General features: G+C 42.0%; 5 protein-coding genes across 5 annotated transcripts; 3 read left to right on the top strand and 2 right to left on the bottom strand.

The window, feature by feature from the left end:
* Positions 1–15,317: 15,317 nt before the first annotated feature.
* On the bottom strand, positions 15,318–117,308 carry HOOK3 (hook microtubule tethering protein 3). The gene is made up of 22 exons (XM_065899914.1): positions 117,252–117,308; positions 108,515–108,600; positions 80,857–80,929; positions 77,912–77,962; positions 76,208–76,340; positions 72,851–72,918; positions 65,700–65,762; positions 64,339–64,422; positions 57,409–57,572; positions 53,022–53,162; positions 51,233–51,434; positions 46,772–46,882; positions 45,929–46,016; positions 39,268–39,337; positions 35,520–35,660; positions 31,072–31,159; positions 26,357–26,391; positions 22,027–22,109; positions 20,843–20,943; positions 19,492–19,596; positions 18,582–18,653; positions 15,318–15,949 (listed from the first exon to the last, which is right to left on the bottom strand). The coding sequence occupies exons 1-22, from the start codon at positions 117,306–117,308 to the stop codon at positions 15,809–15,811; spliced, it is 2,157 nt and encodes a 718-aa protein (XP_065755986.1). The 3' UTR covers positions 15,318–15,808.
* A 387-nt stretch (positions 117,309–117,695) lies between these two features.
* On the top strand, positions 117,696–145,729 carry RNF170 (ring finger protein 170). The gene is made up of 7 exons (XM_065899960.1): positions 117,696–117,825; positions 123,248–123,391; positions 132,406–132,481; positions 134,131–134,239; positions 137,791–137,864; positions 140,913–141,023; positions 145,020–145,729. Exons 2-7 carry the CDS (start codon positions 123,255–123,257, stop codon positions 145,287–145,289), a joined length of 777 nt encoding a protein of 258 aa, XP_065756032.1. The 5' UTR covers positions 117,696–117,825; positions 123,248–123,254; the 3' UTR covers positions 145,290–145,729.
* Positions 145,730–152,148: 6,419 nt separating this feature from the next.
* Positions 152,149–156,976, top strand: THAP1 (THAP domain containing 1). The gene is made up of 3 exons (XM_065899983.1): positions 152,149–152,456; positions 155,714–155,909; positions 156,451–156,976. Exons 1-3 carry the CDS (start codon positions 152,386–152,388, stop codon positions 156,823–156,825), a joined length of 642 nt encoding a protein of 213 aa, XP_065756055.1. The 5' UTR covers positions 152,149–152,385; the 3' UTR covers positions 156,826–156,976.
* A 37,140-nt stretch (positions 156,977–194,116) lies between these two features.
* CHRNA6 (cholinergic receptor nicotinic alpha 6 subunit) lies at positions 194,117–208,868 on the top strand. Its single transcript, XM_065900069.1, has 6 exons — positions 194,117–194,195; positions 195,843–195,982; positions 204,724–204,768; positions 205,490–205,599; positions 205,701–206,679; positions 208,737–208,868. Exons 1-6 carry the CDS (start codon positions 194,117–194,119, stop codon positions 208,866–208,868), a joined length of 1,485 nt encoding a protein of 494 aa, XP_065756141.1.
* A 12,648-nt stretch (positions 208,869–221,516) lies between these two features.
* CHRNB3 (cholinergic receptor nicotinic beta 3 subunit) lies at positions 221,517–247,036 on the bottom strand. The gene is made up of 6 exons (XM_065899821.1): positions 246,985–247,036; positions 237,233–237,384; positions 235,110–235,154; positions 225,517–225,626; positions 224,084–224,966; positions 221,517–221,651 (listed from the first exon to the last, which is right to left on the bottom strand). Exons 1-6 carry the CDS (start codon positions 247,034–247,036, stop codon positions 221,517–221,519), a joined length of 1,377 nt encoding a protein of 458 aa, XP_065755893.1.
* Positions 247,037–288,358: the final 41,322 nt, after the last annotated feature.

Here is a 288,358-nt window from a genome sequence, read left to right on the forward strand (position 1 = left end):
TTGATATTAAAAGTCTATTAATTAAAAATTACAAATTTAATATACTGTCATACTCAAAGTGTCTAAAACTTATGTGCCTTTTTTTCACTCAACAATTATTTCTGCGATCTGTCTCTGTTATAACAGATCTAGACCCTCTTATTGGTTATATAGCATACAATTGTATGACAATGACACATTTATCTATTCTCCAAAACATGAATATATAGCTGGTTTCCAATATTTTGTTCTTCCAAAAAATGCTGTGAATTGTGATAGCTATCACACACAGTGCTTACTATGAGTCAGCCACTGTTCTCTTATTTCACGTGTATAACCCTCTCACCCTATAAAGTGGTTACTACTATCATCCTCATTTTACACAGGAGACAGAGACAATGAGAGGTTAAATAACTTGTCCAAGGTTACAGAGTCAGTAAAGTGGTGCAGTTAGAATCTGAACCAGGTGGTCTGGCTCTGAAGTGTGTGCTCTCAGCCTTCTAGTACATGTCTTCTGATGCCATAAGCCAGAGTGAACCCAGAATGTATCATGAGAAGCAGCAAAAGGATGGGATGTCATGTCAGATTACAAGGCTGTGACTTCCAACATGTTTCGCCCCTCCCCCCACCTTTATGTCTCTCAGAGTCCCCACTCTGAGGGAAGCAAACTGCCATGTTGTGAGCTGTGCTATAGAGAGGTCCACATGGCAAGGGACTGATGTCTCTGGCCACCAGTAAGGACCTGAAGCCTTCTAACAGCTATGTGAGTAAACTTGGAAGTATATCCTCCCCCAGTGCAGCTTCAAGATAACTACAGCCCTGGCAGGCACCTGGACTGCAGCCTTGTGAGAGACCTTAGCCAGAAGCACCAGCTAGGCTGCACCTGCATTCTTAAACAAAAGAAAACTGTTTTTCTATGCAGCCAACTTTGGGTTAATTGTTATGTAGCTACAGACAACTAATATAGAAAAAATATAAGGTAAAGGAAAATGGAACAACCTTTTAAACAACTGAAAGAAAACACCCAGTGAAAATTTCTTTCAAAAATGGTGGCAAAGTAGACATTTTCAGATATATAAAAGTTGAAAGAATTCATTATCAGTAGATTTTCAGTACAAGAAATACTGAAGGGCATCCAGAAGGAAATTATACAAAATAGAATTCTGGATCTACACAAAAGAAAAAAGGCACCATAAATGATAACTGTAATGGAAAATACAAAAGGCCATTTTTTTCGTATTATACAATTCTCTTTAAAAGATAATTCACTGCTTAAAGTAAAAACAAGAATGTATTGTGGGCTTATAGCAAATGTAGAATTAAAGTGTACTAGCATAAAGTCTAGAAGGATGAAATGGAAGTACACTACTGAAGGTTCTTATGCTATTATACTTGAAGGAGTATAATATCACTTGAAATTAAAGTGTGATAAATTAAAGAAGTATACGATAAACCCTAAAGCAACAACTAACATTATAACAAATAAGTCAACAAAGGAGATAAAATGGAATCATAAAAAATACCCAATTGTTCCAAAAGAAGGCAGAAAATAAAAGGAATGAAGAATAGAGAGGACCAATAGAAAATAAATAGCAAGAAGGTAAATTTTAAACCCAATCAGATCAATAATTATACTAAATGTAAATGGCTTAAAGACAGAATTAAAAGGCAGAGACTGTCAGGTTGGATAAAAAGGAAGACCCAATATGTGCTCCCTACAAGAAATCCACTTTAAAGACACAAGTAAGTTAAAAATAAGAAGATGAAAGAAAAAGTACAAAGATGTAAAAAGACATATTAACATTAATTAAGAGAAAGGGTGAAGTGTCTATAACAATAACAAAGTAGATTTTAGATTAGAGAAAATTAGCAGAGATAAAGAGGATCATTTCATGACAAAAGGTGAATCAATTCATCAAAAAGACATATTGAGTATAAAAATTTATGCACCTAATAATAGTTTCAAAATGGATAAGGCAAAAACTACAAGCAGAAATAGACAAGTCCATAATTATAGTCAGATTTCAACATCTTTCTCTCAATAACTGATAGGAAAAGTAGATAGAACAATCAGTAATGCTCTAGGAGACTTAAAGTGCACCCTCAACTAACTTCATCTAATCAACATTTATAGAACACTCCAGCTAACATCGGTGGAATTCTTGAAAGTTCTTTTCAAGTGCACACAAAATATTTACCAAGATAGACATTATCCTAGGCCATAAAAGAAATCTCAATAAATTCAAAAGGATCCCTGCCATACAAAATGTGTTCTCTAACTATGATGGAATTAAATTAGAAATCACTAACAGAAAAATTCTTGGAAAATCCTCAAATCTTAAAAAGTAAATCACACACTTTTAAATAACCCATGAGTCAAAGATGAAGTGAAAATGAAAATCAGAAAGTATTCTGAACTGGATGAGAAGAGAAACATAGCATATAAAAATCTGTACAATGCAGCTAAGGTAGTAATGAGAAGGAAATTTTTAGCACTAAAGGCCTATAGTAGAAAATAAGAAAGGTTTTAAACTAGTAACCTCAGTTTTTACCTTGAGAAACTAGAAAAAGAGCAAATGAAAACTAAAGTAAGTTGAAGAAAGGAAATAATAAAGATCAGAATGGATACAATTGAAATAGAAATCAAAACAAACAAACAAAAAAAGAGAAAATTAAGTAAACCAAAAGATAGTTCAAATGTATCTCTATGTGCTAGCATGAAACTGGAAATTAAAATTTAAAAAATACCATTTACAACAGCATCAAAAATAAAGAAATACTTAGGATAAATCTGACAATAGATATGAAAAACATGTACACTGAAAACTATAAAACACTGATGAGAGAAATTAAAGAAAACCTAAATAAATGGATGGAAAACTCAATATTAAGTTATTAATTCTCTCAGTTGATCTATAGATTTAATGCAATCCCAGTCAAAATCCCAGCAGGTTTTGTTTTGTAGAAACTGATGAGCTGCTTCTAAAATTCATATGGTAGGTAATGCAAAGGATCTAAACAGTTAAAACAACTTTGAAATAGAAAAAAGATGGAGGGTTTACATTACGTGGCTTCAACACTTCTTTAAAGCTGCAATAATCAAGATGGGGTATTACTGGTGTCCAGATACAGATCAGTGTAAGAGCCGACATCCAGAAATAAGACTCATAAAGAGAACTGATTTTCAACGAAGTTGTAAAATGCATTTCAGTGGAGAAAAGATAATTTCAACAAATGGTGCTGGATCATTCTATATGCCTACCCCAATAAACAAAAAAACCCTACAATCCATACCTTGCACTGCACCATATACAAAAATTAAGCCAAAATCGGTAATAAGCATAAATGTATTGAACAGTATCTAAACCTACCATGGGACCCAGCCATTCCACTCCAGGTGTTCACCCAAGCACATGCCCATACAAAGCTTCATTTGTGACAGCCCCAAACTGGAAGCACTCAAATGCTAATGAGCAGGCAAATGAATCAACAAACCGTGGCATATCCACACAGTGAAATACCACTCAGCAATAAAAAGGGATGAACTATGGACACACATAATATGGATAAACCTTAAATAATGCTGAGTAAAAGTAGCCAGACAAAAATGAGTACATACTGCAGGATTCCACTTACACAAAATTGTACAATAACTACACAAAGTAGTCTACAGTGTCAGAAAGCAGATGTGGTTGTCCAGGGATACGGGTGGGCGTAGGGGAACTGGGAGGGCCTGGGGCAATTACCAGGGGGCCTGAGAGAACTTTCTGGGGTGATGGATATGCACATTATTTTGATCGTCGTGATGGTTCATCACGAGTATATACATCTCAAAAATTATTAAACTGCATGCTTAAAAGAATGCAGTTTAGGCCCTCCCTGGTGGTGCGGTGGTTAAGAATCTGCCTGCCAATGCAGGGGACACATGTTCAAGCCCTGGTCTGGGAAGATCCCACATGCCGCAGAGCAACTAAACCCATGTGCCACAACTACTGAAGCCCGTGTGCTTAGAGCCTGTGCTCTGCACCGAGAAGCCACCGCAATGAGAAGCCCACGTACCACAATGAAGAGTAGCCCCTGCTCGCCACAACTAGAAAAGTCCACGTGCAGCAACAAAGACCCAATGCAGCCAAAAATAAATAAACTTTAAAAGGATATGCAGTTTAAAAATTGACAATAAGTCATTAATAAAGACAGGTCGAAGATATGAGAAATAACAGCATGTTTGTATGTTAATAGGAATGATTCAGTAGGGCAGAAAAACCTGAAAATGCCAGACCGGGAAGTGGGAGAAATCTCTGGAAACAAGTCCTTTAGGAGAAGCCATCGTACAAATGGGGGGCTTTGGCTAGGAACACGGAGAGTTCATCTCACTACACAGAGACGCTCATATTTTGGACAATTCCCTTAAAATACAGTCTCAGAAATTAACTGCCAAAGTAGGGAGTAGAAACATTTTAGAGCTCATGTTACAATACAATTAGATACCTGTTAAAAGAAGTGCGTGTTTTTGCGGCTTCAAACTTTTCAGCTTTTGTTCACAGTGCAGTTACGTACTTGGTGGTTCTGTACCCCTGTGGGTGTGCTTGGCACAGGGATTAGAAGACGGGGAAATATCCTGATTTCAGGAGTATGATCTACATGGCAGAAGTGTTACTTCTCTCTGAATCCAGACAATGCAGCTGTGGTAAGTGGGTCATTCCTCCACTGGGAGGTGGAGGGTCAGCCCCTTGGATCTGGTCTTACCTGTGACAACCCTGACAAATAAAAGAGAACTGATGCTGTGCAGTTTCCAAGGCTGGGTGCTGACGAGATTTGGAGCTTTCCGCAGGGTTTCTCAGCACTCCTGCTTGGGGGAAGCCAGCTGCATCTAGGAAGTCCCTCTCCCCCGTGACTCCACTGTGTGTGTCCAGCTGGCCACGTCGGGAGTCTGTGTGGGGAGCGGCCTGATCTCTCTTGGGCACTCTGTCCACGCCAGTCTGGGTACCACATGTGAGAACAGTCTTCGGATGACTCTAGTCTCAGCCATCACCTAGCTGGGAGCGAATGAGGGGCCCGACAGAGAGCAGCTGGGGCCGTGCCCAGCCCCGGGAGAGCACATCATCGTTAAACCCACGACACTGTGCAGTAGTCTGCACTGCAGGAATGACCGGAATGGCGCTCGAGGCCGACCAGGGGCTTCCGGCTGGGACACACTCTAGGTGGGAACTTTCCTGTGTTGTGCCCCATTTGATCACACAGCTATTTCAAGGCAGCTGCTTTAATTTTTGTGATTTACCTACCTTCTCATCCCCTTCTCCTTTGCTTCAACATTCAATACCCAGGGCAGACACTCAATAAAGGCTAAACTTAGTACGGTTACCTCCATACTAATGAGTGAAGAACACTTATATTTCTCTTTCTGACATTAAACTGTCATATTAAATGCAAATTAAAGTGGGCACTATTTTGGTTACGTGCATACTAGGTTTATTTGTTTTTAAATATTGGTACTAACTTCACTCTGGAATTATTTTAATGTGAGTATAATCGATTTCTCCACTGCTGCTGCCACTTTACGTGACACTGAAGATGCCATACTTCAATCATGTCTAGGGTGGAGGTGGGGGAGAAGGGTGAATTTTAAGGGTCGACAGGCAGGAAAAGGGGCATCTATGGCTTAAACAGGATGCTTCAACAATAATGCCTTATATTGTGAAAGAATGTAAGTACCTACCATTGGTTCTTGCTGGATTGTCTGTGGGAAGAGGGGAGAAGCCATGTTTACCTTTTATCCCCCAGAACTTTGGACAGTCAGCTCACACACATTGTGAACCAGCCTGAATCAAAACAAAACTTATCCTAGGTACTGGGAAGAGACTCAAAGACTATTCCTGATTTACAGCCAGTCAGCGGCATAATATCTAAATTGACAGGACAGTATGGCAAGCGGATGGATACTATTAGACATTATTAAACATGCGTTTGTACGGCCTAAGAGCAGAAAAAATCTAAGCTGAATTTTTATACAAGTCTTTATTTACAACTTGTATGACAACTGTACACTTTCTGCAGCCTTGAAAACATTTTTGTACTTGAATGGGAAAATATAGTTTGACCAAATCTTAACTTTATTCTTCATATACATATACTATATGCATACATATAAACATATACATATAATTAATACCATAACAAGTTGGCAGTCATAAAATTAAAATGAATAAGTGATATCAAAAGGAAATACAATATAAGATTTCAAAAAATTAAAAATCTGTCTTCTGGTGATTTCTTGGACTTTATGTTTTTGCGATTTTGGTGAAAATTTCTCACAAGTCATTTACCTCAGAAAAACAGTGAGAAAACCCACAAGTCTAACACAGAGTAAATGATTGGTAAACTTGGTAAACAGGTGGAAAACTGCTTGGATGCCATTTATGTACAGTGTTGTTAAAACTGTATTGATTCCATTTGTGAGGTGAGAGAGAAATTTAGAGTTCCACGTGGATTTCCTTTTTGGATTATGACTAAAAATGAAATCATGAAATTACGAATTCAATAGTCAACCAGAAATAAGAACATACCTAGCAATATCCTTTTTGCAAAGGCTAAACTGCAAGGTGGATAACTACAATGTCAAATATCAAACTAACAATTCACAGAACAATCAGTAATACTTAAGACATGAGTATAAGGCTTTAGAGCTGGGATTGTAACCAGTACAACTCCAACTCCAATGTACTAAGGTGTTTTCCAGCTCATCTGAAAAGTTTAAAAAATACTATAGGAAAAAGAAGCCTCTTTCTATCCCCAAATCTTTGATAGAATTTGTTAATCAAAATAAGGCAAATTATTAAATTAGATATGTTTGAATTTTACCATTCATTACACAACCAGAAATTGAGTGTTATAAATGGTGGGGCAATTGTCAAAACATGAAAACTGCAAAACAAGAGTAAACCTGGAAATTATTCTTCTGAGTACAAAGCTTTATGAATTACACATAATCTGTAAACAGCTAGTGACAGCAATGGCATTTCAGTGCATCTGAATTTTAAATAACTAAGGCTATTAAAAAACCAAAAGCTTACTATTAAAAAATTTAAAAGCCCCCAAATGATTGATTGGCATTTGTGTACAGTCATTTCCTGTATTTATACTAGCAGGTTCTTTCTTATTTCAAGCACATTGAAAATCTCCCTTAACTAGTAAAATGAGTCTCTGTAGAACACACATTAAATTAGACCACCATGAAAATAATAAAACAAACTCAAATCACACCATTTACTCATCTGTACTTGAATAACAGTAAGAATTTCATTATATTTGCTTGGAATTTGACACTACTGGATCAAGTCTGCTGCTTGATTAAAAAATTTAAAAACGAAGAGGAAAGCATCTGACTTCCTAACGGGATAGTTTTCACTAAGTACCAAGCTGACTCCAAAAAGTATGATTAGTCTCTTACATTCATTAAAAAATTCAAAGATGCATTTGCGTAGATCCTTTTAGTTATGGTAAGCACTTTAGTAATAGGCCAAGTCAATTAAGAAATCTTAAAAAAATGTTTCATTAAGTTGCTGGAATAAAATCTTTGCTTCATACATGAAACTGAATTTGATTCATAATCTAAGTAATTAAGAGCAAGACACTATGAAGAAAATCAAAGAAACTATTTGGATCTTGATAAACCTTTAAGGTAGAAGATGATCAAATGTGATTTTAGGGGCAGAAACAAAAAAAACTGTTGGCAACTCTCCTTAGATCTATACAGATTTAAAAGTAACAGAATAGGGCTTCCCTGGTGGCGCAGTGGTTGAGAGTCCGCCTGCCGATGCAGGGGACACGGGTTCGTGCCCCGTTCTGGGAAGATTCCCACATGCCGCGGAGCGGCTGGGCCCGTGAGCCATGGCCGCTGAGCCTGCGCGTCCGGAGACTGTGCTCCGCAACGGGAGAGGCCACAGTAGTGAGAGGCCCGCGTACCGCAAAAAAAAAAAAAAAAAAGTAACAGAATAGAAAGATTTAAAGGTAACAAAACATAGGAATATGATGTTTATCAACTTTTACTTGTAAGTAAGTTAAGCATTCATCAGTTTCTGCTGGATAAATGTTAGAAACTATGTATCATCAATTTTAAAAGACTACTTAAAAAAGGAAAAAACCTGAAGATAGTAAGTTATGATTTATGAAGTTATTTAATAATATCACTTAAAAAGTAAAGTGCTAAGAATCTGTTTTAAAAATACATTGAAAACTAGTTTCCAAGAATGGGGTTTTGATTTTTCCAGGGTCTTTAAAAAGGGCTGGTATTAATTTTTATAAGAAAAGTAGCTTTCTTTAACGATGCCGGTAAAATCCAAGAGTATCATAAGTCAACTGAATATCTTTATTTTGTCCTTATTCTCTCTTTGGGCACCACAGCACCGTCAAAAGCATTTTCTGCAAAGATGGAAATGTTCTATATCTGTGCTGTCCAAAATGGTAACACACTTTCCACGGGTGGCTTCTGAGCACTTGAAATGTGGCTGGGGGATTGGGGAACTGAATTCTTCACTTTACTTAATTTAAATTAGCTGTGAACTGGCTAGTGAATTGGACAACGCAGGTCTAGAATCTACTCTTAACTAGATTAACAAGCAGCCAACGGATGCTAAAGACATTTAGAAGGTGACTTACCCACTTACCATTTCATCCTTGTGTGTGTGAGTGTGTGTGTGTGTGTACAGGTGTGTTTCATTTTTATTTTTTTACTCGGGGAGGATGAAAGTGGCTCTTCCCTCAAAGGTCAGAGTCTAGCCTTCTCTATTTGTGCTTCTCTCTTCTAGGTGACCTGCCCACACCAAGCATACCAGCAGAGCAGAGGGTAATGCAGAAGAAAGCACTACAGAAACTCTTCACACCATAAAAGCATTTCTCTCATCCAGAAACGCAAAATAAAAAACTTTAAGAGAAAGTTCTTATGAGCAAATCTCCCTATTCTTTGGCAGCAATCATCTGTGTCAGTGTTTATGTAACAACAAATATCTCACTCTCTTTTGACTAGGGTTGGAATACAGATATACTCAAGTACAAGCGGAAGAGTCCTGACTCCTCAAAGCATCTCTTAAAAGAATCAGCTGAAAACTCTGCTATATTTGAACTTAAGAAAACGGCCAAGTTCATAAAGCATACGTTATAGTAGAACTCAGACTATTTTTGTAGCATCCTGCCCTTGTTAGTGTCTGCCTTTTCCCATCACCTCACCCCCACCATTTTCCAGATTCTTGGACTTCACAGCTCCTGGAACCTGGCTTTGTTTCTCCTGTGTTTGAGTACATGCAATGTTGAAGAAACTATGAAAGTGAAGGACAGTTTGCAGATTTGTATTTTAGGAGACAGGTAAATGGCAGGTAAGAGCATCTTCTGATTAACCAGAAGACTGTTTACTTTGTATTAATGCAACTTCTGTTTTCAACAAAAAGTTTTAAGTGTGTCTGCATTTGAGAGAACTTGGCTTCATGAGTACTAACTTATGAGTCTTATTAATGTGAAATATAAAATGTAATTCATGCCTAGCAGCCCCAACCCAGCTTCAAAGAGAGTTCTAGACTTAGAACTTCAGATCTGACTTTAAACATTTCAGGAACAGTACATAGCCTATTTATTTGGGCAATCTTTTACATTTTTCTTAGTGAGTGTTCCAAAATAAGGAGAAGAACCCCAGTGGAAAAGATGTAAGTAGAAAATGCCACAGAAAGGTAGAAAGAAAATAATTATCTAATATTAGTAAAGTGCTGTGAATCTTGCAGTAAAGTATAAATAATACATAAGTGACTAGAAGTAGTAAATAATATTAAGACATTCATCTCTAATAGTGACATCTATAAAATAAACACACTATAGATTGTATATACAGTAATCACTGTCCATAGGTTGACAAATACACCGAGAATAAACATGAGTTCCTTTTATAACTTTTACAATATCAATGCTAATCAAATTATTTTCCTTTGTCAATTTAGAGATCTCTAAGGCAACGATGCCTGCGCAGAAGTCTCCCACGCACATTAAAGACTCAGCATGCTTTGGTAATTTTCTTTTTCTCACTTTGAGATTGCTCTTCTCGTGATATTTAATTATTCTTTTAAGCTCTGAGTCAATATAATTTAGGATATTTGATAGCCCCATTGTCCTTAAATTTTGAGGGTATGGACACCTTCTCTGATGATTTCATCTGCAGACCCTAAACATCTAATTCAGAGCCTGGCAGTAATGTATTAGGGATATAAAGGCTCTCCTTGAATATACACACACACACACATAAAGTCTACTCTTGTCTTCATTTTTTTTTTTTTAAAGAAGATGTTGGGGGTAGGAGTTTATTAATTAATTAATTTATTTTTGCTGTGTTGGGTCTTGGTTTCTGTGCGAGGGCTATCTCTAGTTGTGGCAAGCGGGGGCCACTCTTCATCGCGGTGCACGGGCCTCTATCGTGGCCTCTCTTGTTGCGGAGCACAGGCTCCAGACGCGCAGGCTCAGTAGTTGTGACTCACGGACCCAGGTGCTCCGCGGCATGTGGGATCCTCCCAGACCAGGGCTCGAACCCGTGTCCCCTGCATTAGCAGGCAGATTCTCAACCACTGCGCCACCAGGGAAGCCCTTGTCTTCATTTTAAACAAAATTTTCTGTGGGGCTACTACGTATAATTAAGGGAGACATGGTTTGCAAACCAGACACAGCAGCGGACCTAGATAGCTGCTAGGAAGTTGGTAGTGAGTTTCAGCCACCACAGATTTCTTCCCATCTCATCAGATCATCCTATCCTCATGGCTTTAAATCACTATCTTAGATTTAGTAATGGGTTAACAGTTTCAAAATGAAAATAGATGCTTTCCCCTCCACTCATAAACATGTACAGTTAATACTGTGTGCCCAGTTAATGTCCACTGAAGGGAAGGACAATTAGAATATAAATTATTTTTTGTCTGCTCTTTTTTATTGAATGATCATGTAATAAAATCAGGAGATTTTATGTAAACTATTACCTTAGGAACATTTGTTAAGACAAGTATAGGTTTAATAGTGTTAGCACTTCTATCTGCCTGGATATTTGTTCAAAATTAGGCCTCTTCTTTTTCCGATAATCGATTCTACTCACTAGGAATGGATCTGCCTTGACAGCCTTCGGTTACTTTCCGATTTCTATGTTCACTTATATACAGCATACAAACCTATCTCACAGAATATTATTGGAAAATGTTAGAAAGCAGAAAAATACTGAAGAGAGACGTTAATTGCTGAAATAGAATTGTTAGGAAACATCCATAGACCACAACTACTAAAACTCACATACTTGCCATAATTAGCTTCGGGTCTCTTATTTCTCAAATAAACTAATGTCCCTTTCTCTATCATTTTAAGTGCAGTGTGAAGAATTCAAGCATACTTCAAGATAACATTAAATATAAGTTTTAAAGTTTTTATATTTATAAATACATGGGAATTGGATTGATAAAAGGCTGTTTAAAAACAAAATTATGAGTACGTATTTTCCAAGAACATAATCAGTGATTTAAAAGAGATGGATGTCATCATATTTGTGCTGTCCTTCATTTTATAAAAAGGGAGATAAATATTGATACTTCTGTGATTTAGGGGGATGGGGAGGGGCAGAAATCAGCTGTTTCGGTAGCAAATTATTTTATGTTTTTTAGGCTTCTGAGAAAGAAACAGTATTTATTGCACAACTTTAGAACAATAAAATTATCTTGCTTAAATTGGACACTAAAATATTTTCAAATTTTTCCATAAAATAAACATATACCAATTATTATTTAAATATGCTTTATACAAAGTAAAAAACTGGATGACAGATACATTGAGAATGGCCTCCCTCATATAAAAACTTCATGATACAAAATATTCGAATCATTATAGTTACAAAGAATTAACTCTGAAATTGCTTTCTAAATGTAGTGAAACTGGGTTGCACATCTACTAAAATAAGCTGCCATTTTGACAGTTGGGACTATAGGAAAAGAGATTATCATTATTGAACGGAAAAACCCTTTTAACATATAAAAAGGGAAAAATTTTAAAACATGCTAAAGTAATTTTCAAAGATTCTGAGATCCCATCTTATTTTGTTCTGTTCAGTCCTTCCTACCCTGTAAGGGTAGGACTCCTACTCACTGTTAAGGAGTACAATCCTGCATCAGTTCGACAGCCATTTCTAGGCCAAGAGTCACTTTGTAATATAAGGATAAAAAGTCAAAACATGCTCCCATAGTTTAATGAACAGACAACAAGAAGCATGTTGTTATTCTGCCCCTAGCAAAAAGCAAGATGCCAAGCACCTTCCTCTCCCTTTAGGATCACAGGTTCTTATCCCAGTAGCTGTAAACTAACTAGGTTTACACTATCTGTGGGTTGTGGATGCTTTTTCAGATAAACCTCATGTGTTCCAACTGGGGAAAAGTGTAACACTTCTGGAGTCTGAGATCTGGACCACTGGAGATTAAATGCAGGGAGCTAGGATAAATTCAAAAATTTAGAATTTTATTTCAAGTAGATTCTTATATCAGAATAAAGATTTTCAAGTTTTCAACACGGTGTTATCTTTAAAAGATGAATGCTTGTCGGAGCACAAGAGACGCTACAAAATATTTCATATCATTAGATATGAATAAATAAAACTGCAGTTGAAAAGGAAGTGTGAGTAAAATAGCTCAAAAATAAAATGTACCTTTTCTTCAACCTAAATCCTCCTTCCCCTCACAATCGCTTACTGCTGGTTTGTTTGCACAGCACCGGTTTTCATGCCTTGCTGAAGACTGCTGATATATATGGGCTGATGTTTCTGACTGGAAACATTTAGCTCAAGTTTGTACAATTGAGCTTTTATCATACAGACAAACCAGTAAGACCGCAACAAAATAACAGTGGACAGTATTATCCTTATTATAATGAATCATCTCGTTAGCCAATTTTACCAGGCTGGGCCATCAAACAGAAATAATTCAATGCTGATCAATTTTAGAAAATGGAGCCTTTGTTTTGGTACTTCTTTTTCTTGGTTATTATTAAATAATCAGACAAATACTAAAAAAGGTATGATCGGGTTTCTGCAAGTTTTTTAAAGATACGTACAGCTGTATTATTTACTCTCTTTTTAAGATGCGGTAAGCATATTTGCTGGATTTTTTTTTCCCCTTTACAAACTTCTTAAATACACACTGCAGAATATAAATTTCATGCTTTTGTAGTCTTTAGTTATTAACTCTGTATTTTCTCACCCTGGTTAGAGGGAAAACAGAAAATAAGCTTTTTGTTCACAAGAACTCAGACAGGGGGTGATGGCTCAACCCCAACCTTAGCGCACTAACTCTGTGCTGACTCCACAGTGTGCCCAGCGTCATCGCCAGAGAAAGAGAAATGTAAAAATCCTGTCCAAAGCTGAGCAAAGGAAATGGGGTCCTCACTGGGACAGCAAAGTTCTATTCCTGACTTTTAAGAAAACATCACAGAATGTTTAGAAATAAAGTTTCTGCTATGGAACGAAAGCAATATACTAAAATTTAAACATACTGTAAAGGTGAGTGAAACTTACGAACATAAGCACCAAAATAATGGCATGCTGAAGAAAAATAAGACGGAAAACTTCCTTCTAAAAGCTTGGCACTTTCCTCTCCCATTTAGAGAAACATATCTGAGCAGGGGGGTGGGTAGGAGACCAGGACTGGGACAGTAAATAGAGAACTAAAATTAAAACCTCTCCTCTCATGGGATATAATCCATTTAACAAACAGCTCATGGACTCTGATTTTCATCTATCTTATTTTGCAGCTATATTTCCCAATAATTTTAATTTTACCAAGGTGAGTGTTCATGCCCTGTTTTAAAACTGTTGGATCCTTACTCTGATTTGTGAAATAAAGGGACGGGGAAGGGTGGAGGTGGGGGAGGGTTACCCATCTTAAATCATTTTTAATCTTTCATTGTCAAAACTTTCTATGTTGATTAGGTCTGCTTGCCCTCCTGAAACCCCACGATGCATTCCACTCGCTGGTTCTCTCCATTACTACTAAGTCTTCCTGCTTTTCTTCTTACCAGGCAGAAGCACTCACACTGAGCTCAGACTTCTGTACTTAATGTAAAAAATTAGCACAATGCATGGAGTCATTTCTGTGTATATTCTAATACCTTTCTTCAAGTACAGTTTCTGAGGACAAATGAAAACACCTAAAATAGTCTTTAGGTCAATTTCTTATAAAAAAAAAGGAAATAAGGATTTAAAATCAAACACTGGAATATAGTTTCTGAAAATTCTTGATTATGTTTAGCTTGATTTAAAGTTGCTCATTTGTATTTAATACACAAAACTAAATGAAACCTGAACTTCTAAATAGCAAGTATATGAAATAAAATCTTCTTAATAGGTGACCTATCCAAAACCGAAAACAAATAATCGACCTAGTTTCAGTAAATTTTTGCTTTACTGGGCTATGGGCTATGGTGCAAGAAAAAGGCTGGAGGGGAACTGAAATATAATTTGGGGCCAATATGGAAAGTTAGGCAGAGACATTTCATGTTCAAATGAATGACATTTTGCATTTATATAGCACCTTATATAGTCAAAGTGCTTTACAATCATTATTACTTGACAGCCATTCATCAATGTAAAAAAACATAGTTTATAATCTGTCAACAAATGTAAGCACTTTGGGGCAACCAAATACCCAAGAGAATCTACTCAGTAGCAAACCCTTAGACTAGTACATAGAATTAAGAAAAAATATGACAGCCACCTGTCATAACATCAGACACAAAAAGTCACTTATTGATCCTAACGACTGATACTAAGATGTTAAGTATTAGGAATTATTGAGAAATAGCAGGTTTTATGTTAAGGAATAAGTAAGACAAATGAGGTGCAAGTCAACAAGGAAATTACCCCAAAGGTAAGGCCACCTATGACTCATAAGTATATAAAAAATACATCTTTTATATACTTTTATATGTGGAGGGCAGTTGCAACGAAATGTCAGCCCATTGCTAGAATCTGATCCTCAGTTACTGTGATATTCCAAAAAAAGAAGAAAAATGAACAAACTTCCTGATTTTTTTTCTTCTGTAACTTCTCCCCAAATAACCTAACCAGTGCATTCACTTCTGCCAGCAAATAAGATAGTAGGAAATAATGAAATTCTATTTATGTTTTAAAAATAGTTTCCAAATCTTTGGACAAATTTAATTTCCTATAAAACAATGTGAAAACTCAGTTTTTCCCTCTAAATAGTTCTATCAGGTGCCTTAGGTAAGATCTGATTAGCACCTCTGCCAATGTATTTATGTCTTTGCAAAAAGTGCACTTGCCAACCATTTTACATAGTAAGTATGCAAGTTATTTGAAGTGCATTTGAAAAACAATTGAAAACACAGATTAATACATCATAAAAAGATTAATTCCCTTTAAACAAAGACATTCTTAGAAAGCATGGTAACACAGAGGCACAATAAAGAATATAAATTGTATATCAATTATTGGCAGAAAATCTAATTCATTACAAAGCCTACACCATTGGGGAAAGGACATTTTCATACAAAGAAAAGTACTACACTAATATACAACACTTTTAATTGGGCATTAAAAAATTTTTTGGCACATTAAAAGGAACCAAAAGGACTACAAAATAAAGGACCAAGAAACTAAAACATTATAGATACAGAAGAGAGAAAGTCCTCAAATAAGAAACAATTAAATACATGAAATACAGACAAAATATAAGCTGGCTGAATTTTCTGAAATGTTATATGTAACAGAAGTATGCTTTGAATGCGGGGTGTTTTTTATTCTAATGGCAGGACTTGTCTACCTTGCTGTGGCTGGCTGGACGTGGCCCGGGTAAGACCTTCTCGTGCTGGTGGCTTGTCTCTGCCTCGCCAGGAATGACTGCCCCGAACCTGTACTAGCAAGTCTGTCTTCTGCCGCCTTTTTATGCAGAGTCATTCCCTACGTAACACGGAAAAAAAGTAATCAGTGAAAAGATAATGGAACACACTCTCACAAAAGAAAATTTCATCGCGCAGAATTTGTTACCTGACGACATAAGGCACAATTAGGAACATTAACTCTGCTCGTGATAGATTAAAATCTTAGAGACATTTAAGTTCCAACAATTAGGTACAAATCTTTTGTTAAAATTAAGGCTTAATTTTCTGAATTTACAATAACCCAAACAATAGATTATAATAGAGATGGATCTTTGGAATGCATCATCCATACTCAATCATACATACGTCCCTTTCGAATCAAATGCATAAAGTGATTTTCCAAGAAAAAAAGGGCAATTGATTGGTAGCAGTTGATTCACGTGGGGATATGGAAATCAGAGGGTTTAGTTAGAATAGAAAACCACAAAAGCACTTGTTCTTTCTTAGGGTGGAAAGTCACACCAGGTATAATACATACCACCACGCTGCTTTTCTTCACAGGCACACTTGTTAAGGGAAGTTCCTGACGGCTGGCCCACACAGCGGGCCCAAGGAGCGCAGGGGTCCTTCCCGAGGATTGGAGAAGGAGGCCTACCCGCTTAGAAGGGGGACGAGCCCACCTGCCGGGCCCAGGGCACCTGAACGGGAGGGAGAACCTGCGGCGCTCTCTAAACGCGGAGGAGTAAACAGTGAGGACCCCGAGTAGATCCGGAAAAAAGGGTTTCGGTTCTCATTTAATAAGCTAGCGAAGAACCCTGGCCAGAGAAGCAGGAAGAACTGGGAGCGGCAGCTTTGTCTCACCGGTGATTGGAAGCGAGATGACGGGAGGAAGCGGACGCCGGCAACAGGGAAGGAGGAGAAACAGAGCCGGGAGAGAGGCGGGGCAGGCGCCAGAGGCGCTGGGCAAACCCGCGCAGAAGGCAGAAGGCAAGACAAACCTCCCAACTCCCGTCACCTCCAGGGAAACTGGGGTCATGGCTCTGCGTTTCAAACAGACCCCAATGCACAACATTCTCCACTCTCCCCATGAGAAAACCCAGGATGTGCTTTTTACTCAGTTTGGAATTAAAGCATTTAAGGATCTGAATAAAATGGACAAATATCTATTGGTAATATCTGTTAATTTGGCTACATAAATTAACAATTATATTTTATTTCAAATATACCTTTTTAACTTTCACATTCTAAACAACTTATTCAAATTCTAGACTCCCCTTCAAGATCTCAGTATCCATCATGCGGCCATTCCCTGAGATACTTAATACCTTTTCCCAGCACTCACCATCCTCACTTCCAGTTCGGTTGTCTGGGATGCAGAACTTTCTGAATGTATGTATGAAGCTGTTACCGGTTACCCTATCTGAACATAACTTGTGTGATCCTACTGGGAGTTATTCCTTCACTCTCCGCAGAGCTGAAAACTAAGATTCTTCTTTAATACCATGTCACAGAATAAATCAGTTTTGTTCCATACGAAACACAATATGTGAAGTCATAAAAATCAATCAGGTATATGAAATCACTAATACGGACTGAGGGGCAGAGCTCCCAGATTGCTAACATTAACCTTGAAGGAGGACGAAGAGAAAACAATGTGGGTGAAGTCAGGACTAGTTCCCAGAGACCTTCCTTAAACACAGGTTTTTCTTATTTTTTACATTTTAATTTTCAATTAATCTATATTTGTTAACAGTAATGGTAATGTAAACCCAGTATGATTTCCTTTTTTGTTTTTTAAAATTGTGATAAAAATCTTAAATATGTAGTACCAGGGCAAATATAAATGTGGACATGTCATAAAACTGTATGAAATTTTGACAAAGTTCAAATCACATTATTAGGAGACCTGGGACATGAACCCTTCAGACACAGTATCAATTATAACGGTAAAATGGTACAATTTACAATTGTAATTGTAAAACGGTACTGTGCCAGTAACACAACTACAGGGTCAGAGGGGTATGATGAAAGGAATCTGGTCCAACTTCCTATCTCAGGCAGCTAACGCTTAGAAAAGGCGGAGTGGTCTTATTGGGAAGAAGAACAAAGCAGAAAAAGAAGAAAAGGTCTAAGAAAAAAAATATTGAAAAAGTACAGCATTCTTCAAAATCCATAGCTCTCCATATCCAGAAAAGTCTTACTGAAGCCCAAAATGCTGATAAGCATTTATTTTCCCCTGCAATACGTTTAAGATTTTTTGTTGTAAAATTCAATTTCAAAACCTTCAGCTGTTCAGGGTCTAAGACTGTGAACATTTACCAAAACCTGAGAGACAGTTAAACTATTTTCATTACAAGTACCGCTCCTGCAAAGGCACTGAAATAGTACCACAAAACAAAAGCTACTGTATCTGTGTTTAGATATTATTAAAGTCCCTACCACCCGAGAATAAAATGGTCCTGAGAGACAGAAATCTTTCTATCCTCTAGGACAGGGATAATGATGTATCCACAATGTTCTAGTCCCGTTTACGGTGGTTCCTGTATCTGTTGTTTGGCCCTACGATCAGCATTAGGGTTTTGTTAGTGTGTGTTAGGACAGTAATTACTTTCAGATTCATTTGGTAGAATTAATTCTACAGTAAAGGGAGTATAATAAATGATACATATTCACTGAATTTTGTAATATGTTTTGACGTGTTATTTTCTTACCATATTGTACCAGGCACTAACAATATATTTCTCCTCCATCTCTCTTTGACTCTTTGTTTTTTCATATTCTTTCTAAAAAGCAAGCACATGTAAGCATGTTAAGATGAAAAACAATTCAACATAAATAAAATACTCACAATAAACTATCTAAGTTCACGGGCACAACTCTATAGTCAGCTCTCTATATCCATGGGTTTCACATCCATGGATTCAACCAACCCCAGATCGAAAATGGTTAAAAAAAAAAAAAAAACAACCAAACAAACAAAACAACCAGGAAGTTCCAAAAACCAAAACTTGAATTTGCCATGCATAGGCAACTGTTTTTTTTTTAAAGTATGGATATCTTTTTTTTTTTAATTAATTAATTAATTATTTTTGGTTGCGTTGGGTTTTCGTTGCTATGCGTGGGCTTTCTCTAGTTGCGGTGAGCCGGGGCTACTCTTCATTGCGGAGCGTTGGCTTCTCATTGCGGTGGCTTCTCTTGTTGTGCAGCACGGGCTCTAGGCGTGCGGGCTCTAGAGCGCAGGTTCAGTAGTTGTGGTGCACAGGCTTAGTTGCTCTGCAACATGTGGGAATCTTCCCGGACCAGGGCTCGAACCCATGTCCCCTGAATTGGCAGGCGGATTCTTAACCACTGCGCCACCAGGGAAATCCCCATAGGCAACTATTTACATAGCATTTACATTGCATTAGGTATTATAAGTAATCTAGAGATGGTTTAAAGCACATGGATGGTGGGCTTAGATTTTATGCAAATAACCACATTCACTACTTTCTACGAGGGACTTGCGCATCCATGGATTTTGGTAACTGTGACTCGTGGATGTTGAGGGACCACTGTGCATAGCAAGGCTTCTAGAATCGAAAATTAAAAAATCAAATGTCTTATCATATTACAGTAAACTACCTCCAATGAATGGAATTGCCGATCCCGTTCGTGGAGCTGATTTTTAAGAGCTTGTATTTCTGGTGCTGCTCCTTGATTTTGTTTAGGATCTAAAGTACGGATAACCTGCAAAAAGTAATAAAAGAAAAACTTTAAAAGTCTCAAACCCAAGGAGTGTAATATCTAAGGAAGCAGTCATTAAAAAAAAAGATAAACCTTATGAGACTCAAAAGTTATCTTACATGGACACTTTAAAATCTGAATGTATAAAATGATATCCAGTTGTTACAATTTTTAATTATATAAAAATTTAAAATTATGTGAAAGAGTCAGTGATAAGAAGTAATTCTGGCTTGAAATTAATCACCCTACAGCAGACACTACTGACAGCAAGCTTCCCTTTTCCGTTCCTCTGACTTGGTTCAGGGGCCTCTGCCTCTGACCAGATGTGTGAGGATGGAGCGGGTCCCAGTGGTCCACAAGGCTGCCTCTGTGGTCCTTCTCCTTTGCCAGACGCTGGGTTTACACACAGCCTGGTGACACAATTCTAGCTGGCCCACCAGAGGGCTTCTGGGAAGGGTCTTTGCTTTTTGGCTCAGCAGTTTTACTATCAAAAATGATCAACCCCACAGAAAACTTGAAAGAGCAGAACAATAAAAACCCATTTCCTTTAACCCGGATTGACCAACTGCAGCACTGCCACCTTTCTCTCATGTCACGTGACCCTCAAGCACTTCAACACGCATCTCCTTAGACTAAGGACATCCTCCCACAACATCTGTAAGAAAGTGAACCTCTCTATAAGTCATCACGATTCAGCCCAAATCCACATTTCCACAGGTGTCCCCAATCCAGGATCGCTGCATTTGGCAGGGAGGTCCCTTTGGGCTCCTTTACAGGAGAACAGCTTCTGGTGTTCCATGATGCTCCAGTGCCTATTTCTGCTTTCATAATGTGGATTCTCATCCCAAAGTCTGGATTTATCTGATGCCTTCCTGAAGGTGTTACTTAACTTGCTCCAGTAACCTCCTTTTCCCTGGGAACTGGAGCTAGGCCAGAAGCCCTGAGCACTGCCGACAGCAAGGCTCATCTGGAGACAGAGGCGGGCCCTCCCGCCGGGCACAGCCGATTTTGATAATTAGGCAAGGTGGGGCTGCCACTCATTTCCTACATAGAAAGGTGATTCCCTCTTGGTAACGAGTAAGTAACCTGGGGCTGGGGCGACCTGTTTTGATCACGGCCTCTTGCTCTTTTTGTCGAAAGACTCCTCGTGTCCTTCTGTGTGAGGGGTCACCGTTCAGGTACTGTATTTTGAAACATCAGCGAAACACAATGAGAAAGTGCAGTGAGAGGCCCACAGACTCACACTTACACTTTTGGCTTTCTCTAAGTATTTTTTATATCTTTCTTCCATTTGCTTCATTTCCTCTTCTTTCTTCCGTAAAGCTTCTTGTAATTCTTCAATTTTTAAGGCTATCGGTGAGACAGTAAAAAATTAAAAAATTTTTAGACCTAACAACTTGAAAATATTTCAACTGACAAAATAGTAAACAGCTTTGAGAGACTGTTTTGTCTATACTTATATATAATTTTATTTTTTTAAATTCACAATTTTTTTAAACAAAAAGCTCTTCTTAGAAATAAACAAAAACTACACTACGGAAGTGCACAAATTAAAAAGTATTCATGGATGGCTGAAGGGATAAACAAAATGTGGTCTATTTACACAAACAGTTGATTATTCAGCCTCCATTCTGATACACGCTACAATATGGAGACATTATACTAAGTGAAAATGAAAGCCATTATGTGAAGTGAAAGAAGCCGGACACAAAAGGACAAATATTGTATGATTCCACTTATATGAACTACCTAGAAGAGTCAAGTGCATAGGGACAGAAAGCAGAACAGAGGCTACCAGGGGCTGGGAAGAGGGGAGGAGGGGAGTGGTTAACAGGTAGAGAGTTTCAGTTTGGGAAGATGAAAACGTTCGGGAGATGGACAGTGGCTGTACAACAGTGTGAAAGTACTTAATATGTCACTGAACTATATACAATGGACTGGCCAAAAAATTTGTTAGGGATTTTCATCCCAACTCACGGAAAAACCCGAACGAACTTTTTGGCCAACCCAATACTTAAAAATGGTTAAAATGGTCATTTTTATATTATGTGTATTTCACCACAATACTAAAAAAGTAAAAGTCTGTGTCCTGCTCCCACATCCACAGAGAAGAATTAATAAAGTCAAGCTACAAACGGGTGTAAATATCAACCAAAGGAAAAGTCAGGCTGACTTAATGACACTGTGAAAAAAATTTCATAAAATATGCATTAGCGTCCATAGTTAAGGAAAAACTCACAACTAAATTAGAAATTTAAGAAATACTGTAAAGATGATCATGTGTGTGTGTGTGTGTATACTCTTTCTGTGAACAGGGCAAATTCCTTAATTGCTAGAAAATATAATAGGGCCTATTTCTTAAAAAAACAAATTTTATTTAAACTCATCACTAGCGCTAACCGACTGAAAACTACGCTAATTGGGAAAACTCACAGCTGTTGTTAAATCTCGGCTCAAGGTCCTCGATGATGGCTCTCTTCTTCTGCAGCTCATTATTGGCCTCATGCAGCTTCTCTCTGTAACAAAAGATGTTAACACTCTTACCTACTACTGTTTTGCATTTTTTCACTTGAAATGAAAGATATAAATTCTTTCTTTATGGGATACACTAGCATAGCACACAAGTGCTATGAAACAAAGATGAAAAGACTAATCCAACATAAACATATTTTCTAAATGACTAAAAAATAGAGACAAAGTTTGAAATAGTAGTCATTCTTTTATATAAACCTGCACAAGAGGTTAGAAATAACTTAGTGATCTTTATTGTTTCTAGGAATAAGGATATTGTAAAAATTAAATTTAAAACTTTGCTGAGGTTTTATAATGCAAAACTCTTGTTGCAAAAAAATTGAAGCTCCTAAAATAAGAACAGAAAGAACAGTACCCGCCAATAAAAAAGAATAAATTAATGGTACATGCGCCCATGTGGAGAAATATCATAGAATAATGTTGAATAAAGTCAGACACAAAAGGATAATACTATATGATTTTTTTTATATGAAGTTCAGAAAGTGGCAAAACTAACAAAGGGTGATAAGAGATCAGCAGTGGCTAGTCTGGGGATGTAATCAATTAATTAAAAGAGAGAATAAAGAATCCTGGGGTGTTGCTGGAAACATGCTATATATTGATCTGGGCTACCTGCCTATGTAGGAAAACATTCATCAAGCTGTAGACCTAGGAACTCAGGATTTGTATACTTTATTGTAAGGTATATTCCAATATAAAAGTAAAAGGATGAATGAACAGAAGTTTTTTCCTAGTATTTACATAATGTGTAATTCTCTATACTATTTAGTGCAGCACTCTGTAATATGAGAGAGAAAAAAGGCTGCAAAAATTGAAAGATACAGAAAAACACGAAGAAAAAAATAGAGTACGTTGTTATGTCTATTTCTGGTCTTTTCTATGCATAATACTTTAATAAATCTTTGTTGAGGGTATACACACACACACACACACACGCGCGCAGACATATGTTACACAAAATAAATATATACAGTTTAAATAAGAAAAACGAAGCCCAGTGAAGAAAAAGGTTAAGAAATAAAAATTATCCCAGAACCTTAAAAATCCCATGTGTTCCTATCTCTTTCCCAGTGGTAACCAAAATCAAGAATTTTAACCATTCTCATGATTTTTGTGATGGGCCTCTGTGTATATTCCTGAACACTACATTGCTTAATTTTGCCCTATTTTTACTTTACACATTAATCATACTGTATGTACTGTTCTGTGACCTCCACTTTTTACCTAACACTCTGTTCTTGAGATTCATTTATGTTCATGTGTTAGCCCTGGTTTATACCTTTTTATTGCTGTACAGTGTTCTATTGTTTGAATATATCTCAATCTATTTATCATTCTACAGTTGGTGATATTTGTATTGTTTCTGCTTTTCTGTGATTAAAAACAATGTTCTTTCTTGTTAAATACACAACTTGTGAGGAGAGGAGTGTGTCCAGACATTACCCAGTGTTCTTGAGCTCCTATGTTGTTTCTACTTCTGGCCATGAAGGGATGGATAACTGTTACTGGACTTGCTCTCCTGCTAGTAACAAGTAGGAAGCTGGGCAAACTATGTAAAACAACTGTTTCAGAAAGTGGACAGTAGGCAGTACAAGATTCTGATTCTCAGAGAAAGAAAACAAGAGTGGGAACCCCAGTGGGAACCCCTATGATCTCTCTGGCTTTCTGTCTGCAGTCAGGAGGAGATCACAGGAAGGGTGTGCCCATCCCCCTGAGCTGAGGACAAAGAGACAAGAACATGGGGAGGCAGATGCGGCTAGAATTTTTGGAGCACAGAGTAAGAGATGAAAGAGCTATGTAAGAAAAGCTCACCATAAATTGGCATATGGGTGCGCTTAAGTGTTTGGATTAATACTAACTTGCACGTTTCTAGGAATGGACACCATGAGGTGTGTCAAGGGACAACTACAGAAGAATGAAAAATTACTGGGGCGCTGAGAGGGAAAAATCCCGAAAGTCCACACATTAGAGTTCCAACTAGTCAGAGTTGTGCTCTCACTGAAACCGAGACATTTGGTAGGGACCTCGAAGTACAGAGCTTTTCAACTGGGGACAATTTTGCCCTCTTGGGGCTGTCTAGAGATAATTTTGATTGTCACAACTTAGGAGGGTGTTACTGGCTTCTAGTGGGGAGAGGAAAGAGACACTGCTGAATATCCTACAATGCACACAACCACCGCCTACGACAACAACAAAAAGTCATCGGAGGGAAATGAATAATAACTAAATAAACCACCTTATAGTCACTTTTTAAAAACAAATGTTTGAAACTGACCAAAAAAACCCCCAAAACCCCAATGTTCTTCCACACTTTCTTCTAAATGTCTCCTGGTAAACATGGACCACAGCATCTCTAGGAATCTAGGGTATACACAGAAACGTAGAATCAATGTGTCACAGAATATATGCATGTTGCAGTTTACTGAATAAACTGATGTATATCCCTACCAGCAGTGGATGAGAGTTACCAGCACTCAACATCTCTGGCAATACTTGGTATGTCTGATTCTTAAATTTTACCAATTTGTTGTGTGTAAAATAGTCTTGTTGTAGTGTTAAATCTGCACGGTCATTCATCTTTTGAGATGTCTGTGGGCTCTGTGGCAGGCTGAACTGTGTCTCTGAAAAAGATATGGTGAGGTCCTAAATCCCAGAACCTGTGAATGTGACACTATCTGGAAATAGGGTCTTTGCAGATGTACTTAGTTAAGATGAGGTCATACTGGATCAGGGTGGGCCCTAATCCAATTACTGGTGTCCTTATAAGAAGGCCATGTGAAGATGGAGAGAGAGGTTGCATCTATACACCAAGGAACACCAAGGGTTGCTGGCAGCCACCAGAAGCTAGTAGAGGGGTACATGGAACAGATTCTCCATTAGAACTTCTAGAAAGAACCAATCCTGCTGATACCCTGATTTCAGACTTCTAGCCTCAAGAACTGTTAGAGAATAAATTTCTGTTGTTTTTAGCCTTGCAGTTTGTGGTAATTTTTTATGGCAACCACAGGAAACTAATACAGGCCTCATCTTCACTAATAAATTCTTTTTGATGAAGATTTTTACCATGTAAATGAACACAGAATAATGGTCAGACAGTAGTTTTATGAAACCACAGGTATTCTATTTTCTGCAATTAAGGGATGGGAAATGAAAAAAGGACAGAATTCAACACTAAATTCTCACTGCAGGTAGCCTCACAGTGGATGGAAGGTGACAGGTGCTGTTCTAGTATTTTAAGAACCTGCCCAGTGATAGACTTGCCCTAGGAGCGTCTCACTTTCCCATATAAGAAAGGAAAGAAAGAAAGAAAGGAAGGAAGGAGGAAAGAGAAAGAAAGAAATTAGGATAGCACACAGCAAACTGCCCGACTACAGAATTCTTCCCAGTGGCCACTATGGTACCCAGGATGTCTGTTTACCACAGTCTAACCCTGTAACGCTCCACCAGGCTGGCAATCCATGGGCACCCACACTCAATGTCTGCAAGGACAGAGTTTTGCCAGAAAGTGATAGGAAGGGTTACAGCAGTTACTGGGTGCAAGAAAAATTACAAAACACTCCTAACATTGTCAACCTCAGATATGGAAGAAGGTTTCTTCTTCATGAGAAAACAACTGTAATATTTAAAAATTTAATCTTTTAGATCAAAAAGTCATGTTCAGGTATGTTTGCAATTCAAGGAAATGTTTGAAAACCTGCTACTGATAAGCTTAATAATACTTTAAAACATTTACATAAAAAGGAAGCTTCAGCTGGCCAGACGCTAGAGCTGGAAAATTCAGCCCGCGGCCCGTTCTTGCATAGAAAGCTTGGTTGGGACAGTCACAGCTCTGGTTTACATACTGCCTGTGGCCACTCTCGAACCTCAGAGCTAAGTGGTTGTGACACAGACCACTGTCTGTAAAGCCGAAAGCAACTATTCTCTGTTCCTTATAGAAAACATTTCTGACTGCTGATCCAGAGGGTCCCACACTCCTAACTGGGATCATTAAATACTATCGTGAAGATAAAACCCTGGAATCTCACTTGAGAAAACAGTTCTAACATAGTAATTGTTTTGATTTGAGGACCTGGGGTGATGATGACCCTTTAGATACTATTAATGCCCCTTATAATCTTCTATACCTTCAGGGCCACCCATGCCACTGCCTAGATACTCTGTAACCCCAACACAAAACACTGATGTTTCACTGGACAATGTAACAGTGAGCCTCAATAGCTTTTATACTTACAGATGTTCTTCAAGCTTCTTTTTTAGAAGAACTGACTGAAAATGGAAAATAAAAAAATAGTTTATTACTTAACATTTTAACTAATAAACTAATTAAAAAATTAAGAATACAGTAGTAAATAACTGAGTGAGCCCTCTGTAAGTTCTCTGGTCAAAGAACTGAAAATACACAATATACCCAAGTTTACTTCTCTTTGATAAGGGAGACAGCAGCCTATAAGTGATAAAAACGATCAGTATAAAATACCCATAAACTGTATGTCTGAATTCTCTATTTATAGTCAGGGAAAGGAATTAAAAAGCCACTTACGTACAGACCTAATATTCCTGGATGCAATAGGCAAGTAGAACTCTAATAATAATAGACTGTCCCTAAGACACTTTTTATCTGCTATATTTTCCTTGCATCATGGGATCAACTTCTGTAAACACTTACTGAATTAATCAGAAGTTTCTGATATGCACAGGTTGCAAATAGTTTATGTGACAGGATAGGAACGTTAAAGATGGGATATGCACAGCATTTAATATGCTGGAGAATGCAGCTTTGACTGGGTATTTAAAAAAAGAGTCTCCTGAGAAACAGGAGATCAGAACTGACCTAAAATAAACAAAGAATAACAGCATTCCATACAGGACCACCAGGTTTCATAATTAAACTCAACGCTTGTAGGGTACACATTACTAATGAATTCTGTGAAACAGTTTACGTTGAGATAAACAGTTACATAATTAATTCAGCCAAACTCAAATAATACGGACTTAGGAAACAAACTGTCCAATCAGTCAAGAGCAGCACGGAGGGGAACATACCCGTCACACCGGGCTCTTCCATTTTCAGTCCCCTGACTTGATAGTGATTACTGTCATCGCTTATTCGAGCCCATTCTGACACAGCTCTGGAATATTCAAATGCACTTTTTTGCTGAGTATGTCAACTACAGCTAGGTTAGTGGACCATAATGTCCTCTACCACTGCTTCCCCCAAACATAGAGAAAGATGATAACCCTGTTGACTTTTTATTTTTTAATAAATTTATTTATTTTATTTATTTATTTTTGGCTGCATTGGGTCTTCGTTGCTGCACGCAGGCTTCTCATCGCGGTGGTTTCTCTTGTTGCAGAGCATGGGCTCTAGGTGTGTGGGCTTCAGTAGTTGTGGCTCGCGGGCTCTAGAGCGCAGGCTCAGTAGCTGTGGCGCATGGGCTTAGTTGCTCCGCGGCCTGTGGGATCTTCCCGGACCAGGGCTTGAACCCGTGTCCCCGGCATTGGCAGGTGGACTCTCAACCACTGTGCCACCAGGGAAGTCTCAACCCTGTTGAATTTTGATTACTGCTCGTTCCTTCTCCAGTACAGAGGGTAAAATGAAAATACTTTAAAAACACCTTAGCTTTAATTGTGCACTTCTGTCTTGATTAGGCTCTAAGCAAAATTAATCTTAAAATCTCAGATAATATATAATAAAATGATTATGTAATGAGCAGTTAATATGCCAGGCACTCACTCAAGTTTATCACGTGCACTGTCTCATGTCAACCTCACAACCGTGAGTGACACCAGTCCCATCTCATGGTTGAGGGAGGTGAGGCTGGGGAGACATTCAGGGGCTTTCCAGAGGCAGATCCCAAATTAAAACCCAGGCCTGCCAGACCCCGGAGTCTATGCACGGTCTTCACCTCCAGTGAAGCCTCTCCAGTAGAAGACTGTTACTCATAAAATGTGGCATCAGGAGGCCAGACTGTGACAGCAAGCTAGTTTCAAAATACTTTATAAAAACAAACTAGTTATAACAATGGGGGTAGGAGCGGGATGGGAAAAAAAAGGAGCAGAGTTCCTTTTAGCCTGACCGGTTAGGTTTTTGATATCCTTTAAGTATCTTAATTGTAAAGGGCATAAACCTATAAGTAATATTGGTATATTCCTTTTGCATAAAACTCCTGTTAATTTAAAATTTCAACCACATCAACTATGATGGCAGATAATGTATAAATCAAAACATTCTTCAATATATAGAAATGAATAGGAAGCCATACTTACAATAGCCTTGAGCAGAAACCATGCCAAGAGACAGAGAGGACATATTAGTATGAAGCAAACACAGCAGCCAATAGAAGGAACGATTTAGTAATTCATGAACAGAAGTAAAAGACACGCATTTTTTTTCAAAAATGTACATTTTTCTTTCTTCTATGGTCTCCTCATCCTGTCTTGTTCTCTGGAGTTTTATACACTGTGGCTAGCTCAAATTATCCATATGCCTGGATATAACAATGCTTTTCTGCTTCCATGCTAAAAATAAATGACATAAAAATAATAATAAAAATGTGCAAACCACGCTACTGTGACTTAAGGTCACATGAAAGGACTGTGCTTTTGGTAACAGAAATGGGCAGAAACTACGTTGTTCTTTAGAGAGGATCAATTCCATTTGGCAGGCTGCTCTGTGCATTACATATTCCTGAGAAGCAACACTGCAGGTTGGGTGAAAAGAGAGGAGACAACAACATTGAACACCTGCCGTGGGAAGAACCACACGTCGTGGATCACACTTTTCTCCACATTATGCTGAGCCCGCCTTCAGAATGAGGCAAGTTTCTATCTGAATCTTTACAGAGAACACAGCTCTGAGAGAATTTTCAAGGATTTAGAGCAACAAATCTCAGCATCTGAGCAGTCAAATAAATTGACTAATTTATGCAAATAGCACTTTTAGGCCTGGGAACTCACTTCTGAAATATGGCCTCTTAAAGCAATGACACAGCATATTTAATTAGATTTGATAGCCACAGTGATATCTAACCAGGTTATGTAAAAAATGTTTTACAGAATAAATACCTTTCTTTATGTTTAAATATAAGTAAGAACAGCAAGTATATTGGTTATTAGAGTCTAACACTAAGGTTGAGTGGATACTGATGTTTCGCCATTTTTACTTCCTAGGATCTGCACACCCTTCCCCCCTCTACCATAACAAATCAACAGAAAGTCTCCTCAAAGTTTTTAAGACCAAAACGAAGTCTACATTTACCTCAGTTTAAGGGACCTAGTGATTTCACTGAACTAAGAAATGTTACCCGCTTTGGTTCACTGCTAAGACCCTCTTAGTTTTACTAGTATTTTCATACACGAATGGTGGTTTTGCTTGTGATTTAGCATTCTGGATAAAGGCATGCTTGAAAGTAAACCATGGTATTTGAAACTAGTCCCATTTTAATAAGGGGATGATGTGGTTTAAACGTTGGGTGAGAATTTTAGGAACTGGGAATCAATGTGGGGATCTAAGAAGAACTACCACCACATCAGAGGATAAATTACAGCCCATCATCTCAGAGAGCACGCTGCCAACATAAGCCTGATGGGTGCATAAGAAACTCATAAAATTAGGTCACCAGTGAGCTTTTTATACCTCACACTCTCAGGTTTTAAGTAATATGCTGTTTTGTTTTTACACCCTCTTACGTTACTAAGGCTGGACGGAACTAGATGTGTCTACAGTTTTGACGCTGAGTGCCGCAAATGACTCTAACCATGAAAACAACAAAATAGGTTTATACTCAAAAGCCAGAGTTACTCTGGCAAAAGGAAAAAAGTTATCAACTGACTGAAGCAAAGATTAAACTTCAGTTGTTATCCCCTCTTCACACTGGTTTTGAGCCCTTTTACAGGAGCAGCTCTAATGTATAAAGCTCATTAAATGTAAGGGATTTGCAAAACATGATTGATTTACGCCTGCATCAGAGCCTGACTACTATGAGCTGCCCCAGCTCACTGTGTGGGGCGGTGAGCATGGTGAGGTGGGGAGGACCCTGTTCCCGCCTCGGCACACTTACTCTTTTCTAGGTGAGTGCCCGCCAAGCAGGCAGGGCTAGGGCAGAGGGGCAGAGTGCTAAGGGAATATTAAAATAGGGCAGTGAGCTTATATTTGAGAGAGAGAGAGAGAGAGAGAGAGAGAGAGAGAGAGAGAGCGTGCGCACAAGCGGGGGCAGGGGTGTGTGTGTGTGTGTGTGTGTGTAACAATGTGCGTGTGTGTGTGTGTATCTGTGTGGCGGGAGGGGCAGGGGGAGAAAGCGGGATTCATAAACCTAGAGATGGTAGTATTTTAGAAATGGCATTATTTTCTTTTTTTTTTTGCGGTACGCGGGCCTGTCACTGTTGTGGCCTGTCACTGTTGTGGCCTCTCCTGTTGCAGACGGGCCTCCGGACGCACAGGCTCAGTGGCCATGGCTCACAGGCCCAGCCGCTCCGTGACATGTGGGATCTTTCCGGACTGGGGCACGAACCTGTGTCCCCTGCATCGGCAGGCGGACTCTCAACCACTGCGCCACCAGGGAAGCCAGGCATTATTTTCTTAAAATCAATTTTACAACAAACATTGCTACTTGAACATGCTAAGTTTCTATCAGCATTTTTTTTTTTTTGACCAGAGGGAAAAACCTATACTCTGAATACTGAGGTGAGCACATGTAAAACCATAAAACCCCAATTAATTCTTCAGCTGATAACTACAAGTGAACTTCTAATTCCCAGCAGGATGAATCTGAAAGAGACAATAAAGTACTGTCTGGTCCTTTTTATAAGGAATGTTAGTAAAACACTGTTTCTTTTCTATAACCACTATAATTACAATTATTTTGATATAGACCATCAAATAAAAGTTATAGCTTTTCTTAACGTTATGAAACTGTTGGACCATCACTGGTACATATTAAGACTTACATCTTCTGCCTTTGAGCCTTGATCCTGTAAAGATTTTTGCAATTCTTCGACTTGTGACTGTACTTCTAGAAGTCTTTGATTCACCAGCCTAGAAATCAAAGGTACATTAATTTTCCAAGTTCTGACTAAACTTATGCCTTTTGCCTTAGGTTTTCACATTGGTTAGAGAAACAGTATAATGAGAAAAACAAAGTCTCATGTTATAGTCGTAGTAGCTCACTTTTCTGGATGTTTTCTGTATTGCTTAAAATGTCTATGATGATATCCAATGCAGTGTTTTGGTGGACACGTTTTGTTGAGCTGGTATGTTTATACATATACATTTATCTGAGATTCACTTCACTATAGGTTTGTTCAAACTGAGTGTCAGGCACCACACTCAGCATAGTCCTAGCAGACCCTTGCACTCGCATTTAGTGGGGAGACAAAATGTAAAGAAATAAAATACGAGCTAAATACTTCAACACAGCACACAGAGGTACACACAGGAGTGACGGCTGCTCAGAGAAGCTAGGACTGCACCTAACTGCGTGGAGGAGTTGGGCTTCACTTCAATGGAGATCAGACAGTAAATAAAACGCTTATGTGGTTAAGGGTGGAAAGGGGATTCAAGACCGAGAATTCAGCATGTCCAAAGCACACAGAAAGGGAGCGGGTACGAAGAGTTCAGGAACTGTAAGGCTGAAGACCAAGTTATGAGGCAAAGGAAGGCTGGAGATGAAACCAGAGGAGAAAAGGAGAGGCTGGGACACCCCTCTGAGAAATGCAAATGTATTTTTATTTATCCTATAATCGGGCCTAAAATTTTGTTGGGATGGGAATAGCCCAGCCAGCCTTTAAAAATGCTGATTCTGGAGCTCAATCCCCATAAATTCTCTAGATCATTAGGATGCAACATTCAGGGGACCAGTAGGCCTTGGACGATGTGGAAGGATCAGACAGTGTTTCAGAAAGATCATGCTGGTGTGAAAGTGGAGGAGACCATCTGGGAAGCCCCACCGGGGCCGGCACAGTGATCACGCCTCCCCCTAAAACAGAAGGGGGCAGAGGCGGGGTGCACGGAAAATGCAAAGGAATACAAGGAGCAAAAAGTAACTTAGGAGTCCGGTCTGAGCTACCAAGGACCATTTACTGAGAAAGGGAATACAGGAAGAGCAGGCTGAGAAAGAAGCACAAAGGACTTCATTCGGTATTTGTCGAAAATGAAGTGATTAGAGATGCCTGTCGAACAGCTGGACACCTGCACCTGAAACCCAGCAGGAGGGCTAAGCCGACCCTCCAGACCCAAGAGCCGTTCGGCAGTGACTGAAGCCAGGAGCATGAGTAACAGTGGCCAGAGACAACGTGAACCAGCTCGGAGGAGGAACAAGAGGGGCCACGGCAGACCACCAAGCAAAGGGCTGAAAGAGGAGCCTCGCCCTGGACAGCAACCCAAGGACTGGGAGAGACACAAGCGAGGGCTGTTCCTGAAACTGAAAACAAGTCTGTGGAAGGGGAAACGATCCACAATGAAAACAGTAAAGAGGCGAGGAGAGATAAAGTCCTAACTGCTCCCACTGGACTGGCTAGTAAGTACTTGAGTAAAAGCCAGATTGCTCCCAATTAAGGACAAAACAGGGCAATGAATATTTAGAATCCAAATAGCCAAGAAGTTCAGTAAGAAATTCTTTTACTCAACAAGTGACAAGAAATTCTTACTGTAAACCTCTAGGTTCTATAATTTAGTGAGAATCACAGTAAAAAGGCAATAAATCTATAATAATAACTGATGTTTTTCACACAAAGGAATCTGTTTTTTCACTCAGTGAAACAATTATCTGAAAACTCATATTCAATATGGAACAGAGGTACATAAGTACGTTGCTAACTGTAACTTTGTTTAATCTTCTCAGGAAGCAATATGAAAAATATATCAAACTATAAGGCTATTTCAACTATCCATCTTAGACACTTTTGAAATTAATCAGTCAAAAAATATTGTTACTAGGTGGAGGCCATCAGAAATGTCATAAAACATAGTCTAACATATCGATTAAAGCATGGAGCATACATGTACACACACATGTATGAACCTATAAAAATATATGTAAATATATACGAAAAAATTTCAACTACAAAATAAATAAGGATTATAATGTTGACCTCATGGGGTTGTTTAGAAAACTAAGTAAGATAATATATAAAGGGTGTGCACATAGCAGGTACTCTATAAATACCTCTACTTTCTTTCTCCCCCTTCAAGGGTTTAGTTAATCAACATTTTAATCCAAGTCTAATTACATATAGTTGTCAAGGGGGTGTAGGGAGAGGGTGAGCTTGAGATCACAACCTACTCTGAGAGGGAAGGGAAGGAGATCACACGTGCTTCCAGAGAGCTCCCCAAGCCGTTCCAGTACGGCTCCACCCTCGACCCTTCATGCCTCTCCTTACATTGCTTGAGGGTCAACAGGTGTTACAGATTTTAACAAATACCAACTTGTTGGGAAAACTAACTGGAAAGGACTTTGGAGGTTTACTACAAACCTCTCCTTCTAAGGTGACATATGGCGGTGAGCAAATAGTATTTAAGGTCGTACAGTTATGAGACTAAGTAGAACTGAAACCCTGCTTTCTTGGTGCTAACCCAGTGCTGTCAAAGAGTAAGAGGTTAAGGTACAGACCAGGTAATGTAAACACTTACTAAACTCAGTAAGAACAAACTTATGATAACTCACTTAAGAGTAAAGCATCCTGTGAGGAGAAGACAGGGAAAAAAAACGTTTTATAAATGTGGCAGAAGATAAACTGGCAAGAAAGAGGTTAAGTAGAGGCTTTGGAGTCTCGTAGCCTGGGTCTCAGCCCAAATTCCTACATGTATAAAATTTTAATAAAGTAAGACCACATGTTTAAAACACTTAGCACAATGTTTGGAACAACACTGGAACATGTTTGGAACAGCAGTTTAATAAATGTTAGCTGCTCGTATTACTAGTATTACTGTTACAGATCATAATACCCACAGATGGCTATAATCTAAAGGTAAGTTATCATCAGTGTTGTAATTTAATAAACAAACACAGCTGTGAATAACAGGGATTTAGGCGGTAACCAGTCATCTACGTGCACGAGTCCTCTACGAATGACAGCTAGCTGTTCTATTTTGAAGGAGAAAGAGTAATAGCTGTAATGTCTGTGACAAACAAGGCAAAGTGTTACAGAAAACGTTGTAGGTGTTGATTCACTGATAAGAAATTAGTGTTGGGAGAAGGCTCTCCCCACTAAGATGCTAAAAGACAGTGGAGGCCAAGGATGAAGGGGATAACTCAAGGTGCCCTCACCATGGGCTCTGCATGACTGACTGCTGTTTTCTACAATTCCCACTCCTCCTCCTTCTCTTTTTCCACTTTTTCTAAGTATTTTAAAAAAGTATTCATTATCTATGCTCCTAAGAAATGATATAAAAATGTCTCCTTACGTTTACGCTTAATTATGCTCTAATAATCACCCTGGTATTTACAGTTTGCTGATTCTCCCTCAACAGCTTTAAAAATTAAAGTTACAGGAAGAAGGGTAGGATATGTAAAACTATCGTAACAATTTTGACTCTCAAGACTGACTCACACCTGGGAAGTGCCAAATCAATCAGGCAGAATAAGCAAGGAATCTGTAATATCACATAAACTGTGAAACTATTTATAAAATTGTCAAATCCCTCACAAATGACAGAATATCACAGCTCTAAGAAAAAGAAAAGACATCATATGTCTGGTATTTAAGAAACATTTCCAAAAAGGAAAAGAATGAGAGGACTGTCATAATAAAATATAAAAGTAGCCCTTGCCAGAGCAAGCTACTGGTTTAAAAGTAGTTTGGACAAACTGCCTACTGCAATACTCTTAAAACTTACAAGCAGAAAAATGATGTTTTGTTAAATTTGCAGATTCTAAATTCTCAAAACAATTGAATTGTTCATAAAATGGATGACTTCCTATCAGAGTCACAAGAAATAACAGATTAAAAAAAAAAAGCCCTATCAATTGAATCATGATGGATCCTACTGTTTTCCTCACACCAGTCAATTCTTTGAAACATTAGCTTGTAAAAACAGGGTAAATTCTACTAATATAAGCATGACTATGAAGTAAAATTGTCTCGAAAGACTGTGAATAAATCGTGACTTTTTTTAATCCTCTAGTTTTAATTAGTGATTAAAAAGGGAAAATGGTAGGACTTTGGTATCATTTTGCCAGAAGAGAAGAAAGAGCTAAAGACGGGAATGCTATTACAGAGAGACTGTACTTTTGGGCAAATTTGCCTGTAAGTGGAAAAGTGGAAAAAAGTACTCTTGAAATGAAATGGAATAACACACTTTCACTTTTCAAACCACAGCTCAAACCTTTGTTTAAGGGAATCAAAATCAAGGTAAATAGAGAAAACCGGTGTCCAAGCTGCTGCCACGTGCCTCCTACCTGTTCTCTGTCTCCAGTTCATTCTTGCGTAGGCTGGCATCATCTAGAAGGCTCTGCAATAAGGCGATTTTTTCATTGTCTGAACCCTCTTGGTTAATTTTTAACATCTTATTCTCATGCTGAAGACGAATAAGTTTCTCCCTGAGAGCAGAAGAAAAACGGATTAACGTAGTTATCAAAATCCAGCTATGCACTGTTACAGATTTAATACATAGAACAGAAATGAAAAACAAAGTACCTGGAAAAAATTTAGCTCCTGTTGTAACTGGCTGAGACATTACATTTCAGGTCTTAAGCACTTTCGTTTTAGAATGGACAATCGGAAGATAACAGAATCCCCATGCAGCATGACTTGTAATGAATGAGGTTTTAAAATCCTATTTCCTTTCTGATTTAAGTATTTAAGCTGTGAATGATTTAAGCACTTACGCTGTGAATGCACCTATGGTATTTGTTCTTTGGTTCTCGTCAACAAAACATCATCTCTAATGCTATGCTCTTACATTACCAATAATTTGGTGGCAAGATGTAACATTCAACGAAGAATGCCTTCAAGACATGCAGTCCATCCATTCCTGTAGATACGGTAAACCTGTAGTCTTGTAACAAGACAGATTATCAGAGCCAGGTTACTGGACTGCATTGTTTTGGGCTCTTTGCGTGATGCCAAATGCTTACACTGAGGGAGGCTAAAAGCAACAGCCACACAAAAATTGCCACTGTGAATACTGCAGGGATGATATAATTGAACATTAATTCACATGACGGTATCATTGAAGATATACGTCTTGAAGATAGAATTCGTCCTTTATGTTAGAGAGGGTCATCTCTAGAGGGCCGCATGAAGAAGATATTACTATCCATACCAGATGCTATGAAAAACTGTGCTTCTCATGGAAAAAGAAAAAACAAAAGTGAAATATCAAACACAAAAAAAACATTCTGCTCTTATTTTGTAAACACTGTAAACCTTATAAAGTACTTTAACTTTTTCTATTGAAAAGATGAGAGTCAAATCTGTAACCCAACTCAAGCAGTTACATAGAACTTGATATATTTTGTAAATTGAAAAAAATGACTTCATCATATTTATCAATTACAAAGTAAAACAAGCTCATTGTAGGGTGAAAAAAAGATAAATGAGAAGAAAATACAAACCCTCCATAACCCTGCAGTGCAAAATAATTACTGTTGAAATGCAGCCTTCTAACTTTATGCATACGTACAAACACGCAAACACTTGTAAAAATGAATCTCACAGTACCTGTTACACTGGTATCTGCTATTTACACTTAACTTTTCACAATCTTTTCATAACATTAAATTTTATACTTTAATATTTTAAATGACATGTTAAAGTATATAGACGATCATTATTTAATTCATGCCCAATTATTGGGCATTTAGATTATTACCAATTTTGAACTTTAACATGTTATTAATGATTAGCTTTATAAATATCCTTTTGTGTATATCCTTGGGTATTTCCTCAGAATTAATTCTCAGGCAAGTAATTTTTCTGTCAAAAGATAGGCACATTTTTTAGACAACATACACATTCTGCCAAACTGCTCAAAAGAAAAGTTGTACAACCACAAGAAAAAAATTTTTTTGGTAATTATGTGTGGTGATGTATATTAACTAGGCTTAATACGGTAATCATTTCACAACATACACACATAGCAAATCATTATGTTGTATACCTAAAGTTGTTACACAGTTATATGTCAATTATATCTCACTTGAAAAAGATTGTATCACTTTAATCTTTTACTCCTAGTTTATGAGGTTTCCAATTTCTCCACACCCTTAACATCAGTGAAAATCATCACTTTTAACAGATTTTTGCAAACTGGAAGAGCAAATTTCATTATGCATCAAGAATACTGACCCATTGTCTATGATATACATTGAGAAATTTCATCCTTTGTACTATTTCATTTTCTTGATAGCTCTTCTAGACATATTCTAGACACAGAGAATTTTTTTTTTTTTTTTTTTTTTTTTTGCGGTACGCGGGCCTCTCATTGTTGTGGCCTCTCCCGTTGCAGAGCACAGGCTCCGGATGCGCAGGCTCAGTGGCCATGGCTCATGGGCCCAGCCGCTCCACGGCATGTGGGATCTTCCCGGACTGGGGCACGAACCCTTGTCCCCTGCATCGGCAGGCGGACTCTCAACCACTGCGCCACCAGGGAAGCCCCACAGAGAATATTTTAATTTGTATTGAGTAATACTCAATAAAAACCATTTTATTTGTTGAATTTTTATCATTGTTCTTTTGTCTCAGAACTTAAAAATCTAACTGCATTACCTATAAGCTTCCTTAAAATTTGTTTTTTGGACATAACCATTTATTTATAAATATTCATAAAAATAAGTATTTATTCATTCAACAAACTTTATTGGTCCAATAATAAAGTACCATGTCAGATGGCAGAAAAGTAAAAGGTATACAAGATGCTTCCAGAATTGGTGTTCCATTATACACCTTTTGTCTGTCCTTCTTAAACAAGTGCCAACAACAAAAAACTTTGTCTTCATTATTCAATAAGTATTTCAATGCCTATTGCAACTTTCACAGTTTATAAAACTTTTACACAACCATTATTTTAGTTAATACCTCCAAGGATGTTACGAAGAATCAAGGCTAGTGTCAATTTAAAAAGTGGGCAAATTAGCCCAAACAAGGTAAAAGCAATATTCAGGATTACTCATTCACCTTCTGATGGACAGCTGGTGCCTTCCTATTAATTTTTCATTCTTAAACATAAAGCCAGGCATATATTGAAATAAATGGAATATTTAAAATGCTATGACTAAATACAAATGTAAGGTACTACTGAGGGAAGAGTACTGTAGAGATGAGGAGATGCTTCCTCCTGTCTGTGCGTTCTGTCTTTCCCAGACCATTCCCTGTACTTGAGTAATAAATCTTACAGACTAATTTTTTTTTTTTTTTTTTTTTTTTGCCGTACGCGGGCCTCTCACTGTTGTGGCTCCGGACGCACAGGCTCAGCGGCCATGGCTCACGGGCCCAGCCGCTCCGCAGCATGTGGGATCCTCCCGGACCGGGGCACGAACCCGTGTCCCCTGCCATCGGCAGGCGGACTCTCAACCACTGCGCCACCAGGGAAGCCCGAGACTAATTATTTTGCAGGCTGATGGCTAAGCATAACCTTTGTCTCTGGGCCATGTGGTTTCACTGCTAAATGTCTGCTGAGGATGCCCAAGCACAGATATATTAGTTTACTGAGTGTGTGTGAGACGCTGTCCTCCCAAAGAGAGAAATCAAGTCTCTGTGGGGACAGCTGAAGAAAGCCCCTAACACGCTGAAATCATGGACATCTAACCTCAAGTTCGTGTTGAAAGTTTTATAAAGGACCAGTTCCTTTTCTTTATTGCTAACATGTACTCCTCTGTAATACAGAGGACCAGTTCCTTTTCTTTTTTTTTTTTTTTTTTTTTTTGGCGGTACGCGGTGCTCTCACTGTTGTGGCCCCTCCCGTTGCGGAGCACAGGCTCCGGACGCGCAGGCTCAGTGGCCATGGCTCACGGGCCCAGCCGCTCCGCGGCACGTGGGATCTTCCCAGACCGGGGCACAAACCCGTGTCCCCAGCATCGGCAGGCGGACCCTCAACCACTGCACCACCAGGGAAGCCCAGTTCCTTTTCTTTATCGCTATTACAGAGGAGTACATTTTCTCCAAGAATATTGTGCAGTGTGGCTGTGACCTTCAGCATCTCCTTACCTGATTTCAGGTGTGACGATCTCTGCTGCCAGACTATCTGAAGATTCCTGACTTCCCAGAGGCATTAACCCTGTAAACAAACAATCATGGGTGCAAGGTTAAGAGAGGGCACAGCTACCTCCTTTAGTTCCTATATGAACTCCTACTTTGAGCATTAATTTTAACAGCTAAAATCTTTAATTCAAGTAAAAAACCGTGTCACAGTTGCCTTACACGATTGCCTTACAACATTATTATTATATCATTTTAACACTTTTTAAGGGTACAACTGAGTGGCACTAAGTCCCATGTTGGCGCTAAGGCACTATGTTGTGGAACCATCACTACTATCTATTCCCAAACTCTTTCATCACTCAAAACGTAAATTCTGGAACCATTAAGCAGTAACTCCCCATTACTTTCTCCCTCAGCTCCTCGTAACTTTAATTCCAATTTCTGTCTGGCTAAATGAATTTGCCCATTCTAGACACCTCACACCAATATTTGTCCTTTTGTGTCTGGCTCACTTCACCTAACATAATGTTTTCAATATTCATCTATGTTGCACCATTTATCACAACTTCATCTCTTTATATGGCCAAATAATATCCCATTATACATACATACCACATTTTCTTTATCCACGTATCTGTCTATGGACACATGGGTTGTTCCCACCTTTTGGCTATTGTGAATAATGCTGCTATGAACATTGGTATACCAGGATGTGGTTGAGTCCTTGCTTTGATTCTTTTGTATATACACTTAGGAATGGAATTTCTGGATCATATGGTAACTTTTTAAAGAACCACCGAACTCTTCCGCAGTGGCTGACCCATTTTACGTTCCCACCAGCAAGGCAGGAGGGCTCCGACTTCTCCACACCCTCACCAACACTTGTCACTTTCCTTTCTTTCTTCTTTTTTGATAGTAGCCACCCTAATGGGTGTGAAGTGGTATCTCACTGTGGTTTTGCTTTGCATTTCTCTAATGACTAATGATGTTGAGCACTGTTTCATGTGCTTACTGGCCATTTGTATATCTTCTTTGGAGAAATGTCTGTTCAAGTCCTTTGCTTGTCTGTGAACTGCAAAGGACTTTTGCAGTTTCTTTTTGTTGTTGAATTGTAGAAGTTCTTTATACACTCTTGACATCAATCATCTATCAGATAAATGAGTTGCAGATATTTTCTCCCATCTTGTGGGTTGCCTTTTCACTATGTTGATAAGTGTTCTTTGAAACACAAAAGTTTTAAATTTTGTTGAAGTCCAATTTACCCATTATTTTTGTTGCCTGTGCTTTTGGTATCAATTCCAAGGAATCACTGCCAACTCCAACATCATGATGATTTTCCTCTATGTTTTTTAAAAATTTTATAGCTTTAGCTCTTACATTTAGGTCTCTGATCCATTTTGAGTTCCTTTTTTGTATATGGTGTAAGGGTCCAACTTCATGCTTTTGGATGTGGACATACAGTTTTCCCAGCACAATCTGAAAGACTATCCTTTCCCCCACTAAGTGGTCTTGACACTCTCGTTGAAAATCAATTTATTGCATATGTGAGGGTTTATTTCTAGGCTCTCTATTCTACTCCATTGGTCTATATATCTGTCCTTATACCTATACATACTGTTTTGATTACTCTAACTTTATACTAAGTTTTGAAATCAGGAAGTATGAGTGCTCAAGCTATTTTTTTTTTCTTTTTCAAGATTGTTTTGGCTATTCGGGATCCCTTGAGTTTCCATATAAATTTTAGTCTGGGTTTTTCTATTTCTGCAAAAAATGCTGTTGGTATTTTGATAAGGACTGCACTGAATCTGTAGGGTTTTTTTAATATAAATTTATTTATGTTATTTATTTTTGGCTGCATTGGGTCTTCATTGCTGCGCTCGGGCCTTCTCTAGTTGCGGTGAGCGGGGGCTACTCTTGGTTGCGGTGCGTGGGCTTCTCATTTCGGTAGCTTTTCTTGTTGCAGAGCATGGGCTCTAGACGCACAGGCTTCAGTAGTTGTGGCTCACAGGCTCTAGAGCGCAGGCTCAGTAGTTGTGGCTCACAGGCTTACTTGCTCCGCGGAACATGGGATCTTCCCAGACCAGGGCTCGAACCCGTGTCCCCTGCATTGGCAGGCGGATTCTTAACCACTGTGCCACCAGGGAAGCCGCCTGTAGATTGTTTTTGGTAGTACTGTCATCTTAACAATATTAAGCCTTAAATGAACATGCGATATCTTCCCATTTAGGTTTTCTTTAATTTCTTTCAGCAGTGCTTTGTAGTTTTCAAGGTACAAGTGTCTCCCTGGTTAGATTTATTCCCAAGTATTTTATTCTTTTTAATCCTATTGTAAATGGAATTGTTTTCTTAATTTACTTTTCATATTGTTCATTGTTAGTGTATAGAAACGTAACTCATTTTGGTGGGTTGATTTTATATCCTGTAAATTTGCTGAATTCATTTTATTAGTTCTCAGAGCTTTTTGTGTGTGTGTGTGTGTGTGTGTGTGTGTGTAATTTTTAAAGGGTTTCAACAGATAAGATCACGTCATCTGCAAACAGAGATGATTTTAGTACTTCCTTTCCAATTTAGATTTTTTTTTTCTTTGTCTAATTGCTCTGGCTAGAAGATCCTATACTACATTGAACAGAAGTATAGAAGTGCTGGTCGCAGGCATCATTGTCTTATTCCTGATCTTAGAGGAAAAGCTTTCGGTCTTTCACCACTGTGTATGAAGTTAGCTGTGGGTTTTTCATATGGCCTTTATCAAGTTGTAGAAATTTCCTTTCTAGTTCTCCTCCTAGTTTATTGAGTTTTTTATGATGAAAGGTGTTGGATTTTGTCAGTTGCCTTTTCTGCATCAGTTGAGATGATCATGTGGTTTTTGCCCCTTCATTCTATTAATGTGGTATATACTACACTGATCTCTATGTCTTTCCATATGTGAGTTTCACGCTGTTCAATTACAGTCGTTTTATAGTAACTTTTGAAATCAGAATGTGTAAGTTCTCCAACTTTTTATTTTTTAAGATTATTGTTTTGGTTATATAGTGGCTCCTTCGTTTTTTTATATAAAGTGTAGAATCAGCTTGTCAATTTCTACAAAAAAGTCTGCTGAGAATTTGATTGGGATTGCATTGAATCTTTAGACCAATATGAAGAGAACTGTAGTTTTAACTACAGTGCTTTTTCCAACATCTGAATGTGGAATGTCTTTACGTTTATTTAGATCTTTAATTTATCTTAGTAATGATTCATAGTTTTCAGCGTAGAAATCTTGCATTTCTTTGTTAAACCTATCTCTAAGCAGTTTATTCTTTATCATACTATTATAATTTCATTTTCAGATTGTATACTAGTAGTACATAGAAATATAATTGGAATTTTATACTGATCTTGTATATTGAGACCTTGCTGAACTCATTTATCAGATCTATGATTTTTTACATCCTCTTTTCCTTTCTGGATGCCCTTTATTTCTTTTTCTTGCCTGACTGTACTGGCTAGAACCTCCATGTTGAATAGAAGTGGCAAGACTGAACAGCCTTGCCTTGTTCTTGATCTTAGGGAAAAGCATTTAGTCTTTCATCATTAAGTATGAGGTCAGCTGTAGGGTTTTCATAGATGTCCTTTACTAGGCTGTAGAAGTTTCCTTCTATTCCTAGATTGCTAAGAGTGTTTATCATGACATTTACAAAACAGAAACAGACTCACAGACTTAGAGAATGAACTTATGGTTAACAAAGGGGAGAGTGGGGGGCGGTGATAAATTAGGAGTTTGGGATTGGCAGATGCAAGCTACTGTGTATAAAACAGATAAACAACAAGGTCCTGCTGTATAGCACAGGGAAGTACATTCAATATCTTGTAATAAACCATAATGGAAAAGAATACAAAAGAGAATGTACATAAATGTATAAATGAATCACTTTGCTGTCCACCAGAAACTAACACAACATTGTAAATTAACCATACTTCAATTAAAAAAAATTTTTGAAAAAAGAATGTTTATCATGAATGGTGCCACCTACTTTTTCAACTTAATGATATAACATACGCAGCCCTCCACGGCAGGCATATATAAGATATACTTCATTCTTTTTAATGGCTCTAAAGTATACAGTTGAATGAGAATGCCATTCCTGTACTGCTGAACTTTTATGTTGGTTCTAAGTTTCACTATTATAAATGATGTTTTAGTTCATAGGGTAAATTTTCAGAGCAAAAGTGCTAGCTCAAGGATATATACATGAGGGACTTCCCTGGTGGCACAGTGGTTAAGACTCTGTGCTCCCAATGCAGGGGGCCCGCGTTTGATCCCTGGCCAAGGAATTAGATCCCACATGCATGCCACAACTAAGAATTTGCATGCCACAATTAAGGAGCCTGCCTGCTGCCACTAAGACCTGGTGCAACCAAATAAATAAATATTAAAAGAAAAAAAGGATATATACATGAATAAGGTTTAAAGGTAATAAAGAAACATGTGAACGCTTACATAAGATGGCCTCCCTTTTCTTGATGATACAGGACCTAAGAATTAAAGCATTAAGGTTCAAGGCTAGATTCTCAAAATTTTGGGAAAACTCATGTAGAATTGACTAGAGATACATGAAAGGACTACCAAGCAGCAACAAGAATCCAATTATGATCAGAAATAGTTTGTCTTTTGGTGAGGACAGTCAAGAAAGATGTATAATTTTCTCAAAAGCAAAAATAAACAAGTGGGGGCTTCCCTGGTGGCGCAGTGGTTGAGAATCTGCCTGCTAATGCAGGGGACACGGGTTCGAGCCCTGGTCTGGGAGGATCCCACATGCCGTGGAGCAGCTAGGCCCGTGAGCCACAACTACTGAGCTTGCGTGTCTGGACCCTGTGCTCCTCAACAAGAGAGGCCGCGATAGTGAGAGGCCCGCGCACCGCGATGAAGAGTGGCCCCCACTTGCCACAACTAGAGAAAGCCCTCGCACAGAAACGAAGACCCAACACAGCAAAAATAAATAAATTAAAAAAAAAAAAAAATAGTTCAACCCAATTTAAAATAAAATAAAATAAAATAAAATAAACAAGTGGAACTACATCAAACTAAAAAGCTTCTGCACAGCACAGGAAACCATGAAAAAAATGAAAAGGCAACTTACCAAATGGAAGAAAATATTTGCAAGTCAGTTATCTGATCAGGGGTTAATATCCAAAATATATAAAGAACTCATATATCTCAACAGCAAAAATACCCAAACAATCCAATTAAAAAATGGGCAAAGGATCTGAATAGACATTTTCCCAAAGAAGACATAAAAATAGCCAACAGGTACATGAAAAAGGCTCAATATCACTAATCACCAGGGAAACACAAATCAAAACCACAATGAGCTATCACCTCACACTTGTTAGAACAGCTATTATTAAAGAGACCAGAAATAACAAGTGTTGGTGGGTATGTGGAGAAAAGGGAGCCCTTGCGCCCAGCTGATGAGAACGTAAATCAGTGCAGCCGCTGTGGAGAAGAGAGCTGGGGTGTGGGGCTGGGCTAAATGGGTGAAGGGGGTCAAAAGGTCCGAACTTCCAGGTATAAAATAAATAAGTCACGTGGATGTAATGTATAGCATGGTGTACATAATAATACAGTATTGTATATTTGAAAGTCACTAAGAGAGTAGATCTTAAAAGTTATCACAAGAAAAAAATGTTTTTCAACTATGTATGGGGACAGATGTTAGCTAACTAGACTTACTATAGTGATCATTTTGCAATACATACAAATATCGAATCATATTGTACATGTGAAACTAAGAGTATAATATTATATGTCAATTACACCTCAGTAAACAAAAAAGAAAAGGAAAAAACCAGAAAGATACATAATTTTTTTTTAGCTGGCCTTGGTAATCTGGAGTACAGAAAAAAACTAATTAGGGCTTGAAATAAGTCAAGAGGATAAGGAAAGACAGTGGTGATGAGAACACAGCTGAAATGGCTGGTATGCAGGCTGGGTGAGCTGGAAAAGGTGGTGATCAGTAGACCATCAGCAGAGACTACAGAGGGGGCTGAAGGTGGATGGAGCAGATGAGCAGGTTTGGTAGAAGGAGTGAGATGGGGAAAAGGAGGCTGTAGTCAGAGGAAAAGAAGAATTCTAGTCTCAGGTAACTGAAAAGCCAAGGGTTGGTAGTCGGAGTGGGAGTGAACAGAGGGTGAGGCTCTGTAAGTCAGAAACCAGGTCCTGCATCCCTCGAGTGGTAGAAGCTAAACCCTCACCTAAGTGCTGCTCCTTTCCTGTGAGAAGGAGAAGGTTTCTACTTTGGATGTTAAATCCCTTAGTGAATTGATACCCACCTCACATCTCAGCCGAGAAAACTCACTGATGTATAAAGTCTGATACACTTCTAAAGAGGTCACTAAAAACTTTTCAGACGTATTATTAACAGAGATGATTTAACAACTGTTTACGCTTTTGATTTAATAAAACCCAAACATTTAAATTTAATTAAAATTAAAAAGTAGGCAAGTAAATCCAGTCCCGTAACTACAGTCATAAAATCTGGGTAACAGTTCAAAATCTGTATCAATCTCATGGCCTCTTTACCAAATTCAAGTTCTCGTCTTTGGCGCAATCATCTTAAAATGAATCTAGTATTTTTCCTGATACTATCAGAAATAAGTAACCTTCCTTGGGCTACTGAAATGTTGTTACCTTGGGTTGTGAGTTGCCCTTCCTGAGCCTGAACACAACGAAGCTCTTCGATGGTTTCCTTCAGAGAATCCCTTTCTGTTCTTAACCTCTGGAGGGACATTAAGAATGAGGAAAGTTAGCTTCAACCTTTATGAGTTTACTCATCAGTGGTCTTTGCCTTACCTAACAGAATGATAAATAGTGGTGAACATGGACATGTTACACCTTTTGACCTTCTACAGAAAGATCACAGAAGGAAACGATTACATGATTCTTTTCCCGTTTAACAATATTGAGTATCTACTACATGCAAGGCAGGATCCTATCCAGTTAATCATAAGAAACAAAACCACCCACTCCGTGTTTAACAATGAGTACCTTATTATGTAAATAACTTTCTTTTCATGAAACATAAAAGATCAAACAACGTAAGTCACGACAAAGTAAAAGTATTTTAAAAAGCTTCAAAATATGCTGAAATATTCATAAATCACGTATATTCATAAATCACGACAAAGTCAAAATATTTTAAAAAGCTTCAAAATATCCTGAACAATAACAAAAAGAATTGTGTCTTCATACAGAAAACAGAAAAGCTACATAAATTTCTAGAAAGTCACAAGCAAGATGAAGGAAAAGAAGCAACAGTGATAGAAAAGTTAAATATATAAAAAAGAAATCAGAATAGCAATCTTTTATTTTAGATCTAGTTCTGAAACACAAATGTAAATCTTCTATAATTTAAAAAAAAATCTCAAATTTATAAATAGAAGAAGAAATTAATGTAGGCAAAAACATGAATTAAATATCATTTTCTTAATCTCAGCACTGCTCAAAACCAAAATACCTAATATATATACTCACATCCTTTTCTTTTTGAAGACTGTCAACTTTTTCTTTTAGCCGCTTATATTCAAAATCTAATTTATCTGCTTTCTTCGATTCTTCAGATAATCTATTTTGCAGTTCTACTACCTGTATAGAAAGGTACCATTAATTTTTATAATTTGAAACATTAGAAATTATTATTATTTTCTTCTACAGATCTATGAAAATTCTCTCCCCCAAAAATACTCAAAAAAATACACATGATACAGGAGCCTAACCCAATGGAGAGAACCAGGTACAAAAATCTGCCCAGATACTATGGGTTCTAAAATCAGATCATCCAGAGGAACAAACGTTCAAAACTATGAAAACCTACAGGACTTCCACTTCCTGTAACACAGGAAACTGCAGTCTGGAAACCCTTTTAGCATGAAGCAAAAGAAATGCTAGGGGAAAAGAATACAACTGCCTCGCTAGGCTTATAACAAAGTAAAGGAAATCCTCAGGGGTTAAAAGTGGAGCAGGAAGTTTGTGAGGATGCTATGGGTAGTGTGAGATGCCACCTGGCAATACCAGGAACCCAGGCCTTTAAAACTATCGGGAGACAGGCTGCTGTTAAACTACCTTGGACTCTAATAAAAGGTGGTGAGTCAGTAAACAGGTAGGTTAGGGAAAAAAATCCATCAGCTGGCAAAATCAATAAGGAAACTTGCCCATCTTAAAGTGAGTGTTCTGGGCTTTAAAAAGTGTAACTTGAAAATGTGTAACCACAGCCTGCAAATGCATGGATTTATGCTTGAATTTTTACCACATGCCTTGTCTGGCAAATCCTAAGCCAAGCAATTAATTTAAAGTCGTCCTGATTGGTAATGCTGTGGAAAATCTGGCATAAGAAAAACATACATTGTCTGGAGGAACACAACCTCAACCAGGTCCCCAGTATTCCCATAGGTAAAGATGAGCCAAATGACAGAGCAAAATCTAAAATTACGAAAGTCTTAAAGAAATAATACACTACGAACAACAGTCAGCAGAAAAACATTAACAGCACTAACAACAATAAAATAGTAGAATAAGACCTCTAAGGATTTCAAATTGGAGTTACCAGACATAAAAAGGATTTCAAATTGGAGTTACCAGACATAAAATACTAGGTTTAATACATAAAGAAATCTAAATTATAAAAGGAATAAAAGACCACCAAATATGATCAAGCAGGTTTGAAAGAGCACCCAAAGAGAAACTGCAGAAAGAAAAATATTATACTGAAAAATAAAATATATTAAGCTCCAGATCAGAAACAGAGAATTAGTGTATTACACAATTTCACTACAATTATTGTAAGTGCAGATTTCTTTTTTATTTATTCTGTTAGTAATTCACTGTTAATACTAAATCTGATGCCCTTCATCAATTCTGAAAAATATTCAGCCATTCTTTCCTTCAAATAATGTCCTACAATTCTTTCCATTCTTTCCTCTGGAACGCTAATTAAATCATTTCTTATTTTAATTTTATACCCTTTAATCACATTTATAGTTTCTTTGGGCTACATTTATTTTTGGTAATTTCTCAGTCCAACTTTGTTATATGTTGAAAATTTTCATAATGAAATGTTGGGAAAAAATGTATTCACCAAAAAAAACTTGCCAGACATTCATGGTGTACAGGGTTGCTCTACTAAAATTTCTCTAATTTATTATATTAAGCTAGTACAATTTTTTTTTTTTTTTTTTTTTTTTTTTGCGGTACACGGGCCTCTCACTGTTGTGGCCTCTCCCGTTGCGGAGCACAGGCTCTGGACGTGCAGGCTCAGTGGCCATGGCTCACGGGCCTAGCCGCTCTGCGGCATGTGGGCTCTTCCCGGACCAGGGCACGAACCCGTGTCCCCTGCATCGGCAGGTGGACTCTCAACCATTGCGCCACCAGGGAAGCCCGTAAGCTAGTACAATTGTGATGCCAAAATCAGAAGACAAGGAAAGCACGAGATAGAAAACTTTAAGTAGACAAATCATAGAGGCAAAATATTCCAAGTAAAATGAACAATGCAAATTTAACTATGTGAAACCACAAATAAATCTGCTATGACTGAACTAAGTTTATCTCAGGAATGCAAGGATGGTTTAAACATAGAAATCCATTAATATGATTCATCAGATTAATAGAAAGAAGCAGCAGCATAGGAGTCTCTCAATAGGTGTAGCTGATTAAATTCAACATCCATTTAAGATAAACACCTGTGCAAATTAGGAATACAATGAAATTTTGTTATCCTAATGAAAGGTGGCTACAAAACCTATAGCAATCCTTACAATATACTGGTAAAACATTTAAAGCACTGTGTATGAAATCAACAAGAAATGGCTGCCTATTATTATTGCTTCTATTAAAGGCTGTACTAAAGGTCAGCCATGTTGATTAAGAAGAAAAAAAGGGTATGCCATAGAAAGAAACAAAATGGCTTTTATTTGTACAAAATATGACTTCTGCCAAAAGAACTAATAGACATTATTAGAAATAATATGGGAATTTGGCAAGATTGTAAAATCAACATATAAAAACCAATTTAATCACATAAATGAGCAACACATTGAAGATGGTATCTTTTCTTTTTCTAACTGCATTTACAAAAGCAACCAAATACATAAAGTACTAAGAGTAACTATAATATAATATGTGCATGATATTTATAAGAAAATTATAAAACTTAATTGAGAGACACTGAAGATCTAAATAAATGGAAAGATACTATATTCATTGATAGGAACATTTACTGTCATAAAGATGTCAATTCTCCCTAAACGGATCAACAGATTCAATGTAATTCCAATTTCCAAAGATTTGGGGTTTAAAGGGAACGGAAAGGTCCAAGAATAGACAAACAATTTTGAAAAAGAACAGGGTGCGGGTATCTGTACTACCCAAATATCAAAATTACTAAAGATCTATAGATGATAAGAGAGTGTTTTGGTGTTAGAGTAGACAAACAGACCAATGAAACAGAAGAGATCGCCAAAAACAAACCCACATATAACATGGTAACTTTAGATATATGATAAGATAGAATTGTAGGGCACCGCAGAAGAGACTGATTATTAAATAAAAGCTGCTAGGTTGACTGGTTGTCCACAAAGACGAAAAATATCAAATGGATCCCTACCTCACACCCTATATGAAAATCAATTTCTTGTGGATTAAAGACCTAAATGTACAAAACAAACTTTAAACCTCTGTAAAGAAAACAGAGATTAGTGTTACATCTTTATATAGGAAATGACTTCTTAACTGAGACATAAAAAGCACAAATCATACACCTGAAACTAACAAAACACTGTAAATCAACTATACTCCAATAAAATTTTTTTATAAAAAGCACAAATCATAAAGAAAACGGTATTTAAAGTTCATCATGTTAAAATTATCAATCTCAAAAAAAGTAAAAGGACAGGTCACAGAGTGCTAGGAAATAAAGGCAACATGTGACAAAAGATTAATACCAGGAACAAATAAAGAACTTTTAGAATCAATAAAAGAAATAATCCAACTTTAAAAATGAATATAAGATAAAAATAGGCAATTCACAAAAGAAATGTGATCAGTAAATATATTTGCAGTTAGGGTAACGCAAAGTATAATCATAAGGAGACATCATTTCAAATCCATCCTTCAACTGGCAAAATTTCAAGTCTGATAATACTATGTGTTGGTGATGATGTGGAGCAACAAGAATTCATACAAACTGCCTGCTGGTAATAAAATCACAGTGGAGGACATTTGGCAATATCTAATTAAATGAAGGCTCTCTAAGGAAGATATTCCACATAGTTGTAAAACTTCCACACATGTATCCAAGAGGACATGTTCAGTACTATTCACAGTGGCCTTTCTTGCAATATTAAAGAAAAAGACAAAACATCCTATATGTCCTTCTCCAGAAAAACGGATACATGTGGTATTGTCACTCAACAGGATACTACAGATCGGTACAAGTGAATGGGATAAAGCTACAACTATCAACAAAACAAATCTCACAAATACCACTGAGCAAAAGCAAATCGCAGAAGAGAACTTTCACTATATCATTATATAAAGTTTTGAAATGTCAAAAGTGTTATAAGTTTTTAGGGATACACACACACATATATGTATGTGTGTGTGTATGTACAGGGAAGGATAAAGAGATGCGTAGGCACAAAACCCACAAAATAGGCTAGTGGTTACTGCAATGAGGAGGGGGAGAGTGTTTTGTTTATTAAGCATGGATACTTATTGTATTTTTACTTTTGTGTATTTCTCAAGTATTACACAATACATTAAAAATAACAAATAATAAAAGGATCTGCTATAGAGACCAACCAGTAAGCCCTGGATAAGAACTAAGTTTCATAGGTGAAAAACCGAATACCATGAAAACAAGTCAGTGGACTCTGATAAGCCAGCGTTACACTGGAGAGCTCAGCTGGAAATGGCGTTAAGAAATTGTGCTGCTCTCCTTACCTGTCTCTTATACGTCTCGAGTTGACTTCGAGCCGCGTTGGCTTTTCTCAGCTCCTCCTCTAGGCTAACTGTGTTCTGCATATACATAGTATTCTTCTCTTCTAAGAGTTTAACCTGACGCCTCAAATCACCAAGATCTTCTAGCTTCTTTTTATATGATTCCACTTGGCCTTCTAGTTTAGACACTTTATCAGAAGAATGTCTAGAATGAGATGGGAAACCAGAAATCACACACACATCCGCAATGGTAAAGCTGCTGTAGGCAGTGCTAAACCAAGCGGATTGCCGGGAAGTAACACGTTCTAAAGAAATTATAAGACCAAAGGTGAGTCCAGCTTAGTTTTTCGTGCAGGTTCAAAAGTATGACCAAAATTACAGCAAAATTTATAATAGACAACATTATAAAATTTAAGGAATGCAAGTAGGAGGGGGTAGCCAACAGAGTCACATGTAGCACAAAAGCAAAATAAATTGTACACTGTCCAAATAATTTGTCAATTAGGCTGTTATTAGTGACCAGAGGAACAGCTGTTTTGGTGGAGCAGTGGGGCAGGCGGTGGTGAATTTTAGTGGGTTAAGGAAAGAATGTAAACTTTACCTTGTGTAATCTAAATTTGTTCTGGGGGGAAGGAGAGAATAATAGGTCTTTCACTTTTTCTAAGATAAGAGGGACAGAAACATATAAATGTATGCTAAGGAGGCAGATTCAAATGTGAAGGGAAATGATAACTGATGTAGCACAGTCCCTGCAGAAGCAAGAAGGGTTGAGACCCAGAGCATTGAAGAAATTAGCACTGGACAGGAGGACGAGTAACAGGTCTGCACTCTAGAAGCAAAAGAGAAAAGATGGGCGCGAATGCAGGAGACACAGCACATGGAGGGTCCGTAGGTTATGGCCTCATTCCTCAATGCAGGAGGCAGTGTCATCTACTGAGACTGAAGCACAGGAGAGGTGTGGTGGGGTCGGTCAGGTGAGAAGAGTTATGAAAATACATAGCAGCTATGAGAGAAACAGGAGACAGAGCAATCTATGGATGGGCGGTAGAGTGGTGGACCAGTGGGAGGAGCCCATACGGATGGGCAGTAGAATGGTGGACCAGTGGGAGGGGCCCACACAGATGGGCGGTAGAGTGGTGGACCAGTGGGAGGGGCCCAGTGGAGAGTAAGATCACTAATCTGCAGTAGGACAGAACTACTTCACTATGTGATTTTCCCTGTTTGTTCTCAGCATTCAAAGAGCAAACGCATAAAACATAGATGGTTGGAATGATCCAACAGAGGATAGATTACACAAGCAGAATAGTGCAGAAACGAGGTGGCAGGGAGTGAGGTGCCCAGCGAGAGAACAGTTGAGTCCAGCAAGGAAATGAGCCATGTGTGTGGGTGTGACGGTATCCGAGAAAGAGGAAGACCAAGTGACTGAAGGACGCAAAATGAAAGAACAGGAGTAGTAATGAGAAAAGCTCAGAGCTACGCAAGTATGAAGTGGTGGCCAGAGGTTAATTTCTATTTAACAAACATTTATATACAGCACTTATCTGCCAGATACTGTTCCAAGTGCTTACAAATATCACCTCACTTAATTCCACATGTCAGTCTGAGGTAGGTATGTGTGTTATTTCCACCTTACAGATGAGAAAATGGTTCCATAGAGGTTGACTAAATGGCAGCACTGGGATCTGAACCCATCTTCCTGTGCTCAAAGACCCTAGAGTTTGTAAAATCGGTGGCAGAACTGTTCTGGGGGATCACAGGTGTGAGATTCTACAGAGATGGGAAGGTTGTCTACCTAAGAACGTCTATTTCATCTTTTAGAGACTGAGCGTCATCTGCCAAAGTGGTCAGTTCATCGTTCTGTTGCCGAAGTTCAGACATCTCCTTTTGTAACTCTTCACAGCGTATTCGATAGTCATCTTTGGCTGCTTCAAGTCTGTAACCGAAACAAAACAGACCAAGAAAGCACTATTTACTGTCTAATAATTCTCCTTAGAACAGGAAAAGTAAGTAAAAAACATGAAAATAAATTCTTCTTGGATTTGTCTCCTACTTTTGTGACCATACACTGTATTTCCAAGTTTTAACTATCCTGGAAACGGATTCTACTGCTCCAAGACTTGCAGAAAGGTAACAACGGATCGCCATTCCTCTACTCAGAAAGTTAGACGCCAAAATATAGCAGCTATAATTATTTAAAGTTTTATTTTCAATGATGAAATTAACACATATTCCTTTTGAAAATTCACAAGATGCAAAAAAGCAAAGAAGATAAAAATTATGCATTGCTCTAGACAGATACCTCCTGTTAACATTTTTGGAGTATAACCTCCACTGATTTCTATTCATAGATCTTTTCCCTCCAAAATATGGATAATATTGTTCCTAATTTATATTAATTTGTTTTGTTTAACATACATCCTTCCTTTGGATTTAAAAGATTCTTTCTCATGTCACAAATATTTATCATTGATTATTTACTTTTTTTTTTTTTTTTTTTTTTTCGGTACGCGGGCCTCTCATTGTTGTGGCCTCTCCCGTTGTGGAGCACAGGCTCCGGACACGCAGGCTCAGCGGCCATGGCTCACGGGCCCAGCTGCTCCACGGCATGTGGGATCTTCCCGGACCGGGGCACGAACCCGTGTCCCCTGCATTGGCAGGCGGACTCTCAACCACTGCGCCACCAGGGAAGCCCTATTTACTTTTAATTTTATTTATGTAAGTATTTAATGTACAGAAATTCTTAATTTTTATGTAATTCAATTGATGAATCTTACACTTCATAATTTCTACTTCTTTTAATTTTTTTTAACTTTTTATTTTAGGTTGGGGTATAGCCAGTTATCAATGTTGTGATGGTTCCAGGTGCCCGGCAAATGACTCAGCCATACATATACAGGTATTCATTCTCCCCCAAACTGCCCTCTCATCCAGGCTGCTACACAATATTGAGCAGAGTTACCTGTGCTCTAAAGTAGGTCCTTGTTGGTTATCCATTTTAAATATGACAGTGTGTGAACATGTTGATCCAAACTCCCTAACTATCCCTTCCCCCCACCCTTTCCCCCTGGTAACCATAAGTTCTCTAAGTCTTTGAGTCTGTTTCTGGTTTGTAAATGAGTTCATTTGTATCATTTCTTTTTAGATTCCCCATATAAGTATAGTTTCTACTTCTAATGTGCAATTAGAACTTTTTCTTCCTTCTAATTCTTTGTTTTCTGTTAGTATTTATACAGTTTCATTTGTAACATTAACGTTTTCAATTTCCCTGGAATTCATTTGGGTATATGATGTAGTACAGGAATCTAACTTTTCCTGCCAAAATATCTACCAACCATTCCAAAACTGTTTAACAAATAATTTAACCTTTCCCTATTGATTAGAAAATGCCATCTTTATCACATTTATGTATTTTTATATATACTTGGACTGGTTTCTGGATCTTCATTTGTGTCATTGGTGTCTATTTTGCTGAACTGGTACCAAGCTATTTTCGTTAGTATATTAGTACTTGGGTGTGGCCAGTATTCCCTCATTATACTTTGTTCTCAAAACATTTTGGGAATCTCTTGTTCATTAATACTTCTAGATGAACATAAAATGTGAATTGGAATCAAGTTCAAATTATATAAGTTAAGGAAAAAATGGCATTCTTACAATGTTCCATTAAAAACACCTAAAAATATGTTCTCTCTCTCCACACAGTATTATGTTTTATGTATAACTTAGAAGTTTTTGTCATCTAACTCCTTCATATTACTTAAATTTTTTTTTTTTTTTTTTGTGGTATGCGGGCCTCTCACTGTTGTGGCCTCCCCCGTTGCGGAGCACAGGCTCTGGATGCACAGGCTCAGCGGCCATGGCTCACGGGCCCAGCCGCTCCGCGGCATGTGGGATCTTCCCGGACCGGGGCACGAACCCATGTCCCCTGCATTGGCAGGCGGACTCTCAACCACTGTGCCACCAGGGAAGCCTGTACTTAATTTTTTTTTTATTCTTCACTTAAATACTTATAAATGGAAGTTTTTCCTGATGATACTAACTAGTTATTGGTAAAAAAACTTATGACCTATGCAGCAGTCTCACATTACCCTCTCCCTGTTAAATGTTTATTGGTTCTAAGAACTTCTGAGTTAATTCTCTTATATTTTCTGGGTGGACACACATATTATCTACAAATAATCATCGTTTATTGATACTTTTTGTCTTTCCAATATTTTCATCTCATTTCTTTTTCTTATTTCATTTTCTAGAAAAGTAATAACAGTGAAATCTTATATAGCATCTATGTGCCAGGCAATATTCTCAAAATACTTTATATATATTAACTCATTTAATGCTCACAAAAATTCTAGAAGGTAGATAATACTATTATACCATCTTATAGTAGAGAAAATGGAGGCATGCCCAAGGTTACACAGCTAGTAAGTGGCAAAGCCAGGATTTTTAGAATGTCTAGAAAAATGTCAAATAATAGATTAATACTCATCCTCATTTCATTCTTAACTTTACTGAGAATTTCATGTACCAAGCTTATTTTATATTTTTCTTTCTCCTTTACCTTATGGATTGGAGGAGTTATAATACATTTAATAGTTACTGTAATAGACTTAATAATACGCAACAGGTTAACAATCCTGGGATAAAGCTTACTTCAGTACTGGATTGAATTTGCTACTATTTTATTCAGGAATTATTTAAAGAATACTCATAAATGAGATGTCAGTCATTTGAAAATAATAGTAATAAACCCATTATGTTAATATAGACAACATACTGTTTATGAAAAATAACTATTTTCTAAAACCAAAAAATGGTGAGGAGAGTGGCAATATTTTTTATATTCTGTGACTCAAATCATCTGGTTTAGTAGAAGACAGCTGGGTTCCCATAGGTGTTTCTACACTGGTCTGCTGTGATGGTTTTTTGGCTGCGGTATAGGAAGGAGATCCAGCCAAGCACAGAAATGCAGTTGGAAAAGAGAGGGCCCTGAAGACTCTCTGAGAGGGTCCTCGGATGACACTCTGAACCACAGATGTAGACCATAGGGGATGGATTGTTTGTCTAAGGTTTCTGAGAAGACTAAGAAAATTTGTTTATTTTTTCCCGTCAAGGCCAAAAAAAAAAAAAATGCAGAAACATTTCATGGGGAAACAAAGGACTGAGTCACTGCACAAGTTAAAAAAACTTAATTTCTCCCAGTTTTGACACTGAAAATCTATGGTTGGGTAAGAAACAGGCCAGGATATGTTTTCTAGTAAATCACAACACAGTATTTTATCATACTGCCAAGTCCTTCAACTTTGGGGTTCTAGTTTGTCTTGCAGGACACCAAATTTTTCCTTTTCTTCTTTTCCCTTTCACCATCCAATCGCCAATGGGCCCTCTTCCTTCTTTTTGGCCTTTTCCTCTCCCAGAAGATGTGTCTGGAAGACTGTCCCTTTACATCAGCTCGCCCTTTAAATAGGCTTGTCTCTATAACCCACGCACCTGGCCTTTATTTTGCGTTTCTTTAAACTGTGCTCTGGAAAGGGCACCAATCTCTAAATTCTGTGCCTGTGTATTTTTTTGGCATTTGGTCCTTTAAGAAGATACACTTACTTTGAATTCCTATCCCTGCAGTTTGTGATCTAATTTCCTTTTTTGTTTTAAAGTAATTTCCGATTTTGAGCGAATTTAATCTTTGCAGCGACTGCTCCAACTCACCCTCAGGCCCCTTCGCTAGTTCTTCCTCTGTCTCTGATTTTTTTCTCTGTCTGCCTTTACTTGCCTCAGAGTGCCTGGCAGGATGGAGGTGGGCTGGTGTTTGCTTCCTTCCTTTCACTCACAGTTATTGTTCAGTTGGGGCATTCTGTCTGCAAGTCATATTGAGGGTGAGCATTCATAGATTTTCCTAAATGAGCAGTTACTTCATGTCGTGTGGGAAGACTTTTGGGAAGTGGCTAATTGCACAGCCTCCCTGGTCTGCAGTTACCCGAAAGTCCTAACGCTATAGTCTTAACTTTAAAAGACATTACCCTGTGCACCGCAACAAAGAGTAGCCCCCGCTCGCCGCAACTAGAGAAAGCCCGCACGCAGCAACGAAGACCCAACCCAGCCAAAAATAAATAAAATAAATTTATATATTAAAAAAAGACATTACCAAATCTAAAAAAATGAGCTCTGAGTGAGTTGTCCCTTACCTGAATGTTTCTTCTTGGAGCTGTTCTAACTGAGTCTGGAGCTGCAGATGCCTTCTTCCTGCTGGACTGTTAGGATCTTCTATAGAATCAGACTGATTCAGCCTTTCCATTAATACCTGATTCTCTGCCAACAGACTACTTTTCTCCTCTTGCAATGCTGCAACCTGTTAGAATATAGGAAGACAGTGGTTATTTTCTCCAATTACACTGGAATCCGCATAATCACTTGTGAATTACCATTACGAATTAAAGCCTGTTTTTAAAGAAGTACAAGCAACCTCCACTTAAAACACTGACATTATTTTGGAATATTGCACAGGCAGAGCAGTACGTAAGAGTAAGCAAGAATTCATTCTTTATTTTACATTTGAAAAGGTAATTCACCAAAGAAGACATGTAATGGCAACTAAGCACACAAAAAGATATTCATGATTAGTCATTAAGGAAATGCAAATTGAATCCACAATGTTATATCCATACACTTACTCCCACTAGAATGCGGAAAATCAGAGAGACTGGCTGTACCAAGTGTTGGTAAAGATGAAAACAGATGGGAGCTTCACACACCTGTTCAGCACGTGAAATGTTCCACAGGCTGTGAAAAACCGGTTCGCATTTTCCTAAAAAATTAAACATGCAACTACCACATAACCCAGACATTTTACACTTAGGTATTTATTTACCAAAGAGAACTAAAAGCATATGTCCACACAGAGATGTAGAATGTTTATAGCAGCTTCATTTGTAATACAGAAAAGCAAATGTTGACCAGTAGGTGAATGGATAAATAAAGTGCAGCACATCCATACAACAGAATACTATTTGACAATACAAAAGAATTAACTATTAATACCGATAACATGAATGAATCTCAAAATAATGAAAGAAGCCAGGCAGAAAAAGAGTACACTGTGTATGACTCCTTTCATATGCAATTCTAGAAGACACAAGCTAATCTACAGTGACAGAAAGCGAAGCCGGGACTGGAAGAGGATTCCAGAGTCATGAGAGCTCACTATCCTGATTGTGGTGGTGGTTTCGCACGTTTATACGTGTCAACAAGCATCAGAACCGTACACTTCAAAGATGAGCAGTCTGTTGTATGTCGACTACATCTCAAAACACGTAAAACAGGAGTCTCCTGCCATTTCTGATTCTCCCTCTGCACACCCATTTTCTCTGGAACTTGTTCCAGTTGGGCCGTTGCCCCACCATCCTCAGGATCAGCCGACCTTGGCTTCTGTGGCTCCCAGGACACCTCCCTCTCCTGGTCTGTGTGCCACCTCTTTACTCCAGTCAAGCCCTCTTCACCTCCCTGCCTCTGGCACATGCATGGCTTTTCCTTTCTAAATACATTGATGGCTTCCAGCTTCTGGGCTGTCAACATCATTTATCCACTGACAGCTCGCATGTTTCTATTTCCAGCCTGGAACCCCGTACTGGGTATCACGTCCACCTGGATGTCCACCAGGCCTCTGAATTTAACCTGTCCAGGTGGGACTCTCATTCCCCCACACCCCGCCCTGCCCTCCCACTGTCTTCCCCATCTCAGCGATGCTAACTCTGTCCTTCCACTTGCTCTGGCAGGATCTGTCCCATCTCGTCCTCACACCCACGCCCACTCTTTCAGCAAACATCAGCAGCTCTGCCTTCAGACAGATTTCAACCACTTCTAACTGCCCCTCAATTCTGATTTAAGCCAACCTAATTTCTTGCCTGATTATTGCGAAGGCCTCTGAATTAGTCTCCTTGAGTTGGCCCTCACCACCCAGCAGCCACCATAATCCATTAAAATAAAACTCGGATCACAGGACGTCTTTGCTCACAAGCCTCCCACGGCTTCCCATTTATTTACTCAGCCTGTACCAAGGCCTGTCAGGCCTCTGCAGACGGACTCCTCTCCCCAGGCTTCACTCCTGCTGCCCTCACCTTCATGCTCCCGGAGACACCAGCTGCCCCGCATCAGGCCTGTGCGCTGAGCCTAGATGAGCCTCGCAGGAAGCCTGGGAGGCCGCTTATCCACCCTCTAGGATTTACTAACTTGCTGCCTCCCCGGCGGCCTGTGCTGACAACCCAGTCAGAACTAGTTCCTCCCACCCCGTGCCCCCGTCCCCCCGAGTCCCCCGTTCTCTAAAATACTTATCAGCAGCACACAACAGACCGTATTCTTATCCTGTTCACTGTCTGTCTTCTTTATCGCATGCAAGCACCTTGGAGGCAGGGATGTTTTATCCGTTTCTGTGTTTTCCCCTATCTTCACTGTATCGACAGCAGCTAGAACAGTGGATGGTCTGGAGTGGGTGCTCAATGTCTGCTGAATAAATGAATGAGTCTGAAATGCCAGCTCTCTAACTTGTCAGATTTCCATAAACGCACGAGTCTTTTCTCAGAGTAGAGTAGTAGCTCAATTCCGTGCCACTGGTCTATTTCATTCATTTCTGCTCTTTTGTTTTTTTTTTTTTTTTTTTTTTTTTTTGCGGTACGCGGGCCTCTCACTGTTGTGGCCTCTCCCGCTGCGGAGCATAGGCTCCGGATGCGCAGGCTCAGCGACCATGGCTCACAGGCCCAGCCGCTCCGCGGCATGTGGGATCTTCCCAGACCGGGGCACGAACCCATGTCCCCTGCATCGGCAGGCGGACTCTAAACCACTGCGCCACCAGGGAAGCCCTTTTGTTCTTTTTAAAATAAATATTTAAGGCTTTAAAATTTAAAAGCTCGTTTCTTTGTTAATAATTTCTATCTTAAATTGCACTTTGGTCAGAAAGCATGATCTAAAGACACAGATTCTTTGAATTTTATTGGGAATTGCTTTATAGCCTGGTATGTGGTCAGTTTATATGAAGGCTGAGTGCATAATGCAACACCTTAATACCAGACTCATCAGACTAGCAAATGTTGCTAAAGTAATTTAATTCAATATATTTGGCAGAAATCCTTTTCACATACACAGAAAAAGGTGTCAACTACAAATTGGTACTTGCCATCTGCCTCGACAAGGATTAAATCATGAGCTGCTGCAGCCACTGACCTGTAATGCCCCCTGAAAGGAGTTCAGGAAGAGATCAGGAACGAGGCCCCCCGTGCTCTGGGAAAACTGGCAGAACAGGCCTTCAGATAGTTAGATATTTTCAGGAGAAGATTTTATGAGCCCAATTCTTGCATCTCCTCATATCTAGAAAAGCACTAAAATCATCAACGGTGACAACTGCTCCTCGTGACTGGCAGCCACCTTCTACCAGAACGTGTGCTTCACTGCACGCGCCCTCTTCTCCTAAATCACATACATACTGACCTCCATCCCACCACTTTGGAGCAGTTCCTCAGAGCTGAGATGCTGTCTCCTGGGCTATTGTCCTCATTTTGCCCCAAAGAAACCTTAACTCACAACTCTCACGTTGTGCATTTTTTTTAGTCAACAAGGAGAATAATTTAAAATAATACATAAACACAATTTAAGGAAAAAAAGCAAATAAAGCAAAGGGGCTTATAATGGAAAGCTACAGTTTCCCATTGAGTTTTTCTACTTCCAAGAGACAACTAGGTTTTTTTTTTTTTTTTTTTGCGGTACGCGGGCCTCTCACTGCTGTGGCCTCTCCCGTTGCGGAGCACAGGCTCCGGACGCGTAGGCTCAGTGGCTGGCTCAAGGGCCCAGCCGCTCCGCAGCATGTGGGATCCTCCCGGACCGGGGCACGAACCCGTGTCCCCTGCATCGGCAGGCGGACTCTCAACCACTGCGCCACCAGGGAAGCCTGACAACTAGTTTTAATGTTCCTAATTTTATTGTTTTTGGCTGTGACTTGACATCTCTCAATAACATGTTATACCCACTATTTCTTGATTTATCAACCTTACACATTATCTAGTGACTTGTCTCCTCTGACATGTGAAATTAGAGCCACTTGCAGCATCCCCCGTTTCCACGAATAGTTATGGCACTATTCCTGCTCCTTTCACTGGCCACCTCTGCAATTTTGAACAACTACTCATTGACTTGTTTCACTCCATCACGTGCCCACTCATTAGCTCACTCAGATACTCATCGTGGGTCTACCATGTGCTAGGCACTGCTGCAATTTTCCAGGTGCAAGGGATACCACAATGAAAAACGCAGAGACAGTACTTATTCTTATGTGTTACATATTCTAAACAAATCATCATAGTAAATATATAAACAAGGACAAATCATATTAAGCAAGAAAGTAAACTAATAAATACATGCAAGACCTAGAGTGAAAGTGCTCTGCAGAGGGTTAAAGCAAAACTAAGAGGAGGGGCTTCCCTGGTGGCACAGTGGTTGGGAATCTGCCTGCCAATGCAGGGTACACGGGTTCGACCCCTGGTCTGGGAAGATCCCACATGCCGTGGAGCAACTAAGCCCATGAGCCACAACTACTGAGCCTGCACTCCGCAACGGGAGAGGCTGCGACAGTGAGAGGCCCGCGCACCACGATGAAGAGGGGCCCCCGCTCGCTGCAACCGAAGAAAGCCCTTGCACAGAAATGAAGACCCAACACAGCTAAAAATAAATAAATAAATAAATTTATTTTTTAAAAAAAGACTAAGAGGAGAGGCTGGAGGACGACTGTAGGCTGGTGACCGAGGAACTTCCCAGGGAGGCTGAGGTTAGTACTGGGCACACCTAAGTGCCCAGTGAATATTTCATGACAGATAAACCACGTGATTTGGAGCTGAGACTGGATGGTGAGAAGCGGCCGGCCGTGTACTGCCTGTGCTCCCTCGTGGTGAGACGAGAACACGGGGGGCCCCACCGGGCCCTCACTGCCCTGCCTCACCCTGCTTCTCCTGCTCACCTCCAGCACCCGCATCTTTACTTTCATAACACTGCTTCTCCACAGGCAGGGCTAGATGCTGAAGACCAGTGACGTTCACATCGCTACCTCAGAGGTCACATCAGCACGCCTGTGTTACGACTGCTTTCTGCAGGGCTGAGTGTGTCACGGCGCTGCCACCAATCTCCTCATAACCTCTCTGCAGCCCCGCCACTCGCTCTGCGATCTGTTCACACCAGGGACTGGTAAACTCTTCTGTAAGGAATAGGGCAGTGAACAGCTGAGCCTTTCAGAGCCACAGGTCTCGTGGCGAGTCCTCAACCCTGTCTCTGCAGCGTGAAAGCACCAGAGACAGCACATCAAGGAACAAGCCTGCCTGCGCTACCACTTTACTCATGAGACAGAGGGCCGGCTGCAGTCTGCCAATCCCAGTGTACAACTTGAATGTTACACTGTCAAAGAGACTATTTATATCCTGCTCATAAAAACAACCAACTCTTATTTATCATTATTGTAAAATACTGCATTTGTGTATAGCTGAATTTTAGAACCTGAAAAGCAATTAACAGCACTTAACCTTAAGACTAGGTAAATATTATTTACTACATAACCCAGAAAGTGTGCTCTGATCACATCTCTTCCTATCTGCATCCAAAGCAATGACCAACTCTTACGCCTTTCAAGGTAAAATGTTTCTAGTATAAAATATCACGAACCCTGTGTACCTACTACCCAGCTTTAACAAGTATCAAAACATGGCCAATTATGCACCTATCTGGACTTCCATCCACTCCCCCCTCCTCCCTGATTTTGAGGTAAATCCCAGACAAACTATTTTATTTCTTAATTTTCTGTCTTTTAATTTAGGAGAGATTTCAACTTTATTTTTAACTATTCTATTGAATTTTTTTATTTTGACAATTCTATTTTTAGTGTTTCTTGATCTCTGATTTTTTCTTTTTAAAATAGCATCTTGTCCTTTTTTTTTTTTTTTGCGGTATAAGGGCCCCTCACCGCCGCGGCCTCTCCCGTTGCGGAGCACAGGCTCTGGACGTGCAGGCTCAGTGCCCCGGTCCGGGAGGATCCCACATGCCGTGGAGCGCTGGGCCCGTGAGCCACGGCCGCTGAGCCTGCATGTCTGGAGCCTGTGCTCCGCAACGGGAGAGGCCACAACGGTGAGAGGTCCGCGTACCGCAAAAAAAAAACCAAAAACAAAATAAAAAGAAAAATCTCTTCTACTACCCCAATTTCTCCACTTCCTCTAGGGCTAGTTTCCTGTTTATCTTGACCCTTCTCTTTTTTGTTACACAGATTTTCCTCACATGTAAGAATCGGTTTTCTGTAAATTAGGGAATCCAGAAAGGTCAAAATGAAAAGGGCCTTACCCTGCAATACTAATACTCGGCCTAACCTCCTGTACTTCTGTTTGCTTAACTTCTTTAGAAGAGAACCCTCCGATTGGGAAACCAGCTACAGGTCAGGGTATCTGCAGTGGGTGACGGGCAATGGGGCTGAGCTCTCCTACAGAAGACCCCGTTACACCTCGCTGCAGCCTTCCACCAAGCATGGGGGCTTCTCTGGGGTTCAGCTACAGCAGCTCCCTCCCCCTTTATAGGTGTTTTTGGCGCTGCATTCTTTACTCCTTTTAAGGCCGTTTCGCACTTTACCCAGCTGCCTTTTGGCCTTCTGAGGTTGATGATGAGCAGTGGTGTGCTGCTGCTGGCTATAACCAAGCCGCTTGCTAAATATTCGGGAGTCTGGTGAGACGACTGTTAAACCATTAACAACCTGGAATTGGTCGCTGTGACAGTGTTTATACCGTGGAAATTGGAAAACGCTACAAATCAGGGCTTTTAAAAATCTCCCTCAGTCCTCCTGAGAGCCGATCTCTCTCCTCTTTCTCTTCTTTTCTCGTGGGCTTATCCCATTTTAAATTCATTTATTATGAATTTGATGGGGCTGTGAGAAGGAAGGAAAACTCTGACCTTTGTTCAGTCTGCACTCTTTTTCCAGGCTGTTTCCTTTTTCTTCTCAAACTAGGGCTGTGTTACAGCCAAACTGTACCGCACGTGGGACCCAGGGCACATGGTGGGACGCAGAGCCGTGCTGCAAACAGGTGGTGTAAAACCAGATCTCTTACCTGCAGATCCAACTCATGGCACCTTTGAGCAATTTCTTCCTTGGCCGACAAAGCTTCATTCAGTTCCTCTGAAGTTTTCTTCAGCTGCGTAGAAGCAAAGAGCTACAGTGAACATCGCAATATGACGTGGCAACAACAACTAATGATCGCACATGTACAATAGAAAACTAAAGCGCTTCCCCCTGTTCTTTCTGTGGGGCAGGGAGAAATCAAGAACCCTTCTGCACGAGTCAAAAGGAGGGTTTCTTCCAACTGCAGACATCTTTTAGTCCTGAGTCTTGTCTCTTCTGTACTTGGAAATTGGTTCTTTCCTCATATCAAGTTTTCTTATACATCTCCTAGGGCTACTTGGTTCTTGGTAATGTTGATTCTGTAATAACTAAGAAATCTCACCTTGGTAAAATATATATGTGCTAGAGGAACAGGGGTTCAATTGTTAAAATAAATAGCTAATGTATTTCAACACAATTGTTGTATGGTTTAAAAAATATTTATTCTCTCAGTACTTAGCAGCCAGGATATACGGCCAGAGATAGGCAGCTGGATTGGTCTTGGATTGAGATTTTGCCCGGGAGAAGGTATTAAGGTAAGAGAATCGATTATATTGACAAAATCATCACAATAATAGACCATGAAGTCTAGGCCAGAAAGAGAAGGTAACTGATTAAACAGATGATGAACTGCTTAAGCTAAAGTATGAAGTGGGGAGATTTCCAAAAATAAGATGACGATGTTGGGAGAAGAAAGAGGAGTAGGCTTTAGGCAGGCAGAACAGTAATGTTCACCGTAGAGTCTAAGCAAAGTGAGGAAGAACGAACGTAAGATGATGGGCTGTCAGTGAAAACCAGACAGTTCACTTCTTCACAAAGATGAAGGGTAGAGGAGACTTCTTCAATTGAAGAATAACATGAAATAAAAGGTAAGATATCTTTTGAATTATAAATAAATCACAGGATTAAATGCATGCCATTTTCCAGGACTGCATCTATTGTGTTAAACGTGGCATACAGAAAGATATCACTAATGGAAAAAGAAAACATGACTAGAAAACATGAATTATAGTAAATTAAAGAGGTTAATTTACTTTAACCATTCATTAAAACATGAATTATCGTAAATTAAAGAGGTTAATTTATTTTAAAGTGGGTTGTACAATAATATGTTAATTACAAATTACAAATTTAATTACGAGTGTGTAATATCCATTAGTAAAGTGGCTTACGTTCTTGAATTTTAGGTAAAAAATAAAGCATTATACCAATATATTTCATAAGCAATTTCAACTGAAACACCCTTTTCATTAATATGTAAAGTTCACCCTTTCATCTCTGCACGGATAAAAACAATGCAAGATCAGGTACCTGGCGATCGAGGTCAACATAGGCATCGTTCCCAGCAGAGACAGGAGACTCTTTACTCATCAGCTGAAATTAAGATTTGAATGATTACAACCACCAGAAAAAAGTGACAGTCTGTATAATACACTTACAACAACAAACATGAACACCCAGCTGCCATAGAATTATAAAAATTACAATGAAATCACAAATGTAAAAGGAACATTTTCCTATACATTGAAGCTCTTCAGCCTGGAGCTTTGTTTTGCTGCAGGATTAGCCTTCACTTAAAATCACACGTGTAATTCTGGTATGCATTTTCACAGCAGGGCCAGTCATGAGACTCAAGTATTACTTATTCTTACCACTAAAAAGACAAGTCTTTAAGTTAAAATGTGGCTAAATATTTAAAATATTGACTTTTCAGTAAGAAAAATAGTAACACTAAGTAACTATTTCTGAAGAATAAACGTGGGTCACATCAATATCAGCCCAAATTAACCGCTAATGTTCAGTGATGACACGCACATACACACGAATCTAGGTCTCAGCCTCTCTCACCCTTGTGTTGCACACAGAGAAGATCCAGAGGGTGTGTGAGGGTTTGGGGAGAAGGGATAAAATTCTGACTGTGACAAATGTCAGGGGCAGACTCAAATGTCCCAATTTTCTCCTGTTTCCTTCTTATGCTCTGTCTGAAGGACAAAAGAGAGGGACAATTAGAAACGTGGGGACAGACTATTGAGAGATCTTGTAATTTCAGCCTTCATCCCACTCTCTAAAGAACTGAAATGTTATGCTCAGCTGTACCTTCTTCTCTGCATCAGTGGTTCTCAACACTGATTGAGAAGTCCCCAAACCAACAACACCAAACCAACAACACCAGCATTGCCTAGGAACTTGTCAGAAATGCAAATTCTTGGGTCCCTGCCCAGATTTACTGAATCAGAGACTCTGGGGTTAGGGCCCAGCACCACACACTGAAGTTTGAGAACCACTGCTCTATATTAATGTCATGAGAAGAGTGAAGGTCCCTTAGCATAACTAGGAGGGAAAAAAATCTCAGAAAGAGTAAAAGAATACAGGCTTCAATTTTTATGCTTTTATTGTAAGAATGTTACTAAAAAGATGTTCAAAAGATTTTTCTTCCAATTAAAAAAATAACACCCAATGTAGGGAAGATAAAATTCAGAAAAAGTACAAAGAGAGAACACCCATTATTCTACCATCCAGAAATAACCACGTCTATAATTTTGAACTATTCAAGAAGCTACCTGTGCCATGGGTTTCACACAGCTCAAGTAAAAAAGACAAATACAGTGTCATGTGATGAGGGCTGTTGACAGACACTCAGAGAGGAAGGATCTAATTTGGGGGGTGTGGTGGGGGGGTAGAAGGGAGTACAAGTATTTTCTTCCAGTCCCCATTGTTACATGTTAGTCCTTATCATAACACAGTAGCACCTGTGAAGAAAACCCCCTGAACACAGCCTCCTCCCAGTCAATCCCAGCTAGGATGTCCACCTCGATGAGGTTTCCAGGTCCTATACCTCCCGACTTCCTCCCTGGTTTTCACTGACAGCCCATCATCTTACGTTCATTCTTCTTCACTTTGCTTAGACTCCACCGTGAACATTACTGTTCTGCCTGCCTAAAGCCTACTCCTCTTTCTTCTGCCAACATTGTCATCTTATTTTTGGAAATCTCCCCACTCCGTACTTTAAGTTACGCAGTTCATCATCTGTTTAATCAGTTACCTTCTCTTTCTGGCCTAGACTTCATGGTCTATTATTGTGATGACTTTGTCAATATAATCGATTCCCTTACCTTAATACCTTCTCCTGGGCAAAATCTCAATCCAAGACCAAGCCAGCTGCCTATCTCTTCTGGCCATATATCCTGACTGCTAAGTACTGAGAGAACAAATATTTTTTAAACCATAAAACATAATATATAGTTTCCAGTCTCAGCTGGGCCTTCAAGGTTGCCCCCAAAGTACAGCTATGCTTCCCCAATCAGCAGTCTCTTTGTTCCCTTTAGAGATTATTCCAAACCTTTCCTACTTCTCAAACCTCACCAACTCCCCACTATTCTTATCAGAAAACCTTGCCTCCAGATAAGAAATTCCCCAATTTCCTGCACCTTAACCTACAAAATTGGCAGCATTCATACCCATCCTTTCCTTCTTCAATCTTGTCGTAATACACTCTCAACCCTGTCTCTTCCCAGCTTCTCAGAGACCCTGTACTAGTTATCATCCTCTCTCTTGTTATCTCAACCTCTATCTTGCTCTTTCCTGTGGCTTCTTCCTATTAGCATTTAAAAAATTAAAAGACTATCATTTACTTGATTACCAATCACATTTCTCCAAAGAAGATAATATACAAATGCCCAACAAACATATGAAAAGATGCTCAACATCATTAGTCTTTAGGGAAATACAAATAAGCCACAATTAGAAAACACTTCACATCCACTAGGATGGCTAATATCAAGAAGATGGACAATAACAAGGGTTGACAATGAGGGAGAGAAATTGGAATTCTTAGCACATTGCTGGTGGGAATGTAAAATGGTGCAGCACCGGTGGAAAACACACCTGTGCTGGCACTTCCTCAAAAAGTTAAACACAGAATTATCATGTGACCCAGAAATTCAATTTCTGGGTATATACCCAAAAGAATTAAAAACAGGTGCTCGGACTTCCCTGGTGGTGCAGTGGTTAAGAATCCACCTGCCAATGCAGGGGACATGGGTTCGAGCCCTGGTCCGGGAAGATCCCACGTGCCGCAGAGCAACTAAACCCATGTACCACAACTACTGAGCCCACGTGCCACAACTACGGAAGCTGCTCACCTAGAGCCTGTGCTCTGCAACAAGAGAAGCCACCGCAATGAGAAGCTGGAGCACCACAACGAAGAGTAACCCCTGCTCACCGCAACTAGAGAAAGCCCACATGCAGCAACGAAGACCCAACACAGCCAAAAATATATAAATAAACAAATAAATAAATTTATTAAAAAAATAAAATAAAAACAGGTGTTCAAAACAACCCCGTACACTCAGGTTCACAGCAGCACTACTCGCAATACCGAAAAGGTGGAAACAACTCAAACGTCCATCAAATGATGAATGGATAAACAAAATGTGGCACCCCCACACCATGGGATATCATTCAGCCACGAAAAGGAACTAAATATTGATACATGCTACAAAATAATCTTGAAAATGGTAAATTTTATGTTATGTGTATTTTACCACAACAGAAAAAAAAATCAAAGTCAGCTGCACCTGAATAGAGACATACAGACAGTCATCTTACAAAAGCCCTTCTTCAATTCCATAGTTTTATCCAGCCACCCTGTCCTCCTCCACAGCCCAATCAGTCACCAAGCCTGTTAAATAAAGCTCGGACAAAGTTCAAATCTGTCCACTTCTCTCCACCCAGCCGCCATAACCTAGTTCAGGCTTCCATCGTTCCTCACCAGATAATTACTAAGGTCTCAACTGCTCTCCTTTTTTCTAGCCTTGTTTTCCTCCGATCCATTCTTCTCACTGCCTGGATTTTCTCAAATACAGACTTCAGTGTATTTTCTCCTTAAAAAGCAATTCACTGGTTTCCAAAATTCCAGCTCTTTCCACAAAGCTGCTCGGCATCCTACTGGCCTTACGGTTCTTGCCTTGCCTCCAGCACCCACACCTCCCGCGCCTGCTGAGGCTTCTTCCGACACCTCCCCGCGCCACGCGGCTGCCTCCTGGACCGCAAGTGCCCTTCCTGACCTCTTCTCCTCCTCCAGTGCTTAGACGAGACGCCGCATTCTCTGAGAACCCTTCCCCAACATCCCCACGCTGAGGGACACACTCCTTTGAGGTCCTACTATCTTTTCCCCATCACGGCACTTTTCATTCTGAATGCTTTGGATGTATTCGAATTGCTCGTTTGGCCATTCTTCCCTTTAGATCACACTTTGTGAGACAAGAGGCCATGTCTATCTTTTCCATAGTTGTATCCTGAAGGCCTCCTATAGCTCCCACTGCATTCTAGGTGCTCGATAAGTATTTACTAAATAAACAAAATGAATATGCACGTAAAATGCACTGCGTTAGTGAGTACCGGCACCATCCGCACAGAGTAGGTGTAGATAAACGCTTGCCAGTACGATTATCACCATCCATCTCTCTATTTCAGATTTCCTCAGAATAAATTCCTAAAAGTGAAATTACAGGATCAATGACAGTAAGGCAGAACAGTTAGTGGCCCCCTTATTGCTTTTCCTGTCTTTGCTTAGTAAAAGAATCCTCAAATTTTGGCTGGGTCCCTGACCACCTGGAAAAAAGACCACATTCCCCAGCTTCCCTGTGTGGCAATGTGAGTAACAGCTGGATAACAGGAGTGAGAATTCCTGGAAGTTTACTAAGAGGAAGTGGAGAGCCTTCCTTCAGCCCTGCCTGCTGGCCGGAATGTGAATGTGAGGGCTGGAAGCCAAAGAGCCACGGCTGACCACAGGGTGGGAATCACATATTAGGGATGGCAGACAACAAGATGCAAGAAAGCCGTGTCCCTGATGCCTACAGAGCCAACCCATGACCACTTGAGAGCAAATTAAAGTCATATCTTGCTTGGCTGACCATCATTTTGTTAGTTTACGCTGCTACCATCAGCACTGACAAACGGATCCTCTCCTAAAAGCTCTGCTTTGTTGAAATGTCCTGTATGATAGAGAATTTGGCCGATCCTTTGCCCCCAGTGACTGGGAGCAGCTGCTAAATCTCTGGGATTTCTCTGCTGAGTGTCTTTGTTATTCATGGTGGGTCCCTAGATAGTTTAAGCTAGGAGATGACTCTGCTTGGGGGCTGGTGACGCCAAGAAAACCAATCGCATATGGGAGGGTTGGGGCTTTGAGCCACTTGATACCAGCCTGGCCTCTGGGGAGGAGACAGGGGCTGGAAATTTAGTTCAACCTTGTGGCCAATGATCCAACCAATCACACCTATAAAATGAAACCCCAACAAAATGCTGGACATGAAAGCTCGGGTGAGCTTCCCCGGTTGGCTGCTCCCTCTGTGTCTTGTCACACAGTAATGTGCTGGGAGGGTGACATGTCTTGATTCCACGGGGAGGGGACAACAGAGACTGAGTTTGGGACCCTCCCAGACCTCCATTTCGGGGGGTGGGGGGTTGGTTCTGATTCGTATCCTTTTGCTGTAATAAACCGTCACTGTTACTGAGTTCTATGAGTCATTCCAGCAAATAATCAAATCTGAGGAGGTAGTGGGAACTGCTGGATTCATAGTCAGTTGGTCGGATTTAAAAGGAAATGCTTCATAGCACAGGGAGATCAACTCGGTGCTTTGTGACCACCTGCGGGGGGGGATAGGAAGCGGGGGTGGGAGGGAGACAAGAGGGAGGAGATATGGGGATACATGTATACATAGAGCTGATTCACTTTGTTATACAGCAGAAACTAACACAGCAATGTAAAGCAATTATATTCCAATAAAGATGTTTAAAAAATTTTTTTAAATAAAAAATTAAAAAAAGTAAAATAGGGCTTCCCTGGTGGCGCAGTGGTTGAGAGTCCACCTGCTGATGCAGGGGACACAGGTTCGTGTCCCGGTCCAGGAAGATCCCACATGTCGCGGAGCGGCTAGGCCCGTGAGCCATGGCCACTGAGCCTGCGCTCCGCAACGGGAGAGGCCACAGCGGTGAGAGGCCCGCGTACCGCAAAAAAAAAAAAAAAAAGAAAGTAAAATAAAAAAGGAAACACTTTATCTTAATTTGCATTTAGCATTTTTCATGTTTGTCTGCTGCATTTTTTTTCTGTTAGTTACTTACATTCTATACTATTTTAGTTCCCTTAAAGGTTTCTTCCATTACTTCTTTGATTAAAAAATTCTCCCATCTTAAGATCACTTTCACTCTTATAGTTCTATGTCTGACACCTGATGGAGTTCAGGACATGCTACCCCCAAATATGGCAGCTTGGCATGTTGAATGTTTCAAGCTGAAGGAATTTGAGAAACAGCAGGGACAGGAAAGATTTTCTGACCTTCCTCTGAAGCAGGTCTTAAGTCCCTCACGTGAGAGGCGCCCTCCCTATGCTCAGAGGAAAGGAGTATCCGTATCTTCAAAGTCAGAGGGATGCAGAGGGAATCTGAACAAACAGGACTTGCCGTTTTTCGCCCTATCACATTTTTCCACGAGACTTTCCACTCTTCACCAAATCCAGCATCAAAACACTCAGGTTGAAACACCTCTTTGGGCTTCCCTGGTGGCGCAGTGGTTGAGAATCCGCCTGCCAATGCAGGGTACACGGGTTTGATTCCTGGTCCAGGAAGATCCCACATGCCGCGGAGCAACTAAGCCCATGTGCCACAACTACCGACCCTGCGCTCTAGAGCCCATGAGCCACAACTACTGAGCCCGCGTGCCGCAACTACTGAAGCCCACGCACCTAGACCCCGTGCTCTGCAACAAGAGAAGCCACCGCAATAAGAAGCCCGCGCACTTCAAGGAAGAGTAGCCCCCGCTCGCCGCAACTAGAGAAAGCCCACACGCAGCAACAAGGACCCAACACGGCCAAAAATAAATAAATAAAATAATTTTTTAAAAAAGAAACACTTCTTTGATCTTCATTTCTTTATGAAGCCTCCTGTGTTGTGTAAAACTTAAATACATTTGTATGCTCTTCTATTGTTAATCTGTCTTTTGTTTGTTTGTTTTTAACAGAGGCTCCAGCTAAAAACTTGAAAGGGTAGAGGAACAAAACAGTTTTCCCCTCCTACAGTTTCAAATAAATATTCATCTAGAAACTGCCTTGAGTCTGGCTGGAGTTGAAGACCCATTTCCTTCCAAATAAGAAACCAATACTTAAGTGTGAGGCAGACTGCTGGTTTAAGATAGATATTATTCATAATGGCTTTAGGAATTAGTCTACTATTCCTAATTCATTAGAGCATTAAAAAAAATTAGGAATTGTTACGGAATATCTATAATTCCAAGACAAACATTTAACGTTTAAATAAAAATGAGACAAGCTATAGCATAAGTGCGAAGAAAAAAATTCTCAAAAAATGAGTAGGAGAATCTCTTTTTAAAATTTCTACTTCAATTATTTAAACTCATGTTTGCTCCTTTAACTTCTCACAAACTGTAAGCACAAAGGTCCAACATACCTCCTGGATGGCTGTCATGACAACGTGTTGCACTGATTCCTCCATCATCATGATGGCTTGGATGTACTCTGAAAGTAAGAACAACCTGGAATGTCAGTGTTCAAGTTATAGACGATCAAGGGAGTAAAGGCTAACACTTCATGAATTCTGAAAAGAAGTTTCCTGTGTTTTGATTCTTCCTCGGAATTCCTCGTATATGGTTAAATACATGTGTCATAGGTAAAGTAAAGGCTGAAAATCACATTATTTATCCGTCCTTAAAAATAACTGCCCCCCCATAAAGTTGAGGCTACAGCTAAAGGTCACAGGAATGGAGGATCTCGGGAATGTAAAACAATGAAACGGTACAGCCTAAGGCCAGAATGGAAAGGACTCTGTATTACTGTTCCTAAAATCTAAAAATCTTTCACATTATTCTTTGCTACATGTTATAAAACTTTGATGTCTGTGTTTTATTCTTATGTGACATCAAAGTATTGAATTGTGTATAATTTCTACCTTAATATTTTCTACAATTAAAAAAAAAAACTTAGGGATACTGAGACCTGCTCAGGACAAAGAATTAAGGTGAATTTAAGATAGAGACTGACGCTATAGTTAAACACTGTGTAACCCGGGGCTTTAAAATAATGACCCAAATCTCTAATAAGCTAAAGCATCAATTTCATCAACCTTACCCTCACCAATGCCGAAAAAGAGAAGGCTCCCTTAGCCGTTCATAGTGACAAAGTTGAAAAAAAAAAAATTCTGCCTTCTAAATAAAGCCCTGGAAGTAGTTTTCATTATTTTCAAATCCAATAATAGATGAAAAAACAGGTATTAAGCATAAACAATCAATAGGCCAGCTGGATTTCAACAAATACGTAAATATATTTTAACAAGAAACATTTTTTTTTAATTTTTTAATTTTATTTTTTTTTATACAGCAGGTTCTTATTAGTCATCCATTTTATACACATTAGTGTATACATGTCAATCCCAATCTCCCAATTCATCACTCCCCCGTCCCCACCCAATAAGAAACATTTTAAAACATAAAGTCATTAGGAAATTATAGCCTCAACCTGCCTCTCTCCACTCTATACCCAAAAAAACACCAAAAAAAATTGTCTCAGCACTCTAATATTATATGAAAGAGTCTTACTGTGCAATCGTTACAGTGACCTACTGGCAAGAAACTCATGGATTTGGAATGCCAAAACTGTAGTCCTTTGCTTGACAGGTAACTTGTTTAAAAAAAAAAAAAGAATTTTGACAGCACTATTAAATTACGACATTCTGGTTGTTAAAGCCAAAGCTTTTAGTTAAACAAAGCATGTTTTTAAGGAAGTACTGTCGTAAGGATGCTTGTACCCAATCAGTGATGCGTATGCAAGTATACACAATACACTCAAACCACAGGCATCGTTCTTAGGCCCAAAGTAGGAATACTGTGCATCATAACTTAACCACTTTCCGGTTTTAAAAAAAAAAGAATCCCTTTAGTCTGAGCTGAACTTTTTGTTTGTTTGGTTTGTTAGTGAGGAGCGTCCTACGAGCGTTGGGTACAAGGCACCAAGCACAGAATTCCCAGGCTACAGAGCAGCTGGCACAGCCGGGATCGGAATGAAAGACTGTGAACATGGTGGGGAGAGGCAGTGGCCCAGTCATGGGAGAAAGACGGACGACAGCCCCGTGGGTGTGAAGGGTGTGACGGGGGACAGGGGGCGGAGGTTAGTCAGGTGTGAGAGGGGAAGCGTTAGTTAAGAAGCGGTGTTGCCACGTCAAGGCCCTTCCCCGCGAACACCGTAAAATGCTGGATGATAAAATGATGATGAGAACCACGTTAATGTACTAGTTTTGAAAAGTTAAAAAAAAAAAAGTTAAATCTTAAAAGTCCAAAATCCAAGTACGTATGATTACTGGCAGATCCAGGAGGCAGTGGAGAATGAGCTAGGCTACGCCAGGGAGTCTGTCCTGCAAAGTGAGCGTCTAGGTCCAAAGCCTACAGCTCAGCTCAGTACAAAGAGCATTTAGTTCTAATGTGGGAGACACGTGTTTTTGTCCTCGCTAGCCTCTCACGAGCAAGAGATCTTGGGCAAGTCAAACAATACTCAGGAGTCTCAGTTTCCCAATTTGTAAAAAGTGCCGTTTGTTCTGTTAACCAGGCAGGAGGGAGAACTCGGTAAATATTATTTTTAGTGCGTTTTTACTGCTAATCTCTGCTTTTTCAAATACACCACCACTTACGTGCCCCAATTTAACAAGTCAGATAGCCAAGAGAAAGGCACGCTGAGCCAACGCCTCACTTCTAGGAACTGAGAAACAGCCTCTAAACACAGAGCCCTTGTGTCTGCGGTGCGCTACGGGTTGCGAAGCAAACACACACACCGTTTCACCGACTCCTCACGACGACCAGCTGTCGTGCCCCGCCTCTGCAGACGAGGAAACAGGCCGGGCCCCCAGGGCAGTGACAGGTAACACTCGGCAACTCAGAAGTGCATTTGATCCAAGCTCTCTGCTGTGTTCCTGAGACCAGAGCATGCCCTCTGGACAGTGAGAGGTTAAAATCCTGTTCAAAGTTTTCATCATTTATGTAATTTTTAGGGAAAACCTCAAGCCAGGTGTTACAGAGAACACTTGGTCTGTGTGAGAAGCTCAACAAATATTTTGATTGTCTTCCCATAGAACGATGGATATAGGTAACATCCTTGCCTTCTCCTATTCACACCCTGTAATAAATAATTAGCCAACTCTTAACAGCTAGACATCTCCAAAAGCTGATGAATCTCCTAACAGAATAAATACATAAGAAATTCTTATCTGAATTCAATGAACTACATTAAATAATTTTTCACCTGCCTTTTAAAGTCAAGCGTTCTACTTAGAAATGCCCACCCCACTCAACTGCAAGTTCCGTGAGGGCAGGTACTATCTTGGTTTTGTCTGACACTGTGTTCCAAGCCCCGGCAGGGTGCATGACTTCGGTGAATGTTTATGAATAACCCCTTCGCACTTGCAATCTAAAGTATCGAACTTTACACTCCTATAGCTGAATTGACTATTATTAATTAATTAGTTTGGCTGGACCTTGTCCAAGTAACAGTAAATTTCATTACATTCAGTGTAGTTAAAAATAATCTGCTCAAAGAATTATGCAGTCTTGCAGAAAGGGGAAGAACATCATAATCAAATTTATTCTAACCTGTAAAACCCTTTTCAGCTTGAAAACAGATTACTAGCAAAATCACAGAAAATGGCATACTTGGTGGGTGGCCTTAAGATGTTGTTTGTACATGTGATTTATATATAAAATACACAACGTGTATTACTTTACTTAACTATTTTACATGCATACACTAACATCAAATAAATTACCTTGCTTCTGTTCACAGTTCACAGCACAGCCTAAAATGAGTTGGAGCATCCTTCCCAGCTCTGCGGCATCAGAATGCTCCCCAATAAGGTTCACGTCAGGGAGAGTAAAGTCATTAATTTGCTGCCCTAAAATCTGGACAGAGATAAAAACATGAGAATTGCATTTACATCTATATGACCAAATAAAATACTTGATAGAGATTAGTTTGTCAGAAACTCACTGTTAAGAGCAGAGCAGTTAAGCCAATCTCACTCCCAATTTCTACTTATACCTCCCATACATAAATTATAACTATCCTGAGTCACAACAACTTAGTCCCTCATCTGGTATGTGGTATGCACGCCGAGCAAAGAAACTGAGTACTACTGACCCCTCCACCTCCCCCAGAAAGACTGCATGTGCACTCTCCAGAGAAGGAGAGCCTGAGAGCTTCTGAACCAGGGGGCACCAGAAAGAGCAGAAGTTAAATATAGGTTCATGCCCACAACAGGAAGACTCCCCTGGCCACCTTCACTCCATTTGACTCTAAAATACTGATAACAAGACACCCACATAAGGAAAGAGAATGGAGGCTTCCTTCATGGGGAAACTGGCCCCAAATGAAATGACACATTTAGACAAACGGGTAGGTTTCTGTCTGATAACCCTACAGTGAAAAAAGAAGATCCTAAAAGCGCAGAAGCAGGATGAATGTGGCTGTAGTGTGACGGGTAAGGAAGGAGCAGGGAAAGAAGAGGTGAGAAGGGTCATGTGGCATCCGGTGGCTCCTGGTAAGAAGTATGGATCTGATTCTCGATGCCACAGGAAACCATGGAAGATGACTTGGAGGATGAGAGTGACATACATTCTCCTTTTTAAACTCATCCTGGCTTGAGAGTGGAGAACAGATTGTAGTGGGGCAGAAGTGAAATCAGGGCACACTCCGCGAGTTATCTAAGCAAAAGCTGGTGATGGCTCGGTACAGGGTGGTGGCAGCAGAAACAGAGAAAACTGTATTTTGGAGATTTAACTATACGTCTTGCTGATGATATCAAATGAAGGAAGGACTGCAGGATGATCTGTAGGCTCTGGACTTGAATAGTAGGGCGGACGGCAGAGTCACATACTGAGGTGAAGACAGATAACGTAAGTACAGATGTAGGTTTAAATGCACGTAAGCTTGTCGGGAAAAACAGTAAGGAAATAACACAGGTGTTTCTAGGCTATGTTGTGTCCACTTGGTATCTGTGATCATGAAATTTAAAGTAAACTAGCTCCACTGCCTGATTTTTTTCCCCAGCGATATCCTGACCGTTCTGATGCAGACTCAGAGGATAAACTGAGTTAATCTAGGGGTACGGGTTTGCCAAGGAATAAAATGGAAGTAGGCACAGGACTTGTTAGTAACTGTGCATGGACTCTAAACCACCTTCACGAGTAAGGGAAGAAAGGAGAGAGTTAATGGACAGCAGAAGGGAAAGTTTAACATAAATGAGTAACCACTCACAAACTATCCATAGTATAGTGAAAAAGATTATCTAGTAAACATCTAATAGCTGGTGAACCAGCTTTTTGAACCAACATCTTAGAGACCATACAATGGAACATAAAGCTGATTATTAATATTAAGGCAATATTTCCTTTACTTGAAACTACTGTAAAATATTGTAAGATTAAACTATCCTACAGTAATACTTCCAAGCAGAATGATAAAAACTCCTTACCTCATGATTGTAATCCAGGATTCCTTTCAAAATTTTCTTTAAATTGCTGATCTGTTTAAAGAGAGAGAAAACAACTGGGTAAAAGGCAATCACAGATGAAAATATAGTTTAACCTAAAAAATTTCTGAACCAACTAATCATTCTTGTTAATCATAAAGTAAACATAAAAAATAAAATTCAACAGTACATTTGAATTACTATCATAAAAAAGACTATCAGTGGCTTAATTTATTTGATCTAAGAGATCTATAAAGCAAATTAAGTATCCAATTATGTTAAATTTTCAATGTTCTAACCACATCGACAAAAATTCGAAGGTAACTGAACAAGACCTAACAGTAAGATTAAATTATGTAGATCTTCTGCATAGAAAAAAAAACGTATCATCCTTAGTGAAGACTTGAGCTCAGTGCTGTTTTACCCAGAAAAGTAGAGTTGCATCTTACATAGAGGGTAAGTTCTAAATTTAGAGCATTAAACAAAAATTACAGTCAAAATTACCCTTGGATATCTCCTAACACAACCTACAAATCAGGTAGTCACCTATGAAGGAATGTCTCCAAATTCCTCCATGGTCAGAAAAGTGTTTTCCTTCAGCTGAGGCCAAGTAAATATTTAGGAGCCATAAGGTTAAAAAAACACTACTACATCTTTAAATGTTAGTATAACGCTCAGCATTGCCAAGATACTTGTGCTATAAAAAGCACCCCAGTAACACGACAGGATGAGGGACCAACACTCACTCAACTCCAGAGCGCAGGCTCCTGGTCATGTTACCTGGGTGAAATCACGGGCAGAATTACCTGCACTATTTACTGTAAACTTATTTTCTTCCCTCTTCTTTTTTGACCCAACTTATCTGGCTGAATTTGCGTTAAGTCATATGCACACACGATATGATGCTGTTGATCATCTACCTGGCTGTCCCCAGGTAGATGCTCATAGTTGAAGATGTCCTAGGACAGAAGACTGTAGGAGTGATAGCTATCAAATAAAAGATTCCACAGCAGGGGATCCAGTGGTTAATCAAAGACATACTTATTTTTAAGGGAGAAAATAAACTGAAAACTTCATATTAAAAAAAAAAAAGAATCTCATAAATAAAACTAACATGTTTTGTATGCCTAAAAATTTGGAGACACGGAAAATATATAATATACTTTCTCTGGTTCTAGGGTGTTCAATTTTTCGTATTATAACATTTTAAATTAGAAAGTCTTAAAAATCAATGTTTTCACTTAAAATGGTAGTTTATTCTCCACTGAAAAAAGCTACAAATCTTATAATTAATCAATGGTATCTTAAAATCAATCTTAAAATTGAAGAAATATAATTGAAGAAACATAATATAGGATAAAATATAGAGAATAGGAATGCAAATCGGAATGGTTACTTTCAGTTCAGAATATTAAGAGTACAATAAACATTTCGCTTTCTCTCTGTTACTGCCTTTGCCACCCCGGTGACACTGAAGACCGTGTGGATTTACGTGCACACTGTGTGCACGGGCGTGGGACACGCAACTCCCTCTTGTGAAGCAGCAGCAAACATAAGCTGATTTAGCAGCAAGACTTTAAACAGGTTATAACGTTAAAAAGCCATCACTTTAATTGCCTATTCTTGAAAGGTTATTTAGAAATTAAATAGCATCCATTCACTCTAGCTTAGTGAAAAGGAGGAATTAGATTTTGGCAGACCCAATATCTAGTCAGTGAATAAATATTTTCCTCAAACATGTGTTTTATGGGGAAATATAAAGACAAACCACGCTTAGCTCATCTTAAGTCCAGGGGCTTCACACGCTCACTCACTTGCACTTCGGAGTCCCTACCAATGTGTATTAAAAATAAATGGCTCCAGAGTTTTCCAAGCTGCCAGTCATGACCACAGATCAAGGTGGTGTAAGGAAACTATAGAGATGGAGAACAAGTCAGCGGTGGCCAGGGGTTCGGGTGAGGGTGGTGTGGTTGATGGGATAGAGGCACCACCGGACACCTGGCAGGGATGGGGCAGCCTGCATCGCCGTTATGTGAGTCTACACGCTGACAGGGCCACACAGAGCGGCGCACACACACAGAAGAGTGTGTGCAGAACGAATGAACTGTGAACACGCTGTGGATCGTATCCACGTCAGTTCCCCAGGTTTGCTACTGCATTACAGTCACACAAGATGTTAGCCCTGGAGAAACTAGGGGAAAGGTATGTGGAACTTCTCTGTACATTTCTTTTCCCAACTCCTGTGAATCTATAATCGTTTCAAACTATAAAGTTAAAAAAATAATTTAGAGATGGGTTGCAATCTATATTTCAAAAACTGAACTAAAAACATTACTGCATTAAGTAAGGTTAAAAACGTATTCAACTATTCAGGAACATGCAGTTAGGTGGGTGGGAGGCTGCAGTGTAAACTGTGTTTCTCACTGTGGGTTTCCATCAAAGATGCTTGAGGAATACCGAAAAATAAGGCTACTAGGAAGGAAATAAAAATAATCCATTCTCTGAGTGTTCTGGACACAGTTAATAATGATCAGTATTTTCTCATTATTAATAACAACATTACTGTCCTAAGTACATTATATGTATTAATTCATTTATCTCTGTGAGGTAGATCCTATCACAATCCCCATTTTACAAACGGGAAAACTCACGCACTGAAAGGTTAAAGACTTTCCCAGCAGCTGTGAGCGGCTGTGAGTGGCTGGGCTGGGATGTGGACACAGGCAGTCCGGCTCTGAAGCCCGAGCCCTCAGTCACTATGCTTTACCGACTCAGACTATACCTTGGTGAGCAATTCCAGGTTACCCCAATCTTCAATTCTAGATTATTTCACCAAAGGCTATCTAAGTTTCTAAAGCTCACTAGACGCATCAGAGCAAAAGTCAACAAGTAGTATATACACCCAAGTAAAAGGTTAATTAACGAATAGGAAAATAAAAAGAAAATACCTTTAGCCTCCAATTATCTCCCACTTCAGTTTTAATTCTGTTTAGCCAATTTTCATCAAAATATGCAGGATCTCTGCAAATAAGAAAAAGCTAGCATGTTAATATCATGTAGCTTTCAAGCTAAAACAAAACCAAACACACACACACAATTGAAACCCATCCTGTATTATCACTTAACTGCAACAAAAAAAGGTATTTGACACACGAGCCACAAAATAATACATGTACATGAGATCGAATGCAATTACAGTAGAAATCTCTAAAATCAACTGTTATCACTCATTAAAAAACATAATTTTATCAAAAGCAAGCTAAAAGGTGAAAAGTGATAACATACAATTAATACATGTTTTTCAAATTATACACTAATCTGGAATTAACATAATTAGTAGATACCATGCTAATATCTAAAAACAGTCCAAATCAATGACAATTGTTTTATAAAGGCAAAAGATGTGTATTAGGAAGAAGGTTAAAATAAGCTTTTCAGTTAATATTTCAATGACTTCCATCACCTACTACTTCAAAGGTCACCAATAATGTTATTAAAATTTCAGTTTCTTTAAATAATATAAACAGAGAACCTGTTTATGTAATACTAGACATTAGACAAAGTTGGATACCATTTCTGTTTGCAGAAGCCCTAAATCTAAGATAACACTGGTGTGGACAAACAAACTGAAACAAGGATAGACGCTGAATATACTTATGCTTATTTTTCTTAGGAAAACCTCCAAAACTTCTATAAACACGAGAAAGAAAAAAAAAAAAGGTTTTATCCTGGTATGATAGTCGCTTTAAAGTTCCTGAAATCGATGCTCTAAAAAATTAAATTATTTGTTCAAGACCACAGACTGAACACCTCTGTCCTGCTCCAGCAAGTGCCAAATCCAAAGATCTTTTCATTACACAACAATCTCCGTTCACTCAGAAAACATAATGGCAACAAGGGAAATATGTTAGGGGAAAAAAAATCTACATTTCAACTTACACTGTCACTCAGACTGATAAATACAACCGCTACTAAATTTTGGTCAAATTATCTTTAAATAAAGTAACCTGCTATGTAGAATTTCAAAAATTTATTATTAAGAAAAATATACATATTTAGGCATAAGAATTTTTTGGTAGAATTTTTTAAATTAATTGCTTGATTGATTAATTAATTAATGGCTGTGTTGGGTCCTCGTTGCTGTGCGCAGGCTTTCTCTAGTTGCAGCGAGAGGGGCTACTCTTCGTTGCAGTGCACAGGCTTCTCGTTGCAGTGTCTTCTCTTGTTGCAGAGCACGGGATCTAGGTGTGTGGGCTTCAGTAGTTGTGGCTCGCGGGCTCAGTAGTTGTGGCTTGCGGGCTTTAGAGCACAGGCTCAGTGATTATGGTGCACGGGCTTAGTTGCTCTGTGGCATGTGGGATCCTCCCGGGCCAGGGATTGAACCCGTGTCCCCTGCATTGGCTGGTGGATTCTTAACCACTGCGCCAACAGGGAAGTCCCAAGGCATAAGTATTTACGAAAAACGTTACAGCTAAGTTTTCTCTGTAGAAATCTATTAGGATTATTTTTGAAGCCTGTATCCAAGTTAACATGTTAACTTTATTGTCTATTTCTCTACTCTTAAATTTTTAAAAATTGAGATATAATTCACATACCATACAACTCACCCATTTGAAATACACAATGCAATGGATTTTAGTACATTCACATCACCACAATCTAATTTTAGAACCTTTCCACCTTCCCCAAAGAAATCCTGTATCCACTGGCTGTCACTCCCATTTCCCTCTCTCCAGCCCCTAGAAATTACTAATCTACTTTGTTTTCATGGGCTTGCCTATTTTGTACATTTCATATAAATGAAATTATACACTGTGTGGGGTCTTTTGTGTCTGGCTTCTTTCACTCAGCATGCTTTTAAGGTTCATCCATGTTGTAGGACGTGTCACCACTTCATTCCTTTTTATGGCTCAAAAACATTCCATTTATGGATACACTACATTTTGTTTATCTATTCATCAGCTGATATACATGCTTCATGTGGGTATGTTCCTAGGAGTGGAATTGCTCGGTCCCATAATAACTCTGTTTAACATCTGAAGTGTGACCAAACTGTTTTCCAAAGCAGCTGTACCATTTTACATTCCTGCTAGCAACACGTCAGTTCCAATTTTTCCACAGCCTGTCAACATTTGTTATTATCTCTCTAAAAAGTTATGCTCATCCTAGTGGGTGTGAAGTATTATATTATCTCACTGTGTTTTTTTTTTTAAATTCTTATAATTCATTTATTTTTATTATTTTTTTAATTTTTGGCTGTGTTGGGTCTTTGTTGCTGTGTGCGGGCTTTCTCTAGTTGCGGCGAGTGGGCCTCTCATTGCAGTGGCTGCTCTTGTTGCGGAGCACAGGCTCTAGGCGTGCGGGCTTCAGCAGTTGTGGCGTACGGGCTCAGCAGTTGTGGTGCACGGGCTTAGTTGCTCCGTGGCATGTGGGATCTTCCCAGACCAGGGCTCGAACCCGTGTCCCCAGGTGGATTCTTAACCACTGTGCCACCAGGGAAGTCCCTCTCACGGTGGTTTTGATTTGCACTTCCTTAATGACTAACAACGTTGAGTATCTTTTCATGTGCTTATTGGCCACCTGTATATCCTCTATGGACAAGTCTATTCAGAGTCTTTCCTGTTAAACAACTGAATTGTCTTTTTATTATTGAGTTGTGAGAGGTTTATTTTTTTTGGTTTTTTTTTTTTTGTTTTTAGTATTCAGGGTAAAAGCCCCTTATCAGATATAAGATGTGTAAATAATTTCGCACATTCTGTGAGTTATCTTTTCACTTTCTTGATGGCATAATTTGCAGCACAATGGTTTTTAATTTTTGATAACGTTCAATTTATCTATCTTTTGATGTTGGTATTATATCTAAGAAGGTTTTGCCTGATCCAAGGTCAGGAAGATTTACTTCTATGTTTTCTTCTAAGATTCTCACAGCTTTAGTTTTAAATTGAAGTTATGATCCATGTGCATAGTGTACGTAAAGGGTCTAACTTCCTCCTTCTGAATGTAGATATTCATACCCATCCATTTTTGTTTTAAGCTTCATCTAGCTTCTTTAGTCAAGGTTCTTTTGTTGTTAAGTCAGAGAAACTAATTTGAGCAAAATTGTGCAAAAAAAGGGAACTTACTGGAAGACCACTGATGTATGTTATGGTACATAAAGATAGCTGGGCCTCCTTGAGTAGTGAAATAAGGATCTGGAAAGCTGTTAAGAATCCAGACAGTACTCCCCTTCTGACTTTCACCTTTGCTTCTGCCCATCTATTTGTTTTCTCTCTGAAGACCAACTTTTTCTGTTTCTCCACACAACGCTGAAGAGAGCCACACACACACTCTAAGTCTTCACCATGCCAGTTCAAGAAGATAGTTTTGAAGACCAGCCATCACTCAATCCCAATACTAAATTCCCAGGAAACTCCAAATAATACAGCTAGAGACTGTTTTTCATCCCTAGTCCGATTGTATGTGACCAAAAGGATGGAGAGCCACAAGTAGGACACCCACAACTTCAGGTTTCAGAGAAAGGGACTCCTGTAAACTGGGCAGAGAACCTCCCAAAAGTGTCCTCTTTGCTTAAAACCTCTTGTGAAAATAGATAATGCAAAGAAAAACAACTTAAGTGAATTCTACTGAGATATTAAAGAATTGTTATAAAAATAGCTCAGAAAGTAGAAAATATTCCATATTTTTAATAATCAAAAAAACTGTAATCTAAAAATCATAATCATTGCCTATCAAGTAATAGTCTTTCCAATCAAAAATGACAATCATAAGTAGGGCAATCTGTGAGTCTGGTGCTAAATGGGTGATGATTACCCAAAGCCAAAGGCACTGAACTTACTAGCTAAGTGGAAATTCAGGGCCACACAGCTAAAAGATACTTATATTTCAACAGGAAACCCCTTAACTTATAAAAAAGAATGCTTTAAAATGTCTAAGAGGGCTTCCCTGGTGGTGCAGTGGTTAAGAATCTGCCTGCCAATGCAGGGGACATGGGTTCAAGCCCTGGTCCGGGAAGATTCCACATGCCACGGAGCAACTAAGCAACCCTGTGCGTCACAACTACTGAGCCTGTGCTCTACAACCCGCGAGCTACAACTACTGAGCCCACATGCCACAACTACTGAAGCCTGCACGCCTACAGCCTGTGCTCCGCAGTAACAGAAGCCACCGCAATGAGAAGCCCGTGCACCACAATGAAGAGTAGCCCCCCGCTTGCTGCAACTAGAGAAAGCCTGTGCGCAGCAACGAAGACCCAATGCAGCCAAAAATAAAAAAATAAATTTATTTTTTAAAAAAATTAAAATGTCTAAAATTATATACTCTGAGAACTCCAAGATTATGGGATACTTCATTTACAACTTAGAGCAACACTTCTTATGAATCAAAGAACTCAGAAAAATCTGAATCAAGTATTTCAAACCAATCACTATGATACAGTTTGCTTCTTGCCTAAAAGATGACCACATCAAAGCCTCAGAATGTGCCTGAGCTGGATGGGAAGACGACAAAAGACAGCCATTACCACCATGTACTCAGCACCAGTAACCTGCCAACCATGGAGCCAGGCACTCTGCGTTCACAGTGACACTGCCAGGAAGGTATCACTGTCCCCATGGTACGCTGAGCAATATCAGACTCAGAAGTTAAGTAATTTCCCCAAGTTCAATCACACCGTTAAGTGGCAGAGTTGATGGTACTGTCGCTTTTGTCACAAGAGATCAGCAGAGTTCAACACGAAACTGGTCCTAGCAAACACCACCAAGGTCCTGTGGCTAATTCTCTCCTTCCTGCTCAGCCGTCTAGTCACAGAGAACAAAGACCCACATCGTTCAAGATGTTCTATGGTCAACAGGGGCAGGTGTCTGTCTCATTCACCACTGTCTGCCCAGCACTTCACGTCTGACGCACAGCAGTTCTCATTGATATCTGTGCACTGAAATACATTTGGAAGGTGATAGCACTTTTATTTAATAAGCTTCCAATCTGCTACTTGGGCGGAACACAGCAAGAATAGTAGTCCACAAATCTAAACTATGACACAAATTAACCTATCTATGAAACAGAACAGACTCACAGACATAGAGAACAGACTGGTGGTTGCCAAGGGGGAGGCGGTTGGGGGAGGGATGGAGTGGGAGGTTGGGATTAGCAGATGTAAGCTTTTATACATAGAATGGATCGACAACAAGGTGCTACTGTATAGCATAGTGAACTATATTCAATATCACCTAATGAACCATAATGGTAAAGAATATCTTAAAAAAAGTATATATATATATATATATATATGTGTATAACTGGATCACTTTGCTGTACAGCAGTAATTAACACAACACTGTAAATCAACTATACTTCAATTAAAAAAAGAATAGTAGTCCACAGCATTCTTCCATTCAATACTTTTCCTAGTCATGAACTTGACTCAAATATGCAGGCATCTAGCCATAACTCTGTTTCACTAAGTAGTTTACAATTTCAGCAATGTTTTCTAAGCACCCCTCAATAAACGTTCTCAGGCTAGGATCAAACAGCATAAAGGTGATTTTCTCCAAAATATTAACAGATTATAGTTCTGCACAGATACGTAAATGACAAGGGATAATCTTACTGGGAATGTTCTTCATGAGCCAGAAACCATCTTTAGCGTCTTACTATGTCCTGACTCCTGTTAAGGAAATGACACAAACCAGCCACAAAACATATGAAGCCATTTCCTCGACTTTCCCAGTAACACATCTATTCGGCTGTAACTTATGCACCAGTCATAGCTTAAGCTAAAGGAAAGGCCCATTAATTTTAATCCGTAACATAATTCCAGGAATACACTGTCATCCTGCAGTCAACTGCTTCCACAGAAACCAAAAAATTAAATTTTATTTCTACTGCTTAAATTATTTAAGTACCATAGTATTCTTATTGAAGTCCCCCAAATTAAGATGGGGTCCGAAACAAACACTGTATTTTGACTCAACTTCTTAATATGACATTTTTATTAGCAAATGTTACTATTTTTTAAAATAGATATGTTAATTCTTAGGTCTATTTTCCTTTTTCTTTTGGTCGCGCTGTGCAGCATGCGGGATCTTAGTTCCCTGACCAGGGATCAAACCCGTGCCCCCTGCAATGGAAGCTCAGAGTCTTAACCACCGGAATGCCAGGGAAGTCCCTCTTAGGTTTATTTTCTAATCATCTTTTCATTACCTAAAACAATCATTTTGGTCCCCTGCCACTAAATGGATATTGAAGAGTTGGCTATGACATTTATATTTCGCATCCTTGATGACAACAAAAATAAAGCAAATTATGCTTTAGCCCCTGCAGTGTTAGAAAGAGCAACAGAGGCGCAGAGGCACAGGCTCTAAACCAAGGGCAGGCAATCAGGTCCCATAAATAAAAAGAGGCATTCCACCACTGTCCGCAGCTTGGCCTTCATTTTACCTCTTTTGGTTTCATCTACTTTCTTTTTCCCTCTTTCTTGAACTCTGAAAATAAAACTTAATGGCACTTAGAGGCACAACTTACTACTTCTGATCTTGCTCTTTCAATCAATATGCAGTTGCGGCAGAATAAAAAATATATTTGCCCTCTGTCCCTGGATCCTGGCGCTGAGCTCCTAAAACCCTGAGAATTTCCTGAGTGATGGGGTGTCTTTTATAACTCATCATGAGCTCTTTCCAGCCACACCGGAGCTTATGCTAACAGGGTGATTCACTGTGGGACCCGCAGACCGCTTCAGGACGAGGGCTGGTCCCAGAGGAATTTTCAGCCCCACCCCCTGACCTCCAGGAAGGGACTGGCAGCAGAGTTCAAACACATGGCTAACGACTTCACTCATGTCTCTTTAGTGAAACCCCCCAATAAAACCCTAAACAACAGGGTTCAGAACTTCGGGGTGGGTGAGCACATCACTGTGCTGGGAAGGCAGTGGGCTTGCGGGGTCCCAGAGCTCTGCGCTGCCTCTACCCCACACATCCCTGTGCATCTCCTTCATTTGGCTGTTCCTGAGTTGGATCCTGTACAATAAAAATGTAATCACAAGTATAGAGCTTCCCTGAGTTTCAAACCTGAGGGGCTTCATGGGAACTCCTGCATTTGCAGTTGGCTAGGCAGAAGTGTGGGTGCCCCAAGGACCCCATCCATATCTACCTGGCGTCTGCAGCGGGGACAGTCTTGTGGGACTGGGGCCTTAACTGCCGAGTCTGCCCCGAGTGTCAGAATAAAACGACTGTGACCTTAACTTGTGGGGTCTGAGCTACCTCAGGAAGCTGGTGTCAGAACATCGAGTTGGTATCAGGGAAACTGTTGATGGAAAATGACAGAGTGGTGAACTCTTCTTGGAGATAAAGGATAAAAGAAGATAAAAGTTGCTTTCTTTTCATTTCCAAGTTCATAATTCCATATTCATTCATTTAGCTAGCATTTACAGAACACCTACTCTAGAGCAGGACAAGGGGCTCTGGGAGGTAAGGGCGGCGGCGATACTGAACAGGTGGTCAGGGTGGGCTAGGTGGAGAGGCAGACAGCTCTCAGTGGGGACTGGCAGCTGGTGAGGAAGGGCAGCATGTGGACATCTGACTGATAAACATCCGAGGCAGAGGGACGGGTCACGCACGATGCCCCCAGCAGAAGGCGTGTGAGGACGAGCAGGGCGCTGCTGTGGGAAAGAACGCCAGCAAATGAGGTCAGAGTTCAAGAGGAAAGAGATACGGGAACATACGTATGTGTATAACTGATTCACTTTGTTACAAAGCAGAAACTGACACACCATTGTAAAGCAATTATACTCCAATAAAGATGTTAAAAAAAAAAATGGAATGCAGTCTGAGTGGTACCAAGGGCTCAGGTCACTTGGGCTCTGATATATCACTGTGAGTCCTTTGGCTTTTACCCTGAGTGAAATGGGGCACCAGTGCAGGGCTCTAAGCAGAAAACCTCACTGCGGCTGCTGGGTTCACATGAGACTCTGGGGCAGGCAACTACAGAAACACCGACACTAGTCAGGAAGTTACCAACATGATATGGGCAAGAGATGATGGCAGCCAGACCAATATGGTAGCAGTAAAGGTAATAATTTTTATCATAAAACTTTTTTACTCCTAAAAATTCCACTATACATCTGTAACAAGTAAGGTGCTTTCCTGTGCCTTACTAACCATGGTTCTGATACTACACCTAACATAACAAAGAAACACTCCCAGAATACCACCTAATACTCAATCTATATTCAAACTTCCTCCATTACATCCTTGAAATGTCTTTGTTCACACAAGATCCAAGCTTCATGCATTGCATTTGGTTTGGTTTTGGAACTGTGGTAGGAACACTTAACATGACCTCTGCCCTCTCAAGAGACATTCAAGATCAGAGTACAGTGCTACTAACCCCAAGCACAGCGCCGCACAGCAGGCCTGAAGGGCTTACGCATCTCATGCACCTGAAACTTCATACCTGTTGAACAGCAGCTCCCGTTTCCCCCATATCCCAGTCCCCGGCAGCCACCACTTCACTCTGCTTCCATGAGTCTGACCACTTCAGACACCTCCCAGAAGCGGAGTGGAGCAGTCTGCCCCCTGGGACTGGCTTTCTCACGTAGCATGACGTCCTCCGGGGCATCCACGCTCTGCACGCGGCAGGTCTTCCAGAAGAACCACGTGATGCGTTTGGTCAGTGTCTTTCTCTCTGGACTCTGTGATCTAGAAGAGTCCACCCCGTTCCTTTCTTCTCTTGACATTCACTTGCTGAAGAGACCAGGTCAACTGTCCTGTGAAATATCCCACTTTCTGGATTTTCCTGATCCTCTCCTTGTGATTCAGTCTAACCTATTCCTCTGTCCTCTGTATTTCTCTGTTACCTGGAAGTTAGATCTAAAGGCTGGATTTAGCTATATTTTAAAAGTGTAGCCTTCAGTGTTTGCTGATGGGTTGGATGCAGGATGTGGAGAAAAAGAAAGAGAGGTTTCACGGTCTGAGCAGCTCAAGGCCAGAAATGCCAACAACTGAAATGAGAAGACTTTGACTGAGTGGGTCTGAGCAGAAGACAGGGTTTAGTTCTAGATGCGATGACTCTGAGATATCTTTTAGACCCACCTGGAGACGCTAAGTAGACAATCAGACAAGTCTGGACGTCAGAGGAGAGGTTCTCGCTGGAGATAAAAATCTGAGCGTCCTTAGGATAGGGATGCTATTTAAGGCTAAGAGACTAGACGAAATCACTGAGGGGGTGAACGCAAACAAAAGAGAAGAGGGGCCAGGCCTGAGTCCTTAAGCTCTGCGTCCTTAGGCGGGAGCACAGGAGAGCGAAACCAGCGCAGGAAATGCAGATCATCCAATGAGACAGGAGAGAAACCTGGAAGGTCACAGTATCCTGGAGGTCAAATCTTATTAAGTGTCAGATGGAAGTAATAAGCAGATGAGCATCTGTCCTTTGAACGCCACTGCCAGTCCAGACGAGGACTGAGAACGGGCATTAGCATCAGCAACAAGTGCAGTTCTAACATGATGGTGGGGAAACCGTGACGGAATTAAGGGGGGCGGGGGTGGGGGAGAACTCTGAGACAGATGCTGCACAGGCAGGAGAACGGGAGCAGTGGCTGACAGGAGTGGGATCCTGAGAAGTCTGTTTAAAGACAAATAAGCCTGCTTCCCTGCTAGTGGATATGACCCTGCAGAGCAGGCAAAGCCGTGGGTGCTGCAAAGAGGGGAGAACTGGTAAAGCAAAGATCCTGAGTAGGTGAGAGGCAAAAGGACCCAACAGACAACGTGCAGCCGCTGACTTTACGACAGGACTGCCCCAGCACAGCTCGAAGGCGGTAACGGGCAGCGAGGTGGCCACATTGATGCCGGTGGGGGCAAACGTAGTCGGGGAGTCAACAGAGATTCTCTTGTATGTGTTTCAACTTTCTCAGAAATAGGCGGTCCCTTACCTTGGAAGGTAATCAGAGGAGAGAGTGGGGAAGTGGTGCTGAAGGTCTGCAGAAAGGACAGTGGGAGACGGTCACCCGGAAGAGGGGTAGTGAGAGGGCTGGGGAAGTACCAGATGACCAGGGGTTCACACTGGGAAATGTAAAATGAGACGCACCAGCAAGTCTGTGTCTTTTCCAGTTCGGTTCAGCCGCATAGGTGAGACACAGAACTGGTGGGATATTAGATTTAACCAAGTTGTGGTTTAGCTAAAAATGTACAAAGAAATAAAAAAGGGGCAGAGAAGCTAAAAATGTACACAGGGAGTAATTATGACTGACCACGGAATTTCAGCTGAATAAGAGGAAAGAAAGAGGGGAAGGTGAAGGACAGTGTTGAGACCCCACCTGCCCTCAAGAACTGAAGGATGGCTGGAGATGTGCGGCCAGAGAGAGAGGGAAAGACGGGAGGCAGTGGTCAGACGGCGGGAGAGAGCAAATCGAGACCACAGAGGGTCACAGATTACTGGTGATGATAAGCCATGGGTTATGACCTCGAGATTGAGTGGCTGAAACTGGGTAGAGGATGAGACCAAAGCAGATGAGTCAAGGAGTTGACAGGCAACGGTCTGAAGGACCATATCCAAGTCCCCAGGAATTTCAGCAAGGGTGGTACTGGAAAGAGCAGCAGGATGCCTGGATCCAAAGCTGCTGAGAAACGAGAGGGATGATGTCATAAGACTCAAAATTGGGGGGTGTTAGGGAAGATGTGAGGGGAACGGCCTGGAAGCAGCACTGACGAGGCACCATGCTAAGCCAAGTGGTACATGAAGAAGAAACAGCCTTACTTAGAAGCCTGCAGAGGCAGTGCTGTTACGGGAGAAGAGGATTCTTTCAGGCCCGAAATTGATCAGTGCAAAGCAGTGATTGTTCTCTGGCAGGTGTACCATAGGTTCACCAAGAATCACAGGTTTTACAGCATAAACAGTCAGCTCAAGTTCTTGTTGTCTCACATAGAACATGCTGTGCTCTCCAAAGTGGGTGCTGCTTTGTAAAAATCTTTACAAAGGCTAATGTTAATTTTCTTCAAACCAAGAAGTAGAAAATAGGAAAGAAAATTCTATAAATTTGAGTTTTGATAATATTAAGAGTCACAGGTCCCTAAAAACTTAAGGGCCCCCTCAAGAAAATGTTTTCATTTTGTATTTGTTGGTATATAGATGTAAAAGGATAAACTACATCTTAAGTGTTTTCAGTGCCTGATCTATTATTAAAAATTACTTCAATGAACAAGAATCTAATCATCCATGGATGTTGTCTGTCCAGTCATTAGACAGTTCAACATAATCAAAATCCTGAAAATATGGGAAAGGAATCTTTGCAATAAATAGTGCAAAAAAAAGAGAGACCCTTATATCATACACAAAAAGTAGTAACTGAGAATGCGTCATAGACCTAAATATAAGCATTAAAACTATAATACTTCTGGACGAAAACAGAGGAGAAAATCTTAGAGACCCTGAGTTTGGTAAAGGTTTCTTAATACAATTAAAAAAAAAAAGTGAACTTAAAAAAATATATTAAATAATAAGTATTTAATAATTAAAACTTTAAAAATATTTGCTCTGCAAAGACACTATTAAGAAAAAAAAAGGGAAGCCACAGGCTGGGAGAAAATATTTTAAAACATACATCTGAGAAAGAACTTGTATTTAGAATATATAAAGAACTCTAAATTTAATAAGATGAAAACAATTCAATTAAAAAATAGGAAAAACCCACAAAACACAACAAAGGACACTACATAATGATCAAGGGATCAATCCAAGAAGAAGATATAACAATTGTAAACATTTATACACCCAACAGAGGAGCACCTCAATACATAAGGCAAATGCTAATAGCCATAAAAGGGGAAATCGACAGTAACACAGTAATAGTGGGGGACTTTAACACCCCACTTACACCAACAGATAGATCATCCAGACAGAAAATTAATAAGGAAACACGACCCTTAAACGACACATTAGACCAATAGACTTAATTAATATCTACAGGACATTCCAGCCGAAACCAGCAGAATACACTTTCTTCTCAACTGCACACAGAACATTCTCCAGGATAGATCACATCTTGGGTCACAAACCAAGCCTCGGTAAATTTAAGAAAACTGAAATCGTATCAAGCATTTTTTCCGACAACATTATGAAATTAGAAATCAATTACAGGAAAAAAACTGTACAAAACACAAACACATGGAGGCTAAACAATATGCTACTAAATAACCAAGAAATCACTGAAGAAATCAAAGAAGAAATAAGAAACTAACTAGAAACAAATGACAATGAAAACACAATGACCCAAAACCTATGGGATGCAACAAAAGCAGTTCTAAGAGGGAAGTTTATAGTAATTCAATCTCACCTCAAGAAACAAGAAAAATCTCAAAAAAACAATCTAATCTTACACCTAAAGGAACCAGAGAAAGAAGAACAAACAAAACCCAAAGTCAGTAGAAGGAAAGAAATCATAAAGATCAGAGCAGAAATAAATGAAAGAGAAACAAAAAAACACTAGCAAGGCTCAATAAAACTAAAAGCTGGTTCTTTGAGAAGATAAACAAAATTGATAAACCTTTAGCCAGACTCATCAAGAAAAAAAGGTAGAGGACTCAAATCAATAAAATTAGAAGTGAAAAAGGAGAAGTTATAACTGACACCGCAGAAATACAAAGGATCATGAGACTACTACAAGCAACTATATGCCAATAAAATGGACAACCTGGAAGAAATGGACAAATTCTTAGAAAAGTACAAGCTTCCAAGACTGAACCAGGAAGAATTAGAAAATATGAACAGACCAACCACAAGTAATGAAATTGAAACTGTGATTAAAAATTTTCCAACAAGCAAAATTCCAGGACCAGATGGCTTCACAGGTGAATTCTATCAAATATTTACAGAACACCTAACACAGACCCTTCTCAAACTCTTCCAAAAAATTACAAAGGGAGGAACATTCCCAAACTCATTCTACGAGGCCACCATCACCCTGATACCAAAACCAAAGATATCACAAAAAAAGAAAATTACAGGCCAATATCACTGATGAACATAGGTGCAAAAATCCTCAACAAAATACTAGCAAACAGAATCCAACAACACATTAAAAAGATCATACACCATGATCAAGTGGGATTTACCCCAGGGATGCACGGATTCTTCAATATACGCAAATCAATCAATGTGATACACCATATTAACAAGTTGAAGAATAAAAACCATACAATCATGCAGAAAAAGCTTTTGACAAAATTCAGCACCCATTTATGATAAAAACTCTCCAGAAAGTGTACATAGAGGGAACCTACCTCAACATAATAAAGTCCATATACAACAAACCCACAGCCAATATTGTCCTCAATGGTGAAAAACTGAAACCATTTCCACTAAGATCAGGAATAAGACAAGGGTGCCCACGCTTGCCACTATTATTTAACATAGCTTTGGAAGTCTTAGCCATGGCAATCAGAGAAGAAAAAGAAATAAAAGGAATCCAAATTGGCAAAGAAGTAAAACTGTCACTGTTTGCGGATCACATGATACTATACATAGAAAATCCTAAAGATGCCACCAGAAAACTACTAGAACTAATCAATGAATTTAGTAAAGTTGCAGGATACAAAATTAATATACGCCTTGAAGATGGCGGAAGAGTAAGACGCGGAGATCGCCTTCCTCCCCACGGATACACCAGAAATACATCTACACGTGGAACAACTCCTACAGAACACCTACTGAAGGCTGGCAGAAGACCTCAGACCTCCCAAAAGGCAAGAAACTCCCCACGTACCTGGGTAGGGCAAAAGAAAAAAAGAAAAAACAGAGACAAAAGAATAAGGACGGCACCTGCACCAGTGGGAGGGAGCTGTGAAGGAGGAAAAGTTTCCACACACTAGGAAGCCCCTCCGCGGGCGGAGACTGCGGGAGGCAGAGGGGGGAGCTTCGGGACCGCGGAGTAGTGCACAGCGACGGGTGCGGAGGGCAAAGCGGGGAGATTCCTGCACAGACGATCGGTGCCGACCGGCACTCACCAACCTGAGAGGCTTGTCTGCTCACCCGCCGGGGCGGGCGGGGCTGCGAGCGGAGGCTCGGGTTTCAGTTTTGGACGGAGCGCAGGGAGAAGACTGGGATTGGTGGCTTGAACATAGCCTGAAGGGGTTAGTGCACCACGACTAGCCGGGAGGGAGCTCGGGGAAAAGCCTGCACCTGCCGAAGAGGGAAGAGACTTTTTCTTCCCTCTTTGTTTCCTGGTGCGCGAGGAGAGGGGTTTAAGAGCGCTGCTTAAAGGAGCTCCAGAGACTGGCGCGAGCCGCGGCTAGAAGCGCGGACCCCAGAGACGGGCGCGAGCCGCGGCTAAAAGCGCGAACCCCAGAGACGGGCGCGAGCCGCGGCTAAAACCGCGGACCCCAGAGACGGGCGGGAGACGCTAAGGCTGCTGCTGCCGCCACCAAGGGGCCTGTGTGCGAGCCTCTCCACACCTCTCTTCCGCGGAGCCTGTGTAGCCCGCCACTGCCAGGTTCCCGGGATCCAGGGACAACTTCCCCGGGAGTACGCACAGCGGGCCTCAGGCTGGTGCAACATCACGCCGGCCTCTGCCGCAACGTCACGCCGCCTCTGCTGCCGCAGGCCCGCCCCGCACGCAGTGCCCCTCCTTCCCCCATCCCCCAACCCCCGGCCTGAGTGAGCCGGAGCCCCCGAATCAGCGGCTCCTTTAACCCCGTCCTGTCTGAGCAAAAAACAGACGCCCTCCAGCGACCTACACGCAGAGGCAGGGCCAAATCCAAAGCTGAGCTCCTGTGAGCTGTGAGAACAAAGAAGAGAAAGGGAAATCTCTCCCAGCAGCCACAGAAGCAGCGGATTAAAGCTCCACAATCAACTTGATATACCCTGCATCTGTGGAATACCTGAATAGACAAGGAATGATCCCAAATTGAAGAGGGGGAATTTAGGAGCGAGATCTATGATTTTTTTCCCTTTTCCTCTTTTTGTGAATGTGTACGTATATGCTTCTGTGTGAGATCTTGTCTGTATACTCTTGCTTCCACCATTTGTCCTAGGGCTCTATCTGTCCATGGTTTTTTTAAAAAAAATTTTTTCTTAATAATTAATTTTAATTGTAAAAACTTTATTATACTTTACCTTCGTTCTTTCTTTCTTTCCTTCCTTCCTTCCCTCCTTTAGACAACGAATCACCCCAAATTGAGGAGGTGGTCTCTGAGAGCAAGATTTATGATTTTTCCCCCTTTACCTCTTTTTGTGAACGTGTATGTGTACGCTTCTGTGTAAGATTTTCTCTGTATAGCTTTGCTTCCAACATTTGTCCTAAGGTTCTATCCGTCCCTTTTTTTTTTTCTAAATATTTTTTTAATTCAATAACTATATTATACTTTATTTTATTTTTACTGTATCTTCTTTCTTTGTCTTTTTTCCTTCTTTCCCTCCTTCCTTCCTTCCTTCCTTCCTCCCTCCCTCCCTCCTTTGTTTCCTTCTTTGCTTCTTTCTTCCTTCCTTCCTTCCTTTCCTCCTTTCCTTCTTTCTTTCCTCATACTTCTACTAATTCTCTCTACTTTTTCTCCCTTTTATTCTGAGCCGTGTGGATGAAAGGCTCTTGGTGCTCCAGCCCAGGAGTCAGGGCTCTGCCTCTGAGGTAGGAGAGCCAACTTCAGGACACTGGTCAACAAGAGACCTCCCAGCTCCACATAATATTAAACGGTGGAAATCTCCCAGAGACCTCCATCTTAACACCAGCACCCAGCTTCACTCAACGACCAGCAAGCCACAGTGCTGGACAACCTATGCCAAACAACTAGCAAAACAGGAACACAACCCCACCCGTTAGCAGAGAGGCTGCCTAAAATCATAATAAGGCCACAGACACCCCAAAACACACCACCAGACGTGAACCTGCCCACTAGAGAGACAAGATCCAGCCTCATCCAGCACAACACAGGCACTAGTCCCCTCCACCAGGAAGCCTACACAACCCACTGAAACAACCTTAGCCACTGGAGACAGACATCAAAAACAACGGGAACTACGAACCTGCAGCCTGCAAAAAGGAGACCCCAAACACAGTAAGATAAGCAAAATGAGAAGACAGAAAAACACACAGCAGATGAAGGAGCAAGATAAAAACCCACCAGACCTAACAAATGAAGAGGAAATAGGCAATCTACCTGAAAAAGAATTCAGAATAATGATAGTAAGGATGATCCGAAATCTTGGAAGTAGAATGGACAAAATGCAAGAAACAGTTAACAAGGACCTACAAGAACTAAAGATGAAACAAGCAATGATGAACAACGCAATAAATGAAATTAAAAGCACTCTAGATAGGATCAATAGCAGAATAACTGAGGCAGAAGAACAGATAAGTGACCTGGAAGATAAAGTAGTGGAAATAACTACTGCAGAGCAGAATAAAGAAAAAAGAATGAAAAGAACTGAGGACAGTCTCAGAGACCTCTGGGACAACATTAAACGCACCAACATTCGAATTATAGGGGTTCCAGAAGAAGAAGAAAAAAAGAAAGGGACTGAGAAAATATTTGAAGAGACTATAGTTGAAAACTTCCCTAATATGGGAAAGGAAATAGTTAATCAAGTCCAGGAAGCACAGAGAGTCCCATACAGGATAAATCCAAGGAGAAATACTCCAAGACACATATTAATCAAACTGTCAGAAACTAAATACAAAGAAAGCATATTAAAAGCAGCAAGGGAAAAACAACAAATAACACACAAGGGAATCCCCATAAGGTTAACAGCTGATCTCTCAGCAGAAACCCTACAAGCCAGAAGGGAGTGGCAGGACATACTGAAAGTGATGAAGGAGAAAAACCTGCAACCAAGACTACTCTACCCAGCAAGGATCTCATTCAGATTTGATGGAGAAATTAAAACCTTTACAGACAAGCAAAAGCTGAGAGAGTTCAGCACCACCAAACCAGCTTTACAACAAATGCTAAAGGAACTTCTCTAGACAAGAAACACAAGAGAAGGAAACGACCTATAATAACGAACCCAAAACAATATAGAAAATGGGAATAGGAACATACATATCGATAATTACCTTAAATGTAAATGGACTAAATGCTCCCACCAAAAGTCACAGATTGGCTGAATGGATACAAAAACAAGACCCTTATATATGCTGTCTACAAGAGACCCACTTCAGACCTAGAGACACATACAGACTGAAAGTAAGGGGATGGAAAAAGATATTCCATGCAAATGGAAACCAAAAGAAAGCTGGAGTAGCAATTCTCATATCAGACAAAATAGACTTTAAAATAAGGACTATTAAAAAGGACAAAGAAGGACACTACATAATGATCAAGGGATCGATCCAAGAAGATATAACAATTGTAAATATTTATGCACGCAACATAGGAGCACCTCAGTACATAAGGCAAATACTAACAGCAATAAAAGGGGAGATCGACAGTAACACATTCAGAGTAGGGGACTTTAACACCCCACCTTCACCCATGGACAGATCATCCAAAATGAAAATAAACATGGAAACACAAGCTTTAATTGATACATTAAACAAGATGGACTTAATATTTATAGGACACTCCATCCAAAAACAACAGAATACACGTTTTTCTCAAGTGCTCATGGAACATTCTCCAGGATAGATCATATCTTGGGTCACAAATCAAGCCTTGGTAAATTTAAGAAAACTGAAATTGTATCAAGTATCTTTTCTGACCACAACACCATGAGACTAGATATCAATTACAGGAAAAGATCTGTAAAAAATACAAACACATGGAGGCTAAACAATACACTACTTAATAATGAAGTGATCACTGAAGAAATCAAAGAGGAAATAAAAAAATACCTAGAAACAAATGACAATGGAGACACAATGACCCAAAACCTATGGGATGCAGCAAAAGCAGTTCTAAGGGGGAAGTTTAGAGCAATACAAGCCCACCTTAAGAAGCAGGAAACATCTCGAATAAACAACCTAACCTTGCACCTCAAGCAATTAGAGAAAGAAGAACAAAAAAAACCCCAAAGCTAGCAGAAGGAAAGAAATCATAAAAATCAGATCAGAAATAAATGAAAAAGAAATGAAGGAAACGATAGCAAAGATCAATAAAACTAAAAGCTGGTTCTTTAAGAAGATAAACAAAATAGATAAACCACTAGCCAGACTCATCAAGAAAAAAAGGGAGAAGACTCAAATCAATAGAATTAGAAATGAAAAAGGAGAAGTAACAACTGACACTGCACAAATAAAAAAAATCATGAGAGATTACTACAAGCAACTCTACGCCAATAAAATGGACAATCTGGAAGAAATGGACAAATTCTTAGAAATGCACAACCTGCCAAGACTGAATCAGGAAGAAATAGAAAATATGAACAGACCAATCACAAGCACTGAAATTGAAACTGTGATTAAAAATCTTCCAACAAACAAAAGCCCAGGACCAGATGGCTTCACAGGTGAATTCTATCAAACGTTTAGAGAAGAACTAACACCTATCCTCCTTGAACTCTTCCAAAATATAGCAGAGGGAGGAACACTCCCAAATTCCTTCTACGAGGCCACCATCACCTTGATACCAAAACCAGACAAGGATGTCACAAAGAAAGAAAACTACAGGCCAATATCACTGATGAACATAGATGCAAAAATCCTCAACAAAATACTAGCAAACAGAATCCAACAGCACATTAAAAGGATCATACACCATGATCAAGTGGGGTTTATCCCAGGAATGCAAGGATTCCTCAATATACGCAAATCTATCAATGTGATAAACCATATTAACAAATTGAAGGAGAAAAACCATATGATCATCTCAATAGATGCAGAGAAAGCTTTCAACAAAATTCAACACCGATTTATGATAAAAACCCTCCAGAAAGTAGGCATAGAGGGAACTTTCCTCAACATAATAAAGGCCATATATGACAAGCCCACAGCAAACATCATCCTCAATGGTGAAAAACTGAAAGCATTTCCACTAAGATCAGGAACAAGACAAGGTTGCCCACTCTCACCACTCTTATTCAACATAGTTTTGGAAGTTTTAGCCACAGCAATCAGAGAAGAAAAGGAAATAAAAGGAATCCAAATCGGAAAAGAAGAAGTAAAGCTGTCACTGTTTGCAGATGACATGATACTATACATAGAGAATCCTAAAGATGCTACCAGAAAGCTACTAGAGCTAATCAATGAATTTGGTAAAGTAGCAGGATACAAAATTAATGCACAGAAATCTCTGGCATTCCTATATACTAATGATGAAAAATCTGAAAGTGAAATCAAGAAAACACTCCCATTTACCATTGCAACAAAAAGAATAAAATATCTAGGAATAAACCTACCTAAGGAGATGAAAGACCTGTATGCAGAAAATTATAAGACATTGATGAAAGAAATTAAAATGATATAAATAGATGGAGAGATATACCATGTTCTTGGATGGGAAGAATCAACATTGTGAAAATGACTCTACTACCCAAAGCAATCTACAGATTCAATGCAATCCCTCTCAAACTACCACTGGCATTTTTCACAGAACTAGAACAAAAAATTTCGCAATTTGTATGGAAACACAAAAGACCCCGAATAGCCAAAGCACTCTTGAGAACGAAAAACGGAGCTGGAGGAATCAGGCTCCCTGACTTCAGACTATATTACAAAGCAACAGTAATCAAGACAGTATGGTACTGGCACAAAAACAGAAAGATCAGTGGAGCAGGATAGAAAGCCCAGAGATAAACCCACGCACATATGGACACCTTATCTTTGATAAAGGAGGCAGGAATGTACAGTGGAGAAAGGACAGCCTCTTCAATAAATGGTGCTGGGAAAACTGGACAGGTACATGTAAAAGTATGAGATTAGATCACTCCCTAACACCATACACAAAAATAAGCTCAAAATGGATTAAAGACCTAAATGTAAGGCCAGAAACTATCAAACTTTTAGAGGAAAACATAGGCAGAACACTCTATGACATAAATCACAGCAAGATCCTTTCTGACCCACCTCCTAGAGTAATGGAAATAAAAACAAAAATAAACAAATGGGACCTAATGAAACTTCAAAGCTTTTGCACAGCAAAGGAAACCATAATCAAGACCAAAAGACAACCCTCAGAATGGGAGAAAACATTTGCAAATGAAGCAACTGACAAAGGATTAATCTCCAAAATTTACAAGCAGCTCATGCAGCTCAATAACAAAAAAACAAACAACCCCATCCAAAAATGGGCAGAAGACCTAAATAGACATTTCTCCAAAGAAGATATACAGAATGCCAACAAACACATGAAAGAATGCTCAACATCATTAATCATTAGAGAAATGCAAATTAAAACTACAATGAGATATCATCCCACACCAGTCAGAATGGCCAGCATCAAAAAATCTAGAAACAAAAAATGCTGGAGAGGGTGTGGAGAAAAGGGGACACTCTTGCACTGCTGGTGGGAATGTGAATTGTTTCAGCCACTATGGAGAACAGTATGGAGGTTCCTTAAAAAACTACAAATAGAATTACCATATGACCCAGCAATCCCACTACTGGGCATATACCCTGAGAAAACTGAAATTCAAAAAGAGTCATGTACCAAAATGTTCATTGCAGCTCTATTTACAATAGCCCGGAGATGGAAACAACCTAAGTGCCCATCATCGGATGAATGGATAAAGAAGATGTGGCACATATACACAATGGAATATTACTCAGCCTTAAAAAGAAATGAAATTGAGCTATTTGTAATGAGATGGATAGACCTAGAGTCTGTCATACAGAGTGAAGTAAGTCAGAAAGAAAAAGACAAATACCGTATGCTAACACATATATATGGAATTTAAGGGAAAAAAAATGTCATGAAGAACCTAGGGGTAAGACAGGAATAAAGACGCAGACCTACTGGAGAACGGACTTGAGGATATGGGGAGGGGGAAGGGTGAGTTTTGACAGGGCGAGAGAGAGTCATGGACATATACACACTAACAAACGTAGTAAGGTAGATAGCTAGGGGGAAGCAGCTGCAAGGCTCAGGGATATTAGCTCTGTGCTTTGTGACAGCCTGGAGGGGTGGGATGGGGAGAGTGGGAGGGAGGGAGACGCAAGAGGGAAGACATATGGGAACATATGTATATGTATAGCTGATTCACTTTGTTATAAAGCAGAAACTAACACACCATTGTAAAGCAATTATACCCCAATAAAGATGTTTAAAAAAAAATTAATATACGGTAATCTCTTGTATTCCTATACACTAACAATGAAAGATGAGAAAAAGAAATTAAGGAAACAATCCCATTTACCACTGCAACAAAAAGAATAAAATACCTAGGAATAAACCTATCTAACGAGGCAAAAGACCTGTACGCAGAAAACTATAAGATACTGATGAAAGAAATCAGAGATGACACAAACAGATGGAGAGATATACCATGTTCTTGGATTGGAAGAATCAATATTGTGAAAATGACTATACTACCCAAAGCAATCTACATATTCAATGCAATCCCTATCAAATTACCAATGGCATTTTTCACAGAACTAGAACAAAAAGTTTTACAATTCGTATGGAAACACAAAAGACCTCGAATAGCAAAAGCAATCTTGAGAAACAAAAATGGAGCTGGAAGAACCTGGCTCCCTGACTTCAGACTATACTACAAAGCTAGAGTAATCAAGATAGTATGGTACTGGCACAAAAACAAAATATAGATCAATGGAACTGGATAGAAAGCCCAGAGAAAAACCCACACACGTATGGTCACCTAATCTATGGCAAAGGAGGCCAGAATATACAACGGAGCAAAGACAGCCTCTTCAATAAGTGGTGCTGGGAAAACTGGACAGCTACATGTAAAAGAATGAAATTAGAACACCCCCTAACAGCATACACAAAAATAAACTCAAAATGGATTAAAGACCTAAATGTAAGGCCAGACACTATAAAACTCTTAGAGGAAAACATAAGCAGAACACTCTTTGACACATATCACAGCAAGATGTTTTTTGACCCACCTCCTAGAGTAATGAGAATAAAAACAGAAATAAAAAAATGGGACCTAATTAAACTTAAAATGTTTTGCACAGCAAAGGAAACCATAAACAAGACGAAAAGACACACTCAGAATGGGAGAAAATATTTGCATCTGAAGCAACTGACAAAGGATTAATCTCCAAAATATACAAACAGCTCATGCAGCTAAATATCAAAAAAACAAACAACCCAATCAAAAAATGGGCGGAAAGCCTAAATAGACATTTCTCCAAAGAAGACATACAGATGGCCAACAAACACATGAGAAGTTGCTCAACATCACTAATTATTAGAGAAATGCAAAATCAGAACTACAATGAGGTATCACCTCACACCACAGAATGGCCATCATCAAAAAATCTACAAACAGTAAACGATGGAGAGGTTGTGGACAAAAGGGAACCCTCATGCATTGTTGGTGGGAATGTAAATTGATACAGACACTGTGGAGAACAGTATGGAGATTCCTTAAAAAACTAAGAATAGAACTACCATGTGACCCAGCAATCCCACTACTGGGCATATATCCGAAGAAAACCATAATTCAAAAAGACACATGCACTCAATGTTCACTGCAGCACTGTTTACAACAGCCAGGACATGGAAACAACCTAAATGTCCATCAACAGAGGAATGGATAAAGAAGATGTGATATATAAATATAATAGAATATTACTCAGCCATAAAAAGGAACAAAATTGGGTCATTTGTAGAGACATGGATGGACCTAGAGACTGTCATACAGAGTGAAGTAAGTCAGAAAGAGAAAAACAAATATCATATATCAAAACATATATGTGGAATCTGAAAAAATTGGTATAGAGGATCTTATTTACAAAGCAGAAATAGAGACACAGATGTATGTTTGGATACCAAGGGGGAAGGGGGGCGGTCGGATGAATTGGTAGACTGGGATTGACATATATACACTACTGATACTATGTATAAAACAGATAACTAATGAGAACCTACTGTATAGCACAGGGAACTCTATTCAATGCTCTGTGGTGACCTAAATGAGAAGGAAATCCAAAAAAGAGGGGATATATGTATACATATAGATACATATAGCTGATTTACTTTGCTGTACAGTATAAACTAACATAATATTGTAAAGCAACTATATTCTAATAAAAATAAATAAATAATAGGCAAAAGATTACAGCAAACAGGAGAGGTTGTGGAGAAAGGGAACTCTCCTACACTGTTGGTATAAGCTGGGGCAGCCACCATAGAGAACAGTATTCTAAAAATATCAATAGAACTACCATACGATCCAGCAATCCTACTCCTGGGCATGTATCTGTAGAAAACTCTAATTGGAAAAGATACATGCACTCCAATGCTCACAGCAGCACTATTCACAATAGCCAAGACATGAAAGCAACCTAAGTGTCCATCAACAGATGAATGGATAAAGATGATGTGGTACATACATACAATGGGATATTATTCAGCCATAAGAAAGAATGAAATAATGTCATTTGCAGTAACACGGATGGACATAGAGACTGTCATACTAAGTGAATTAAGTCAGACAGAGAAAGACAAATACCATATGATGTCACTTATAAGTGGAATCTAAAACATGATACAAATGAACTTATTTACAAAAAAGAAACAGACTCATAGACGTAGAAAACAAATTTATGGTTACCAAAGGGGAAAGGAGGTGGGGGGGGGGATAAATTAGGAGACTGATATTAGCAGAGACAAACTACTATGTATATAAACAACAAGGGCCTACTGTATAGCACAAGGAATGATATTCAATATCCTGTGATAAACCATAATGGAAAAGAATATGAAAAAGAATATATATGTATAACTGAATCACTTTGCTGTACAGCAGAAATTAACACATTGTAAATCAAGTATACTTCAATAAAATGTAAGTAAACATAAACATTTTCAAAATTCCTATATTGATAAATGAAAGAATACACTGTTAACAGTGTTTAATGATGCCTTTAGCTAACTGAAATAATACCAACAGCTAAAATTTCTTGTAAGCTCACTATGCTCCAGGTACTCTAAACATATAGGTAGTTTCCCCAACTTACAGATAAGAGAACTGAGGTACAGGAAGGTTATGGGCCCAAGGTCAAGCATCTATTAAGGGACAGCCAAGATTCAAAGGCAGGTGTGGCCACAAACTCCTAACCCCACCTGTGCCTCATTGGCTTGACCCAGTGCCCGTGGGTGGGGAAGTGTGCGGACGTGAGCGTGTGGCCACCAGCGTGTGGACACGGTCTGGCCAGCCGCCCCTCAGAGGGTCCCACAGTCCCAGGGATGTCCCAGATCCCAGAGTCATGGTGGGGCACTGGGCTTGCACACCCAGAAATTAAAAACAAACAAAAAAAGATTACAGCAAACAATTCACCAAAGAAGATCTATATATGTATGCATATATATATATATATATATACAGTAAATGTATATAAATACAAGAAATACAAGAAAAGATTCCCGACATCACTAGTCATTATAGAAATACAAATAAAATCTACAATGAGCACCACTAGACGGCCACTAGAATGGTTATAATTAAAAAGAGCAACCCCAGCAAGTGCTGGTGAGGCCATGGTGCAATTGGAACACTGACAAGCTGCTTGTAAAAACATAAATGGTACATCCGCTTTGGAAGCAGTTTGGTAGTTTCTTAAATATTAAACTTACACCTGCCACATGTTGCAGCCATTTCACCCCTAGCTGGAACTTCACCCCAGAGAAATGGCAGCATGTGCCCACACAAAGATGTAGACACTGATGTTCACAGCAGCTCTATTTCTAACAGCCCCAAACTACAATAACCCAGGAGTTCCTCAGCAGCCGACGGATGGATGGATTGTGGTATATCCATACAATGGAATATGCATGGACTATATTAAGACAGGCAACAACATGAATAAATCTCAAAATTTTATGTTGCATGAAAGAAGCCACACCCTCTCCTTCAAAAAATAAAACATACTGTAAGCCCATTTATGGGCTTAAATGAAGAGATCTGCTATTTCTCTCAGCATCCACACTCTACTGGCTTTCCCTGTGCCTCTCTGGTCCCTCTGCTGGTAGATGTTCTAACCAACAACTAAACGTCAGAGTTCTTCAAGGCTCAGGCTACACAGTTTTCTTCTTACCCTATACTCTTCCCTGAGTGATTTAATCCACACTCATGGCTTCAATTAAGAAACACCCAAATTGATATATCTGGTTTGGACTCTTCTGAATGCTAGACCTGGGGAGACAACTGCTAACTTAGAAATTTTCACAATTTCTCTGTAGCACTTGTTATACTAGCAGTTTTGTTTCCTTGGTCATTTAACATCTGTTTTTCCCCAGGTTATAAACTCTCTGAACACAATTACCCTGTGGACTGTGGCTCAGCCTTGCATCACCAGTGCTGGATGCAGAGTAGCCGTTCAATAAACATCAAACTGACAAAGGAGGAAGCTTCTGTGAAGCTGTTATACAATTATTTAAATAGACAATATAAAACAACATGAATGAATCACACAGACATTATGTTGAGTGAAAGAAGTCAAACACAAAAGAGTATAAACTGCATGATTCCACTTATAAGAATGATGGTGTAGAAATCAGAACCATGGCTATCTTTGAGGCAAGGGGTATGGATTAGGGAGGGGCATGAGGGGGACTATTTGGGGGCTCAAAATGTTATGTAGTTCAGTCTGGGTGGTGGTTACATGGACGTGTGTATACATGTGTGCATATACATACGATATATACATACTACACACAAAGTAATCACTTCTTTTAGGATGCTTTTTGGTCTACATTATACCACAACAAAAGGAAAAAAGGAATGCGTTTTGGGAAAAAAATGTAAAAAACTAAATATTGATGAGAAATATGCCCACAAGACTTTCGTAAATGAGAAATAACCACTCTGCAGAACATAATGCATGTTATGATCCTGATCTGGTAAAATAATATATTCATACAGTCTTTCTTCTGGTTTCTACAATAGAAATCCTACCCAAACTAACAAGCAAAAAATTCATTTAATGACACACACCTGGAAAGCTCACGTAGCTAGGCCCACTTGCCCACAAATAATTTTTATTAAGAACTGCACTGAAACTCTCTAGACCAGGGGTCCCCAACCCCCAGGCCGTGGACCACTACCAGCAGGAGGTGAGTGGCAAGCGAGTAAGCGAAGCTGCATCTGCCGCTCCCCATCACTCCCCATCACCCGCATTACCGCCTGAACCATCAGCCCCATCGCTCGCATTACCGCCGGAACCAACCTCCCCATCACCCGCGTTACGGCCAGAACCAACCTCCCCATCACTCGCATTACCGCCTGAACCATCCCCCACATCGCTCACGTTACCGCCTGAATCACCACTCCCCCACCATCCATGGTAAAACTGTCTTCCACGAAACTGGTCCCTGGTGCCAAAACGGCTAGGGACCGCTGCTCTAGACGATTCAAAAGCTAAGCGTTATTAGGGCACCACTCAAAAGTGTCCACGAAAATCACAGGACCGCTCTTCTCTGTGCTAGAACCCGGGCTGGTCAGTTTCAAGCGAGCCTTCTTGAGCTCTGCCAGAAAGTCTGCATGCCTATATGTCTGGAGAGATGTAAGGTGCAGAAGAAAGGTACAGCAAGCTATAGTTTTCAAACATGAACTGCCAGTGTGAAAGGCAGGTAGATTCTCTGAAATGCAGGCATTTGAGAAGCTTCCAGACGGGCAGCTCTACACAGCTCACTGCAAGGGGAGCAACGGCAAGAATCCTTTAGCGATGATACGGATTCTCAACAGAGCTGCAGGAAATCTCAGCAAGTCCCATGTAAATTCTTTAGTGTCTCAGGCTGACAAGGGCTCAGGGCTTCAAAAGACAGAAGTATCCCCCAAATCACATCAAACTTACTGACATCTTAAATTCACAGGTAATCCTCTATTTGAAAAATTCCTAGGTCAAAAGTTGAAGACAGCCATACAATATCAATTTTACAACTATTATGTTTTCACCCTGCCTCTAGGTGGAGCTTACACTGTGTGTGTGTGTGTGTGTGTGTGTGTGTGTGTGTCTGTCTGTCTGTCTGTCTGTCTGTCTGCAGACGGGTGTGGGGGGAAGCAGCAGGTAACAAATAAGCAAGCAAAATACATGGTATACGATGTGGTGTTACCTACTTCTGAGAAGCGTACGGAAGGTTAAAAGGGAAACGGAGCACAGGGCATGGCTATCGCTTATTTTCTAGGGGTGGGCAGGGAGGGCCTCGCTGGTAAGACAACGTCTGAGCAGAGCCCTAAAGACAGAGTAAACCTCTCAGATCCTTCTATGATGGCAAAATCTGGACGCTAACAGGAAAATGTCTGCCAAGCTTACACTGAAAACCACAGGAAGAAAGAATTCTGCTGAAACCGTTGGAGTACTGCAGCAATTGCAGCCCTAACTACCCCTGCAGCCGGTCCATCTGTGCCTAAACAAGCACAGGCTGCCGGAACCACCTGTGCTGCTCAGTTCTCGGTCTCCATGCAACACGTGTTTCATGCGAGCACTTTATTTTTTTGCCCATATTTTCAATCTAATAAATAGCCAGGTATAATAAGATACAAAAAGATAAAGCAATTTATTCTTACATCTTTTGGAGAACCTGGGCCATCACAACCCCATTCGTTAAATCTTCCACGGTCTGGCATGGTGCATCCACATTAAATGTCTGGATCTGGAAAAAGGAAATTAAAAAAAAGGAAAAAAGATTCCATGGTTAACCATATAGAAGAATTCTTAGACTTCTTCTACCTCATCTTGGGAGTTGAATACGTTTTAAAAAGCAGAACACTGTGAAATGTTTTCCCTCACGGGAAGTTTCCTGCAGCTTGCTATTGCAATTTTTTCCTTTTGGTAAAAGAGAGAAGGTGGTGGACACTGGGTGGCTTCCCCGCATTCACCCTCCTCACAGATAACCATCTAAGAAAGTCACGGTACCGTCATCCCCTCTGCCAGTGACTGGCTCATGGGTGCACAGGCAAAGACAATTTGGACCAAACAGATGCAAACAGAGGCTTACTTGGGCTTCCGGGAAAGAAAAGCCAACCTCCCCTTGGTGTGAATAAGCATGCTGGTTGCTTCAATTGCCACAAGCAGTCATCTTGTTGACCGTTAGGATGAGGCCAATGCAGTGGATGGCAGAGAAGAGGAACAGAAAGAACGGGGTCCTTGAGGCCAAAAGTGAGCCACTAAACTAAAAACCTTGAGGCCTCCTATTATGTGAGATACATTTCTTCTTTGTGCCCGGCCAAGCTGAGATTTCTTTTACTCAGAACCAAAATATCTTTATACAGATGTAGAAATCACACAGTTAGGTTAGATATTCAGTTCATTTTGATTTTCAATGTATTATGAATCAGAACTAACGTAACATAGCTGAGAATTAGTAGAAATTATTTCTGAGCAAGATAATAATACAGCTGAACCAGCAATGATTCTACTCAGTAGCACAACCAGGACTTAGAAGGCAATAAATCACTGAGAATAGATAGACACAAGCCATGCTCTGCAGTTTATAGGTTGTAAAATGGAGGAGTATGGGAATCAGAAGAAGAGATAAAACAGGGAAGAGAGTAGAACAGGGAAAGACAGGGTTAAAGAAGGAAGCATCGTTGTGCAAAACCTCTCAAGTCACGTTAGGACTTCATCCTCAGAGCAAGGAGAGAAAGCAAAGGATTCTAAGCAGGAGGGTGAGGCCATGAGATCTGCATCGTATAAGGATCACAGCAGCTGCAGTATGAAGAAAGGCTTGCAGGGAATAGGCAGGGAGACCTATGTTAATAGGTTTGTATGCTAACACATGAGGTCAAACTAGGTAATGACAATGGAAACCCGGCAAATAATGGTTAGGGGACCATCTGCCTTCAATACATTTTTACTTACAGGGTTATATTCCTAGAGGTAAATTTGCTGGATCAAAGTGTATGAGCGTTTTAAGGTTTTTGATAAATATTGCCAAACTGCCCTGAACAAGTGCTGTAGCAATTTACTAACAGCTGGTGAGCGTCCACTTCTCTGTGCCGTGTCATCTATCAAATCTTTAAAAAAAGAACTATTAACAAGTGCTGTCAGCAGCTTCTTCATATTTTTGACAGTCTTGTGGGTTGAGATGGTTATGGCGGCGGAAACTAAGGAAATGGCCTTAAAGATCACATAGCAGGTGATTTCTACTTAGGTGTCTACTTGGGAGAGGTAATGAAAAGAGGGCCCTTGCAGGCTAGCCCCTGACACTAACCTTATACATGCAGAGGTTCAATATATCGTTAGTAACTGAATAAATGGACCAAATAAACATCATCTGTAGGAAATGATACTGAATTTCACTCCACACTCTCTCCAGTCGCCTCGTCAATAACAATGTAGTTTGAAAAGAAATAAGCACCCACTTTCGTTTTACAGTTGCTGAATTCATCTCTTTCTTGTAGGCTTAGAATGAAAAAGACCACAGGTGAGGGCCACACCTCACTCATCTCTTGATCACCAACCTGGCCCAGAACAGCCCCCACTGAACACGCTCTGCATGTAAACTAACTCCATCCCCAGCTTTGCTCCTAACCTGCTGGCTGCGTGACCTTGGATACGCCACTTTACCTCATTTCATGTCAGTTTTTCAATCTAGAAATTGGGAAAAATACCTTATGGAGGGGTGTGTTGCTTAAAGAGAAAATAAATGGACATTATGTATTTGTAAAAGTCTTAAGCAGTAGTTCCCGGACCTGGGTGTACACCCGAATCATGTGGGAAGTTGAAGAAGACTGGGAGTCTATTTTTAACAAGTTCATCAAATAATGCTATGTGGCGGGGCACTGGTTTGGCATTTGGAACCCTCTGATCCAAAGGGTTCTGATCCAAACCCACTACCAAATGTAAAGGATGAAAGATCAGAAAACTGCCTCTGGCCAAGCATAAGGAAAAGCTCAATAAAGCAGGTAATTCAATAATGCAAGTAATTTACTTGTAAGACTCCATCTGTTTCTCTCTTGGGACTTAAAACTATTTTCATTTTGATTTTTTAAATGTGGCTTCCAAACAATTATTTTCTCTGAATTGGCTCTTGAGGTAAATAGTCGCTCATGAAGGCTAGAGGATGTCCACCTCTGCTTTGAGATAAAGGTAAAGCAGATCCCAGAGAAACTCTCTCTATGGAGTTTCCTTTTGAGGCGATAAAAATGTTCTTGGAATTAGACAGTGGTGATGGCTGCACAACCTGCGATCATACTACAAAGCACTGAATTGTGCACTTTAAAAAGAACTTTATGGTATGTGTATTTTAATTTTTAAAAAAATCTCTCACCTACCAGTTCTCATAAATTCTGAGTTAAAATTACGGGGTGTTTCAGGACAGCAGTAAAAAAAATTTTTTTTTAAATGTACTTATTTTATTTATTTATTTTTGGCTGTGTTTGGGTCTTCGCTGCTGCACGCAGGGGCTACTCTGTTGCGGTGCGCGGGCTTCTCATTGCAGTGGCTTCTCTTGTTGCGGAGCACGGACTCTAGGCGTGCAGGCTTCAGTAGTTGTAGCATGCGGGCTCCAGAGTGCAGGCTCAGTAGTTGTGGCTCATGGGCTCTATAGCACAGGCTCAGTAGTTGTGGCTCACAGGCTCTAGAGCGTGGGCTCAGGAGTTGTGTGGCGCGTGGGCTTAGCTGCTCCACGGCATGTGGGATCTTTCCGGACCAGGGCTCGAACCCGTGTCCCCTGCATTGGCAGGCGGATTCTCAACCACTGCGCCACCAGGGAAGCCCAATAAGTAGAGTAAAATTTAAAGATAATTGCACTTAACCACATTAGGGCGTGACACGCTGCTGGAAGGGTCATAACCTCTCTTTTAATTCCAAGGAGCTCTATTAACACCATCCAACTTCCACCTCACCTTCCCCCACAAAAGCATGAGAAGGGTAATGCATGAGATCATCTGGAATTACTATCTCTAGAGTAGTGATTGTCAACCAGGGGCAATTTTGCTCCCTATGAGACATTTTTAGTTGTAACAACTAAGTGGGTGCTATTGGCATCTAGTAGGTAGAGACCAGGATGACAGAGCAGTGCCCAGAACAAAAATGATCCAGCCCAGAATGTCAGTAATGATAAGGTTAACAAACCTTGCTCTGGAGCAGTGGTTCTCAAAGTGTAGGCCTCAGGCCACTAATAGCACCACCTAGAAACCTGTTAGAAATGAAGACTATCAGGCCCTAGCTCAGCCCTACTGAATTACAGACTCAGGAACTGGGGCCTAGCAGTCAGCATTTTAACGAGCCCTCCAATTATGCTGATCAATACTAATGCATAGGAAACATTTCTTAGTGTTAAATTGAATGCAATCAAAACATAGGTGAAGTTTCTTGTCCAAAGCTACCCACAGTTAGTAGGAAGCAAAGCCAGGATTTGAACCCAGGTGGTCAAATTTCAGAACCTATACTCTTAACATGTCATATTGGCCCTCAGTTGAAAAAAAAAATTAAAGCTTTAAAAAATATACATGCTTTTGTATATCTGATTCCTTTATTCCTCCATTAGAGGACCTAAGAGTTAGGAAGGACAGAGAGAATGGAATGGGAGAGATACCACCTCAAAAATTATACTCTCCCTAATTGTAAATGCCAACATGCCATTTTACAGGCTGCTAAATATGAAAGTTACAAGGATATGTTAATGTTGCTGGGTTTCCCAGAAGAAATGTACTGAACCTGTGTGGTCATGATTCTGGCTCCACTTAGCTTCTTGCCATTAGTTGGCGGCATTCCAGATTCTTTCTGGTTTTTCAGTCTCTTAAACCTAGGAAAGAGCAATCTTTCCACGTACCATTCAAGAAATTAGGCTTGACAGGTGTAATAGGTAGGGCAGATTTTTGCGTCCGGAGGCTCAGCGGCCATGGCTCACAGGCCCAGCCGCTCTGCGGCACGTGGGATCTTCCCGGACCGGGGCACGAACCTGTGTCCCCTGCATCGGCAGGCTGACTCTCGACCACTGCGCCACCAGGGAAGCCCTAGGGCAGATTTTTCCTAACAGGTAAGAGTACATTTTGACTCAGAGGGTGGGGAGAGGTTAAGAGTGGAAACTTTCCAGCACATCCTGCTGAACTGTCTTACTGCATAAACTTTGATTCGGAATTTAAGCTTAAACCATTTTCCCTTGGTAGGATGATACTTTGTCTCTTAACAAGCATTCCTCTTTCAACAAAAATGGGGAACATTTGGTTCTTGGGCTAGTAACCTTTCTGATACAATAGCAATTTATCCTGCATTTGGGACACTGAGATGTTCCACAGAAATGAATTCTGCATAGGTGGCTAATAGGCATCCCTCTAAGCGCCTGAGTTGTTATTTTAACCATTTCTGGTGGAAGAACTTCTTATATGTACTATATACCTCTGATCTCAAACTAAATGCTGTGTAGTGAAAATAAACTTTTATTTGATATTCAGGACCATAATTATGATCTTCAGTAACTGAATGTGGAGGCTCTTGATGTATACAAGGCTGTCAGCTCAAAGACTGCCCAAGTTGAACCTTCACCTCTCCGGTCTTCTCTGTCACTGACAGCTGCCTGCATTTTGCTGAATGTGGCAGTTACCTTCTCACCGGCTGTGTGCAAAGAAACTGCACAACCAAGTTGGCTAGAACTTTATTATTGGCTAGAACAAATTATTCTAAATGGGGGTCCTTTCTTAGGAAGGTATAGGATGCATTTTCCCCCCTTACTTTTGGTTTTGGAATTGTGTTCAGCATTCATCTGGCCTTCAGCTATGAGGAGAGCTACTAGAGTGAATGCACATTTTCAGCTACCACAGACACGTTCCACATGAACATTTATTCTGCTTTTCTTTTTTAAGTATTAAAAAACATGTATTCTTGAACAGTGATTTGGATGGAAGTAGTATTCTGAGAAATTTTCTTTTTTTTAGGATAATGAAGCTATTTTAGTATTATTTAAAATAAGAACAACCTTTAAAGCGTATGAAGTGGGCAATAGGGGAGAAGCACGCCTTCCTGAGAAGGGTCCTCCGAGAAGGGTCTTCTCAGGGGCAAAGGCAGCAAGGGTGGGCGGGCAGGAGAGAGTGCAGGCCTGGACATCAGCGGTGCTTCCTCGGGGCGGGCTCTGCAGGTAGGAGAGGTGGCTCTGCCGCTTGGCAGCTCCTGGCTGGAGTGGAGGGAGCTGGCCTGGCGGTCCGTGCCAGTGACTCAGGCAGGGGTAGGGCAGGGGTCAACTGGGTAAAAGAAATGTGGGTTTGAGTGTCAGGAGGAGGTGGCCTTGGCTCTCAGGACTCAAGGGGGATGTCAGGCTGCAGGAGGCCCAGGCCCGGGAGTGCTGATCCGCCCCCATCTCTCCAGCGAGGCTCTGTGACTGGGCCCTGGGCGGGTGGGGGGTGGGGGGGGCCTCACAGCAGGGTGGGCGGCAGGCAGGGCTGCTGTCAGGCCGGGGCTCAGTGTCCTCTTCTCGGAGGCGCTTGCACCCGGCGCAGATGCTTCTTCTCAGAGGCCCCGGCCTGGGCACAAAGACAGGGACCACTCCATTCCTCACCACGGGCCGGAAGACCAACAGCCTGGGCTCGGGGCTCTCAGACCTGAGAGGCCCGTCGAGCCGCCTTTGTCCTTCCTCTCATCGGCTGAGGGCCCTCAGCGCGGTCTCCTTGGCACAGGGGTCCAGGGACTCCTGGCTGGGCGGACACGGGGACAAGTTGCTTAGGCTTTCAACGGGGGCGGTATGGAGGTCCACCAGACTCTGTCTCCTGTGTGGCAGGAGAGGCGGGCGTTCCACTGGGACCTCATCGTGAAACCGTTGCCATGGCCAGAAAACCCCAGCCCCGAGGAGGTGCGGAGGGGCAGCCCGCTGGGAAGGCGCCTCCAGCCCTGGGGCACCGAGGACCCGCAGACCGGGTAGAACTTCCAGTTGCGCAGGGCGGCGGGGAGCCGCCGCCTGCTGCGGAACCAGAGCCCGTGATCCTGGCGGCGGCAGCGGTAGCACAGGATTGGGCGCCCGGCCAGGCCCATCGGGAGGCAGGTGCCGCGGGCGGGCCTGGTCCATGGGAACCATGGGGACCGGCGCTTCCGGGCGTGGGCTGGCTGCGTGGCCTTGGCCGTGCCCAGGTACATGCTCAGGTAGCTGCCCATGCTCGCGGGTCAGCGGGGTCAGACCTTCGACGGGCTTTGGCTTCTGGGCGGCCCCGAAGTCTGTAGATGCGAAGCTTACGGCGCTGAGGCGACCGTTGGCATCGGGGCGTCGGACGATTCGTGGGGCGTCGGAACCTCTGGGCACGAGGTCCTGCGTGCGCCAGGCCGGGGCCTCACGGATTCACTCGGGGCCTCGCGGACTCACTCGGGGCCTCGCGGACCCACCCGGGGGCTCGCGGACCCGGGGCCTCGCGGGGCGCCCCTGTGTTCTGAGCACAGGGGATATTCTGCTTTTTATAACTAAAAGAACAAACCCAGCATTTAACCTCAACTTTATTTTGAAACATTTCAATGTACAACGTTTTAAAATGTTTCCAAATTTTAGGATTGTACACCTTTGTTTGGACTCTGCCCTCCAGTTTTGTCATTGATAATCTCTTCCCCAGAAATTTTCCTGGATGAGCCTTCCAGTGAAATTTCAAAAACCCTTTTCTTCTACAAAACCAGACTCCTTGACCTCTGTCTATAGCTGATAACCTGGATTATCTCTATTTTCTTAACATTTTACCAGATTTTAAATAGATGTGGCCATAGTGTGCTTCTGTTAGTACCCCTTCAAACTTCTCTCTGTGATTCTTCCTCTGTATTTTTATCAGCATTTCTCACCCAAATAACTGCACTGACCACCACCTTCTGGCAGATGCCCTTCAAACACACCTCTTTGTTTCCGTGACTTGTCTTTCTAGACTTTAAACAATGTAACCCTACTTCAGATTCAATGTTTCCTCATCTTTGCCCTCTTGCCTTTTTTTTCTAGCACTGAAGGAGGTACAGACTCAAAACTGCATATCTTCAGATCCTCAATCTTCTGTTTACAACCTCTGCCAAATCCATTCCTTCCACAGTATCAAAGAATGTGGTAATTCTTTCCTTTATCTCTCCCCTACCTAGTCAAACTTTGGCCACATTATGCAGCGTATCTGTTTCTTCTCTTCTCTAAAATGCAGCAGGGGAACCCATTTCCCCACTTAAGTCGGAACCCATTACAGTTGTAAGCTGTATGTTAACTATGTATTATTGCAAACGATTTGAAATGCCAATAATGTCCTAATACAAAAGTTACTGAATAGATCAAGCTCTATCTACCCTTGTACATATTCTGTTTCAGAAAACATAATTTGATTTGTGACATAAGGCAAATTGTGAAAATCTCAGACTATTTTCATTATGTTTGTTCCAACCAGCCTAGGACACTGGCCCTCTAAGCATTCCACCCAAATGTCCCCACACAGGGCAGTGATGTCTGTACTCCAGGGATCTAAGCTTATCGCCCAAGGCACCGCTAAACTGAATCTGTTTGGCATCTGTGTCTTACCTTGCACATTAATACAAATGCTGTAGTCACCTCCCTAAATAGATTAGTGCTGCATTCTAAAAGTGGTATTTAACGTTTTAGCAATGAGTAAAACGAAAGCTCCCCAAAGAAGCACCAGGTTCATCCCGTAGATACACACACAGGCACAACCCTGGAACTGACACCGCACTTAGGGAAACACACAAGCTTGGGTTTTACGTCCACCTGTACAAGAGGCTGCTAAAGGCACGTCTGTTGGCATTAGAACGGAACATATATTTACATGCACATGTGAGAATCTTAATAAGCATTTGGTAATTTAAAATTAGAATGGCATAACGTTGCCCCCCAAATGTCGAGTCCCACTACACCTTCCAGACTTATTTTCACCTCGAACACCTTCCCTAGGCACCTCCACGCCGCTCACTTTCTCCTCTCCTATCGCGGAGGCCGGGCTGCGGGTCCTTCTCCTACCCTCCGCCCTCCCGGCAAGCCCTCTCCCCCCGCGCCCCGCGCCGCTCGCCCTCCAGGGCTGCGCTGTCCCGGCGAGCGGGACAACAAAGGCGGCAGCGTCGGCCCGGGGTCTCGGGTGCCCCCCCCCGCCCCCCGGAGGCGCGGGGTGCCGCCTGGTGACAGCGCCGCCCGCACCCGTCCTCGGCCTCCGCCCGGCCCCGCGGGCCCCCCGAGTTTCCCTCGGACCCGGCCGGGCCTCCCGCCGTGGACTCAGCCCGCACCGGCGTCCCGGCCCCCGCCCCGGGGCCCGGATGTGACGGCACCGGCGCCCTCGGCGCCCGCCCGGGGCGCGGGGAGATCCCAGGACGGCGGCCTGGGGGAGGGGGCCTCCGGACCGCGTCGCCACCTACCCAAGTGAGGAGGCTCTCGCACAGCTCCACCCGCTCCAGGGACTCCACGTTGAACATCTTCCCGCCCGGGCTCGCGGCCGCCCTGCCTCGCCAGGAAGCCCGCGGCTCGGCCCGGGGCTGCGTCCGAGGGTCGGCCTGCCCGTCCTCCGCCCGGCCGCCGACTCCGTCCGGAGCTGGCAGCGGCACCCGCAGCGTCACCGGCGCCCCTCCTCCTCCGGCCCGTCGGGACCGCGCGGCACCGCGCGCGCGCGCGCGCGCCCGCCCCGCCCGCGGACCTGCAGTCCCGCAGCCCCGCAGCCCCGCTCCCGCCGAGACCCCAGCCCGGCCCGAGCCGCAGTAGCCCAGCACTGCGCACGGCCGCGCCCGCCGCCCGCTGCGTGTCGCCCCCGCGCGCTCCCCGCCGGCTGGTCACCGCCGCGCCCTCACGGAAGCGCGGCAGTGCGCGTGCGCCGTGCCCGCGCACCCGGCCCGGAGGAGGCAGCCAGTGGTCGCCCGCGAGGGTGGCGGGCAGCCCCGGAAACAATCTGTGCCCTCGGTCACCGGGAGCTGGCGAGGTGTCCTCCACGGTGCAGAGGTACGCGCGGCCGAGCGCCGGCGGGGCCCCGGCCTGGGCGGGACGGCGGGGCGCCTTCCGCGGGGAGCCGGGCGGCCCCGGGCGCCGGCGCTGTGAGGCCGACGTGGCGGGCTTGGGTCGCCGAGGGCAGCCCGCCGCTCCTGCTCGGGCCGCGCGGACCTCGCAGCCCCGGGAGGCGGGGGTGGGTGTGCGTCGCCGGTCAGCCCGGGGGACCGCGACGGTTCCCGGGGCCTGTCCTTCCTTCCGCAGTGGCCAGGGGGACCGGCCTCGAGCTGCCCCCGTTCCAGTGGGTGAACCTCTGCAGGGTTACCGATGAATCGTTAGGCGATACAGCATGTGCAGAAAAGTGCACACAACGGACATGCCTAGAGAGTAATTAGTAATAAAACAGGCAGGTAAAAACAAAGAGAACTGCCCATACCTTAGGAGTTCCTCCAGCACCTCACGTTCCTTTCTGAGCATCGTTCCCTCCCTAGACTGACTTTTATGATGTTCACTTTCTTGCTTTTCCTTATCTCTTTACCACCTACGTATGCATGCCTAAACAACACAGTTTTTCTTTGCCTGTTGTTGAGCTTCTGTCAGTGGAATCATTGTGTTATTTTATAGCTTTGCATTCATAGTAAGTTTGTGTAGATCCATAGGTAATTTTCAGTGCTGTCTAGTACTCCACTGTATGAATATAACAGTATATCCATGCTACTGTTGATGGGCATTTTGCTGTTCCAGTTTGGGGCTAACTAAGAACAATGCTATAATATTCATACCCCTAGAGACTAGTACCAACGTGTAAGTTTCTTTAGCTATATGCCTTGGAGTCCTGGGATTGTTGAGTTATAGGTTGTGTGTCACTTTACCAGATGATGCCAAACTTTTATGTGGGGTGCAACAAAGTTAACTTACCGGGACACACCTTTCTGTGGTTTGCAGTTCCTGGAGCCCCCTTTCCCTGTTAAGACTAGGTTTTGTCATTGAGCTATCAGAACTGCCAAGACAGCATTGAGTTTTTCATGATGCTTTTCAGAGTCCCAGTTAACAGATTTTTCATTGTGTGAATGTACAAGATCTTACCAGAAGTCTTCTCAGTGGTCTTTTAAACATTATTCCCTACACCAAGGGCAGAGAAACCTTTAGAAGTGATAAAATGTACCTCACCTGCCTTTGTTTGGTGCCTCTGGACCTTTGTCAAACCAGAGTTTCTACATTCCAAGCTAGGTTATCTCTGTAAGGATCCCTGGCACTTTAAGTGAACATTACCCTTGTTAGGCATGTAAAGTCATCAAGTCAGCCTGATGCCCGTGTAACCTGTCTTTGGGTGTGGAGCCTTGTTGGAAGGCCTGTAATGGGTGAGCACCTTCACGCCAGCTGCTCTGGTTTTTAGGACTTTGACACAGTTGACCTCAGCCTCCCTTCTCAGGTTTGATGGCTCACCCACAATGCATTTGTGCATGATGTGCAGTGTTCTTGAGATTTCATTCCGTAGCTCCAGTTACCCTCCATGAAGGAAATTATATTAAAAACTTCTTGAACGTGTGTAATTGTCTGCAGAAGCCATGCGGCCATCATGTTTTTACATGAGTTTGGGTAAAAAGACATGGAGTTTCTCCTTTGAAGTTACGGAATTTCCTATATTTCCCTTATTTGTCTCTGTTGTTTTGATTCATTTTTCCTGAAAGCTTTGGAAAAGACCAAAGAGAGGTGAGTGGCACTTGTCTTAGCTGTCTCCTTACTCCAGTTAGTTGGAGGCTAATTCTCATCTACAGCTGTTTATCACATTCAAGTAAACGGGGGAGTGTCCTTCACCGTAGTGTGCCAAGTTTATCCAGTTTCCCGGGGAATACATACTTAGAGCTTAGATCAAAGCGAGCTTGAGATGCTACTTAGTGTAGCTGTAAGGAAGGCATGGCCACGTCTTATCATGGTTCTGCAGATTCCTTGAGGGTTGTTAATAATAGTAATCAAAATATTATAGCTTCCGTTAATTGAGAGCCTGTATGATGTACCAAGCAACATGTAAGTGCTCTACCTTTGTCATATCATGAACTCCACAAAACTAGAGCGGTTTTGTGTTTTTTTTGCCAAAAAAAGTGGTTGCTTGATATAGTTCAAGTTAATTTTATGTATTTTACACATGAGGAAGCTGAGACCCAGATTTTGCACAAGTACACAGTTGTCTGACTGCAAAGCTTATGCTTCTTCAATGTATTAAGCTACTCAGTAAGACTTAGCCAGCTAAGCAATAACAAAACCAGTACTGGAAATCACTCCCCCATCTCTCAATTATCAATTTTTCTATCAATTATCAACACCGTTTCCAAGATCTATGGTGTTTTGTTTCTGTAAATCTCAAATAGTTAACAGAGTACTACTAACTTGTTTTCATTTGATAGGACCCTATGAAATAGATTAGACGCCATGTTTTATAAATTTAATAACCTTGCTTTGGGATTTCAAGCGAGCAGCATTTAGTGCAAGGCCCCTGCAACATGTAAAATCCCCTGTGCGCTGCTCAGCGGGGTAAGAGGTAGCCAGCGCAGGCGCCTCCCTGTGCCAGTCACTGAGGTCTTCAGAGGGCACCATCAGGAAACTGGGAGGGTCTAGGGTGCTCTGTAAGAATGGTACTGGGGAGAGACGTCTTAAATCTTTGAGCACTGAAGTCTAATTTTCATCTCTGAAGGAAGGAAGCAGACACTGGCTTCTATTTTTATTGCTAAAGTAATACGTTCTTGAAAAGAATTCAGACTATAGAACTGTATCCTGGGAAAGGTGAGGATCTGGCTCTCCCAGGCCTGCTCCCCACTTGTAATCATTTTAACCTTTGGTTATTTAGCTTTCCTGCCTTTTTTTTTTTTCAATTCCAGAAAGCTCTGAATCAGAGAAATGTAGTGGTGGAGGGAACTTAAGAAATCTTCAGATCCAGCTTTCATATTTTGCAGAAAATGAGGGGTCCTAAGAGATTAAGCGGGGTCCCAGTTGTGGTAGCAGAATTGGAGGTAAACTCCGGGGCCTGCATGCCATGCCGCGGGGCTTGGGCTTGCGCTGAGAGCCTGTGCCCTTGGTCCAAATCAGCAGCATTGATTTGTTCCAGATGAGCAGAGGTTGGAGGACTGAAGTTCAGGTTGACATTGGAATTCATTTTCAAGATTGGGGTATAAGGTCAACTCCTCAAGTAGAAAATTTTATTTCTTTTTATTGTTTATCCCCTGTATTCTTAGATTGGCTTCTTTCCAAACTGAGGTGGTGGCATAATACCTCATTTTTGAGCCAGCAGCGCCTGCAGTTCCTTTTTGGACTCCTGTGATAAGAAAAACTACTGGCGGAAGTTAACTACTGAAGCCCCGACAGGTTGGTCAGACACCATTAGTAGTTATCCATGTGAGGGCTGGGATTTCCACATGGCAGGGAAGTGCAGCTGACCTTTCTGTTCCTCTCTGAGACTTACCAGCAGTCTCCTCCCTTCCTACCCTCTCTCAGCCCAAGCACCTCCTTCAGTGACACTAGAATTTGTGGCAATAAAAAGTAACTCTTCATTTCAACAACATTGGGAACTTTTGCTATAAAATGATGCAAATAACATTACATGGTCCTGCAATACTTAAAGTATCCTGGATCTCTGAGCTCTTGGATATGTGAATGAAGCAGCGTCTGAAGGGTATAATTGGTAGAAGTATGTCTTTATACAGTAGAATATATATACATATAATTTTGATTATTTTTTTTATTGAACTATAGTTGATTTACAATATTATGTTTCAGGTGTACAGCAAAGTGATTCAGTGATATAAGAATATATATATATATATATATATATATATAAAATGTATAGAGTAGAATTTAGTCACATGATCACTGATTACACTTGGAAGGACATAGAAACAAATGTAACCCATTAAAAAAAGAAATAGTACAAAGTAGTGAAACAAATGTAACCCATTAAAAAAAGAAATAGTACAAAGTAGTGAACTCCCTAAATGTACAGCTAGGAGAAAATCCCCCGAACTGGATTCAGTAATTGGAGGCTGGGACTCTCCACACAGGATAACATTTTGCTGATCTCTGAGCAGATGCAAGTAGTTCTCACTGACAGGACTTCTGACAGCCACAGCATCTTCAATTTAAAAAGAGGAAACCTGACAACATAAAAATCTAGATTGACTACATGGCCCACCCCAAGATTACTTGAGGCTTTTTTCTTCAGTTTCATTTGGCAGTTCATTTGACTCTTCTTTTGAATAAAATACTGAGGTTAGAGCTCCTTCTCTGAGTTTCTGGTGTGTGCTTTCATGAGGGATACTTGAAACCTGTCATTAGAAAGTTCCTGATACATCAGGCCATTACCATGTGTAAAGCTGATGAAAGCCACCTTTGATCTGTTTGTTTGCTTAAGTTTCTTCCATGAGAGGTAATTTTCTTACTAGCAGCCAGTTCAGGTTCTTTTCAAAGGTGTTAGACTCTCACACTCAAAGTTTCCTTTTAACAGAAACTCACCTGATTAATGATGATATTGAATAAAACTGTTTTCAGTGCAGGACATTACATAAATACAGGTTAATTATGATTAGTCATGTATATTTAATTGAATTTTATTGCCTTTATTTCCCTTTAGGTGTCTTACAAGATTTTAAGTAACTTTAGTGTTTGCCATCAGAAAAAAGTAGGAATAACCTGTGATATTTGGACTCTGATGTGGTTGGACCATCTCCCCTCATATCTATAGAAATTGGGTATTACCATTTTCCTCTAGTTTAGTGTATGGGAGGGAGAGTTTCATATCCTCCCTTTTCTCTTCATAAGGAAATGCAGCCTCAGGGTGATTCCATATTCCAGGCAGTTCCCAGAATTCTGAACCATAAACTGAGCTTAGTTCCAAGTGAGGCTAACCATTTTCCAAGCAATAGAATTTTCATTAATTCAAGTAGTCTCAGTATAGCTATAAATGTTCTATAGCCTCCATGTCTTTTACTTTTCAAATTACTTACACCATAAGTAAGGTAAGTCACTCCTATTTAAACATATATTTATTAGGTCCTTCTGTGTACAGGGCAGTATGCCAGGTAATACAGGAATATTTACAGAAGTAGACGATATATTTCCTTCCGTATCTGTACATGGTACATTCCATGACGCACATTCAGTGCCATGAGGGAGAAGAGGGATGTGATCTATGTGGAGAATTTATTTGGTATTCAGGAATAAGAAAAGAGCAACTGGGCATGAGAAATGTCTTTTCTTCTTTAATGATTTTAAAGAACTCATTAATGGGGCATTCCCCACTGGAGATGTACTTAATGCAACCTACCTCAAGTGGGTGCTACAAAAAAATACATATATCAGAAGTCAGCTACGTTTATATCGTTTTTATTAATATATTTCATTTTCACTGTGTCGTTTTTAATTTTCATCTTATCTCTTTTTCTTTTAGACCTGGAATGGCCAAATATCAAGGTGAAGTTCACAGTTTGAAACTGGATGATGATTCAGTCATAGAAGGAGTAAGTGACCAAGTACTTGTGGCAGTTGTGGTCAGTTTCGCTTTGATTGCTACCCTGGTATATGCACTTTTCAGGTGAGACTAAAGGACAAAAGAATTTAAATAATACGTATTTCCAAGGGCCACTGACTTTCTGACTGCTTCTAGTAATGTTTAATACTTAATATTAAAAGCAAGTAATAAAGCTGATTCACTTTGTTATAAAGCAGAAACTAACCAAAAAAAAAAAAAAAAGCAAATAATGAGTTCAGTGATTGTATGTATTTACTAAGGTATTTTATTTTCCACTAGGCTCTAAATGCTACTGTGTATTTTTCCCGGCATCAACTGTCTAGTCAAAAAAATTTAGATTTATCACCCATATTTTGAACAAAATGTTAATATTTTCTGTTGGAGGATCACAGTTTTAAAATGTAATTTTCATAATTGAATTCATCAACTTATAGGTGATATAATAGGTGCAAATATATTTTCAGTGTTTAAATGAAAAAAACTGGGACAAAAAAATCTTGGACAGTATGGAGGGATTAAGATTAGAATTAAAATTGCTGTTATGTAGGATTAAGTGAATTAATAAATATGAAACACTTAGAACATAGGGTTGTTGAGAGGATTAAAGGAATTAAAATATTTTTTTAAAATTACTGTTATAGAATTAGGAATACTATTTAAAGGTCTTAGATGTCTGTGTACCAATAAACAGAGATAAACTAGAAATTTAAGTATTAACACATGGAGATAAATAAAATTTTGTATATATTGTTGAAAACAGAAATGACAAAAGTATAAAGTAGAAAAGAGATTACAGTAATTCCAAAAAGTACAGATCTGTTAGTTTCTTATAAAAATTATAGAAAGGATTATTAAACAGAATATGAGCATTCTCTTTTACCTCTGCATGGTTAGTTTCTTATTAGGGTGACATTATCTTGATTTCAGTAGAGTATTTTACATGGTACCTGGTGATGCCCTTGTGGACATAGTGGGGAAATGATGACCAGATGATAGCAGATTTAAGTGAGTTTATAACTGGTTGACAGATCATTCCCAGGAGTGCTGACTAATGTTTTAGTGTAAGCCAAAAAAGAAGGACACTGAATTGTTGCAGGGCTCTGCTTCTGAGCCTGTTCTTCTCATTTCTGTTAGCAACTGGGATGAAGAAGACAAAAGAAGCACGTTTGTTAAATTATCAGTTGGGATGGATAGCTAATGTATTGGTACAACAGAATCAAGATTTAAAAATGGGTCATCCCATACATCTGTGGTCAGCTGGTTTTTGACAATGGTGCCAAGACCTTTCAGTGGGGAAAGATTTCAACAAATGATGTTGGGACAACTGGATAGCCACATGCAAAAGAATAAAGTTGGACCCATACTACATCATATGCAAAATTTAACTCAAAATGGATCAAAGATTTAAATGTAAGGGCAAAATTATAAAACTCTTACAAGAAAACATAGGAGTAAATCATGAAGATTCTTAGATATGATGCCAAAAACATGATCAACAAAAGAAAGAATAGACAAATTGGAATTCATCAAAAGTAACAACTTTTTCTGCTTCAAAGAACTTCATCAAGACAGTGAAAAGTCATTTCACTGAATGGGAGAAAACATTTCAAGTCATATATCTGATCAGGCCCTTATATCTGAATACGTAGAGAACCCAAAACTCAATAATAAAAAGATGAGTAACCCAATTAATAAATGGGCGAAGGACCAGAATAGACATTCCTCCAGAGATATACAAATGGCCCATAAGTACGTGAATAGATGCCTTAGTCATGACATTCTTAGTCATTCAGGGGAATGCAAATCAAAACCACAATGAGATACAGCTTCACACCCACTGGGATGGCTAGGTCCAAAAAGTCAAATAATAACAATTGTTGAGGATATGGAGAAATTAGAACCCTCATACACTACTGGTAGGGGAGTTAAAATGGTGCAGCCACTTTGGAAAACTATCGGTTCCTCAAATGAGTAAACATAGTGTTACCATATATGCTAGCAATTTTATTCCTAAGTATATATACCCATGAGAAATGAAAGCATATCTCCACATAAGAACTTGTACAGGAATGTTTACAGCAGGATTATTCATAATAGCCAAAAGGTGGAAACAGATGAATGGATCCATCAATAGATGAATGGGTAAACAAAAGGTGGTATATCCATGCAATGGAATATTATTCAGCTTTAAAAAGGAATGACATACTGATGCACACATGCTACCTTATGGAGGAAACTTGAAAACATTGTGCTAAGTGAAATAAGCCAGACACAAAAGGCCATATATTTGAGTCTGTTCTTATGTTCACAATCGGAAAATCCATAGAGATAGAAAGTAGATTAGTGGTTGTATAGAACTGGAGTTGGAGATATGGGGGCAATAACTAAAGGGTACAGGGTTCTTTTTGAGGTGATGAAAATGTTCTAAAATTGACGGTGGTGATTAATTACACCTCAATCAAGCTGTTTTAAAAATGGGTCATGACTAGGCAAATACCAAAAAAAAAAATCTGCTCTTTACCTATTAAGAATGGGATGCAGATATGAATTTATTGTCATTTGAAAGTATCCATGATAAATTGTTGAGTGAGAATTAAGTAAAAGGCACATGACAAAACCATAGGTCAAGTAGCCCATTTTGTTTAAAATATTTTTATAAAATTAATTTTATTTAAAAATATTTTTCTTTTCCTTTATTTGTTTTTCTAATTTCTCTACTATGGATAATTATTACTTGTAAATAAAATATTTTTCCTGACAGACTGTAGTGATGTGAAGCCCAAAATAGAAGTTTCTATTAATAAGGCAATTGTATGTTGTAGATGCCAAAAACTTAACAGTATCAAGGTGTATTAATCAGAATAATCAGATAAAGGTCACATATAGATTATATTCAGTTTGGGTCAAGAATTTTAAATTGGAAAACATTCAGGGGAGGTTATCAAAATGGGTAAAGCTATGGAAACAAATCATATAAAAATGCCTGAAAGAACTGGGGCTATCCAGCTTAGGGGAAAAGACTGTAGGATGCAAAAGCTTTAAATACGATGAGAGCTTGTTTTGTTGAAGAAGAATTAGGTTAATTCTGTGTAGCTTCATGGAGAGAACTAGGGTGTAAAGGACAAAACCTACAGATTTTTCCTTCTTATGTAGTGAAGGACCCAGTTCTTCCCTACCGTTTCTCTCCTGTGTCTCCTTTGTATTTACACAGAACCCTTCACTTCACCAAATGTGTGTGGGCTTTCCCCTCCAGGCAATTCTCCATGACACCAGCTGGGTGTCCCACAATTTAACTCAGTTCTGATACTGTCTGCCTGGAGATGGTGTCAGCTCCACAGGTTAAGGGCTCGGTCCCACAAGCCTGCTCGCCACCACACTTCATATGCCAACGGCACGTAGTCGGTCCCCAAGTCACCCCCAGCTTCTGTCTGATTTCTGTCCCCAGGTCATCCACAAGAAATCGGAGGTTCTTGTGACCCCCTCCTCAGGTTTGATTAATTTGCTAGAGCAGGTCATAGAACTCAGGGAAGCAGTTAGGTTTACCAGTTTATTAAAGGGTGTGATAAGGGATACAGATGCACAGCCAGATGAAGAGATGCATAGGGCGAGGTCCGGGGGGTCCTGAGCGCAAGAGCCTCTGTCCCCGTGGAGTTGGGGTGCATCACCTTCCTGGTGTGGACGTGTTCACCCACCTGAAGCTCTCCGGACCGCACTGCTGGGATCTCATGGAGGCTCCCTCATGTAGGCGTCATCGATTATTCACTCTGTTTCTGGCCCCTCCTCTCTCTGGAGAATGGGGGTAGGGGTGGCGGATGCTGAACATTCCAAACTTCTAATCAGGACTTTGTCCTTCCGGGGAGCAGCCCTCATCCAGGAGTCCACCCAGAGTCACCTCATTAGAGCAAAAGACACTCCTGTCACCCAGGAATTTACAAGGCCTTCAGGAACCCTGTGTGAGGGGCCAGGTCAAAGACCAAATCTTAGAATACAAGGTACTCCTAGTACTCTTATCACTTAGGAATTTGCAAGTGTTTCTGGAGCTCTGTGCCAGGAACCAGGAGCAGAGACCAATATCTATTAATATATATTTTCTATTATCTCATACCGGGCCAATAGGTGGAGCTAAATGATGAGATTTTGGCTTAACCTAAGATATAACTTTTCAAATGATATAAGGTGCTCCCCATTACGTGGATGTTGTCTTGAATCTGTCATATGATTGGATGGGAGGTCAGTTTAAGTTGCTGTCCAGCTGTTCAGATTCAAATTCAGTCGGCAATTGTCATCCTGCTACTTTAACTGAAGTATTCAATTAATGAGTTAGGGGAGGGGTAGCATGCGTACTAGAAGATTCAAACAAAGGAACTTTTTGTCTCTTTTCTGTAATTTCTTTGATGTCTGTAGTCATTATAATTCATCCTTTGTTTCTATTGTGGTAACATATCCATAACATAAAAGTTATCACTTTAAGTGTACAATTCATTGGCATTAAGTACATTCACAGTGTTATGTAACCATCACCACTGTTTATTTCCAGAACTTTCTCATCATCCGAAACAGAAACTCTACCAGTTAAATAATAACTCCTTATTTCTCCTCCTCCTGCTCCTGGTAACCTTTATTCCACCTTCTGCCTCGAGAAATTAGGCTATTCTAGGTACCTCATAAAGTGGAATTAGACTGTGTTTGTCCATTTGTGTCTGGCTTATTTCATTTAGCATTCTGGCATTTCCATTTAGTAACACATGCAAGGTTCATCCATGCTGTATCATCTACCAGAATTTCATTCCTTTTTATGGCTGAATAATATTCCATTGTATGGCGAAATTGAGCTATTTGAAATGAGGTGGATAGACCTAGAGTCTGTCATACAGAGTGAAGTAAGTCAGAAAGAGAAAGACAAATACCGTATGCTAACACATATATATGGAATTTAAGAAAAAAAAAATGTCATGAAGAACCTAGGGGTAAGGCAGGAATAAAGACACAGACCTACTAGAGAATGGACTTGAGGATATAGGGAGGGGGAAGGGTAAGCTGTGACAAAGCGAGAGAGAGGCATGGACATATATACACTACCAAACGTAGCTAGTGGGAAGCAGCCGCATAGCACAGGGAGATCAGCTCGGTGCTCTGTGACCGCCTGGAGGGGTGGGATAGGGAGGGTGGGAGGGAGGGAGACACAAGAAGGAAGAGATATGGGAACATATGTATATGTATAACTGATTCACTTTGTTATAAAGCAGAAACTAACACACCATTGTAAAGCAATTATACTCCAATAAAGATGTAAAAATATGTATATATTCCATTGTATGTATATACCACATTTTGTTTATTCATCTGTTGATGGATATTTAGGTTGTTCCCACCTTTTGTCTATTTTGAATGGTACTCTGTGAACGTTGGGGTACAAGAATCTGAGTCCTTGCTTTCAACTGGAATTGCATGATCATGTGGTAATTCTGTGTGTAACTTTTTGAGGAACCTTCAGTCTGTTTTTCACAGCAGCTGCTCTGTTTTACAATCCCACCGGCAATGCACAATGGTTCTAATTTCTCTACATCCTGGCCAACAGTTGCTACTTCGTGTTTTTTTGATAGTCATCCTACTGGGTGTGAAGGGGTATCTCACTGGTTTTCATTTGCATTTCACTGATGACTAATGATGTTGAACATCATTTCATGTGCCTATTGGCCATCTGTATGACTTCTTTAGAGAAATGTCTATTCAAGTCCTTCGTGCATATTCGAATTAGGTTGTTTGCTTTTTTGTGTTTGAGTTATTTCTATATTCTATCTTAATCACCTATCAAATATATGATTTATAAATATTTTATTTCATTCTGTTGTCTTTTTATACTCTTGATAGTGTCCTTTGATGCACAGAATTTTTAAATTTTGATGAAGTCCAATTTATCTATTTTTTCATTTGTTGCCTGTGTTTTGGTGTCATGGTTAAGAAATCATTGCCAAATCCAAGGTCACAGAGATTTCCCTCTGTGTTTTTTTCTAAGATTTTTATAGTTGTAGCTCTTAAGTTTAGGTCTTCTATCCACTTTAAGTTAATTTTTGTATATGGTATGAGGTAAGGGTCTGACTTCATTATATTTGCATATGGATATCCAGTTTTTCCCGCACCATTTGTTGAAAAGACTGTCCTTACTCCACGGAAGGGTCTTGGCATCCTTGTCAAAAACCAATTGACCAGGGACTTCCCTGGTGCGCAGTGGTTGGGACTCTGTGCTCCCGATGCAGGGGGCCTGGGTTCGCTCCCTGGTCAGGGAACTAGATCCCACATGCATGCCGCTACTGGGAGTTTGCATGCCATAACTAAGGACCCTGCCTGCCGCAACCAAGACCTGGTGCAGCCAAATAAATAAGTAAATAAATATTTTAAAAAAAACAATTGACCATATATGTGAAAGTTTATTTCTGGTCTCTGGGGTCTATTCCATTGGTTTATACGTTTGTCCTTATTACCAGTACCACATTGTTTTTACTATAACTTTGTGGCAAGTTTTGAAATCAGGAAGTGTCTTACAACTTTGTTCTTCTCTTTCAAGATTATCTTGGCTATTTGGAGTCCCTTGAGATACCATATAAATTTTAGGATGGGTTTTTCTATTTCTGCAAAGAATGCTGTTGGGATTTTGAGAGGGGTTGCACTGAATCTGAAGATAGATCACTTTGGATAGTATTGACATCCTAACAATGTTGTCTTCCAATCTATGAACATGGGATGTCTTTCCATTTATTTGTGTCTTTAATATCTTTCAGCAATGTTTTGTAGTTATAATTAATTTCTTTTTAAATCTTTTCTATTTGGTCTTCCTTCTTAAGCCATTAATAATAGCTGCCATGTGTTGACATACCAGAAGCCAGTCAGAAGGGTCTGGTAGGCAGGTTAACCTGTGAACCACATGCTTGCGTATTTGTAAACTTTGATTCAAACTTCCTTGCCTGACCCACGCTTTGGGTATCATTGCTTTCCTCATATCAGAGGTTCCTGGCTCTTTTCCAGGGCTACATATAACTTAACTGGTTTGACAGTTTTGGTTTCTCTTTTCAGAGAACTTAGAAGGACCATAAATCGTTGATAAATACATTAACAACACATGTACTTCTGTTTCATAGCAGAGCCACTGTTTTCCTTGGCATCTCACTTTAGACCCGCTTAGTGTCAAATGCCATCATTTTCTCATAGCTAAGGTGATCATATTGATAAAGAACAAAAATTAAACCAAGTATATTTGAAGATCTAATTGGCTTTACTAAGCTATTCATGAATCAGGCAGCACCCCATCCAGCAAGTAGAGAGATATTTCCGGGAGTTGTATGAAATAGAAGGTTTTTATAGGCAGAAGGAGGGTGGGGCAAGGAAGTTATTAGCAAAAGAAAAGTTAGGATTATTTCAGGCCAAGACTTCTTCTTCTGGGGGAAGGAAATGGCAGGGGTCTTATCATGCAGGCTACCTCCTTGGTACTGACCAGGAAACCCCAGATTGACCAATTCAGATCCCATTCCTGGGGAAGGTGGGAGCTGCAGTTGGGCCAGGTGTGAAGTCTCGATTTGGTGGCATAGGCTTTAGCACAGGTGATGCCATTTGAGGCCTGAGGTTTTCTCTATAACAGTATGTTCCTGATCTTCTAATCTAGCTTGCAATCTATCTTGATTCGATTTCTAGATTCTTGGTTCTGTACTCAAAGTTGCCAGTCACAATTAGCTACCTGAGCTACAGGCCATGTTTAGCATCTTGGGCTGTTTGTTCTTGTTCTTTGGCTATACTTTGACTTTTCTAATATTCTACTATCAGATTTAAGAATTTTATATCTTCTCTTTTATGGAGAGAGACCAAAAGAAACCAAAAGAGACCAAAAGAAAGACCTTCCAGTCACATGGTTTACATCAATCCTCAGAAAACCATGACTGTTTTTTTCCAATGAAAAGGGAATGGTTTTTCATTGTCAAAGAGCTGAGAATTTCCAGTTAGCTGGGTGTTTCCTGGTGTGTAAATAGGCTGGTTCCTGGGCTGTTCCTTGATAGATTGTTTTTCCCGTAGAGTAGCTTTCTTTCACTGATTCATTTATTCAGTCATAAGAACGTAACATTTTAAAATAAATAATCCACCAAAATTTAAGGTGTTAAACAGAATTCAAGTAGTTTCATTACATTTATGTTGAGCTTCTGATTAGATATTTGACTTTAAATTGTTTTTATGTTGTCTCTGAACTAATGGTTATATTTTTTCGGCTTTCTTTTCTAAAATTTAAATTTTTTACTAAAAATTAAATAACCCTGGGATGGATTTCTTTAATTTTCCTTATCCCATTAGAATATTGATTTAGAATTCTTATTGCTATGCTATATTGGGTCAGCTAGAGAGTAAAGGCTCTTCTATAGATTAATAACACCGACACTGAGTAGACTTAAAATATTGCTGTTAAAGAGATTTAGGTTTAGAAAAAACTTCTATAGCCAAATGAAACTAAACTGATTCAGATGTAAATCTTCACCCCTGACCCTACCAACCTAACCACTGCTTCTAGTTTTCAGTCCTCACTTCACGCATCCCATCCTTTTATATGGACCTCTAACTTCCTGCCTTTGATTCTTCATTTTAATTGTTAATGTTAAGAGAATAGTGGTATCATAGGTTTGGGCTTTTCTACATTATACATTTTAGGTTTTGTTTTTCTCTGTCCCTCTCACCTCATAGGTGAAAAGTTGGGAGAAGGACCTAATTAGATGTAGAAAAGTGTTCAAATACATAATAATACAAGAAATCTTACAAAAGAAATAAACGTGTTATATTATATGTAAGTCTGAAATTACATTCAATCCCCAAGGTACTAGGCCTCTGGATTTCATCATTTGCCAGTTAAACCTGAAATGAGCCGATAATCAGTGATCTCAGAATAGCCTAGAATGTTCAGTCCTACAGTTGGAGTACAGTTGTAGGCCATCATTTACATTTCTTATGTTGCTAGTAGTCTAGGTCAAAAATTAGACCCATAAGGAAAATGGATTCATCTAACAATATTTTATATTAAAACCGTATTATAATTTATTCAGCAGAAATGCACATCAAAACATTCACCCAGAAAACCAAGAGCTAGTACGAGTGCTTCGGGAACAACTTCAAACAGAACAGGTACTGTTGTGATATAAATCTGTGCATTTGTATGAGGAGTAGATGTTATCACTCCCCTTGCATAAGAAATTGTGATGATATATCAATAAATTCCTTTTTGGAAGCATGTGCTTCTTTCCTGCTTGGAGTTACCTTTATTATTCTATTGATTGTACATTTTTAGATTAAGCAAATGACTAGTCTTAATCTAATTAAGATGTTTTCATGAATTTAGTTTTAACTTGCTTTAAAAGACAACAGTTTTCCTATTATTTACTTGTTAGGAAATAATTACTGTCTAATTGGCTTTAATGAAATGTAGTGGAAAAACTACTCTTTCTAAAATATATTCCCGGGCTTCCCTGGTGGTGCAGTGGTTAGAAATCCGCCTGCCAATGCGGGGGACACGGGTTCGAGCCCTTGTCCAGGAGGATCCCACATGCCGCGGAGCAACTAAGCCCACGTGCCACAACTACTGAGCCTGCGCTCTAGAGCCTGCGAGCCACAACTACTGAAGCCTGCGCACCTAGAGCCCGTGCTCCGCAACAAGAGAAGCCACCGCAATGAGAAGCCCGTGCACCACAATGAAGAGTAGCCCCCGCTCGCAGCAACTGAAGAAAGCCCATGTGCAGCAACGAAGACCCAATGCAGCCAAAAATAAATAAATAAATTTAAAAAATAAATAAATAAAGGTATATTCCCCTAAGACCTTCAAAGAAATGACTATAAGGGATGGCTTTTTTTCCTTTTCTTTTTCTTCAGTGATCAAAGTTGTTAAAACTACTTAGGCAAAGAAGAAAACTTTTCTCCTCTGCCTCTTCTTTGCTTTTAACCATGTGGATTCCCTAAGAGCCAGAAATGTAATATATTTTATGAAAGCTGGATTAAGTAGGACATTGTATACCTTCATGCTGAGATACCTAATATCAAAAAAAAATTAAAAATTGTCTACCCACCAGTCAAATTTTAATTCCAAAGAGGGTTTTTATGATTTATCCATTCACCAAATATTTATTGAACATCTACCATATGTCAGACATTGTTCTGGGCATTGAGAATTCATTTGTGAACTAAACAGACAAGAATTCTTGCTTCATAGAACTTAAACTCACTGATTCAAAAATAGTTTAAGCATATTAGTGGTACTGTGTTCCAGAGCTCTTGTTATCAATAATTCATGCTGGCCTGGTGTTCTATAATTTACAAAGGGATTTCACATACAACTATCTCATAATCTTCAGACACGTAAGGACTATCAGGAATGTATGAATGAAACAGATGTTAAAAATAGAAGAAAGTTAACACCTGGGGAGTAGTTTGACATTTCTTATTTTCAGCTAATGAATGCATGAGCTCAGCCTGTATTACCCAGAATAACTTACTCTTTCTAATAGAGTAACTCCTGAGTTAATTGGCTTTTTATCTTTAGATATATCTTTTTATCTTTATCTTTAGACTGTGTTCAGGAAGGAAGGTAGAGACCATGCAGTTTAGGCAGAACAACACTGGAGCCTCATAAGTTTCTCAAACTTGTAAGACCTTAACTAGTGCACATCTAAATTTGAGGATTACACAGTCCTGACTGTATTGTTAAGTACCTTTTAGCATGAAGATGAATTTTGAAAAGACTGTGTGTGTTGTGTCTCAATATGCACTTGTCTTCTCACCAGGATGCACCTGCTGCTGCCCGACAGCAGTTCTACACTGACATGTACTGTCCGATCTGTTTACATCAAGCTTCCCTCCCTGTTGAAACAAACTGTGGACATCTCTTTTGTGGTAAGCAAACAATGCTGTTCTTGGTAAAAGTGACTATTCAGACCAAGACCCGTGTGTGTGCACAAGCCGGATTCCTAATTTTCTCTCTGTCACGTTTTGTATTTTGTGAGTGGGGCAGATTGCTTCTGCGATCCTGCTCTTGCTGTCAGCCACTTTTATTTAGTGTCCGTAGTTCAAAGATTAAAAAGACTAGTTATTCAACCCCCCAATAAACAGAAACGTGTTTCTTTGAATAGTGAGTTAAGGATATCTGTACCATGAGGGAGTCACTGAATTCCTCATTTTCATTGCTTTCTGGTGGTTTCATTTATTACTCCTCCTTCCCAAGGCAGCAGGGTTCTTCTCCCAAGGACCTTGCCCGAGACCTTCCCTTGGCTCTGCCACCTCTTTTTCACTCTGAGTCGGTGCAGAAGTTCTTACCTCTCTTCCTCTGGGACTTCCAGAGGCTTGGGAACCCTAGAACACGTAGAGGGACGAGAAGGGACGTTGATGTCGCACTTAGTGTCAGGAAGGGGTGCTGTCCACCCCTGGGCATCTCCTGACCTTCCAGGAGGAGTCACAGAGAGTGATGGGACATACCGCATAGCCACTGCTGGCTGTGGTCACGTGAGATTGGCAGGAGTCAGTTATTATGGGCCTGCTGTGTGCTGGACGCAACATACTCCATCTCATCCCAGCTCACAGGTGAGGAACCCTGAGGCTCAGCAGTGCTAAGAAATTTTACAAAGGGCAGCCCAGCTGCAGACGGACAGAGCTAGGTTTTAAACCCGGGTCTGACTTCACAGCCTGTGCGCAGTTCTGTTGAGCTGGCCAAAAAGTTCGTTCGGGGTTTCCCGTAAGATGTTACCAAAAACCCAAACGAATTTTTTGGCCAACCCAATACTATGTGAACGGTGGTTTATACAACTACTCTCTCCTTAAGGTTTATCTCATCATGAGACCTATTTTTTATTGGTAGTATTTCTTTCCCTTCGAACAGCTGTATGCAAGATAGGGTGCTAATTGCTCCCAAACTGTACTGATTTAACATGTAGCATACAGTGATTTGTACTTTGCTTTCTCCCCTTTGTATCTTTTGTCTAAGAGTCAGAATTCCAAGGTATACAGTGTTACTGTTCATGCTGTTGGGGGTGAAATAAAGTATCTGGAATCCATTCCATGCTATGCAGGGTTTTCTATACCTTGTGCCCATTTAGTCAGCACTGACCAATCCCATCATTGCCTCATCCATGAATTTCAACCTCTTCCTTCTGGTTTTTGTCTAAGTAACTAACAAATTACAAAGCACTATTTCAGTGTCTATCCTTAATTATCTGTTGGAAGTGCTAGTGAGCAGCCAAATAATGAAAGATCAGGTGCTGGGGTAGGGGATTAAATGGCCATCAGAGAAAGCAGACGTTCCCCCTCAAACCTCTGGCCGACGTTCCTTATCGATTGTGGACTTGCTCTGGGTCTGGCTGTACCTTGGCCGTCCCCTAGCACAGCACCCGAGGCAGGGGTTGGGAATCAGTGAGGTCTGGCAGGCTGGGCGAAGTCTATTTGCCAGCCCAGGCTTAGGTGATGCACTGTGTGGATAACCCGGTCAGTTGAAAGATGGCTGTGCTGTGCTCTTGGTTTTACCTCTGGGTCTGGGGTAATAGGGTAGATTCCTTCCGATATCCTGCTCTTCTTGTCGGGACACTTTTATTTACTGTCTGTAGCTTCAAAGGTTAAAAAAAAAACAAACTAGTTATTCAGCTTCTTAATAAATAGAAATGTGTTTCTTTGAACAGTAGTTCAAGGATACTGATACCATGTATATGGAGAGCATTTCAGCTTAGCTCCATGTGTGGAACTACAGTTCTGTTCCTTTACAGCAAGTCAAGAATGACAGCAGCAACAGACTTCACCTAACTTGCATTTGTAACCCACATTACTTTATTTAATTCCCCGGCAGTCTTATGAGGCCTTATTCTCATTTTACAAATAGACAGATCTAGAGAGATTGTGCCCCGGATTCAAGTCATTGAGCCATCTCTCCCGCCATCCTAGTTAAGGGAAAGCATCAGGCACATCACAGCAGATGTGTATGAACTGAAGTGTTTGATTTGCTGGACCATAGTTTTCCAGTGCAGGCAAGTGGCCACTACATAATTTGCAAACCAAGGACACCTATACTCCAATCTGTGGAAAAAGTTACGGAATTAAATAAATTAACGTATGTCAAAACACAGTGGACTTTTGGGTGAAAAGGTAGTAGGTAAATCTAAGGCATCATTACAGATGGTAATAATACTAACATATTTATGCTCAGTTTTGCTTTCATATGGTTTCTATATGAAATTAAGACTGCTCAAAGTATTTAGTAAATATTATCGAATTAACACAGCACCCTGAGAGCAGGAAAAGATATCAGATACAGATGGTTTAGCTTTTTAAACTTGTCTTTAAATCATCGAACCAGTTTTTCCCCACAGTCACTAATGGTCAGGTTGGGCGGCCTTGGCTTCAGCCAGTGGCCTGCTCACCAGTGGCCTCGTGTACCATTATTTCTGCCTCTGGGATTTGTTCCTGCCATCGCGAAACCCATAGTGTCCTCGCTCCTGTCTTCTGCCTGTCTAATCTTACCATCCCTACAAAGTTGGGTTCAAATTCTGTACACCTTTTGTACTGAAATTTAATATTACACACTTCAAGATGTAATTACCTTCTGAGTCATGTAAGTATGTTACCTTGGTCCCCTCAATTTGATCGAAGGAGCCAGGAAGCAGTTAGTTCAGATTCACAGTGGAAACTGGATGATCCGAGAAATGGGGGCCTGCAGAGAAGAAACTGAATTGGCTCCTTAAACATCAGCCAGTATTTAAAAATACTCCTTCTTCATTTGTTACTGGTCTGAACTTTAGTGCCTATACACTTAGTGCACCTACCACCACTTTTTAAGGTCTGTAAATCCTCTCCCTAGGCTGTGTTTACCTGTTTCACTGCTCATCAGTGCCTTCAAGAAGAAAAATCAAATCCGTCCAGTACAAAAGTTGATTCAGTTACTTAACTGGATTATGAACTTTGTTAGGGCAGGAAGCGTGAAATCTTTGTATCCTTTGGCTCCTTTGTGCATACTACCTAATTACTATTATTGACACTTAAGTGACTTGGTTTTTCTAAACTTTTAAAAAAATGGAAGTTGTGTTTCTGTAACATATATATCAAATTTGCAACAGAAAATTTATAGTGTGATTTGTTGGTTGTCATATGTACAGTAATGTTCAATTACTGTTTTATTTATTCACATAGGAAATGCAGTATTTTCTGTTAAGCCTCATAGCATTGAAGCAGTTAATGCATGCTTGCTTTTGATTGTAAAAATGCTTGTATCTTAACGGGTAGTTTAAATCAAAATATTTTTCAGTGGCTTGGAATTGTTATTAGATTTGAATTTGCCTTAAGATTTGGTTGGATAAAGTAAAGAACATTTTAAAATAGGTGATGCTGTTAAAATATTTCAAATATATGAAACTTTCCCAGGATATATGGACTTAACATCATCAATATTAATGTTTTCTTCCCATTAGGTACCTGCATTGTGGCGTACTGGAGATACGGTTCATGGCTTGGGGCAATCAGTTGTCCAATCTGTAGACAAACGGTAATGTTTGTGCCCAGAAAACATCATTTATACTAGCTCATTTTGTAAATTTTTATAGTTTCTGTATCTAACTCTTGAATTATTTTTATGTTTTTAGCAGAACTTCATTTATCCAAAGCTTCTCTGATGTTTCTCCATTATTTTAATGTCTTTAAGACACCTCAAAAAAAAGGGAATTCCCTTTGATATCCCTTCAGTCATAGTGAAAAACAACTGGTACATGAACCCTTCCCCAAATCCTAATAAGTCTTTGTTGTAACACCAGCAAGGGAACAACTGAACTGGCAATCAGGCTTAAGCAAATATGCTCTGCATAGACTTCTTTTGAAAAAAATAGTTTTTCAGTTGTACTTTCTTTCTAACCTGCCCATCTGTGGTGAGGGTCCAGACAGCTTTAAATGACGAACAATGCCTTTGAGAAATGTCTCTTGTGGAGCCGTGGCCACGTCGCATCACCCAGAGCAGATTAGCCTGTTACATCAGTACAGATGCTGCCTCCGAGGGACGCAGTGAGGTTTTACACACGCGTGTCGGAGACTGAAGTGTCAGTACGCTACCAAACGGCTCAATTTCTTTGACAAAATGGAGAAACAAAATTTTGTTTCATTTGAAAAATCTGAGAAACTGATATTTGTAGTTTTTAAGTTAATAAATATAGCCAAATGGGATGTTCTATTCACTTTTCAGAATTTCCTTTATATTTATATTATTCTTTTCATTTAAAATATATGCCTGTCTGATAATGACTCATGATCAGGTACACAGACAGCCTCTCCTTGGGAAGTCTTCCAATGCAAACGGACGTCCCGACCAGGATGGAGAGCTTCCAAGTCAGGATGCTGAATTGAGTGCACGCATTTACTTTTGCTCCCTCTGGCAACCCCACCGAAACAGGAAAGGCGTAAACCCACAGGGACCACAAAGTAAAATAAGATTAGAGAAGGCACAACAGTTGTTCAAAAATTCTTTGTAAAATATAACTGATGTACAGAAAAGCACACAAAAATAAAGAGGTACAGCTCGCTGACTTGTCACAAAGCAACACCTGAGTAGCCACCACTCAGATGAAGAAACAGAAACTGGCCACAGCCCCAGAAGCCTCCTCGGGACCCCTTCCAAATCTCCCCCCACTTCCTTCCTCTCCTAGAGGTAGCTACTATTTGACTGTTATGATAAGCATTTCCTTGATTTTCTTTACAGTTTTATTACCTTAGCATGCTCCTCTAAAGATTACTGATCAGTTTTGCCTAATTTGGGGACTGTATATAAATAAAACCATATAGTGTGCACTGTTAAATACATATACACATACACAGAAATGCACACACGTGTGTGTACCTTTCAGCCATTGTTCTCGCTTATCCACTTCCCCCACTGCTGCCTCTTTTGGTTGGAGAGAGGAAGGTTCAAGGCTTTCTCTTCTTTCCTTCTTGCTTCTATCGATACATCCCCAGATTCTGCCTCTTTCACACTTTTTACCACATGGTTAGGAGAAAGATCATTTTTTGGTACCACCTCTCCGGCTGATTTGATGTGTGACACGAGGCAGTTGGCCCTGAAGCTTATTTGCCAGTGCCACCTCTCATCTTTAGCTCTCTGCCAGCAACACGGAGACCAGGCCGAAGGTCTTGCCGTTAACAGTTAGCTCCACCACCTGCCCCTCTTTCTGGCACTGCCTGTGGCTTTTCATAGGGCATATGCGTATTAGCAGGTGGTATCCCTTGGACCACACATAAATTGGCTAGAGGCGAGAAAGGTGGAGATAAACTTGTGGGTTCCCTAACTGCAGTGCGTTCCCACTGCAGTTCATCTACCTGCCCCCCCACCGCCTGCTTCACTGGGAACAGTGTGCAGGCTGCTGCCTGTGGCTGGGACATGGTCACCACGTCTCCCGGGGGCGCGCACACTGACACGCCAGCGGTCCTACCACGTCCCTAGGGTGAGTGCAAGTGTCAAGCTTTCTGGACACCCCAGACAGAGGAAGTCCTTCTTCTCCAGCATCACTATAACGCCTACCCCAGTGCCTTATAACGGGCTGTTGAACACGTCTCCCTCCCTTTCTATCCTGGGGATTGTGATCACCAAGGCGCAAGGCCACGTCCTTTTCTTGTACGTCTAGCACTTAGCGCAGTGCCTGGCCCACGTACGTGGTCAGTTAACATTTAGTGAAAGAATTCATCTTTATTAACAAATTTGTGAAGAGATGGCTGTACCTGCCGTTCCTACCACTGCTGCTCTTAGGCACTCCTGTGTTTGGCTGTTTGGGAAGCACCTGAACAGTGGGGTCCTGGTTTTACAGCTGAGCTGAGGGTCAAAACAACAGCGAGATGATTTAAACCCAAATCTATCACGGCTCCTTCCCATATTTGTCTCTTTGTACAGTGGCCATTTCTATAGGAGGTGTTATATTTTTAAATATACTTGTTTTTCGAGGTACCGTCATCTTCAGATTACCCGAGTATAGACCAGGAACATTTGTGTATCCTCCTTAGCTCCACCATGGAGGAATCAGGGTTAAATGTATTATGTTATATAACAGTATCAAGATTACCTTTTTGATTGTAGTAGAGATGGGTGCTTGAGAGCTGGTTCCTGCAATAACTTCATCTCTGTGTGATGCTGGTAGCATTCAAAGATCATTCAGATACCAGAGAGGATAAGGAATCATGATTTTAATCAAAAAAGAAAGCCCTAATTTTCCTCTCTCAAAGTGATATGTCACTTTGCTCCTGAATATTTTCTCATCATTCTTATATCCTCAAATGTCTGTTAGCCCAAACAGAGAACTACTAACTTGATCCCTGGTGTGGATTGAAAAGTACTTAAACCAGTGCCCATTTTATTTTACAGGAGTTCAAATAACATTTTGAATGGATTTTATTGTAAGGAAGCAGTAGCTTACTTTTCTCTCCTGTGTCGCCTTTGTTAAAAGAAATGAGCGAAATCTAAATTCAGAAGCTTTTCTCATTCTATTGAATAATAACACAAAATGAAAAAAATTAATGCTGCAGAAAGATGTAACAATTCTTTTTTTCTGTAAATCTACAGGTAACTTTACTGCTAACAGTATTTGGTGAAAATGACCAGTCTCAGGATGCTGTATCATTGCATCAAGATATTAATGATTATAACCGGAGATTCTCAGGGCAGCCCAGATCTGTAAGTAATGTTGTAGCGGGTGCAAAGTTAGAGTGTGATGGTACTTCTCTTTTGTAAAGTGAGATTTACCAACAAATAGTCAATGTGAAAAGTCTGTGTGTGTTACGTGAAGTCTTTACTTTTCATTGTTGCTGTCATTCACTGAGTTACAGCTTTCCCAAGGACTACAGTTTTCTATCTTTTAAAAAATGGCATTATTAAACTCTTTATGAAAGTGATACCAGCAAAAAAAAGCAATAGAAAAACATTGGAGGGAAAGGTAAAATTATTGACTCCTACGTGATTCTAAAATAGGGTTTGTCTTACGGGAAACTTACAACTGAGAACTTCTGGAGGGAGTTTTACCATTGTGTTTTACTCTATTTTACCCTGACCCCATTTGAATTTGTTCCCTTAAGTAACCCTAAGTGTTGGGGGTTTTGTATGTCAGGTATTCAAAAGCATTCTATTTTTAAAGAGCACATTAATTCTACAGTTGCCCCTCCTCTCCAAAAAGGCATTTGATAGATTAAAAACCCACACTTTACTGACTCATCCCAGTTTTCTCAAAATTTCTCAAAATTTAACAAAGAATTCTAGAAGTGTATGACTAAATATGTACTTGAAAACCCAGAACACACTCAGTACAAATTTGTACTGGAAGCCCAGACTCTGCTCCACGCTCTAGGCTCTGACGTCCACTTGCTCAGGGTACATCCCACTGGCGCGTTCCTGGCGTCTCGGACACGAGATGTAACAGGCACAACACTGACCCGATCCCTCCTTACCTCAGCCTTACTCAGCTCAGGGCTGATGTCCTCTTCTCCCTCATTCCCCTTCTCTGATCTGTAAAGAAGTCCTAACGTGTCTTTTCTCTCTTTCTGGGGATGCTGTCATTTCTGCCTCATAACAAGTCCTGTGTCTGTAGCCATCAGACTAGGCCAGGCCACCACCATCTCTTGCTTAGGACAACTGCAGTGGCCTCTTCACTCGGACCTTTTCCTCTGCACAGCAGCCCGAGTAATATTTTGAAAACATAAGTAAGACCACGATGCTCTTGTGTTTTGAAACGTCTGAATTTCTGGAATAATGTCCCAACTCCTGGCTGTGGCTTTCAAGGCCCTGCATGGCCTGGTCCCCCCTCCCCTTCCTCGGGATGCGGCTCTCAGAACACGCTCCTGGCCTTCCCACCTTCGTGCCTCACTCGTGCCATTTCCTCTGCTCGGAATGCTTGTCCCGCTGCTCGCCTCCTGGCTGACTTCCTCATCCTTCAGGTCGGTCCTAGTATATCTCCCTCGGAGAGGGTGTCCCCAATCAACCAGGGCAGTCTCTCTCATTGCCCTCCGACCTTGTTCATTACCGTTCTCTCAGGAGACGGAAAGCTTCATGAGGGCGAGGACCGTGTATATTTAGTCACTACTATGGTCTCAGTGTCTGGAATACAGTAGGCCTTAATGCTTGTAGAATTTATGGTTATCCTTAAGATAGAAATGATACTCCTCCTCCCAGCCAAGAATATAAGCTGTTAAAATGCTTCTGTGGGGCTTCCCTGGTGGCGCAGTGGTTGGGAGTCCGCCTGCCGGTGCGGGGGGCGCGGGTTCGTGCCCCGGTCCGGGAGGATCCCGCGTGCCGCGGAGCGGCTGGGCCCGTGGGCCGTGGCCGCTGGGCCTGCGCGTCCGGAGCCTGTGCTCCGCAGCGGGAGAGGCCGCGACAGTGGGAGGCCCGCGTACCGCAAAAAAAAAAAAAAAAAAAAAAAAAAATGCTTCTGTGTTACACAACTGCGTAGACTTGGGCTCCCTCGTACATGCTGTTCCTCATTCTGGGACGTCAGGTACATTTAAAGGCATACAGTTTCGCCTGCTGTGGATGGTGACAGGCAAAACTTTTAGTGACAAGAAAAGCTTGACCTGGTCCCTGTTGCCCTCCGTGGTTCTTTGGGAGCCTCTTCTGCTGTTTCTGATCCGGCAGTTTTCTTATGTATCCTCCAGGGGCATCTTAGGACGATTCTTTGAAAATCAGTTTCAAACTCAAGAACTCCCACTGAACTTAAAAAAATCATTTTAAGATGTTCATTCGTATTTTAAGGTGTGAAGCATACCATTGCTCAGTTATTTTGTGTGCATCAGATATATACTTAATGAATAAGAAAGCTTGGTACGTGATGAAATTACAATATAATAAAGACATTTAGGTTTTACTTTGATATTCTACCCCAGAGTTAGAGTCAGACTGTGATTAGTACACAAACATTTCTCAATAACCCATTCCATGTTTCTTGTCTAATCACTACAGATTTGTATAAACAGCACCATATGAGAACTGAACAAAATAGCCCTGATAAAGGACAGAACAGTATTCAAAAGACATACTGGCTGGTCATTAGAATATCTTAAGTAATTTACCATAGACCCTGTGAAAGCTGTATAGCTGTTTTGCTTTAAGTATTAGTTTCTTCCACAGAGAACAGAAAATCAGCATGAGGAGTGATTCTAAAAAGACCATTTTTGTTCTTTTGTGATCCGTTTTCCAAAAGGAGTTACAAGATTCTCTTTGTCTGGTGGGGTTTTTAAAACCGTTTTCTCATTGCTTGCTCAGTTCTTCCCATCTTCGTCTCCCTCTCAACTTATTCGGCATTTGCTGGACAAAATACATACTTAGAGTTGGATTTGTGATATTTATACAGATTGTTAAAAACAGCTGAACTGGCACTGGAATGACCACAGGAAGTGATTTACTTCCTCTGGCCAGTTTCTCTTGCATCTCCCAACCCCTGAGAAGTAAGACCTCAAAGAAGTTAGGTTCAGGAGTCGTCACGGTGCCTCATTACTGCACGCGGCCTTATGGTCATGCAGTCAGCTAAGAGCTATGCAGAGGAAGTGAGAAGTTTCCAGTCAGAAACGAAACTGACTTGCTCAAGGTCATACAAATAGGTACTGGTACTGTCTTTTTTTAAAAAAAAGACTTTATTTAGATGTAATTTACACACCATATAGTACCCCTGTTTAAAGTATACAATTCAGTGGGTTTTAGTATATATTTACAAAGTAAATATAATCTAATTATTAGTCTGTATATATTCAGAAACCATAATCATTTCCAGAAAGGGTAGGGCCTGGCATTTCAAAAATTTTTGTGGCAATTAATAATTCACTTAGGGCTTCCCTGGTGGCGCAGTGGTTGAGAGTCTGCCTGCCGATGCAGGGGACACGGGTTCGTGCCCCGGTCCGGGAAGATCCCACATGCCGCAGAGCAGCTGGGCCCGTGAGCCATGGCCGCTGAGCCTGCGCATCCGGAGCCTGTGCTCTGCAACGGAAGAGGCCACAGCGGTGAGAGGCCTGCGTACCGAAGGAAAAAAAAAAATTGACTTAAACTCAAGCTAAGCAGAATAAACATCCTAAGAAGGAAATCAGTTTCGTTGCTATTCTTAGATGGTCAAAGCCGTCAAAGTTGATGTGTCTGTATATACTTACTTATATATTCTATATATGTATATACTTATATATTGTCTGGCAATTTATCAAGGTCTTTTATAACAATATCTCTTCTAGTTCTTAATAGTCCTTATGGCACATACTCAATTAGTTGTTGACTTATCTCTAGTAGGTTAAACAACTTTCCCCAAGATCACTTGGCTAATAAGTGGTGTGTCCAACTTTAAAGCTGAGACTTGAGCTCAAGCCTCAGTCTAGTTCAGTACACTGGGTTCTTTGTTGGTTTGTTTTACTAACTCAAATTAGAAATAACTTGAGTTTTGTATTACTATATCCTGTGTTTCAAATTTGTTGATGTTTTAGTTACTTTTCAATTATCTGCAATAAGACCTATTTTATAAGAACCTAGTAATCAAAGAACTATTTTTAAATAAAACGTGTAACTAGAAAATATGGTGTTCAGTGAATACATGAAACTCCTTCATTCATGTTAACTGAGTTTATCTGCACGTTGTAAGAAAATTATATTATTTTTAAGTCTAACACACTAGATACCAAATCACAGTATTTGTTCTTCCCCTACCAGATTATGGAAAGAATTATGGACCTACCCACTTTACTGAGGCATGCATTCAGGGAGGTGTTTTCGGTCGGAGGCCTTTTCTGGATGTTCCGTATCAGGATAATACTTTGTTTAATGGGGGCTTTTTTCTACCTTATATCGCCTCTAGATTTTGTGCCTGAAGCCCTGTTTGGAATTCTAGGCTTTCTCGATGATTTCTTTGTCGTATTTTTGTTGCTCATCTACATCTCTATTATGTACCGAGAAGTAGTAACACAGAGACTCAACAGATGAGAAAATGAGTGCACTAAAATATTTGAGCCAATGTGTAAAATCAAACAAAAGGACCATGGCAGTTTAAAGCATTTGAATATTATCTTACAAGTTTAAAACCACTGTATGACAAACATTTGATTGTCATTTGCAAATGCCTAGCAATATATGACTGGAATTTTTACATGTTGCAGGTCCCAATAGTAAGGTTAGAATTATAGTGATTTACAACTGTATCTTCATTCTGTGTTGTCTATAAAGTTGTGGAAAAATATGGAATTATATAAAATGGGATGCTTCTATATCTTCTCCCCCACCAAACTATTCAGGTTAACTGGATGTATAGTAAGGTGTTGTCAAATGTACAGTTTATCCAATTCATCCTTCTCGGGGAGTACCCACATGATAATATATTGCTGTGAGACTCACCTAAGTATTTTGGTTACAATAAAATATTGTACAATATTGGGGAAAAATCAGTGTTTCTTTGAGTAGCTAGGTTTTGTTCATTTGGAGCAGTTCTGCTTTTCCATTCTGATAGAATTCTTTGCTACCAGCTGAAGGGGAAAGAAGAAACTTGAACTTTGTTAATTTGATTTTATATTCTGGTTTACAGAACACTTCCTTAAGTGACAGGAGAATTAACAAGTTGTGAGACATTGGACTCCAGCCAGCACTCTTGATATTCTCAGTTATGGCATTTCAGTAAGAGTTTGGTCCTTTTATAGGAACAGTATATAAAAGTTACTTGTAAAGGGAATTTTTGTTTCAGGAACCTGGGTGATACTGCAGACACATTACAGTTTGGTACATTCCTGAGGAAGGTGGTTCTCCGTAGCTGTGAGCATCAAAGACCTGAGGAGGGTACTAGGAACACTAAATTTGACAAGAGAAGTTACTGGTGAGCTATAGCGACAGAATGTACAGATCTGGTTAGTTTTCTCTTGTCAGAACACTTCTGTAATACTGTCCCTAGATGACAGAATATAGCCCAGATTCATCAGGCCTTGTGCAGAATGAGATGATTCAGCAGGAACATTATCTTGGTTTTTGGATGACTACAGCATAAGTACTTAACGCTCTTTTATGCAATTTTCTGTTTGAGAAGAATCAAAACCGCAAGTATTATGAAATCTTAACTCCCTCAGCTGGCACTGCCCTTGAGTGACCTGGACAGCAGGGTAGTCACTGATCCCCAGGGCTCAGGCAGTGTCAGCTCTGCGCCTGGCAGCCACTGCTAGTCATCCTGTCCACCCATGTATCAGTGAGCCTCACTGTCAGTCTTCCAGGTGAATCAGAGGCCATCAACTGATGAGATGCTGAATGATACATCAGTAGTGTCTTGTAATTTGGGCCTAAGACAAAGCTGCTGCTTGTCACAGAGAAAAACAAAATCCTTAAGTATAGCACATTGTAATTAAAGCGATTTCTTGCATACCATTCATTTAATCCTCAAGAGAGTTAGGTGAAGAAGACAGGGCATTACCTTCCTTTTCATAGATGAAATCCCTGACGTGGATGAAACGGCTTTTTTTTGTCTGAAGCCATGCACAGATAAGTGACCGAACTGGTATTAGACTCCTAGGACTCCTACATGGGGAGAAACTGGGATCCTTTGGAAGACTTTTGGAACATACTGGAGTAGGACAGCTTGGGTTCTCCTAAGAACAAAGGTTTAGAAAGATTACATATCAAGACTCCATGAATCCTGATTCACCATGTCCAAATCAAACTTCTCATAGGGTGGCACACTTCATAGGAAAACGTTTCAGCTGCAGTCACTAACTTGAGAAGCTAATGAGTAGGAGTTCTTTACACCACCATTTATCAGTCTCGAAACGCATTGCCTACCAATTATAAATTTGGTGTGGGGCTACAGCAAAGCCATTTTTGAAAGGTTTTAATTTTCTGTGCATGTGTTCTGCTTCAAGTGTCACACTTACAGTACTTTTATTGTAATATTTGGAATTCCTTCTAAGACTTTCCTGGTAGAGGCGTATTGTACCAACTTTTGTAACATACAAAAACACTGTATGAAGTCTTACTAAGTTGAAAAGGGAATATGCTGTCTTCTCAGAAGTTTAGACCTGTTTACTATGTCATCTTTATTGATCAGTGATAATAAATGTAGAAGGGATCCGAGAGTATTTAAAGCAAGTAGAGTCAATCAGTGTTTTAAATTTTTAAACATCATAGTAATACTTCTGTGATTCAGAGTTAGAGCATATAAATCAAAGTAACAGTTTGGATTTTCGTAAACAACAATATTGTAACTTTCAAAAAACAGATGGTCCAGCCCCAGGAGCAGATAACTTGGGCAGCTCTGTGGGGAGGGAGACAGAGGAAACAGTTGTTCTAACTGTCCACTAGAACAGTGGTTCCAGCTGCTACAGTTCTCAGCACTGAAAGTAACATGGGAAGAAAGGACTGTGCTGGTCCCTCTGGCTGTGCGGATACCTACCTCACAGAGCTGTTTCAGAGGACTGACAGTTTGGTTCAAACCTTGTGATTTAAGAGTTTGTCAAGCAGTGACTCTTTTGAATAAAAGCAACATATCTAAAATTAAAGAGTAGCTGTTATTGTCTGGTTTCTTTGACACTGCTTTAAAATTCGGAACTCCTGAAATAGCGTTCAATACAATGGTCGCGGGCTTCCCTGGTGGCACAGTGGTTGAGAGTCCGCCTGCCGATTCAGGGGACGCGGGTTCGTGTCCCGGTCCGGGAAGATCCCATATGCCGCGGAGCGGCTGGGCCCGAGAGCCATGGCCGCTGAGCCTGCGCGTCCGGAGCCTGTGTCCCGCAACGGGAGGGGTCGCAACAGTGAGAGGCCCGCGTACCGCAAAAAAATAAATAAATAAATACAATGGTTGCAGTGGCTTTTTCACCTCATCACGTTTCTAATTAATTTTAAAATTTTAAATGTAGAAATGTTTTTGAGAAAAATTATTTAATGTGGGCAATCTATATTAATTCTGGACAATAAGGGTGAGATTGGAATCAGTACCCTTGCACCCTGATTCCCCACCCCTATTTCTTTTGAGTGTGTATTTTACTGAAACTGTATAGTTGATAACTGAAGTGTTCTTTTCTGAGCCTGAGGGATAGGAAAAGGGCACTCAAGGTTTTAAGGCCCTAAGGCTTAAAGAGTTTCCCAAGACCAGGTTAGTAGGCTTTAAGGGCTGCCGACAGGAGGCGATCCTGTCACAGAGATAAAGACAATCGTAGAGCTTTTGCTGTTCAGTCAGAACCAGACCATCTTCACAGCATCAGTATTTGCTTGAAGCATCGAGTTCCTGACTGCAAGCAAACCTCAGGTGTTATCACTGTCCCCTCCACCCACTGCCTCCTCTGACTTGTCCCATGTCCAGAACGGGGCATGAGGGGAGTACACACCGGTTAGACAACACTGAGCATGTCTGAACACTGTCCTTTTTCTTCCAGACTAGTGGCCTTTAAAGGGGAATGTAGTATGTGACATAGGAGAGGGCTAAGGGCTAAATAAAGATGTTTTAAACTTCACTACATCTAACAGTTTAGATTTTAATTAATTTTAAAACACAAAATTTAAAAATAACTACTTAAAAATATCTAATAATTCAGATCAAAACACTCACCCTGCTAATCGGTCTTAGAGGAAACCTATAGTTAACATCTACATGGAAATTAATCTTTGTTTCACGAATCCTAGAATGTTAACAGCTGTAAGGGACCTTAGAAACTGACTAGTTTTTGTGTTTTCTCTGTGAAAATCAGATAAAACCTATGGATAGCTCCCCCAGAAAAATGCATATATACACATACATATAGTTTTGATTCATTTTCAGGGGATTCAAAGAGCTGACCATTCATGGATTCCAAATTAGGAATTCCTCAGTCCTACAGCCTAACTCTACAGATGAAGATCATGAGGCCCAGAGAGAATGAATGTGAGGGTATTTTAAAATAAAAACTGTTTATAGAAAAAGCAGCATAGTTGGATAGAAACTAAAATCTAAACTGTTAGAGATCAGTGAGTTTAAGGCATCTTTAGGCCTTAGCCTTCTCCAACATCAAAAAAGTGGTGTATTTTTCTTCAGTTTATCAAGCAATAAGACAAAGTGTACCCTTCTAGAAAAACTGACACAAAACCTACCCTTTTAAGGTCAAGGGTTAAATTTTCCTTTTTCTCTAAAAAGTGTTCTATTAGTAAATGAATTAGCTCCCGGCCTCTGAAGACTCTGAAGAACATCAAACTTCTAACTATCCTTCAGTTCATCCCTATTTATTCCCTTTCCCTTAAATGGTCATATAAAGCTACGCATATATTCACTTTCGATATTTACTGAAGTGGTCAGATGAAGAGATCATAAAAGCATATAAACATCTCTCTCATTCTCTAAAAAAAAACGGCAGTTTTGCCTATCTTGTGTGGCCCTTGTTTGCTTAATAAGCTATTTTATTAAAGTAGAACAAATACCAAACATCTTATAGAGGTCAGATGATGAATTATCATAAAGTGAACACACTGTTTAACCATCACTTTGGTCAAAAGATGCATTACCACCATCCCATAAGCCGCCCTTCATTGCCTCTCTCCCCAAAAGTAGCCTCTTCTGACTTTAGTTTTACCTACTTTTGTTTTTTCACTCTACAAAAAACAGAATCATATAGTGTATTTCTTTTGTGTCTGACTTCTTCAACATTATGTTTGTTAAGAATCATCCAGGTTGTGGGACTGCTTTATTTTAATTGCTATATAGTATTCCACTGTATGACTGTACCACAACTTACTCAACTATTAATGGACGTTTGGGTTGCTTCCATCAACATTTTTAAAAAGCAGACAATCATCTTTGAAAAGTAAAAATGCTTCCTTGAAGTCACCCCTTGACAAGTAAGGAACAGTTATTCCAGCCTTAGGAAATGTTAAGAAATGGGCAAAGGAGAAGCCAATGATGGGTGCAGGTTAGTTTAGAGGTACTGAAAATTATTTTTCTATTAAGCAAATAAATTGATTTGCAGACCACACTCTGAAAATTTAGTTTGGGGGACTGTTTTTTTACAAAGAAAAATACAACCTTTAGTTCAGTTCAGTAATATATATATTTTAATGACATTCAATTCACCTTACCAGTAAATTTACCATTTTCAAGTAAGGAAACATTAGGATGATAGTCAACAAATAATAAAAATGTTTATTTCATTTCCAAATTATGGATAGCTAGAAGATAGAAGGGGAGGGGAGAACAGAACTTGGCTGAGGGAAATCCAACCAAACGACTGAAATGACTGGATCACAAGCCTCAAAAGGGCACCCTGGACTGGCTGGGGAGCTTCCACGCTTCTTTAGTAGCCTGCATTCCCAACCTCAGAACTATTTATACTTTCTTTCACGTCTGACATTCCTCAGTCCTACAACCCCAAAGCTTCCGGAATCACTCCCTCCCCTCCCAGGCCTCTATCCTGTTGGGAGACATAGGTTTTTTTTAAATTTTTTTTTTTTTTAAGGCCATCAGCATCTCAGTAAAAGGCACCACCGTCCATTTATCTTAAGTTGCTCCAGCCAGAAACTCACGCTCAAGTCACCCCCGATCTCTTGATCCTTTTCCTCCTCATTCTCGTTTCCATCCATCAGCAAGCTCTGGTGCTTCTGCCCCTTACACGTGTCTCTGCTGCCACCACCTCAGTCCAAAGCTGCCAACCTCTTGCTTGCCTGAAACAGCCCCTTAGTTGGTCGGCTCACTTTCGCTGTTGCCCCTCACTGATAAACTCTTCCTTTAACAGCCAGAATGACTTTTTCAAAATGTTTAAATGGCTGAGCGGCTTCCCACTGCGCTAACATCCAGACCAACAACTTGCTGCTCTTCAACCTCACTTCATGCCCTCCTTCCCTGGCTCATGGGCTCGACCACACAGCCTCCATTCAGCTCCCAGAAAAGACAAAAACTCCTTCCTGCCTCAGGGTCGTAGCACACACTCCTTGGGCCAGGAACGCTCTCCCCAGCCTGCCCACCTTCCTTCTTTACACCGCTACATGTTTTTCCCTTCCTCTGGTTCTCAGATTCAACGGCCCCCTTCTCAGACAGTAGGCAGTGACCTCTCCTCCGCCCTCATTCACCCTTCCAGCGTTCTAACGTATTCGGGCATCTTCGCACAGTGCGATTCCCTTTATATTTTTTATTGTACGCCTTCCCCTCAGTAGAACATAAGCGCTATGAACACGGGGGCTATACTAGTCTTGCTCACTTCATCACGAGCCACGAGATTACCGGCACCCACGGAAGAGGCAAAACCTCCCTCCGACTGAAAGGCGCGTCAGCTGCTGGCGATTCCCGACGCAGCACCTGGGGACGGGCTAACTGAGATCGCTACAGCAGCCAAAAGCCTCGGCCCGCCGGCTGCGTGCGGGCGTCCGCCCTCGCTGCTAGGCGCCGGGGCCTGGGCTCCTCAGAGCCTCGCGATACCTGAAGAGGCAGGTAAGGCGATGGACGCCAGCGGGCTGGGAGAGGAGTCGTCCACCTAGTTCTAGGAATCACGCCATCTGTGGCCGCGCTTTCAGAGAAAAGAGCGCAACTGCCCAACGCCCTCAGGTTTACACCTGCCCTACTTTAGCCCAGCGGACCCAACAGACCGTCTAGCTCTCCACCCTACACCGTCCGGAATAAGTAACCCAGCGAAGCACCGTGGGGGCGGAACCGGCCCTGGGCTCCCGCCCACTCCCCCTCCCCTCCCCCCAGGCAGTTCCTTCTTCCTTCCGGAAGCTCGGCGGCCCCGCCCACTTGCGCAAGGCCGAGCCCGCCTCGCGACACGCCGGGCCTCAGCCAATGGCTTGCGTCCCAGGGAACGTTACCTCTGACCTCAGGGCTAATCAGAGACAGTAGGACGAACTCATCGCGAGAGGTGAGGTTGAAGCTGCCTCCGCCATTTTGGAGATGGGAGACGGGCGATGGCTGTGGTCCTTCTGCTAATGCAAACAACAAAAAGAGCACATGAGTCACTCCGAATAAGGCTCTCATCACTCTAACTGCTGACCAAAACTACAGAAGCAGCGAAGGTGTCAAAGCCGAGCGCGGCGACATCGATAGCAGCCTCAACTGCCTGCTGGGGCGGCAGAAGTTAAGTAACTGAGGACCGGAAGGATGGTGCAGTCCTGTTCCGCCTACGGCTGCAAGAACCGATACGACAAGGATAAGCCCGTTTCTTTCCACAAGTAAGTACTCTGCGCGCCTCGTGGGCTCGGCCCCTAGTGGGGCCGGGGGCGCGCGGCCGTGCTCGGGGGCGGAGCCATGCGCGTGTCCGCGCGAGACCTGTGAGAGGGGCGGGGGCGAGGGGGCGGAGCCGGGTGGTGTTCTCGGCGCGCGTCGCCGCGCCGGCCTGTCCTCGCGCTTAGGTTCGCGCGCCGCTCGGGGTGGCAGGTTCGGGGCCCAAGGGCGATGCCTGGAGCCCCGGCGGGTCGTGAGGTCTCCAGACCCGGAGGCAGCTGGTTTCATCACCCGGGTCGCGGAGTAGGCAGGTGGTAATGAGTCTTTAGAAGGGAGGCTGAAGCAGCAGCAGCGACGGAGAAGGCCCGCGTTTCCCTTTCCTGCTGGAGGGGGCGTGGGGCGGTCCAGCGTCGCAGCCGTTAGGACTGACTTGGCCAGGCGTCCGGGAGGATGTTTTGGACCCAGTTTCTAGGACCCCACGTTCAAGGACCAGTGAGTTTCCCAGAAAGGTTCAGGTACTGCCAAGATGAAGAGCTGTGTTTCGCGCACAGCGGCAGCGTGGGCAGTAGCAGGGTATCGTGCGTGGGGAAGAGCACTCTCGGAGGGAACGCGGCCCACCGCCCTCGGGGCTGCTTCATCCGGGAGGTGCCGCGGCCGGAGTCCGAGGAGGGACGGTCTTCTCTTGAGAAGAAAACCGCAGAACGGAATGATAGTGATCGTTCGATGTCTGCACGGTGCCATTTTCATTCAGCCAAATTCAGTGTTCACAAGTTTTACTACGTTAAGAAAATGTGGCCGTAACTTACGACTGTAAGTGGATAATAGCTAAAGAAATGAGAGTTAGTGGTAAATCATACAAATTACTTATAGCTAAGTAATTACAAAAGCAAAAGCAAATATTCAGTTTGGGGGTGGGGACCTTTTTAACAGGGAATGTGGGTGCATTTTATAGGTTTGATAGAATATGAGAGGAACAGAAATAAGAGTGTCTAGAGCATAGAGAGAACTTTTTTTTTTAAGATTTTAATTAAAAAATATTTTTTTATTTTTGGCCGCGTTGGGGCTTTGTTGCTGCACACGGGCTTTCTCTAGTTGCTGCAAGCGGGTGCTGCTCTTCGTTGCCATGCGTGGACTTCTCATTGCGGTGGCTTCTCTTGTTGAGGAACCTGGCGCGGGGGCTCAATAGTTGTGGCACACGGGCTCAGTAGTTGTGGCTCACGGGCTTAGTTGCTCCGCAGCATGTGGGATCTTCCCGGACCAGGGCTCTAACCCGTGTCCCCCTCATTGGCAGGCGGATTCATCTTATCCACTGTGTCACCAAGCAAGTCCCTTTAAAGAGATCTTGAGTATTGATGTTTCCCCTTCCGAGAAGGGGATAGAACACTTAACACTTCCAGGATTCGGTTCAGTATGTCCTACTATTACCTCTTGATTTATTAGAATTTCTGAAAGCTGATGAATTGACCTCCAGGACTTCCGAAGTGAAGGAGTAGGTCTGGAGATGGTGATGTGATCAGAGGCATTCAGTTCCCACCTCCCCATTTCTAATGATATGGCAGAGGGAATCTAAACATAGGGAAGACCCTTCATTGGTACTGCAGACTGGTTAAGGATGACATTCACACGTCAGAAATACTGAGTTTCTGCTGGCTGTTAAATAGTCGAGTTAATCGAAAGAAGGGCTAACCTGCCTCTAAGCCCTTATCTAAAAGAACAGTTTGGGGAAGTAAATGGGAAAGAACCTGCATTGTAGTCCTTGAGTCTGGAGGCCCTGAGTGCTGAGTTTTACCAGTGATTGCTACCATGTTTGTACTTCTAGAGGCACTTCCAGCAGGAACCTTCTAGGAGTCCTTTTCTCACTTTCTACCTGATGGCAGTGGGAACATCTATGCTGGGCAAAGAAAAGGGACTGCCCCAACGGTGGATTAGAGCTTCCTGATCACAGCAGAGTCAGGCTCAGGCGTACCTCACTTGGAAGAGGAACTGTGGAACACAGATGCAAAGCACCCTAATTTATTTAGCTCACTAAATCCTTGACCTGGAAGAATAAAATCACAATAAGTTTAAGCTTTTCCTAGCTCCCTTTATCTGGGCCTAATGGACATATTTCAGTTGATTAAGAGGTAATTCGAAATGAATACTTTTCTCTATTTCTTTCTCACTACGATTTAACTAATTTGATTAATTCATATTTGTCATACTGATTCTAAGAGAACCAAAAGCTTCTTTTTCTCAGTGCATAGTTATAAATGTGCAATTTTGTTTTACAATACGCAGAAAATCACTGGTGAAAAAATAATTAATACAAATTCACTCTATAGCATGTATTTTTACCTGAAACTTTTAGTGTCTTCAGTATAAAAGTTAAGCATTAAAAACTGAGATAAACAGATAGTGGACCTATACGATTTACCCTTGTGTATTTAGATGTGTGTGGAATCCCTGTATCTGGTAGTGAAGGTTATTTACAATATCGCTGCACGTGGGCCTCGACCTCAGCCTCCCATCACTTAACTCTGCCACCTGCGTGCATCTATCCACATGGCTACCTTTTAATAAGAATATTTTTTATAATGTAAATTCTTAATCAGCCTGTCCTGTTTAGATTGTATATGTCATTGTATCTGACATTCTTATAGCTGCTATGTGATCAATCAGGTTCCTGTAAGAAATATTGCTTTTTAAGAAGAACAAAGATACCATGCTGGGAGGGGTGACTTATATTCCACATTAGTGGTGGTCACTTTAGTTATAGGATTTTAAAAGAAGTACATTTTTTAAAAATTTACTTGATTCAAGTCTAGTTGATTTATAATGTGTTAATTTCTGCTGTTCAGCAAAGTGATTCAGTTATGCATATGTATACATTCTTTTTCATGTTCTTTTCCATTATGGTTTATCTCTGGATATTGAATATAGTTCCCTGTGCTATACAGTAGGACCTTGTTGTTCATCCATTCTCTATATGTAATAGTTCGAATCTGCTAATCCCAAACTCCCACTCCATACCTCCCCCTCTCCCACCCTTGACAACCACAAGTCTGTTTTCTATGTCAAAACAAGTACATTCTCAACAAACTAAGGTAATAAGGACACAACTAAACACTGTCAAAAAAAAAAAAGATTGGCAGGGCTGGTGTTTTAATCAAATGCCTCCTTGGTGTGTTAACACCGATGTAAGCTAGTTCTTTTCTAAGCAGGAAAGTCTGGGTATGCCTTTTTTTTTTTAATAAGATTGGAAAACTGAATTATGTCATCTTCTTAGGTTTCCTCTTACTCGACCCAGTCTTTGTAAAAAATGGGAGGCAGCTGTCAGAAGGAAAAACTTTAAGCCCACCAAGTACAGCAGCATTTGCTCAGAACACTTTACTCCGGACTGCTTTAAGAGGGAGTGCAACAACAAGTTACTGAAAGAGGATGCTGTCCCCACAATATTTCTTTGTACTGAACCACATGACAAGGTAATAAGTGTTTTAAAATATTGGGTGGTTTTCTGTTTATAAGATTAATGTGTTCACTGTGGAAAATCCAGAGTAGTGTTAAGAAAATAAATGTTGCCTGGAACCCATCACTTGTAAATAACCACTGTTCACAGTGAAATACTTTTAAAAAATACAAAGTGCAGGTTATTAAAGTTAAATATCCTCACACTAAGAAACTCAGTCTAGCTTCATAACTTACTTTGAGATCACTCTGTAGTCCTACTTACATGTTGGTAAGTTTTGATTTTTCTTTGTCAGTGATAGTTCAGTTTCAAAGTATTTTTCCCCTCAGTTTTAAGTGCTTAATATTTAATTAAATCTTAATAATCATTCTGTGTTTCTTGCATCCCATTTCTACTTCAGAAAGAAAAGTACAATTAAAACTTGAACTGTTTTCTCATTTTAGAATGTTTCTATACCGAGGAGACAGAAATGAGTCTAGTATTCTTAAATTCCACAGATGAGTTCTTGTGAACGGTTTCGTCATGAAACTGAAATGTGCTCTGCATCTTTGTTTTAGAAGGAAGATCTTCCAGAGCCCCAAGAACAGCTTCCCCGACCTCCTTCAACACCCCCGGTTTCCCAGGTTGATGCTGCTATCGGGTTACTCATGCCTCCTCTTCAGACCCCTGATAACCTCTCCGTTTTCTGTGACCACAACTACACTGTGGAGGACACCATGCACCAGAGGAAGAGGATTCACCAGCTCGAACAGCAAGTAGAGAAGCTCAGAAAGAAGCTCAAGACCGCACAGCAGCGGTGCAGAAGACAGGAGCGGCAGCTGGAGAAGCTAAAGGAGGTCGTGCACTTCCAGAAGGAGAAAGACGACGTCTCCGAGAGGGGTTATGTGATTCTACCAAATGACTATTTTGAAATAGTTGAAGTCCCAGCATGAAGAGTGAAATTTTTGTTGGTGTTCAGTGGGGCAATACCACCTACCCTCTTCTAGCCTGTAGAGGAGTTTCATTTGAAAAAAATTACACTTGGTCACTTGTATAAAAACAGTTCAGAATATTTTTTTAAAAGAATAAATTAGATATATACTGTAAAATTGTAAATGTTTTGTTTGTAATTTCAGGGTTTTTACATTTTAACAAAATATTTTAAAAGTTATAAACTAGCTTCATTGTAAGTTGGTTTCAAGATTGGGGATTTTTGTTTCTTAATTTGAGTATTTATAGAAATGATATGAAAATAAAAAGTAAAGAGAATGATAACAGTGCAGTAAGGATGATTTAAGTTTAAAGTTCAAAATGAGCAGTTTATTCATTTAGAGAGAGAGAACTTAGTCACGTTTTAAATCAGAAGCATGGGACAATAACTTCTCAGAATATATATATATATATATTCTTATTCACATATTCTTATTTGTAAAGTCAGCAGATTCATTTATCTTTCTTAATCATTTATCAAAGATAAATTGGCAAGTCAATACTTAAAAAAAAAAAGATTGGTTGTCTTTAGAGCAGAAAATGAGTCATTCCATACCTAATCAAAACGGTTAAAAGACTTTAAAGAATGGATTTTTAAAAAGTGGACCCTTCTTTTCCCCCCACTGTCTGGCATTATAGAATTAGAAGTGTGTCTCCACTGCAAGATACACTCTCCAGTAAGCAAAGTAGGCATTGTTATCAGTGAGGTAATGACCAATGACCAATGGGGGCTGATCCACGGCTTGCCTTTTTCTCTCACTGCGCCGAGCTAAGGGACATCCAGTCCCCAACTGTAGGTGTACCTGCATCCAGATCTCTGCCAGATGTGTTGTGTGGGTAGAGTTTGACTTGTTCCATGAGGTGAAAATCTTGCACTTGACTAATTGATTTTGGTCAAGGCTTCACATAAAAAATGATTTCTTCACTTTTACCACAAGTTAGAAATTACATCCCATTTACCTTAAGGAGTGATTTGCATTCGAAAGCATCCTGATAGGTAATGTTTATTTTACTTAATGCCGAGACTCAAATACTGAGGTTTCTGTTCAAACTGTGAGTTGTGTTCTGACTTTGTGAGAAAGTTTACATATATTTGAAATGAAAACAGTTCTGAGTAAACAAGTACTGCTGTAGGAATTACCTACTGAGATTTAGAGTAACTGCTCCAACTGTAATTATTTCATATTTCAAAGTGCTGCACAGACCTTTGAAGTCTGTATTAAAGATACTCAGTGGTGATGTCCAAGAGTGTCTTTTGTAGACCTGATTTTCAATGTAATTCACTGCCATGCCAGTACTTTGATTCATGGAGATTCGATTTTTTATGAACCAGTATTTCAAAAATAGAAAATTATGATTACTTGAAATTATATCGTCTGATAACACTTAGAACTAACTCTAAGGAATCAGGATTTTTTTCTAGTTATTCGTGAGTCTCATCACTGTTTTTAGAAGCCACAAAGTCTCTAAGTAGTTTGTTTTTACATTTCATCTCTCTTAACGGTTCCTGGAGAATATGTGGGTAAATATTTTGCAAAGTGTATATCTTAAATCTAAATTGTCATCTACGTAAAAAAAATCTGTGTGTGTGTGCGTCCATGTCCTCAGAACCAAGAATCCAACATTGAATTGTAAAAGAGATCATCATAATTACTTAGTGTCTTAGCATTATGATTTAACCTGAAGCTACTTTTTTTTCATGAGACATAAATCCCTATTTGGAGAGAACTGAGCAAGCAGCATGTATGCCAACTGTTTGCATTTAAATCATTTATTATGTTTAACATAGGGAGTTTGAGGTACAGGCGTTTATTTCTGAATATGAAAGGAACATTTGTTGAAATGTTTTAAAAATTCATTTTGTTAAAATTCATTTTGTCTATTGTATCGTTTATGACATTGCCAAGAGAAGGAGAACATTTAGGCTAAAATACGTCCTCTTCAATCATAGTGAAACTTAGTCTGAAACAGCAGGGACAAGGTCTCAGTCTGGAACAAGTGGGGAGGAGACCCTTGTGAGTTTCACCATAGTATAAAAGATGACATTTATTTTAAGCACTGATAGTGACATCCTAAAGTTTCCATCTATGAATGACATAATTTGGCAATAATAGAAGAAATAACTGTTTCTTAATAGAACTGCTAGGAAAACTGTAGAATTTTAGAATTAGAATGGACCTGAACACTTGCTGAACCTCCAAACCCTGCAGAATCCCTTTGTGAAATACTCCTGACAACTGGACATCTGTTCTCTGTATGCCATTTACATTTAAGCAATTCTGTTTAGAGCCTTTAAAATGGGTTTCTGGAATAGAGTAGAATTTGTTACCAGTTTTTAAAATACTTCTTTATAATGCAACTATAAACTTTGCTTTAAACTACTGCATAGTTTGAACTATCAAATTCCAAATTAAAGAAGTTTCAAAATTTTGTAAAATAATCTAAATGTTTATTAGTTGTGTACCTGTTATGTGTACTAAAAATAATTCTGTCATTACAGTAAAGAAACATTGGTGTCTAAAGTTATTAGCAAAAATTTTTGCTTGCAAATTCAAACACATGAGGAGATTTTTTCTTTTAACTATAATTTGTGTAATCCCTTTCTTAGAAGTATAACCATAATGGTGAAGGCAGTTGAAAGTTTCACCTGATGCGGGTTTTTTGTTTTTAGATTGAAGTAATATTCTCTGATCATCTTTAGTTATTTAAAAAATTATGCACACATACACATACCCACAACCTATGGCTTTTATAAAGTCAGTCATAAGTGACATATCTAAAGTCCATGTGATCTATAAAAAGAAAACTCCAGCTGTGTTCCAGAATTTTAAGAAGACAGCCAACTATGAATAGCATTTAAAGGAAAAAGAGAACAGATTTGCTTCTTTGGTTATTACTCTTCCTGATATTGGGGACCCTGTGAATTGGATAAGCAGTGAGTGAAGAGCATTGCTCTTGGCTGATGGTAACCGGTGTTTCTGGACATTACGGTTTTATATAGTTGTGTATTAAAATGCAATCCTTGATGTGAAAGAAAAATATCCAAGCAAACTGATTTACACACAAGCAAAAAAGCAATTATAAGTTTGGCCTTAAAATAACAATAGTTTGCTTGAAGTAATATTCTCTTACAATTCCATGTCTGGATACATTTTTTTTTTTACCTTGGATGTGGTTTTACTGAGATTTTTTTTCTGAATGATACATATTTTTTTAAACTCTCAAAATCTTCAGAATTTTTATTCTTTCTAAATTCATAGTTTGGGTTTAGAGATTACAAAAGTTTCATTTTTTAAACGTCATAAGGGATATGAATAAACTTTCATTGTTTTAAACTATTTTTGGTGAGACAAACTGTACAGGATTAACAATAAGTAGGTAAACAGCTTCTGGAATGACTTCATGAGAAGCTCTGAACTCCTCCACACCGTAACTACCGTAGGTGGTGAAAAAAAAGAAAAAAACATTTAAAATCTGTGCATGTTGTCCTAAGGGCATACAGCAGATGAACATTCAGGAACATCGAAATCTCATAAGAAAGTTAAGACTGTGTGGCATATATGTTACTTCTCCTCCCAGTTCCCAACCGTGGGCTATAGTATGTATCTCCCAGCGAGGGGAGGCTGCCAGCATTTCTCAGGCCCCCCACCTTTGTGTTGCAAAGGCTAAACTCCAGGCGAGTGCAGCCAAGAGGTCAGGACTCCCTCCACTCAGCTCCCACTATAGGATGGAGGCTCTACCTCAGGTGCAGCAGGCCAAGAATACTGGGACCCTGATCACCTTCTCCCTAATATGCTCAAAGGGTGAAGTTTCCATGCCAGCAGGGGCAAGTCAAGGGGACCAGAGGCTACAGTACAAGCAGAGCTCTGCTCGTAACGCAGGCATATGAGTGCTAGAGAAGCAGGCCCCACTGCCAGCTCCAGAAGTTGTCTGAGGTTTTTTCCTATGGGGCTGCGGCAGGCTATAAGGACAGAGAACTCTGAAGCTCTCCCCAAAGGAAATTATTTTATTTGCAAGTGTGTAGGGGAAGTTCACGCCTAAGGCACTCTCAAGAACAATGGAGAACCAGGTGGTTAGCAATTAAGAGGAGGCTGGTAGCTCCACAAGAGCAACAAGCTAAATTGTACAAGAGAGAACAAGCTAACTTACCAGAGAGAGCCAGGGAAAGAGGCAGGTAAGAAAAGAAAGATCTGTTAAAACCTGTCACCCCAAGTGACTGTGTGCATGCCCAAGGCTGCACCTTCTAAGGAATGAAACCAGAGACATCACACTGAAGGGAAAATAAACCTCACTAAATTAGTCCAGCCAAGTGATGAAATAAAAAAGAAAACAATCACAGCAAGCCAGAGGTGGGGGTGGAGAGTAATTGGAATCAGTGTTCAGAAATCCCACAATATACAAAATGCCCAGTTTTTAACAAAATGTTATGAGACATGCAAAGAAACAGGAAAACATAACTCATACACAAGAGACAGAGTAGGCAATAGAAACTGTCTGTGAGAGAGCCCAGACGTCAGAATTAACAGACAAAGACTTCAAACCAGCCATTGCAAATCTGTTCAAGGAACCAATGGAAACCATGCTTAAAGAAGTAACGGAAGATATAATGACAATATCTCATCGAAAAGAAAATATCGATAAGGAGATACAAATAAAAAGGAACCAAATGGATATTCTGGAATTGTAAAGTACAATAACCAAAATGAAAAATTCACTAGAGAAACTTGATAGTGGTTTGAACTGGCAGAAGAAACTCAGTGAACTTGAAGGTAAGTAGAGATCATGCAAGCTGAATAATGAGAAAAAAGAATGAAGAAAAATGAATAAAGCATCAGAGAAACATAGTATACCATTGAACACACCAATATACGCATAATGGGCGTCCCAGAAGAAGAAGAAGAGGAGAGACAGAAGCTGAGGAGGGAGGGAAGGAGTGGGGAAGGGAGGGAGAGAGACAGAGAGAGGAACAGAAAAAAATATTTGAAGAAATAATGGCTGAAAACTTCCCAAATTTGAGGAAAAACGCTACTCACACAGGAAGCTCAACAAATACCAAATAGGATAAACACAGAGATCCACACCCATACACGTCATAGTAAAAATGATCAAAAGCAAAGATAAAGAGAAAAATTAGAAAGCAGCAAGAGAAAAGTGACTATTTGTATACAAAGGAACACCAATACAATTAACAGCTAAATTCTCATTAGAAAAAATAAAGGCCAGGAAGCAGTGGGATGACAAAGTGCTGAAGAAAAAACCTGTTAACCAAGAATGTAATTATGTAACTATGTAATGTTACAAAACTATCTTTCAAAAATGAAAGTGAAGAAAGAGGTTTCTGGGAAGATGGTAGAGTAGGAAGCACCAAGAATCTGTCTCCCAACCAAAGCAACAGTAGTCCTGGCAGAGTCTATCTGATATAGGTAATTGGAACTCTGGAATCTATGAAAGGCCTGTAACTTCCAGGGGAAGGCTTGGATGGTAAACAGTGGTTAATTTTGGTCAATTCCAGCTCTTAGCTTAGTGGCAACTACCCATCTCACACCTCCAGCCCATGCAGGCAGTGGAGGAATTGCAGGAGACCTTGCACACAGCTTGTGAGAGCCATGGTGGGCAATCAGGTCCTTTCCTCCAATATCAGAAGTCTGTGTTCTGTTTGCTGGTTGCTCCTTCTGATCACAAAGGTACAGACACAGAGGTGGGCAGCCATCAGCACACGCCCCTCACTACTGCAAGCTGCTCTGCCTCTGGCTAAAGTGACTTCAAAGGATTTAAAGAGCTGGCGCCTTCTCCTCCCCACTTCATTTTTTTCTCCCATTTTCAGAACCAGGCATTAAAGACTAGGGCACTCAAAAGCAACTGCACATACAAGGAAAGCAGAAAGTCACCATGCATACCCAGGGAAAGGCTCAGGCTCAGAAAAGGCCTGAGATGATCTTAAGTTTACACTTCATGTTGATCCTTGGCAGATCCTTAGGAGACAGCCTAAAACAATAAAAATATAACAAACAAACAAAACAAAACCAGAAAAACCCCAAACCCAGTAAACCCTGAGGAGGAGGTAGAATCTCGTTACCACATCATTAGATCCAAACGTCCAAAAAAATCATAAAGCATTCCAAAAAATAGGCAAGTATGGCCCAATCAAAGGAAAAAGTAAACCTACGGAACTGTCCCTGAGAAAGACAAGAAACCAAACCTACTAGACAAAGACTTTACAACTGTCTTAAAGATGCTCAAGAACTAGAAAGGAAGATATGGAGAAATCAAGAAAACTATGTATGAGCAAAATGGAAATATCAATAGGTAGAAAACATTTAAAGAAACCAGAAATAAACTCTGTAGCTGAAAAGTACAATAAGAGAAATGAAAAATTCACTAGAAGGGTTCAAAGGCAGATTTAAGCAGACAAAAGAAAGATTCAGCAAACATGAAGCTAGGACAATTGAAATGATCAAGTCTGAAGAAGAGAAAGAAAAATGATTAAAGAAAAGTGAACAAGGCCTAAGAGACCTTTGAAACAACAATTAATACAGCAGCATATGCATGGTGGGAGCCCCAGAAGGAGACAAGAGAGTAATAAGACATGAGACATGTAAAAAGCAAAAAGCAAAATACTAGACACAGATCCAGCTATATCAATAATAGCATTTAATGTGAATGGATTAAACAATCCAATCAAAAGGCAGAGATTATCAGAGTGGATAAGAAAAATAAGCTCCAGGGCTTCCCTGGTGGTGCAGTGGTTGAGAGTCCGCCTGCCGATGCAGGGGACACAGGTTCATGCCCCGGTCTGGAAAGATCCCACATGCCGCGGAGTGGCTGCGCCCGTGAGCCATGGCCGCTGAGACTGCGCGTCTGGAACCTGTGCTCCGCAACGGGAGAGGCCACAGCAGTGAGAGGCCCGCGTACCACAAAGAAAAAAAAAAAAAAAGAGAAAAATAAGCTCCAGCTATATGCTGTCTATAGGAGACACACTTTACATTAAATATAAAAAAGGTTGAAAATAAAAGGGTAGAAATGACATACCAGGCAAAGAGTAACCAAAACAGAGCTGATGTGGCATTGCTGACATCAGACAAAATAGACTTTAAAAGAAAAAAAGAAATTACTGAATATAGAGGAATACTTCGTAATGATAAAAGGGTCAATCCATCAGGAAGATATAACCATTATAAACATATATGCATCTAACAACAGAGCCCCAAAATACATGAAGTTAAAACTAATAGAAATTAAGGAGAAATATCAATTCAATGCTAATAATTGAAGACTTTAATATCCTACCTTCAATAATTAATAGACTAAGTAGAAAGATCAACAAGAGTATGGAAGACTTTAACAACAATATAAACTAACTAGACCTAGAAGACATCTATAAAACTCTGTACCCAACTACAGTAGAAAACATATTCTTTTTAAATCACATAGACCATTTCCAGGATAGATCATATGCTGGGCTTTTAAAAAGTCTAAAGAAGTTTTAACGTATTGAAATTGTACAGTGTGTTTTCTCTGATCACAGTGGAATTAATTCAGAAATCAATAATGGAAATAAATTTGATAAACTCACAAGAATGTGAAAAGTATGAGACACTCTTAAACAACCAATGGATCAAAGGAGAAATCGCCAGAGAAATTAGTGAAAACTTTGAGATAGATAAAAATGAACACACAAAATACCAAAACTTATGGGATGCAGTTAAAACAGTGCTTAGAGGGAAATTTATAGTCTGTATTTTAAAAAAGAAGAAAGAGCTCAAATCAGTAACCTAACTTTAAGACACTGGGAAGACAAAAGAGCAAAATGAACCTAAAACATGCAGAAAGAAGGAAATAATAAACATTAAAGAGGAAATTAATGAGAGAATAGAAAAACAATAAAGAAAATCAAAGAAGCCAAAAGTTGGTTCTATGAAAAAATCAACACAATGGACAAACTTTAGGAGACTGATCAGCAACAATTAAATGCCAGTTTGGCTGCCTGCTAGAGATATGAACAGGAATTTCACAGAAGTGGAAACACAGTTAGCTAATAAACATATAAGGAAATGTTCAATGCCATCAATAATTAGAGAAGTGGAAACAGAAACCATAATGAGATATAATTTCATACCTATTTGATGATTAAAAATGAAGAAGTCTGACAATACCAAGTGTTGGAGAGAATATAGACCAATGTGATATTTTATATATTGCTAGTGAGAATGTAAATTGGTACACCCATTTTGGGAAACACTTTGGTATTATCTTGTAAAGTTTAATATTCAGGTGTATATAAATTAGCACATCCATTATATTTATATGCACAAGGGAAATTCTTGCACAAATGCACCAGAGACATGTACATAGAAACAGTGTCAAAGAAAAAAAGAAAAAAGGAAACAGTCCCCATTCCCACTGATAGAATAAATTGTGGTTTAGTCACATGATAGACCATTATACAACATTGAAAATAAATGATTTAGAGCTCATGAAATAACATGGATAAATCATTGTAGCAAAATAACGTGCAAATCTTATTTTTTTTAATGTATTGTTTTAAAAGTCTTTATTGAATTTGTTACAATATTGCTTCAAGATTGTGGTTATCTCTGGGAGGGGAGAAGGCTAAAGAATAGGACAAGATGAGAGCCTTTAACTAGATGCAAGTTATTAGCAATATTCTAGTTCTAAGACTGAGTGGGTTAGTGTGTGTCTGCTATCGTATTAAATCAAGTTAATATACAAAAATTAACACAAATTAAATAAAATGAAGAAAACAGTACCATACACAGGCCAATAAAGATAGTGGGTTGTGAACCAAGCATTCTGATTAACGTTGTACACCCGAGGTTCCAAAAACAAAAGGAGAAAAATAGCAACAAATAGCTGATTTACTAGTGGTTAATGTACATTAAAACCTTGCCAAACAGTTCATGCCATTTGATCCTCAGGACACCTCAATGAGTCAGAGAGGTACTATTATTATCTTCCTGTTGTAGCTGGGACCACTGACGTAGGATTTGAACTCTGGCAGCCTGACCCCGAAACATGCACCCTCAACCATCATGTTACACTGCCTCCCTAAGAAGTAAAAAATTAGTCCTAACTCTAGATAATAGAAGAATATGGTGAAGAAAACCAGACCTATTAAACAGGTTACTATATTCTTTACAAAAGTGAACAATTTGAAAAATCATGGCCTGACTAGGGTTCCAGATTCTTAAGAAAACAAAATGGTTACATATTTTGAACAGGCTGAATTCCAGCCTCCCATGAGGAAGTATTTTAAATATTAGAAGCACATTGGAGATGACCTCAGGTACTTATTTGCACAAATTTCAGGACCTGTGGGAAGCTTATGAGTATCTGAGCAAAATTAAGTAACATCTATGAACCCCATCTCCAAACACTCATTATTTCTTGGTGTAATTTTCTACCAAAGCTTCTGACGAGGCCCTTTCAGCTAAAAACTGCTAGCAAATGAATCAGGCATCTGAGGACACAGAACTGGACTTTTTCTTCTGTACTGTTTCCTCAGGGAAGTCTCCCAAGGTCTGCACTGCAAGTTGTAGGCAGTTGAACTTGCTTGTAACGTCTCTGGAGAACAGGCTGACAGCTATGAAAGAAGAGTGAGTTTGCCTCATTCCTAATCAAATGAACACTCACAAAACCTGGGACAAAGCATAGCCCTTCCCTATCTTCCATGTCACCAGATTTAGTCAACGTTTTTAGATTATTTCTAGAAAATGTCAATGATCTTCATTCACCAATAAATATGCATTAGAGGCTAAAACACTAGGTATATGGATGACAAAGTCAGATTTTAACATCTACGCTACCTTAAAATTTTGTTTTAAGTTGTAAGTTGCTTAAATATTGGTCTGTTTTTTTATCTTAATTGAAAAGAAAATTTTAAATCTTTTCAATAAATAGTACGTGCAGGTGGTACAAAATTCAAATGATACCTTTTGACATACTCTCTGCACTCCCCGAGAACACTGTAAATAATTTCTTGCATATCCTATAAGAATTTCATTCATTTGCAGAGAAAAAGACATTTTTGTACCACAACTCCTTTTCTATATTCATTATTCCCAAAGAAAAGTGGTTTGTGGTTGCTTAAAAATAAAATAAATGAGGACTTCCCTGGCAGTCCAGTGGTTAAGACTCCATGCTTCCACTGCAGGGGCTCGAGTTCAATCCCTGGTCGGGGAAATAAGATCTCACATGCCATGCGGGGCAGCCAAAATAAAATAAATGAAAGTAAATTCTTAGAAAATGTGGAAATTTTACATAAGCATGGACTAGTCTGTTTGTGTGTCAGACCGTGACTGAAAGAAAGAGTATCGTCATGAGAAAACACTGGTTTGAGAACTAGTTTAGTGGCCATTGTGCTAGATCAAGACTCAGGAAACTGGATTCTAGTGTCAGTCTCTGAAGTCCTATGTGAAATGTGCCCTATATTTAGAAATTCTACCTTCTGAGCCTGTGTCTTCCATCTTGCTCTGTTCTTCTTAGGTAACATTAAAAAAAAAAGCCTTCCTTCCATTTATAAATACAAGTACAAAATTTTACCTACCAAATTTCATGTTTCATCTTATTAATTAAAATATCTCAGGGACTTCCCTGGTTGTCCAGTGGTTAAGACTTCGCCTTCCAGTGCAGGAGGTGTGGGTTCAATCCCTAGTCGGGGAGCTAAGATCTCACATGCCTCTCAGCCAAAGAATGTGAAAACAGAAGCAATATTGTAACAAATTCAATAAAAGACTTTAAAAATTGTCCACATCAAAAAAAATTCTTAAAAAAATATACCAAGGAGTGACCATATAATTTTTTTTTAAAAAAAGGGACTCCCCTGGTGGTCCAGTGGCTAAGACTCTGCGCTCCCAAAGCATGGGGCCTGGTTCCATCCCTGGTCAGGGAACTAGATCCCACGTGCCACAACTAAAGATCCTGCATGCCACAACGAAGACCCCACGTGCAGCAACTAAGACTCAGTGCAGCCAAATAAATAAATAAATATATTTTTTAAATGTCTTAGTGTGAAACCACCTGATTTAAAAATGGTCGAAGGACTTGTATAGACCTTTCTCCGAAGATGATATACAAGGATCCAAAAAGCACAGGAGAAGGTGTGCACCATCACTAATTGTTAGGGAAATGCATACGAAAGCCACGAGATACCCATTAGGATGGCTATTATCAAAAAACAGAAAACAGCAAGTGTTGACAAGGATGTAGAGAAATTGCAACCCTTGTGCACTGTTGGGAATGTCAAATGGTGCAGCTGCTGTGGAAAACAGTATGATGGTTCCTCAAACAATTAAAAATACAACTACCAAAAGATCCAGCAACTCCACTTCTGGGTATACAACCAAAAGAATTCACAAGAGAGTCCTGAAGAGATATTTGTACACCCATGTTTATAGCAGCATTATTCACAATAGCCAAGAGGTGGAAGCAACCCAAGTGTCCATCAATGGATGAATGGATAAACAAGATGTGGTCTCTACATACCATGGAATATTATTCAGCCTTAAAAAGGAAGGAAATTCTGACACATGCTACAACATGGATGAATCTTCACAGCATTATGTAAGTGAAATAAACCAGTCACAAAAAGACAAATACAGTACAATTTCACTAGAGTAGTCAGATTCATAGAGACAGAAAGTGGAATGGTGGTTGGCAGGGGCTGGTGGGGGCAGGAGCACGGGGAGTTGTTTAATAGGTATAAAGTTTCAGATTTACAAGATAAAAAGAGTTCTGGTGATGGATGGTGATGGGAACGTACTTAGTACCACCGATCTGCACACTTAAAAATGGTTAAGTTGGTACATTTTGTTATGTGTATTTTACTACAATAACATAAAAAGTGATGTGGATTATTGAAGCCCAGGCTGGTGAAACAGGTCACACAGCTGTCATTTTATGAAGTGTCTGCTATTACACCTAAGTCTCACTGTATCCTTGTGAGATGGGTTAATATTAACGCTACAGTATCGTAGAGGACTAAGCACAGTCCGGGAACACCCTCCCACCAGCACCAGGGCCAGCTAATTCCTGGGGGTGGGGACAGCTGGCCTGGAACACGTCTTTCCTGCACAGACTGGCAGATCCAAAACCCACCCTACCCATCCCCTTCTCTGCTCTCATACACACTGAGAACATTTCCCCTGCCCTGAATCACCCAGGGCCAGGAACGGGATGACTGGAGACCACCCCTGTAGCCCAAGCCACTGGAATAATTCAAGCTAGCCAATCCTAAGTGAATACTGTGCCCTGTCTTGCCTTTCTCAAGGACATCCCAGTAAAGGCTGTGGCCTCTGCTTAACCCTGAGCCTAACCCTAACCCTCCTCCTGTCTGCTGCCACCTGATCAGACCCGGGTTTCCCCCTGTTGCCTTGCATGGCATGGTGTCCCGTTCTCTTGGGAAATGTAATGAATCCTTCTTTCAGTGGTTTTGACCCTCTGTCCTGGCACTTGATCACCTTCATAAATTAAAAGCCCGCAGGGGGGGCTTCCCTGGTGGTGCAGTGGTTGGGAGTCCACCTGTCGATGCAGGGGGCGCGAGTTCGTGCCCTGGTCTGGGAGGATCCTGCGTGCCGCGGAGAGGCTGGGCCCGTGGGCCATGCCTGCTGGACCTGCGCGTCCGGAGTCTGTGCTCTGCAACGGGAGAGGCCACAACAGTGAGAGGCCCACGTACCGCAAAAAAAAAAAAAAGCCTGAAGGGGTAATTTTAGAACACAGGTCTGACAGGCTGGCCTCTGGAGGTCCCTCATTCCAAAAGGCCATTCCCTCCTCTAGGAAGTTCCCACAGTTATGGCTTCACCTCAGTGTCCCCTTTGACCCACCCCCCCTTCTCCCACACACACATAGCTGGAGAGTAATTATGGGACTGGAGGCCTATTGGTGCTTCCACAGTGCTGCCAGCTGTCTCAGCCCAACCGGCCACTGACATGCAGGATGACAAAAATGCAGGAACTTTGGACTCTGCTGCCTTCCTGCCTGTGAGCTTCCAAAGAAACACTGCAACCTCCAGGTGCTGGTGATGGGTGGACGCTGGACCCTTTTGCACAAAGGAATCACAGAGGGGGGTTATTAACTTACCCAAGGTCTCCCAGCAACAGGTGGTTGCACTGGGATTGGAAACCAGGTCCCAAATGTCAATTTTCCTGATTTTCACAAATCCCATCACTGCCTACACTGCCTCTTACGCACAGGCTCCAGACGCGCAGGCTCAGCGGCCATGGCTCACGGGCCCAGCCGCCCCACGGCATGTGGGATCTTCCCGGACCGGGGCATGAACCCGTGTTCCCTGCATCGGCAAGCAGACTCTCAACCACTACGCCACCAGGGAAGCCCGCCTCTTACTTTTTTTTTTTTTTTGTCTTACACTTTCTCTGCCTGGCATTTCCCCACTCCAAGCATGAAATGTCACTATTGCACAAAGCAGCTAAGTGACAGTTCAGGACGGTATGTAATTAAAGGCCATAATCAGTGGTTATGACAAGTCAAATGACTGGCTTTTAAAAACTTTTTGCTTTTGATGACTCTCCTCCTCCCTGGAATGGTCTATTCTCCCCAGCACCTGGGAAATAAATGCCTCTGGTTCCAGTAGACCTGACTACACCCTCCCTGCTACTCAGGAGACCTTTTACCATAGTACCTATAATACAGTAGTGAACTTAGTTGTTACCATGGCTGTCTCTCTCTGCTGGACTGCATGGTCCTTGAGAGCAAGGGTCCACTCCCTTCCCTCAGTCCACTGGTAGGTATTCAGCACACAATAGGCATTCAGTTGTGTTCTCACCACAAGGAAGAAATTTTTTTTTCTTTTTCTTTTATTTTGTATCTATATAAGATGATGGGGCTTCCCTGGTGGCGCAGTGGTTGAGAGTCTGCCTGCCGAGGCAGGGGACACAGGTTCGTGCCCCGGTCCGGGAAGATCCCACATGCCGCGGAGCGGCTGGGCCCATGAGCCATGGCCGCTGAGCCTGTGCGTCCGGAGCCTGTGCTCCGCAACGGGAGAGGCCACAACACTGAGAGGCCCGTGTATCGCAAGAAAAAAAAGATGATGGGTGTTCACTAAACTTACTGTGATCATCATTTAATGACGTACGTAAGTCAAACCATTGTGCTGTACATCTTAAACTTACATAGTGCAGTATGCCAATTATGTCAATAAAACTGGAAGGAAAAAAAATTTTAAAGAAAAGAAAGAATATCCAAAACAAGGAAATAAGGCAAAGAATGACTGCAAGTCCCTCCAGTGTCCTAATAGAGCGTTACCTAATAGGCCCACAAAAGACTATATAATTCTCTAAGGAACTGTAACTTTGTTTGATTTACTATTTACTACTGATTGTGAAACGGAGCAGGACCCTATGGACCTTCTCTCCTATGTCCTCCGCCTGCCTTTTGTCTATAGAAAAATTTTAGTCAAAGAATGAGTTTAGGGACTTCCCTGGTGGTCCAGTTGTTAAGACTCTGTGCTTCTAATGCAGTGGGCCAGTGTTCTATTTCTGGTCTGGGAACTAGGATCCCACATGCCACACGGCCAAAAAAAAAAAAAAAAAGGAATACATTTAATCAGAGAAGTGAGAAAATGCAGAAGCAAAGGAAAGTGGTCAAACATGACAAAATAATAATAATTTAGTCATTAAGTAAATTCAAGGACCTTTAGTTCCTCTTCAAGAGCTATACAGAATATTCTGAGCCGTATCCTGTGAACTGTTTTGTAGATACTGAAACCTCCAGCAGGTGGAAGAAGTTAACGACACGATGACCAGGCTGTAGCCATGACATAAGCTACTCCATCTTGCAAAAGTCCAAGAACTGGTCTCAAAGAAGTGGGAATAAACTGACCCTGGAACTGAAGATTAATTGTACTTAGTCAAGATGACGCTGATCAGACCAGTGCAGGACCAGTTTCAAGATGACTGTCAGAGTTGACTGTGCTGTTTCTACACGTAGCCCCTTCCCTCCTCCTGTACACCCCTGAAACTCTCCTTTCAAAGCTCTTGCCCTCTGATCAGCCAGGGGGGAGTTGACCTTTGGACATAAGTTCTCCCTCTCCCCTGGTTGCCTGCCTCCTGAAAAAAGCAAACTTTCCTTTCCACCAACTTTGCCTCTCGAGTATTGGCTTTAGAGTGGCAAGCAGCTGGGGTCCACTTTCTGTAACAATTCGGGCTAAGACTCTTACCTGTCTGGTAGAAGAGATCACCTTGAAGGTTGCAGTTTTATTGCCTGTACAAACATAAGCCTGTTTTGCATCCAATCCAGCCTCCGTATTCCAGCATCTGTAGTCAGTACCTATACATCAGTCTTTCACAGGCTCTGCCGGCTCCCTCATGGAGTTAAATAAATCTTTGACATATGCTCACTTTCTATTTGTGTGATGTCATGCTTTTAATTAAAAAAAAAAATTATACTTTGACAATTTGGAGGCCCTACCAGGATGTCCACATGGACCCACCTGTCTGAGCCTAAACTGTGTTGTCCAAGAAATAGTCCTCATGGGCTGTTTAACCCCAGACACATCTTTTCTTGGCTACCAGAATGAATCCCAAGTGGAAACAGAACTTTCCTTTCATTGACTTTCTGATTCTTTCTCTTTCTTTTTTCTTCTGATTCCGTGTTTTTGATTTTGTTTCTGGTTCTTGGTCGTCTGCTACTCCTTTCCTGGCTTGGGCTCTTTCTTTTTCCGTTACTGGGTCCAAGGACTGGCATGTAATGGACTGCTAAGTCAGCGTCGATGAGTGGCGAGAGAACACCCTATGTGTTGGTTTGGCCAAAAAGTTCATTCGGGTTTGGTATCATGGAAAACCTGAATGAACTTTTTGGCCAACCCAATATATGGGACTATGGTTTGTTTGTGGCCAGCAAATTGCTCCCCACTGGTGGCAGTAATTTTGGGAACTGTGTTTGGCAGTGCTTGGGAACCTGATTTTACGGTCCACATATTTGGTGATCTCTGTTGAGATGCTGGGGGTCTAGGCTTTGTTGGGTGAGAGATAACAGATAATCTGCTTTTGTTTATTTTTTTAATCTATTTGTGAGTCTAAATTAATTAGGAGGTTATCTTCTTATTTGAACTGGTGAGGGTTTTGTTGTTGTTTACTTTTGATGAGGGACTGATGCTGTAAAATTGAAGCTGTAAGTTCTCCGGGTGTTTGTGTGGCTGTAATTGAGAAAAGGCTTTGCTTTTCTTTATGTGTATGAAATATTTTCTTATCTCTGGAAGGCATGCAGAAATTAGATGACAGTGTCAAAACAGGAGCTCCATTCTGGTTGGTTTATAGAGACTAATTAAGCACTTTCATAAATATAGTGCTTCCAGAATTCCCAGAAAGTAAAGAAACAAAACTTCTAATATGTTAAACCTAACAGCTTTTGAAGAAAAATCCTTCTCACGGAAACTGCTAGCTCAGAAGCAATTTTCTATAAGAAACCAGGTTCATGTAATCAGTGTTAATCCTTGGACAAATCAGACTGGTTCCCTAATGTTCTATTTCCTCGTGGGCATACAAGGAAGCCTTTCTCTTTTTTCATAGGCTTCTGTAATATTTAATTTAGTATACTATACATTTGTAAAGTGAAATGAAGTATTACTTACATGTTCTCACTGCCCCTCAGAATTCAGGAACAAATATTCCTACTAAGTCTTTAGTTTTTGTGGCAGAGAGCAGATAATGAGAATATGTCCCAATTCATTTTATGTGACCAAGGAAGCCTTTCTCTTTTTTCATAGGCTTCTGTAATATTTAATTTAGTATACTATACATTTGTAAAGTGAAATGAAGTATTACTTACATGTTCTCACTGCCCCTCAGAATTCAGGAACAAATATTCCTACTAAGTCTTTAGTTTTTGTGGCAGAGAGCAGATAATGAGAATATGTCCCAATTCATTTTATGTGACCACTATAACAGAAGTAGACAAAAGAGTGTAAGAAGGAAAATTACAGGCTGAGCTCACTCTGAAATAAATTCAAGTTATGTTTATCCCTCAAATGCAAGAATGGTTGAAGTCTGGGGGAAAAAATCTACTAATGTAATTCACTAGATTAACAGAATACAAGAGACAAACCAAATAGAATTATCAATATGTGCAGGGTCAAAAAAGATAAAATTTTTAATAAATTTATTTATTTTATTTTATTTATTTATTTTTGGCTGTGTTGGGTCTTCGTTGCTGCACGTGGGCTTTCTCTAGTTGTGGCGAGCGGGGGCTACTCTTCATTGTGGTGCGCGGGCTTCTCATTGCGGTGGCTTCTCTTGTTGCGAAGCACAGGCTCTAAGCGCGTGGGCTTCAGTAGTTGTGGCTGCAGGCTCTAGAGCACAGGCTCAGTAGTTGTGGCACACGGGCTTAGTTTCTCTGCGGCATGTGGGATCTTCCCGGACCAGGGCTCGAACCTGTGTCCTCTGCATTGGCAGGCGAATTCTTAACCACTGTACCACCAGGGAAGTCCCAAAAAGATACATTTTAAACCACATGATTTTTTTTTTAAAAAGCAAACTCTTAGAAAACGAGGACTGAAGAGTACTTCCTGGTAAGATCAAGGGCTGTAACAAAGGTGGTGGTTTTCACCATTCCCATTCAGTGCTGTGCTACATCCCAGGACAGTGTAATAGGAGCAGAAAAATTGTTACGAGGAATAAGAATTTGAGAGGAGAAAAAAAAAAATCGAAATTCTTAGAAAATACAATTGCCTTTATAGAAAATTCAAAAGAATCTACAAATGAAGTCTTTGCCGTTAACGAAATAATTTAACAGTGTTACTGGACATAAAATCAATATAAAAAATGAGTTGCATTAATATACCCATCCTAATACCAAAAATGGTGAGTTAGGAAGTCTCACTTCAAAACTACACATTTATAGTAGTCTAAAAGTATGAAATATCTTGAATCTAATAAAAGAAATGCAAGATCTTTATGGAGAAGATTATAAACCCCTATTCAAGATGACCTAAACAAAACATATTTGCCAAAAGAAAAATTCCATAGCAAGGGTTCTCCCCAAGATGGTTCATATATTCAATGCAAAAGTCCATCAAGGGAATGAAATAAAGCCCTCTAGATGTATTACTGCACACTCATCATAACTGCAAACATTCAGAAATCTGACAATGTCAAGTGTGGATGAGGTTGGGGAGCATTGGGAACCGTTATACATTGCTGGTCAGAGCATACATTGATAGAATCGTTCTGAGGAACAATTTGGCAATGACAAGAAAGACAAGATGTGTAAGGATTATGGCAAGACAATTACAATATCTTTATCTAAGAAACTCAACATTTACACATGGCGACATATTCTAGAATGGTCAGAGAAGGAATGTTTGCCGTAGTAAAAAATTGGAAGCTATCTAAAGACCCACCAAAAGGAGTATGGGCAAATAAATTATGACATGTCCATTAAATAGAAGTCTGCATAGCTGTGAAAATGACTTCACTGGTTGACGAGGAAGAATCTCATAAATGTAACGCAGGTTTAAAAAGCAAACTGCAGAGGATTTCATACAAGATACCATACAGAATGATATCATTTATGTGCACCTCAAAAATATGCAAAACACCAGCATTACTTAGAGATACATATATATGTAGGAAAATTATAAAGAAGTGTGTTAGGATGATACAAATATAATTCAAGATAATGGGTATTTCTGAAGAGGAGGGAGATGCAGTCAGGGAAGGGGAGACAGGAGATTTCACACTTTATTTATTTCCTTTTGCTGTACGCAGGCCTCTCACTGCTGTGGCCTCTCCCGTTGCGGAGCACAGGCTCCGGACGCGCAGGCCCAGCGGCCATGGCTCACGGGCCCAGCGGCTCCGCAGCATGTGGGATCTTTCCGGACCGGGGCACGAACCTGTGTCCCCTGCATCGACAGGCAGACTCTCAACCACTGCGCCACCAGGGAAGCCCTCACGCTTTATTGATAATACTTTGCTGCTAAAGCTGGCACATTAATGTTTGTGGTGGTGTTCTTGATACTTTATCTTATTCAAAAATTTTTTAAAAATATATTTATTTATTCATTTAGGCTGTGCCAGGTCTTAGTTGCGGCACTCGGGATCTTCACTGCAGCATGCGGGATCTTTAGTTGCAGCATGCAGGATCTTTTTTTTTAGTTGTGGCACGCACACGGCCCCCTGCATTGGGAGTGCGGAGTCTTACCCACTGGACCACTAGGGAAGTTCCCAGATTTTTTAAAAAATTGCATCCAACAGCCAGTAGGTGGCAGGGAAAGCTTGGTATTTGCAGCGTCTGAAAGAGGAGTAATGCCTCCTTTAAGTGCCTGTGATCACATGTCACTCTCCAAATTAAAATGAATTAACTGAAACCTTTGTTTTCCCTTTTTGTATACATTTGCATTCTGGTATTTATCGTCCCTAATAATAACACTTTCTTTCAAAACTTATTTAACTTTCTGAGGAGGCAGCTCTGGCTTTTACTTCCCTAGGGTAACTACTGCGATGCTTTGCTGAAATGGAGTTGCACAGAAAGTTCATGATAACAGAGGGTTATTGCAGCACTTGCACACCACACACACACACGACACACACCACATACACACACCATACATACTCACGCAGAATAAATCACTGTGAATTTCTCACCATCTTCCTCTCCTAAGGTGCAGTCCACCAGCCATATTGCTGAAATCTGCTTTCCTACTCACACCCAAGAGTTTTCTCCAGTCTTTAAACATTTTTTTGGCCCTGAAATTCCACAGAAATCAAACATTTATCTTATTTGTTACGTAGAGCAACTAGGCAGTGTAACCTAGCTTAGCAACAAGATCCAGCTGCGTTTTCTTGAGTGACACAGCAATCCTCTCCTTAGCAGACACTGTTTTCCCCCAGAGCAGAGTTAGAAAATTGAGGGTTATGGTCTGATTCTGGCCAGCAGGTATATTTTGTGAGGCCACCAGCAAAATAGCTTTGTCCAAATTAAAAATCGAGAGTGATCCCGTAGAATTGAAATTTTGCATTTCTCTTAAAAAATCAGAAATTCTGGCAACATCATTCCATGTGGCCCAAGGGGCAGGGGCTGAGCAGGGCATCGGGCAGCCTGGAGGGGCAAGTACAGGTCAAGTCCCCCCGCCCTTTTAGTCTTGGCTGTTACTTATTTGGCTCTAAAGGTGCTTGAGTGGCAGTCCTTGCCTAGAGCCACAGGCTTAAAAATAGTGAATATTTTTACTTGCTTTTAAAAATAGTGAATATTTTAAAACAGTAAATATTTTAAATTAGCCATAACAAGAATGAAATAATGCCATTTGCAGCACATGGATGGACCTAGAGATGGTCCTGCTAAGTGAAATAAGTCAGACAGAGAAAGGCAAATATCACATGATATCACTTATATGTGGAATCTAAAAAAAATGATACAAATGAAATTATTTACAAAACAGAAACAGACTCGCAGACATAGAAAACAAATTTATGGTAACCAAAGGGGAAGAGGGGTGGGGGAGAGATAAATTCGGAGTTTGGGATTAACATATACACACTACTATATATAAAATAGATAATCAGCAAGGACCTACTGTATCACACAGGGAACTCTACTCAATATTCTGTAATAACCTGTATGGGAAAAGAATCTGAAAAAGAATGGATATATGTATATGTATAACTGAACCACTTTGCTGTACACCTGAAACTAACACAACACTGTAAATCAACTCTACTCCAATATAAAATAAAAATTAAATTAAAAAATAATAAAATAGTAAATATTTGCTTCCTTTTTAAAATATTTTCTCCCTACTGCCCTACGTTTCCCTCACGAACCCTGTGGGATGCGGCAGGTGGTGGGAAGCTGGGTTCTGTACATGCTGCCCTATCTCCCTGTCTCTCTAATAGCAGCAGTAGGAACAGCTGAAGAATAGCAGACCAGGGTTTTCAATCGTCTCCAGTTTTGCTGCCTTAAAAAAAGAGAACTTGGGACTTCCCTGGTGGCGCAGTGGTTAAGAATCTGCCTGCCAATGCAGGGGACATGGGTTCGAGCCGTGGTCTGGGAAGATCCCACATGCCGCGAGCAACTAAGCTCGTGCGCCACAACTACTGAGCCTGCGCTCTAGAGTCCGCGAGCCGCAACTACTGAAGCCCTCGCACCTAAAGCCCCTGCTCTGCAACATGAGAAGCCGCCACATTGAGAAGCCCGCACACCGCAATGAAGAGTAGCCCCCCTCACCGCAGCTAGACAAAGCCCATGCGCAGCAATGAAGACCCAACGCAGCCAAAAATAAATAAATTTATTTATTTATTTAAAATGAACTTTATTATATTTTTTTAAAATCAGAGAGACGAGTAATATAGTTTTCTCAGATCACCCATTAACTTCAAAAGCTTAGAAGATTTCCAACATCCTTTTCTTCTGTGAAACTTTGAGTCAGTTCCTTCATGAGGAGGTCATAAACTCATGGGTTTGCTGGAGATGGGCATCATATTTAGAAATTTATTATTTTTTTCACAAGTGCATCGCACATAAAAGCTGTGATGTTGCAAGAAAGTACATCTTAGCATCAAGATAAAGGACATGTGTGAAAAAAGTACTAAAGTGTTTGCACTACTTATTTGTGTGCAATTTAAATGTAGCCCATTGTGCACTTTTCTTATGAAAAAAAGGAGCCTCTTTATTCTCTTATATTCTTTCCTAAACTATGAGGTTTTTGTAGCAGGCAATTCAGAAACTCTGCCCTTCCATGTTTTTTGCTTGTTTATTTTATAAGGCAATATGACCATGCCTTCTATTCTCTGTTTAATAAATGGACTTTCTCTTAAAATTTCATATTAAAAAAGCTTATGTTTAGGACAAATTTTAATTTCAGACAAAAAATTCACTTGATTAAATTTGTTAGAGGTTCTCTAAATGTCTTGCAGAATAGAACTGGGGGTTTTCAAATGAGTGCCATATATATATATATATATATATATATATATATATGAATGTATGAATGCCATGGTAAACAAAATAGCTCAAACTTTTCAATCTCGTCTATTTTGGCCACTGTTATGTATATATGACCTTAGGATTGGAGTCCTTGAAGTAATTTGATTTAGTATTCAGCTTGAGAACTATCATAAGCCTGTCCTGTAGCTCCTTGACATTTAAAATGCCTCTTTACACAGAAGGAAAGGGTCACTGGCTAGCCCAGCAGGATTCAGGCAGTGTAACCACAGGCTCTAAAGCTTTCCTCCCTCTGTGATTCCAGGTCTTGTCTGGGTGGATCACCTTTATAATCATCTTGCCTTTACTATCTCACTGGTTTGTGCACAAATATAATCTCCATACGCTGTATTTATGTACTAGATCATTCCCTCAGTCCAATAAACACCCACACTCACTGCTAAAGATGGAGCTATCCAACATGACCACAGCCTTTAAGAGGTTGTCTTCTGGTTCGGGTAAGTGGTTTGGAGTTGGCGTTTCCACGCCTTAATTAAGGTTCCTGAGGGTGAACACTGTGGTTGATCTCAAACACCTACTCCACCCCGATGGTTAGGCTTTAAGTCACTAGTCAGTTCCATGCTCCTTGCCTGTGATTGATTTAGGATTGGTGGGTGGCTTGGTTCTGACCGTTGAGATGAAGGGGAAGTCTTCTGGCGGCGGAGGTCTTTCCTTAGAGAGTCACAGGAGACAGACTTCTGGTCATGTGGTGGGCTGGAAAAATGCCTCTCACCCAACTGAAACTCCGTTAAAATGCTAAAAGGGATTAAAAAGGGGATAAGTTCATAAGGGCAAAGATGATGGAAGAAAAGGACAACATTTTGGAAGCTAGAAGAGAGATAGATGGATGATAACCGAATTAATGAAACCTAAGCCTACGGCAGAGAAAGCCCTTAGTCAGTGGACTCTGCAGGGTCCCAGAAAGGCCAGGAATTGGAAGCACTGGACACTTATGAAATGAGGGATGTATGTGAGGTAAGAACAGGATGATTTCGGAGTGTCTGCTCCTCACCTAGCTCAGCCTAACAAAAGGTCAACTTCGGAAGGCTGGAGCCAAGAAGACAGGGCCTATATAGGCATAAAGTTTCTACATCTCACTAGAATTAAGTTAGTAAAGATCTGAAGTAGATTATGATAAGTTAAAACGTATATTGTAAGCTCTAAATCAACCACTAAGAAAATAAATTTAAAATATAAAAGAGAAATAAAGTGTTACATTAGAAAAATTCACTTAATACAAAATATGACAGTGAAGGAGAACCAGAGACCAAAAAGGACACGACAGAGACAAAAAGCGAAATGACAGAGGTAATACCAATAATAACATGAGATGTAAATGGATTAAATAATCCATTAAAATGCAGAAAGTGTCAGACTGGGTAGAAAAGAATGATCCAACTATGTGCTGTCTATAGGAGATGCACTTTAGATTCAAAGATACAAATGGGTTGAAAGCAAAAGATGGAAAAGATATACTATGCAAACAACAACCAAAACACAGCTGGAGTGGCTATATCACACAAAATAGACTTTAAAACAAAATGTTACTAGAGATAAAGAAGGACATTTTAGAAAGAGAAACTGGTCAATCCATCAGGAAGATCAAACAGATAAAAACATATAGGTGCACCTAATAACAGAGCACCAAATATATGAAGCAAAAACTGACAGAAACAAAGGTAGAAAGATATAATTCAACAATAATAATTGGAGACTATTAAAATCATACAATATAACAATGTATATTCTTTGATCACAATGGAATTAAGTTAGAAATTAATAACAGAAAGTAATCTGGAAAATTCAGCAAATATGTGGAAATTAAATAATACTTTTTTTTTTTTTTTTTCTGCACCACACAGCTTTCAGGATCTTAGTCCCCAACCAGGGACCAAACAGTGAAAGTGCCAAGTCCTGACCACTGGACCACCAGGGAATTCCCAAATAATACATTCTTAACCAGTGGGTCAAAGAGGAATTCACAATAGAAATTAGAAACTTTTTTGAAATAAAAGAAAACAATAACACAATTTATGTGATGCAGCTAAGGCAGTGCCCAGAGGGGAATTTACATCAGTAAAAATATATACAAAAGAAAAAGAGAAAGATCTGAAACCAATAATCTAATCTTCTATTTTAGAAACTGGGAAAAGGAGAACAAACTAAACCCGAAACAAGTAGAAGGAAGGAAATAATAAGGACTAAAGTAGAATTAATGAAGTAAAGAATAAAAAAATAGGGAAAAATAGATGAAACCAAAAGTTGACTCTTTGAAAAAAACCAACAAAATTGGCAAACATTTAACTAGACTGACCAGGAAAAAAAGACAGAATAATGAAATTACTAAAATGAGGGATGAATGAGGGGAATGATTACTACTAATTTTACAGAAATAAAAATAATTATAAGGGAATATTTTGAATACCTGTATGCCAAGAATTAGATAACTTGGATGAAATGACAACTTCCTAGAAAGACATACAGATCAATAAGAAGTAAAAAGATTGTTAGTAATAAAAATTTTTCTTTATATCTCCAACAAAGGAAAAACTAGGATCACTGGTTTATTCTACCAGAGAGTTAAAGAATTAACATCAATCCTTCATAAATTCTTCCAGAAAATAGAAGAGGAGGGAACCCTTATCAATTATTTTCTGATATCAGTATTACTCTAATACCAACATCAGACAACAAACTACAAGAAAACTGAAGTCCAATATTGCTTATAAATATAGATGTCAAAATCTTCAACAAAATACTAGCAAACTGAATCCAGAAACATTAAAAAGAGGATTAGACACTACGACCAAGTGGGACTTATCCCAGGAATGCCAGATTAATTTAACATCAAAAATCAATTAAAATGGATTTTTTTTTGCAGATACATGTGAGTCTTGCTTTTTTACTTTTTAATTTAGTATTCCAATCTCTGCCTTTTAACTTTTTTTTTTTTTTTTTTTTTTTTTGCGGTACGCGGGCTTCTCACTGTTGTGGCCTCTCCCATTGTGGAGCACAGGCTCTGGATGTGCAGGCTCAAGCGGCCATGGCTCACGGGCCCAGCCACTCCTCGGCATGTGGGATCTTCCCAGACCGGGGCACGAACCCGTATCCCCTGCATTGGCAGGCAGACTCTCAACCACTGCACCACCAAGGAAGCCCTTGTTGAGGATTTTTGCATCTATGTTCATCAGTGATATTGGCCTGTAGTTTTCTTTCTTTGTGACATCCTTGTCTGGTTTTGGTATCAGGGTGATGGTGGCCTTGTAGAATGAGTTTGGGAGTGTTCCTCCCTCTGCTATATTTTGGAAGAGTTTGAGAAGGATAGGTGTTAGCTCTTTTCTAAATGTTTGATAGAATTCGCCTGTGAAGCCATCTGGTCCTGGGCTTTTGTTTGTTGGAAGATTTTTAATCACAGTTTCAATTTCAGTGCTTGTGATTGGTCTGTTCATAGTTTCTATTTCTTCCTGATTCAGTCTTGGCAGGTCGTGCATTTCTAAGAATTTGTCCATTTCTTCCAGGTTGTCCATTTTATTGGCATAGAGTTGCTTGTAGTAATCTCTCATGATCTTTTGTATCTCTGCAGTGTCTGTTGTTACTTCTCCTTTTTCATTTCTAATTCTATTGATTTGAGTCTTCTCCCTTTTTTTCTTGATGAGTCTGGCTAATGGTTTATCAATTTTGTTTATCTTCTCAAAGAACCAGCTTTTAGTTTTATTGATCTTTGCTATCATTTCCCTCATTTCTTTTTCATTTATTTCTGATCTGATCTTTATGATTTCTATCCTTCTGCTAACTTTGGGTTCTTTTGGTTCTTCATTCTCTAATTGCTTTAGGTGCAAGGTTAGGTTGTTTATTCGAGATGTTTCCTGTTTCTTAAGGTAGGATTGTATTGCTATAAACTTCCCTCTTAGAACTGCTTTTGCTGCATCCCATAGGTTTTGGGTCATCGTGTCTCCATTGTCATATGTTTCTAGGTATTTTTTGATTTCCTCTTTGACTTCTTCAGTGATCACTTCGTTATGAAGTAGTGTATTGTTTAGCTTCCATGTGTTTGTATTTTTTACAGATCTTTTCCTGTAATTGATATCTAGTCTCATAGTGTTGTGGTCGGAAAAGACACTTGATACAATTTCAATTTTCTTAAATTTACCAAGACTTGATTTGTGACCCAAGATATGATCTATCCTGGAGAATGTTCCACGAGCACTTCAGATAAATGTGTATTCTCTTGTTTTTGGATGGAATGTCCTATAAATATCTGTTAAGTCCATCTTGTTTAATGTGTCATTTAAAGCTTGTGTTTCCTTATTTATTTCCATTTTGGATGATTTGTCCATTGTTGAAAGTGGGGTGTTAAAGTCCCCTACTATGAATGTGTTACTGTCGATTTCCCCTTTTATGGCTGTTAGCGTTTGCCTTATGTATTGAGGTGCTCCTATGTTGGGTGCATAAATATTTACAATTGTTATATCTTCTTCTTGGATTGATCCCTTGATCATTATGTAGTGTCCTTCTTTGTCTCTTCTAATAGTCTTTATTTTAAAGTCTATTTTGTCTGATATGAGAATTGCTACTCCAGGTTTCTTTTGGTTTCCATTTGCATGGAATATCTTTTTCCATCCCCTTACTTTCAGTCTGTATGTGTCTCTAGGTCTGAAGCGGGTCTCTTGTAGACAACATATATATGGGTCTTGTTTTTGTATGCATTCAGCCAGTCTGTGTCTTTTGGTGAGAGAATTTAATCCATTTACATTTAAGGTAATTATCTGTATGTATGTTCCTATTCCCATTTTCTTAATTGTTTTGGGTTTGTTATTGTAGGTCTTTTCCTTCTCTTGTGTTTCTTGCCTAGAGAAAATCCTTTAGCATTTGTTGTAAAGCTGGTTTGGTGGTGCTGAACTCTCTCAGCTTTTGCTTGCTGTACAGGTTTTAATTTCTCCATCAAATCTGAATGAGATCCTTGCCGGGTAGAGTAATCTTGGTTGCAGGTTTTTCTCCTTCATCACTTTAAATATGTCCTGCCACTCCCTTCTGGCTTGCAGAGTTTCTGCTGAAAGATCATCTGTTAACCTTATAGGGATTCCTTTGTGTGTTATTTGCTGTTTTTCCCTTGCTGCTTTTAATATGTTTTTGTTGTATTTAATTTTTGACCGTTTGATTAATATGTGTCTTGGAATGTTTCTCCTTGGATTTATCCTGTATGGGACTCTCTGTGCTTCCTGGACTTGATTAACTATTTCCTTTCCCATATTAGGGAAGTTTTCAACTATAATCTCTTCAAATATTTTCTCAGTCCCTTTCTTTTTCTCTTCTTCTTCTGGAACCCCTATAATTTGAATGTTGGTGTGTTGAATGTTGTCCCAGAGGTCTCTGAGACTGTCCTCAGTTCCTTTCATTCTTTTTTCTTTATTCTGCTCTGCAGTAGTTATTTCCACTATTTTATCTTCCAGGTCACTTATCTGTTCTTCTGCCTCAGTTATTCTGCTATTGATCCCATCTAGAGTATTTTTAATTTCATTTATTGTGTTGTTCCTCATTGCTTGTTTCTTCTTTAGTTCTTCCAGGTCCTTGTTAAATGTTTCTTGCATTTTGTCTATTCTATTTCTAAGATTTTGGATCATCTTTACTATCATTATTCTGAATTCTTTTTCAGGTAGACTGCTTATTCCCTCTTCATTTGTTAGGTCTGATGGGTTTTTATCTTGCTCCTTCATCTGCTGTGTGTTTTTCTGTCTTCTCATTCTGCTTATCTTACTTTGTTTGGGGTCTCCCTTTTGTAGGCTGCAGGTTTGTAGTTCCTGTTGTTTTTGGTGTCTGTCCCCAGTGGCTAAAGTTGGTTCAGTGAGTTGTGTAGGCTTCCTGGTGGAGGGGACTAGTGTCTGTGTTCTGGTGGATGAGGCTGATCTTGTCTTTCTGGTGGGCAGGTCCACATCCGGTGGTGTGTTTTGTGGTGTCTGTGGACTTATTATGATTTTAGGCAGCATCTCTGCTAACGGGTGGCGTTGTGTTCCTGTCTTACTAGTTATTTGGCATAGGGTGTCCAGCACTGTAGCTTGCTGGTCATTGAGTGAAGCTGGATGCTGGTGTTGAGATAGAGATCTCTGGGAGATTTTTGCCATTTGATATTATGTGGAGCTGGGAGGTCTCTTGTTGACCGGTGTCCTGAAGTTGGCTCTCCCACCTCAGAGGCACAGCACTGACTCCTGGCTGGAGCACCAAGAGCCTTTCATCCACATGGTTCAGAATAAAAGGGAGAAAAAGTAGAGAGAGAGAGAAAGAAAGAAAGAAAGAAAGAAAGAAAGAAAGAAGATAAAATAAAATAACGTTATTAAAATAAAAATAATTATTAAGAAAAAAAATTTTTTAAAAAGGAAAAAAAAAAAAACGAAAACGGACAGATAGAACCCTAGGACAAATGGTGAAAGCAAAGCTCTACAGACAAAATCTCACAAAGAAGCATACACATGCACACTCACAAAAAGAGGAAAAGGGGGGAAAATAATAAATCTTGCTCTCAAAGTCCACCTCCTCAATTTGGAATGATTCGTTGTCTATTCATGTATTCCACAGATGCAGGGTACATCAAATTGATCGTGGAGCTTTAATCCACTGCTTCTGAGGCTGCTGGGAGAGATTTCCCTTTCTCTTCTTTGTTCTCACAGCTCCCAGGGGTTCAGCTTTGGATTTGGCCCCGCCTCTGCGTGTAGGTCGCTGGAGGGCGTCTGTTCTTTGCTCAGACAGGACAGGGTTAAAGGAGCAGCTGCTTCGGGGGATCTGGCTCACTCGGGCCGGGGGGGAGGGAGGGGTGCGGATGTGGGGCGAGCCTGCGGCGGCAGAGGCCGGCGTGACGTTGCATCAGCCTGAGGCACGCCGTGCATTCTCCCGGGGAAGTTGTCCCTGGATCCTGGGACCCTGGCAGTGGCGGGCTGCACAGACTCCCCGGAAGGGAGGTGTGGAGAGTGACCTGTGCTCGCACACAGGCTTCTTGGTGGCGGCAGCAGCAGCCTTAGCGTCTCATGCCCGTCTCTGGGGTCCGCGCTGTTAGCCGCGGCTCACGCGTCTCTGGAGCTCCTTTAAGCAGCGCGCTTAATCCCCTCTCCTCACGCACCAGGAAAAAAAGAGGGAAGAAAAAGTCTCTTGCCTCTTTGGCAGGTCCAGACTTTTCCCCGGACTCCCTCCTGGCTAGCCGTGGCGCACTAACCCCTGCAGGCCGTGTTCACGCCACCAACCCCAGTCGTCTCCCTGCGCTCCGACCGAAGCCCGAGCCTCAACTCCCAGCCCACCCGCCCCGGCGGGTGAGCAGACAAGCCTCTTGGGCTGGTGAGTGCCGGTTGGCACCGATCCTCTGTGCGGGAATCTCTCTGCTTTGCCCTCCGCACCCCTGTGGCTGCGCGCTAATCTGCGGCTCCGAAGCTTTCCCCCTCCGCCACCCGCAGTCTCCGCCCGCAAAGGGGCTTCTAGTGTGTGGAAACCTTTCCTCCTTCACGGCTCCCTCCCACTGGTGCAGGTCCCGTCCCTATTCTTTTGTCTCTGTTTATTCTTTTTTCTTTTGTCCTACCCAGGTACGTGGGGAGTTTCTTGCCTTTTGGGAGGTCTGAGATCTTCTGCCAGCATTCAGTAGGTGTTCTGTAGGAGTTGTTCCACGTGTAGATGTATTTTTGGTGTATCTGGGGGGAAGAAGGTGATCTCCGCATCTTACTCTTCCGCCATCTTCCCCTAGATCCCAACTTTCCCATGATTTAATAAAAGTCTCAAGAGAGTGTCTGAATTAAATGATAAAATTCAGGGTTTAAGGTGGCCACTCTAAGACAGAAAAAAGGTGGAGCTGGATCAAGGATACACCACGGTGGTTAATTAATTTCACTGTGTGTGTGTGTGCGTGTGTGTGTGTGTGTGTGTTTACTTGTAGCTTTTCTGTGTAGCTGGGTTTTACCAGCTGATAGAATATGTGCTCTTGTGATTTTTGGAACATACTTGGATGGCTTCCTCTCTTGGATCACCCTGCTAGGCCGGGGTGGGGGCCTTGGGAATACTTAAGAGCAATTGTAATACACTCTTAATATCGCTCACTTAGTTTGTTTACATTTAGGAAGGTCTAATTCTAAACGTGACATTTGCAGCTCTCTTGCACGACTAACTCAGATAACTTTTTCGGCGCCCCCTGCCCGGACTCCTTCTGGCCCCATCCCTCATCCCCCTCCCCCGACCTCAGACCCAGGACGGCGCTGGCTTTGGGAAGACAGCCGTGCTCAGCAAAGAATCGAGAAGGCCTGGGGTGGCCAAGCTCCCCCCGGGGGCCCTGACAGCAGCCTCACAGGCTTGGGGAGCGCAGCTCTCTGCACGGCTGGTGCAGATAAGGACCTGAGATTAACAGGATCTCAGCTATGCCCCAGCTGGTGAAGCCCGAGCCCTAAGACTTCTGTTCATTATTAGCTTTACCTCCTCCCAACCCTAAAAAAGAAAAGGCGGAGGTAACATTTAAGACCTGCAAAAAAGGGAAGTTGGGGGAATTCTCTTGGAATTGATGTTCTATTTTGCGTTTTTATGGACGGAGAATCTTCTTTACGGTATATATTCTTTGATACTTGTTGAGACTTTGTTGGTTCCTAAGAAGAGGTTAGCTTTTGTAAATGTGCCATGAGTACTTGAAAAAAATGTGTATTTTCTACAAGTATATTTCAGTATCTATCACAGTGCCCAGAACATAGCAGGACTTAGCCAATACCAAGGTTGAATTAGCCTTTTTTACACACAACACGGTGCCCGTATGGCAGCTTCAGACTATCTCTAACATTTTTATCTTGTGACATGCAAATTTGCTGGGACGCGTGTGACCCAGAAACGTCTGACCCTGTAACATCAGAGCTGCGCGGGTGGACTGTGTGGGGATCTGCCGGCAGCCCTCCAGAGGACAGGATGCATTGGGATCAGCTGGGGAGTTTTTTAAAGATGCGGCTTCTAGGTCCCACCCCGGGCCTGTGAATCGGAGTTTCTGAGGACGGCGCCGGAATCCGACCTTTTAAGAATGCCTCCTACTCGCGATTGTGCTGTACACTGACATTTGAGAGCTACTCACCAGAAAACGTCATCTAGGTGACTTTTCAGGTTTTCTTCTTTGGAAGAACAAGATCTGTATCACTTTAGGTAAAAGCAGTCTTACTTTCTGGGACTCCCCACTGGTCCCCAAGGTTTGCTGTACACGTGGAAATGTTGCTCTCTGGAAGAAGAAAATCAGTGTGCGTTGTCCCTATGGTACTTCAGTAGCTGCTATTATCTACCTTTTCCGATTAGATCCTCACCACAATCCTGTGGGATGCTGTAGTGGGGTGAATGGTGGCCCCCCAAAAGATACGTCTGTCTCCTAACCCCTGGTACATGTCAATGCGACCATCTTTGAAAAAGAGTCTTTGCAAGATGTGATCAAGTTACAGATCTCGGGATGAGTTTACCCTGGATTATCCAGTAGGATCTAAATGGAATGAGCAGCTCCCTTACAAGAGACAAAGAGGAGAAGGCACAGGCAGAGAGCAGAAGGCCACGTGAAGACAGAGGCAGAGGCTGGAGTGATGTTGCCACAAGCCAAGGAACACCTGGAGCCCCCAGAAGCTGGAAGAGGCGAGGGAGGATCCTCCCCTAAAGCCTTCAGAGGGAGCATGGCCCTGCCCACACCTTGATTTTGGACTGCTGGCCTCTGGAACTATGAGGTTGTATTAAGCCACCAAGTTTGGGGTAATTTCTTAGAGCAGTCATAGGAAACTAATACCGATTGGTACTGTTATTCCCATTTACAGTTATAGAGCTGGGTCTACCATAGTGGAATACATTTTATAACTGCTGGGTCCTGGGACAACGGTAACCTTGAATTGACTCTTCCTTTGAGATTTATGATTTAAACACATTTCTTTCTGCCTTGTTGGGCCCAGAGATAATTGCTGCTCATTTACTGCAGTGAAAAGGCTGGGGAAGTTACAAAATCCCCAAAGTCCTGTGTAGGAATCACTCTGGCTGGGAAAGTGTGGCACTTAGTGATGTGCACAGCACAGCTGGCAACAGCACCCCCAGACATGGATGTGGCTGTAATCCCATTCTCCTGGAGCAGGGAGCTTGCCTGATGTCAGCCTGAGCCCTAAGCAGGGCAATCTCCTGGGCTTTCACTTGTCTCTGGTACTGTGTCCATCATTTCAACTCCCTGTACAAATTAGCCATGGCCCCCTCAGCTCACGTGAGAGATGCACCGTGAATGATAATGAAGTTAGTGCTAACTGTGGCCCTTTTCAGTAACAACCTTCTAAAAATATATGGAACTTATACAGTATTCATGGATCTTAAAAGCACTTGAGTATAGCTTTAAGGTGAAAGCATTGCCTTTAGAATCAGACAGACCTAGATTGGAATCCTAACTCAGCCATGCAGCCGCTCTGATGGGCCTGTAAGCAAGTTACTTAACCAGCCTGAGGGCCAATGTCCTCACTTCCAAAACTGGGTCTCACCTCTTAGGGATGCTGTGAGGAGAGATGGTACAGGGCTTAGCCTGGTGACTGGCCGAGAAGTGCTGAGTGAGCATTGTCACTCTTATTCAACGTCTGAACATTTCAGTGAGCTTGACCCCAGCCCAGGTCCTAAGGCTTTCTCTTTTTCTTAAAATGTACATGGACAAAAGGTTGTACAGTTCATTTGAGCCTCTCTTATGAGCTATTTATTAAATGTTTCTTTGTGGTCTAAAATGATCATTGAATTTGAATATTCCCCTTCTGCTATTTTATTTTTCTAGGGTGGGAAATGTCAATTGGGGTGGATTTGAAATACTACTGACTAGGGATATTAAACATGTGAGTGTTTAATGACAGTGGGTTTTTTAAATATAAAAAGACAAAGCCAAGCAGATGGGATCATTAAATTATTGATAATGTTTTGCTGCAATGATTTATAAATAATACATGTTTAAAGGGTTATTTCCTTTACATTTCTTTAGGGACAACTAAAGAGTCTTCTCGTTTGGAGTTTAAAGAGAACAGACAGGTGGAAAAAGGTCAGTGAAATGTTCATTTGTGCAGTTTCTATGCCCCAAACCCCTGAAACTTCCAATAAAAACATAACAAATTTTATGCAACCATATCAAATAGTCTCCTTTATTTTTAGAGTAGAATGAAGCAATGGCTTTAATTTAGTATCTAGGGAGGAAAAGCTTAAAATATATTAATACAAAGTTTCATATTAAACAGTATCACTGTTTTTTTTCCTCAGAAAACCTCCAAATTGAAGTTCGCTTCTATGAATAAAAACCAAAAAGGAACCCAACAATTAGTCTCTATTGATAGAAGGCTATCAATTTCCAGACACATTAGCTCTTTAGAATATGTTATTTTAAAAAGGGAAAATGTGGAGTGACTAGGGACAGATCCTGGGAAACGATGAAGCCAGCTACGGTTACTGTCTGCCCAGCTGCCCTCCACGGGTCTGGGGCCCGCGGGTATTATATGGCACATGGTGTTTGATGCACATAGGTGGGCAGGGGGGAGCATAGGATCCATAGTTTTTATCAGATGTTTATGGTCTTGAAGAAAGTTAAGATCCATGGCTTCTTCCTTTTTCCTTTTGGAACTGGCTGAGAGGAATAAGGGGGTGAGAGGGTGCAGGTTATGCGAGGAAGGAAGAACGCCCGGCCAGCTCGTCCCATCCCGTGTCAATTAACCTCTCACTTCCCGGCAGCCTTTCCACCTCCATAAACCGTGATCAGCACTCAAAACTGGTTCAACAAGGCTAAACAAGACAGGAATAAAGACACAGACCTACTAGAGAACGGACTTGAGGATATGGGGAGGGGGAAGGGTAAGCTGTGACAAAGTGAGAGAGAGGCATGGACATATATACACTACCAAACGTAAGGTAGATAGCTAGTGGGAAGCAGCCGCATAGCACAGGGATATCAGCTCGGTGCTTTGTGACCGCCTGGAGGGGTGGGATAGGGAGGGTGGGAGGGAGGGAGATGCAAGAGGGAAGAGATATGGGAACATATGTATATGTATAACTGATTCACTTTGTTATAAAGCAAAAACTAACACACCATTGTAAAGCAATTATACTCCAATAAAGATGTAAAAAACAAAACAAAACTGCTTGTAGAACGTGAATGTGAAATGGTATCCAGCAATCGCAGGGAGAGACAAATTGTCTTTAAATCTTTTGTTACTTGAATTAAAAAAAATTCTTTTCTTTGGAAGTGTGCTTATTTTTTTTTTCCTGTATATTTGGTTTTAACCTCTTTCTCTGCAATTTTCAAAAGCGGTTTGAAGCAGGCTATAAACCCATAATTCAGTGACAAAACCCAAGCATTTTTCTGATGATGAGGGGATAGTTTAAATGTTTTCTTTGAATGAGAGAATGTATTTTCTTTACAAGCTGTTAAAATATATTCTTCCTGAATATATTTTTTAAATATTTTAAAATATATATTTAAAGTATATTCAGGCCTGAAAGTGACTTAGTTGTGTTACCTATTTGTACTGGTAAGAGAAGGAGTGAAAATTCCATGAAAAATTGGGTAGGGAGAGATTAAACGATTTATGTTACCAAATTTAATCACATTTCTCTGATGAGGACAGGGCTGAGGGAGCTTCAGTAACTTGCTCGGCATCCACCAAGTGAACATCAGGGCCAGGGTCCAAATCCGGGTCTGACTCCAAAGTCCACATTCTTTCCTCTGCCTCCTTCCCCTCTGGTGAGGTTCCTCTGTGACACCCCTTCCCCACTCTGCACCTTGGCAAAAAGGACAGATGCCTGCAGGTTCCTGGAGGAAAGGGGGACCGTCCCAGAGAATCCCTCCTCTACAGGGGTTCTTTATGCTGACAGGTGATGGCCACAGAGAGGGATGGTTGGATAAAACAAAAGACCTGAGACCACAGTTTTCCTGAAAGACTGTATCCATTAGAAAGTGTGAAGAACAAACCAATCAAAGTCTGGGCACTAGAAAGTGTTGGAGCTGTGAAAACAGCCAGCCTGATTTGGGTTTTACCCTAAAAACTAGGGAGGCACTGCCTCATTTGGGGATGTAAGGTGGCTTTTTATCCATAATGATAAAGTGTTGTCCTGACGCCTTCTCTCTGCAAACTCCACAGGACACTTCAGCAAAGGACAAAAAGCCCATCTGCTAAGAGGAGAATTTGAGTAACATCTTAAAGTGACATATCTGAGGCACCCAGCCCAATGCCCGGTCTAAGTTTGGTGCTAAATAAATGATCGTTCCTTTTTCGTTCCCACAAGAGATATGAGGCCAATAGAATTTTGAGGGAAACCGTTAGTCTGAAGTCTGCACAATTGCCAAGTGTACAGTTTCTGTGATGATGTCATGAAATGTTTTGATAGGAGGTCCCTGAGAGACCATCTTAGGCTTTGACTCCTTTCCCCCAGCTTTATTGAAGTATAGTTGATGAATAAAAAGTGTGTATATTTAAGGTGTACAGTGTGATGATTTAACATATGTTACATTGCGAAATGCTCACCACAATCAGCCCAACACATCGTCGCTCAGTTACCGCGTGTGTGTGTGTGTGGTGGAGAGGCGGTGAGAACACTTGAGGTCTATTTTCGTAGCAAATGTCAAGAATACGATAACTGTAGTCACTACCGTACTGTACGTTAGATCACCAGAACTTGTTCATCTGGTGACTGTAAGTTTGTACCCTTCAACCGACATCTTCCCGTTACCCGCACCCCAGCTCCTCGCAACTACCGTTCTGCGCTCTGCTTCTATGAGTTTGACCTTTTTAGATCCCACACAAAAGTGAGATCATACAGTATTTGTCTTTCTCTGGCTTATTTCACTCAGCATAATGTCTTCCAGGTTCATCCGTGTTGTCGCAGGTGGCAGGATTTCCTTCTTTCTCACGGCTGACTAATACTCCATCACATACATGTATGTGTATATTACAGCTTCTTTATTCACTCGTCCATCGATGGACACCAGGTTGTTTCCATACCGTGTGAGTAATGCTGCAATGAATGTAGGAATTCAGATATCTCTCTGAGAACTTGATTTCATTTCCTTTGGATATATTCCCAGAAGTGAGATTGTTAGATCATATGGTCGTTCTATTTTTTAATTTTTTGAGGAACCTTTATGCTGTTCTCCATAGTGGCTGCAGCAATTTACATTCCAAACAATGCACAAGGGTTCCCTTTTTTCCACGTCCTCACCAACACTTATTACCTCTTGTCTTCTTATAATACCACCTTAATAGGTGTGAGGTGATAGCTCATTGTGGTTTGATCTGCATTTCCCTGATGATCAGTGGTGCTGAGCCCCTTTGCGTATACCCATTGGCCGTCTGTGTCTTTGGAAAAATGTCTGTGCAGGTCCTATTTTTCAACTGGGATGTATTTATTTGCTTTTGAGTTTTATGAGTTCCTTACATATTTTGGATATAAACCCCTTTCCAGATACATGGTTTGCAAATATTTCCCCCCATTCTGTAGGTTGCCTTTTCATTTTGTTGCTAACTCCCCTTTAACCAACACCAAAATCTGACCAGAAGGCCTAACTCATCAGAATGTTACTGACACTAAACTTATAGAGGAAAGAAACAAATGATAAGAAAACCAGTTGGTGACAAGGATGTATAAATAAACATAGGACCGTCTAGAGAGCAACCTGTGTTCAGTATTTATTCTTCTCATTCTCAGACGGCTAATCTCTAGTCCTGGAGGGTGATTCCTAAACTCAGAAGGACGAGGCATTAGAAGTCAGACAAAACCAAATCAATCCTGTTCTCTGTGAGGCACACTTTACCAGGACTCCTATTCTACCATGTTTTCTGGTAACAAGGTTAAGCCCTGATGAGCTAGAGATCTCAGTGAATCAGAATACACTGGTCGGGACCTGGCAGGTGCTTTACCTACAGCTGGAGCTCAGGAGACGTGTGTTTGTTCCCCTCGGGACCGGGGCTGGGAAAAGATGCACTACAAAGATACACTAAGCACATCACAGTTTTCTGTCCCCTCCCGGTGCTGTCTGCCCAACACCCCCGTCCTGCTTCTCTCGTTCCTGAATGAGAAGAGATGTAGGGTGTCAGGAAATGGGCTGACTCATCTGACATCAGATTGAGTCCTTTTTATTTGCCCTTTTGGTTGGCCTCAGTCTCTGATATTGGGAACGACCACGTTATGTTTGTGAAGGTTTTCATTTCACAGAAGACACTTGGACTGCAGGGGACTCTGGTGATTTAAAGGTCCGGTGTGAGTGGCTGCCTGATAGCTCTTTGTTTTCCACAATCCTTTGACTAGAAAAAGAAATCAGAGTGTGTTTTAAACATGCTGCCCCGCGAGGGACAGGGATTCCTTCACTTTGGGCTGTGTCTCTGGTGGTATGTATTCACACTTTGCTTCAGAGGTAGGTTTTATTTCTGCTTGTTCTCATATTCCCTTTTTAGCTACATGTATTTCCTAGTTTTATTTTCCTCCTTTTCTAGTTGTGCTTGACTGAGCAGAGATGAGATATGCTATGGATAAATATGTAGAGTGTCTGCACAGGAATTACTCCTCTTATAACTGCTAATTAATCTATTCGTTTTTAGTTGGTTGGCTTAACATGTAAAATGAGATTTCGGGGGGATGGGATGGGGAGGACAAGGAAACATTGTAAACCATGTTTTATTTTATTTTCCCAATGAAAAATAGGCAAAAATAACAATGGTACAGTTTTCTGTCCACCTCCACTATGGATGTATTCAACTTCTTTACCTGTATTTAATATTTTTTCAAAACTGTGGTTTATTAGCTGATACTATTCCTCAGTCTATGAACCCTTCCATTTTGTAGGTAATCATCTTCATTTTGGGAAATGTGTCCTAAGAGTAAGATCATTCATTTTCAAGTTAAGGCTTAGAAACGGACAGCTGCTGCTCTGTCCATGTCCACAAAGCCACATTTCCACGTGCTGTCGGCTTTGCAGGGACTTGCTTGTCAAGACTCAAGGAGGGTTTATCTGAAATGTCTCAAAGGAAAAGAAAAACCTCAAAGGAGGAAAATGGGTAACAGGAGGATTTTTTAATTATCTGTTTTATGTAGAAATATTTCTATCTTTATTAATTATGATGGCAGACAATGATGTTTTACATCTAAAATTGCTCTTTCCTGCTGAAATCTCAGTGTTTCCAAATGCATCTGTCAAACAACACTTTTTATTTAGTAATATAACAGCTATCTTTTCCTTTGTTTTTGCCTAATGAGTTGTTCAGCCCCTTAAATTTTTTGGGAATCCCTTTGGGAAATTTATAGAATAGTATTTCAGGTATCAAATTTGAATTCTATAACGAAAAACATAGAGGGGACCTTAATGAGATGAATTATGTCAAACGAAAGCAAGTAACCTACATTTAGTGCATTCTTGGGAAAATACAAAGAGACATGCGTTACATTATTGTCTAAAGTTAATGACTGAAAGTGCTATTGTTTAAGAACTTTGGGGATTCTATAAAAAATATTTTAAGTAAATTTTCCTTAAAAACTTTGCACTCTCACACATCTCCAAGAATTGAAATTCAAAGTTGATTTTAAAAAGGAGGAGGGCTTAAGACCTTAATGAAATTACTAGTTATTTAAGTTTGATTGAAGAAGGTTCCCCAGCTACACACCCTGCTGGCTGTAGAAACAGAGACCAGTCAGATCAGTATTTTGACAAGAAAGGGCAGGACTTCTCTTTAATTACCGGATCAGTAAGACGGTGAGTTCTGTTCAGTGCCATAACTGAACATCTCAAGCCTGTGTCTATCTATCCCTTTACACTGTGCTACCATAGACTTTAGAAGTGCTCTTACCAACATCAGTTTGTTTGCTAGCGCACTAGTCCTGAGATGCCGGTATTACTCTTTTCATCTCGGTGGTGAAGGGGAGTAGCATGGCCAGGAGGGGCAGGTGCAGCGGTGCTGGGGGAAGCTGGTGTCCTGCACCTGCCTTCCCGGATGGAAGCCCCTGGAACCTCCCCACCAGCCAGCATCCTTTCTGCTTCTCTAACCCCTCTCTCTGTATGGTGCCGCAGGATGTGCAGGCTGTGCGTCCGAGGAGAGGCTCTTTCACAAACTGTTTGCTCATTATAACCAGTTCATCAGGCCCGTGGAAAACGTTTCTGACCCAGTCACTGTGCATTTTGAAGTGGCCATCACGCAGCTGGCCGACGTGGTAAGTGCAGGGTGGGCACCACGAGACCTCGGAGGCCCCAACTCTGAAGGGTCCAAGCAATTCCCACTCACTGCACTGGGTAAATAAAGGGATTTTTGAACACAAACAGACAAAAATCTACAGAGTGCTGCCCTTCAAAGCCAGCCCGTTGGGAGGCATCCACTCGTCCCAGGGTTGCTGTCATTATTCTCCTTAAGGCGATGTTTTTCTGGAAATGCTCTCAGAACCAGCTTATGAAACAAAGAAGCGAAGGGGCATTTGAAGGGGGAATACAAAGGGAGCTAACTTCATTGTGCACCTATTATGCACCAGTGTCCACACTTAGTGGCTGTCATCTGCATTTTACAGCTGGGGAGAGGAAATCTCAGATAAGAAACTTTCCCCACGTCATACAGTTACAGATGGTGGCACTGGGGTTCAATCAGCACTGTTCAACCCCAAAGCTCATGCTCTTTCGACTCCGTATAAGAAGAATTGCTTTAAGTCTCCTTTGTTATAGAAGAAAGAGAAAATTCACCTTGTTTCACATAGGGTTCCATCCAGCCCTGAAAAACTGATGGGAATTTGGAGGTCTTAGTTTAATTTATTGCTACCCTGTTTAAGGGGCAAGGAGGACTAGAGTTCTTTCTTTTGAATAATCTTCACACCCTAGTTGCTGAGAGAGGAGGTGTGGGACCTGATACCCTAACAGAGGACAGGGTTCTGGGCTCCAAGGCATGGCAGGGCGCAGGCTGACCTGAGGCACTGGACTCGGACCAAATTCCAGGAATAGGCAGGCTCAGGACGTAAGGGGTAAGGGACGTCCCAAGCATCTCTGAGACAATGGTGCACAGACCGAGGGAGCAGCCCAGACCCTGGACGGTGGCAGGGGGTGCCTCCTTCCTCTCAGCTTTGTCTGGAGAAACAGTGGTGGCTCCAGGTGCACTTGGGGGAAGACCTCAGTTATGGATATGAAGTCCGGGCTCACCATGTTTCTCCGGTCCGTGCTTCCCAGTGGACTGGGCTGACCCTTACCTGATCCTCTAGCTTCTGGCCCAAGCTGGAAGTGTGTATATGCTGATAAATACTGGTTTTAAAAAAAGTAAGCCAGATGTTTTATCTCACTTAGATGGGCCCACTAATTCCTTTAATAAACATTTATTTAGTACCTATTCTAATCCCACCTCCCCTCTCCCCTCAAATAGCTTAGCACTGGTTACTGGTCTCCTACCAGGCTGGAAGCCACACTTGGTATGAATTGGGCTGTTATGAATGGAGAACTGGACTGAGTGACCCCTAAAGTTTGTGATACAGCATCACTTCAAATCCATGATCTATACACCCTTTCAGGACATTGTTCTGAAGATGGTGGGTGGAGGATTGCTAAATACAGATTTTGGTATTTGCATTTGGCTGCTATCAGAGATTGAAAAACACACACATGCTCTCTCAGCTTACATAAAACAAGTTTATTTCTTTCTTATGTAATAGAAATCTAAAGGTTAACAGCCCAGGTTAATACCAGGTGGCTTCGTGGTAGTGGTTGCATCATGGTGTTTGGTTGCCCAGGTTGTGCACTGCACAACTCCTGAGGATGTTAATCACATGAGCTATGATGCTAAAAGCATAAACTGTGACAGGGACCAAGGTTCCTTCTATCTTTCTATGTCACCATCCTTAGCACGTGATTTCTTCCCTCAGTGTTGCCTTGTGGTCCAGGATAACTGCTGATTTTCACTCATCATATTCACATTCTTGGCAAGAAGCAGGAGCAAGAGAGAAAGGGGCACATACCAGACATCTGTGACTTCCTTAAGGAGTTTTATTAGAAGTCCTACTGACAGCTTCTGCTTCCTAGCTCATTGACCACCCCTAGCTCCAAGAGAGTCTTGAGAAATGTAGTTTTTTAACTGAAATTTTATTTATTGAAATAATCATAGATTCACTTGCAGTAAGAAATAATAGAGCCCTTGTATACTTTCTTTGACCAATGGCAGCAACTACTGTATCTTTCATTTCTAAAATTTTGTCGTTTCAGGAAAACTATACATAAATGGAATCACACAGTATGTAACCTTGTGGACTGGCTTTTCCACTCAGCATAATTCTTTAGAGATTCATCCAAGTTGTTGCTTGTATCAATAGTTCATTTCTTCTTTTTTTTCTTCCAGTTTTATTGAGATACACTTGACATACAACACTGTATAAGTAAGGTGTGCAGAATAGTGGTTTGACTTACATACATCATGCAGTGGTTGCCACAATAAGTTTGGTGAGTCATTTCTTCTTACTGTGAGTTGTATTCCATGGTATTGATGGAGAACACTTTGACTGACCTTTCATTGGTTGAAGAACATTTGGGCTGATTCCAGTTTTGGTCTTTTACAAATAAAGCTGCTATGAACATTTGCGTACAGGTTTTTGGGTGAACATTAATCGTTATTTCTCTGGGATAAATGCCCAGGGGTGCAATTCCTGGGTCATGTGGTAGTTGTGTGTTAGTTTTAAAAGAAACTGCCAAAATGCTTTCCAGAATGGCTGTACCCTTTTACATTCCTACCAGCAATATGTGAGGGATCCAGTTTATCTACAGCTTTGCCAGTATTCGGTATTGTCACTGTTTTTTATTTGAGTTATATCAGGTATGAAACGATATCTCATTGTGGTTTTAATTTGCGTTTCCCTAATGATTGATGATATAAAACCTCTTTTCATGTGCTTATCTGCAATCTGCATATCCTCTAAGGTGAAATGTTTGCTCATGTCCTTAAGCCCATTTTCCAGTTGGATTGTTTGTTTTTACTATTTAGTGTTGAGAGTTCTGGCTATATTCTAGATGCAAGTGCTTTGCCAGTTTTGTGGTTTGCAAACATTTTAGCCCAGTTTGTAGCTTATCTTTTCTTCCTCTTCACATGGGCTTTCACATGAAGTTTTAAATTTTGATGTGGTCCAATTTATCAATTTTTCCTTTTATATGTCATGCTTTTGGCATCAAGCCTAGTAATTCTTTGCCTTATCCCAGATCCTATAGGTTTTCTCCTATGTTTTTCTAAAAGTTTTATTTATGTCTTATGTTTAAGACTATGATCCATTTTGAGTTAATTTTTATATAAGATATGAGACCTAGATTTTGTTTTTTAGACCTGTGGGTGTCCAATTGCTCCAGCACTATTTGTCGAAAAGGCAATCCTTTCCCCACTGAACATTCTCAGACCAGGGCTCGAACCCGTGTACCCTGCATTAACAGGCAGATTCTCAACCACTGCGCCACAAAGGTTTTGCACCTTTGTGAAAAATCAGTTGAACATATTTGTGTGGGTCTATTTCTAGGTCCTCTACTCTGTTTCATTGATCAGTGTGACTATCCCTCCACAAACACTGCACTATCTTGATGACTGTAGCTGTAGAGTAAGACTTAATATTGGCTAGAGTGATTCCTGCCACTTTGTTCTTCTTTGTCAAGATTGTCTTAGCTCTTCTGTGGCCTATGCCTAGAATAAGCTGCCTATGTCCACAAAAAGCATTGCCCTGATTTTGATAGGAACTGCATTAAACCTGCAGATCAGTTTGGGGAGAAGTGACATCTTTACTCTGTTGAGTCTTCCAGTCCATGAATGCGGGATGTTTCTCCATTTATTTAGCTCTTCTTCCTTCAGGATTTTGTAATTTTCAGTACACAGATCCCATACATGTACTGTTACATGTATATGTAAGTATTTTGTTTTATCTGGGAGTGACTGAAAATAGTATTATGCTTTTTTTTTTTAAACCCCACATTTGTTTATTTATTTATTTTTGGCTGTGTTGGGTCTTTGTTTCTGTGCGAGGGCTTTCTCTAGTTGTGGCAAGTGGGGGCCACTCTTCATCGTGGTGCGCGGACCTCTCACTATCGCGGCCTCTCTTGTTGCGGAGCACAGGATCCAGACGTGCAGGCTCAGTAGTTGTGGCTCACGGGCCTAGTTGCTCCGCGGCATGTGGGATCTTCTCAGACCAGGGCTCGAACCCGTGTCCCCTGCATTAGCAGGCAGATTCTCAACCACTGCGCCACCAGGGAAGCCCTATTACGCTTTTAATTTTGGTTTCTCCATGCTCATTGTTAGTATATAGAATTTTAAGACTTTTGTATATTGATCTTGTATCCTAAGATCTTGCTGAACTCAATTAGTTTCAGCATTTTTATAGATTCCATGGAATTTTCTTTATAGGCAACCTTATAATCTGCAAATAGAGATAGTTTTATTTCTTCCTTTCCAGTCTGTGCCTTTCCCCCCTTTTTCTTGCTTCATTTCAGTGGCTAGAACTTCCAGTACTATGCTGAATAAGAGTGGTGACAATAGACATCCTTGTCCTGTTCCCAGTCTTAAGGAAAAAACATTCAGTCTTTCACCATTTGGTATAAAGTTAGGTGTAGCTGTTTTGTAGATGCTCTTATCAAGTTGAGGAAATTTCCCTTTATTCCTAGTTTCACAGAGTTTTTAATCATGAATTGATGTTGAGTTTTGTCAAAAACCTTTTCTCGGGCTTCCCTGGTGGCGCAGTGGTTGAGAGTCCACCTGCCGATGCAGGAGAAAACAGGTTCGTGCCCCGGTCTGGGAGGATCCCATATGCCGCGGAGCAGCTGGGCCTGTGAGCCATGGCTGCTGGGCCTGGGCGTCCGGAGCCTGTGCTCCGCCACGGGAGAGGCCACAACAGTGAGAGGCCTGCGTACTGCCAAAAAAAACAACAACAACAATAACAAAAAAAAAACCTTTTTCTCCATCAATTGATATGATCACATGGTTTTTCTTCTTTAGTTTGTTGATATGGTAAATTACATTGATTAAGTTTTGAATGTTGAACCAGCCTTGCATCCCACTTAGTCATGGTGTATAACTTTTTATACATTATTGGATTCAGTTTGCTAATATTTTGTTAATGATTTTTGCATCTAAGTTCATGAAAGATATTGATCTGTCATTTTCTTTTTTTGTAATGTCTTCGTTTGGGCTTGTGTCAGGATAATATTAGCTTCACATAAAGGATTTGGAGTTGTTTCCTCCTCTTCTATTTTCTGGAAGAGATTGTGGAAAGTTGGTATTGATTTTTCTTTACATATTTGGTAGAATTCTTCAGGGAAACCTACTGGGCCTGGAGATTTCTTTTCCAGGAGCTTTTTAATTATAAACTCAATTCTTAAATGGCTATAGGGTATTCAGACTGTCTATTTATATCACTTTTCAGATTCTTTTCCCTTATTGTTTATTACAAAATATTAAGTATATTTCCCTGTGCTATACAGTAGGTCCTTGTTAGTTAGTTTGTGGGTTTTGAGGAATGGGCCCATTTCTTTTAAATTGACAAATTTATGATAAAATTAAAGTTGCTCATGGTATTATCTAACTTTTTAATGGCTATAGGATCTGTAATGATAGCTCCTGTTTCATTCCTGATATTGGTGGTTTGTGTCTTCTCTCTTTTTATTTTTGTCAGTCTTGATAAAGGTTATCAATTTTGTTGTTTTTCCCCCAAAGAATCAGCTTTTTGTTTCATTGATATTCTTTATTGTTTTCCTTTTCAACTTTATTGATTTCTGTTTTATCTTTATTTTTCCTTCCTTGTACTTGCTTTGGGTTTATTTTGTGCTTGTTTTTCTAATTTCTTGAAGTAGAAACTTGTGTTATTGACTTGAGACTTTTTCTCATTTCTAACGTAAGCATTTAGCTATAAATTTTCTTCTTAGCACTTTTACTAGCTATGTCCCTCATATTTTGATATATTGTATTTTTGTTCCCATTCAGCTCTATGCATTTTAAAGAATATCCTTTGAGACATTCTCTTTGACCCATGGATTATTTAGAAGTTCAATTTCCATAGGTTTAGAGATTTTCCTGTTGTCTTTTGGTTATTGATTTCTAGTTTGATTCCATTATGCTCAGAAACACACTATGATTCCAATTCTTTTAAATTTGTTGAGGTTTGTTTTATAGCCTATGATAAGGATATGCTCTGCGTTGGTTAATATTATATGCATGCTTGAAAAAATGTGTATTCTGGTGTTTTTGAGTGGAGTATCTGTATATGTCAATTAAATTCTGCTGGTTGGTTATGTTGTTCAGATTTTCCCTATTTTTGCTGATTCTGTCGAGTTTACTGAGTTCTATTGGTCGCTGAGAGGGGGATATTGAAGTCTCTAACTGTAATTGGGGATTTGTCTGTTTTTTCTTTCAGCTCTACCAGTTTTTGTTCCATATAATTTGAGACTCTGCTGTTTGGTGCATATATGGTCAGGATCATTGTGTCTTCCTGGTGGATTGATCCTTCTTTCATTATGTAATGTCCCTCTTTGTCTTTAGTAATTTTTTCCCTCTGCATCTGCTTTGTCCAGTGTTAATATAGCAATTCTTATTGGTGTATTAGAGTCTACTTGTCCTCATGTGGGGCACCAGAAGTCCCTATGGGCCATATTCATTGTTGTCACTGAGCCATGGTGAGGTCTGGGAGTGACTGTGATGCAGTACAGCCCAGATGCACAATTACAAACTCCCTTCTGGAAGACTGTAGGCCGTCTGCTGCTGTTTGGGCCTCAGGCTTGGCCTTAGAGCACCAGAGAGCTCTACATGGAAGGGTGTTTGCTGCTGCATAGAATGAACTTGGCCACAAAGTCTAATGAGTGGATGATCTTCAGAGTAAGTGTATTTCCACCGTCCCCCTCATGGGGCCAGGACAAAGCCCCTGCCCAGTGTTTTCGATGGCCTGGCATATCTGACATGACAAACATGAAGGCTTTCAAAATGTAGCCCACCTGGCCTTTCTGATCTCAGTCTCTGAGTCTGTTGCTTCTGCCTCAGAATCTAGTCCATTTGAAATTGTAACTCCAATCCTTTAATTGAACCAGGTGTCAACTACTTTATTTTCCCAAGAAGGAGATGCAGGGTGATGGTCCCAGGAACGTGGGGTTGTCCTGTGGGTCTCTGGTCTCCTTCAGCTGGGCTGTCTGACAGCAGTTCCCATGACCATAGGTGCAGTCTGGCATTGGATGGAGAATGCGACTTTCCAGACCCGGTCCTGACCCATAAACTTGGCTGACACCTCTGAGGGTGTCCATCCACCATGAAGCAGGTCCACACCACATGGAGGTTCACCAGGCTGCGGAAGTATAGATGGGGAGGCAGGAATACTGTCGGGATGATGTTGCCACTGATTTTAATCCTCAGAATACAGCGTTCTAGTTCATAGTGTGCACTAGTTCTCTAAACAGTGTATTAGTGGACAGAGAGGAAGCAGGTGTTGGAAGATGCTTATGACTGTTACCTCCAAGACATTTCTGGACTGCTAGAGCTAGTCCATTCCTGACTGACAGCTAATGGATTTATTGACATGGCCCCTGCTTGAATCTGCTGGTCACAAGGTATGAGCAGAAGACACTGTCCTTAGACTTGGGTAATTGTAAAGTCACGGATAAGTAATAGTCCATTTCTTTGCTTGCCCTGACCAATAGAAAACCATGAATGTAACTCCTTTTGTTGACCTTTTAAAACCCTGGGGCCTATCATGACTTGACACAAATCCCTTTGAAGGAGGAAGCTGGTGAGCTCTCCGGGTAGCGTTTTCTGGGGGGCATGGAGAACTGCAGAGCAGCAAACCAGAGTGGGCTGGTGTCCAGCCCTGGCCACAGCTTCCTCAGCCAGTGTGAGGTGTTTACTCTCGAAGGTGCTCATGTGTCTGGGGAAACAAGGTTGGTAAGTTTTGGGAACCTACCGCCGGCCACTGTGTGACCGTCAATAGCCTCCAAGTGTTGCGCTCTGAGGCTGCTGAAGGTTCTGGATGTGTCTTCAGTAGCCGCTCCACTGAGAGGTGGTAGCTGATTAGGAGCACATTATATCTGGCATGTCCTCCTGGAATACTTTTATTCAAGCGACCCAGGACTCTTTGCAGGTCATTTAGGTACCTGCTTAAACCACCTCCTCAGACAAACCTTCCCGGGTCATCCTGTCTAAAAGAGACGTGTGTGCATGTGTGTGCAGACACACACCACTCAATCCCTCTTTAATTTTTTGCATGGGACTTGTCACTATCTTACATTATACCATGTATGTATTATGGATTTTCTGTCTCCCCAGCTAATAGCTTAGGCACATGTAGGTAGGGATATTTTCCATCCTGATTACTTCTGTAGCCCCAGCATTTATAGAGCGCACAGTAGGTACTCAATAAATACTTGTTAATGAATGATTGAAGCAATTGGCAGTGGTGTGTGTGGGAGCAGTGCTCTGGGGAGTGGCAGGTTCCAGCTGGAGAACTCCATGGTGAGCTGAGGCTGACACCTTGAGGGGCAGTGGGGCTCAGGACTCAGGACCTAGAGGGTGCTGGGGCACAGCTGAGGAAGAAGATAGCAAAAGCAATGATACCCATCGCCATCTGCAGGACTTCCCCTCCCTCCCTCCCACTCTCTCTTCTCTCCCTTCTTTCCTTTTATGGGATCAGAAATGTTTATGGGATCAGAAATGTTTATGGGCTGCAGTGGTCAGAAAGGCTTCACAGAAGTGGGACTTCAATCAGATTTGAAAGACAGTCATAAAGCCACATTTCAAAGTCAACAGGGTTGGGACCAGTGTGGAAATATTGTATTTTTGGCCTTTTATAAATCCTTTTCAGTCTGCTTTTTTTCCCTCCGTTAGCATGAATAACTCAGATTGGCTATTTTTAGTTGTAATTTTTGCTCTAAGATTCACTTCTATTAGCAAGTATATTTGAGGATAAAAAATATTGTTTCTTCTTCCCAGGATGAAGTAAACCAGATCATGGAAACCAATCTGTGGCTACGTCACGTACGTGTCTATGTCACACATTCTTCTCTTGGAATTGTGTCACACTTGTGTGTCAGTTTAACAACGTCAAATGGATAAAATCCACTAGCATTCCCTCTTTGCATCTCCAGCTTATGATAGAGCGTAAAATATTAACTAGCTCCAAAGCCCAAAGTTCAATCTGGTGACGGCTGGCTGGGTGCAAGCTTCATGCTGCAGAACTTAGTGACAGAGTTCTCTCTGACTCTGCTTCGGTGGTTTCTGCTCTCAAGTCTCCTATTTTTGTCTGAATCTCGAGCTCCAGAGCCAGATTCTTGACCACTCTTTGATCCTGCTCTGGGCTAGATTCCCACCGTCTGGTTTTATCAGTCATACCATCTTGTTCTTCCTTCCTGTCTCAATCTTTTATGCAGATTTTGTAACAAACCCATCATCATACACTTGAATTATCTTTTTAATACTAGAAATGGATTGCTACTAGAGATTGAACATAGTCCATGGAATATGGAAGCTGAGCCTGTAAACTTGGCTAGCTAATTAATAATCAATAGATACTTATCTAATATCTATATTTACCCCAAATCAGCTCAGCTACCTTGTTCCCCATGGATTTAATCGTCCAACTTTTGGTAGGAAACCAACTCTTTAAATAAGAAAATTTTCAAAAAGTTGTTGAACCAACATAGAATTAACATTGGAAGAAAGTCAAGAATTTTTAAAAACTGACTTCTATTCCCTTTAGATGTGGAATGATTATAAATTGCGCTGGGACCCAGTGGAATACGATGGCATTGAGACTCTTCGCGTTCCTGCGGAGAAGATCTGGAAGCCTGACATTGTTCTCTACAACAAGTATGGGCATCTGACAGCCAGTCTCTTTCCAAAGTTGCCTTTGGTACAGACTGACCCAAAGCACAGAGGGTGTTACTAATGGTGTCTGGTTTACTTTGCAGTGCTGTCGGCAACTTCCAAGTCAAAGGCAAGACAAAAGCTCTTCTTAAATATGATGGCATGATAACCTGGACTCCACCAGCTATTTTTAAGAGCTCCTGTCCTATGGATATCACTTTTTTCCCTTTCGATCATCAAAATTGTTCCCTGAAATTTGGTTCCTGGACCTATGACAAAGCTGAAATTGATCTTCTAATCATTGGCTCTAAAGTGGACATGGATGAATTTTGGGAAAACAGTGAATGGGAAATTGTCGATGCTTCTGGCTACAAGCATGACATAAAATACAACTGTTGTGAAGAGATATACACAGACATAACCTATTCTTTTTACATTAGAAGGTTGCCAATGTTTTACACCATTAATCTGATCATCCCCTGTCTCTTTGTTTCATTTCTAACTGTGTTGGTTTTCTACCTCCCTTCTGACTGTGGTGAAAAAGTGACGCTTTGCATTTCAGTTCTGCTTTCCCTGACAGTGTTTTTGCTGGTGATCACAGAAACCATCCCATCTACGTCTCTCGTGATCCCCTTGGTGGGCAAGTACCTGCTGTTCACCATGATCTTCATCACCTTGTCCATCGTGGTGACGGTGTTTGTGTTGAACACCCACTATCACGCCCCGACCACACATACCATGCCCACGTGGGTGAAGACAGTCTTCCTCCGGCTGTTACCCCAGATCCTGATGATGAGGAGGCCTCTGGACAAGAGGAAGGGGACAAGGTATGACAAAAACCCCGAAGGCTTCTCTGGTAGGCCAGCCAAAGTCAAGTTCGATCGTCGCAGGGAGCCCAAACTTTTTCAAGAATGCTGCCACTGTCGTAAGTCCAGTGAGATCGCCACCAGCAAGAGACGGTTAGGTCATCAGCCTTTACAATGGACGACTGAAAATTTGGAGCCCTCACCTGAAGTCGAAGCTGTAATTGATAGTGTTCAGTTCATAGCAGAAAACATGAAGAACCAAAATGAAACAAAGGAGGTAAATGTATGGGTCTTCTAGCCTGTTCACTCGCAGCAGGCCTGGGGGCCCTGCATAGACATGTCAGATCTTCAATGTGAGTTCTGTTTGCAAGACGGTCAGGGAGTGGTGCCCTAAAAGCCAGCCCTGTGATGATGCAGTTATGGGTGAACCGCCCTGCGGAGCGGGTGGGGTAAGGTGTAGCCTCAGAGCAAATCTCTGCCTCCAGAAATGTCAACTCAAGTAAAATCTGGTTAAAATAAACACTCAGGGCAGCCTTGGTTTATTAAACTGAGAGCCCCTGCGTAAGGAAGGGTGGGAGAGGGAAAAGCCGGCTGAGGGGCAGGAGGAAAGCCTGCAGGGCTGGTCACAGTCTGGGAGCCTGGGAGGAAGGTGGCGTGAGCCTCCGGCAGCTCCAATCCTACTTACTCCACTTGACGGGGATCCAGGTGCTGATTCAATGAACCTCAGGGTTATTTTTAGCATCAACACAGTCTGCTTCTGCAGCCCAGAGTCTAACTATAGCAGCTCGGACCTCCTCATCCTCCAGAGAGAGAGAGCTCAAGAACTTTATGCCAATTTTCCATACCATCAGGATGACTAGCTGGGGGTCTCTGAAAACTCCTGCCGCCAGGGGTCTGGGTCTGACCTGATGGCAGTAGCCATCATCCTTATCTCCTAATGAAATGACATTGCAGGCCTGAAGTCCACCCATTGGTGCTGCGGCGGACATGGGCTGCATGTCACACAGGTCGGGGAGGGGGTACATCAGGGCCAGGTGAGCCTAGGACGCCCCTCTGTGGTGACACCTTCGTCAAACTAGGGGACAGTTGCTGCTGACTTGATCACCACCAGGTAGGGCTCTTGGAGGTCGGGAACAGGAAGGACATGAGAGATGTACCGAGCTCTCCCTGACCAGCGTGATCCTGAGTTCTAGAGGGTCACCTATTCCTGATGGGGGGGGGGCCCATCACATCGCACATCCTACACCCCCCGCCTCAAACCCATTTCCCAGGCTTGCCAAGGAGTCAGACTGTCCCGTGGTGTCCATGACAAGAGTGGATGAGAAATGCCTCCTGCCCTATCAATAAACGAAGGACGTTGCCCCCGTCAAGCCATCAACCACTGCAGTCACCCCCAGCTGTGCACCCTGAGGGGATTCAGGGTGGAGGAAAGAAGGATGCTGACCCTCGAGAGCTAAGTTGCATATCAAAGGAATGATTTCCGGCGAACCCAGACTCTTGCCTCTTCCCATACAGAGAAAAGCGCTAAATTCCTTGACTTGAGATGTCTGGTTTTCTTTAATTAACGGTAATCTTTTTTTGAAAACGTTTTTAAAATTGAAGTATGGTTGATTTACAATGTTGTACTAATTTCTGCTGCCTAGCAAAGTGACTCAGTTATACACATATATACATTTTTTGGGTATTCTTTTCCATTATCGTTTACCTCAGGAGATTGGATGGGGGGAACCAGGATATGTAAGAGGTTTTGCAACAAAATCCAGGTGGTCAGAACATCAAAGGATTACTGTTGCAGTCAAATGCAACAAAATGCTCTACAACTAATCTTTTGATGTTCCGGCTACCTGGTCTTTGTTGCAAAACCTCCTCTATGCCCTGACTTTTTTTCCCCTTACCTCTTCAGGGCAGTCCCTCAGAGCGATCTGGGAAGCTGCCTCCCGGGCTTGAATTCCTCAGAAAATCCACTGAATAAAACATAATTTTCAAGTGTTACGTTATGCATTTTTTTTCCAGTCAACGCAGAAGTGGAGCTCTCCGAGCAGCTCTTTCTGGGGTGCTGCCTGCAGTCAGGAGAGGTCCTGTGTGCCCACAGAAGCCTGCTGACTCTGCAGCCCGCTGTCCCAGGACTGATGGAGCGCACGCACCACCCTCTGCAGACAAACGGAAGTTCTCTGTGTGCTACAGAGGAGACACGGGTTAACCAGAATCACGGGGATATTTGCTTTAAAAGTGCCAGGAAATCTTCTGTGAAAAGGAAGCAGCTTATTTATGAGACAAAGCTTATCTCCCATGGTTTTGATTTTTTTTTACAGCTGCTTGACTTTTGTCTTTCAGGTAGAGGACGACTGGAAATACGTGGCCATGGTAGTGGACAGGGTGTTCCTGTGGGTGTTTATAATCATCTGCGTGTTTGGAACTGCGGGGCTGTTTCTCCAGCCACTCCTGGGGAACACAGGACATTTGTAAGATGGATTTTCCCTTTATCTTCAGAAACTTACAAGACACTGTGTTTGTTCCATGTTTCCCCCACCACAAGGAAAGGGATAGAAAGCTTCGCACCAAGTCCCCATCTAGATGGAAAAAGGGGACTTTATTGCCCACCGGGAGCCTGGATGCCCTCCCTTGGGGCACAGAGGAGTACTTTCTGATCCCAGTGTCTGGGATCTGACACTGGAGCCCCGAGCTGGCAGCACCTCCAGGCTTCTCTTGTCTGTACACGTTTGGCTTCCGGGGACGTGACCGACCCACAGAACAGCAAACCGTGGAATCAAAGTCAAGCCATGCTAAGAGGTTCTTTTGCTTCTCCAGTTTATGGGCTTCTCAGTATAATGACACCTGCCAGACGCGAAACTCTGGACCTTGGACATGCTGACCTCTGCAGCACCTGTGAACTCGTGTATGCTTGCTTTCTCCTGCACATCTCTGTGATGTAGAGCACACACTGCGGCATTATTTGATACATTATTTAGTAAAAAAGTAACAGCAGGTAGTCAGTCTAACCAACAGGCTGTATTTACTCCCCTTCTAAAAAATCTTACTGAAGTAGAGTTGATTTACAATGTTGTGTTAATTTCTGCTGTACAGACAAGTGACTCAGTTATGCATATATATGCATTCTTCTTCATATTCTTTCCATTTTGGTTTATCACAGGATACTGAATATAGTTCCCTGTGCCACACAGTAGGACCTTGTTTATCCATCCTATATATACTAGTTTGCATCTGCTAACCCCAAACTCCCAGTCTTTCCCTCCCCCACCCCCCATATTTAATTATCATTCATCTGGCAAGAGACTTGAGTGGTGACATTGCCACAGTCAGAGAAATAGGTTCTGTCCATGCACTTGGAGCTTTGTAGGAAAAGTCATAAACACAGAGATCTCCAGGACCAGGTGTCATGTGGGGAATGTAACCAGAGCAACGAAAATAAAGCATGACGTGGTCTGGCCGGACAGACCTGAAGCACCCTTTGCCGTGGGTCCAAAAGGTGTCTCTTCTCATCAGCAGTTTCCATTTGCTCTTTGTAACTGAGACTGAAAATAAAAGTGTTTCTTCTGTAGGAAATGGTGATCTTGTACCTTTTAGAGCAATTCCTTTTCTGAGAGGGAGAACCTTGGGTATTCTGTTTTATTCAACCCTCGTTTATTATCTTCTTATTTTTTGTATACACTTATTGTAACAGTTTTAAAGATGCATTTTAAAGTAGAAAAAAAAATCTACCCTAACACAGGAACTAATTTCACTTTGCCTTTTCCATTCTAGTCCTTGTCTAAATGCACACATAATTTGACACCTCAGTTTTACCTTTCGGTTTTGTATTTTGCTCTTTTCTCAATATCATGTCAGCAGCATTTCTCCGAGATGTTACGCAGTCTTGAAGTATAATTTTTGTGGTTGCATAACCTCCATTGTGTTGATACCCTACAACTTCTATTACTGATACTAACCAGGGTTCTTGACCTTCCGTTAATCAATAGAAATTGATAAGAGGCCAGACAAGAAACTCAGGCAAGTCTTTATTGGGGCTCCCGAGGCGGCAGGAGCAAAAGGAACGAAAACAAATAACAGCTTCCCTTGCTCACTCACCGAGGGTGGCGAGCTAGTTCCTTATATGGGGCGAGGGTAGGGGTGTGTCCAGGGCTTGGGCAGGAAGGGGGGCGTAGGTGGTCTGCCCACCCCTTAGGTGGTGTTGAGAGCAGGGGGCATGCACAGTACCCTGCTTTTGCTCCCAACTCATCGGAAGTGGCAGTTGGGGGTTTTTTTTGGTCTTTTTGTATCTTGTTGTCCATAATTTGCCCCAACTGCACATATACGCAGTTATTTTTACTCCCGTATAGTTTCTTTGTATTTTTTTGCTCAAGGAGACATTTGTCCAGGTGAAAGCCCTGCAGCAAAGGGTCCCAGGTCCCAGATCCTAACCTGTCTCATTACCATGTGCTAATTCTTCCTTATCTACCTCATCCTGGAGCTTAAGGCCGGTTGTAGTACCCCAGGCACAAGTTACTCTGTTTTAAAGTATTTTTACTCTCTTCATGTCATGTGATTGTAGCACCTCTATTTTATCTGTCTTTACAGAGGGTTGCTTGTTTCTTGATACTTTTTTTTCTATTAAGCCAAATCACTATTTCAAGTCATTGTTTAAAAGTTTTCCTGGTGGTAAATACACATAACAAAATGTACCATCGTAACCCTTTTTAAGTGTACGGTCCAGTGGTATTAAGTATATTCGCATTGTTCACAAGCGTGAGCACCATCCATCCCTGGAACTCTTTTCATCTTGCAAAACTGAAACTCTGAACCCATTAAGCAATAAGTTTTTAATTTTTTTGAGGAACTGTCACGCTGTTTCCCACCGCAGCCGCACCATTTTGCTTCTCACTAACAGTGAGCAGGGGCTTCATCTTCTCCACACCCTTATCAACACGTGTTAGTTTTTTGATGGTAGCCATCCTAATGGGTGTAAGATAATATCTTGTGGTTTTGATTTGCTTTTCCCTAACGATGAGTGACGGTGAGCATCTTTTCATGTACTTATTGACCACTTGTATATCTTCTTTGGAGAAATGTGTATTCAAGTCCATTGCCCTTTTTAAGATTGGGTTATTTGTTTTCTTGTTGTTGAATTGTAGGTGTTCTGTATACTGGATATTAACCCCTTATCAGATATAAAAATAAGACTTTTAAGAACTGCAGAACAGGAAGATGAGAGGAAAGTGCTCCCAGCCAGGGGCAGGAAGCCAGGATCCTGACTTCTTAGCATATTCTTTTGTGCATGAACGGACATCAGCCTTCCCAGCCCAGCTTTCCAGAAGTTGCTTGGTGATCCTCAGGGGCAGTGACAAACTAACAACATATATTTTAAAGAAATAAGCATTTGAATAAAAGGGGCATCACAGCATGGAGATGTCTTTGTGTATCAGGTCTGTAGAATCAATGACTTTGAGAGATGGAACGGAACTCATAGATTATGTAGCGCAACTCTTTTTTTAATCTCAGGAGGTAGAGTGGCTTGCCCATGATCACGTAGCTAACAAATTCAACTCTGAAACCCACGTCTCCTGACTCTTAAACCATTTCTCTGCCCCTGGATGATTTAGTCTCTCTCATGAGATGGGAATCGAAAATGACAGAAAATCAACTGATTTTGGCCTATCTCCTCCCTTCCCATCCGCATGTCCTCCCAAAGGCCAGGGAAAGCACCTTTCACTGTCAGTAATCAGAAGGAAAAAAGTTTCTAAATGTAAACCAGGTTAGAGAGATGAAGCAGCAAATGCTCTCTTAGTTTAGGAAGGTCAGGACTATTAGTGTCAAAGTTTATTTTAGCCGGTGTAGGGGATACAAATAACTTTTGTGGGCTATATGTGAGTCTTCAGAACGAGATCAGTCATTGCCGAGTTGAACTGCAGACATTCTTGTGAATATAAGTCCCAGGTCAGAGTGGAAGCATTTTTCTCCCTCACTGCCCCATCTGTTCCTGCTTCCCTTGGCCGAGGCAGCAGAGCGGGGGCAGAGGAGAAAAGCTGGACGTTAGCAGATGCTGAAGCAGAAAGAGACTGACCAAAGAGGGCCCCATCATGCAGGGTCTGCTCGCTGCAGAGAGGCTGATTTGCCCCCCGCTGGGCCCTGGGCCCTTGCCATCATGCTGAATGTGGGCTTGGGTGCTTGATCTTCTGATTTTTCAAGATACACTGAAAATCCAGCTTTTTATATAGAAACTCCAAGTTTTAAAACGTGAGAACCAAATTAAGAAGCGAAAATAAAGTCTTGGTGTCGGCTAAACAAAAACTCCTGCCTGCAGGACCGTGAGTTGGCAGCTTTTGGCTAAACAAACCAGGGCTTGATCCCTTCCGTCCGGCAAGGTCAGGCAGGAGGGGCAGAGTCAGGGGCAGGGAAGTGCTGGGGTCAGGGGCGGGGGGGAGGAGGTGGAACCCGGGACCACGGAGCTCCATCTGAGGGCCTAGAGAGGTCTACACGGGCTGTCCCACTGGCCCCAACCTGCCCCGAGGCGTAGGGTGTGCCTCTTGGGTGTAGTGAGGGCACAGCGAGATAAGAACAGGGGCATCTCCCCTTGCCCATCCCCACTTTTGACTTGGGAACCCTCATCTGAACTCTTTAGCAGCAGCAGTTTTCAGCCAGAGCTGCTATTGTACCCCTTACACACGCACACACACACACACGCACACACACACACAATTTCCAGCTGGAGTTTGGAAACGTCTAAAAGGGTATTTTGGGTTGTCACAATGACTGGGGCGCTATTGTCACTTAGGGTCTGGGGCTAGGGATGCAAGCCTCCTGCAGTGTGAGGGGCAGGTCAGTGTAGAATTGTCCCAAACAAGATACCCAGAACTCCCAAAGGAAAGTCTGACCCTCTCAAGGGTGGTCAGTTTGGAGCACAGGCCTGCGAAGACCCACACTCTGTGGGCTTGTTGAGGGCAGCCACACACCACCCCCAGCACACACCACACTCACCACACACTCCACACCCTCTACACACACACATTACACACACACCAAGCCCACCACCCACACCACACGTATCACACCCACCACACACCTCACACATCGCACCCTCACTGGGTCCTTGGTGCAGAAGCACCCATCCTCCTGGAGAAACAGTAAGGCTCCTTCCCCACTGTATTTACCCCTGAGGATAGAGTTTTGCAGGTGAGAGGACTCCATCTGTAAACAAGGATGTTGATAGTGCTTTCCACACAGGGCTGTTTGGAAGACTGCCTGAGTCAACCTTCACAACGTGTACTCTTCCTTTCGACCTCCCTGTGGATACTGCACTCTTCTGGCCTGGCGGAGATCCCCCGAGTGTTCAGGGGCACGTCTAGTCCTGCAGCAGGCCAGGCTGCTACGCCCTAGCGCCGCTATTCTGCCTGCCCCGAGGGGTGTGACAACGCACACCAGTGGAAATACTGCTGCTCTCGGCTAGCTTGCCTAAAACTAAGATTGTCTATGGACCAAAGAAATAACGTTACTTTTATTTTCACTACTATTTTATTGACATACTGAACAGAAAGTCTTAATACAAAGAAGGAGTATATGTCAGGTTAAACATAAATGGGAGTCACCATGGCTATTAAGTAAACAAATTCACATTAATACATAACAGTAGGTGCTTCCAAGAAAGAATTATGACACAACCAAAAAAATCCAACCCAGCATAAAGATATTACTCTTAGGAAACTACAGTGTTCTAATGTAGCTAGTTAGAGACCATTTTTAAAAGGACCAAGGTCACAGGTAAGAGTCTCTGTAACTTTGCTGTGTGTTATGGCCACAGGCTACACTTCTAAAATTACCAGTGGATTAAGGTGGACAGATCACCTTAATCCAGGGATTAGTCTTAACACTAATGATGAGATAGCCCCATAGCATGTCCCCTTGTATGGTAAATAGGAACTACACATCACCATCTACGATGTATTCTGCCAACAATATTGAACTAGATTATAGTTGTAACTTCCAATTTACAGGAAATACAGGACACAGGGGGACAACCTAAATGACACCAGAAGCAAGTAACAAGACAACCTGAAAATGAGACATTCTTGGGGAAAACTGATCTCCTCCTTTCAACAAGTTAGTGACAAGAAAGAAATTAAAATAGATTTAAGAGGCATAGCACTATGGATTGAATCCTACTTTAGACAAGCTAACTCTTAATTTAGGCTATTCTTGAGATAGTTGGGGAAACTTGAATATGGAGTTATTGATTCTTCTAAGTGTGATCATAGTATTTTAGAATTCTTTTAATGTAAGAAAATGGTTCTTTAAGGGGCATACTGAAAATTACACATGCACGCACACAGAGCTGGAAATATTGGGTGGAACTGAGCAAGAATACAAATTTGTCCTCATTTTAGACAAATAACCCAATCCAAACCTTGTGATACTGGTTTAATAAACGAACAAATGTGATTTAAGCCTTGACTACGTACTCAACTCTCTTAGATGCTGTTGGGGATGTAATGGTGGATATGCTACAGTACAGCTGAGGAAATAAAATTCACAGAACAAAGCAATAGAGAACAATTATGTTCTAAACTACATATATATCAGAGACTGAAAACACCACAGGCTCTTAGAGACGGGGGCTCCGAGGGGCTGCGTGTTCCGTGAGGACTTCATGAGGAGGGGGTGTGAGCAGGGAGCTGAAGGGTGAGAACAATTGAGGGCAACTCTCTGTGCGCCCTCAGCTGCGTGTGCCCACGTGTGTGTTCCACACCTGTGTGTGTGCCCGCATGTGCGTCCTGTGCCTTCACACGTGGGATGCAAAGTTGTATGCATCTTCCAATATCCACTGGTTGGAGTTAGCTGGAACATTTTGCCCACAGATTTGTCTTGCTAAACATTTGAATGTAAAATTGCTTTGCTTTAAAGTTAGGTTTTGTAGTTACTCCTTGGGGTGATCCTGCTATATAAATGTTTATCCTTCCCCACACCTGAGACCGTTATCCCCTCCCGGTCTAGCTGGGACAAGGCTTAAGCTTTGTGCACACATAGAAATGCTTGACCTTTGCTGTATTTGTGTTTGGTCAGAAAGAGGCTTGACGTGGACGGTGTTTCACATGGCATTTTTCATAATTTAACAATGAATTCAACTCGAAATACATCTTTCCAAGATTAGTACTGCCATTTACCCAGCAAACTAATGAGCTAAACAAAGTTAAGTAATGAGTTAAGTCAACAGTGTTCTCAATAAAAGGAAGAACACTGATTTGCCCTTTGAGTCCATAATCCCGTCAGGGATTTAAGGGAGGGAATCCTTGATTTTCATCACAGTGTAGTCCAGCAAATCCTGTCCTAAAGCAGCAATAAAGCAGATTATGTTTTCCCAAAGGAACAAAGTTACAATTACAAGTTGTGTGGTTTAAAATTGTGAAAGTTCCAGTATTTAATCTCTAAAGTATAGAATTTGGGGGCAGGAGAGGTCTTCAAAAGCATAACCTCTGGAGTCATAACCTCTTGCTATTGACAAGGAAAGTAAAGCCCAGAGAGGACAAATGACTCACCGAAGACCCCACAGTTCACACAGCTAGGTAATGGCTGGTCTAGAACCCAAGAGTCCTAGTGCCCTGGATTCTGCTTTGCCATGTTGCCTCCCTTTAAAAATTCAGCAAAATATGCAGAAAAGTAATGACTATGTGGACCATACGAGGCGCCCCATTGTTCCATAACGTGAGCACATAAAAATACAATTCTATAGAACAAAATTTGGTATCTATTGAAAACAAATGCATTGACCACATTAAATATTATTTAAACACCTATAATATATGAATATGATTTCTTTTCTTTTTTTTTGAATTTAGAATTTCTTTTGAGGGTGATTTGAATGGGATAAATTTAAAAAACAGTCCAGGCTATTTGAAAAAATTCTATCATTTCTGTTCACTATGGTTCTGTGCTTTGTTCTAAGAATAGAGCAGATCTGGGTACTTTGTAGGAAAGGAAGCTGCACAAGACAGGAGGGTAATTAAAGGAAGCATTTCCAGGAGGAGGAGTCAAGGGCACAGGGAAGGAGAGACAGGTATGAAGGAGAAGGGCTGGTTGGTGCGAACGGGATGGAGATCTGCCTGGAAGCAGGAACGGCAGTTTGGAGACTTCAGCAAAGGTCCAGGAGACTGAAACAGCCAGGCGTGAAGAGCCCCACGAGAGTGGATGTGGTCCTTCTGCCATGTCTGACAACACACGTGGATCATTACCTTCAAGACACGCCTCACTTTTTTTTGGCCAATAAATTTGCAATTCTATTCCCAGCAGAATCATCTTTCTAGTCCCCACCCATGTCCATCACCTACCAGGCTGCAAAGTCAAGATCATTCAGTCCTTAAAATAGACCTCACTCTTCTCATGGTGTGATCCCACTCTGGGTGATTTTTCAGTGTCCATTTGCCATCGACAATTGAACATGTCTATAGGGGTTGGGATTTAGAAAAAAGGTTTAGTATAAGTGACTGGCTGATGTGTTTCCTTCTTCTTCTTCTTCTTCTTATTTTTTTGTCCTCCAAATCCTACTGATATTTCAGAAGAAATGTGAAACGAAAACGAATCCGTAGGAGTACTGGAAAGTTGGCTGAGGTATCTTCATAGACTGGATCGGTGGGGATGGCTGAAATATGTAGGACAGATGAGATCAGATTTATGGAAAAACCTAACAGAGCAGTGGAATTTGTGGTCCCATGCAGGAGAGTTGGGACCACCAAAGAAATTATTTTTTTCTAGCAAACCCCACCATAACCCTAAGATTCTATATGGGGAGATGAGTGAAGGGCGGAGGACAAGCTGCTGTGGTTCTCCACACTCACAGTGGCTTCTGCAGTCTGTCCCCACTGATGTGGTCGTTCTGACACATGGAGAACTAGAGTGGGCACCAGATCAGAGAATTAGGGCAGTGCTCGAGATCACTTACAGCTACCGTGAAGGAAGGGGTGTCCCAAATGTAGAAGATGAACTACATGCACACCCTAGAGAAATGCTTGCTTGGACACTAGACAGTAAAGGAAAGTGACTGAAGCTAGGTTTCCTGTAATTAGAAATGTTTTTCACTGTCAGGAGAGTAAACAATATCAAAACTCACCAAACATTTGAATAAAATGACCACAAAAAGCATCAAAAATCAACAGAAGAATTAACCGCTACAGAAAAATTGTTATTGCAGACAGTAGAAGTCGTCTTTTTTTTTTTTAAGACTTTTTGTTTTTTTGGCTGCATTGGGTCTTCATTGCTGCATGCGGGCTTTCTCTAGTTGCGGTGATGGGGGCTACTCTTCATTGCGGTCTCCTCATTGCGCTGGCTTCTCTTGTTGCAGAGCATGGGCTTTAGGTGCGCAGGCTTCAGTAGTTGCAGCACTCGGGGCTCAGTAGTTGTGGCTCATGGGCTCAGTAGTTGTGGTGCATGGGCTTAGTTGCTCTGCGGCATGCGGGATCTTCCTGGACCAGGGCTCGAACCTGTGTCAGCTGCATTGGCAGGTGGACTCTTAGCCACTGTGCCACCAGGGAAGTCCTTAGAAGAAGACTTTAAAGTAACTATTCCCCTAATATATATTCCAGAGGGTATGACATCCAAAAAGAAGAATTAGAGTTGTTGGAAATCAAATACATGATTTATCCACAGACAAACAAATCCCCCACCTGGGTAGGTGGGCTGAATAGAAGACTAAACAATAACTGAAAAGCAAATTAGTCAGCTGTAACATCAAACTGACAATGGAAAGAGTTAAAGAAATAAGAAGTATGAGAGAAAAGTTAGTAAGTTAATAAATATGGAAGACATCTAGGAATATTAAAACCCTTCTGTTAGAAATTTCAAAAAGAAAGGGGAGGGGCTTCCCTGGTGGTGCAGTGGTTGAGAGTCCGACTGCTGATGCAGGGGACGCGGGTTCGTGCCCCGGTCCGGGAAGACCCCACATGCTGTGGAGCGGCTGGGCCCGTGAGCCATGGCCGCCGAGCCTGCGTGTCCAGAGCCTGTGCCCCGCAATGGGAGAGGCCACAACAGTGAGAGACCCGTGTACCGCCAAAAAAAAAAGAAAAAAAAAAAGAAAGAAAGGGGAGGAAGAATGGAAGACAGGAAATAATGAAAGAGGACAAGAAAATTTGCACGAGTTGAAGAAAGACAGTCACCTCGTGCCAAGCCAAGGAGAGAGAAAGTCTTACACTTAGACACATACAGCATACAGGTGACACTTCTAAAGTCCAAAGATGAAGAGAGAAGCTTAAGCTTAAGAAGTTTAAGGAAAAAACAGGAATCTGTAGCAATGAGAATAAGAAGCATCCCTCACCATAGTTCTCATCTATAATGGGGGATATTGTAGAATAATGTCTTCAAAGTTCTGAGGGAAAATGATTTTGAACTCAGAATTCCAGGCCCAGCCAACCTATTCTGTGAGGGCAGAATGAACTACAATTGCAGAAATGCAGTGATTCAGAAAGGTTACCACACTCAAAACTTTCTAAAAGAATGGCTTAGAGATGGATTCCTCTGAAATAATGAAATGCATCAGCAAAAGAGAAAAATAGGATTAAAAAAATTGGAAAATTTAGGATTAAAAAAAACTGGTAGGGCTTCCCTGGTGACGCAGTGGCTGAGAGTCCGCCTGCCAATGCAGGGGACACGGGTTCATGCCCCGGTCTGGGAAGATCCCACATGCCACGGAGCGGCTGGGTCCATGAGCCATGGCCGCCGAGCCTGCGCGTCCAGAGTCTGTGCCCCGCAATGGGAGAGGCCACAACAGTGAGAGGCCCGTGTACCGCAAAAAAAAAAAAAAACCCGGTAAACCAAGAAATGAATAAAACGATTAATTGTTTAGAATATGGTTGTGGACAAAATGTATTGTCAAGACATTATTCAGAAGAAAGAGACACATAATATAAAAATTAATAATCTGGAGCTAAATTCTGGATGATTTAGAGAAAATATAAAAGGTGATAAAGAAAGAGGGGAAGTGAAGGTGTTTTAGCATCCTGTTTTGTTTAGAGGGTAGGGGACAGGTGTTAATTCTCAACACTGGTAAAAGAAGTTTGTATGTGTTTATTAATAAATTAGTAGAAAAGGGTGCATACCTTTCAAATCATTAGAGAAGAAGAAGAAACAGACAAATTCAGGCAAGGCTGAAAAGGAGCAAAATAAGAAAGAACAAGAAAACATTACACAGAAAACACAAACAAAACGGCATAAATAAGGCTAAACATATTGGTGGTAACAATTTATGTGAAAAGGTTAAATACTTAAACTGGGTTTTTAAAAGTCCCAGCTGCAAAGAGTTTATACAAAACATGCCTCGCACAAAATAATCCAGAGAAGGTTTGGATTTAGAACTGGGAAAGGAGAACAATTATTTCAAGCTAAAATCCAGGATTTGGCGTCATCGAGAGAGAAGACTGTCAGCCTCTCCCCATGAGTCTCAGAGAGGGTGTCGGGGTGGGTGGGGGAATGAGGTGCTCCCAGAGGGCAGGGAGACACGTGCAGACAGAATGGGAAGAGTCTTGGTGATGGTTTCTTTGGATCTGACACCAAAAGCAAAGGCAGTAAAAGCACAATAAACAAGTGGGACTACATCAAACTAAGAAACGACTGCACAGCAAAGGAAACCATCAGCACGAAAAGGTAACCTATAGAATGGGAGAAAATATCTGCAAACCATATATTCTCTAAGAGGTTTCTCTTCAAAATATGCAAGGAACTCAGACAACTCAGTAGCAAAAAACCAAGTAACTCAATTAAAAAATGGGCAAAGGATCTGAATAGATATGTTTCCAAGGAAGACAGTCAGGTGGCCAGCAGGTAGACGAAAAGGTGCTCAACACCAGGGGATGCAAATCAAAACCACAGTGAGGTGTCACCTCATGCTTATTAGGATGGTTGTCATAGGAAAGACAAGAGATAACAAGTGCTGATGAAGGTGTGGAGGAAGGGACCCCTTGTGCACTGCTAGTGGGAATGGAAATTGGTGCAGCTATTATGGAAATCAGTATGGAGAGTCCTCAAGAAATGAAAACTAGAACTACCAGCAATGCCACTTCTGGAAACGAAATAATTCCCTTGACGAGATATCTATAGCCCTATGTTCACTGCAGCATTATTTACAATACCCAAGACATGGAAACAACTTAAGCGTCTGTCGATAGATAAATGGATCAAGAAAGTGTGATATATATGCAATGGAATGTAATTCAGCCATAATGAATTCAGCTGAATATAATTCAACCATTTGCTGACAGGACAGCAAATGTCCTGTCATTTTTGACAACACAGATCAACCCAGAGGACATGATGCGTAGTGAAGTAAGCCAGATACAGAAAGACAAATACTGCATGATCTCACTTATAAGTGGAATCTAAAGAAAAAGAAAAGAAAAAGAAGTTGAACTCATAGAAACAGAGAGTAGAGAAGTGGTTGCCAGGAGCTATAGGGGGCGGGGAAACAGGGAGAGGTTGGTAAAAGGGTATACATTTTGAGTTATAACACGAATAAGGTCAGAGGATCTCATGTAAAACGTGACTACAGTTGATAACACTGCTTTGTACAATTGAAATTTGCTAAGAGAGTGAACTTAAATGTTCTCAGAAAAAGAAGAAGAGAAGAATACGAATAAGGAGAAGGAGAAGGAGGAAAAGAAAAGAAACAGGATGGAAAGCCTGGAGAGTGCAGCTGCAATGGATTAGATTAGATGAAGGGACATAAAAAACCATTATCAGAGCATGTTCAGAATTTCAGTTTTCTAGGAAAAGACCTGGGTCTGCCCACACCTCTTCCTGGAACTCTTCGTGGGCCACTGCCACAGTCCTAGTGTGTCTTGGCCACTGAAACAGTCCTAGTGTGTCTTGGCTGGTGACCTCAGGGCTGGACACACGATTCCTCCCTGAATGTCTGCAGAAGCCAAGGCAGGGGTCTGAGGAGGGTCTGCCTGATGTAAACTCAACTCACTGTCACGGCAACCAAGGTTCAACCTCCCTGAGGATGACACAAGACGCCGTCTACACTCGGGGCCTCCTGATAAGCACATGCGCCTGGATGCTGTATACACGTGGGGGCTGGATGTCAGTTCTAGGGTATAATTCTGTCTTTATGTGTGCGGTTTAGATTGCTCTGGAGACTTCTTCCTAGTGGTAACTGTGTAGCCACATCTTCAAAGCAGGGGTGAAAATCAGCACTGAGCCGGTGACAGACGCGATCAGAAAGAGCCAGAGGAAGATCCGGTCGAGAACTTGAGCTGCGAACTTCCAGTCTTGCACCACCTGCAAAAGAGAAAAAGACGCCTCCCATTCAGGATGCGGGGCAGCTGCTCTGAATTCATTTCAAGGGACTTCAGGAAGAGTCCTATTCAGATTTACAGCCCTGCAGTTTTCCAAACGCACCTGACACATCCCCCGCAATACAGGCTTCCTGGGACCTCACTGACCGTGCCCAAGAAAACAGCCCGTAATTCAAGTTCAGGGGAAAACACTTTCATCACCGTTGAGGATGTAAAATTGAAAGAACAGAATCATTGATGCGTTTGTAAACGTTACTGATTGAAATGGGAAAAGCCTGATTTTTACCCAAATAAAAAGCCAGCATCTCTTACTGTGATGATTCCTGATATGACATAGGAAATAAATCACAAATTTATAAATTAAGAATTTTTGTGGTTATCTGACTCAGGACCTCTTTTCCTCCACTCCCCAGGTGGGTGGGTCTACAATGGACACTCCTGGAGGAGATGACAGGAACTGGTGAGGGAGAGAGGAGACCAAGTCCCTCTGGAGGAAGGGAGGCTGGGGAGACTGGGCAGTGGCCAGTGAGGGAAAGTTCAGAGCAGGGCAAGCTGCAGGGTCGGCGGGGGTCGGGGGGAGCCTCAGAGATGGGGCCAGCAATCTTTCAAGGGCAAATAAGTGTCCCATTTCCAGTACGTGGGGATTTGGTAAAGATGGAACCAAGCAGGACGCCTGCCGTTCTAGAAGGAACATAGAAGCTGATGCAGAACTTGAATGTATTTTGTGCACATAGAGGTTTAGAAATAAAACCTTGGGGAAAACCACGAAGAAGACAGATGAGAACGTTAAAAGTTTCAAACTTAAGTGGGGGATTAGTAACAATGTGAATCATCTTAAATGTTTTGTATTTTCCAAATTCCCTATACTGATGATGTGTTACTTTTATAATTTTTAAGAAGCTATTTAAATTTTTGTGTTAGAATTTCTAAAGGGCACCAGGAACTATATTCAACATACTGTGATAAACCATAATGGAAAAGAATATGAGAAAGAATGTATATGTATGTATAACTGAGTCACTCTGCTGTACAGCAGAAATTAACACAACATTGTGAATCAACTACACTTCAATCAAAATAAAATTAAAAATAGAATTTCTAAAAGATATAAAGAAAGAAAGAAACAAAGAACCCTTAAGGATAGCTGTAATGTTTTTTCTATAGCAGCATTTTTTCTAGTGCTGTTTAAAAACTTTTTCAGTGATGAAAAAAAAGACAAATTGTTAAGAGAGGAGAGATACTAGGCAGTGTCTACATGAAAAGTAGAGGATATTTCTAAAACACCCTATTCTTTCATAAGTTTGTTTATGAGATCAGGATCTTGGCACTAATTTTTACTGATTTTAGAGTAAAATAATTGAACCCTATAAACTGGTGTAAGTATTAACTCATTTTAAGCAACAGACCTGTTTTTGTGCTGAGTATTTATATGTCAAATAATATTTTCCTTCCACGGGGGAAGGACCATGTAGAGGAGGGAGGGAAGACGGGGAGAAGAAAGATGAGGATTAACATTTATTTTTTTGTTTGTTTGCTTGTTGTTGTTGTTGTTGTTGTTTTGCGGTACGCGGGCCTCTCACTGTTGTGGCCTCTCCCATTGTGGAGCACAGGCTCCGGACGCGCAGGCTCAGCGGCCATGGCTCACGGGCCCAGCCGCTCTGCGGCATGTAGGGATCTTCCCGGACCGGGGCACGAACCCGTCTCCCCTGCATTGGCAGGCGGACTCTCAACCACTGCGCCACCAGGGAAGCCCGAGGATTCACATTTATTGACTGCTTACATAATCATGAGACCACGTGTGCTGGGCACACAGTGCATGTTTTATACTTGATGTCACTAATTCCTCACAATAACCCTTCAAGGGAGGTTTCAGAAAACTAAAGTTCAAGTTAAGTAGCTTTTCTCAAGTCATAATGAACATGGGTAGCATCTACATGCAGGACCGTTTTGAGTCTGAAATCCACACCCTCGTCACATTTTAAAAAATAAATCTGTTTAAATCTGTGAACTAAATACTTGTTACACCATGTTTTTGTATAAATTTAGAAATTGATTCTTTCTGTTTTCTTTTTTCCAAATATGCTGAATAGAGATATCCATCATCCCACTAAAAGTGAGAGATAAATGACCAGAGACCAGGACAACCAACTTAAAATGTAGAATTGAATTATTTTAGATAGAATTAAGTCTACTTATAAGAAATAGTGCTTAACTATAGTTGCTCCTCTTTTGCTCATTCTGTTTTTGTGAACTTCTCCCTGAAAATCCACACTGAAGTCTCTATTTTGTGTCAGGGCTTGTTTTAAGTTTTACGTGTGTGAAGCGGAGAGCTAATAAGGTCACATGTTAAACAAGGACGCATTTGCTGTAAACAGACATTAAAATCTCAGTCCTGGCTTGCGGCGGTCCCCTCACCTGACTGATGAAATGCTCTTTCTTCACGTGGCTGGAAATGTATCTGATGGAATCCGCAGCCTTTTCCAGGAAAGTGACCAGAGCTTTTTCTCCATCGCTAATCTGCTTTTGTTTCCTTTCTTCGAGGACTTTACCTCCCACTGCCGGTTTACTCTCCTCTTTATCCGGGAAAGAGTAGCCATCCACGTGGTCCTTCATGCAAAGTAATTTAGGAAGTTTTTGCAGAAATAGCCGCTTAACCCAGGGGGCCATGGGGTGGTAAGTGGAGGGAGATCTGTGGTGGACGTTGATGACAAACACGGTGACGATGATGGACAGGGTGACAAAGACCATGATGAACAGGAGGTACTCGCCAATGAGCGGGATGACCTTGGAGGAGGACGGGATGATTTCTTCAATCACCAGGAGAAACACTGTCAGGGAAACCAAGACGGACGTGGATAAGGAGAGCTTCTCCCCCTCGTCAGAAGGCAAGTAGAAGACAAGCACTGTCAGAAAGGACAGCCCCAGGCAGGGGATGATGAGGAAGAGGGTGTAGAACAGGGGCAGGCGGCGCAGCACGAAGGAGTAGGTGATGAATGGGTACCGGTACGCACCGTCTCTCCGGCTCCCCACCGTGCCCTTGGCGTTGAGGATCTCCCACTCTCCGTTGTCAAAGAAGTCTTTTCTGTCCACGTTCTCGTCTATCAGGACGAGGTCAACCATGGTCCCGTCGTAAGTCCAGGATCCAAACTTCATGGAGCAGTTCTGCCTGTCGAATGGGAAGAAGGTGACGTCCATAGTGCAGGAGCTTTTGTAACTGGCGGGAGGCATCCACACCACGGTCCCGTCGGATTTCACGATGGCCTTGGTCATGAGCGAGCCTTCGAACCGTCCGTCGGCGCTGTCGATAAATGGTTCACCTGATGGTTAGTTGAACACATATTAACTGTTTTTTTGTTTTTCCCACCGTCAAACTATTTGTATTTTATGACTTTCCTACCATAGGGTCAAACAATATTTCCAAAAGGAATAATTTTCTCGTTAAAGTTCTACCTTTCTCTTATTTTGGCACAATCAGATTTTTCTATTTCTTTTTTTTTTTTCTTTTTAATTAGTTAATTTATTTATTTTTGCTGTGTTGGGTCTTCGTTTCTGTGTGAGGGTTTTCTCTAGTTGTGGCAAGCGGGGGCCACTCTTCATCGCGGTGTGCGGGCCTCTCACTATCGCAGCCTCTCTTGTCACGGAGCGCAGGCTCCAGACGCGCAGGCCCAGTAGTTGTGGCTCACGGGCCCAGTTGCTCCGCGGCATGTGGGATCCTCCCAGACCAGGGCTCGAACCCGTATCCCCTGCATTAGCAGGCAGATTCTCAACCACTGCGCCACCAGGGAAGCCCAGGCTTTTCTATTTCTACTCCTAATCCGACCAGTGCACTTTTCTACTGTGATACTTACTTTTCAAAGAGAACGATGTCAGGAAGCCAGAGAGATGCTGACGGAACTTTAATTGAATGAATTCCACCGTATTCATCTGGATTCCAGCGTAATTTGTGGTCTGTCCATTCCTGTGTGAAATTAATATACTGTAATTTTGTTCTGAAAATTCAAGGTATTAGAGTTTGGAATCTTCAAATTTATGTTAATTTACTAATCCAGTGTTTTATTTTAAAAGGGAGATTCATCCACTTTAGACCTTATGACCCTCTCCGTGACTCAGGGCAGGTCAAGATACAGTTTGAGCCAGCCTTGTCTTCGATGGTGCCCCGACTCTCACCCCTGTCCAGTCTGGGATTTCCAAAATTGCCATATCTACCTCACAATCTAGAGGCTCACCAGCAAACACCACTGATTCATGACCTATTTTCTCCTAAGGAGCAAAAGAAAAGCAAAGATAGCTCTAACTTAGTTTATTCTAGGAGAGTTGGTCCAGTGATATTGTAATCTCATGACAATTGTATTGAGAGAAATGATTTTGAATATCAATCAAGAGTCTTGGACAAAGATGCATGCAACATGCTAATATGAAACTTCCAGTATCTGCTGACTACTCTTGAGGACATGATAACTTTTATCCAAGGAAAAAATATTTCCCAAGAATCTCCTTTTAAGCTCTAATCTGAATTTATTTTGCGAGTACCAAATCCAGTTTAAAATTATATTCCTAATGTTGTTAGCCTCCAGACGCTTGCGTATTTTTCCTTGTAATAGAATGTAATCATTTAGCATGTTTTACAGGGGTTGATGGATCCAGATTAACAAAACTGACCGTTAATTGATTGAATTAGGAAGGATGATGTATGGATGACCCAGTTACAGCAGAAGTGGACTTAAAAAGATTTAGGATCCAGAATCTTATGAAATCTGACCTGAAAATTAATTATTCCACTGTCTGTCATGTGGACAGTTGAGGAATGATATAGGAGAATATTAAATGACATTTCAGGAAGTTGGGAGGGTACGCCCAGTGTGAGGCTTCCTGGAGCCCAGTGGTGCCAACTGTCATTAAAAAGTCAGGAGTCAGCAGATAGATGATTCACTAGATGGTAAAATATTGAAATACGCATGATGCCTGGAAAAGGACGGAACTATACACACCAGATGAGACATCGTCTGTCTTAGGCAATATTTGTGAGGCTTAATCCTTGAAAAACAAATTTTAAAAGATATGGGTCTTTAAAAGTCTGTGCTCTAAAGGATTAAAAAAATTGCATGACTACTTATGGAAAACCATGCATATGAAGACTGACAGTTTAAGAACCCAAACTAATAAAGCATTTATCATGCTCACTTGGTACTCACAAGCTTCTCTCTTCCTTCCTCTTCCTCTGCCCATTTTGAAAAGCAAATATAATTTCCTTCCTATGAATTATTTGTCTCCTGCTAAGGAGATTTCTACTACTGGCAGCAAGCCTGAATCCCAGAAATGCTGAAGGGAACTCAGAGCAACATTTATGGTTTGTTTTCACTTTTACATTTTAAAATTTTCCTTACAATAAAAGTCACTGTACAGTTCTACAGGCAAACAGTTGGATAATCACTAATGCCATAAAGATAGCAGAATAGCTCTGCTGCCCCCAAATTTTCCTCGGGCTGCCCCTTTGTAATCAACCACTCCCATAACCCCAGTCCCTGGCAACCACTGCTCTATTTTCTGATCCTATAATTTTGCCTTTTCCAGAATGTCATATAATGGAATCATACAATAGGTAGCCATTCCATCCTGACTTCTTTTACTTATCAGAATACATTCTGGATTCTTCTAGGTTGTATTAGTAGTTTGTTCATTTTTATATTAGTGAGAAGTATTCCACTGTATGAGTATACCACAATTCTTTTTATCCATTCACCAGGTAAAATATCTGGATTCTTTTCAGTTTTTAATGATTATAAATAAAGCCACTATAAACATTTTGTAATTTTTTGGGTGAAAACCATTCATTTTTTTCTCTTGGGTAAATACCTAGGAGTGGGATGGCTGGGTCATAGAGTAAGTGTACGTTTAACTTAATATGATACATACCAGAGAGACTGAATCATTTTGCATTCCCACTAGCAATGCATGAGCATTCCAGCTGTTTGGCATCATCGCTAGTACTGGGTTTTATCTCATTTAAATGTTTAACTATATTATAATAGTTGTAAAGTAGTATCTCATTATGTTTTTTTTTTTTTTTTTTTTTTTTTTTTTTTTTTTTTTTTGCGGTACGCGGGCCTCTCACTGTTGTGGCCTCTCCCGTTGCGGAGCACAGGCTACGGACGCGCAGGCTCAGCAGCCATGGCTCACGGGCCCAGCCGCTCCGCGGCATGTGGGATCTTCCCAGACCGGGGCACGAACCCATGTCCCCTGCATCGGCAGGCGGACTCTCAACCACTGCGCCACCAGGGAAGCCCTCATTATGGTTTTTACTATGCATTTTCCTAATGACTAAATGATGTTGAGCATTTCTTCATGTGCTTACTTGCCATCCATCCATTTTATTTGGTGAAGTGGTTGCTAAATCTTTTGCACATTTTCTAAGTGGGTTGTCTGTTTTCTTATTGCTGAGTTTTTAGTTCTTTATATATATGGAAAGTATATTTCTATATATAAAAATAGATCCCGAGCAGGGAGCGAGCTGCGGGCCCACAGACAATGAGCCCCGGGGACAGACGTGTACTCGGGCAGACTGGCAGGAGCTGGGCTCTTACACTCTGGCTCCGTCTTTAAAAATCAGTGTTAAGCGAGCACAGTTAGGAGTCCAAACCCACAGTTCCTCCGCTTGGAACCTAAAGATCTGGAACTCAAATTGCCTGCTTCTGGAATTCAGTCTTCTCCCTTCTGCAGGCACTGCCCGTCTTTACCTAAGCCCGGCTGTACAGCCAAGGAGGAAGCGGGGGAGCTCACATTCTGGGGGCACATCCCAGCAAACGCACACCGGCCACACAGACTGTGCTCGGGGAAGTGGGCCAAGCCCCAGAGGGAGAGACTGTTCAGTCAGAAAGATTTGTCTCACTCACCGGACAGCAAGATGAACAGCTGTGGCCAGAGACAGCACAGTGCTTTAGGACGCTCACAATTTGGGGGGAATTAATTCATTCTACAAATATGCGAGGCTTATACCAGCACTGAGCAGGGCCGCCTTGCCCTCCTGGCCTGGGGCTGTCTCAGACAAGAACGAGTAAACTAACTGGCAAACCATCACCACACCCTGTGGTTATTGCCATGAAGGGCGCGGTTTGGGTGTGAAGATGCAGGACAGTGGGTGGACAGGGAAGGAGGTTCAGATTTGACGACATCACAGCTGAAGCAGAGGGTAGGAAGGGGCAGTGGGTGCTGTGGAGGGCAGGTCTGCTGTGGACGCTGTTGCAGGATGAACAGCAGATGTGAGTGGATGGATGAATGAGGGACACGTCTCAATCCTCGAGGAGGATATAAAGACAGCTCCAGTGGATTCAGGGTGTGCTCTTGACCAGTAAAGGAAAAGGGGCAGGTGGGACTCATGGTCACTGCCGCTTACTTGGGGGTACCTGAGAGAGAGAGAGAAAGAGGGAGGCAGCACTGAATTAGAGTTCCACCCCTGCACTGTTCTTTTTTTTTTTTTTTTTTTGCGGCACGCGGGCCTCTCACTGCTGTGGCCTCTCCCGTTGTGGAGCACAGGCTCCGGACGCGCAGGCTCAGCGGCCGTGGCTCGTGGGCCCAGCCGCTCCGTGGCATGTGGGATCTTCCCGGACCGGGGCACGAACCCGTGTCCCCAGCATCGGCAGGCGGACTCCCAACCACTGAGCCACCAGGGAAGCCCCCTGCACTGTTCTTTACTAGCTGTGCTCCTCTGCGGGGTTAAGGGAGACATTCCTCACCATCTTGGGATCCTTCTGATGCTAGACCTGGGGAATCGGAGATGCTATCCCCCCGGATGTGCCCATCAGAGCGGCTCACAGAATTCCCAGCAGGTTGTGGTCCACCATGATGCTGGCTGAGCCCCACAACCCAGGGCCACTGCTCGTCTTAGGGTCAGCTGGGTCAAGGTGAGGATTCAGAGCCCAAATCCCCGGTCCTGCTCTCTAAGGAGCTGTGAGGCTTTCTGGTCACTTCTCTGCTCTCTCTGAAACCGTGGAGGCATTTGGAGATTGATCTCCTGTCTCCGCCTTCTTAAAGCAGTAGATTAGAAACAATATCCAGTGTTCATGGAGCATGTCCTGGCCAAGATTCCCAAAGCCCTGTACAAACATCAGCTCCACTTTGCAGCAGTCCCGGGCTTGAGAGCTTGTTATTATAGGAAACAGGGGAGCGCAGGGTAGGTCAGGGCCAAATACCAAAGTTAATCTCTGACTGAGAAAAAAAATGGAAACATACTCCCAGTCTAGCTCTCTTAATTCTGAAAAGCGCAACTTCAAATCCATATCACATATATTCCCTTAAAACTGTCTTTTCTTACATATATTACCTGAAATATCACCCATAAGTGTCGAGATATTACCAAATTTCATTTAAACCTACATCATAAGACTTTTTAAAACTATGTCATGACTTCTTTATAATAAATAAATTCTTCTAATTATTCTTAATAATTAGAAAAAATATTATTATAATAATTAGTAATTCTTAATCCCAAGACCAAAAGATAGTAAGGAACAAATATTCCTTGCTGGTGATTGGCAACCTCTGGGACACCCTTGAGATCTTCAGTTATCTCAAAGTCAGGTGTGAAATTCCTAAAACTGAATTAATGTTGATTCACTTTAAAGACAGCAACATGACATCTTATATGTCTCATATTCCCGTAATATCTATGAGTTGTCGAGGCCAAGAAATGGGCTTTGTCATTAAGGATGAGAAAGCCTCCAAAGGTGGCACCAGGAAATGACATGTATTGAGTCCCCACTATTTGCCAGACCACGTAGGAGTCACATTCATGCACACAATCCCACTTAACCTCCCAGCGACACTGTGAGCTAGGCATTGTCTCTATTTGCTAGATGAAGACACTGAGGGTCAGAGAGGGGCAGTGACCTGCTCAAGTTTATACAGCGAGACTTTGGATTCCTGATTCACTCTGCTTGAATCCACGTGAATCAGAAGACCACACGGGTCTCCTCTGCTAAGGTCAGAGTGAGGCTGTAGAAAAGGAAGGAAAATAAGATGGTGAGGGAGGTCTGAGGCAAATTCCTAGATGTACAAGTGCCATTACAGGTTGTGGAAGGCTTTGGGAAAGTGGCCCAGACCTTACGGCAAGGCCGTCCTTTCCTTGGGTTTGTTATGAAATAAACCAGCTTCTTGGTTTTCTCCTGCAAGCCAGCTGCAGGGATTTATCCAATGAGGCCTTCATCATGTTTCTGAACGTTTTGTTGATCTAAAACAGGAATCAGCTGTTGGAGAAACAACACCAGTCTAAGGTGTTGGCCTGGGCAGAGATTAAGGAAGCTTTGTTTCCCCTGGGGTCATCATGGGGCTAGGATAGCAGCTGGCTCTCAGTGACAGTGAATCTTACTGGTTCATTGGAGTATGCCTCCAGCGGTGCAAGCCCAGTGCCCTCCACCATCCCTGGCACATAGTAGGTGCTCAGGAAGTGCTAGTTGAGTGAATATACTTGACATCTGTCGTCAGATTATTCACACGGTAACATCTAGGCAAAGGGCCAACCCTCCTGTCATTAAAGAAGGGATATTTTCATCTTTCATCCCTCTTTGGGTACCTACGGTGCAGTTTTCCTAACCTTGACAACGACGAAGCAGAATCTGAGCGGCTAGGGAAGTGAGTATTTCTCACGGAGTTTTAGTGAGTTAATAATCTATTTATGATTTATATGGTCTTGATTACTCTCTGGAAGTACAAAGGAGGAAGACAAATGAGTTTGCAAAATAAAATCAGTAACATAAAAATAGCTCCACGTAGAGGACTTTTTCAGGATGTCACTAAATTTGTGCTTGTAAAGGTCTGTGGTTGAGAGGATAGAAATGTCTAGATATATCAGACGAGAATGAAGGAAATAGAAGACACAGCAGAGGAATTGGGTAAACAAACAAACAAACAAAAAAACAAACAAGCATCTCAGTTGCGTATGCTATCAGGAGACATGCTTTTGGTCCAAGTAGGTAGAATTTTATTCTCTCTGTGGAAATGAACTAGGGAGCATTTTTCAGTGTCTGAGAGGGCAATCACAAAAGAGGAAGGTTTAGTCATTTTTGTCTTTGTTTTGACTGAGGTAGACAGGGATGATTGGAAAGAGTTTCCTGTAAGTTTGCTCTGGTGTGAGAGCTTTGGGAAGTCGTGTTATTGAGAAGCCTATTCAGGTGGGTCACAACTTCTCCACTTTTATGGCTTGTAGAACTTCTACTGATCCTGCAAGAGCCAGTTTAAATGTCTCCTCCCCTTGGAAGCCTTCCCTGATTTACTCCCTGTTTCATTGTCATTATTGTAATGACCCAGTTCCTTATGTATATACTTTCCTTATGGTGTTTATATTACAGTAGTTATTTTTTACACAACTAACACCAGATCCTCTCCTTGAAGCAGGGCTGTTTTGTGCTCTGTACATCCAGGACCTAGCAGAGTACCTGGCCCTTAGCAGCCTCTCAGTAAACCCTGTGAAATGAATGGAAGGTGGAGCGAACCCTAGCCTCATTCTGTCCCACATGTCTTTCTAGACCAACTCCATGAGACTGAGGAATCGAAGCCTTAGAAGGCCAGGATTAGGAACTGGACTCTACAGGGACAGCCCTGAGAGGAGCGCCAGACATCTCCTGTCAGCTCCCTCCAGTTTGAAGAAGAATGTAGTTTCTTTATACAAGCCAGGCTGCACCTGATAGTGTGTAACCCGAGGCAAGTCACTCCAGTCCTCCAATCCTCAGTCTTCTCATCTGCAAGGTGGGAATAATAACAGGCCTGTCTTAGGAGGTGGCTGTGAGAATTGAATGCATTCATTCCTGTGACACAAGCGGCAGAGTGACTGGGCACTTGGCAGGTGCTCAATACATCTCAGTATTGTTGTTGGCTACTCTGAAACTGACATCTGTGTAAAACATTAAAATGGTAGGGTTTTTTTTTTCTTTTTTTTTGCGGTATGCGGGCCTCTCACTGCTGTGGCCTCTCCCGTTGCGGAGCACAGGCTCCGGACACGCAGGCCCAGCGGCCATGACTCACGGGCCCAGCCGTTCCGCGGCATGTGGGATCTTCCTGGACCGGGGCATGACCCCGTGTCAACTGCATCGGCAGGCGGATTCTCAACCACTGCGCCACCAGGGAAGCCCAGTAGTTTTTTTTTAAACATCAATTTTATCTTCTTTTTATCATCCCTTCTGTCCTTTCTTTTACCTTTTTTAGTTTTAAAAAGCTTTAAAAAAAGTATAAAAGTAACATTACGGTGGAGCTCCAAAGCCTCCTCTTCCATGCAGCCTTCCCTGCCTGCCACCCAGGCCATAGATTCTCCTTTCTTTTTTGTTGCCATATTGTTTGCGCCACAACATAGCCCTTATTGATTAATACCTATTGTGACGTTCCCGCTCCAAATCCAACGTGTGTGAGTGGAATAGTTTCCTAATATTCTCGGTGGTTTCTCCCATTTTGGATCCTCCTCTAATTTAGAAACAGGCCTTGATGTTTTGTGCGAAGCTGGATGTGCAGACAAAGCCCTAACTGGGGAAAGCTGGTTCCAGCCAGGTGAGGCAGACTCTTCAGTCTCTGGTAACGGGGGTAATGATACCTGCTCTGCTAATTCAGAGAGGTTGAGAAATGTAAATGGATAAGAGCCATGACAACCCATTGCAAATTAATGCAATGAAACCATGTTACTCTCGTTACTTCTATGACATGGGAACCAAAGTCCCCAGCTGGCTTTTCTAAGTGTCAGCTAGCAAGCCCCCACCTCCCCCTGGAGATTTCTCTTACTCTGTTTTGGGTGTTGGGGGTTTTCAGGTGTTGGTTCTGTCTTGCCCTGGAGGCTCCCACCAGGCCACCGTGATTCTGGGGCATAGGTTTGCAAGAGGTCATTTCCAAAGTACAGCTAGAAACCAAGGAGCAGTGGTTTCTTCCCTTCGTGTCTGACATTGTTCTCTTTGGCTGAAATGACTCCCTATTTCCAAAATCTCAAGAAAAGTGAGAAATCCTTACTATCTCAAAGGCCAAGGGTCCTGGACCACTGTTTTAAGTGTAAGAGCTTAGCCTCAAGGGGCAGCTGGAGGAAGTGTGTGTGAATCAGTGAGAGTCTGTTCGTTTGTTTTATTTTTGCCAAATTCCCAAGCCTATTTACACTTTAACAGAAAAGATTTTCTTCTCTTCCCTGAAAGCTCAAATACAGGACTTCTTACTGATTTTTATGAACTCAAAATACCTCCAAATTCCACTTTAGAAAGTGCAAAAGTAGGATAAGTTCTGAGGAATGAGATAGGTATATCGAAAAATACATTTATTTAAATTGTATTTTTATATCTACATTCCTAGCTTATTATTTTCTCCTGGACATTTTTATTTGCAAGTAAAAAAATATGCAGATCCATTTCATAACATGCTAACATACCTATCAAGAAAAGACTCAGAGAACTAGAAACTAGTAAAATTTATAATGATTATCCAACTCTGTTCAAAGTTTTTGGGTAGGAGAAATTTGATGACACCAGATGAAGTCTGGGGAATGTCCTTACAGCCTCTTTTATCCATTGTTCCTTATAAACAAACCATTAGCAGAAAGACCTGAACAAGTCTGCTAAACCTGAATAGATAACTAATTCATTTCAACATAAACAAGTGAAAAATATTATGTATGTACATTAAAATTAAGTGAGATAATTAACATATCCCCACTGGGAAGATTTGAAATCTCTGGGAGATGAGGCAACATCCCGTAAAAAACCCAATAATTGCTAACAAAAATAAAAAATAAGCACTTAAATCAACCTTCTCACCTCCTATCAAGGAAGCGCCAATATTTTCTCCTTTACACGACATATGCAAACTTGAATGGTAATTATTTCCTGGCAACTCCAGAAAGAGCAGGAAACGGGCTATGGCCAAGCTAGGAGCTGAAAACAATTCACATGCTTTTCTAGTCATATTAGGAAGACGGAGGTTCATCATTTTGACTTGGGCTTCACCTTGTTCTGAAGTTAGTGGTGAGTGGCCTCTGTCATTCCCTGTTTTCTCTTTCTAGGGAAAAACATTAGGGGAAGGGTCATCCCAGGGAGGACCAGTGGGGAAGAGGGAGAATTTAACATCCCTGATTTTCTTATCCAGTTGTGGTAGCTTAAATGAGGGTAAGTTGCACCCTGACACCTTTCCCCCCTTTCTGCAAGTAGCCCAGGGACCAGTGCCCTGGACTCAGTGTCAGAGTCACCCTCCTACCTGCCCACTCCAGAAGCAAGAAGATAGAGCAAGGAGTGCCTACGAGCTTCCAGACTGACCTCTGACTCGTGCAGAAGAGAATACAGAAGGATAAACCCTTCCCCAAACACTCCCAAATATCTCTCTGAAGAACTCAATATGCTCTTTAAAATAATTATTTCTCAACGGGAGCCTTTCTCAGTAGAAAAGAATGGGAACAACTGGGGGGAGCTACAGTCCTTGGACTGACAGTTACCTGTTTGAGCCACACGTTTGTTGTCATCAGCTGATTCTTTTCATCCTAAGAGAATGAAAATTAAATTCAAATTAAGTGAAACTACAGCAAAGGAAACCATAAACAAGACCAAAAGACAACCCTCAGAATGGGAGAAAATATTTGCAAATGAAGCAACTGACAAAGGATTAATCTCCAAAATTTACAAGCAGCTCATGCAGCTCAATAACAAAAAAACAAACAACCCCATCCAAAAATGGGCAGAAGACCTAAATAGACATTTCTCCAAAGAAGATATGCAGACTGCCAACAAACACATGAAAGAATGCTCAACATCATTAATCATAAGAGAAATGCAAATCAAAACTACAATGAGGTATCATCTCACACCAGTCAGAATGGCCATCATCAAAAAACCTAGAAACAATAAATGCTGGAGAGGGTGTGGAGAAAAGGGAACACTCTTGCACTGCTGGTGGGAATGTGAATTGGTACAGCCACTATGGAGAACAGTATGGAGGTTCCTTAAAAAACTACATATAGAATTACCATATGACCCAGCAATCCCACTACTGGGCATATACCCTGAGAAAACCAAAATTCAAAAAGAGTCATGTACCAAAATGTTCATTGCAGCTCTATTTACAATAGCCCGGAGATGGAAACAACCTAAGTGCCCATCATCGGATGAATGGATAAAGAAGATGTGGCACATATATACAATGGAATATTACTCAGCCATAAAAAGAAACGAAATTGAGCTATTTGTAATGAGGTGGATAGACATAGAGTCTGTCATACAGAGTGAAGTAAGTCAGAAAGAGAAAGACAAATACTGTATGCTAACACATATATATGGAATTTAAGAAAAAAAAATGTCATGAAGAACCTAGGGGTAAGACAGGAATAAAGACACAGACCTACTAGAGAATGGACTTGAGGATATGAGGAGGGGGAAGGGTAAGCTGTGACAAAGTGAGCGAGTGGCGTGGACATATATACACTACCAAACGTAAGGTAGATAGCTAGTGGGAAGCAGCCGCACAGCACAGGGAAATCAGCTCGGTGCTTTGTGACCGCCTGGAGGGATGGGATAGGGAGGGTGGGAGGGAGGGAGACGCAAGAGGGAAGAGATATGGGGATATATGTATGTATAAGTATAACTGATTCACTTTGTTATAAAGCAGAAACTAAAAAAATTAAGTGAAACTGTGTGTTGGATTTTTCTTTTTGTCCGAGACTTCCTGAGTCTTACCTTTGAGGGGTCCAAAGTGAAAAGGATTCTCAACTGAAGAGCAGTTAAATAGCATTGAGACCCTAAAGCATTATGCATATTTTACTTAAAATGAAAAATAATAATTAGAGCAAGTAGTAGTTCACTGTGGTGATATTTATATAAAATTGCATAACCAAAGGCATGGTAAGGGTGTGAAGTAGAATGAAGTATTAGCTAAATGGGAGATGGGCTTTGCATGATTTTCTAGAAGGAATCCTGGGCGATGAGTCAGCTGGGGGGGGATGTGCGTGTGCACTTGTAGTGGGGTGGAGATTTGGGCGATGGAGGATTATTCTGTGACTTTGGGGACCACAGCAGAATCGGGGTTGTTGAAGTTCATGGATTTCCCCAGGGACATCATGGCAGAAATGTGAGCCCGACAGGAAAATTAGTAGAGAATGTTAAGGTGTGGTGTGTCAGGGAAAGGTATGGGGTCCTGAGGGGATCCGGGAGGGGATGGGGTCACCCAGGCACTCACTCTGGTGCTGTCACCATCTGCTGTCCCTCCCTGCAAGCAGCCCTGCCAGCCCTGGCTCAGCCCCACCTCTGCAGCCCGGCCCCTCACCCTGATGCTCACTTTGGGGGCTCCAGCAGAACTGCCAAGGGTGATGCCCTCCTAGCAGGCACATCCCACCCCCCCCAAGAGGAAAAAGTCCCTCCTCCACGCCACCCACACCCCACCAACAGTGTTGCAATGAAAATGACGTTCTCATTCTTTCCACGGGTCATTTCACTGGCTTCTTGGGGCAGGTTTTATTTTTAAAACTGAAATGGCAGACATGTGGAAAGAAAACAAAATCAAATTTTAGCCTCGAGAATGGGTGAAGGAATGCATGCTCTCTGCAGCTGAGGGCCGAAGATTACTCACCACATCTACCAGCTGAGATATTTTCAACCCAAAATATACTTTTATGGTGTCATTAGATTGTAATACAGGGCGAACCCATTTCTGGTAACCTTGGAATAAATGTCTGAGCAGTGCATCTTCTTCTTCGGCTATGGACCTGAATCCTGCAGCAGCTGTAAGACATGAGGGGACCCGAATTAACCGGGGAGGCAGGACGGCTGGGCCCACATTCTCCAGCGGGACATCGTGCATTTCTAAACAGCCTGATTCAGCAGAGGCAGAGTTGAGGCTACAAGGGTTCTCTCTAAACACTCTCCTTACCCACCCCAGCTCCCTCCCCAAACGCACCGCTCAAGGTAGACTCTCATTCTACTTCTTTAATGTTGTATCTGTATGAGGTGATGGATGGTTACTAAACTTATTGTGGTAAAATCCTTTCATGACACATGTAAGTCAGATCATTAAGCTGTGCCTCCTAAATTTCCACAGGGCTATATGTCAATTACATCCCAATAAAACTGGAAGAAAAAAATAATTAAAAGTAGAGTCTATACTTTACCCAGAGCTTTGCCTTCTTGCAGGGCTTTCTCATCAAGAGGTCAACACCTCCTGATGGAGGTGGTCTCTGCCTGCTTGCACTGTCCATCACTGCACCTGGTCTGGCCCCTTCACATCCCTGATCACAATTTGTCATGCATTTGTCCCTGTCTGTCCTCCCCTTGGGTGCCACGATGGCAGGCACAGTATCTGTGCTATTTGGTGATGTTCATCCAGCACCTGGCACGGTGTCCGGGCACAGCAGCAGCTCATTTGATGTCTACTTAATGAATGAACCAATGAAGGGAGAGCCAGGCCATTTTCCATACGTTCAGCAGATGTTCACAGAACACCTACCACATGCCCCGCCGGTTCCCTCCCTTCCTCCTGGGGAAGTCCTCCCTTAGGAAGAGCTTCCCTGGCCAAAAACCAGGTTCTAACAACAACTCTTTTCCTCCCCAAGTGTACAAAAGCCTAAGAAACACCCTACTTTCAAGCTTTAACACTCAAGTTGAAGAAATGGTTTAGGAACGTGGTCTAGAGGTAAGTTTTGTTTCTTTTCAGTGCTATGCTATCAATTTCAAACCAGGAAGCTCTTTGCTGTTTTAAATATGGCCCCTTTTTTCCTCTGTCCAGCACCCTCTGAAATCCTACAATGACTCATTCTGCACCATCCGCTTTCCCACAGAAAACCTCTTCTTCCCACTGAGAGACGCACGTGGCTGGCAAGGTCACATGCCAGACACACCCCCACGTTTACCCAGTGAAAACCCAGAGAGTCTTAGTGGGAAGAAAAGCAAAATCGCACACATGCTCCACACGTGCATGAGACCTTCACTTTACTGGGGAGCCATGATTCAAAATGTAGTTCGGAACGCTCCTCCCGGGGTGAGCAGGGCGCAGATACCAGGCGCCGCGTGCCGTGGCTGCCTCCACCCTTTCTCTTCCGCTCTAGAAAGCTGGTGAAGATGAAGATGCTGCGGAGTGGTAGAGGTGTAACCTTACGTCTGTGCTTATTTACTCAAAAGCCTAACGGTTCTCAGACTTCGATACTTCAACTACTCTTAGCCAGCAGAGAGGCATCAAGAAGCAGGTCAGCGGGTGGCAGCCAGGACAGCCCTCGGTACAGGCCCCAAAGCCTTCCCGGAAATGTGGGCAGTGGGAGGATAGGGAATTGAAATTCCCCGAAGCCTTTGAGGGAATAGGCTGAACTTCCCGAATTCCCTCCCCACACCTGGGCTTAGCTTCCGAGGCAGCAAGGCAGCTCTGATGGCTTCCAGCTCCTCCGGGGGCTCCACCCTGATCTCAGACTCCATCGTCTCCCTCCTGGCTCCGTGTGCTGCCTCCTAATCGCTTCACTCTTGCCCCTTTTATCGTCCATTTTCCAGCAGCTCGACCGTTGCTTAAAAGCAGAAGAGGATTATGTCAACTTCCTGCTCCAATCACCCCCATGGTTTCCCCTCAAACTTAGAAAAACACCCCCAGTTCTTACCGTGGCCTCCCAGGCCCTAGAGGGTGCCCACCCTCTCCCACTCTGGCCTTGCCCCTCGTCCCCAGGCCTCAGCCCGTCTGCACTTTTCAGAACTTGCCCGGGAAGCTCCTGCCCTAGGGAGCCCTGCCTTGCTGACGTCTCCTCCTGAAGAGGTCACTGAGGTTACACCATCTAAGGATCCTTCCGCACACTGCGTATGTACTTCATACACTGTACCTTTAAATGTGGGTACCTTATCCCGCATCGGAGCTCTTGATGGCGCTGTGTGTGCTTCTGTTTATTGTCTGGCTCCCCCACAGCATGCCAGCGCTCAGGACAGTGCCGGCACAGTGGCTGCCGAGCTGATAGCAGCGCAGTTAAGTTGGCATGTGTTTGCCGAGTAGCCTTGGAGAGTTTGGGCCGGAGCCGGACCCCCCAGGAGAAGGAGAAGCAGGGGGGCCGCGGCTGTCCCCCACGCCCGCCGTCCCCGTCCCTGCGCAGGCAGCCCCTCCCCTAAGGAGGAAAACGCTGTGTGCTGGGCTCTGCGCTGGGCCTGCAAGTACCTGCCTACCAGCTACTCGACCTTCTTCCCTGTACAGATGCTAAACGGTGCCAGCGTAAACCCTCCCCTCGTGGCTCCCCTACAGCCAGGACGCTGTGACCTTCCTAAATCCCTGTGTCCCAGCTCAGCCCATGAGAACAAGTCACTGAGGACAACATCTCATAATGGTGGAGGTACACCAGGAAGGCTGAGGACAACTGCACGATGTCTAAACACACACACACACCACACACACCACATACAACACATACAACACACACACCACACACCACATACAACACGCCTCACACTACACACCACACACACACCACACACACACACACACACCCCATACACATAACACACACACACACCACACACACACACACACACCCCATACACATAACACACACACACACCACATACACCACATACAACACATACAACACATCACACACACACACCACATACAACGCACACCACACACACCACATACAACACACCACATACACACCACACACTACACACCACACCATACACATAATACACGCACACACACACACCACATACAACACACACCACACACACCACATACACCACACCACATACTACACACACCACACACTACACACCACACACACACCCCATACACACAACACACACACACCACATACAACACACACACCACATACAACACACCACACACATAACACACACATGCCACACACACACCCCATACACATAACACACACACACACACACCACACACCACATACACCACACCACATACTACACACACCACACACTACACACCACACACACACCCCATACACATAACACACACACACCACATACAACACACACACCACATACAACACACCACACACACACCATACACATAACACACACATGCCACACACACACCCCATACACATAACACACACACACACACACACCACACACCACATACACCACACCACATACTACACACACCACACACTACACACCACACACACACCCCATACACATAACACACACACACCACATACAACACACCACACACACACCATACACATAACACACACATGCCACACACACACCCCATACACATAACACACACACACACACACCACACACACCACATACAACACACCACACACACACACCCCATACAACACACCACATACCACACACACACACCACACACACACACCCCATACACATAATACACGCGCACACACACACACACACACACACACCCCACGGGCTTATTATCGGGGACAGCCCTGCGTTATCATCATTTTGGACATGTGAGAAGGATCCTGAGACTGCACCTTGGACCTTCCTTCCTGGCAGGATAACTTTACTGTCAGTTTGGAGGCAGTGGGAGTTGCATGTTGGGAAGGATCTCCTAAGACTATGACCTGACCTCACCAGCCCCTGCCACCCCCTCACCAGCGTCCAGAGGGAAGCAAGCAGGTCTGCTCTCAGAGACCCGTGTGTTTGTTTTGACCCTGTTGCCCATGTCAGAGGGTGAGCTGCCATCTGAGTCAAGGAGGAAAAGGCCTAGCTCTGTACTGGCTCTTACAGACTGGATGTGTGTCCCTTCAAATCCATATGTTGAAGCCCTAACCCCCAGCATGACTGCATTTGGAGACAGGGCCTCAAAAGAGGCAATTAAGGTTCAATCAGGTCATCAGGGTGGGGCCCTAGTCCAATAGGATTGCGGTCCTCATGAGAAGAGGAAGAGAAACCAGAGATCTCTCCCCAAGCAAGCACAGAGGAAAGGCCATGTGAGGACACAGCCAGGAGGCAGCAGTTTACAAGCCAGGAAGAGAGCCCTCACCAGAAACCGAGTTTGCTGGCACCTAGATCATGGACTTCTAGCCTCCAGAACTGTGAGAAAATAAATTTCTGTTAAGTCACCCAGTCTGTGGTATTTTGTTATGGTGGCCTGAGCTGGCTAGTACAAATCTGCATTGCCTAAAACAGACCTTACCAAAAAAGAAAAGAAAAAGGCTGAAGGTTGAATGTTTTCTGCCTAATATCTTTCCCAAAATAGAAGCTGAAGTCACTGATGTTATTGGAGCAGATGTAGAGACAGGCCCAGAACTGCTTCTGGTTTGTTCTTCTTGTAAAATAGAATGTTATGAGGAAGGGCAAGGGCTTCCGTGTTGATTCTTTGAGGCTAAGGCCTCAGTAAACATTAGATGACTTTAAGTGAATGAGCAAATGAATGAATAAAAGCACAAAAGGCTATAATGGCACTTTCTATGCACGGGAGACCGGCTCACGGCTCCAGAGGATGTGGAACCACAGATGTTCTCAGGATTTCCAGGACAAGTGGTCTCTTAAGAAATAAATGGATTCCTTCTAAAATATGACACAAATGAACATATCTACAAAACAGAAACAGACTCACAGACATAGATAGAGAACAGACTTGTGGTTGCCAAGGTGGGTGGGTAGGGGAGGGGTGGAGTGGGAGTTTGGGGTGAGCAGATGCAAACTATGATATATAGGATGGATAAACAACAAGGTCCTACTGTAGAGCACAGGGAACTATATTCAATATCCTGGGATAAACCATAGTGGAAAAGAACATGAAAAAAGAATATATACATGTATAACTGAATCACTTTGCTGTGCAACAGAAATTAACAAAACATTGTAAACCAACTGTACTTCAGTAAAATTTAAAAAATACATTAAGAAAGAAAAGAAAAAAGTGGATTCCTGAAAAGTTGTGTGTAAACCAAATTTTTGCTAATGGACTTCTATTTCAGCTTAATTAGACAAGACCACTATTCTAAGATACATCTCAATGATTCATTGACAAGTCAGGAAACTGCTCTTGGAAGATGAGTGAGTCTCCCCCCCGCCTCTGCCATGGGGGTTTGCAGTCCCCAAAGTCAGCTTCCTAGGGGAGGGACGGGAGGACATTTGTACTCGTAAATAATTTCAGCATTAATTAAAGAGGAAGAAAAGAGAAATGATAAAGACGTGAAGACGACAGAGCCAGAAGGGACTTTTATGGTGATGTGAGCCCCTCATTTTATGGGTGCAGACCCAGGGGACCTGCGAGGGGTCACCCAGCGAATGGGGGTGTGGTCTGGTCTTCTGAATCCCAAGCTGCCATCTTTCCACCGTCCCATGAAGTTCACTGAGGATTGAGGAGGAAAAACACTGTTCCCTCCACCATGGTCTTACTGCCACATAAAAACTGTTCCAACAATTCACTTCTATGAACGCATATTGGTTGTTACTGCTCTTTCTGCTGCTGTGTTGTTAGCCCTGTATTCTCCAAACTGTTGCTTCAAGCTGTCTATCACGGGGAAGAATGGTGCTCTAAAACCAGGTCCCGGGTAGTATTTGTTTGGTCAAGGGGAGACACTCGACCCTGCTGAGGGTGTTCTGCAATCGCCCACCCCGCCTCCCCGGAATCTCCCTCTGCTGCAGGTGGCACCTGGCAGGCTGCTTTGCTGCGGGGTTGGTTGCGGGGACTCTTGAACAGGCACTGCTCTGGGGTCACTCTCTGGGGAGGGGGACGTCCAGTGCTTTACAGTCACAGAGCAGAGCCACCCTGCTTCAGACCAGACAAGGGTCTCCCCGCATTTCCCTGCAGTCCCTCTGCAAAACACACACACACAACACACACTAGGTCTAACGCACATCTTCAGAGGATGTGTGCTGCCTGTTAGAGATGCTTTTCACCATCTCTTTTGGTAAAAAAGGAATTTTTGTTTCTTCCTGAAACATCTTTCTCCCCCTTTCTTCTCTTCTTCCTACTTAATTTTTTAATCTTTTTTTGCTTCCGTGCTGTGCTGCTTGGAGGATCTTAGATCTCCAAAGAGGGATTGAACCAGTGCCCTCAGCAGTGAGAGCACAGAGTCCTAACCACTGGACCACCAGGGCAGTCCCATCCCTACTTAATCTTTGTCTCATTTTTCTTTGTCAAAATCTTTCCCTTGGGACCAGACAAGCGGCCCCGCAGGCAGAGGGCAAAAAGAGGGAGAGACAGATAGCAAATGTGTACAGACGGACAGACAGACAGAGATGCAGTGCCCTGCCTGATTCTAGTGATTTCCTCCACGTGGAACTGGGCTGGGGCAGAGCTGCAGGAGGGTGCGCTGCTCTTGGCTCAGGACACCGAGTCTCCTGCCAAACTCATCACTCGTTAGAACGAGAGTCCGATGAATATTTATTCAACGTTGAGAGGCCCTGGACTCAGACCCAGAGACGAGAGGTCTGGTCCTGATTCCAGGCTGTGTGATCTCAAGTAAGACCTTTAACCTCTCCCAGTGAAAATAGGGAGCAGTGATGGGGAAGGTCCAGCCACTCACACGCCCAGTGCTTCTAGGTTCTTTACGTCTATGAGACAGCCACAAACGTGACCTCTTAATGCCATATCTGCTGTTCCAAAGATACAGAGAGCTCAAGATTGAGATGCGCCCTTGATTCGAGAACAGCCCTTCACACCTGGCTGCAGCAGAGAAGGCGTCCAGGTAACGGTGACCAAAGCTACCCCGGGACTAGATACTCCCTGGGAGGAGCTTAGGGCTCTCTCGACCCCAGTGAGTGGAATCACGACAGATTTGGATGGGGCGCCCAGAAACAGCTTGAGACAAATTTTTCTTTGGAACCCACGACTTGAGTTTCTGGTCTCTTTATTCTTCGTGCTCCTGTGTCCTTACCTTTCTTCAGGTGCTCAGACCCTCTGCTCTCTCCTCACCCCCATATCAACAACTGCTTTCAGCAAAATTTTGACAAACTCTCTTACACCAAAGTATAAATAATTGATAAAACTTAATAGATGATAAAAATACAATAAACTAGTGAATATAACAAAAAAGAAGCAGACTCACAGATATAGAGAACAAACTAGTGGTCACCAGTGGAGACAGGGGAGGGGTATCATGGGGTAGGGGATTAAGATGAATAAACTATTAGGTATAAAATAAGCTACAAGGATATATTGTACAACACGGGGAATGTAGCCAACATTTTATAGTAGCTATAAATGGATTATAACCTTTAAAAATTGTGAATCACTATATTGTACATCTATAAGTTACATAATATTATAAAACAACACTACTTCAATAAAAAAAACTTAATGGATGAAACTTCCCATGATTATTTACGACTTTATTGAAAACAATACCATTGTTTATCCTCAGCTAGGAGAGTAAAGAAGTAATTGAAGAATTTCAAACCTCAGCAAGTATGGTTGGGAGAGGCGTATTTTTTGTTTGACACTTTTTGGTATATTTGGGGTTTGCCTTTCATTATCATCACCTCGTCCAAAAAAAATCATACCACAAATAGCCTCTTCTGCCGACACGCAGAGCTAGCCCTCAGGGTGGACTCAAATAATAAATATTTCATGGCTTCCTGCTAGCATGAAATTTCTTAAAACAAGCTTGTTTTATTCCTCCTTGCATCCCACATACTGGAACGATTACTACAATATGGTAGATCTTCAATAAATATTTTTTGAATGAATAACACACGTCATCAGGTGGTAAGAGTGATGGGAAGATGAAGAAGACACAGTCCCTATTTCTGGGAGCAGACACAAAGCGTGGCCATGACAATGATCCTGCCACCAAAACCAGAAATGCAGAGATGAGGGCTTGTCCCTTGTAATTTGAAAAAGGTAGTCTTGTGTAACAAAAAGAAACTATTTTCTTTACAATGAGTAGTCAAGTTAAAGAACTTAAGGAAAGGTGGTGCAGATCTAAAACTAGCAATCGGCTCCAGTGGATCTAGAACCACTGACAAATTCCAGAGTTACTGCCGGTTACTACGTGGATTTGTTAGAGATCAGTGATGGATGTATACAGCTCAGTCTACATTCCCAAACTCTTGCAGCCCACACGGGGAAGACGTGTGATCAGGCCCTCCTCCGATTCCAACTTTCTGTGTAACTTACAACGCACAGAGGAGGGGTCAGAGGTGAGCCAGAGGGTTCGCGCTAACTGCCCCTGCTAACCAGGGGGTGGTTTCTCTGTGGGCAGAATGGTAGGAATCAATTCTTTCATAGGAAATAGAATGCTCTCGTAATTAAGGCAGAAAAACACCAGACATTAATTGTACAGAAACTGATCATTATTTTCATGATTAATTGCATGTTAAAACACACAGAAGTTGATTATTATTTTTATGATTGGCAAGTTGCACTTAAGACTTTGCAGAGACCAAATTTAATGATATTTGAAAGTGGGTTTGCCACTCTCTGCACTTAGAAGTGACTGTGTGTTTCTGAGCCCCAGGTACGTAGCAAAGGCTACATTTTTGAAGATATAATGACATTCAGGTGTGTATGCCTCGCAGCCTTATGACTTTTAATTCCAGGATTTATTTCAGGACTTGGGCAAATCTATCTCAGTGCCTCTGGTTCTCTATCTGAAAATTACAATAATCAGATGTGGCAAAAATACTAGTGACAAATAAATACAAATTGCTAAAGAAATAACACTGTTTTCTCACCATCTGCCTCCTGGCTGTATACGGTTTCTGGTGTCATGGAAGAGCGTTCTGTTCTTAAGTTACAGGAAAAGTGAAATGATTCCAAAACCCAGAAAACTGGCAGGTGACAATGACCATTTTTCCCTAAACTTTTCAGTTATTTTCTCCCTCTTTCCTTTTCACTCTCTCTCTCCTTTTATTTGCCCCCATTCTTTATTAAGAATTCCTCTATTTTCTGGTGGATAATAGTCACAGAAGACTCACACAGGTTCATAGACGTTTGATATATATTTCATTTAATTCTGTTGTACATACATACTAAATATACCTACATACACAAATTTATGAAAATATTTCTATGTCTACATGATATTTTGGATAATTATCTGCACACAGACATAGTGATTGTTAATAGATAGGATATTAAAATGTTGATATAGTCAATTCCTATACTAAATATTTTAACAATTCTCTGAGTACCATTCAGTGCATTTGGTAAGATTTTCCCTGCTTTTATATCTTTGTACCAAGCTGATAACAAATCAAAAGGAATAACACAATAAATGACAAAAGCATAAACATTATGGAATTCATAGATACGATTTCTTCAGCAATATACAGATTTCAAAGACTTACTCATCGGAGCCACATTTTAGAGGTTATCCTAAAGATACCTACACATTACATTTTGTAATTCTAACATTATCAGCACTAACAATGATCAAGTTTTCATTTATTTTAGCTTGAGCTTACCTGAGCCGGTGACACGGAGGGCGCTGAGCAGCAAGATAAAGTCTGCCAGCATCATGACGTCAGCTTGAGAACGATAATTCCTTCCTTTGTAACAAGAGGGTATTTCCATCGGAAAGGACAAGAAAATGCAGTGCTTCAAAGTTCAGAGCGGAACCCGGGGAAAGTGGACACCTCGAGAGGGTAAAATAGAGTCGAACCAGCTCACATCAGCGCGACGTCTCTGAAAGCACACCTCATTGATTTCTAGTCGGCTGTCAGATCGTTTAAGTCTGAGAAATATCTCTGGGTCCTAACTCCTGACTTATTAATTCACTCTCTCGCAAAGAGATGCAGGGCAATGGAGAGAAGATGAACCCAGACAACTTCTGAATGTTCTGAGCTAGTTTTCTCATGGTTGGAGAGCTGTGTGAAAGGGAAAAACCACATATGAAAACATGCAACATGGAAGCTGGTGAAAGTTTCTCCTACACAGTGTTCCTCCATCATCCTTCATTTTGGACTTGGAGCTTCAGAATAGTGAACACGAGGGGGTCAAAAGGTACAGACTCCCAGTTATAAAAACAAGCCCTGGGGATATAATGTACAGCACGGTGACTAGAGTTAACAGTACTGTATTGCATATTTGAAAGCTGCTTAAAGAGTAGATCTTAAAAGTTCTCATCACAGAAAAAAATTTTGTACCCATGTGTGGTGATGGGTGTTAACTAGACTTATGTGGTGGTCATTTCACAATGTACACAAATATCAAATCCTTATGTTGTGCTCCTGAAACCAACATAATGTCATATGTCAATTGCACCTCAGTTTTAGAAAGGAATAATGACTATGTCCTTTAGGGCCCTCATCTAGCAGTTCTCATGTGCTTTAAGGTCAGAGCATCCTCTGTGGTTTCCTGGAGGCGGCAGGTCCAGCGGACCCTCCACAGGAGAAAGGACAGTCGGAGTGTCATCTTGTTCACCACCCTTGGATTCATCTTGTTCACAGTTGGTCCAATTCTCACCTAGTTCAGTGCTGTCCACACACAGAGGCCCTCAAGAAATGCAAACTTGGCAAGAGAAAGTTAGGGCTGGAAAGAGAAGAGGGCCAGGTGGGAGCAGAGTCACCTGATGGGGCCCCAGTTCTGGAGCAACACACTCCGGGCACTGACAACCGACCTGAGCTACACTGATTTAATCCAACTTAAAATTTCCCTGTATCTCATTCAAGTCCCCACTGTGTGCATTAGCAACTTCCAAGGCGATGCTCAGCAAGGTACCAGCACAGAATCAAAACAGCCCTGGCCAAGGAGCGGGAGGCAGGACTGCATCCCCTCCTCCGACCCCTTCTCCGCTCCTCCCTCAGAGACCCCCTCACACCATGCGGCTGTCCCCTCCCCAGACCACGGGCTCCTGAGGATGGGCTGTGTCCTCTTATCCTCTCTCCGTGGCATCCCCAGCGCCTATCACTTGTGAATGCTTCAGAACGAAGAGGAAGGAAACAATTAGACATTGATTTCCTATCCATCTGAATTGCGTTCCAGGCCCGCAGTGAATTCACAACTGTCTCAGGAATTAATTAGCCACTAACCCAAGGGTGCAGGAAGTATCACCTTTCTTTATTTTCAATAAATCAAATAAAATGGAGCTTGCCATTCCACTGAGCTAGCAGGAAATTCTGACTCTGTCATTACAGGAATTCCAGTCCCTTGCCTAGGGTAGCAAAAGAATTGGGAGGGCTTTTGTGGCCCCCCCCCCCGAAACACAAGCAGGCCTGTAGCCTCCAGTCCGTCTTGACCAGAGCAGAGGGTCAGTGGCCGGCCACATTCTGCTACCCTTTCCTGGTCAGGAAGTCTGGGTGACAGGATTCCCCAGTGGCTGGTCCCCGCTGCTGGAGGGACCAGCCAGTCTCTGGGAATTTCTGGCCTATCTCCCTTTACAGCCCCCTTTCCCCCTGAAAAGACACTCACCTCATCTCCATCCAGCTCTAGAAACCTCAAATAATCTCTTCAGTGAGTTTAGACTCTTGGTGAAAGCGGACATCAAACAAATAGGAAGAGAGGTTGTCTTTAAGGTGCTTCTGCCTTTGGTCTCTACAAACATAAGGAGTCCTAGCTCCTTTCTTGGGAAATGTAGGGGAAAGAAAATTCCAGAGAACAAAACAAATTCATATCCCCCAAATCATCCTGTTCTGAGCCAGTGTGTGCTCTTTCCCTCACCTGCTCTATAACCAATGATAAACATCAGCTAGGTGACTGCCTGGAGTGCCGGAGTGGGTCCACCAACGCAGAATAATCAGAAGGTCTCCATCGTCAACAGGGGACACGTTTGCATCCCAGGAGCCCGAGAAAAACCGCTGCTCATCCATCACTGACCAAACACGCTCCCTGTGGGGAGTGAGCTTTTGCTCCTTCTGAGGACTCGGGAACACTGCCCAGACCACTTCCAGGACAGACATCGTGAGAGCCACAAAACAAAACTGAAGGTGCCGGGAAACAGATGTACTTTCACTCGATGGTTTAAAAAGTTATGATTAGTATTTTTTAAATGGTAAAAGTAGTATAATCTTAACAGTAAATTTTAAGAAGATTTATAATCCATCTTCCTAATCTAACCACTACCAAGGTGTTGGTCTATTTCCCTCCAGCACACATGCCCCTGTGGGTATGCATGTGTACACACACACACACGTGCACACACAATCGCATAGCTGCTATCTAGTTTGTATACAAGTTTAGCCTTCAGCTGAACTGTTACTATAATATAAAATTTGACACCATTAAAAAGGAAAATGTTCTGATATCGACTTTGAGAACAGAACTTTGAGAAAGTATTTCCTGATCTTTATGTAGACAAAAAGAATTGTAGACGCTTCCATAGTACAAATAAGTAAACTCAAGGCTAGTTGAGCAACCACAAACAAGAGTGTTGGTTAATAAATGATGTCAGCCTGGAAGGAGGTCTCCAGCAGTGGTCTCCCCTATGGCAGCATGGCTCTGACACATTTAAATCTCTCAAGTATTTTCTTAAAGGCATGGAAGATATGCTTATCAGTTTTGCAAATAACACAAAAATAAGAGGATCAGCTTGGTTTCCAAGGTCTCTTCCAATACTAAACTGTACCAGCTCATCATCCACTGTGAGGGATAGAACCAAGAGCCAGAAAAAGCTATAAAGCCTGGGATGTTGGGCCCATACGGACAAGGTAGAAGAGCTGAAAGCGACCACATCGCTGTAAATTGGGACAAAATATGTCTGTTACTGAGTCCAAGCTCATACGGCTCACCACATGACAAGCCAATAAATTGAGAGATGAGATGTTGGGTCAAGGACTAGCAACTTTACTCTGAAAGCCAGCAGACAGAGGAGATGGTGGACCAGTGTCCCAAAGAACCATCTTACCCGAAGTAGAATTCAGGCTTCTTTTATACTAAAAGGGGAGGGGGCGTGGTTAGTTGTTGTAAACTTCTTGGTGCTGGAATCCTTTGTTCTTGCTGCTGTCCCTGTAAGTCAGGTCACGATGTTCCTGTAAACCTCTAACAAGACAAATGTTATTCTCTGTTCTGCAACTTCTTACCTCTATGTGAATAAAAACTCTTCAAAGGGTCTCTGACCCTTTGAAGGTCAGAGTCTTGAAAATGCGCCATCATGTATATTTCAGGTTTGTTCTTCTCTGTTACATGTCTTTCTTATTTAAGATTTTATTCTACCAAAAAATCTTACAAAGTTAGAAACACTAAATTATACTGAGGTGTTCAATTAATGAGTTGCCTTTATCACAAAGAATACAATTACACAGCACTGAGTCTGAGAGTCCCTGTAAGAATGGCGTCTGGGACACTGTCTTTGTTTACGGCAACGTGTTTTAAGACAGTTAAATATGTTCATCCAGGGGGAGCTGGGAGACCCAGGGTCCAGAAAGGAGGTTTTATGAGAAAAATTAAAGGGCAAGGAGCTTAGATCAGAAAAAAATGTCTTAGGAAGCTTTCTGCTATGAAACATTTACACTCGATGGCTAACCCCTCTGCACCAACACCATTTTACAGGCGAGAAAACTGAGGCCCAGGGAGGTGGAGTCATTGTCTCGGGTCGCACGGGCAGAATCGGGCCAGAATCATGTATGATGCCCCCAGGCAGACTGTACCAGCTCATGGAGAAACGGGAGAGGAGAGGACACGCAACCTGCCTTCTGAAGGCCCATCCGTGCCATTCCTGCCCCGTCATCCATCAAAGAGGTCCCAGCCCTCTTCTGTGGGCCCTCCCTGCACCCTCGGTCATTCCTGCAGCCTGTCTGCCCACGTCTAGCCAGTGCCACTCCGCTCGAGTTTCCGATGTGCACCCACCAGCAGTGGGGATGTTGTGTGGGAGGGATGGGTGACTGACTCCGGAGTCAGAAGGGCTGAAATCTCAGTGCCTGAACTTGAAAATCTCATGCCCTCCAAAATAACCTCTCCTTTGATAGCTAAAATTTCACTCTAAATAGAATTCCTAATTTGACTTAAAACTTATAAAGAAGCTAATTTACGTTAACTTTAATAAGTTAACGTAAATTAATTCTTTAATTTGTTTTAAAACTTACTAAATCCAAGACCCTGGGAGGTGCAAAGCCTCAACCCTTTTTCTTCCTCTGCACCTGTATGACATACTCCCAGTAGTAACATTCCTCATTATCCGTAGCGATTTGAAAATCATGGTTTTTACGTGTCAATTTTTTTCCTGAGATCGAAGCATGAGAGCCAAGGGCTCCTGGGAAGCTTTGCGGTCCCCCAGGTGGCGCAGCACAGAGACCAGGACCAGCGGGGAGCCAGCGGCGCGCACGGTGCGGTGCGGGGCTTGGGCGCCCCCTGTTGGACCGTCGATCAGACTGCAAGCTAAGGCCGACAGGCCCCTTTTTAAAGGAAGTACGCTTTAGACGTTGTTCCTTAAAATTTAACTTTAAAAATAAAATTAAAAAATTTAAAGGCTGCCTGAATCCAAAACTAAGCACTCGAAGGCAGTGGGGTGTTGGCGCGACAGCTCCACCCGCCCACGCACAGCTCTGAAAAGAAGGGCGCTCCGGACTCAGCCCGGAGAACTCGCTCAGGGGATGAGTTGGTACCCCGCGCGCCCGTGGAGTGAGCCAAGCCCTGGAGCGGGAAGCGCCCACCGTTGGAACCCTGGCGTTTGTCCAGGAAGGGGGGGGGTGGGTTAAACAGAAAGAAACCATCTCTCAACGTATCTATCACGCCAGCGTTTCCCAAACATACCTGTGCATCCCAGTCATTCCGGGAGCTTTTGAGAAACACGAATTCCGGGATGCTTTCCCTGGCAGTTCTGGTTCGGTGGGTCTGGAATGGGGCCCGCGTGGTTTACAGACCACAGACCACCGACCGGCATCCTCTTCCAAGTTAAGGCACCACAAGGACCAGTAGAAAACACTTGATGACAGGGGAACAAACCACATTAAACCACCGCAAACGAGGAGGCGGGGCAGTGAGGGCCCAAAGCCCCAGCGGCCCTAGAAGCACCGTGTCCTCAGGAAGCCGGCTGTGACACGGGGAGGGGGGAGGAACCCCCGGGCTGAGGGTGGGCTTCTCATTGTTTTTCTGCTAAGAAAATGACTTTAGAAGACAACTGAGGTGATACAAACACTTGACACTTCATGAAGTGGACGGTCTCCTTTTGGAAATCTGGGCAGAAGGCAGGAAGCTTTTATAGGATAAAGAATAAAAAACAAGGAAGAGAAAAATGGAAAACATCGGGTTGTCGGGGGCCCCAGGGTCAACCTGGTTTGGGATGAGAAGCCCAGAGTTGGCGTGGTGGGTGGGGACAGCTGACTGCATTTATCCTAAAAATCCAGGTCACGTGGGCCTTTACAGGGACACGAAAGTTATATGCGCCATGGCACGCCGGGCAGCAGAGGCCCCATCTTGGACCTAGAAATCTCCTTCAACACTGCCAATTTCATCCTTTACTTGTTCTTTTTTTTGTTTGCTTGTTTCTTTTCTGAGGGTTTACGTCATCCTCTTTGAGTGACATGAACTTCCTTCACTGTTGTCATTTTCCGGGGCCTTTTCCTGGTCAGGGTAACAGCTGAGCCCTTCCTGGCCCGGTTTGCTAGGGCCCTCACCGGTCAGCGACGTTATTTCCTTCTAGGCTCTGCGTCCTCAGCAGTGGGGCTTGTTTCAGGCTGTGGAGCAAGTGGTCAGCCAGCCAGGCTCCCCCAGGCAGGAGAAACAGGCTGCTGTGGCTTTTGCTTGTTCTACAAAGTCAGCTCTGTAGTTAAAGGAGCTTCATCTTCGCCACTGCTGGTGGAGGTGCCGCCAGGTGGTCCCTGGACCCAGGTGCCCGGTCCCAGGTGCCCAAAGCAAATGCGCTGAGGGACCTCCGGAGGCTGAAGGGAGAGAATGCCGGGATCAGAACTGCGGAGGCCAAATCTGTAACCAGGGGCAGAGGGCATCCCTGGGCCAGGAGTAAGGGCTGGGTCTGAATCCTTCAGGAGCAGCTGGGAGGGAGGAAAGTTGGAAGGCAGCAAGAGAAGAGAGTGTTGGATCTCAGCCGTGAGCACACAGCTGGCCGCTCAGCGGGGTCAGCTTTACTGAGGCCCAGACAGAGGGTGTGGGGATGAGTTGTCTAGTTAATTGCCCTGGGGGGGGGGGGGGCTAATTGCAGGTAACTCATCAGTTATTATCTAGAAAGTGCTGTGTGTGGGTGCAGAACACTGGCCCTACCGTCAGGAACCCTGAGTTTGCCCCTAATTAATTGTGTGATGGTGAACAAATAACTTTTTGTGGCGTCAGATTCCTCCTCTATTGGGTCAAGATGTTGGATTAGATTAGTTGTTCTCAATGCTCCCTTGGGGAGCTTTTCGCAAATACTGCTGCCTGGTACTGTGCCCAGAGATACTGATTTTAACTGGTCTACTGTGAGGCCCAGGAATCCTATATTGTTTAAGCTCTCCAGGTGTTTCTCATCTATAGCCAGCGTGTTGAACCACAGACCAGAAGAACTCTCCTTTTGGGTTTGAAATTCTATGAGTCTGGGTTATAAGTAGGGGGACCAACCATCCCGATTTGCCCGGGACTGTCCTAGTTTTCAAACTGAAAGTCCCTGGTCCCAGAAACCCCTCAGTCTCGGGCCATGGTCTACCTCACTCCCCCTCTGACATCAGTATAAAAAGAAAGAAGAGAGGCATGCTCAGAGCTCTCTGGGGTGTGTTGTGAGTGTGGGTTTTGTGTGTGACGTCACCAAGCCTATCAGTAAGCAAATGTATGACTCGACCACTTACCTGCTACATAATTGCCATGTGCACTTAAGTACACATTTGGATAAAGCCTACCTCGCATGGATTTCTAAAGATTATACACCAGCCATCCTAGCTTGTTTCCTGTTCTCCAACCTGACGCTTTGAGAAAGCAGGCTTTTACTTTTCCTTTCTGACTCTAGTAAAACCAAGAAAAATTAAGAGCAGAACAGTTGTTGGTTTGGTTTTTTTTTTTACGTCTTTATTGGAGTATAATTGCTTTACAATGGTGTGTTTGTTTCTGCTTTGCAACAAAATGAATCAGTTATACATATACATATGTTCCCATATCTCCTCCCTCTTGCGTCTCGCTCCCACCCTCCCTAACCCACCCATCCAGGTGGTCACAAAGCACCGAGCTGATCTCCCTGTGCTATGCGGCTGCTTCCCACTAGCTATCTATTTTACGTTTGGTAGTGTATATATGTCCATGTCTCTCTCTCACTTTGTCACAGCTTACCCTTCCCCCTCAGCAGAACAGTTTTAAAAGACATTCGTTCACTCAAATCTATTCAGCCTCTGCCTGTTGATCCCTCTTCTCTACTCTGCGTCCAACCTACCACCCAGTTGTATTTTCTCCACCTTCAAGACATATTCTGAATCTCAAACATATCCCTTCTGACTGCCCCACATCTATCACCCTTGGGCAGCGGTTCCCAGACTTGAGGGACATCAGAGTCACCCTGCAAGCTTGTTACAACTATAATGCCAGGGCTCGAGTTCCTGACTCAGGAGGTCTGGGGTGGGACCGATTATTTGCGTTTCCAACAAGGTCCCAGGTATTACCTGTTGCATTTCAGGGTGATGCGTGGAGATCTGGCAGTTGGGACCCTGGACTCCAGAAGGGGGACGTGAGCTGTGGGCTTTTAAAAAAATTGTGGTGAGATACACACAACATAGCATTTACTGTCATAACCATCTTTAAGTGTACAGTTTGGTCGTGTTAAGTACATTCAGAGTGCTGTGCAATCATCACCACCACCCACCTCCATCTCGAGAACTTCTTTCGTCTTGCGAAACTGAAACACCGTACCCATTAAACTGTAACTCCCCGCCCCCGTCCCAGCCTTGCCAACCACCCTTCTACTCTCTCTCTGAATCTGATGATTCTAGGTACCTCATATAGACAGAATGATAGAGCTTGTATTTGCATTTGTCTTTTTGTGACTAGCTTATTTCACTTAACACAGAGCTCTCGAGGTCCATCCATGTTGTAACATGTGTCAGAATTTCTTTCCTTTTCAAGGCTGAATAATATTCCATTGACTGTGTAGACAATGTTTTCCTTATCTATTCATCCATTGATGGACACTTGGGTTGTTTCTGCCTTTTGTGAAAAATGCTGCTATGAACATAGGTGTGCAAATATTTCTTTGAGTCTCTGCTTTCAGTTCTTTTGAGTATATACCCAGAGGTGGAACTGCTGGATCATGTGGTGTTTCTGTTTTTAATTTTTTGAGAACCCTTTATACTGTGTTTCACAGTGGCTGCACCATTTTACACTCGCATCTGTAGTGCGCAAGGGTTCCAGTTTTTCCGCATCCTCACCAACCCTTGTTATTTTCTGTTTGTTTTTTTTTGATAGTAGCCATGCTGGACTGTGGAGCTTAAGCTACATGATTAAGGAAATTTGAGAAATTGCCATTTAAAAAAATCCTTAATGGGAACTTAATGCAGGAGAAAGTATAAATGTACTTTGAAATAGAAACATTCTGACCTATGTTGTGATGAGACCTCTTTCATCTACTCCCTTTGCCTTTACTCTCCCTACTTACTTTTCTTCTTCTATTCTGTCCCCATATCTGTGCATTCCTTAGTATTCAACAGCTTCTATCCAACCCTCCATCTTATAGGATAATCATCTTACCCACAAGGCAGCGTGTCCCTCTCAAAACCACTCAAATCTTTTTTGACCCAAGAGCCAGAATGAACTCAATTAATCAGGTTTTAAACCTGAAGTTTGGGTGAGTCCTTGGGAGCTTCTTAAACCACACCCATCTTTTTCCAAAATGACAAAGCAACTGTACTTTGGTTTATAAAAGGATGAATAAGGCATGATAATATGGGAGTCTAAGGTAATACTTTTTTTCTTTGCAACTGCTGACAACAATTTATAATTTCTTGCAGTTCAGAGGCACAGATCTTAGAATTGCTTCTCCCTTGCATTAAATAAGAAGTTAAGACATAAATATCCGAAAAACAAAGATGGCAACTCATAGAAAAGAAAACAGAGATTGTCCTTCTTCTTCATGGTTGATTTTTTTTTTTTTTACTTTTTTGTGAGTTGTGGATTCTGGAGTGGTCAGAGGACTCAACCGACCACTGAAGGATGAGACTGGAAATGTCGAGTCTTCTGTCCCTAAAGGGCTGGCGGCAAAAACCCCAACAGTGGAGAAATGGTCTCAACAGATGAAGAAGCTGGACCACAGAGATCACCCACCAACACAAGCTTTTTGGCCCCCATGAGTGATATGAGAAACATTCAAATAATTGGAACTTGAGGGTCGTGGAATGAGTTCTTGATTTCCATGTGCCATCTAACTAGACATAATTATATGTATATATAATGTATGTATTAACTGCTAATTAAATACTAATATAGGTGTTAAAAAGTAATATTATCCATGGAATATAGGCAGATATACCCATGATGCAACAGTCCTTCCATGCTTTAAAGATTGTCCTCTTAGACTAACCAGCCTCAGAATGACCCTCATGAAGGGAGGAAATTCACCATGTCCAGGATGTCAGCCAAGTCACCTCGGAGATGAGCAGGGTGACCTGCCACAGACAGGCTGTCCTTAACTGCGAGCACAGTTCCTCTCAGGCAAGGCGAAGCCATGTTGGTTTGGGGATAGTAAAACAGGTAAATGTCTGGCTTATTCAACCACGTGAAGACTGTTGTTTACAAATTGCCACTGTTCAGACTAGAACATTCAGAATTAATCAACAAGTGTCCCTTGAAAACCAGTTCTGAGATCCATCCGTGATAGAAACTGTGAGTGATAATAAAAACGGTGAGACAGGGTCCTGTCCTTGATGGCATTTCCAGTCTAGAATCACCAGCACTTTCTTGGTTACAACGGACGAGACTCCAGCTCACACTTGCTTAGAATAAAAGCGGGGGGCACTTGCTGGAGTGACCCTGGGGATCTTATGGACTCAGATGAGGCTCTGCATATGCAGGAAGCCTGGGGTCAGGACTGGGCAGCGTGGAAGCCAGGACCAGGGCTCAAAGTCAGCAGGACGTCCTCTCCCCAGGTGATGCTTTGGTCCTCCCGACGGAGACGGGTTTCTCCGCGTGATGGACAATATAGCACATGGGACACTCAGCCTCACGTGTGCCTTTCAACAGTCCCTGAACAGAGGGGAGAGGAGGCTTCTCTCCCAACTTTGAAGATGTCAAAAAAGGATTTTGGCCAAGGGTCACTGTGGCCAGGGGTGAGGTATTATGATGCATCCGGCCTGGTCCTTTGCCCCCTCTGTAGCTAAGGAACTAGCAGCGTCCTTTCTAAAAAGGAGAAAGGATTTGGGGTTAGACAGAGTCAAGTCCCCACAGTCACTGTGGCAAGATGAGATGGGGGCACGGAGCAGCAGCGAGAGCTGCCATCGTGGCCGTGGAAGGGGCAGCGGCACAGGTGAGGGCCATCTCCCAGCCCATGCTGCCACACCCACTGTGGCTCTCGGGCTACCCAGGCATTGCAGACATGCAGGGTCATCTCTGAATCCAGGAACTGAATCACAGAAAGCATTTAATTAGGGAGATTTCATGTTCGATTCCTTCTACATTAGAGTGACCACAAAGGAGATGCTATAGCTCCTAGATTTGATTCAGAAAGTTTGGTTAAATGCACTCCTTGATCTCACCAGCTCTGCAATCCTGTGTGAGTCCTCTGTGGCCTGGCTCCAGGCAGAAGAGTTCCTGGACACTAAATATTGTCATAAAATTTGCATTTTGTTACCTTCTTATATCTGACAGTCTCTACCCCTACCCCACCCAACGGCTATCATGGAGTCATGGGGTTCATGCTTTGCTGCCCCCTTCCCAGGGGCTTAGCAGTAGAAGGTGTTGGAAGTCTGGGGTAGAGACAAGTGGGAGCCTCTTCCTGGGTTTTGAGTATAGGCCCTCATATCTGGTCAGTTTAATCCAATGCTTCTCAACTGGGGGCCATCTCGGTTGTCGTACTGGGACCTCCAATGGGTAGAAGCCAGGGATGCTACAAAACACCCTACAGTGTGCAGGAAAACCCCACAACAATGGGGGTCCTGCCCCAACAGTCAATGTGCTGAGGGCAAGTTCTTGTTCTGATCCAACTTGCAATAGGAGTCCAGTTCTCTGGAGGGTTAAGGATAGGTGTCAGATAAAGTGAAAGAACGTTCTAGATGTTCTAGGAAGTGGCAAAGAGTAGGTACCCACGGGTCTTCCTTCCTCAGCCTGTGGCCTAAGGACATCAGCAGTACTTAAGTGGACACGCGTATCTTCAAAAACACTCCTTTTCTGACTTGTGGTTGCCAAGGGGGAGGAAGGTAGGGGAGGAACGGATTGGGAGTTTGGGATTAGCAGATGCAAACTATTATATATAGAATGGATAAACAGAGAACTATATTCAATATCCTGTGATAAACCATAATGGAAACGAATATAAAAAATGTATATATATTTATGTATAACTGAATCACTTTGCTGTACAGCATAAAGTCACACAACATTGTAAATCAGCTATTCTTCAACAAAATACAATTTTAAAACAACAACTCCTGTTCTAACAAACTCTAGGGACACAGCAGCAGCCTTGCACCAAACAGTTCCCTTCCACTGTCCCAGGCTGAGCTTTCACCAGCCTGGAAGATACTCCCAGTCATCCCACAGCCCTCCCCTGGGTGGAGGGCCCTTGACTTGCCCAGGTCCCAGGCTAGCACGGGCTGGCTCTCAAAGAGAACTTCACTCTTCTCAGGTGGAAAAGCTTGACAGTTTGATTTTTATATTAAGCCTTTGGTGAAAACCCAGGTATCCATATTTTTTTGTATGTGTATTTCAAACTAACTTGACTCTTAATGTTGCCAATTCCCATGAGAAGAAAATGTGAGATTATAAGCCAGCCCTTATCACTGGAAAATTTCACCATGAGACACAAATCATGAGAACAGGACGAATTCCAACAAGGAGGAACACTGAGAAAAATATCACTTAGATATACTTATATTTCATCAAAGACACAAATTGGAGGGGAGAGGATGAGAGAGGCTTGTTCTAATTATGAAGCCCTGAGAAGGACCTACCACGAGGAGGACCTACCACCAAGAAAACACACATTTAGGAAGGATCATTAAGCTGTTTTACTGAGGATGTAAGGTTTCATCCACCCCTCCGTCCACTACGCATCATTCATGCATTCATTCATTCTGATTTTCTACTCTGTTCAGGGAAGCCAGTGCTGAAGGCACAAAGGATAAAACAAGGATTAGATGATAACTCCCACCCTTAAGAAATTTAGAGCTGCCTGTGAAGCCGGCTGTGTGCTTTGACGTGAGAACTTCTGTTTTCCTGATGGGAGTTCTGATCTCACTCTGTCGCGTTCCAACTTATGATCCGTAAACTGAGCTAGATTTCCCTCACTCACATGGGAAATAAGAGGCTGAGAAATTCCCTTTCAACTGGATCTGTTTTGTGCTCCAGGGGGCGCCATCATATCGAACACACTTAGATGGGGGGCTCACGGCAGAGTAAGAACACGGCTTTCCCTGTGCCAGGTATTTGGGGATCAGGGAGTTTTAGAGAAGTTTGCCGTCTTGGAGGATTCGGGAGGGAAGGTTCTCTGAGATTTTATAAGTGAAAGGGTAACATATATCAAGGAAGGTATACAAATACTAAATACACAACTCAGTGAATCTTTGCACAGCTACACACTCAGGTGACAACCCAGGTGAAGATGCAGAGCATCTCCAACTACCGGAGGTTCCCTACTGCTGCTTCCCAGACTACACCCCCTCCCACAAGGATTATTCTGATTTTATCATCATACATGGTTTTACCTGTCTTGAACTTCACAAAAAGGGAACTATGCATATGTACTCTTTTTTCTGGGGAGGGGGGAGTCTGCTTCTTTGGTCCATGTTCATGTCTGCCATCGTCCAAATCGATGTGTTTATCGCTAGTCCGAGCTCTTTACTGTCCCACAGAATTCCACTGGAGGAACGTACCCTGATTTATTCATCCATCCTCTCACTGATGGGCATTTAGGCTGTTTGCAGTTTGAGGTGCGATGACTAACAAGGCATGCACACGGGTTTTGGTGCACACTGCTCTTGACACATACATAAGAGTAGAGTCTCAGAGTATTTTTAGATTCTAAAAATGTTCCTAGATAAAACACACTAGGGGGCTTCCCTGGTGGCGCAGTGGTTGAGAGTCCGCCTGCCGATGCAGGGGACGCGGGTTCATGCCCCGGTCCAGGAGGATCCCACGTGCTATGGCCGCTGAGCCTGCGCGTCCGGAGCCTGTGCTCCGCAACGGGAGAGGCCACAGCGGTGAGAGGCCCGCGTACCGCAGAAAAAACAAACGACAAAAAAAAAGAGAAGCGAGAAAATCAAGAGGAAGAGGCGCAGCACCAACATTTACTTGCCCTCCTGTGCTCAAGCATAAACAAAATGTATCCTCTTTATTTCTCCGTAACCAATCGTGAGACCTCACCTTCTGGAAAGTTCTGGAAAGGACACCTGGACTTCCAGCTTGCCAGGTGGAGTCTTAGTGTCTTTGGATGACTCGCTGTCTGGGGCAAATGCTCAGTTCCCCACCCCCACCCCACCCCATCCCCCAGCTGCCTTTCCTCTGAGAGGCATGTAGGTACGGGGTGTTGGAACTGGCTGCATTGCCAGGACTCTTGATAATCTCATGAAGGTTAAACTGATTATAAAATTTATGACCATATAAACTATAAAAAGAATGAATAGTTTGTTTATTCACTAAAACATCAAAGCAAAAATAGTCAGGAAGCCCCTGAAAAAGAACAATGGGGGAAACAGGAAAATATTATAAAACCCTGTAACTGGATCAGTGTGGTATCAGCACAGAAATAGACACACAGACCAAGGAACAGACTAGAACATCTAGAAAAAGATCCATTTGTCTGTGACAGTTTCTAATGAAGGAGGCCTTTCAAGTCAATGGGGGAGAAATAGAAGTGTCAATAGGTGGTTTAAGGATACCTGGATGGCCATGTGGAAAAAGATGAAATTAGATCCCTTCTGCACATGGTATACTGACATAAGTTCCAAATGAATCAGAGATTTAAATGTGAAAAATTAAGCCCTACAGCTACTTGAAGAAAACATGGGTGAATTCCTCTGTAACTTGAAAAATGAGAAAACTTTCCTAAAGCTTAAAATCCAGAAACAATGAAAGAAAAGATTAGTAAATCTGATTACATAAAAAAAAGTTTGCATGGCAAAAAATACCATAAACAAATTATAACAAACCAGGAAAAACTACTATAGACAAAGTGTTATTATCCCTGATATAAAAATAGCTTCTAAATTAAAAAAGAAAAAGGCCAAAAAATCTATAGAAACATGGACTAGAGAAATGGAGAAGTCACAGAAAATAAAATCCAAATGGGCCTTACCCATATGAAAAGATTCTCAACCTTGCCTACAATAAGAAAAATGCAAATGAAAACTCATTGAGATACTATTTCTCACCTAGCAGGTTGGCAAAAGGCAAAATGTTTGACTGCATATTCTGTTGGCCAAGCTGTGGGGAAACAAGCATTCTGATACATTGCTGGTGGGAATGCAAAATTCCCACCAGCAATGTATAATTCCTATGGAGGGAAACTTGGAAATATCTATGAAAATTACATATGCTTTTTTTTTTTTTTTTCTGCGGTACGCGGGCCTCTCACTGTCGTGGCCTCTCCCGTCGCGGAGCACAGGCTCCGGACGCGCAGGCTCAGCGGCCATGGCTCACGGGCCCAGCAGCTCCGCGGCATGTGGGATCCTCCCGGACCGGGGCACGAACCCGCGTCCCCTGCGTCGGCAGGCGGACTCTCAACCACTGCGCCACCAGGGAAGCCCTACATATGCTTTTATTCACTGAACTGGCTTTCCTGCTTTTAGGTATTTGTCCCGAAGACAGTGTAGCATGACTGTGAAAAGATGCATTCACTGGGCTATTCATGCAGCACAGATTAACAAAAGTTTGGTAACAAAGCAACTGTCTGTCAACAGGGATCTGGTTGAATTACTTACATTTACAAAATGAAGAGGTATTCAAATGAAAAAAAGAAAAAAGAAATGTTTCTATATACTACTACTGCATAGTTATTTCTAGATTATATCAGTAAGTGGAGAAACATTAATATATCATTTATATGATAAAGGGGAGGGATGTGAATATACACACACATATTCTTTCTATAAATATATCTAAACTTGTGTTTTTAAAAATGGAAAGATAAACCATAAAGAGAGGGAAAAAAGGTTACTGATAGGGAGAAAAGAGAATGGGGTTGAAAGAACAGGTGTGGAAGCTAGACTTCTCTGACTATACCTCGTCTGGTAGATTTGATTTTGAAACCAAGTAAGTATTTTGTATAATTATAAAACAAAATTAAATTTAAAAAGGAAAAGAGAAATATTCTAAAAATGGAAAGAAATGAATCCGACTGTATAGTGAGTTGGTGGCATAATGCACAGAGGTGAGATATTTCAAGGGACTTTAATTCACAGTAATTTGACTGTACATCTGTAGTCAGATAGATCCTGATGACAAAGTACCCCGCCAAAAAAAATCCACACCCAAAACCTGCATTGAGTAATCGTATTTCTTTTTAAAATAAATTTATTTATTTATTTTTGGATGTGTTGGGTCTTCATTGCTGCACACGGGCTTTCTCTAGTCAAGTTGAGTGGTAGCTACTCTTCATTGCGGTGCATGGGCTCTAGGTGCGTGGGCTTCAGTAGTTGTGGCCCATAGGCTTAGTTGCTCCGTGACATGTGGGATCTTCCCAGACCAGGGATCAAACTCATGCCCCCTGCATTGGCAGGCAGATTCTTAACCACTGTGCCACCAGGGAAGTCCAGTAATCATATTATTGATAATGGTGTTGGTATTATTATTTTGAGATTGTTGTCAATGAATTGTGAGATGAAGCAAACTGTTACCGAACTCAGGTTCAGCTGCTTGCTGTTCAAAAGCCAATACTCAAGAGACAGGAGTTGGTTGGAAAGGAAAGCTTGCTTTATTTAGGAGGCCAGCACCCTAGGAAGAAGTTGAACTCATGTCCAAGAACCAACTCCGAAGACTGTGCTCTACCATGAAAAGTTTTTAAAGGGAGAAAGGGAAACTTAATCACAGTAACATTTGACGAGAGGGTCAGAATCTTTGTTATCTTGCACTGTGTGCAAACTTTCTTCTGATTGATTGGTGGTGAGGTAACAGGGCGGTGCTCCAGGACTCCTGTGCTCAGTCTGAAGTTACCATCCTCCACCTGGGTGGGGACTTTAGTTCCTGCAGAAGAACTCAAAGATACTGTTATAGCCCTTGAGGAGGAACCAGGACCCTGCTTTATCACTGCACAGTTGTTTCCTTTTTTTTTTTTTTAATTGGAGTATAATTGCTTTACAATGTTGTGTTAGTTTCTGCTGTACAACAAAATGAATCAGCTATATGTATACATATATCCCCTCCCTCTTGGACCTCCCTCCCACCCCCCCATCCCACCCAACTAGGTCATCGGATTCCACTAGCTATCTATTTTACACATGGTACTGTATTTATGTCAAACCTAATCTCCCAATTCATCCCACCCTCCCCATCCCCCACTGTGTCCACACATCCATTCTCTACGTCTGTGACTCTATTCCCGCCCTGGAAATAAGTTCATCTGTACCATTTTTCTAGATTCCACATACATGCGTTAATATACAATATTTGTTTTTCTCTTTCTGGCTTACTTCACTCTATATGACAGACTTTAGGTCCATCCACATCTCTACAAATGACCCAGCTTGATTCCTTTTTGTGGCTGAGTAGTATTCCTTTGTATATATGTACCACATCTTCTTTATCCATTCATCTGTCAATGGGCATTTAGGTAGCTTCCAAGACCTGGCTATTGTAAATAGTGCTGCAGTGAATATTGGGGTACAGGTGTCCTTTTGAATTATGGTTTTCTCAGGGTATATGTCCAGTAGTGGGATTGCTGGGTCATATGGTAGTTCTATTTTTAGTTTTTTAAGGAACCTCCATACTGTTCTCCATAGTGGCTGTATCAATTTACATTCCCACCAACAGTGCAAGAGGGTTCCCTTTTCTCCACACCCTCTCCAGCATTTACTATTTGTAGATTTTTTGCTAGTGGCCATTCTGACCAGTGTGAGGTGATACCTCATTGTAGTTTTCATTTGCATTTCTCTAATAATTACTGATATTGAGGATCTTTACATGTGCCTCTTGGCCATCTGTATGTCTTCTTTGGACAAATGTCTATTTAGGTCTTCCACCCATTTTTTTGATTGGGTTGGGTTTTTTTGATATTGAGCTGCATGAGCTGTTTATATATTTTGGAGATTAATCCTTTGTCCACTGCTTCGTTTGCAAATATTTTCTCCCATTCTAAGGGTTGTCTTTTTGTCTTGTTTATGGTTTCCTTTGCTGTGCAAAAGCTTTTAAGTTTCATTAGGTTCCATTTGTTTATTTTTGTTTTTATTTCCATTACTCTAGGAGGTGGGTCAAAAGAGATCTTGCTGTGATTTATGTCAAAGAGTGTTCTTCCTATGTTTTCCACTAAGAGTTTTATAGTGTCTGGTCTTACATTTAGATCTTTAATCCATTTTGAGTTTTTTTGTGTGTATGGTGTTAGGGAGTGTTCTTATTTCATTCTTTTACATGTAGCTGTCCAGTTTTCCCAGCACCACTTATCGAAGAGACTGTCTTTTCTCCATTGTATGTTCTTGCCTCCTTTGTATGTTCTTGCCTCCTTTGTCATAGATTAGGTGACTGACCATACGTGTGTGGGTTTATCTCTGGGCTTTCTATTGTGTACCATTGATCTATAGTTCTGTTTTTGTGCCAATACCATACTCTCTTGATTACTGTAGCTTTGCAAGATAGTCTGAAGTCAGGGAGCCTGATTCCTCCAGCTTCATATGTCTTTCTCAAGATTCCTTTGGCTATTTGGTGTCTTTTGTATTTCCATACAAATTGTAAAATCTATTGTTTTGATTCTGTGAAAAATGCCATTGGTAATTTGGTAGGGATTGCACTAAATCTGTAGATTGCTTTGGGTTATATAGTCACTTTCACAATATTTATTCTTCCCATCCAAGAGCATGGTACATTTCTCAATCTGTTTGTGTTATCTTTAATTTCTTTCATCAGTGTTTTATAGTTTTCTGAGTATAGGTCTTTTGTCTCCTTTGGTAGGTTTATCCCTAGGTATTTTATTCTTTTTGTTGCAATGGTAAATGTGATTGTTTCCTTAATTTCTCTTTCTGATCTTTCGTTGTTAGTGTATAGGAATGCAAGAGATTTCTGTGTGTTAATTTTGTATCCTGCAACTTTACCAAATTCATTGATTAGCGCTAGCAGTTTTCTGGTGGCATCTTTAGGATTTTGTGTGCATAGTATCATGCCATCTGAAAACAGTGACAGTTTTACGTCTTCTTTTCCAAATTGTATTCCTTTTGTTTCTTTTTCTTCTCTGATTGCCATGGCTAGGACTTCCAAAACTATGTTGAATAAAAGTGGTGAGAGTGGACATCCTTGTCTTGTTCCTGATCTTAGAGAAAATGCTTTCAGTTTTTCACCATGGAGAATGATGTTTGCTGTGTGTTTGTCATATATTATTATTATGTTGAGGTAGGTTCCCTCTATGCCCACTTTCTGGAGACTTTTTATCATAAATCGTTGTTGAATTTTGTCAAAAGCTTTTTCTGCATCTATTGAGATGATCGTATGGTTTTTATTCTTCAATTTGTTCATATGGTGTATAACATTGATTGATTTGCATATATCAAAGAATCCTTGCATCCCTGGGATAAATCGCACTTGATCATGGTGTATGATCCTTGTAATGTGTTGTTGGATTCTGTTTGCTAGTGTTTTGTTGAGGATTTTTGCACCTGTCTTGATCAGTGATATACGTCTGTAAGTTTCTTTTTTTTGTGATATCTTTGTCTGGTTTCGGTATCAGGGTGACAGTGGCCTCATAGAATGAGTTTGGGAATGTTCCTCCCTTTGTAATTTTTTGGAAGAGTTTGAGAAGGATGGGTGTTAGCTCTTCTCTAAACGTTTGATAGAATTCACCTGTGAAGTCATCTGGTCCTGGACTTTTGTTTGTTGGAAGATTTTAAATTACAGTTTCAATTTCATTATTTGTGATTGGTCTGTTTATATTTTCTTATTCTTCCTGGTTCAGTCTTGGAAAGTTGTACCTTTCCAAGAAGTTGTCCATTTTATTGGCATATAGTTGCTCGTAGTGGTCTCTTATACTCCTTTGTATTTCTGTGATGTCAGTTGTAATTTCTCCTTTTCGTTTCTCCTTTTTTATTGATTTGCATCCTCTCCCTTTTTTTCTTGATGAGTCTGGCTAAAGGTTTATCAAATTTGTTTACCTTATCAAAGAACCAACTGTTAGTTTTAATCTTTGCTATTGTTTTCTTCATTTCTGTTTCATTTATTTCTGCTCTGATCTTTATGATTTCTTTCCTTCTGCTAACTTTGGGGTTTTGTTGTTGTTGTTCTTCTTCTTCTTCTTTCTCTAGTTGCTTTAGGTATAAAGTTAGATTGTTTATTTGAGATTTTTCTTGTTTCTTGAGGTGAGATTGAATTGCTGTAAACTTCCCTCTTAGAACTGTTTTTGCTGCATCCCATAGGTTTTGGGTCATCATGTTTTCGCTGTCATTTGTTTCTAGGTATTTTTTTTCCTCTTTGATTTATTCAGTGATCTATTGGTTATTCAGCAGTGCACTGTTTAGCTTCCATGTGTTTATGATTTTTACAGTTTTTTTTCCTGTGATTGACTTCTAATCTCATAGTGTTGTGGTTGGAAAAGATGCTTGATATGATTTCATTTTTCTTAAATTATCCAAGGCTTGATTTGTGACCCAAGATGTGATCTACCCTGTAGAATGTTCTGTGTGCACTTGAGAAGAAAGTGTATTCTGTATTCAATCTTTCACGTGGATTGTTCTATACATATGAATTAAATCTATCTGGTCTATTGTGTCATTTACTTCTTCTTTTTTTTTTTTTTTTTTGCAGTACACGGGCCTCTCACTGTTGTGGCCTCTCCCACTGCGGAGCACAGGCTCTGGACATGCAGGCTCAGTGGCCATGGCTCACGGGCCTAGCTGCTCTGCGGCATGTGGGATCCTCCCAGATCAGGGCATGAACCCACGTCCCCTGCATCAGCAGGTGGACTCTCAACCACTGCGCCACCAGGGAAGCCCCTATTGTGTCATTTAAAGCTTGTGTTTCCTTACTTATTTTCTGTCTGGATGACCTGTTCATTGGTGTAAGTGGGGTGTTAAAGTCCCTCACTATTATTGTATTACTGTTGATTTCCCCTTTTATGGCTGTTAGCATTTGCCTTATGTATTGAGGTGCTCCTATGTTGGGTGCATAAATATTTAGAATTGTTTTATCTCCTTCTTGGATTGATCCCTTGATCATTATGTAGTTTCCTTCCTTATCTCTTGTAACAGTCTTTATTTTAAAGTCTATTTTAACTGATATGAGTATTGCTACTCCAACTTTCTTTTGATTTTCATTTGCGTGGAATATCTTTTTCCATCCCCTCCCGTTCAGTCTGTATGTGTCCCTAGGTCTGAAGTGGGTCTCTTGTAGACAGCATATATACAGGTCTTGTTCTTGTATGCATTCAGCCAGTCTGTGTCTTTTGGTTGGGGCATTTAATCCATTTACATTCAAGGTAATTATCAATATGTATGTTCCTTTTACCATTTTCTTAATTGTTTTGGGTTTGTTTTTGTGGGTCTTTTTCTTCTCTTGTGTTTCCCGGCTAGAGAAGTTCCTTTGTCATTTGTCCTAAAGCTGCTTTGGTGGTGCTGAATTCTCTTAGCTTTTGCTTGTCTATAAAGCTTTTGATTTCTCTGTCAAATCTGAATGAGATCCTTGCTGGGTAGAGTAATCTTGGTTGTAGGATTTTCCCTTTCATCACTTTAAATATGTCCTGTCACTCCCTCCTGGCCTGCAGAGTTTCTGCTGAAAAATCAGCTGACAACCTTATGGAGATTCCCTTGTATGTCATTCGCTGCTTTTCCCTTGCTGCTTTTAATATTTTCTCCTTGTATTTAATTTTTGTTAATTTGATTAATATGTGTCTTGGTGTGTTTCTCCTTGTGGTTATCCTGTATGGGCCCTCTGCACTTCCTGGACTTAGGTGGCTATTTCCTTTCCCATGTTAGGGAAGTCTTCAACTATAATCTCTTCAAGTATTTTCTCAGACTCTTTCTCTTTCTCTTCTTCTTCTGGGACCCCTATAATTCGAATGTTGGTGCATATAATGTTGTTCCAGGGGTCTCTGAGACTGTCCTCAATTCTTTTCATTATTTTTTCTTTATTCTGCTCCTTGGAAGTTAATTCCACCATTCTATCTTCCAGCTCACCTACTTGTTCTTCTGCTTCTGTTATTCTGCTATTCATTCCTTCTAGTGTATTTTTCATTTCAGTTATTGTGTTGTTCATCACTCTTTGTTTGTTCTTTAGTTCTTCTAGGTCCTTGTTAAACATTTCTTGTATTTTCTTATTCCATGCCTCCGTTCAGTTTCCGAGATTTTGGATCATCTTTATTATTCTGAATTCTTTTTTGGTAGATTGCCTATTTCCTCTTCATTTATTTGGTCCTATAGGTTTTTTTTTTTTTTTTTTTTTTGCGGTACGCAGGCCTCTCACTGTTGTGGCCTCTCCCTCTGCGGAGCACAGGCTCCGGACTGATATGCAGGCTCAGCGGCCATGGCTCAGGGGCCCAACCGCTCCGCGGCATGTGGGATCTTCCCAGACCTGGCACGAACCCGAGTCCCCTACATCGGCAGGCGGACTCTCAACCGCTGCGCCACCAGGGAAGCCTGGTCCTATAGGTTTTTACCTTGCTCCTTCATCTGTAACATATTTTTTTTGCTGGGTGGAGCTGTGTTCCTCTCTTGCTGGTTGTTTGGCCTGAGGTGTCCAGCACTGGAGTTTGCAGGTGGTTGGGTAGAGCCAGGTATTGGTGCCGAGATGAGGACCTCTGGGAGACCTCACTCTGATTACTATTCCCTGGGGTTTGAGGTTCTGTTAGTCCAGTGGTTTGGACTTGGTGTTCCCACCACAGGAGATCAGGCCTGACCCCTGGCCTGGGAGCCAAGATTCTGCAAGCTGCACAATGAGTCCAAAAAAAAAAAAAAAAGAGCAGAACAATAGCAAAGAATAAAAAATAAAATAAAACTAGATAAGTAAAAATTATATTAGAAAAAAATAAAAAGATAAATGAAACAACAAGGCAAAACAGAACCACAACAGCAAATAAATAAATAAGGGCCAGGAAAGGCCTCGGCTGTGAAGGGAGGGTGGGGCTTAGGCAGGGCCGGCCTTAGGCAGGGGATAGGGCCTAGGCTCCAGACCCACTCGGCTGGAAAACGTCCTAGTAGGATGGCGGGTAGGGGCTTAGGCTCAGCAAGGCTGGAGGGGGCTTTGGAAGGCAGAGGTTTAGGCCTGGGATCCCAGCAGGCTCACCAGGGCCTGAGCAGGCTGGGGAAACACTGGCCCCATTCCCCTCCTATCTCCCGATTCCCCGAAGGTCTCTCCTGGTCCCTGCAGATCCCCTCACTGTGCGTGGGCCTCTCCAAGTGTGGGAACCCCCCCTCCCCCAGCCACCCCTCAGGGGTGCCAGTCCCATCCTGCTTCCAGTTCTTCTCCCCCCACCGCGTCCTACCTAGTCACATGGGGGTTCCTTTGTCCCCTTAGGTGTCCAAGGTCCCCCACCAGTGCCTGGTAGGTGCCCTATTTGTGAGGAGACACGAACTCCGCGTCCTCCTACTCTGCCATCTTCTGCACAGTGGTTTCCTGACTGCTCCTCCTTTGTTTCTGCATCCCCTCCCTTCCCTGATTAGCAATTGTTTGAATCTGCCCTTTGGAACTCAGGAACGGTCAAGGAAGCTGAATGAAGCCTCTTTCCTACAAACAAGAAACATAGGAACATGGAAAGGATTTGCACCCGGGAGGGCCCCACAGGGTCCTACTTGGTTTCAAAACCAGTAATTATAGTGGTGTCATTGAGAATCAGGATTTGGGCATGGGAAAAAGAAGACACAGATGTAAGATTGACAAGATTAAGAAAAAAAAAACGTCGTCCTGATTTTAGTTCAGATGTATAAATACAAATTCAGGATGCATTTTGTCTTTTAAAAATGTGTTTCTTAATTCTATCCACTGAAAAGACCTAGGAACAATGATCATTCCACAAAGAGTGAGCACTCCTATTACCAGATTTTTGCATCTAAATACCATTTCCTGCTAAATGGAACCAGGAGGAGAGTTCATTTATGTGGCCTTTCCTGATCAAATTGTAACTCATCGTAAGCAAATAGTTGATGGAGGAAAGCTCTTTAAAGTAGTCTATCAAATAAATGAAGAAGAAAGGATAGGATGTCATAATTTGGCAACACATAATTAATGGTTCTATGCAACGATCACCAACATTTGCTGACATCACTGAACGAGTGTGCCTCTTTGCCCAAAAAGTCCACCTCAATCTGAACAAGCCATAGCTTTAACCTCCAACTTATAGGAAATGCAGAAGACAGAGGAATGTGTCAATCCACCCCTTAGGGGGATGATCAGAAAAACCAGAAACTTCATGTTTCTTCAACAAAGAAACCATAAGAGGAAAAAAGGGTGATGAGAGGGAACCAATAGATTTTTTTAAATAAGAGACATATCAATCAATTGCAATGTGTGGGTCTTAATTACATCACAATTCATACAAACTGTAAAACAATCAAGGATCACGGGCGGGAGGTCGGGGGGGAAATACTTTTCCTCTACCCTTCTAGGTTCTTCTGGCTGGTCTTAGAATTAGATTGACATGAGACATTAGCAGGAGAAAATAAACTTAATTACATAAGTATGGGGGGTGTCCATAAGAATGGGGCTCCAGGACAAGATAGGCAATTGAGGTTTATGTGCCATCTGAGAGAAGGAGAAGCGGGTAGAGGCTTGGGACTTCAAAGAGAAGGAAGGCAGTTCATAGGAGGAAGAGCAAACGTTTGGCAAACAAATGTTTGTGGGCCACACAGAGACAATGGGACACAGAGAGGACTTTGATTTCCCCCAGGCTACCACACTTCATCCTTATTATACTTTAGTTTTCTATGGTGATACTTCTTCCTGAACAGACCCTTTATCAAAATTCCTCAGTTAAGGGGAGTAGATAAAAGCTCTTCCTGAGCCTTTTGTTTCTTAAAAACAATTAGCCCAAAAATAATTCTCAAGTCCAAGAGACACATTTTGAGGTGGCTAATTATTCTCCCTTACAGGACAATCAGGAAAATTTGAATACTGGTTGGATATTTAATGATTTTTTTTTTTAGGGTGGTAATAGGTAGGTTATAGATGAGCACAACTGATCATGAGTTTATAACTGTTGAAGCTGGGTGATGAGTATGCGAAGACTTACTATCCTCTTCTGTCTACTTTTGCATGTGCTTAGAATTTTCCATAATAAATGATTGTTTTTGAAAGACTGCTCAGGATCTCTAAAGCTATTAGCCACCTCCACTTTGCATTCCTCCCACAGCAAGCCAAATGCTCCAGAGGGGAAATGAGTGGTCAGAAACCACACATGAGGGATTGTAATGGAGAAAAGCAGCCGACAGATTTCCAAAATATTATCTCCATTTCAGAGGATTTATTTTTGATGGAAGATGATAAGTTCCATTTTACATATGTTGAATTTGAGACTCCCAGTTCCAGGAGGAGTTGAAAATGCAAGACTCCAGTCTGGAAGACGTATCAGAGCTGACACCAACAGTAGAAAAAGAGTGGGCAGAAAAGAAAAAAGCAGGGACTTGAGATAGAGCCTCTTCCTTCCCTCCTTCACCCACTCATTCACTCAAAAATGCATGTGAAAAGTACTTATAAGGTATCAGAACCTGGGGATGAAAAGATGAAAGGTGGGGTTCAGTGAGGAAGAAAGGCACTTAAACAAAGACATAAAAGCATTAAATTTTGTCATCATAGTACCCAAGAGGTACAGTGGGTACGCAGAAGACCTTTTAAGTTTGCCTGAAGAGATCAGAGAAATGCTCTGATTTAGGAGACCAGAGAAAAAAGGGAAGCTGAGACCAACAGCCACATCTCAGTTCTGGCTAATGAAACTATTAGGGGACTTCTGTGAAAATGTTTTTCTCCCTACTAAAGGGCAAGTCCTTTTCTTCCCACTTCCTTCCTTGCTGCTTCCTGCTTTTGAATGCAGTGTGAGGCCATGATACCTGGCTCAACTGCAGCCACCTTGTGACTAGTAACCAACAAGCATGAGGACAAAATGTCAATATACTGAGCATGTCTGAAAGGGCCTGGGTCCTTGATGATGTTGCTGAGCTGCTAAACCAGCCCCAAACAGCTCACCTCTGTTACGTAAGCAATAAATTGAAGACACTGTTGATAATACTCCATTACTTGCAGTGAGATGAACTCCCAACTGATGTAGTGTGCTTTTCCTACCAAACCATGAATTACTTGGAGAAGCAACATGGCGTAGTGGTTCCAAAGAACCTGTGCTGATGTTTCTGAGACTAGCAATGACACTAATGAAAGACTGGTGTAGGAGAAGCCAGACTGCAAAGGAGTGAGTGGGTGGTACACGTTAGCTTCTAGGAGACCGCCCACCCACTGCAGAAGAGTATAAAGAGGGGTGAAGGTCAAAGCCAAGTATGGGTGGAGTCAGAAGGTAGTGTTGAATGAGTGTCCTGGCCTCTGGGTGCTTCCCCTTTAGCACCATCTTCCCGCCACCCAGATGACATCTCACAGTAGAGCAGGACTGCCCCTGCTCCAGCAGTCACAGGCACTCTTCTCGTCAGGAAAAGGAAGTAGTAATGGCTCTGGAGAGAGTAGTAGGATCAAGGGGAGAAGTTCTTTTAGGGTAGGAGAGTTGAGCATATTTGTGGACTGAAGGGAAGAAGAAACCGAAGACAGAAGAGAAGGGCAAGATTGATGGAGCGATATGGGAGCGCTAGGAAGGGCCACGAGATCCAAGCAGACAGGAGGAGGTAATTCTCCTTGTAGGAAAAAAGGCCAAGAGAAGAGAACATATAGAGACATGTTGAGAGGAAGGAAGAATGGAGGATCTTCCCTGCTGACTCAGTCTCAGAAAGTGGTGTTGTAGTTTTGGAGAGACTGAACAGAGTCCAGTCTCTGCTGGCCCCAGAGATGGCACCTCCCCGTGTGATCCGCAAGGTCAAGGGAGTGACGTCAACCCTCTGTTTTAGAAGTCAGTGTTGTCAGTGTGACCAGAATTGATTAGACTGAGAACGATTTTCTTACACTAACCTCTTACACTAGTCACTCTCTGGACTTGGGACCCAGCTCTGTTCCCAGAGCTTGGCAAGCCCCTCAATCTTCCTAAGCTTCAGTTTCCTTATTTTATTTATTTATTTATTTATTTATTTATTTATTTATTTTTTGTGGTACATGGGCCTCTCACTGTTGTGACCTCTCCCATTGCAGAGCACAGGCTCCGGATGCGCAGGCTCAGCGGCCATGGCTCACGGGCCCAGCCGCTCCGCGGCATGTGGGATCTTCCTGGACTGGGGCATGAACCCGTGTCCCCTGCATCGGCAGGCAGACTCTCAATCACTGCGCCACCAGGGAAGCCCTCCCTATTTTTTTAAAAATAAATTTCTTTATTTTATCTTATTTATTTATTTTTGGCTGTGTTGGGTCTTCGTTACTGCGCCTGGTCTTTCTCTAGTTGCGGCGAGCGGGGGCTACTCTTTGTTGCAGTGTGCAGGCTTCTCATTGCGGTGGCTTCTCTTGTTGCGGAGCATGGGCTCTAGGCCCGCGGGCTTCAGTAGTTGTGGCACGTGGGCTCAGTAGTTGTGGCTCACGAGCTTCAATAGTTGTGGCACGTGGGCTCAGTAGTTGTGGCACGTGGGCTCAGTAGTTGTGGCTCACGGGGTCTAGAGTGCAGGCTCAGTAGTTGTGACCGGGCTTCGTTGCTCCGCAGCATGTGGGATCTTCCTGGACCAGGGCTCGAACCCGTGTCCCCTGCATTAGCAGGCAGATTCTTAACCCTTGCACCACGAGGGAAGCCCCAGTTTCCCTAATTTCAAAATGATTTGGAAAGTTATCTTGAAGGGCTGCGGTTACAAGGGAACCAGTAGTTCACGTAACACCTGAAGCACAGTGCTCACTAAAATGTTAACTATTGTAATTTCCTTGCTCAGCAAAATGATTGAACGGCTCTTGTACAGCAGGCACTGTGCTGGGTGAGGACAGGCATCAGCACAGAACCAACAGGGCGTTCTTGTCTTCGTGCAGCTCTTATTAGTGCTGTCAACGGAATCAGAAACAGCAAGGGGCAAGTTCCCACCTGAGAAAGTCCAGGGTCTGTCCTGGGGCTGCTGACTGTGGAGGCTGAGTAAACACATCTATTGTATAAACCACAAGGATGCATTCAGTTTGTATCAAGACTCGCAGGCATCAAGTGACAGCTCAAAACAAAATCAGAACTTGCTCAGCAAATGTGGAATCAGGTAAATAGTGTCCTCCCAAACTCACGTCTGCCCAGACCCTCAGCATGTGACCTTCTTTGGAAATGGAGTCTTGCACATGTAAATAGTTAGTTGAAATGAAGTCACACCAGGGGACTTCCCTGGTGGCACAGTGGTTTAGACTCCGCGTTCCCAATGCAGGGGGACGGGGTTCGATCCCTGGTCCAGGAACTAGATCCCACGTGCATGCCACAACTAAGGAGCCCTCCTGCCATAACTAAGACCCAATGCAACCAAATAAATAAATATTAAAAAAAAAAAAAAGAAATGAAGTCACACCAGATAAGCGTGGGCCCTAAATCCCACAGGTGTCTTTTTTTTTTCCTGGCCGCGCCAGGCAGCAGGCAGGATTCTAGTTCCCCAACCAGGGATCGAACCCGGGCGCCCTGCATTGGGAGTGTGGAGTCTTAGCCATGGGACCGCCAGGGAAGTCCCATCTTATGTGTGTCTTTATGAGAAGAGGAGAGATCACACAGAGAGAGGAGAAACAGGTGGTGGAGATGCCATATGAGGGGGATGCAGAGAGCATGTATGCGGCCACCAGCCAAGGACCTCTGGAACCACCAGACACAGGGAGAGGCCAGGGAGGGTCCTCCCCAAGAGGCTTCGGAGGAACACCTGGGCTCCCGACTTCTGGCTGCCAGTCCTGTGAGAGGATACATTGCTGCTGTGTTAAGCCCCCTGGTGGTAGTCGTTGTCACGGCAACCACAGGGTGCTACTGCCCGGGCCAGGCGGACCTGCCCGGCGCTCAGCCTGCGGTCGTGCTCATCAGCCTGCTGTGTGGTTCTACCCACCAGGGCCCCAAACGGCTCCTGCTGGCTGGTGACGGCACCTTCCTCTTGCACGGAGCTGGGGCCCCACCCCACGTGGGGACTTCAGGCTGACTCATCCCTCCCGCTAACTCTTTCCTTCTTCAATACAAATGATGTGCCCTCACTAAACCTCCACCGCGGCACCTTCCCAGGGCAGGCTGGCTCCGGAGTTTCTCAAATGGGAACTTCGACAGATCACATTTAGATTCCGCTTTATTTCGCTCAGAATCCTGGTGGGTTCTGCCCGTGTCCTCTTGTACTGGTCACGTGGTGTGTGAGCATAGATGGATGCCCTTCAGGGGAGAAGGGGCCCCGGCGAAATTGTCTGGGGGCCTGGGAGACATCAGGACAAGACGGTTCGTCTTTCTCCACTAGACACACGTGGTCAGGAGACAGCCAAAATCTTGTAGGAAAACGATAACCCCAGAGTGTCTGTTCTTCCCCTTCTGATTCCTTTGCTCCCCTCCTGTGTCCTTTGGATTTAAAAATAGATCGTGTCCCCAAAATATTGAGGCCAACTAACAATGATCTCATCAGAATTACTCTGAGCCTCTAGAAGTTTTTGATTTCTTCTTGCTCATGAGCGTACAAACGGCCCATTTATAAGAATAACAACTTGGCCTCCTATTTCTGAAACACTAGCAAGTGATAAACACGAGCACAGTATAGCACGCTTGCATATAGCAGGACCGACAAGAAACAGCTGAAGGAAGCACAGGCAAGCTCTTAACTGGCTGCCTTGGCCCCTGATCACAGCTCACACTTGCTGTCAGCTCTTTCCTTTCAAGAGGTACCTGCCTCCCTGTCCTCCTGGGGTTACAGTTATCCCTGTGTGTGTTCATCTTTCTTCTTCAGGTTGCCAGCCACGGGGTCAAAGACGACAGGGGATAAGTATCTGTGGTCCCAGGACAGCACTTTTCCCGCCGCAAACACTCGGTAAATGCCTTAGGTTGAATAAGAGTTACTTCCATTGTCCTTACTTTTTGGTATTTTGCTCTTAACACCATTACATTAAAAACTTTTTGTTAACTGCTGACACAAGGGGTGTCCTCCAAACAAACTTGGTTTTCTTTCCCCTTGTTCTTTTACATTTTTTTATTTGAAGATCATTCTTTTATTTATTTATTTTTTTCCAGAGTGGCTGTACCATTTTAAAAAAATATTTATTTATCTACTTATTTATTTATTGGTTGTGCTGGGTCTTAGTTGAGGCAGTCAGGCTCCTTAGTTGCGGCTCGAGGGCTCCTTAGTTGTGGCATACATGTGGGATCTAGTTCCCTGATGAGGGATTGAACTCCGGCCCCCTGCATTGGGAGCACAGAGTCTTAACCCCTGTGCCACCAGGGAAGTCCGTGTCCTTTTAAACATACTCACTGAAGGCAACCGTTCTTGACCTCGGAGGGAAATCAGGCAGACCCTGACTTCTCTGCTCAGTCTTGGATGAAAGGCAGCCCTGTGGTCACGATAGGTTCTCAAAAGTGAGGACGCTCATCCTAACGGATTAACTGCTTTAGCCTTCCCGCAAAGTTAAGTTCCCCTCCTCTCCTCCCATCTCCATGCCAACAACGGTGGGCAGCCTGCTCTCAGGGGACGCTGTGTGCCATCAGGAAAGAGGAGGACAGCTGCAGGAGGGGGACAGCCCTCTGTCCTCACGTGGTCAGTGATGGCTTGGTTGGGTGCGGAGGAGGCCAGAGGCTGGTGGGAGGGGACAGAGCTGCTGACTGTTGTGACCCGACTGGCCTCAAGAGGGAAGCCCCATGTCTTGCAGCTTGTAATTAGGGCTGAATCACAGTGCCAGTGCCAGCCTGTTTGGCCCCCAAAGCAGAGCAGATGTCGGCAGAGAAGACAGCGGAAGAGACCCCTTCCCTTTGCTCCTGCCTGCAGGGGTGCACCAAGCACGGTCATGGTCATGGTGCCCTCCCTCCAAGGGCAGGGGTGGGGTGAGGCGAGGGAGGCACTCACCGCAGGCCCAAGCACTAAGGGGGGACCCAGAAACTCAGCTGTTGTGATAAATAATCTTTTAATGCAGTATTTAAAAAAATCAAAATTAATGGGAAAATCCATGATGAACAAAATGTTACTAATTTTCCCTTTTGCCTCAGGCTCTGGTGTGGTAGTTAACAGACTTTAACTGACCCTGTCTTTTTAAAATTCTGATGTTTCGCTCAGCATGGACTTCTGGCATTAATTTCGAGCTTTAGGCGAGCTTTAGCGTTAAAGTGCATGCAGCCATCCACGTGAATACAGGTTAACAAACGCCATCTTGAGTGCAGTTAGCGGCAATGTTCTGATATCAACCTCCTGGTTTGGATGTTGTACGATAGGGTATACAAGATGTCAGCGTTGGGAGAATACCGTTGTTGCAACTCCCTGTGACTCTATAATTATTTAAAAATTAAAATGTTGATAACAATGACTTGTATAAATTAGTGAATTTTTTTGGCACTCACTTCCATTTGGGGCCCACAGCGAGTGTCTCACTTGTCTCCTGTGGTCCTGGCTCTGCTTGTCCTGCTTTTTTTTTTTTTTTAATTGAAGTCTAGTTGGTGTACAATGTTGTGTTAATTTCTGCTGGACAGCAAAGTGACTCAGTTATACATATGTATACATTTTTTTCATATTCTTTTCCATTATGGTTTATCAGAGGATATTGAATATAGTTCCCTGTGCCACACAGTAGGACCTTGTTTATCCATCCTATATGTACTAGTTTGCATCTGCTAACCCCAAACTCCCAATCCATCCTTCCCCTTCCCCCTCCCCCTTGGCAACCACAGGTGTGTTCTCTATGTCTGTGAGTCTGTCTCTGTTTTGTAGATAAGTTCATTCGTGCCGTATTTTAGATTCCACATGTAAGTGATATCATATGGTATTTGTCTTTCTCTTTCTGACTTCACTTAGTATGATCATCTCTATTTGCTTGTCCTGCTTTCAAAACAGTGGTAACAGCAACTAGGCAGCTCTGCTCACCCCAGAGACTCACAGAGGCCTTGGTGTTCCCCCGGGGCTGGACCTGGGGACTAAGGCCCACAGATACCCCTGCCCCTGCCGCCCCTGCCCCTGTCGCCCCCTCCAACTCTGTCCTCTGTCTCCACACTCCTGCCTGACGGCACCTCTGTCTTTCAACAAACACCCCGAGTGCAGTGTTCAATCCCATCCCACTCTCGATCTTAGTAGTAAGTCAGGGGCTCTGGGCTTAAGCGCCCAGTCGATTCCAGTGGGCCTGCCCCAGGAAGGTACCTCCGCCCTCTGCCAGTTCCTGACTTCATGTGAGTGTTAGAATCTTCTAGATCGGCATCACCTGGGAACTTGTGAGAAAGGCCAGTTCTCAGGACCCGCCCCGGACCCAAGACATCCTGGAGCTGGCCCAGCAGTCCGTGTTTGAAAAACCCTGCAGGTGACTCTGGTTCATGCTAGGGTTTGAGAACCACTGATCTTAAAAAAACACAGGATACTTGGACCCACCAGAGATTCCGATTTCACTGGTTCTGACTTTCAGTCTGAGAACGGTGAGGAGATTCCTCGGGAAACTCCGTGAGTACCAGCGGGGGGAGAGCTGCTGTCTTCGGGTCTAGGCTTGATCAGCTGCATCTCGGTTCTGGTTCCCCAGAGGTTTTTCTCTGGGGGTTTCAGAGAAACCAAAGACCTTCCTCTAATGATAGTCTAAAGAGTTAAGAGGGAATAAGACACTGCCATGACCTGCCATCCAAAGCACCCACAGCTCCCGGGGGCTCCTTTGACTTGTATGGATTTTAGTCTGCATGTCCTTTCTCTTTCTCCTCTCAACTCCCACAGGGTAACTAAAACCTCACAAACATAAAGGAACGATTGTTCTCAACTGGTCTGGAAGAGGTGCAATTCATGTGGATATAATTCACACCTTCTGGGATATCGTTATTCCTGATAAAATGCCTCAGTAATTTTCTCATTAAATTTAGAACGAGTTAAGTTGTGTTTGAGAGACAAGTCACCCACTCGGCCGTCAGTCACACGTCTAGAGATATTTAACCAAACACTCTGACCTTTCTGAGTCTGGCCTAAGTCCATTATCTTAACATTTTCTCATCCAATAATATAATCCTACCAAATGGGAACCGTGGCTGCAGGACAACCTCCCTCGTATAATACAATCATAATAAAGCTCTTACATGTGCTTCTTCCTTACAGTCTGAAAAGTTTTTTAATACAGACTATATAAACACTACAGAGCCACTAAACACAATTTTAGGCAATGCAAACAATATGGAAGTATAAATAATAGTAAGGGTTAGTCCTTCAAGGAATTCCCCTTCCCAGAGGTGACAAGTTCTAGTGTGTGTGTGTCCTCCAGGCATTTCCTATTCATTCATTCATTCAATATTTATTGGTCACCTAGACTGTCTCAAGCTGAGGCCAGGGGTTAAAATTGTGAAAGAGATAAACCTGTTCTTTAACTCATGGATCTTACACAAATATAAATATAAACTCTCATATTAATAAAATAGCTGATTCCCGTCCAGGCTTCCTTTTCCTGCTGTGGATTCACCGAGCAAAAGTGAAGCCCTCCTTTGCCTGCTCCCATCAAATGAAGGAAAGCCGGGGAGTGCTTTCCACTCCAGTGCCCCACCAACCATTGCCAGACCTGCTAGGGAACAAGGATGGACGGTCCTGGAGAAGGCTCCCAGGATGGAGGAGATCAAGGCAGCCTGGCTGGGGGGGCCCTGGGGGGGCGGCAAGCAGAGGAGGGAGGTCCCTCAGCCCCAAGGAGGGAGGAGGCTTGGGGGCTGCTGGAGGCCGCAGTGACCAGCCCTCCTATGCCCAGGGCTCCATGGGGGGCGGAATACTAGGTGTGTCCACTGGGGGCCTGGGGCAAGCCCCTCCGCCCCCCCAGCCCCAGCCGGGGATCAAAGCCCCTGCCTTTGAAATGCATACTAGACTTTGGGCACTGGATGCCCAGCTGGGACCAGGAAGTTCAAGGACAAAGCTGCTTCCTGAAATCCTCTGGACTGATAAACACCCCAGGACTCGCATGCCCCCGAGGCAATGAAAACAGACACTGCTCATCCCATTGCTCTGGTCAGTGGAGACTGGAGCTGGAGGTGATCTGATTGAGGGACATGAAACATTTCCCGCACCCAAGTGGTGGGAAGCAAAGTTATGCCCGTCACCTACGCGCGCGCGCGCACACACACACACACACACAGGCGCACTCATGAAATTCCTTAGTTTCATTTATTACCTCCCCATTCTGCATTAGTGTTCGTTTTACAGTACAGAGAAGAAAACTGGATCAGAAGCCTCTTTCTTGCCCATGATAGAGCTTGTCCCTGATTTGGGTGGAACTCTGCAGCCCGCAGTAAATATGCTGAGACGGTTTCCTTGAAAATGAGCAGACCTCATGCCCTTTACAAAGCCTCAGCTCCTGGGCAGTATTAGGGCTGCACGGGACAGCTTGGTGCGGTCCACGGCCTCCTGAAGATGTAAATTTCCACAGAGCACTCTGGAGTCCTTTTGGGGGTCGCATGTCACTCAGGGGGTCTGGGAGGAGGTGGGATTGAGGCATCCCTTCCTCAATTAAAGTAGCTCTGCTTTGGGCTTCCCTGGTGGCGCAGTGGTTGAGGGTCCGCCTGCCAATTCGGGGGACACGGGTTCGTGCCCTGGTCCGGGAAGATCCCACATACCACGCAGCGGCTGGGCCCGTGAGTCATGGCCGCTGGGCCTGCGTGTCCAGAGCCTGTGCTCCGCAGTGGGAGAGGCCACAACAGTGAGAGGCCCGTGTACCGCAAAAAAAGAAAAAGTAGCTCCGCTTTAAAAACAAACCAAAAAAACAAACAAGGACAAACCGATGGTGTTGAGGTATAACTTACACACCATAAATTGCACCCATTTAAGTGGGAAGTTCAATGAGCTGTGACAAATAGAAACATCACCCCACACTCCACACACAGAGCCACTTACATTACCCCCAAAATAGACTGGTGTCCCTCCAGCTGCTTTGCAGTGAGCCCTCGGCCCCTGCCCCAGGCAAACACTGATATGCCTTCACCATGGATTGCCTTCACCTTTTCTAAATTTCTGTGTCAATAAATCCTACCGCATGTACCCTTGTGTCTGGCTTCTTTCATCCTGCAAAACTATTTTGAGATTCACCCACGGTCTGTGTGTCAGTGCTGCGTTCTTTCCTTTTGGTAGCTGAGTGTATTCCACGGTAGGTATGTTCCCCAGCTTGCTTATTTGCTCATCTGTTGATGGTCACCTGGGGTGTTTCCAGTTTTTGTCAATTATGAATAAAGCAAAGCAGCTCTACTCTGATACGTTTTGTGTATTGGGATTTGTGTGTTGTTTCCGTTGGAAAAGCATTTGGAAGGAAGGAGGGAAGGAGGGGGGGCGAGGGAGGGAAGAGAGAGATAAAGGGAGGAGAGAGCGATTGGAGGGAGGGAAGGAAGGAAGGGAGACAGAAGGAAGAGAGAGGTGAAAGGGAGGGAAGGAGGGAAAGAAGGAACCCACAGGTGAAACAGAAAAAGCTTAGTCTTTGAATCGAGAGACAGAGCTGGGCTTGAAGGCTGGCTTTACTTCTAGCTTCATCAGCCTGAGAAAATGACTGCATCCTTTAATGTGTCAGTTCTCTTATTTGCAAAATGAGGACACTACCCCGCAGGCCTATTGAGGGAATCAGATCCAATGAGCTCGTGTATGGGAAGCACATAGCTGGTGCTCAAACGTGGTATTCCCTTCCCAGCTCCCTGCCAGGAGAGAGGCGCCAGCCGGAAGAGCTCTCCGGTCCTGGTCAGCTCCGCAGACCACATGTCCATGAGTAATTCCCAGTGTCCCTCTGAGGGCTGTCTCTGCCTGTAGATGATTTAGCCCAGGTGCCTATTGTCTGGGTCAAACCATAGTCCACGGACTTTTGGTCATTTCTAATCATGCTCTAAATAACTCCTTTTGAATTGATTAGCTAGTCACAGCCCTCAAGTATCCTGAGTTATCCTCAGCTTTGTAGGGGATGTTAGATAAAATGAGAGTTTGCGTGTGCTGCTTAGTTAGTAACGAAAAGTTCCTACCAGCTAACTGCTAGGAAGTTTCTAGAGAAAACGGTCTCATCAGATGCTGGGGCAAGTTGATGAGCTTCGCAGGAGAGCAGATTGCTCGGCTCCGGGAGAGGCAGAAGCTTTGTCTAAGCTCGGGCTGCCGATTCTAAAGAGCTGTGCTGTCAGCTGTCTCTTGAGAGTCAGAGACAAAGAGATGCTGAAACACGCAGCCACTTGACAGGTAACCACCTGGGAGAACAGGGAGATTAGAATGGCCACGTCAAGTCTGATGAGGACACAGACTCAGGCTGAGTGTGAAGATGGGGCTCGTGGTGCTGCCTCTGGTTCCTGCAAATCCCTTTGAGGGGATCGTTTCTTCATCTGTAATGAAGGGGTTGGGCCTGGGTGGCTTCCAGCTCTGACATCCTATAATCTTGTGATACTGATAAATCCATGGATGTGAGGTGCTGGGAACTTGGCAACTCCATCAAGCTTCTGACGCTCACCGAGCCCCGGATGAGGTAACTCTCACGAAAGTACCAGCTGGGAGGATTTGTGAGGCAAAAAGACAAAAGAGATGAAGCTGGGGCTGGGGCTGGAGGGTAGGGAGTGGGGGGAACAGTTCAGTTTTTGACCTGCTGTGTCCCAGGTAAAGGTAAGAACTACCATCTACCTTCTTGAAGGCGTATGGAACGCAAGCCAGGAGCCACGATGGAGAGGTCACAGCCTGAGGGAAGGGTCGGGGGTCACGGGCAAATCAGTTTCAAAAGACATTTATTGAGCCCCTAGCGGTGCAAATGCTTTTCCATGTAATCAGCAAACATTTATTTAGCATCTATTATTATGTGTCGAATGCCACACTCTGCACCGTGGAAGAATCCAAAAGAAAGGAGATACAGACTCCCATCAAATTCAGCAGAACACGGAGCTGTGGGCCAGTGGAAGGAGCTGTGGATTCAAGGTTCTGGCTCATCTCTGAGACCCCAGTATTTCATCCATAAAATGCAGAGTTTCACAGGAAGATCAACATTCTAAAGTATATAAAATGCTTCATAGATGAATGGAGTCTGTTCTATGCAAAGTCGGGTCACATCTTCAATGACATCATCAGGCCAGCAAAGCACAGTGAGCCTGCCCCGCCCCCTGTGCCCACTCCTCTGCCAGATGGTGAAAGGTCACCAAGAAAGCAGCCAGGTGGCTGGACCGTAAAAGAAGGAAAATTTTGACTTAGAACCAGAGTGAATTTTGATTTAGAGCCAGAGTGAATTTTATTCCGAAACCAGGAGTTAGGGCTTTCTGACCTTTCCCAAACCTTTCTGACCTTTCCTATCCTTAACCTCCTGCTTTATATTCCAAGTGCTAACTTCCCCATTCCACCAAGCATTGTGCCCTTTCCACAGTTTCCTTGCCAGGACACGGTGAGAAGAGGGAGGGAACAGGAACAAGCAGCTGTCTGCACAAGGCTTGGGACCTCTGGGCTGGAATACACAACACAAACACAGGATGTGACTTCTGAGCTACTGTAGAGGTCGGGGTACTGGGGGAGGGGAGCCCTCCTCATGGCCTGGGCCAGCGACAGGGCCAGATCAGGGGCTAGGAAGTGACCAGCAACTTCCCAGGGAGAGAGCACAGCAGTGGGGGGCTGAGGCTCTGAGCCATCCCGGGAAGGGAGGCTGCCCCCATTTTTCAGACTGTATGGGAGGGAAGCCTACCCTCGCTGGCAGCTCAGTTATAAAGGTGAAGACTTGTCTGCAAATAGACCGTGGGCTAGAAGGCTTGCAGGAGGGAAGCAGGGGTCCTGGCAGTGCATGCTTTTCTGCCGGGAGTCCTGTGTGTGCAAATGTCCTAACGAGAGTCTCTGAGTCCATCTCGACCGGCACCTTAAGGAGAGCCAGACCTTCGTCTCCTTGCGAGATGAAGTGATCTTGAAGTGGAAGGTCACAAGCCACACAAGACACCGGCTCTGTTGCCTTTGGGCCCCTCCCAGAACCCTGACTCTAGTGTAACCTAAGCGGTGCTTTGAATGGTTCTCATGGGACGGGGCATGCCAGGTAACGCCAGGTATGTCTCCTGCGCTCCATATCCCTCCACTGGTAGAGGTTTGGATTGGGGGAATTTTTTTTTTTTTTAACAGAGATGTATCTAAATTAAGAGCTGCACTATTATAGCCAAGACATGGAAGCAACCTAAGTGTCCTTTGACAGAGGAATGGATAAGGAAGATGTGGTACATGTATACAATGGAATATTACTCAGCCATAAAAAAGAATGAAATAGGGCTTCCCTGGTGGCGCAGTGGTTGAGAGTCCGCCTACCGATGCAGGGTTCGTGCCCCAGTCCGGGAAGATCCCACATGCCGCGGAGCGGCTGGGCCTGTGAGCCATGGCCGCTGAGCCTGCGCATCCGGAGCCTGTGCTCCACAATAGGAGAGGCCACAACAGTGAGAGGCCCGTGTACAGAAAAAAAAAAAAAAAAAAAAAAAGAAATAATATCATTTGCAGCAACTTGGAGGGACCTGGAGATGATCATAGTAAGTGAAGTCAGTCAGAGAAAGACAAATGTCATATGATATCACTTATATGTGGGATCTAAAATATGATACAAATGAACTTAGTTATAAAACAGAAACAGACGCACAGACATAGAAATCAAACTTATAGTTACCAAAGGGGAAAGGAGGTGAGGGATAATTTAGGAGATTGGTATTAGCAGATACAAACTACTATATATAAAATAAGCAAGGTCCTACTGTATCGCACAGGAAACTATATTCAATATCCGGTAATAAACCATAATGGAAAAGACTCTGATAAAGAATATATATATATATATATGTAACCGAATCACTTTGCTGTACACCTAAAACTAACACAACATTGTAAATCAACTATACTTCAATTTAAAAAATAAAATAAAATAAATTAAGGGCTGCCAATGGAGACTTCTCCTTCCCTAGCTCTTAGGGGAATTGCTCTTGAAAAGGACTCAGAATGGATTTACTTATTGAGTACCTATGCGTGTGAAACACCGTGCCAAACATCATGAGAAGTCTACAGAAATGATGATTTTGGTGATGCTTGTAATCCGGTAAAGGAGACAAACATATACATAAATCACCAGCATCAGGAAGACATCAGTCATACAAGACCGTGGAAGATAAAAAGGGACTTTTTCCTCCTGGGAGGATGGAGCACGTTGGCACGGACTTGGCAGTCAGAGGAGCATAGGGCCATAGCTGTGGGAGAGGCTTTCCATCAGGACCCAAGCTGGGAGGAGGGGAACAGTAGGAAACTGACTACTTGGGTGTGGTTAGAGTTGGCCTTGGATGGAGGGTGTGGTAGGAGGGGAGAGAGAGAGTAGCTTCGGGTAACAGGCTGAGGTTTGGACTCAGTTCTCTGTGAAAGCGGAAGCAGCGAATGTTTTTTCAAATGGGAGCAAGGCTGTCTGGATGGAGTCGGCACAGAGCGGGGAGGCCCACCGGGAGCCATTGCAAGAGTCCAGGAGGGAGAGGGGGCCTTGAGCCGTGGGGAGGGGATCCTCGGGGTCCTAGTTACCACGCATCCTTCTCAGTGGAGCCTCAGGGAGCCAAGCGTGTCCAGGTGGAGATACAGTGGCTCTGTCCATACCGAGGGGAACACTGGCCATAGTGCACCCAAGGACACATGTGGGTGGTCCTGTGTTACATGTTTCTCTGGATGTGTGCTACAACCTGGGGTCTGCCGTCACAACCCTTTCTCCTAGATGCTTTAGTGAAGGGGGAGAGAAAGACCAGAGAATAAGCCAGACCCATGTTTGGGGGTGGCAAGGAGCCAGCAACACTCTACAAGCCCAGTTGAATGGGGATGCAGGCTGAGCGTTTTAGATTTGACGAAGGTTTATTATGTGTTGTGCTTGCAATGTGCTGTGCCTCCACCCCCAGATCTGCCCTGTTACATGCCCAGGGGGCTCCCTTGTTCTCTGCTCTAGAATTGGGCTTGACCTGCTTCGAAGGAGTCGGACTTCAAACACCTGCTCACACGTTGTACCAAGTGTCATCACTCACTGTCTTCTGGGAACAGTAAATTCTTGTCAGTGTGCCAGCCGCTTCCTGCCAGGACCCTGACAAAGGTGCTATCCATCCTCTGTACCTACTCTTAATCCTCACAGACCTGGGAGGCAGTCTTTCCATTTTGTAGATAAGGAAAGTGAGGCGCAGGAAAGGCTACCGGACCAGACCTGGCCTGGGGGCCGCCAGGAGCAGCGCTGTCTGGACACACAGAAGACGGGGTGGCTCTGGCTCCACCCGCCCCCTCCCCCCAGGCGACTGGGGAGACTCCTCCTTGGGAGGCGTGAAATGGGAAGGTCCTGGTGACCTTGGCCACGGCAGGGAGGACAGCTTCCTTGGACCTACAGCCAAGCTTACCTGAGTGAAAAATAAACTTCTACGCATCCGCCGAGAGATGGGTTAGCTCAGGACCCATCCTGAGCAACACGCTTCTCTAAGTCACTTAACCAGTGAATGGCAGGACCGGGATACAAGCAGGATACGGACGGGATGCAGGAACTAATTAGGAGGAAGAAAAAACCCCACAAGGGGCTCCGTCAATTGAAACCAGAGCCCGGGGCATTTTCACTTGCTCACTTTTTCCACAGCTGTTCTGCTGTTACTAACATCACTACCCATAACATTAGGAACTTACATTTCTCGAGTGCTTCACGCTTGCCAAGAAATGTGTTGAAGGCTTTACCTTATCTCATCTGGTCCTCTGCTGAGATGTGCGCTGTTATTATCCATGTTTCTCATTTCGGGGAGGTGAGCTCAGAGAGGTTAAGTAATTTTCCAAGTTCACATGGGTGGTACGCGTCAGCACTGGGGTTCTAACTCAGAGTGTGTGACATTACTTTCTACTGCCTCCCAAGACCAAGGTCAATGCCAACAAGGAAAGGAGGTGTGAAAATGCAAACACACACAGACACACATCGAACCACTTAGGATGGAAGGGAGCAGATGCAAAGAACCCTGAAGTTTGAAAACATTCCCCCAGGGTCCTGCCACAGTATCTGAGCAGGTGCTCTCACCAGCCAAGATGAAGACGTTTTCCATCAGTGGTTTTGAGCTGCTCTGAAGAACCCCATTGCTGCTCCTACACTTGACACAGTTTCTGTTTTGCAAGGCCAATGGGTCAGGTTTGAGGAACTAGCTGGTTTTAGCCTGCTCACTACGGTAGCCACCTAAGCCCAGGCAACCGCAGGGTCTTAGTTCTGGTGGGACAATCACGCCCCAGCAATTGCAAGTGCCACTGTGCAAACCATTCTTCTGGGAGGCCATTAAATTTAGCTATGAGTGGACCTGACCTGGGTAGCATCCTGTATCCAGGGACCCATCACACACACATGTGACAGTAATCACATCACCCAACGCACCTCATCCTCTTACTCAGCAATATCATTTTCCCCCTACGATCCTGTTTATTTCTTTATCTGTCTTCCATTTGGCCCATGTAATTACACTATGCTAGCAAGGAATTCATGTTAGTAGAGCAAGGA

This window comes from Phocoena phocoena, chromosome 21, assembly GCF_963924675.1.
Source record: "Phocoena phocoena chromosome 21, mPhoPho1.1, whole genome shotgun sequence".
Lineage (NCBI taxonomy): Eukaryota > Metazoa > Chordata > Mammalia > Artiodactyla > Phocoenidae > Phocoena > Phocoena phocoena.

What these genes read in the sequence shown, in the direction of transcription:
- HOOK3 (XM_065899914.1), bottom strand. Translation starts at nt 117,308, where the DNA reads ATGTTCAACGTGGAGTCCCTGGAGCGGGTGGAGCTGTGCGAGAGCCTC. An exon ending in GCCGAGATTTAACAACAGCT is followed by an intron (nt 20,944 to 22,026) that starts GTGAGTTTTCCC and finishes TCTCACCGATAG; the next exon opens with CCTTAAAAATTGAAGAATTA. An exon ending in TTAGTGCCTGGTACAATATG is followed by an intron (nt 15,950 to 18,581) that starts GTAAGAAAATAA and finishes CGTGTTACGTAG; the next exon opens with GGAATGACTCTGCATAAAAA.
- RNF170 (XM_065899960.1), top strand. Translation starts at nt 123,255, where the DNA reads ATGGCCAAATATCAAGGTGAAGTTCACAGTTTGAAACTGGATGATGAT. An exon ending in AACAACTTCAAACAGAACAG is followed by an intron (nt 132,482 to 134,130) that starts GTACTGTTGTGA and finishes TCTTCTCACCAG; the next exon opens with GATGCACCTGCTGCTGCCCG. An exon ending in GTCCAATCTGTAGACAAACG is followed by an intron (nt 137,865 to 140,912) that starts GTAATGTTTGTG and finishes GTAAATCTACAG; the next exon opens with GTAACTTTACTGCTAACAGT.
- THAP1 (XM_065899983.1), top strand. Translation starts at nt 152,386, where the DNA reads ATGGTGCAGTCCTGTTCCGCCTACGGCTGCAAGAACCGATACGACAAG. An exon ending in AAGCCCGTTTCTTTCCACAA is followed by an intron (nt 152,457 to 155,713) that starts GTAAGTACTCTG and finishes TCATCTTCTTAG; the next exon opens with GTTTCCTCTTACTCGACCCA. An exon ending in GTACTGAACCACATGACAAG is followed by an intron (nt 155,910 to 156,450) that starts GTAATAAGTGTT and finishes TCTTTGTTTTAG; the next exon opens with AAGGAAGATCTTCCAGAGCC.
- CHRNA6 (XM_065900069.1), top strand. Translation starts at nt 194,117, where the DNA reads ATGCTGCCCCGCGAGGGACAGGGATTCCTTCACTTTGGGCTGTGTCTC. An exon ending in GACATTGTTCTCTACAACAA is followed by an intron (nt 205,600 to 205,700) that starts GTATGGGCATCT and finishes TTTACTTTGCAG; the next exon opens with TGCTGTCGGCAACTTCCAAG. An exon ending in ACCAAAATGAAACAAAGGAG is followed by an intron (nt 206,680 to 208,736) that starts GTAAATGTATGG and finishes TTTGTCTTTCAG; the next exon opens with GTAGAGGACGACTGGAAATA.
- CHRNB3 (XM_065899821.1), bottom strand. Translation starts at nt 247,036, where the DNA reads ATGCTGGCAGACTTTATCTTGCTGCTCAGCGCCCTCCGTGTCACCGGC. An exon ending in GACATCGTTCTCTTTGAAAA is followed by an intron (nt 224,967 to 225,516) that starts GTAAGTATCACA and finishes ATTTATCGACAG; the next exon opens with CGCCGACGGACGGTTCGAAG. An exon ending in AAGAGCATTTCATCAGTCAG is followed by an intron (nt 221,652 to 224,083) that starts GTGAGGGGACCG and finishes TCTCTTTTGCAG; the next exon opens with GTGGTGCAAGACTGGAAGTT.